A 265323-nucleotide genomic window follows, 5' to 3' on the forward strand; every position below is an offset into this window, starting at 1 on the left:
GCAAAGAGGAGAAGGGAGCCCTTCAACTTCACACCCCAAGAGACACACAGCCCGGGAGAGCTTGTTGGAGGAACCTGAGGCAGCCAGCCCCACGGAACAGCAAGGGAAGCCAGATCCCTTGAGGCTGTGTGTATGTGACAGTGCCGAGTGCTTGCCCTCGGGGCAAAATGAGACTGCTTCAGATGCTCTGTAGCTCACCCTGTGCAATGAACGGGACTCAGAAAACTGAGCGGTCTGCTAGACCAGAATACCAGAGCCTGGGTATTAAGCTGATGAAGTCAACTCTACCACTAAAGCTTTAGCAAATTAGCAGATTAAAATGATTTTATGCACCTAAAGGTAGAGTATAATTCTCCTAATGAAAGTGGACAACAGGAGGAAAAAATAGGCTTGCAAGATTATCAGCAATGTGGTAACTGCTTCAGTTGTCTGCTTTGGGGTGCAGGACACTGACAAGTGAATTGCAGACCTTCTCTGAATTGTTCAGATTCTGATATAGTCTGAAAGATCTTGTCACTTTAATAGGGTGTGTTTGCAATTGTTATCAGCATAAATGGCACGGATTAGGTTAAAAAAAATTAAAATCCACTATTTTAATGAGTCTGGCTCAAGGAAGGTGGCTTTCTATCAGTTTTTAAGTAATATCTTAACATTTTTAACAGAGATGTTAAGGGTAAATTGTATTTCAGTCAAGTACATGCTATTATTTTCACCTTACTCTCTGGCATGCTGTTTTGGTGTTAGGCTAAGGGTCCAAACTATGACTTAATCTGGATTTCATATCCTGCATTTCAGGGGCACTGAATTCTGAGACTTGGCTGTTCAGCAAATAGCAGACACCAACTTCTCCTTTAATCATTCTTGGAATGGAACTCGTGTTTCTGCCCAGTTTAATTTGTTGGCTCTGACTGCTCCTTCATGCTGATGCTTTTGGTGGCTTTGTTACTTCAAAATCTTATGTGTGTCTTCTAAGAGTGAGGGCCCAGGGCACTGTGTTATGAGGCTGCCTGAACTGAACAGAGGTCACTTAAGATCCTTGTGAGCTCAGTTCAGTGATTCCACTCAGCTGTTCACAAATGAAAGCTGGTCTTGCTTTAAAGTGGAGGGACAACATAGGGAAGAAGGCAATAAACCTGTTTTCTAAAAAATAGCTTGACTTTTAAACCTTTAATCTTCAAGCTGGACTGAGGCAAAGGCAAAATCTCCAGTAATGAATTTCACAAGTACCTGAGTTCAATTCATCCTTCTGTGTTAGTTACATAATTGGCTTTCACTGCCTTTCTCCTGAGTGCTTGCTGGCTGGCTGCTGCTCTGACATTTATGAAAATATTCATTCTTCCCAAGTCAGGTACAGGATAAAAGTTCAGGCAAAAGGTAGAACTTTTAATGCAGGTGTAGGTCCCATAGGCTGTATTTGCTCTGTATTCAAGCAAATGTACTGTTAAAATCCTAGACTTGCTGAAATAAATACCCGATTTTGGTATTAGAGGTACCAAATTAAAGAAGTATGAGAAATATTAAAAGCTATGATCAAGGGAATAATGTTTTCTCTGAATATGTGAAAATACACATAGTTCTCTCCAGTAGGGCTTTCTAATTATCTTAGAGGGAAGCAGAAACTACTCAGCCAGCTCAGCAGGGCAGAGAGAAGAAAGTTTGTTAGAAGTTGCTAAGAACATAAAGCTTAAGCTTATTTAGGTAGCTACCTGTCTTCCACAGTCATAATATCTGCAGGAAAACACTAACATAAGTAGGTGCTTTAATGGAGTTTATATCTAATTCTTTCATCCTATCATGTCCTTCCCTTTGCCAGACCAGAAATGAGTATTAGTCAATGTTTTCTTGAGCTTATTGTGTTTAGTTTTAAATGCTCAAGGTGCAGGATTCTGTGTGAATTTACCTGCAGGTAGCATCTGGCAAGTGTGAGAGAAGAGGGTGTGGATATTTTGGTCTCGACACTTAATTAGAAAAACAATGCTTCTTATGTTATCCCATGCTTCTCTGTATTAAGTCCTTTATCTTTTCTTTTAGTTTTTTTTGGTGGTAGGATAACATAATTGCACTTGCTGAATATGAGCATGGCTTAAACTGTTGGAATTATGCCCATTTTAGTATTTTTTTTTAAAGATGCTTTTACTCTCTTTTTGAGGGAAGGACTTGGATTTAGCAGTAGAGTAGGAAAGCTGCTAATTGAACACAGAGCAAGTTTATCCTGTCTCCAGATCAGAGTAGTGGTTAGTTTTATTAGTGTGTCTAAGTGAAGACTATTCAAGTTTATAGTATAAGAAAGTTTGGGGAAAAAAAACAACATTTCAGTGTTGCCTGGATAGCCTGTGAGGCAGACTGCCCTCCCCTGCGAATTCACTAAGCTCAGGTTTGTTTCAAGGTGCAATCAGAATTTTGGAGCTTCAGGCTCTTTTCATACCTGCTGCTCAGTCTGTGCCTGTTTCTAGCAGTTGTACATCCCTTTATCTTTGTATCAACTGAGATAATCGTGCAGCTCTTGAAAAGAGGCTGGAAGTGCTGCTTACTCACCTGTGCAAAGACTGTGGCAGCTGGGACTTCCAGAGGCTGAATCATCTATTTTATTCACATGGATTTTTAATCTACAAGCTTGAATTCAAATTTAAGAGTCGCTGTTTTTTGTTTAGGTAATTCAATTTCAGGTTTATGGGATCTCTTCTGAGTAAAAGAAAATGCCATCATTTATAGGCACTAAAGGTGACAGAGCTAAATTGCTCTGCCTTACATCAATGAAAGGGCAAAAGGCAATAGCCACAGACAGAAGAACAAGAGAATTTGTTTTAAGATAAGAAGGCTTTCTCCTGTGAAAGTGGTCAAGAAGGATCAGAGATTTCTGAGAGAGACTGTGAAATCTCCATTCTTGGGCTATTCAAACCCCATATGAACCTGGGACAGTCTGTTGTAGATGGCCTGGGTTAAATAGGGGCACTGGACCAAGTTATCTTCAGAGGTCTCCTCCAGCTCAGTCCTCTGGTGTTTTGAGCAAGCTGCAACCATTCCCTCTGTAAGCATCAACGTGAGGTTGAAAGCTCACCATTTTGCTACAGGTAAAGAAAAGTTTTTGTTCAGTTGTGCAAGAAAAAAAAGGACTTAGAAATGCTGTCCTTTTTTGCAGAAACTCCTAATAATTAATTTGCTGTTCTGGACTATACAATGTGTTGAGGAATTCTAGGTTTTATAGTATTACCTGCAAAAATAGGCTGATTGGGTAAGATTCTGTACCTGCATGAAAAAGCCTATTAGGCACTGTTGTGATTTGCCACTGCCTGATTCACGATGCATTTAATCGGTCTCCAGTTCTAAATGTGCATGTTTTCAGTGTTTTCTTACGCTTCTAACTGTCCTGATAAAATGTGTATAAAAGCAGGTGCAACACTTGATTTGACAGAAGTGTTTTATATGCATGTCTTTGAAATGGCAGCCTCAGCTAAAGCCATACCAACAAAGCTTGCTGAGGTGTTGATGCCTTTTTACCTGAAAATTCCCCTCATGGACTTAATTCCCTAAATGCTGGCTTGCAGCTTGCTTAACTTGATCTGTCACTAGGCTTTAACTGTAGAGTTTAAAATTAGCATTGATGGGTCTTTTGCTTCATTTGCAACACGTGTAGGTATTAGAGATACTTTAAATTGTTTCTTTTTGAGTGCTAGCAGGAGATAGTATATTATAACAGTGATTTTTGTCCTGCAGAGGATGAGTTGAGGGAGCCTTAGTACAATTTAGCTTACAGAAGCATCAATATAAACAAGTTTACTGTGGAGGTGAATTTAAAATACATTGGAATTCCATTAACCTCAAAATAGAAGCCATTCTGTCAGCTGCTTTGTGCCACTATTATTGGACAAGCACAACAGTGATGTTCCCATATCCTATATACAGCTTTCCTTCTGGTCTCCTTGGGTTTGAGAACAGTACAGGCTGAGAAATGAATGTTCTTGAGAGTCTGCAGTTGTGTGCCTACTGCATGAAAGTCTAACAGTGTCTATGATGTCAAGTGCAAGTCAGGGGTCTGTGAGTTTCTTTTTAAATAACTGAGAAGGACAAGGTGATACTTTTACATCTCTAATGATTCTCCAAGTGGGGTGGGGTGGAAGTTAAGGTTTGTGGTTTTTAACAGACTTGGTAAATTAATGCAATAAACAAGTGTAAATATTATTTTAATATGTTTTCTGTAAGGGACCAAACTATTTGTAAGAATGTTAGTGTTGAGGGTTGAATTTAATTCTTAGCTTGGCAAAAGAAAGCACTTACCTTTACAGAACACAGCATGGGGCTGTCCACTTCTACATCAATGCAATGAGCTCTGCTTTGGCAGAGGACTTTTAATTAATATAATGTGGTATAGTATCTGACCATGGTAGGGTTCAATTAAAGCTGCTCTGGCAGCACTGACACACAATTATCTGTTTCTCTTAGTTCATTTTGTGACTTCATAGAATCATTCAGGCTGGAAAAGACCTCCAGGATCAAGTCCAACCTTTGACCAAGCACCACCCCCCTGACCAAACCACAGCACTGAGTGCAATATTCACTTGTTTATCAAACACCTCCAGGGATGGTGATTCCACCACCTCCCTGGGCAGCCTGTTCCAGTGCCCAGTCGCCCTTTCAGTGAAAAAATTCTTCCTCATTTCCAGCCTGACCCTCCCCTGGCTCAGCTTGAGGCTATTCCCTCTCATCTTGTCACTAGTTGCCTTGGAGAAGAGACTGACCCCCACCTTCCTACAACCTCCTTTCAGGCAGTTATAGAGTGATGAGGTGTCCCCTGAGCCTCTTCTTCTCTGGGCTAAACAATGCCAGCTCTCTGAGCTTCTCCTCACAGGACTTGCCCTCTAGACCCTTCCTCAGCTCTGTTGCCCTTCTGTGGACTTGCTCAATCATGGTCCCTTCAAAATCTCTCAGTCTTCAAAATGTTATTTTTAAGCTTGTTGCCTTTGGTATTAAATTGCTATGTTAAAGCTGAGTATTTGGGAACATTTTTTTAGTAGCCAGCTGCAAGATAAAAGTATGATGTCAAAAGCGCTCTTCAGCAACTTAGTTTTCAGAAGTCAGTAGCCAGCTTTTTTGGGAAATGGATGAGCTTTACTGCTCTTAGGAAAGCAGCAGGAAGCTGTCACAAACCTTGCTATAAACAGTGGGAGAGGTATGTGTAGGCAGCCAAGTTATTACGATTCTGAAGAAAAACTCTTGTGGAATGTTTTATAAACTTTGTTTTTTTAAGAGAAACTCATGACATGTAGAGTTTTATTCTAAAATGAACAGGAGTTAATACCTTCAAAAAGATTTAATTCATAATTGTGAGTAATTTGGCATTGACTCCAAATCATAAACAGAAAGTGTGCATGAAAGGAAGTTGACTTTGTGACATGAGAGAGATGGAACAAAATGCAAGTTAGGCAGGGGTAAAATGAGTAAGAACTGCAACCAGCTGAGCATATTTACTGCTGTTTTGTTTGTTATAGCTACCTTGTTCAGTTACTAAAAGTCTTCAGGGTATCTGGCCTGATGTTTCCAGTGCCAGAGAAGTTAGGAAGAAATAGGCAGGCCTGATGAAGGCCTGGACTTGTGCAGAAGTTCCCCACGAAAGCAAACTGCAGAAAGCATCACACTGTGTTTCAAAGGGTGTGATCTGGATTAATGTTCTGAAGGTCGACATGAAGTGTCTGTAGTTCCATAAGATAAGACTGAAAGTGAAACTGGATCCCAGCTGTTGCAGCTGGTCTGTGTATTCCTAAAGCCTTGCAGGATACCTCCTCTTCACTTAAAGGCTGTCAAGAATCCTCACTCCTCTTTGTGCAGAGTGGAAACCTGACTCTCTGTTCGGGTCATGCTTTGCATTTAGGTGTCCACATAAATGGAGCGGAGTGGTTTTCTTCAAAACTGGGAACACTGAAGCTGCTTTAGTTCTGGGCTTTGACATGGATTCCTTTTGGACTATATTTAGTGAAGGGTTTTGTACTAGCAAAGTACAAGCCTCTCAAGCCAGGAATAAGAAAACTCACAAGGATTGGCAGTTGAAGGAGCTGGAAGATTAGTTCAAATGAAATTTAGAATAACAAAATTCCCCAGTAAGCTGAACCATTATGCAGTTTTTTCACTAAATGTAACAGTGACAGTTGTACTTAATGGGCTGTTAAGGGATGTGTCTCTATAGCACAACTTCTATTTTACTGGTCTTTTGCTTCAGTGATATTTTAATTTTGTGATGGATACAGAAGTTTCTGGAGTTGGCTGAAATGAATTATCCTCTTCGCTTTCTCAACTACTTATTGCTTTTGAAACAGTCAGAACATAGCACAGTCTATGTGTTTTGAGCTGATATTTAAAAAAAAAAAAGCATTGAGAAAGTTGATAAATGCCTCTTTGTTTTTCTTAACCCATATGATTGCAGAGTTGGTATTTACCATTATATTGCATCATTATGTAGAACATGGAATAACACCAAGGTGGAAAGAAAAATTTGCACGCTCTTTTAGATCTGATATTACATCCTTTTAGGTCAGTAACAATTGAGAAGCCTTTTCACTGTATGTTCTAATGGCTTGTTTAGCAGCTTGTGCCAGGCACAGGTGAAGATGTCAGAGGAGAGGTGCCTTTCAGCCTTTTCTGGGCAAAATAGCCGCAGCTTGCCTGAAAGTGATACAACAAAGCAGACAGGACTCTACTCCTTCTGTCAAGGAATTCTTCCCAAGCTGCTGTTATGGAACATTTTTGTATTTCCAAGCCTTCCTTTAAAAGATAAGGTTAGTATCTTGCCCATCAGCTCTCTTGTGGGATGAAAGTGGGAGAGTTAAGAAAACAGTGAGCCAGGGTTCACTGGTGCAGAGCTTGTGAGCAGCTGCCTGCTTTGAGTGACAGCAAATAAACAGGCCTTGTGTTTACAAACCAAACACATGCAGGTGCTCCAGAATTCATGGTGCTGTGGGTGTTGGATTTCAAGGGCATGGAGAGGACTCTCAGGATTACAAAGAGACTCTTATATAGATTTTTTTTTTTTTAGATATTAAAAAAGAAACAACTTGAGAAATGAGACCTGTGTGCTGCTTAATGTGATGTACTCTCCCAGGAACACATTTCTCATTTTGGGAAGCTGTACTAATGTAAGAGTTTGGCATCTGTAGTTCTATTCTGAGGCTGTAAAATTCACAAACACATCTTAATCCAGGCCCAGCATTTAATCAGTCTCTATTGTTTTAAGTTTATTGCATAAGATTCAGTCAATTGAATGTCCAGGAAAATCAACAGTTTTGCATATAGTTATTTGCTCATTAAATATACTACTCAGTGGCTGGGGTTTTGTTGTCTGCTTTTTGGGCTGATATTTTAGCCCTGATGTATATATAGGTCAGTTTTGTCTTACCAGGATGTTATGATTGTGAATTTAACCCAAGAAACAAAAAATCAGGCTCCAGTAGTTCTAGCATAGGACTAGCAGCAAGGCCTGCTTAATTCCAGGCTGCAGTGCAGTGCAGGTGTTACCATGGTAACTTCTTAAATATCAAAGTACTGTGTGGGTGTGATGCCTATTGATTTTTGCCTTTTTTTTTAATATATTCTCTGCATTCTTTGCACATATATTTGTTACTCTGTAGTCTATTTTTTTTCTTTATTATTTTTTTTTCCAAGGCTCCCCAAAATCCATCCAGGACCCCCTGACCCCTTCAACCCCCCCAAAACCTCCCCCAAGATGCTCCAACCACAAATTCCAATATTTATAAAAAGTTTGGGAAAGTGATACTGGGGGGGAATGCCAGGAATTTGGGGGTTGCAGGGTGGGATTTGGGGATCCTACTGGGGTTGAGGGGGTGGGAACCCCGTTTTTGTCCCCCTTGACCTGGAGGACCTCCCCCAGAAACCAAATTCTGATGGAAAAGGAAGGGGAGGGTGATATGGGGGAATTTTTGGGGGTCCTGGGGCCTCGGGGGGGGTGGGGACCCCACTTCTGTCCCCTTTGACCTTGAGGAACTTGGCCATGCTGTAGAAATATTTCTGGTTGGCCTTGGCCACTCTCTTTTCGGCTGCCTGTGGGTTCACAGTCTCTAACCCCTGCAAGGGGGTGAAGGCCATGCTTGAGGCCATGCCCAAGCCGTGATCCTGGATTGTAGATTTGCCGCCATAGATGACACTCTGCTTCTGCAGGGTCCTCTGCAGGGTCCTGCTGATCCGGGCCTTGGTGGCCTCATTGACCTGGGTCTGGCACACGTAGTCACTGCCTGCCTTGCCCAGGTGGCCCAGGCCGAACCTGAGGTTTTCCTGGTAGGCGTCCTCCTCGATCTCCCTGAAGCTCACCCTGTTTGCAGATCTCTGTCAGCCCCAAGCGTTCCTTTGTCTCCCGGTACTGCCGTCCCCCCCGCTTCTTCCTCTGCCCTTCCAGCGGTGTTGGCAGTGGCCTCACCTGCTTGACCGGGCTGGGGCTCCTGCCACTTGTCAAACTTATGGTCAATCTCCTCCCTCAGCTTGTAGCCCACCTTCCCGTCCTGGCTCTCATGGAAGCTGTCCACCCTGGCCACCAGCATGCACTTGGCCGCCATGAGCTGCGCTGCTTTTCTCCTCAAATCTGGCGGCAGGGACTGGACGATGTCGCTGTGGTAGATGAAGCCAGTGTGGGGCAGGACAGAGGTGGAGGAGAAGCTGGACAGCATCTGGCGCTGGGCCCCTAGCAGGAGGATGTTGCAGGGTGGCAGCTTGGACAGCAGGGTCAGGCCTCCTGCCATCCCCATGATCTTGGAGGCTGTGGAGGCCCTGAGGATGAGGGAGAGGTTGGGGGTGATGAAGGACATGCGGGACTCCATGTACTCATAGATACACAGGTTGGCCCTGCTCAGTGCCAGGGCCATGTCGCACGCATCCTTGGTCCTGCCCAGCTCCTCCGCCAACAGCTGCTGCCCCTGTGGTGGTGGAGGCCATCACGCTGACCACCATGGTGGTGGTGTTGGTCAGGATCTGCTGCGTGTTCTCGTTGTTCTTGCATTTATCCAGGGAATTCCCCAATTCCTTGACTGTTCGGATGCAATCCAGGGCGTTGGGCACCAGTGACTCCAGCTCCAGGAACTGTTGGAATATTTGTCCCGGATGAACTTGTGGATGATGTTGAGCTCATTCTCAAACTCCACTGGGAGGTTGTTGGCCTCCATGATCACCCAGTATTCAGGGGCAGCCTCCACCAGCCCCAAAACTTCAGCCACCTTGGGCTGTTTCCCAATGTATTCCTCAATTTTCTGTGCGATCTCTGTAAATGCCTTGGACTCCCAGAGCTTGGCAATGCTCCACACAGACTCCATGGCCTTGGGTGGCTCTGGCTCCTCCTGCATGTCCTCGACTGCGAGCTCCTTCCCCCCCCCTCAGAGCCTTTGGCCTTCTCCTCCTCCCCTGCTGCCTCCTCCAGGTCCGCCACCAGCTCATCCACCAGCGACATGGTGAACTGGGAGCGCTGGGAGCACTCCCACCATTCCTGTTGCAGCCACGCTGATGTCACTTCTGTCAGGAAAATCCACAAACACCAGAGGTTTATGTCCAAAAAGGAGACAGAGGAGTCCTGCAACCTTATTTGAATAACAGGAGAGAGTCCACCAGGCATGCGCCCGCAGGGTTTTATCTTTCTGGGTTTCAGAGGGTGCAGCCTCCTTTTATCCTAAACTCCCGGCCGCATGTTGCCCTCTTCCTTCTCCCATTGGCTGAAGTACTAGTGTTAGAGATAATAGGTAATTTAAAATGTTTTTAATGTAACTTTAGTCAGTTTTCACAGAATCACAGAATGAACTAGGTTGGAAAAGACCTTTGATAACATCAAGTCCAACCAATGTTTGCCTTTGCCCCGGCAGAAGGGGATTTAAGTTTCTTTCCAGGGCACTGTTCCACCAGATGAAGGCCTGATGAGCTTAACATCTCCACAGACTGGGAGTAGCACGGAAGACACCCAAAAGATAATGACCATCAACTCCAAACATGGCATGGTGAGATACCTGGTCTGGGAAAGGAGAGATAAGAATGAGGACCTAATTAGCATCAGAGGCAAAGGCATCTGTAACCAGTGGGAAACCAAATACTAAGAACTACATTGGAACTTGGAACCAACGAACATTGAACCAATGAATCTCTAGGAGTTTTGACTGCATAAAATTTGTGAAAAATCTGGCAAAATTCATGTGTCATGGAATGATTTTCTCTGCACACCTGGGTTTTGTACAGATGAAATTTCTGTTACACATCCTGTGCAGAATTAAGTAATGCCTTGATTCTCTAACACTAAAAATGTTGTTGGAAGGTTTTTGTTCTTCCTGCAGTTTTGGTGACACTAGGAAGGTGTACAGCCTTCCTGAATTGCCTACCACATATTCCCCCCTTGAACCTATTATTTTACCCCAAAGTTCAGAACTTCGGGCTTGTGAAGACTCTTGTCTGTTTCAGGAGTGAAAGTATCTGGGCTCTGAAAGGAACCTGCTGCCCAAAATTAGTAGAGATGTTAAGACCCATTTCAAAGACGTTAACATCCATACCTTCACCCATCAAATTGTTTGTGAAGACATTAGCTTTCCTCTCACTTCCGACTGCATCACCACTTGTGGTCCAAATTGGTTGTTTTTGTCAATTATGCTAATTTACTAAACTTGTAAAACTGTATTGACCCCTTTGGGGGGGTGGGCTTTTGTGGACATTTCTCCATAACTGCCCTGGAGGCCTCCAATGAAAACCAGCTTTTATATTCCCTCCTATACTAATATTATCTCGAAAGTGTGTGTTGTTTCATTTCTAGGTTGAAAAAGGCGTCAGAGGCAGAAACCTTCCCAGCAGAGACCTGGGAGACACTTAGTCCATTTGAGATACAGGCTCTGAGCTGTATCACAGCTGGGCATCTTGCTGAAAGCCAGGGGAATTAGGAGCTAAATGAGCTTTTGAAAAGTTAATTCATTAATAACACATTTTCTGAGCAGTTAATGCAAGTGGATTGAATAGTATGTGTAAGGGTGGCATGATTGGCCCTTAACTAAAATAGCAGTGGGGAAAGGAAGTATTTATAGCCATGAACTGAGGATTTCATTGTCCAATTGCCTCTGTATTCCAAATTATTCCTTGAAGACCTTCTGAAGGCAGCTGTTGAGGGAAGGATGAATGTTTCCAAACCTGTGCTATGCAAGAGATTCGTAGGCTGCCTCAGCTGACTTCCAGTTAGTTCTCACTGTGGTCTCAAGCAGACTTGGCACAGGATATGGATGGCTGATAGGAAAAGGCAGCACATCTGTCTTCTGCTGACTTTAACCCTTGAAGCTGTTTGTTTTTGGTGGAATATGAGACCCCTGGCACATCAAATCTGTGTTTGCTTTCCCAGAACACAGGAAAGCTGGCTGCCTGGCAACTGTTATGGTTTCATTAAGATCTGAGATTTTTATGGGGCAGAACATTTTGTGCTGGTTTCGCTGCCACTTGACACCCTGGTGATGGGACTGAAAAAGCCCTGATCTGTTTGTGTGTACATATGTCCTGTCCTAAACGGGGATTGCAAGGATTATTTCCTTCAATATGGTACCTGGCTACTAAGAAACACCTTCCAAAAGGAGCACTGTTGTAAACATTCCCACACATCCTCTCAAATGCTCTACCTGTGCAGCTCTCTGAAGGTTCGTTCTCTCTAAAGCAGGCAGAGCTGGTGTTGGAATAACACCCAGGCCTTTCCCTGGTCCTTCAAGAGGATTTACTGTAGTCTCCCTCCTAAAGTGAGGTCAGACCAAGTGAAATCCACAAAAGGATTATTAATCATGCATGCCAGGACAGAGCAGAAGAAGAGAACAAAGGAGACAAAAGGTCACGAAGTCCCCTCATATGAACTTGTCAGGCCCATGAATGAAACAGCTTAGTCTCCTGACACATCTGACCAAATGTTATGTTTTCAGTTGTTCCAGCTTTCTGGAATGGCTGCACGATACAGTCACCATAGAGACAACCTCTTTCTAGATACCCAGAGGGCCCATAAAATATTACCCACAAATCAGAGGGTACCTCTGTGGACCTCATGGGAGATGATTTATAGGACTTTTGGCTCGTGAGCTCATCAGGTGAAGAGCTGGAGGACTGGAGGTGGCTGCCACCCACTGTTTGCTGGTCATTCTCTGACCCTTCATCTTAGTCCTAAAGACTTCCACATCAAATATCACAGAAGCCCTCTAAAGCTCAGAGCTTTTTTTTTGACTGTCCTAATGCAAAATTGCTTGACCACTGTATGTTGTGTCTTGAAAACTGCTGTCTGTATACCAGCTCAGGGACTTGTGTTTTGGCTTGAGTTCCAGATCTGGTTGCTTGCAAGTGATGCAAATTCTGAAACAAAGAATATGACATGATGCATAGTGTCCTTCAGGTACTGATACTTTTTTATTGTAGGTAAGAGCAGGTTATAGAAGGGAAGGAGATTTAAGGCTAGGGTATTTCAGGTTATACAACCAGCTCTAGGTTAAATGCCTTATGCATGTTTTGGCAAAATATTCAAGCATTGCTGCTCCTTTATTAATTAGTATCCGAGTTCTCTATACCAGTTGTGTATGTTATTTCAAATGTCAGTTCACAGATAGGGCTTGTTTGCATTCATTCTCATGCTTGCTCTGTGTCATAATTTTCATACAGTTATAGGAACAAACTTGTTTGAACATTCCTAGTTAAGTGTAAAAAAAATATTTTCCCATGAGCATCATCTTTTTGGCAAACATTTATGTGAAAAAGAACTGCCGTGGAAACTGTTCTGTGTGCTTGGGAAGAATTTACTTTGAAATCCCTTCATATTGCAGAAAAAAAATTTCAGTATCAGTCATTGCACAGAAGGTCTGTGGAAATACAAACTTCACCCACCTGTCTGTGGTATTGATAAATAGCACTATATTTTCTAGAAGATTCTTGACAGTGAAGCTAAAGTTAAGGGTTATCTTTTTCAACAATATCTGAGGAAACTTCATGACCTATTTGAACAACCAGGATGTACTTCTCGGTTTTGTATGGGCCAATCACATCTTGTTTCGTGATGATTTAGTAACTGGGAAAATTTGATGCTGGTTTCTTGGGATGGAAAGAGTTCTGCCAGGTTCAGTTGTTATATGCTAATTTTACTAATGTAAGCGCTGTCTTAATGACACTGTAAGCGTGTGATACTGTGACTGTAGCTGAAATCTGGTGTGCTTTTGGTTTTGGTTGGTCAGGTAACATTATACTGAGGGAAAGCTGCATTTTGTCTGGGATCCTGAATGCAGTTTTCCCCGCTTTGTTTTTGATCTGAGGTCTGTAGGAGGTCAGTGGAGACGATGGCTGGGAACAAATGAAAGTGTGCCAGTACAGAAAGCTGCAATGCTGTAATCGAGCATCTGTTGCTGTAATGTATGAATGCTTGGCATTCTGGGAGCTGGGACACAGATTGTTGCTAGCTCCTTCCCAAGGTTATTTCAGAAGCACCCAGAGCAGCTGGCAGGGTCTGGGACAGGTTTAACTCTCTAGCGGCTTCCAAGTGCATGCTGCATTAAAAGTTAAGTACACATCAAGAAGCAGTTTTTCTCAGCATAAGATTTTTTTTCTTCTGTAACTTACATTTGACCTCAATACTAAATCCCTTGGTCACCATCTGAATGAATTACTTAGTGTGAGACATGCAAAAACAAAATAGAAATCTGCAATAGGTTTTGATGGGGTTTGGGGCATTGTTTTTGAAAGGGGTTGTTGAGCAGAACTGAGCAAAATAACAGGATGTTTATTGAGAGCTAACATTACAGTATAGCCAGACATTAACTGCCCTGGAAATGACCTGTAGGACGTAAGGAGACAAGCTTTCATCAGTCATCACTGTGCTATCCAACCAGACAACTGAGGCTACAGCTTGCCATTCCTCCTACAAAAGGCTTACTCCACAACTGCACACTGTCTGCTAATAAACTGTAGACCGTAACATCTTTTTCTTTTGCATTTGATCTGAACTTTTTAGCTGTTTGATAAACTCTGTATCAGACTTGGTACAGTGAAATAATAGCAGGAGAAAGTATCATTCATATGGGAAATGAAGTTCTATTGCTACTTAGTACTCTATTAGACCTATCTTGTTCCTCTGCAATTCAAATTTAGTTGTAGGATTAGTTGTTGAACAGCTACAATGTGAAGTCAGATGAGTAAGTCAAGTGAAATACAAACATGAATAGTGATAGCACTTTTCATGGCTTCTTAAGACCTTATACTTCTTAGCACCTTGGAAACTTGAAACTGATTGCTTTTATAAAACATGTTTTGAAAATTATTAAATTATATACTCATTGGGTAATGGTGCTTCATTTCCCTGAATGTACATGGAGTTCATCATTGAATGCTTGTTATTCTTGAGCTATCACAAAAAATTTTTTTTAAAGATTTAAGCAATGAACCATTGCAGTTTTGAAGAATTTGGGGGCATGTATTTTTTTGTTTTGTTTTGGATTATATTCTAGGACTTAAGATTCAATATACTTCGGATATAATGTTCTTTAACCTCAAAGAAATCAAATTGTATGGTGAAAAATGCTATTTTCCATTTTAGTGGTATGTGTTTATTCAGGTAGAGGAAAAAGGATGAGTGTGGTGAGCCACTAAGGATTCTTGCTGTGCTTAACAAAGAAGTTGTTAATGGATGTCCCCAGGTTGTTGCACTTTCAGATGGCTTGAGATGATCATTATGTCATTAAAAATCTAAAGAGGTGAGCAAATCAAGGTGTCTAGGTGTATACAGAAGCTAAGAATCACTGCATAAAAGAGGTGAGGCAATCTTTCAGCACTCTCATGTTATTAGTTGCTTATTACACAGCATCTTCTGCTGCCCAATTTGCTTTGAGGCACAGTTGTCATCTAATTCAAAAAAGGCTGTTCATGCTGGTCATCCTTTAATATTGAATATGATCTCATTTTTAATGTAATTTTTTTTTTTTTAAATCCTTAGATAAGTTTCCTGTCTTCTGATAGTATCTGTCTGAAATGTAGTTTGAGGGAAGGGAATGAATCTTGGCTGGTAATTACTCTACAGCAATCAAAACTGATTTTCTCTGTAGGTGTTACATAAACACAACACTGGCCACAGCAGAGCTCAGTTTCCCCATGACCTGGCCCTGTAGGCATTCCTGTATCTGATGGAAGGCCTTACATCCCACAGTTCTTCATTTCCCTGGTGTCTCCATTGAAATCTGTGCTGACTGATAAGCATGAGAGTACTGTGGTGCTGCAAATACTTTTGCAGTAGAATTATTTATTTTGCGCTTTTTCTGTCTCTGGAAGAGAAAGTTCCTTTCAGTGCTGTATGTAGAAGCATCATATGTTCATTTCATGTCATGAGCTAATTCTCTCCTAGGTACCTGTGTTTGACTTGAGACATGAGAACTGGATCCTCACATGAGGAATAAGTTGGAGGTGCAAACTAAATTGTTCAGTCAGTGCAGGCAATGGATTCTAAACCAAACTGAAAGATGATGGTGGTTCTCTGGTGGTTGATGGAGGTTTGTTCGCTGCATTTAAAACTTTTTTTTTACTTTTTTTTGCTGCTTTAGGCTCTATTTGTCCCTGCTCTCCCTGTTCTGAAACACTACAGATTGCCCGCAAGAGTTTTTCTGTGAATAAATTGTAGGTTTTGGAAAAAGAAAAAAAAGATAAAACACAGTTTCTGTTTTTTTCCATTCTGCCTCTCCCATAAGGGAACTGTAAGCAAAATACAAATTTTCAGATCACACAGGAATTGCCAGAATGGGTTGCCCAGCACCTCCTGTAATGAGCAACTCTACTTTGTCCTTCCATTTTTTCTCAGGGAGTCTTAGGTTTACCTTGCCAGATTGCAACCCATTAGGTACATGTGTGATATGTAAACATTTTGTATTGATATTCTTCCATAAACTCAGAACTACAAGAAATGCTGAGTTATTGACAAGTCTCAGAAGAAACTCCTGTGTTGACTTAAGGCCATGCTCAGTGATACAGAAATTTTTCCAGTGTAATTTGCATGAAATTGTGTACTGGATTTCTTTCTGTGTGAATATGACAGAAAAGAAGAGGTTTTGTTTGCTAAAGGTCAGATTATATAAAAAAGATGCACTGTTTTTGGGGAGATTCTTCTTGCACGTGCACTTTTACTGGGTCAGATGTGGGTGGCCTGCGCTGATAAAATCAAATATCTGAGTAGGCTGCTTGTGGACTGCTCAGTAAACAGCTCAAGTACTGTGTCTAGAAGTGCCTTAAAACACAGTCATGTAATATTTTTGGCTCAGTATATTGCAAAATCTTTGGTACTTTCTTTACAATAATCTGTTTGCCCCAACCACACTGTTAGATCTCTGTAGCGTTACTGGAAAAAAGTCTCTCTGGTAACACTGAAAGTAATTTATTCTCTCTTGATCAACTTTTCCTTTCATCTTGTGTATTGAAACCCCTTAAAGGGCTAGTATGGGCCAGATTACTGGGATATTAATGCAGTGCTGTCCTCCACAATAGCCTTCAAGGTATTTGCTTCACTTATATTTTTTTCCTCTCCCTGTTCCCTGCATGCACACAGGATGTTGCAAACAACAGGCAGCTCTATTTTCAGACACTGAAAAGTTCCACAGTTTGCACATCTATTTTTCATGATTGATGTGATGATAACTTGATAGTTTCAGGATAGATCAAAACACAGGTAACTTGGTAAGCACCTCTTTTAGTGAGGGAGGAGAGTACAAAGATGGTGTTTCAGGAAACTGTGAGAACACCTGGAATTACTTTTATATGTATTGGGCATGTCTCTTCTATTTTTTTTGTTTTGACTTTGTGGGTTGTTCTTTGTTTGGAGGGTTTTTGTGGTTTTATTTGTTGTTGTTGGTTGTCTGATTTCAGGCACATGGATTTTATAAAACAGGCTGAAATTTGACTTTGAGCTCTGCATTTGACAAGTTGCTCCTCCACAGTGATATTAACACACTGGTGATGAAAGGAAGCATAAATTTTCCTTCCTGGTATATCAGCCCAGTACACTGGGCTACCAAGTTAAATATTTTAAAAATTAACTTGAGAGATCACCTACTTTTACTGCTACCTACAGTTGAGATGTTTGATTATCAAGTGTTACCACAAAGCTGAACTGAAATATTAATATACAGTCAGTGAAGAATACTCTTGCTGGGTCTTTCACTGCATGCTTCCTTGCCACGACTTTTTTGGGGGGGATGTTCTGTCTGTGACAGGCAGATGTGAGACTAGGTGTAAAGTTTGATGCAGACATTTGAAGCCACTGGTGGGAGGGAGCCCTGAGCCTTTGCTGACTGTCTTTCCCTTTGGGCCTGGTCTCTCTGCTGCCTTGCAGGCACTGCAGTTATTTACCCTTGTTCTGGCTGAAGATGAAGGGATCAATTTCATCTGTTTGCACAGCTCTAAATGGTGACACAGTGGTAGAAGCAGAAGGTGGAGACTGAAAACTAAGTTTGGTACTCCAGCAGTGTGAACCGTGTGACAGAAGAAAACAGGCCCACTTCGTGTCCATTTAGTGGCACCAGCTGAAATTTGTTTTAAACTGATGCGGTTTAAACTGATCCTAAGTGGATTTAGGCATACTGATTTTAAGTGAAGATCAAAACTCCCTATGCCACACAATGGTAAAGCTGGAACAATTTATTTAGGTTCTTGTTTGTTTTGTCAGCATCGTGTTGGCAGCTGTTCTGGTTTCTCTTTATTTTATGAAAGAGCTCATATTCAAGCTGTAACAAACTTGATTCAGTGTGGTTGCTGTCTTTCAAGTTTCTTGCTGCTCGCACCCGTTCTTAGGCTGCCTCAGAAGCCTGGGTTAACTGGGGCTGTCTGCAAGGAAGGTGCTGTGAGCTTTAACAGGTAGGGTGAACCTCCAAGAGGCAGATGAAAAACAAAAAATTGAGTTTAAAAAGCTCATGGGAAGCAAAAGTTTGAGCTGAGCCAGTATAAAGCTCTGTCTGGGCCAGGATCACATCACAAGGGTCCTGGACATATTTTAGCTTGTAATTTATTGAAAACTCAGAGAGGAAAAGGAAGTTTTCTTAAATCTTTGTATTTATAAAAGAAAGTGTTTTGGAAGATGTACCCTGGAGGTAGCAGCTACCAAGAATTAAAGATTTAAAAACAAAACAAACAAAAAACCCCCCAAACCAATTTACCAGTACTTTTAGAATAAAAGCAATGAAACGAACCCAAAACCCATTCTCTCTGATGCGAAGTTGTCTGAGCCTTAGGTATGACATGGCTTAGTGTCATCCATGGAAATAAATAGGAAGTACACCTGTTTTCATCATTTGCGAAATGGATGTTATCATCTCTGATTTTTCAGATTTCTTGCTCATCAAACACTGAGGCAGGAACCAGGATGAATATCTAACTTACTGGCTAAAGCAGCAATAACCCTCCCCATAGCTGTAACAATAAAGTTCTTTTCTGATTTAAAAGAACAGCATGTTGAAGCATTAAATTTTCCAGATGAAGAAAATATATTAAAATAAATTAACTTAGAAGCTTCTGATTTATAGTACCAATGGATCCAAAGCTTTAGAAGAGTGTCTTGTTCAGAAGCTTAGAAGTAGAGTATCAGTTTTATTGTGGGAAACTGTTCCTTTGAAAAACTGAAAAGACACATTCCTTTCTAGTTTTAGAATCTATTTATTTTTCCTGTTATGATTCAGACAAATCAAAGGTTAAAAAGTCAGCATTTCATATTTGACAATCTGTGACTCAGCTCAATTGAAAAAAATCATACATTCAATGAGAAATAGCACTCTAGACTCCCTTTATTACACAGAAATCTTAAGAACTGTTGGTTTTTTTCATGCACACACATGACAATTTATCAGCTGGTATTTACCATGCTTTCCTTCCAGGGCTTACTGCCCTTCCTGTGGGGTACCAAGCAAGAGGGCTCAGATTAACTTTTCCCACAAGAAAAAAGAGTTGTGGGGGCAGTAAGGTCAGCTGAACTGCTTGGAAGGAGGAGTGTTGTCAGTCTTTTACTAAGTAAATGTGTCTTTAAACTTTGTCACCTTCACAAAGAGCTCCATAGGAAATGTACAGCACCGACTAACGGTATTTAGCAACTATTGCTCTCTGAAGAAGTTTCCTGATTTATTTCCCTCTGCAATCAGTTTCTCCATTGTACTTTTTAGTAGCATATCTGATTACTTTGAATGAAACAGTAATAATAATAATGTTTTCTTCCATTTACTACTCAGAGTTGATAGTATTTTGTGAGCATGTAACTTACTATTTCCCTGTCCCTTTATTTATGTGTATGTGCTACAGTAAAAAAAAACCAACAAAAATTATATATATTAAATGTAAATTTATTTCACATGCTGGATTCCCTGGCATGCAAACTTCTGTGTAATGGAAATAGGGTTAAATATTTGCTTTAGTAAAGGACATCTGTGTAGCTGCATGTGTTTTATGAGCAAACCTATTCAATTCCACTGACGTAGAGATTATACTGCTGCAGCAGAATTCTCCAGTGTTAAACATTGCTGGCATTTAGCCTGTAGAGGTTTTAGAGGTTTTAGTGGGATTTCAGATGTAATTTTTTTAGAATGTCAAAATAATGTGCAATTTTAAAATCTAAAAATGATAGGACTCAAAATACCAGTTTTCATTTCTAAAAGGATTTACACCACTGAGCTGTTTTGGTCATTTCTTATATTCCATTTGTACAGGTAAAATGACTACATTAAAAGTCTAATTAAAAAACCCTGATACATTTCTGTTGTGTAAAGTGACTCCAGTAATTGGAAAACAAAATAAATCTTCTACCTAGTTTGTGATGAGTCCAAGTTTACATCTTAACTATTGAAAACTCACTTGATGACAGTGATGTACACTTGCAAAGTCTGCCCCCCTATTAGAAATAGTGTAGTAGTGCTCTTCACATCCTTTCTAAGGTGTTTCAGAAACTGAGAAGACTCTGGGATCACAGTATAATTCAGGTTGCAGGGTAGTATCTAGTCTAACTATAGTTCAAATGTTTCCCTGGGTTAAGTAGAGCATGAATATTGTCCCATATTGGCATACCCAGAGAACATTCCTGAGTTGTGTGCCTTGGTACCTGAGGGTGGCGTGGTTAGGAGGTGCAGGAGAAGTTTTTCTGGAGTAGAAATGAAACTTTTGGGCCTGTTGCCAGCTTTATTTGTGGCCTTTTGTCTTCTGCACTCTGCTCTTTCTGTTCTTATACCTGGAGAGTGCTTTGGTTGTCTGTGCTCAGCTGATGTCTGATGTGGTGCAGATGCTTCACACCTGAAAGTCAATTTTGTAGAAGAGTTTAACTGAGAAAGGGGTTAAGGAGAGGCCACTCGAGTTTATGCCTGAGTTAGGTCAGCTGTCCCACATTTGGGAGCACAAGCACCAGCCAGGGGGAGGTCTTGTGCAGTTAGAGTAAAGTCTTTTTCTGCTACCTTCCCACTCTGATAAACTGAAGTAGCTCTGACTGAACTTAACTCTTGGATCTTGCTCATATGCCTCTGTAGTTTGGCTCAGTCAAGACTGCCCTTTCTAAAACAGTTAATGATTTAAGCTCCAGATACTGCAGTAAAAAGCAAAACAACTGAACAAGCAAGTGATGGATCCTGAGATGAGATCATTGGGCAAGATAATGAACAACTCCTTTCAGAGATGAAATAGTACTGTAATTCCAGCAATGTTCTGGCTATCAGAGTTGAGTTACTATTGCCTTGGAGGTTCTGTAATCAGCCTGCTGGAGTGCAGCCTCAGTGCAGCCTCCTGTCTGCTAAAACACTCCAGTCAAGTGACTGTCTTGGTGCAGTTACGCTCCTTTATCAGATGTTTGCATTCACTGTAGGCAGAGATGTAAGAGGGCAGCCCTTCTGTGAGGGGATAATCACAACTGGACAGGCAAGTCAGTACCATAGAGAAGACCAGCAAATGTGGAAGGGTGAAAAATAGACTCTCGTGAGTCTGAGTGGTGGTGCAGGACATCAGCTTCATTGCCTGTCTCTGGACCCGCTCCAGAGCCTCAGTTTTCCTTCCTGAACTGAGAGGCCCAGAACTGGACACAGCACTGGAGGTGTGGCCTCACCTATGCCCAGTACAGGGGGACAATCACTGCCCTGGTCCTGCTGGCCACACTGTTTCTGAAACAGGCCAGGGTGCTGTTGCCCATCTTGGCCACGTGGGCACACGCTGGATCATGGTCAGCTGCTGTCAACCAGCACCCCCAGCTCATTTTCCACTGGACCACTTTCCAGCCACTCATCCCACAGACTGTGGTGCTGCCTGGGGTCTTGTGGAACCTCATGCTGTTGGCTTCAGCCCACTGATACAGCCTGTCCAGACCCCTCTGCAACGCCTTCCTATCCTCCAGTAGATCAACGCTCCAACCCAGCTTGGTATCATCTGCAAATTTGCTAATGGTAGACTCAATCCCCTCACCCAGATCATCATTAAATATATTAAACAGGACAAGAAACACTGGATACCTCTCTGGTCTTGTGCAATCTGTCGAAGCTGCAGGTTCATCAGTGAAATCCTGTGAGCCTGTGCTTGAGCTGCTCATTTTTCCTCCCCTAAAGAACCAGTGCTTTCCATACCTTGTTCCGTGCTCGTACTTTGGCGCTGTGGGATGCTGTAACTGTAGCCCTCGCTAACTCTAAAGCAGCAACCATTTTCTGTGGATGTGGTGAATTAAGACTGAAAAAGTCAGACTACTAATCTAGAAAAGGCTAAGGAAAAAAAGGTTACTCTCAAATTATTCTAACTTGTGAAGCTGCTGCTTCTTTGTCTGTATGCTTCGAATGAAGGACAAACAGCAGTTGGTGGGGCCAGACCAGGCCCGTAACAGAGTCATGGAATATCTCAGGTTGAAAGGGTCCCATAAGGATCATCAAGTCCAATACCCTGCTCCTCGCAGGACTATTTAAAACTAAACCATATGACTAAGAGCATCATCCAGACATTCCTTAAACTCTGTCAGGCTTGGTGCCATGACCACTTCTCTGGGGACCCTGTTCCACTCACCACTCACTCTCTCACTGGGCCACTCTCTCAGAATCTTTTCCTGATGTCCAGTCTGAATTCCCAGGATGCAGGCTTGGTGAATGTTTGAGCAAAACAACCATTAAGATGTACATTTGACCTAATTAAAAACGCTCCTGTGGGTAGCAAACACACCTGCTGGGTCTCAGAAATTTGTCTTGCTAAATTTGTTCATGTCTGTTTTGTCTTCACCAAATATTGCCAGTTGCTGTATTTTCTTTTAAAACATGCTTATTGGTAAATATTTCCTCTCTGATGAAATAGTTTAGTGATGACTGGATGTTGCTTAGTTATTCTGCTCAGTATGCCTTACCAAACATGTTTCAGCTCTACGTTGTTTCCACTGTATTCTACTGTTAATATCGTTCTTGTGCAAGATGGTACTTTTTTCACCAGCAATTTGCTGACCCTTTTTCCAGTATCTCCTAATTTTTCTCATGAGCCATACTTCAGAGACTGCAGGAAATTCCTAATTATGATTAGACATAGCATGGAGTAGTTCTTTAGAAGCTTCCAGAGTCAGTTCAGATGATTTTCAGCCATGCTCTGAAACATCTGAAACATTTTCTACATTTTCAGGCTTCAATTTTTCAGCCAGTTGCTTATGCTTGCTTTATTATGTAGATTTAATCTGCAGATTAGCATGAATGCAAGAGCACTGATGGATTTCTGTAACAGGGGTGGGACAAATAATTTTGAAAACAGTATGAAGTGAGCAGTTCAGGTATCCATGATGCAGGCCTACCTAAAGCCATTTGCTTGTGTGAATACTAGTCTTAGTGTGGCACTTTGTAAAGGATAAATCAGAAGAAAACAATTCAACATACTTCAGTGAATTCTAATATCTGCATTTTACTATATCCACAGGCCAGAACTGTGGATGATCTGGCCTCCAGATTGCTGGTGCACAAAGGTACTACTGTTACTGAGGACAACGAATGTCAGTGTTGTTGTGAGCTAGTGACTTTCAGAAGTAATGTCTGAACTTCAGGTTCTTTAAAAAAGATTTGGTTTACCCTTCTCTTTCTTTAAAGCTGAGGTACACCTTTACCTCTTTGGAGACACTGATATGAAGCAGATCCAGGCTGTGGCTCTGATGTTGGTGTTTTGTTAATTTTACAGTGAAAATTGCAGTAGAGATAATACTCAATACGGGTAAAAAGAGAATTTCCAAAATTTTACACAGATGATCATTGAATGCTGCTTTTGCAGAGCACAGCTTAAGATGTGTTTTGTAGTCCTGCTCTCTTTGTGTGAGTTTCCTGGTCTGTCTGACCCTTCTGAAGTCACTCAGCTCAAAATGGCCCCCGGATGGATTCTGTTGGCTAAGTCAAGCAGATGAATGGCATTACTGCATTCATACATGTGCCAGCAGCTCAGCTGAACTACCAGGCATCAGTATCAGCTCTTAAAAGTAGAGCTCAGGAGGTGCTCTGTGTGATGGTGCTCATGGAGGGAGGCTTTTGTGCTGTAGAAGTGGATCATAAAAATTGTGACAGCCAGTAGGGAAACTTGGTTATTGCAGAGGCCCTGTGCAAGGCTGAGTAATGCTGAATAACACTGGTGAAATATTGCTGCTGATACAAACAAGAGGCCTGGAGGCTGATCTTGCAGATACTTGTCTATATATTCTTTTTAATACAAAGAAGTAATTTATCAACGGGAATAGCTTCAAATGTAGCTAGGAGAGCTCTGCAACAAATGGCCCAGAATCCGTGTACTGATGTGAATGTGTACATGGAGTTTAGCCTAATTAGCAAATACACAGTGTAGCATGTTAGTGCAATTATTGCCTGTAAAGGAAACTGTGGTCATTGAATGGTTTTCTTCACCATCTGGAAGGTGGGGACATAACTTGAGCTATTGTTTTGCTAATACCTGTGAAAGCTAAGACAGAGCATATAATAAATGAAAAAGATTTTGTGGGAGTCTTGCCAATGTTCTCTGTTCCTTGGAAAACGGTAAAGAAGGAGTATGTTTACTTTTTTTGGTAAGGGACTTTGGGCTGGGGGAAAAATTAGCTGTAATTTTCCATTAAACATTGCTTGAAGTTGGAAGAAGAAAGATAATGAAGAGTCCTAACATCAAGGAATGCCCAGATCGCATCATGCAGACAGCAAATTTCTTAGGTTATTTTAGGTTATAAAGGGTTATTAAATCTACATAAAATTAAGTTCTAGGCAAACCCCTGAAAAACAGCTGCTGGAGCAGGCTACTGCTGTGTTCCCACTGATAAGGTAATTTCCACTGTAGGAGTCTATACTAATTAAAGGTGAAAGGTACTGTGCTTTTAAAGGGAGCTTAAATGTGGTAGATTAGAGATACCTTACAGAAGAACTCCAAATAAGATGGTAATGATGGATCTAGAAACATGAAGATGAAGAATAGGTGGAAACACTTTTGATGGATGTCTGAAATACTAGATCATTGTTGTAAGAAAAAGAAAAGTAGGGAGGAGTGTTGGTTTAAGAAACATTTTCTGCATTCAACAAATAACAATTTGTATGTCACTCTGAGTATTGGATTTTCATCCTAGCTAAGACAAACTTTTAAATTGCTGTCAATGCTACCACACATATGAATTTTTGGCTCCTCAGTGAAAAGCTGTGTCAAATGTTCTTCCCGACTACAACAGCCATACTTTGGTGCTTGGCAGAGCAGACCTTGCATACTGTTCCAGTTGCACAGCAGCCCTGGACTCCAAGATCTTGTTTTCATTTTCTTCAAGCAGCACTGGATGTTCGGAGTGAACAAGATGATGAACTTGTTGTCATTGGGTAAATGGACAACCAAGTTATGTCCAGAACACAATTACATTGCTATAAAACATGCTTTTACTTTATCTTAAGAATGGTTTTATATGTGTGCTGCTCTTGCCATGACACAGACAGAAGAGAACCTTATCTGAAAGTCTGCATGATGCAGTGAATTGCTTAATCCATTTTAGAGAAGGCCAGAACTGCAGAGGAGGGTTCTAGCATGTGGCACAGAATGTATGTATTGTCTTCACGGTTTCTGTTGTAAGCATTTTGCTTGTTTGTACATTGTCCCAGGGTGGCATGTGGCTAAGAGAGCAATATACCTGTCTAGGAAATAACTGTTTCCTCTTTCCCAAAGCCCAAAAGCAGAAAAATGAAGTTTTCACCGAAAAATCATGTCTGCATTTGTATTTGATTTTTCAGTTGACTTTTCTATGTGTCTGTAGCAAAAGAATACACTGCCCGTGTTGACAGGATGTCTATAGCATTCAGGAGGAAAGCTGAGCTGTTAGGTTGTATAAATGAGTAATGTCTTGCAACAGTTGGCCTTGACAGCCTTACACTTTCTTAAGCGGATTTACAATCATCTAATATTTGCACACCTCCTTTCAACACTTAAAGCATCAGCCTCTCTTTAGTCATCATAAATCTAGGGCTATTCTTTCAGGAGGAAGTTCCCCCCAAGTGATTTCAATGACCTGAAATGCTAAGTGAGATGGCTGCACCTTTAATGAGAAGGATATTTCTTGGTTCACCACCGGCTCTGTCATAGGAGAACATTTGCATTCTTATTTGGCCAACGAGAGTCTCACTATAGCAATTTCCAGGTAGAAAAGAGCTGAATGCTGAAGCTCAGCTTTAATTAAGTGTGCTACATCTAGCTCAGCTTCTCTAACAGGCTTAGATAAAGAAATACCAAATAATTAAAGGGATAAGGTAAAGTAATGGCTAGGAGTTATAACAAAGAACCAAGTCTGTTTTTTTTTAATCATGAAACGTTTTTCTTTTTTTGTGTGTGGACTTGAACGTTTCAGCCCTTGTGGCTCAGTCCCTCAGCTGAAGAAATAAATGGTTATAACACTCCTGAAAAGGTGAAAATAGTTGACAGCAACCAAACAAGAACTATTATTTTTCTGGATGTTGCTACAGAGGAAAACATGAAATTGTGATGGGTATGGATGAATTTTTGAAAGATTAGCAATTAGATGGTTGCTGCAAACACAATTACAGTTACTGTGGGTTTGATCACAAGGAAATCTGAAAATTTGTTGAGGTTCTGTGTAAATGCAAATTTTGGTAATTTGTTACCACAACTCTTTCATACTGTAGTTTTCACATTCACACCTTCATAGTGCAGTTGAAAATTATAAAAAAAAGTCAAAAAGCTCCAAATGAATATCAGTTGGAGCTAAAAACATCATTGAAATGCTACAATTCCTGAGAATTTAGAAACCATGAGCAACACCATGATTTGATTCAGACATTTGCAGACTCTGGCCAGTGAGCCATTTCCAATCTTTCCTCTTTGTTATCCAAATTTTAATTTCATGCTTTGTAAAGTTGCTGTGAGATGCTAATTATTACCTCGTGGTCAGCTTTGGACCAGCTCCCATAGTGCTGTGGTTCCAATGGTTTGCAGGAGCATAAAACATACTCTAGAGCTTTTTTTCCATCAAATTAAGTTCTTGCAAGGAACACATCTTCATGCTAGTGCTCCCACTGTATTACTGTATTCTTAGCAAAAAATCCCCAAAGGAAAGCTACACTTCAAAGAAGCTGGGCTGGGGCAGATGAAACACAGATGCTATTGTATGGCAAAATTCCATTAAAAAAAAAGGAGAACACCACCATCAAGAGAAGTTCAGCAGCATGGATTCAGCCTTTCTCTTATTTTTCCGTTCTCCTGGTAGTAAAATAATTGCAGTAGCTATTTAAATATGTACTATGTCTTTCTCTCATGTCCTGAGGAAATTGGAGAAGGGTAAGAAACAGAGAGGGATAGTCCAGGAGAAAATGAACAATGGAATAGCACAGGGGGAAGTCACTGTCTTCTTAATTTCACTCTGCTGCAAACTGTTGAGGGCTTTATAGTTTGACAACAATGACAGAGCTGTCATCAGTCCCCACTGTGAAACCTTAGACTTGTGCTTTAACTAGTTCACCACTGGCAACATAAACAGGAGGTTGTGATCAAGTCGTGTTACGTCTTGTGACAAAGCTGAGGTACACAGAATACTTTGTAATTGTACAAAGAATCATGAAAATACAAAGAAAAGGATCCCAGATGAAAATGAGGACATATGTTTTTATTTGCTTAGAAGCTAATTGTAGTTTTTTACTTTTTCTGGCTTTTGCATGTGGGCTGAATTTAAATGTCCTTCCACACCAGAAATTTGCTCAATTTATGGATGTGAAAAACATAGATATGTGTGGAGCTTGGGGCAACCTATTTCTAGTGATAGAAAGGGCAACTCCAGTGTGAGGTTTTTCAGTACCTCAGGCTGTAATTGTCACCGGTGTGTGTTCTCAGTTAATGAGGCATTCAGTACTTCATCACAGAAATGGGAGACTTGTGCACAGTTTGTACCACTGAAATAATTGTCAAACGTGCTCGTGCTTGGCAGCTGAATGTTAACTAGTGGTGACCTGCCCTGATGAAGCAAGCAGCTGGCTTTGCTTGACATGCTGCAAAAGAATAGATTTCATTTTTGCTACAGGTTCAGAAATATCAATTAAGTGTTGGAAATGTGCTTGAAGCTATGAAATGGCCACTTTGATCCAGGATTCCTTGTTGTTAGGACATGTTCAAGTGCTGAAGTTTGGTATGGCCCCTTGTGGGGATAGCCTGAATAGAAATAACTGTATTTTAGGTAACAACTACTGTTTTCATTAATACACCTGATCATTGGTTCTTTTGGTTAGGTCCATTTCAGTGCTCTCGTCGTTCTTGCTTGATCACTGGATTTATTTCACAAGGCAGAAATGGTAAAATACTTACAGAAGTGATGTTACAAACTGGAAGCATGAGTTGTGTGGAAAAAGGCAGGAACCAACTGCCCTGAATATCTCAGGTTGGCCTGGGAATGTTTGGTTTGGTGAAAGGAGGGTGAGAAGAGTTGGGCAATTTTGAGTCTTAGAAAAAAATGGTGTGTGATTAAGATTTTTGAGAGACTGTAGGTATGTAAGTTGTATTAATGGCTTATGTGGTTTCCTGGGATTGGTGCTTCAATGCAGCAAACTTGTAACTTTAGGAAAGAATAACGGGATCTAGAGAGAATCAGACTGAAGAGAGGTATGAAGGAAAAAAACACTGAAAGGGTCCAGGTGACATTGTAAACCACCAGACCATGTCTGAGTGCTTTATCATGGCACTAAAACTCCCCCTTTCTAGTTTGGTTTATATGCTTTGTGGAAATTGAAAATGTGGCCTTGAAATATATTCAGAAATCTCTCAGGATTTATTGTCTGATATTACAGTAATGTTTTTCCCCTGGGCTTGACAAACACCTCCAAAAAAACCCAACCCCTCAACCCCCTCAAACCACTTGAGTCTGTCCATCCCATTCTTGTCAGTGAAATAAAAATCCATTTATTTGATGGGAAAGCTGCTAAGTAAAAGTGCCCAAAGCAAATCAATCCTTCCTAAAAATTCCAGAAACAAAATGGAATTGGATATTGAATTGTGGCTATCCTGCCCATATTAGGAAATCAATTACAGCTTTTCAGGAGCCACTCTGTTTAAAAGGGAATTAAATTGTTTATTTTTCTATCCAGATCATCTCTTTCCTGTCCATTGCATTCTGTCACAATTATCACTGGTTGCATCTCATTCACCCTATGCTCATAACAAAATGTATCAAACATCATCTCATACATAAAATGTTTGGATTTTCCATTAAAAGTGAACAGCCAGTACAAAATAGAGTAAATGCTTGCCTTCAGCCTGCAAAGGATATAAATATTTATTATTTGACAATAATATTCACAAAAGCAACTCACAGCCTGTGCCATCAAGGGGCACCCACAAAATCCTTGTAAAATGGGACAGTGGACTAAAATTCTGTAAGAGTGTAGTGGAAGGTAAAGACCTGGTGAGTTTGCCTCACGATCTGGTAAAGTTTTCCTGCGGACTGCTCCTGGTAATGTGAATGCTAATGGCTGTCTTTTCAGCTTTGAGTGACAAAGGTAAAGCAAGGATAAAAAGCTCTTCCCTCATTCTGCTGACAGGATTTTCATACTCTGTCATGTCACTGTGGTTTGGTTTGCTTTTTCTTCCCCAGAAAATGTCCAACTGATTAATGTAATTACATTTTACTAAAATCAACTGTGGTTCACTCATATTAGATTTTTGCTTTGCTACGTCATCATATCAAGCCAAAGCTTATCATCCACTCTCTCAGTTATTCTCTTTAATAGTCCTGTATTTCTTATCCTGGTGATGACACATGTTCAGTGTAATTAATAGAAATGTTTCCTGGTACAGAGAAAGGTCTGCAGGTGGTGTGCAAGAGCACTTAATCTTTGAGTTCATTGGAGACAGGGTGATGGATAAAGTGACTTAGAATATTTGTAAAAACAGTATTAAAGCAGCAACAGTGCAGCGCAGTTTGGCAGGAGATACCAGGCCTATCTAGCAGTAAATACCTGACTGAGCAGTGGTAAAATTCTAAGTGGACTTAGAATATTTGTAAAAATAGTATTAAAGCAGCAACAGTGCAGCGCAGTTTGGCAGGAGATACCAGGCCTATCTAGCAGTAAATACCTGACTGAGCAGTGGTAAAATGATTCTACTTTCTCCTCTAAACCCTGATCTGTGTTGTGGATATCCATTTCCTCTTTGGGAGCCCCTTCCTATGTCCTTGTTGCCAGTATCATTTTAATAATCAGGGTGTTGCTGCAGGTAGATGCCCCCAGATAGATCGGTGAGGCACTGGCGTATTTTAATAGGTTTTTTTATTGCCCTGCTGCAGTATATAGCTGGTCTGGTGTTCACAGGCTTTGAAGAAGTTTAGTTACTCAGACCACTTCTCATTTGCTCTTTTGAGACTGTTTACCCCACATAGTGGGACCAATACTGGGCTACTTTCTACTTCCCTTTTTCAGGCCATCTACATAGCACCAAATATGGAAAAAAAATGAGTTCTCTCTGATTTTTATGGTCTGGGTAAAAGTTGGCAAGGCATTATTTATTTGTGCTCCATACAGTTACTTGAAGATGCGTTTCCTGATCTGTCAAGATGGGATTCACAGTCCAAATTCCTCCTTACTTTGCTTCCATTGCAATGAGTGGGTGACTTCATCCTGTTTCCCTGCAGCAGAAAATACAGAAAATAAAATCCTGTGCCAGAATCTTTGAGAACTAAGCCCGGGTATCCTGCAGTCACGTTAGGCATATGAGGTTTTTGTTGCTTCCTAATGGAAGCACAACATGATGGGCATTGTAGCAACAGAGAGTCATTGTCCTGGAGAGCTTAAGTTGAAACAGATGTGTTAGAAGTGGGGGAGGAAGAAGAAAGACACAGAATAGCAGCATGGGTTTCCCAGATTTGCTTGGCTGGCAGAAACTTGGACTAGAACTCAAATCTCAAGGCCCCTAGCTCATTGCTTTTTTTGGGCTGGATCCTGCTCTCTGTTTATACCACTCATGACATCTGTCTCATTTTTGAGACTTGCCAGGTAAGTTGAAGAAAAGAAGTTAACGGGACATTACCACTGCAGTATCCATAAGTTCCCAAAACCACAATTACAATTCTTTTTGAAGGGGGAGAAGTAACAGTGGTTTTTTGTTTGGGATTTTTTTTTTTTTTAGCATCCAGTTTTACTGAAATATTCCAGTTACAGGATTGACTGTGCATGACTCGTATGTAAGCATCAAGTAGGAACGGTTTTACAGTCTGGGATGCATTTTCCTACTCTGAATTTTTCAGCTCTGTTATCATGTTAGCAGTGCAGCAACTTGCTGGGAGTGGTGGGGAAACCAGTCACAAGAGTATTGCATTTTCTGTTGCTTCTGGTCCCCAAGGTCTGGCAAGCAGGAAGGCTCGGGTTGCTACAAAGCCCTGGTCTGTGTTTGGCAGCTTGATTCTGGCTGAGAGCTGGCAAGGGTTTTGGCAGCCTCTGAAAGGGATTTGAATCCCACTGTGGGCTTAATGGTAGATGCAGTGTGATCCTGTTCCACAGAAAGTTTCTTTCCTTGTGTAACCAATTACATTTTCTTCCTGCTCCACAGTCTGTATTGTTTGATCACAATTAGATGGATGATGAGGGCTTGAGTGGGCAAGGGGAGCTTGGGTGAAATAGAGCTCTGTAAGTATTATCATCACAGATCCTCTGTCACTTACAGGGAGAAGGTTGTAATTTTTTTTTTTTTGTCTGATGGTGAAAGTTTTACTTCAGAGTCAGAGATTCACAAAATACACTAAATGCCAGTGAGGTTGTGACATCCTAGCCTGGGGCAGGGAGAAGAGTGACTTACCAGGAAAAAGAATTAAAAAGAGGAGAAGCTTTTAACTTGTTAGTGCTTGGAACTTCCTGTGAAAGGCTTGGTGGAGATGAGGCAAATGATGCTATTCCTCTATCAGCCATTGTTTGCATGGCAAATGCTCCTTGCAAGTCTCCTCCTAAGTGGAGAATTTCTGTTTGTTTGCTGCTGCCTAAAAGTCTTTCAGAACTGCTTCTCCCTAAATGGAGATAAACAGATCTCTAGTAGCAAACATAGAGGGTTGGAAGAGACATATGAGGTTGCAGAGCCGGTCAGGCACATAAGGAAAGGAAACCTGAAGGTACTTCCTAAAGTGTAATTTCTGTTTAGGGTTATTTATCTAGCTATTAGTCTCACTTGCTAGCTGTTGGAATTTAGTGTGCATTCTTATCCACTAGCTTCTGGTCCCCCATACCTGATACAGACAGCGATGCACAGTGTGAGGCAGGTGTGAATCACTGGGAGCCTCTGCCAGATCACTCCCTTGTTTTTCAGCATTTGCTGTAGAGTCTAAATGCTGCAATTGTGTATTGGCTTAGAAATACTCCTGTCTTCAAAGAGTGAAAGGTGTCAGCTTCCCTCACAATGAGAAAAACTGCATGACCAAGGCCTTCTGGGAGCAGCTGTGAGCTTCCTAATTTTGGAGATACCAGGTGTGAGCTCAGTTTTGCCATTTTTGGATCTGGATGACTGGCCCAGGAGCCTTTTTCCACAGCACTGAAGAAGCTGGGGAGTAGGAAGTATTGATTGTTGTAGATTGCTTGTGAGGGGCAAACAATAACCTCTGTGTGTGCAGTATATACTGCCAAAATGAGATTAAATGAAAAAGAAAAAAACCCAACAATCCAATATAACCTGTATGCCAGCTCCTTTATATAAGTATTTAATCCAAGATTCACCAGCTCCGGTTAAATTGCATGATGAAATAGTGGGGTCAAAAAATGAGGGGTCTGTATGGCATCCATCCTGGATTATACTGCATATAAAAATATATAAATACTGCATGAAGCAGTAATCCCTGCCTTTTTTGTGACTTTAAAGCATCATTCTGAGTACTTAAGGAAGGGAAGCATTTTTTCTTCTAGAAGTAATAGCCTTAGTTACCTCATTGTTACAAGAAGTGACCCGTTTTGTTTCTGTGGCTGCTTGCCTAGAGGAGGAGGTCATTTGCCGTGACACTTTGATAAGATCTCTGGAATTAAAAACTTTGGGTACACAGGTCATCAGGCATATATTAGGTTCTGGAAAATACTCATAAAACTAACTGAGGCATGTGGAGATGAGTGCAGCAGCCCTTATTGCCACGATTAGGTACCCAATTATGTTGCTTCATTTGACTCTCTGATTTCATGTAGCCCCTGCTCATGGCACCACCTCCACTCACTGCATCTCTTTTGTGCCATGTTGAGGAAATTGCAACAGGGGCTTAAGATAGACCTCTGTGGCAAGCAGAATAAAGATGCTTTAAAACATTCAAATGTAAAAATCCTGTTCTTGTTGGCAGGGTTATTCTTGGGTAAAAGGTCTTGATGAAGAGGGAAGTATTCCTAGGGAGCACTAAAGGGAAAAAGAACAGATGACAATGGTATTGCAAGAGAAACCCAAGACCTAGTTGAGATCTTTTTCTGCTGAAAGGTTTTTATTAAGCACCTGGAAGGCATAAAACACATCTCAGAAGTACTCTGAGTCAATTGACTAGCCTTGAAAACAGCTTGTATGTGGGAGAAGAATGGACAGTTACTAGAATAGCTTTTAGGTATGGGATAGCTGAAAGAGGTTCCTATTTATGCTTGATCCAAAGGGCGTACGCTGAGTGGCAAATGGGGCTTTTTGACTCCAAAGGTAAAAGCCTTACTTTTGCTATTACAATCAAATGGCTCAAGAACTCTCTCTAGTATTATGAAGTAAATGCCACTGTTTGAGATGGAAGTCTATCTGTCAGTCATGCCTCAGGATGCATCCAAAAGAATAGGAGAGAAATGACTTTGGACCGCTGTGTTTTCTATTAATACTTAATCTGTTGCTAGAACTATCTGCTACTTGAATCACCTGTTGGAATTCGAAGGCTTTAATTGGGAGACCCTCAGGCTTTCCTTACCTGCAGCTCCTGTGAAATGAATGATGAGGAATGGCAAACACTGTTGCAGCTTTGAGTGCTCAGCTTCCCAGTGCTCCAGGGGTAACCACGCTTACCATGAAAATACAATGAAACTAATTGGGATCAGCAATCCACAAATATGAATGGGATTGCATCTTATCTTTCCTGATGAGACACATCTCATCTTTTGGCTTTACTCTGCTGGTTTAAATTTGCCCCATACAAGGGACACAGTAAGACCAGATTTACAGTACGGCCAAATAATGTATCATGCATTAAAGTGCAACAAGAACTGCTGGTGAGGCTTGGAAAGCAAAAAGCCCACTAGCAAAAGGCATCTGAGCTGCAACCATCTGAACTTTTATTTCAGTTTCTTCTAGTCAGGACCACAGTGGAAGGGAAGCAGTAGATAACCAAGTCCATGTGATCCATATTTTGGTGAGGCACTGAACAGTTCTTAACCATTTTTCCCCTGGATGCCTAACTAGTCTAACTGCAGAGATATGACTTAAGACACAGTTGAAAGAAGTCCAGACATTTACTGATATCACCAATAAAATAAAACTTTAAAAAGGAAAATGAAAGAAAGCAACAGCAGCTGTAATAAAAGCATTTTCAGTGCTAGGGTAATAAGAATGCATTCATAACATGAACAGAAAGATGGTGAGCCTCCTGGAAGGATTTTGAGGAAATAAATATTGTGCACTGCAGATGCCAATCAGAAATATTAATACATCATGATTAGTCAATGACACACGGACAGGGTAAGCTATTCAGAGGGGTAGGAAATGATAACTTATCTGGACCTATTTATTGCAGTAGCAAGATGCTGGATGTTATCAGCCCCTGGTACAGCCTACTTGCATCTATCCTTGAAGGAAGTGGTGATGGATATTCCAGGATCACACCTAAAGTATTGCAGAACACAGATATTGCAAGCAATGTCCTGCAAGAAAATAATCTGTGGATTTACCAAAGGACAGAGGTTCCCCTGACATACAATGTGTTGGTGATAGGAGGTCCAAATTTTGTACAAGTACCATATATTCAAGACACCCAGTCTGTGACAATTGCTATCATGATGATGCAGTAATGTTAGAAAGGATACTTGCACCTGGAAGAATGTCTGATAAAAGGTGAGATTTCCACAATCTGGGAAATTGTGTGCTCCATTTGTAAAGCACTCTGCAAGTCCTGACAGTAGCAGTCTTGACACAGTAAATTTATTGGATGAATTCAAGATATTTTAGTGCTCCTTTTTGATGCACTCTTCGAAATAATCCTTCGGTAATACAGAACAGAGTAATTTGTTTCCATCACCCTTGCTTACTTTTGCTCAGTAATGAAAGCTGACCCAAGAAATCTATTTGTGATTTTTTTACTGCCTTATCAAAGTCTTCAAGAGCAAAATTTCTAATTTGCCCCTGGTGACTAAGCCTGTTGTCTTGTGCAGGAGAGTGTTTTGTGAATGAATTGCATAATTGCCCTTAGTTTTTGCTCTCGTTTTCTTGTTGTGGTCATGTTCATATTACTTTTGTTGTCCTTTGCACCTTAAATGATGTAGTCCATGCAGTGGGGCTTGTCACTTCAGATCTTAAGCTCAAGAGGTTGGGACTGACCTCTGGGAATCTGCATTGGGGTTAAACATGGGTTTTGTTAGACCACTCCTCCTCACATGCCACAAGGGTAAAATAAAATGCAATGGTTGTGCTGGTTTCCTCAACTAAAAAAATACAGACATTTCTTAGTGCAAGTTGTTTGAGACACTAAATTCCTACCCCTCTGTGCTTGTTCTTTACTGATCTAATGCAGCAGTGACTGACTCAGGGGGTGATGTCTGGCTGTGGATGTCAGCAGAAGTCATTGCTGTGATAGATATGGACTTGTGCATTTTTAAACAGACACAAATTGTGCCTTGTGCAATAACTGCACCTGTACATTTACTATAAAGGCTTTTTGTTACAAGAAAGCATAGGAAGGAGAACGTGGTCGCCTGAGGAGGATGTGCTCTGTTGTGTTTTCATATTTCTCCTTAGAGATCAGCCTTGATGGTGAATGAGTGTCCTCTGCACAGGGTGTGCAGAGAGCTTGTTAGAAATAATGGGAATTGCAAAGCACAGACACAGAGGCACTCAATTTCATTGTTTAAGGTTTTCTGAATTCTTTACCTGCTGGCTTAACTGTTACATTCATCACATTTGATGCAGTTATTCCTGTGTATTATTCCAGGTTCACCGTGGGCTGCTGTCTTTCCCTTGTAAATTTATTGCTGCTTTACGGGGTGGCTGTTTCTGGTTTTCCATCCAGACTATTGAGAGGCCATGTAAACCAGAGCTCCTGTTTACTGTTGATGAGGAACATTCACTTCTTAGTGACTTGAGAAGATTGCTTGGCCAGTGGTGAACTCCTCTGAGCTCTTAGGGCTTGTTTTTTTTCCCTACTGCTTACTTTCTACTGCTTTTTTCCCCACTGGTTTTCTATTGCAGCTGCTGCTATGTTGCTTATGAAAGTGAAGTGGCTCAGAGTCTACATCTTTGAGTAAAATGTGAGACTGCATTTAAACACCAGTTAGCAGGAGCATAACTCTAAGTTCTGCTTGCATTCTTGTGTATATACATTTTAAGTGTATCACCAAAAATTAACACTGACATCCAGTATTTTTGGGTTTGCTAATTTCATCTTGGTTGCTCCAGCTGCTAAATAGACAACCGAGGAGTTTTATGTAATGTATTGCAGAATATAAGTGTAGATGTTAATTTTTAAGGGGAAGAAATCTTGTTTTACAATGTCAGTGTTCCCACGAGGTACAGGCTCAAACCCCTTTATTTCCATGTGAATTTCAGCTTCTAGGAAGATCCCATTATTTGGGTTTTTTTAACTTACTTAAAAAAACCCCAACATTATTTTTGCATGGCACCAAGTAGTCTGCAAAATGCCCATTGTCAAATTTGGAAGAAAACACATGTTATATTTATATATTTGAGGGTTCTACTCTCTGTGTAGAAAGGAACAGAAGTAAAACTTTCTGTTCTAAACTGTCCTATGCAAACAAGGATCCAGAATTCGCTGGTTTGAGCTGTGACCTATAATAGTAAATCAAGATTCACTGCTGGAATGACTACATTAGAAAGGGGATTTTTATTTTTATTTCTTTCTAAATGGGATGGCAGCAGGTAAGGATACACATGCTTGTGTTCTGTGCTTCTGACCAAAGACACATGGTCAGTTACCTTCTGCCTGTCCTCTGAGTCCAAAAGAAATTTGCTTTATAGCTCGGAAAGAATAGTATGTTTATGCTAGTAAGAGCTAATTCCAAAGTAATCTTGGAGCAATACTGGAAGATGTTTAGGAAATCAAAGCCAAGTGGTGAAATCTAATCTGAGATCCTTGGCAACAGCCTTGTGAAAGAGTCAAGTCTTGAAGTTAGTGAGTGCTTTAACAAAAACATTAGTTTTAAAGCCTTATGTTGATGTTCCTGATGTTGGTTGTCTTGCTTCTACATTTCTGCATTGATCTGTCACACTTTATCTTCACTTTACCTATTGAAGCTCTATTCTGTGCCTTCTAATGTTTTCTCAGCTCTAACATATTAATTTGAATATCTAATTTGAAGTGTATATTACATGGGTGGCTGTCTTTTCCTCAGTCAGGACACAATGGAAGCAGCTTCCCTCTGTGTGTCCAGAATAACCTTGTTTTGTTTTTCATAATAATTTTAGTACAACTCTAGACTCAACAATCTGAACTTGAAGGAAGTAGACCAGATAAAATTGTTTGGACTCTTATAAGAGGAGGAGAAATTCTCTGCTGAATACTGACATCCAACCTAAACACGAGGTTATTCTGAGCACTTGCACAGAAAGGAAGAGGGAAGTGATGAAAAACCTTTTTTTAAAAAATTATCACAATTTTGTGTGATTTGATGTATGGCACGCACATCTTAAGAGTCCTACATTAGTCCCAGTTATCTAGACTGGAAAACAGAACATGTAGCTAGGAATTATGGTACTGAGCGCAACTATTGTATGTGAGGTTCAGTTGCCAAGCACAGGGATGGAGCAAGTTATAAGGCAGGGAAAGCAGAAAAATCAACAGTAAGCAATATTTTGCTGCAGTTGGTGGAAGTGGATATGTACATGGAAGAATGCCCATGGGTTGAGATAAAATAATTCCCAGCTGGACAGCTAGATTTTTGATAGACTTGAAGACCCAGAAATTATTCAAACGCTCTTGATGATTTTGTGTAGAAGTTTCCTGTATGTGGAAGGAGGAATTTAACACTTTTCAAACCATTTTCAGACGTGTCAGTTTTTTGCCCTGTCTCTGAGCACTTGCATGTCTGTGCTTTATGGCTGTTAGTGTAAGCAGCTTTACTCATTTGTGAAACATCTTGCAGAATCTGTCCCAAGGGAAACAGTAAAGCCACTTTTCTGGGTGTTGTCTCTTAATTCTGAGTATGGCTTGTCCTTTTCTTGCTGAGGACTAAAGATACAGGAGTGTATTTATTCAATGAGCTGTATTTGTGTTTTCTAATTTGTGGCCTTAAATTGTGATGACACTTGCTATTTGAAGTTCCAGTTCTTTCCTTATTGTCAGCTGTACATTGGATAAACAAAGGAAATAGTGGTAAGCTGGTACTCAAAAATATCCAAAAGTTAAAACACTAGTGTTTAAAAAAATACTGCCTCTTCCAAAATAATCCAGGAGTTGGGGGGATATGACAGGTTTCATCTATGAGTGAGCTCACGATAAGGTGAATTGATTTCCATGAAACTGAGAATAGGAAATGACTGTCCAGCTTGTTCTATTGAAGAACATAACCAGTGATGAGAAGATATTTCCTGAAATGTAAAGTGAATTTAGCAGTCTTCTCTGTTGGTATTAGACAAGAGAATCTGCAGGGGCAGCAGATGCCTTCTGGGTTTAGTTACATTGAAAAAAAAGTGGTGTTTTTTCTTGCTTGCTTAGACTTTTGCCCACTTTGCTCACCAGACTGCACAGATGTTTGCAGAGAAGTTTTGTTCCAAAGACTGTGTATATGTATGTTTATTTGTATACTTGCCCTAGGAACATATTTTCCCAGAGCAGGGGGATTACCTTTGGAACTGCTTGCACTTGGCCAAGGATATTCCATGTCTGAGCAGGGCCAAAGTGTCTGTGGCAAACACAGATTTTCTCCTTCCTGTTTGATTGTTTGGTAAAGTGTTTCTAGTTTTTGTTATTAAATGTTCTGGAAAAAACAATGTGTTGTTCTTCCAGAGGCAAAGATTCAAGATCTTAGTTCCCTATCATGCAAAGGTCAAGTCTTTGAAGTGTCTCAGTCTTAGGTTTGGTATCTAAGGAGTTAGATAGGAGAAGTTCTGACATGAGCTGGTACCTACTGGTACCAAAACAGGCTTTTCTCTGCCTTAATTGTGGATTGCATGGAGTTGGATAGGCTGCTTCCAGTTACGGGCCTGCTCCTACTGGTTTTTTCCTAACGTAGCTAATGAATGACTGGATATTGATGATGCACGTGTAAAAAAGACAACGCAGGCTGAAGGATTTCAGTGCTCATAAAACTGCACATATGAACTGGTTTATGGTCTAAACCTCAACTTTAGAAGGGTATCAGCTAGCAAACCATAAACTGAGAGAAAGAACAGGAGCAAGTGACCACCCATAAGCAAAGTAAGGAAGGAAATCTGAAAGGGTCTCCTCGTTATTGTTTGTAATTTTGTATTGATAGCCAGATTTCACACGTGCAGTTGTTCAAGGATGTGAGTGGTTTTGCAGCTTAGCTTTTGAGAGCACCTGCATTGTGGGCACAAGGCTGTGAGCTGCCTGTTGTGCACGAGAAGGTCTGGCACAGGACCAGGGGGTCTGTGTTTACCCAGTGCTGCAGCCAGCAGTTCCAGTTTGCCCTGCAGCTTGCTTCCTGTGTGTCCCCGTGCTTAGGAAGTACATTGTGCCACTCTCCTTTCTCTATGGTAGCTGGAAATTTCCCTGGGGTTACTTCTCTCTAAAGAGAACAGCACAGTAACAGAACAGTAATTTCCTATAATTTAAACAAGAGGTCTTGTGTCTTAATATGACTGTTGTTCAGATAAAGGCATAGAATCGCAGAGACAAAACTTACAGAAGTGCCTGGGTTAAATTTTTATATAATGTTGATAACTGTGATGCATAAAGTGAGGCTCCCATATGTACAGGCCCCTCATCAGAGCAGGCATGGTCCTTGATGGTGGAAGCCTTTCCAGCCCACTAAAAAATGTTTTTTCTAGTGTGTCATTCTGGATGTTCTCCCTCTGCGCCTGAATTTGGCAGCCAAGCAAACTGAAGGCCAGCATAGGTATCCTGCTGTGCATGTGTTTAATTCTGTCCTCCTCACCGTCTAAAGTTTGTGCAGGTTTATTTTCTCTTCTTGAGCAGGCATGTATGATACATCCTGTTTACTCTTAAATTACATTGGCATAGAGTCAGCAAGACTCAGTGGTTTCTTCAAACTGGTATGGCTCCCGGGAGAAGCTGAATTTTGGTGGGGTGCAGCATGCTGTTCCAGATGCTGAGGACCTCTGTTGGCCAAATCTCTCCATTTGGCAGGGAGATCATAGGAATGAGTTTGCTCTGCCTTCTCCTTGCTTTATCTCTGTGGATTTCTTTTCCAGAGGCAGGAGCAGGGACCAGCCTTCATGCTTAATGGCTTGCTTAGTTCTCTTTTCTGGCTGGTTATCTCATAAAAAGCTGGGAAGCTGAGGAAACTGCCTTGGGTATTCCCATTCATAAATGTACTGATACCTGGGCTGACTGCTGCAGGCCCCAACCCTTCCTGCAGCATTAGTGAGAGGCAGAGTTCAGGGGTTTGATTCAGTACGGATAACCATACTGAATTATTTTGTCTCTGTTAAAAGTAGCTTTTCCAGTGCAGTGGTATCCCATTTATCACTGCTGCAAACTATGACGTCACCTGCTACACTACATATTCTTCAGACCTTATCTATTGAAAAACCTCTTAAATCTGAGGAATAAATCAGAAAACTGATTGCTTTCAGAAGGTTGTACCTATTCTTGTGGTACTGGGGATTTTTTAGTGCTTTTGCACTGGGTGGAGCTGGAACTAGCAAACACAGAATTGTGAGAAATGGGTCACGGGAGGGAAGTCGGTGGGAGTGTGTCTAGATCTGTCCAAGCTGCACTCATCAAATGCTGAGATTCTCATGCAAAACGTTTTTCTAGCTTCTACAGATCTTCCAGCTCCAGTCATTAGAGGAACACCACGTGCTTGGTATGTGTAGCTGAAAATGTGCAGGATTTTGTTGTCAGTGCGTACAGTAGGCTGAACCCGCTTGGGCTTCAAAATGCGATGTTGTGTCATCTTTAACTATCATTATTAGTAATTTTTTTCTTATGATCTCATTGCGGTATCGTATTAGAAACTGCTTTTTGTCTCGTGATGGGGATCTGAAAGAAGAGACGCAGCATCTAGGATTTTCCGAGAGAGGCTGTTTCCACCGAAAACCAATACCGTGGTCTGCTGGAAGGGAGGACGGAGAGCTACACGTCATTCACTGCCCTTTCTGAGTACGGGGAAAAGCAGAGTGCAGTCTCATGCTTCCTGAGTCACCCGGGAGCAGGCACCACTCCTGCCCTCCAGGGAGCGGACAGCAGCTCCCGAAATACAATCACGGCTGCCGTTTCCATCCTAATTCCCTGATTTCTGCTGTGCACTTGAATCACAACTGGGCCTTTGGACCCTCGTTGTGCGGGGCCACGGATGGGTAAAATCCCGAGTCCTTCTTAAAGAGAGCTAAGCCGTGCTAAGTTGCAGAGGTGCTGTTGGAAGTGGATGAGTCGGGGCTGCTTCGGAGCGTATTCGGTGGACTAAAGCTGCATCACAGGCACAAAGGAGAAAGGAGAGGGGGCGGCAAAACTCTGCGTAGCATCTCGGGCTGTCTGTGTGTCCCCTTGGAGCGTGGCAGGGTTAGGGACAGCAGGGAGCCCGGGACGGCTCCCGGCGGGTGTCCCGACGCTGGCATTCCCAGAGCGTCTAGGAAGGCAGGCGCGTTCCTCCAGCAGCGGAGCCGGCGGCGCGCCCGGGGGCTGCCAGCTGCCCCTGAAACCCGAAACCCGGGGGCTGGCCCTGCGAGACCGCCCCAGCCCCTCGGCTGGCGCACACAACACATCGCACATTATCCATCACCCTCACACGCCGGCGCCCCGCCCGCCGCCGCGGGCTGCCCCCGGCGCGGCTCCCGGGGCACGGCGACAGCCCCCGTGGGATGGTGGCAGCCCCGCCTGCGCACAGGTCGCCTGAGCGGCTGAGGGAGGGGGCAGGAGAAGAAACTTCTGAGCGCAGCCGGGCTGCAATCCGCTGCCGGTGCCGCCGAGCGTGCCCCGAGCCGCCGCCGCGTGTATGGGGGAGCAGGGCGGCCCTGCGTGAGGGCGGCCGGAGGCCGGTGCGGGGCAGCCCCCGGTGAGCAGCCCCCGGTGAGCAGCGCCCGGTGAGCAGCCCCCGGTGAGCAGCGCCCGGTGAGCAGCGCCCGGTGAGCAGCGCCCGGTGAGCAGCCCCCGGTGAGCAGCGCCCGGTGAGCAGCGCCCGGTGAGCAGCCCCCGGTGAGCAGCGCCCGGTGAGCAGCGCCCGGTGAGTAGCGCCGCTGCCCGGGGGCTGAACCCCGGGGGCCGTGCAGGGCGAGTGGCTGCTGCCGGCCGGGGAGCGGTGGCAGCAGCTGTGTGTGTGAGACAGCTGTTCTTGTCTGCTCTGTGTTGTGTGTGTGTAGGCATCTTTCAGTGTTCTTCTGCGCTGTTATTTCTTAGCAGTGCTAAATACTTCCTAACAGGATCTGTTTTGGTTGGTTTCAGGGCTACAGGCTGAGTGTGTGTCATCTGACTACTTGTTGACTTGAATATAAGTCAAAGCCCTTTGTGCTTTCTGCGGTCTTGGGTTTGTGATGGTTGTCTTAAAATCTCCCTCCTTCTATGTAAGTATCTGTAGCAGGCTTTGAGAAGTAAGGTCCTCACTGGGACAGATTTTGCAATGAGGACTTTGACTGTAATCACAAAAGGTTAGGGAGTGTTCCATGGATTTTTAGAGCCACTGAGTGGATTTCTTTTTGACATAAGGGAGTAATTGTCTTCTCTTTTTCCTTCACTGGGAAGGAAATTGGAGGTAGTATTTGTCTCTTTCTTTGCAGTAATATGCATGCATGTTGTCAGTTTGGGAGTTTCTTCTTCCAACGGGGTGGAGAGTATTAAGTAATTTATGTTTGATGATGTTAGAAAAATTTTTGCACTGGAAGTAAACAGCAGGGGGTTTTTTTAGGTAGGTACCTGTGTCCTGAATAGGTAGAAATAAAAAAAACGCATTTCCTGTGTAGCACAGTGACTTCATAACACAGAACTTACCTAATATTAATCTGAATTCCGTTTGTCTGCATCAAGTAGCATGGTTGCTGGGAGAGGATGATGGTAACTCTTAGATCAGCAGGTATTAAGATGCTGTTAAGTTCTTGTGTTGCACAGTAGTTCCGTACCTAGGAGGTAACAGACAGTAACTTCTGTACATTCGGGGGAAAGGATTCCCCATGAGGTAAGAATTAAGGCAGTGGGACTGAGCAGCTCAAGGAACAAAGCATCTTGTCCCAGCTAAAAATCGTTTAAGTGGCATCTCATAGGCGCAGAAGGCATGTGTCCAGGCAGAGGTAGAGAGAAGGAAGGACTGAGAGTCAAGTCCTTGTTTGCAGTCCCATGAAATTTTCATGTTGTGGCAGGTTTTGTTATTGCAGAAGGCATCTTCTAGTACGTGACAGTGACTTAACGTTAAAAATAAATGTGCTTAAGCTTGTTTCTTTGTGCATGGTCTCTAAAGTTATTAGACTGCCTCTTCTCTGATTGTTGTTCTCTCAGCTGCTTTTTTTTCCTCTTGTTCTTTACTTGACTCAGTCTTTAATGAAACTAGCTAGGTTTAGTTTGGAATAAATAGGGTGCCCATCCCGAAAACAGCAAATCAAACCAAAAAAAAAAAACCCCAGAAAACAACGTGGTAATTAAGTAAAAAATATAAAGCCATGCAGAAAATGCAACTGAAAGCATGATTCTGTGTGGAAGGCTTGCCTTCTTTGCACTGTAAGGTGATTTGCTGCTGGGCTCAAGTGAGAGGGAGGCTGTGGGTTGTTCCTTTGGCATGTGCATCTCCTGTGTTTGCAGACTGGTGCATGAAGATCACTTCTATTAGTGGCTCTATCACTAGGTTCGTTTTTCTGAAGATGGAGTTTAGAAAGACAGAAATTAAGATCCCTTTAAGAAATGGCCCAGGTAATAGTTTGAAGTCCTGATAAGGTCATGTCTTCAGAAGCAGCCAGAATCAAAACCCGCTGTGAGCTCCTTGTGCAGCTGTAGCACACAAGCATCTCTTGCTGCTTGATTCAGTAACTTGGTGGTTTTTTTTAAACACACCAGGTGGAAGAAAAAACAAAGTTGAAACTCATGGTTGGTAGTTTGAAGTGATTTGCATCTGCTAGCTTTAACTGTCTTCTGTGTAGACTCCTTTGTGTTTATTGTGATCTGATGGCCTTTGGAAGTATGTTTCATTCCTGGAGCCGTTAACTGCCTTTCTCTATATTGGGCAGAGGGAACGCTTGATACAATTTTTAGTTTTAAATAATCTCCTGGAACAGAGTGTGACACTTCGTCGTATTGGGGTAGCATTTGTGTTGTACACTGTTTTGAGGGTGAATGTATGTTTGATTTCAGCCAGGGAAATAAAGAAAAGGTTGCCTTCTCTTGGTGTTCTAAAGTGAGAAAAATATGGCAGGAGAGTATCTGGTAGAGTTCCAAGTCTGGAACTTGGCTTTCTGTGATGTTGAAGACTCCAGGTAAGGTGAGTGGCTGATAGTGTTGGATGATAAGGAAACACACAGCTTTTAATGAAATTTGCTACTCCCCTGCCAGTCTTGGGAGAGATAGAAACTTAAAAAGCTGAGGCCAAATTTCCAGCTTAGATTCTCTTCCATCATGTAAGACTGCAGAAAGTGCTACTGGTAGGATTTAGTGTGTTAGTTTCTATTACTATGCTAAAGCAAGGATTTCAAGTTAGAATTGTTTTTTATAGTTGTTGCCTGCATTTATTTAGAAAAATGTTGATTAGGTTGCACTTTTTTTAATTGAAAGCACTCAAAAATCTATGAAAATACCAGGCATCTCAAAGATGGATGTACTTCAGCTTCTTGTACATTTGTCACTCTTTCCTTCTGCCTCACCATTTTGCCAGTTACATTTGGGTGATCAAAGTGGGCATGGTAAGGACTGGAGTGAAGCTGTAAATTGATTTTGTTTTTAATTGATTATGGATCCAAAATAGGACCATAATGGTCCTTGATTAGCTTCCGTTATAAGCTAGATCATTTAGTCATGAAGAATACCCTGTTTTGCCAACAAAGTCATTTGATAGGCTCTCCAGTATATTCATTTGGTATAATTATCATCAGTCAGCTTTACTGTGTGTTTTTGACTACCAGCTTTGTTAGCTCTAGTTCTTATTAGCTCTTTGTATGTTTAATAGCCTTCTCTATCCAAATTTCTGTTTTCTCTAGAGTTACTATTTTATTCTTTACCTTCTCTTTTTAAAAGTGGAAAACACAGTTTGTCAATTTCTTCATTTTCTTCCCCCTTTCTCTATTTCAACATTTTTTAAAATGGTTTCCAGAAAAGATGCTCTCAGGTACTGTCAGTTCTTCCCAACTTGAGCACCTGCTGAACAAGGAGACACAGACTGGTGCACAGACAGACAGACAGCTGGCTGTCAGTGGCCTTTCCTCTTCGTAATTAACAATTTCTTTGGTATTTGTCATCTGCACAACTTTTCAGTCATGATCTTTTTTTTTTTTTCTTCTTCATTTTTCTTCCAAGTCGTTGGTTACACTGCAAAATAAGATAGTCGCTTGGAGACTGGAAGCCACCTGCAGTGTGGTGCTTTTTTTTTTGTTCACGGTCATGGTCTTTGACTTTTCTGTTAAATGTTTGAATTAATTTTGTCTGCTTGGCTCAGCTCTAGTTTCATTGGGCTTTTCCAATGAAAATGTCATGCACCATCAAGCCAGAGGTCTTGAAGGAACACACGAGCTCTTGCTTTTAACTTTAGCAAACTTCTGTTGTTTACTGTTGTACTTGTTAGTTGGGAGGGGCTTTCATGCTCCACTGCTCGATGAGACAAACCTCAGCAACACATGCTGGATTCCTTGGCAATGTGTATAGTTTCTTGCCATGAAATACTTTTCTTTTTCTTATATTGAGTTTTGTGTAATGGCAATTATGATTAGTAGCTTTTTAGCAAGGACATTTTTCACATGTGTTACTTCCAAGAAGTAGTTGGTGTGTTCCCATGGTTCTTTCTGCACATTTACCTTTGCTTTTAGAACAGCGATTTGTTAAAAAAGTAAAGAAAATAGCACTTAAATTTTAACTGAACTGGTATTCTTGGCCTATCAGATGGAACAATCATGAAGTGTTAGTAAAACTCAGCAATTTGCCTCCTCGTAAAACAGGGAAATAGCTCAAAATAAGAAAATAGCCAACACGTTTTGGCCCAGACCACACTAACCAAAGAAAAAGCGTGTTTGGTTCTCCCAGTTAGTGATATCCAGAGGGATCTCACTGCCTTCTGGGTACAGGCTGAGTGCTCCTGCAGTAGGCAGAGAAAGTAGCCTTGCAGTTAATCCTTGCTCTGTTGACTCGACCTCAGCTCTGGCGACAGCATCCTGGATTTTCCATAAGCTGCCTCTCTAGCTGTATCTTTGACCTCCCCAGCTACCACATGCTGTGCTGTGAGAAGAAAAATGTGAAGGATAGAGGTGACATCAGGGGAGAAAGGTTCTAGTAGTTGGCAGCTGAAGCTGGAAAAGGTCTTAAAAAGGGTGAAAAGAATTGCCAAGGACAGCACAGCTTCTGTGCAAGAAGCAGTGCAGCAGGAAGGAACTTTGCAGCCTGGAGATGAGATGGCTGAGAAAGCTTCACTAACAAGTGGCAGGAAAAGGATAAGCAGACTACTTCTTCTTCCCTTATTTTTCAGGACAAGAATCCCAGGGTGTGTCCAGGAGTGGTGGCAGGCTCAAAACAAATGGAAAGAGGTAATAGTGTGCACAAGATGTAAGTAAGGTGTAATTCAGATGTGTAAGTACTCGCAGTGTAGGGATTAGTAAAAGAAAAACCCAGTTTTAAGGGGTAGCTAGCCAAAAGTATTGCTGCTTGCTTGTCTCAGTTATCCTGCTTGTCTCTGGGATTCTATTTCAGTCACAGTTGGAGATGGGATGCTGGGCTGGATGGACTCTTTCTGTCCCTTTGTAACCATCCATTTGTTCAGTTCTGACCCTCTTTCATTTTAGTATTACTTATAAAAGTGGAAAAAAGATCTGATACTCTGTTTGTGGCTTGATGGAAAGGAGCTGAATGACCACAGCAGATCATGAAGGCCTGCCTTCTTCGGCTAGGAATGTGCGGATGGATACAAGGAAGGATAAGAGCTGCTGTTGCAAAGCAAGGTGTGATCTTTAAAAACAAAAAGCAAAAAGATTCATCACCACTTTGTTTCCAGGCAGTGCTGCGGGAATGTGGCCGCATGGTCTTACAGGATGAGTCTTTAGAAAATGAGTAACAATGGATCACGTGAATTCAGGTGGAGCAGAGACCCCCTGAAGCCTGCTGGAGCTTGGTCAAATAGGGCTTTCTCTATGTACCCAGCTCGGCAGCTGACAGTGTGGAGGTGGAAGAAGAAGCTCAAGTGCTGCAGCAATCCCAGCGTGCTAAATGACTGTTTAGCAAATAGGAGAGTGCTACAGTCAAGGGTGACTTAAAGTATGCTTAAGGCCCTTCTCGAGTTTCTTGAGAAAGAAAAATGATGCAGAGGCTGCAGGCAGCTAACTTTGTTTCTCATTCTTCAAATCCTGCTCTGTGGATCAGCTGGATGAGGCAACTTCCCCCCCATGGCCATATTGGTTGATAATTCTTTCAGTATTTTGGAGGGGAAAAAAGTTTCAGTAAATCCTAAATGAACTGTGCCTTGTGCAGTATCTTCAAGATCTTTTTGCTGTGACTTTAGTGACTTTAGTTTAGTGACTTCAATTTAGCTGATTATTACTGTAATGGAGCTTTAATCGTATTCACCTTACCTACTTGGGCATGGACTGAGAAATAAGAACTGTGCAATTATCAATATATAGCACAGAACATGATAAAACTCATTTTTAATCCTTCCTGTTGGAGCATAACAGATTGCTGCAGTTCAAAGACAAGCATGTGAACACAGACATGTGTCTAGGAGATGAAGACAGGCTTCTGGAAATCTTATTTATTTAATGACATCATTGCCTTATTTCAAAGTGTTGTGTTGGAAAGTGTTCTGAGTAATTTGGGGTCTCAGCGTTGTCGTTAAAGGTGAGATAACGATGAAGGGAAGAGCTGTGCTGTACGTTTGCTTACAATTATAAACTAGCTACCATGGAATTCTGATTGTCCAGAAGTTGGAGCAAGCAGCCTACTTGCTGAATAAGCTTTTTTATGGTGGAGCCTCTAGACAATTCCTTCAAGAGTTGGGGTTTCTGGTATTTTTCTCTGTGTGTCTGTATGTCTATGGTAGGCTCCTGTTGAGCTCTTGCCTCTTATCTGTGATTGAGATCAAAATTGTGTGTCAGATGCATGGATAGTCACTGTGGTTATCCACTACTAAGTATTCTTGCAAAACACAAAACCAGAAATCCTGGATGCTAGAAAGAAATCTTTTCTCTGGCAGTTGCAATATTTGTGCAGCTGTTCCCACAGATGTTTCTTCTTTCTTGGCTTTTTTTTTTATTTTAAATTTCTCCTAAGAAGTAAGCAAACCGAGGCAGAAATGTTAAAGGGCCTGCCTGGAGAAGGAGAGAGAAAATGCAATGCCTTTTAGCGTGGACACAGTGATTTACGTTCTTTCAAAATGACTGTGATTCTTACTTTGTTTGCCAAGTCTAAAGCCTGCTTATGCTCTGCAGAGCTGAATGGAAGCGTACTAAAATGGGAGCTTTGCAAATAGGCTTTGAGAGTAAGAATCTGATTGTGGTAATTTGGGATCTTAATAGCATTGCTGGAACCCAAGTGGACCCAACTTTAGTGTCTAATTTGCTCATTTTAGAAGTGAATAGGAAATGTATTGGTCAGAAAGCTTGTTCTGACAAGCTCTGCCCGTTGGGTAAAAGGGAAATTTTGGAATTTCATTGTAGGAAACACCCCCACCCCGTCAATCAGTAACTGATATCAAGATTGAGGACTAACTGTTCATATGCCAGACACATTTATTCACTGTTTTAAAAAAAGCAACTACAATTCTGTTATATGGCAGTGGGAAATCTTGAAGGTGCTATTTTAAATACAGCTCAAGTAGAAATTCTTTGAAAGTCAGTAAATTAATTGGAGTGTAAAACATTAACATTTGATGCATGATGGTGAAACCCCTTCTCCTAGGAGAATACAGGGTTCAAACTAGAGTCAGTTAACCTCATCCTCCAGAAATGTTTAATAAATAATATTTAGGAAAATGCACATTTGTATAAATAGAGATCTATGTCTTGATGCCAGCAGCTTCCACAGGTTGGGTTTTTCTCTCAGGGATCACAACTAAGTAAGCAGGAAGAAGCTCTAAGAAGGCACATGTTGTAAGTAGTGGTTTTGAGTAATGAAAACTTAAGAAAAACAATAAATATCTGTCTGTAAGTGTGAGAGACCTGGTGCTTTTGAGTTGTTTAGTTTTCCACGTAACTTGGTATGTGTGTGATGCCTGCTGCCTAGACTTAACCAGCCATGCTCGAGTCCTCTTTCTTCAGAGAAAGTTGGACCTGGCTTTGTGTGTTCTGTGAAAATGAGAAAGCAGCCTTAGACTCTACACATAAATATGTCATGTGTGTCAACATCAGGGAGAGAGCAGAACTATTTTGGGGTGATAAGGAATAAATTGTTGTAGCCTGTCCATAAGTGTGCTGGGATGAAAGGAAAAATTCTAGCAGGGTAAGGAGTTCCTGGGAAGCCTTGGGACTACTGGGTTGGGGGTAAGGGGAAATAATAAAATATCTGTTTTGATAGTGGTTATTTTGCTGTCTGAAAGTAATTGTGTTGCCTGCTCCCATGGGATTTTAGAAGTTGGGCTTAATGAGTAGGGAGGTCCTTTCCTGTCCTGCCTGTTTGTCATATGTGGACAGTTGTGAAAAAAAAAGTCTGCTTCTGAATCATAGGAGTATTTTATACGTATCGTAGGATGTGCCAGGACAAAAATAAAATCCACATCAACATACTTATAGTAGGACCCTTATGATTTTCACTGTGATGATTCTGTCCTGCAATGAGTCAACTATTAATTAGTTTAATAGAATCATAGAGCTATTTAGGTTGAAAAAGACCTCCAAGACCATTGAGTCAAATTTTAGACCAAACACCACCGTGCTGACTAAACAACAGCAATAACTGCCACATCCAGTCACTACTTGAGCACTTTCAGGGGTGGTGACTTCACTTCTTTCTTTCTTAACAGCTTCACTGCTTTTGAAGAATTTCATAGGTTTTAGCACTGATGTTACAAACAGTTATGGTCCCTTGCCATGGTGATTCAGCTCCTGATTTGGTCAGCTGTTACTGGTAGGATTTACCACACTGGGAAAGGGTTGTTGGCTCTGCCCTGGGCAGTGGTCAGTGGATCTTTGTATGGGGGTAGTTGGTCCCTTCTAATGCTGCCTTCTGACAGGCATCAGGGGAGAGGGACACTTCTGGGAAGGAGCAGGGACAGCTGTGATGGTGATGCTGTAAGCTGGGGAGCTTGGTGGTTCCTCATGCACATGCTTAAGTCTCTTGCGTTTGGCTGTTCTCCTGTTTAGTGTGTGCTGAATTCCTGCCTCTTGCTGTCAGCCTGGGCTCACAAAGCTCACAGTGCACTTAGCTGACACCAGGAAAGGACTAAAGCAGCCAGTTGAGCGTGCAGCACGTGGCACATTCAGTGTCAAGACTATTTATCACGTAATGAGATTAAGCCTCTGTGCAGCACTGCTGTATGATGCAGTTTCATGTAGCTCTGACGCCTTCCCTTGGCAAAGTGCAGAAGGCGAGTTGGGAAGAGGTGTGATCCTCTGCCAGCATTAGAAATAAAATCCTAAATGCTGAGACTCACTCCAGATGTTTGTATCATGTTTGATGGTGTCACTCCTGGGACACTGCTTCGGAGATGTTCATCTCCCAGCACCAACAGGAGGGCTCTAAAACGTGAGTTTTACCATTTCTTACTTTCATAGGGACTACTAGAAAAAATGGCAGATTAGCCAAAACAACACACTAGGTACTGGTAGTCCACGTATGACTACGCAGTAAGTATTTTGTACATTATTTAGGTGTCCAGTAAGTAAGGAAAAGTTATTGTGCAATACCTGGTGGAAATACCCAGGAAAGGAAATAATTTCTAACCTGTGCTGTTAACCAAACACCAAATGGACCCAGGACAATGAAACAATAAAAAGGTCACACTAATACAGTGGTAGGGGAAAAAGCTGAAATAAGGGGGTTTGAGCAGTGCTACTGAGAGATTTCAGAGGTACATGCCTTTGGGATTTCTTTTCTGAGGATGTGAAGAACAGGCAGTTAGCACTGAAAGTGTTGCTGTGGAGTTGCAGGGAATAGATCTGATCTCACTTGCAGTCTGATAGCACTGCTGGCCTTCTAAACTGTAGGCAGAGCAATTGGGATATGTTGGTAGATGTGGAAATGTGGCATGAGGAGGTGATGGTTTCTCAAGTGACTTATCAGAGCTGCTTGTGCCTCCTGTGGCAAGGGCAGGTCTGTGCTGCTGGGCTGTGCACCAAGCTAACAGCCTTTTTGGAGGGGGAAGGAAGGGTTTATAGTTCAGAAGAGATGTTTTATAGGAGGTTATGCTGCTCAAAATGCACACCTGGGTTAAGCCTCTGGTGTCCCATGAGCTTAGACTTCTGAGGAAAAGTTAGCTCTGGTAGCTGAGCTCACCATTGTGGCACTATGATGTACCTCGTTAAGGAGCTGAATACCCTCCTATGCCTTGAAGCTGAGTATGTTAGGCTGGAGGGATTGTATAGAAATAAACCAAAACTGAGTGTCTTGGATCTGTGATACCACTCAGTTATGAACATAAGTTAGTTCATACTTGTCTTCTAATACCATAAAATGCCCAAAGGCTTTTCATACAACATGGCTCTTGGCAGGGGGAAAAAGAGTATGGTAGTTGAGATAACAGGATATTAAATGAGTGGTTTGGTTTGGAGCTGCAGGAGCATTGCTATTCTTTTTTCACTTTTCTCCTTGGAGAAAAAGTTTAGAATTTTTCTTATGACTCATGGAGGTGCCCCACATTGGACTGCTGTGTGTGTGACAAGTTTCCTCTGTGTCCTGTATCTTGAAAAGAGAGTTCTAATGTGAATATAGTGTAATGTTTCCTACTGATTCATATCAGGTATTTTGATTCATAGGGTCCTTTCATCCCTAGCTGAGGATCAGAGGTCTGGGGTGAGATGTGGTTTTTTGCAAAGCAGTCTTGTACTCAGAAAAAATCACACGATGCTTGTTGTTAAATCTATATCTTACTCTCATGGAAAACTTCTCTGCATGTTACTGAGCTTTATTGGGTATTAGGGAATTTCCTAGAAACATGAAAATCAAATAACAGATTTGCATGGGGAGATTGGTGACAGTTGCAGACAGTATATGTTGAATATTGTCCATGGCATGACAGTACAGCAGTCTTGGATGCTAACTTGGAAAATATTTCATGTGGAGCTGGTGGTAGGAAGGTCCTCTGTAGATAAATATGAAGTTAGTATCTGTGCTTAAAAAATAGGATGCAAACTTGAGCTCGGAAACAAGCTGTATGTGCTGCTGGAGGTCTACAAAAAGTAGATTTTTGTGTGTGTGTTTTCAGAAACACTAAAAACACAGGGGTTTTTTGTATCTGCTATATAGATTGCAAGCAATAAAGGGTTGGAGTCTTAGCACGAAACCAGAAAGATGATTTATTGGAAATGTCAAGGAATCAATCACAGAGCCTAATAGGCAGTTAAACAAGCTTTTCAGTTTGGGTGTGTTTAAAAGCAAGGAGGTTTGAATGGTTCTTGTTGATAAACTTGGATGCCTAGACAGATTGCTTGGAAACTGATATGAGCAAATACTTTGTTCTGGGACTCATTGAAAGTGGAACAAAAAGAAGCTGTTTTTTGGCTAGTCTGTCATTTGCAGATTTTTTGAGGCTAATAAGGTACAAAAAAGTAAAGTAGTGTGGAAATTGGGACACGACCCTTTAACCAGCCATTAAAATTTAACAGAGGTCTTTGGAGAATGATTTTAAACTCTGACTTGTCATATTTTTTGTGGTGGTAGTGCTGAAACACCTCTACAGAACAAATGGGTGTTTTAGCTGAAAGCTTGTGTGAAAATATGTTAGTATTGACCAAGTTGTCATGAAAAGGTTACTGAATTCCAAGATAGAAGATACTCATTTCCCATCCTGGGACAAAAGAGCACATAGTGAAATTGTTGATGGCTTGGAGTGGTCTGAGTATTATTTTTTGCTGGCACTGTTGAATATACTATATGACATAGCATATATATGTAAGTAAAATTGTCCATTTAATTGGTTTAAATTACCTTTGGAATTAAAAAAACAAATGCTTTACTAGTAAGTAGCATGTCTCATTAATGCCTTCCTGCTCCTTTGTAACATTAGAATGGCTGTTTATTTTTGTCATGAATTTTGTGAATCTGTAAACAAGGGTTGGAAAAACTTCTCATGGTAGGTTTTTTAGAGATTGGGGAATAGTACTGAAGTAATGTCCTCTGAGGTTGGGAAATGGGGAAGGCGGCCTTGGTTTTAAACATTTACACAGGACAGGATTGAATAACCTTGGTGGAGTTGTCTTGTTCAGATCAGAAGTCCATGGACAAGGAGGCAGGGATTTTTGTTGCATGTTTTGTGTATTTGTAGACACATCAGTGCTACTTTGGCTTAGAGATTATGAAAACACTCTCCTAGATCCGTTGTTGCCAGTTCCTGCTAGTTGCAGCTAGGCTTAAATTTGGCTTTGTGAGTAAATTATAACTTTTTTGTTTGACTTGGCAGCATTTCATCAGCTAACAAATGACTTTCAGATATGTGTGATTGATTCTTGTTGCCATATCATTACATTTTTTAGCATTATATACTTCCTTATGGGCAGTCTAAAAGTGCTTAATTTTCTAGTTGTAATGTTTTTCTACCAATTAATCTTCTGTCACCCATTGGTCTGCCATAGACAATGCTAGTTTGCTCTGGGAAAATCATGTAAAATTACCTTGATTTGCAGAAAGATAAGTGAAGGTGGCTGCCTGCAAAATGGTGTGTAAGAGTGGGGTTCTACAAAATTCTGTGCTGAAAATGAATTGTGGAGACTTGAAGGCATATTACAGGGAAAATAAGACACTTTGAGCTGCCTCCTTGAGAAGTGTAGTTGTTGAATTGTTCTAAAAATTGTTATTCTTGTTGTCCATACAGATGAAAAAATTAAATGGAATTATGTATTATGTCATTTGCAGAGGTGAAGGTGGGTGGGAATCTCCTTGGTGGTAGAAAATCAGTAATTCCACATCTTTCCCAGCTTTTGCACCACTTCACTTTACCTTACTCAAGCTGGCACTTACTACATTTGCTTCTTGTTAATAGTCATGCTTAATGGCATTTTGTAGCTTCAATGTGCGACTCTACACTGCTGTTAAACTTTTTAAGGCATTTGTGAAAAGGAAATATCAAATGTGGCCAGTTTGCAAGTGTTCCCTTGCAAGAAAATAAATTCTCTTCAGTCAGCAGACACTAGTATAGTGTTACTGATCTCAAACACCAAGCAGAACCAAGCTAAATGCTGTATTTTGTCTTGCTGTAGAACTTGGCAAAACACTGAATGGTTCAGGGTGATATTTTACAGAAATGCTGCATTGATTTGAGCATGTGGGATGGGGGAATGAAAAGTTAAATAAAGCAATTACAAATGATTTTAAGTGTTTTAGCACCTTGAGAATTGGCTTAAATGTTGTGGTGAACTTGAAACTGCGGCTTTTTCATAAGCAATGATGAAAATGGATCCCCCATTGTTTCAATTAACCATCCATAGTTTCCTGTTATCAGTTAGGATATGGTGCAAAGTTTTAAAAGCCACATAAATTGGCTTAAGCATAAAAAAAAAAATTAGAAAGTATGTTATGAAGATCACTTCTCAATAATTAATTTATAAGTAAGATCATTAGGATAATTTAGGGCTTTTGCATAGTTGTGCTGATTTTGTGGTGGGTTTTGTGCTGCTAAAATGGACGAACTATGTAATGGACAGCAAGTTTTAGTTGCTGTCAAAGTACAAAAAACTCTTGTAAGCTGGTGTGATGGCTGAATACAATATGCTACAACGAGAGCAGGTTTTTATAACTTTTGACTGGCCCATTTGTACGCGTGAAGGGCTGGCAAATGAAAAAAGTCTTCTAGCGATGACAGAGGACAAGCTTCCAACTACCTGAGAGCTGGGTGTAATTGCAGACTCTGTGTATGATGGACCAGAAGAAATAATATTTCATTACTATGTGTGTTCAGTCAGGTGATGTACTGGGCACAAGTTTAACACAGGAGAGGGCTCTGAGGATTTCATTAGCAGGTTTAGGGTACGTTTGTCACGTGTGGTGAAATTGCGGGTGTTTTCCACTGATCACTTCCTGTCCTCTCTCTGTAGCAGGATGTTTTGTGGTTTGCCACATCTGCTTTCAGACAGGTTCTTCAAAATTGCCAGAGACCTTAGAAAACCCAGTGGCTGTGGTGCAGAAAACTGGGAACAGTTAGGTGTGGATACTTACATGCCTCCAGCACTCTTTTTGGACTTACTGTTGTTCAGTGTGTTGACCTGCTGTAGAGGTTGGTGGCAGCAGCTCCGCAATTCATGCTATTTTACCAATATATTTTGACACATCTTTCTTTCAAAAAAAGTTATTACCATTGGACTTAGTATTGATGTTGTTATCTAAAGTGTTGCTGACACTGTCTTGGCATTCTGTTTGTGTGAGGGATCTGGTTCATGACCTGAAGATATTTCTGCTCTGGATTTTTGATAGCTGAGGTAATTCTTCCCTAAAGAAAGCTTCCATTTATATTGTGTTCAATATCTACTGAAACCAAATAAAAAGGGCAGAAAAAGTATTGCTGAGAAAAAAGGCAACACACACCAATAAAAGGAGAATCGGGTGAACAGAGAATAATCTGAGTATGGAGTCAGTAGTGAGTTAAAAACGTGTAACACAGTTTTATGGTTATTCCACTTGTTTGTGACAATCTGCAGACTGAAAGAGGAAAACTTTGTGCAAATACAGTCATGCAGTTCATGGAATACAAATTACTTTAATTGTTCACAGGTAAAAATGCTTATCATTACTGCTGTTTTGTCTATCCTACATCCACAGGTTTGTTCATACACTTAAATCTTTTGGTTTGACTTGTACAGGGTAGGTGATGTCACAATACAAAACAACAAAAAAATAAAAATGGGATGATTTCTTTCCATACAGTGGAATTAATTAGTGAGAAGGTTTGTAGAATTATTACTGTCAGCTTTGGGTTTATGGAACTGTCATCTGGATGATGAAAATGTTTGAGTACTATTCAGAGCACCTTTTTATAGTACAAATTTGGTAGAAGGTGTAGAGCATGGACAAGCTGAGTTTGTGCCAAATGGCGTACATGAATTTCTGGCGCTGAAGAAATGATTTGATGCAGGAGAAGTCCTCACTGAACTCTTGGAGGCTTTTGCTGGGCAGCAGAAGGGTGGTGCTTGTGTTTGTTCCCTGAACAAGGGGCTATTTGCCCACTCAAGCTTGTTCTGATAAGGTAACTTTGATGGCTTATGTTGCTGCCAGTAATACTCCTGATGTGTTTTTCGAGCCACTGATTTGCATGCCTTATTGAGCTGACTTGTGTCATCCCCCCTTTAAAGTTGTTTTTTCTCCTTGCTGTTTGCACCCTTCAAACATTTGTGGAATGTTTTGTGTTCTTGACTGTCAGGGTGTCAGTCTAACCAAATGCTCATCTCCATTCCTCTGCCCTGAATGTCTGCCAAGCTGTCTTTGTTGTTTCCAGTGGAGAAAAAGGGAACTTGGTAAACAAGATGTTGATGTATTGATACAGTGTATTATTTTCCATATTGAATTGGAAAGCAAGTTTGCAAATAGCTTGTTATATATTACCACTGTTAGGGAACTTAGTGGAGAAAAAAGATCTATATTTACTCTGTATTCCTTCCAGGCTATTTTTATCAGAGAAGGCAAATAGTATTTTTCAAATGTGAATCCTACAAGAACTAGTCCAGAGTTGCAGTGTCTTCTCTGTTTATTCTGTCCTTCAAATGTGATTTTTGCAATTCTCATGAGGATCAGATTGTCTTACAAATCTTAGAGGCAATCTGTCTATCCAAGAGCAATCACCTCACTGCCTCAGGATAGGAAGGGAAAATTCATGTTAGTTTTGACAATTGTTTTGCAAATTGTTCCATCCCTTCCAAATTACCGCTATCCAAGCCTTCTATTTTTTTCAGAGATGCTAGTACAGCTTTTTAAGGTTTTGCTTTGCAGATTTAAGCTTGAATGGGCTGCTTGAATGGTAGGTTCGTCTGGAAATCTGGACCATGAGATGAATTATGCCAGGATGCTCCCCATGTCCCAGACATGAGATACATTTTGGGAAACCCCAGATTCCTTGGCAGTCTCTCAGGAAATGTCACAGTGCTGTGAGAGCTACTTATGCCCTTCCTTCCTTACAGGAAAAATAAAGTAAAATTCTCCAGTGAACCATAATAAAGATGATAAAACCAGCTTTGTTCTGGAAAGCTATGTTGAAATCTTAGAACTGTTTTTGAATTTTTTTTTCATTCCATTGTGTGCTGTGCTGCTTATAATGGGATTTTTTCCAGCAGAAATTTGTCGTCCCCCCCCTTTTTTTTTTTTCCTGGTGGTTGGTTTTTTTTGGTGTATGTTTCTAAACTGCAGTTCAAATAACTTGGGATTAGAGTTTAGGACATCTAATGCGTATTTGTGAGAGAGAAGAGCTGTAAGTCATGTTAAAAATATTTAGCTTTCATGATATCCAGATGTGTCTAGACCTTCCTTTGTCTATCAGCTGTGGTGACAACATCTGTTTTCTTCTTTTCCTTTCACTTTGTGTTCTTGACAATTGAGTAATTCAAAGGATAAATTGTGGCTTAGTCCTCCCTATAAGCTGTGACACAGGGATGTGGTCAGGTACCTCTCGGCATCTGCTCTGAGTTCAAGTTGAGTCCTGCCTGCACAGAGGAGCTGTTGTTAAGTGTGTCACCTTTCCATGCTGTCGGATTCCTGTTTGTGCCATAGTACATTGCTTGGTTTTGAGAGCACGTTGTAAACAAACGTAATAAATAATATAGTGTGTGCTCACTTTGAGGATACTGGAATGTATCTGAAATTATGAGTTCAAATGAAAAGTAGGACTCAGATTCAAGTTTGAGATGAGAAAACGCTGAGAAAGGTGAGTGGGGTTCTTGACAGTGTGCTAAGGCTCAGTATTGTCTAGTAATGCAGTCATAATTGCACTTCTAACAGCCTTAAAATGATGCTGCTCATCTTCTCAGGAGCTCTTATGTGTGCTTGAGCTTGTACCTGGATTTGGCAGTAATTCACATACAGAAATTTACTTCTAGGTGATTGCCATGGCAAATATATCTACTTCTTTTTTATATATTCTTGCTCAAGTGATGCCTCTCAAGGCATCAGTTGAACAACAGAGACTAGACAGGAGTAAGGGAATAAAAGTAGGTATTTATTTGAAAGGCCTTCAAAGGTCTGGGGAGCCAGAGGCTATTCTCAAGATGGACAACAGGTCACGAGTTCACCTAAGGCATCACAACCTCTGTTGTGCCATTTTCCGCAAAAAATTGCGTACCCCTGATTGTGGTAGATATTGTCACCCTTATTATGGGACCAGCAAATGAAAATGCCCTCTTGGGGACAGCAGGCAGGTTTTTTTGGTTACCAGAAATGTGCATTCTTAGCTCATTACCCTTCTTGGGAGAAATGAACCTCTTAGCATGGACGGGAGGATTTTCTTACACAGTTCTTTCTGGTGTACAGATCTGTTAGGAACGGGGTACAGAAGGGTGGGCTGGTTTTAGCTTCCCTGCCACCGTTTGAGAGGGGCAGGTGGAGTTTTGCATGACAGCCCGGGCCCTACCTCCCTTACATTTCTCCACTGTTGAACCAGGTGTGGAGTGTGAAAGGCTGAGCACAGCTGCACAGCTGTGCCAGTGTTATGCTTGGATCCCCTGTGCGGGTGTTTGTGCAGGAAAAGCCGTGTGACTGGGCTGGATAAAAGAGTAGTAACCTAATCATTGCCTAGTAAATTCCTGGGAATGTATTTTGCTTGTACAAAAATATTTACAAAGGCAATGTTCATTTGCCAGTTTCGAGCAGAAGAAAATAAATTGAGGTGAAATTACAAAAGGAGGGGTTTAAAGAGGGGGCAGGGCAATAGGAGATGGTTTGAAATCAATCACACATGCTCCTCTTCCACCTGCAGTTTCTTGGATCCAGAAAATGAACCTAGGCCTCTTTTCCATTCATACTAATTTTTCAAAATTATTTTTGAGTAACTAAAAACAACCCCCCAAAACAAACCTACAAAAAAGCTCTATAAAACTATTAAAAATAGTAAAAAAAAAGGAAGCTGTTCAAGCTTTATAGGTTGTTCAGCAAGCTTTAAAGAACAATGTGAATTACTGCAAGGGAAATTTTTCAATTATTTGCTTAGTGAGTAAAAGATGTAATTTCTTTTTTTTTAAAATTAAAACTTAAAATTAAAACTGCTTACTGGATCTTTTCCCACTCTGCCAGAAGAAAACATTGATTAATGTCAAGCCTAGGGATAACTTCGGTGCAGTCTCTACAGAGGTCTGATGACAGTGATGAAAATGAAGTAGATCTCCTGGTGATTTAGCTCTCTATGTCTTGCACTTAGCTTTAAAACTGACCGTATTTTTCAGTGAGTTTTGGTGAAGGTTTGATATGAATTTAGTCATATCTGTTTTGTTGCTGGAGTTGAAAAGGAGGAAGAGTTAGCAGTGCACAGATAAATTTTCAAGGATTTTGGAAATAAACTTACACAACTTCTTCATTAGCTGTATGAAATCTGACTCAATGTGAACAGGATTACCTGTATGGCTTGGTCATTAATACTGGCCATATTATGTGTTTTGGTCATGTGAATTGTCCCAGTGAAGTGTATATATGTCTGCTAAGAAATATTTGACTCTCTTTGAACACCAAAGTGAATGTGTTCTTGAAAATGCAGTGGTAATGGTTGAACTTCCAGGCTATTCACAAGAGTTTTTGTGCCACTGAAGGCAGAAATAGCTGCTCCTTTGGAGAAGTTTCAAACATATTCTGTGTAAGGACTAAAGCATCAACTCATAGCGTGGGTAGACAAAAATCTGAATTATCAGCAACTACTACAGCAAGGTATCTCATGAAAAATTTACTTCTGCTTCCAAGTGTCAGAACTACTTCCTGCAGAGCTTACAGATCAAGCTAGTTCCTATCAAGCTGTGTACCGAAGAATGGAGCTCCAGAAGAAGAATTTGTTCACCATTAAATAACTTCTAATGTGTAGAAATATTTTCAGAATAGGGGAAAAAAAACCTGGAAAGCTGGGACTTAACTCTGCTTTTAATGTTTTGGATTCAGTCACAGTTATGTTAGTATTTGAAGACAGAGAAAACGAAACATACATCCTGCCTGGAACATCAATTAAAACAAGAAACCCACCTACAATTGGTGAAGGGAGTGGCTTCTTCTCACACTAATAACCAGAAGTTATATTAGCAGTGGATGTACAGAAATGTTTTTTGCTATGCTGTAACTATTCAAATAATAAAATGAGCAAGGTTTATGTACTGGTGGCTGAGATTAAGGACTGCAAGTGCTTGTGCTTTCAATTTCTCTCTTGGTTAAACATCTTGTAGGCTTGTCTGTCTTGGGGGTGTTGGGAAAGTGATGAATTTAGTCCTTTGGTCTTGGGTTTCCTGGGGCTTCCAGTACTGAGAGGTGTACATTCTTTCCCCTTTTGTCTAATTTCCTCCCTTTGAAGTGGAGATCAGGCTTCCATTGAAAGCAGAGGTTGTCCAGATACATGGCATATGAACATCTGACTTTGAGAGTACATGAAAGGCTTTTATTACTTTCTTTTAACATTTCTGTCTCGTAATATCATCTTAAATCACACTATGAAATGAAATCATAATAGTTGCCGCTTAGATTCCTTGTGTGTTGTAGAAAGCTTAGTGCCTTATGGTACAGGATCTCTCAAGGCCTAGCTGATATTTCAGCTGCATTGGCTTCCATATCTTTGGAAAAAACCCTTCATCATCTGCATCCAATTTAGCAGAGAGCTGGAATGCCGGAAACATGTTTTTGTTCCTGATGAGTATAAATGCAAGCGCTCTGTGAGCGAAAGCATCACATTGGAGTTGTTCAGCTCTGTTTGTGCAAAGCAAGTTCTAGCTGCTTTTATTTATTTCTAGGCTTTGGTCTGTAATCTCTTTGGTGTGGGCTGAGCCTGGAGGGCTGGAGTGAGCCCACGACGAAGCCATCGGGTCAGCTGTGGTTCCACTTAGCTCTTGGTGTAGGGCAGAGGAGCCCTGCTGCTCTGCTCCTGCTGCAGGTATTTGTGTGGGGATCTCAGTCCTGAATGAGCTGGCTGGTCCTGGAGCTTTCTCCCAGATCCTGGCAAAGGACACTTGGTGATGTTTGATATCTCAGTATCTTGTACTCTGATGCTTCAGCAGGCATTGGTGCACACAGTAGGTAGGTGATGCTGCTCTATTACAGTGCCTAGTCAAAACCAGCAACTGGATTAGCAGTTTTCCTGTTTGTTTTGCTGAAACACTTGGCAAATTTCATCATCCTAAGAGGCAAAGTGTGTTTGTGCTTGTAGGCATTGGTGTGTTTTATATCTGTTTTGTCCAGATTCCTTTACCAGCCTATTGCTGTGAAGCTGAATGCCTTCCACAAACAATGTCTGACATCTGTTACCTGTGCTGGATTGTTTTTCTCTGTGTCAACTTGGAAATTGTATGTATAAAGCTATTTTTTATTTATTTGAAACTTCCAGAGCATTTGATTGTTTTGTTAGGAAATGCAAGGTCAAATAAATATTTTTGATTAGTCTTGCTGTTTACACTTAATAGCTCTGAAACGGCACCAGCAGTATTATGTCTTTAAAATACAAAGGCCTTTGGAATAATTGAAAACAGAAGAGTGAAGAATTAGAAAAGCTTTGCCAGAGCTAATCTAAGAAGTCAGGTGACAAGACAATAGTCAGGGCATCTATTCTTCCAGCTCCCAAAGTACAAAGTTCTTTGTGTTTTTTAGAAAACCCAACTGTTTCTACAGTGTTTTCTATTTGCACTGGCTAATCTGGTTTTTTTTAAAGGTTAATTATCTTTTTCTATTCATAAAGGTTGAAATACTATCTTGAGAACCCCTGTGTCTGTTGGAAGAGAAGCTGAAAAATCTTACTCCATCTGCATCTGTTCTAATTGAACTTGGTTCCTAAATTGGGGTGAATGATGGATCAAGCTGATAAAACAGACAACTCTATGTAAAAATTGCTTTCTAGGGGATTGATGCTTTGAGATTTTACCTTCAAACTTAGAAGAGCAGAGTTAACTTTCAAATCATCATCTTATCAAGAGCAGAAGAAAAAGTAAGGGTGTAGTTAGGGTTGCAGACACAGAGAAAAAGGAAGTCAAGTATGAAGTTACCAGGAGGCTGGATTAATTTAATTGCCTTATACTGGCTTTTCTGCAGTGTCTGTTCTAGAGGTTGGTTGTAAGTATGATTCCTTGGGAAAATTGTCCATAACTGATAGTTGTAAAATAATAAAAGTCACAGTTGTACTTTTACCCAGCTCTACTGAATTGGCTTTGCAAATGGAATAAATTGTGGTGCTGATTCTTTTAGCAGTCAACTCATGTAATTCATACTTTTCAGAATGCACCTTATTCTGTAAAAAGAAATCCTCAGACAATCTGTGCTTTGGCAAATAAGGAACTGCTTGAGTTTGTGAGACACTGATTTGAACTTCATTTGGTTTCCTGCACTGATAAAACATGTTGGCTTTTGAAATGCAGGATGGTGTTTGGTGCAGGTTATAGATAACCTGAAGGTTACAAGCAAGACAAAAAAGGTGTCCTTTTCTTCTTTCTGAAAATAAAGAAAAAAATCAAGAAAACAACAGTGCAGAGCCATGATGGTAACATGGAGAGAGATGGCGTATTTTTGGGATGTGGATGGCAAGGCTTCTCTGCTGTTTTGACTACACTAATGTGAAATAGTAAGGCTGTCTGACTGGAGGTGATAACCTCCTTTCCATTGGGCATGCTGATGTTCTCCTCTGCAGATAGTGACTCACATAAAACACAAACCATCCTTACTGTAAAGGGAGTTGATAAGAAAAGGTAGATTTTTCTGGTTTGTTCTTGACGCTGTGTTTTGCTGTTAATGACCTGTGTCATTCACAGCGGGAGAAATTTATATTCTCAGGATACCTCGCCACTCTTAAGTTAGATAAATTGAATAAATTGAACTCTGTAAACATGGCCATGCTCAGCACAGTTTTGAAGTGTCTGCAGATACAGGACTTGCCATCTTTGGATTATTTTTCTTCTGCTTTTGCACCTGTTTCTCTGAAGTGTTAGTCCTAGTTAATGTCACTGTCTCTTTTTGTAGCCTACCTAAAATCTGGAGAGTGCCTAACATTGTTTGCCTACTAGTTGGTGCTTTTTTTAAAAAAAGAAACCAAACAAGAAATGTTTTCCTTAAGTTTTATGTAAGTAACATATACATGTCTTCTGTTTTTGAATCCTTTCAGGTGAATAACTCAACTTGGTTTTCCCTTATCTCATTTTGGGTGGAGCAATGTCAGAAAAAGATGCTTACATGTTTTTAGCTGGCTTTCAGGTTACTCAAGGTAACCAGTTACTTGTTCAAGTGTTCTTGACTTTGGTTCTGCTTCTCCTTCAGCTCACGTAGCATAGTAGTGACCAGAAAGAGACACATGAACATAAAATTCTTGTAGAGAAGGTGTGTTCACCTTTTAACTGTGGGTTGTGATGGTAGAGTCTGAAAACTGTGGATGCAACACAGCAGAGTTGGCTTTGCCTTTAATGGTTCCTTCAGTACAAGCTGGAAATTAGGTGTTAGCATCCATGCACAGATTGACCTTCTAAAGGATAAGGACCACGTGAATTTATTCCATTCCCCTATATGAATTCGTTTTAGAGACAAAGCATAGTGTTGGTGTTGGTGCTGATTTAGGAATTCAGGAACAGTGTTCTCTTCGCTTAGAGCTTTACTGGAAAGGGCAATGCCACAATGGTATCATTTTTCATTTACTAATACATGATAATTTTTCATTTACTGAAACAATTTAGGTGGCGTGACATACTCACAGCTGCTTCCTGAAGTACATAGGAAGGATTGTGGACTCTATTTTTCTGAGGCAGACTTGGTTTTAAAAAAGTGAAATGTTAGTTCCCTAAGTATGAATTAATGCTTTTCCTGAGCAGAAGATGGAAATGTCAACTACAAAGTAATGGTGCTTATGTAGAGTTGGCTTTTTCAGTGGAAAGATACACATCTGCTTTTAAAAATTTTGACTATATTGTCTCCAGTATTCTAGCACGGAAATTTATGTCAGTATGGTTAATGTGTTTAAGTGACAGAGGCAATTACCATTTACATAAAACATTTCTGAACAGCATTAAAACTAAACTGATTCCTGTTTAAAAGTAGGTCTATTTAAAGTTTAGGTCCTGCTGGGGTTGGCATGCAGAGAGGACACAAATCTTGGCTCTGGTACTAAGTTTAGTAGGAATGGAAGCAGATGCACCTCTGAGGTTGCCAACTTTGAGCCTTTGGTTCTGACTTGCCCGTGTTTGGGTTGGGACAGTGCCAAGATACTTTCTGAGGCTGGGTGGGTGCTCACTACCTGTGTACAGTATGTGCTTACCTGCTTAATATCCGTGTGCTCCTCTGCGTGCATACAGGACAGCTGGGAAATGGGCATGGTAGTTCTGGATTTCAGTGCCGGCATGGGCTGTAACTCTGTCAGTTCCTCTGATACGCTGGGACAGGATGCTCCCTACAGGCACATCTGTGATGCCATGGTCCTTCTGGGGAGCACATGGAAGTGGGAGAGATCTGCTTCAGAGGAATCTCTCAGCAGATCACCAAGTGCTGCTGTTACTTGAACTTCTTTGAACTGAAAGGGATAAACATTATATTGTGTGTAACAAAGCAGAGGGAGTAATTTTGCCTGAAATGTTCATAGCAAATACGTTCAAAATAAGTGCATGGATTTCTGTTTGTCACATGTGAACTAATGTAAGACTGAAAAGGTCATTGTGGGCTGAGTTGAGCTGGGTTGAACCTTCCTTTGTTTCCCCTGAGGCTTCTGTGGAGGCACCCAGAGATAAGGTTCCTCCTGCTCTGAACATCTGAGTATCGGGAGAGATGTTGCCAGCCAGTACTTGCTGTGTTAATCTTTTTTTGCCAGAGTTGGGATTTTGCTGGGACTACATTTGCTCTGAGCAAGAGAGGAGTTTGAAGTGTGGTGCAGGCAGCAAATACTCATCTTTCTTCCTCCCACTCTCCAGCAACTACCAGCTCTTTCTGCAGAACCTGAGAGCTCCTTTGATTTGCAAGTACTGCAGCAGATTTGGGAGGAAGCTTTTGCTGCTGTAGACAAACCAGAATGTATTTTTGCTGCTTGGCAGCATACTTAGTGAATGTCACTTGTAGCATCTTAATTCTCTTGGTCAATTTTACAAGGAATTTGCAAGGCCTGAACAGCTGTGAATAGGACGACATGGAAAGTCCTGTTGTATTGGATTTCCTAAAAAAGTGTTCAGCCTTGTTTCAGTCTCAGTGATTCACTGTCAGAGGGCTGCTGACATCTGTACTCAGATGTCTTTTGCCACCAGTCTTTGAGAACAAAGAGTAGTGCTGGAGATTATTTTTATACTTTGAGAGATCATCTGTTGAGATCGTGCTTGGGCACAACTCATAATCAATTCTTTTGTAAGTGAAGCCAGTATATGCTGAAGTATTCACCACTCACATGTGGGAATTAAGTTACTTTTAAGCTGTCCTTACAACCACTTTCTCCATGTAAAGTATGAAGCTGTAAACAGGGTTTATGTATTTTCAGTGTCAGATATTCAGAGGCAGTGTTACGCTTTGGTTGGAAGAGACATCTGGGACTTGGAATATCTTTCAGCTGTTCCAGATGCCGCTTTTGACTTGCTCCCTGGCCTTTTCACTGCTCAGTATTTCAGCTCCTGAGACTTGTCAACTGTTCTGCATTTCTTTGTCCATCTTGCATCACTTGACCCTTTCAGCTATCAGAGGCTCTTTACTGCCTTGTCTGTAGTTTTTTAAGCTTCTCCAGATAGTTACAGCTGATTTTCCGCTGTATGCAGTTTACCTCTAGCATTGCCAGTTGTGCAGAATAAGACACTTGAAATGGGAGTCTGGGCAGAAACCTGGAAGATAAAGGACCACTTCATTCTAATAATCATAGAACAGTTTTGAGTTGGAAGGGACCTTTTAAAGGTCACCTAGTTCAACCCCTGTGCAATGAACAGGGACACCTTCACTTTTCCAATCACTTTGGTAGCAGCAACCTTGTCTTGCAACTGTGTGCTGCCATGTGACGAAAAAGCTGAGGGGATATATAATAGTAATGGGTAACATGCAAAAGCATAACAGAGACTGTTACCCTTGGAAGTTGTTTCTAAAGTTCTTCAAAACCCTTCCCTGTGCCATGACATTTTGCAGCCACTCCTAAATCAGACATGGTGTATCTGTACTTGAGAAAGATACCCAGACAGATTGCGTGCAAATGCTTGTGGGTTACACAAGTCTTCTGCAGGTGGAGTCCATCTCCACCCAAAACAGGTAGTGGGATTAGGAAGCGATGGAGAGAACTAGGTGTCAGAAGAGAATCCATCATAAAAAAAGTGTTCTTGGCAGTGCAGTTTTGTTATGGGTCCTGCTGCCACAGCAGTGGTGGGAGGACAAGAATGGATTTGCTCAAAAGCTGATGTGTGGATTTAAACAGAATAGGACCGAATTGCAAGGGCAGCAAAAGTTAAAGCTCTGAAAATTACTCCAAATGCTGATCTGACAGTGTGATGTTGCAGTAACAGAACTGCTGCAGTTGCTTTGCTTTTACAAAACTAGTGTACATGTTTTACTACCACTAGTCACAATCACAGGAAAGAAATATACACATGCAGAAGTGGATGTTTTCAAAAGTGCCTGACCGAACTTGTTAACTAATTCCTGTTGTAATTCACAAGAAATGGAATGTCTTCTAAATCCTCTAGTCCCGTTCTAGCTGGGCTGTTTATAGCTGTGCTTGAATTCCTATAAGAAAACAGAAGACTTGTAGAGGTTTGGCTGGTCTTAAGAATATCTGTTAGATGGTTCTGACATGAAAATGCAAATCAGGTACTAAAGAGTTGTATTTGACTAAGGCCTCAATTTTCTGGCAAAATTATTGGGTCTTGGTTTTCGAACTGATCCCAAAATATATTGCAAAAGTAATGGAAGTCTTTCCATTGGCTTCACCAGGCAGTGAATCTCACCTGCTACAGTCTTACTGGTGAGAACACCTCTCACAAATTTTTTATTTTACCTAAGGAGTAATTATTTAGGCCTTGGAATTAAAATTCTTTCAAGCAAAATATATCCAGGCTGTCCCTGTTAGGACAAAAGCGAGGGTGAGGAATGCAGAACAGCCAGATTATGATCTGTGCCTAGGAACATTACTGCCAGTAGTACAAGAGGTTTCTCAGATGTCTTGGAAAACCTTTTGGATAAATGTATAATGTCTGTTCTAAAAATTTGTGGAGGAAAGCTACTGGCAAGTGCACTGCTGCAGGTTTTGGAAAAGAGCAAGACTGGAATGCTGTAAAATCTCTTCTTGCAGTGACAGAAACCGAGACTTGCTACATGCAGTGTAAAAATGGTTGCTAAGCACAAACAGAAAGTTAGCTTTCTTATTAAGTATGCTTTTACCTCTTTGACATGTTTTTCCTTCTATGTGCAACATCCTTTTGACACAAGAGACGAGTACCAACTGATTTGAAGTACCCTGATGGTGGGAAATAGGCCAGTCTTCTGCTTCCTGCAGCAATTGCTTACAAACTCACTCCTCGGTTGCATCAGAGATTCAGGTGTCTTGAGACATCTTACTAGAAAATGAATGCTGACAATGTTTTCACATACTAAATGGTTTTAAGAAGTTGCTACTCAGCAAGACTAAATCAAAATTAAATAAAAGGAAACTTGCTGGTCAGAGGCAGGAACTCTGTACCTGAGAGACACTGATAATCTTAAACTCAGGCACTTAAGCTCTGTATAGCTCATCATAAATAAGTAGAAGGGAACCCAGAATTAGATGTCACTTGGAAAGTGATATAAGTGTGGAAGTATTAATCTGATTTTATAGAGAACCATTGTGTCACAAAGACTGTTAGGAATTCTGCGTGTGCGTGGGTGCGCACACATATTTGGCAGATGCATTCATCAATAACCAAGCCAATTGTTGCTGCAGAATTGCTGCCTTTTACTAGCTATCTGTCCATGTGCCTGACGTGGAAAAGACAACATGTCTGTGCAGTGTTGTGTGTGCCTGCCCTTTTGTGAGGGCAAGAGAATTCGGTGGTGCGGCAGGCTGAAGGGGTACGGTTCCGGGGCAGCAGGCACTCCGGCGGCCTCCCACATTTATCCATTTTGTGCTGGGTGACATTAGGCTGTAAAGAACAGCATTTGAGCAGTGGCAAAGATGAATAATTACTGCAAGTGACCTCTGCTGATGTTTTGGATGCTTGAAATGTGCTATCTTGGCCATGAGAAATTTCAGTGAGAAGAAAAACACTGACTGCAGACCACTGGGGTTTCTTGCCAAACAGATCATCTTCATGCAGTCCTATGACTATTCTTGTAACTGGCTTTGTGTGCTTTAATGAGTTTCTCTGACTCTTTCCTGGCAAAATGCTGGGATCTGGGGGAGCTGCCCAATTCCATAATTCAAGTATTGAGTGAGTGGTAGCTGAGGAGAAACACTTCCCTGCTTTCTGTGCCTGCCACCGGCACAGACCTTCCACACTGGCAAGGAGAGCCTAAGTGCAGTTAGCTGCCTTCTAGACAGAGCAGTGAGAGAGGCAAGTGGCTTTACGGGAGCAGAAACAGGTTGGATTGAGGCCAGCAGTGGTAAATGTTGATGGTCTCCATGGACCAGGAGATGTTGATGCAGAGCCAATGTGTCAGGGAACATTTCTCATTTTGTTTGCTTTGCACTCCTGATGTCCAGACAGGCCCAGGAGAATGAGCCCACAGGCAGCCCCAAATGAATATATTGTATAGAATTTATTAAGTTCTGGTCATTACCTAAACTGGAGGCTGGCCAAGTCAGTAGAGTTGACTCTGGCAGCAAGTACAAGTTGTGTTTCCTGTTGAGAAGATGAGTTTGAGAAATATTCTCATTTAGTGCTTGAAAATGCATGGCTTTCTGCCTTGTCTTATGAGGCCGAGAGGACTTGGAGTATGTTGATGTAATTCCACACTTTGTCATGTGTTGTTTACATACTGTTTGCACCTCACTGTTCTCTGCATCAGTGCCAGCACCCTGATATTTCTGCAATTTATTTTTATGATCTTAGTGTTGAAACAGCTGTAAAAACAAGCAGTGTGAAAGTGAGCCAGCTGCTGGAATTTCTGATTCCAAGTCTGGTTTGTAGTAGGCAGACATTGGAAGGGAAGGATATATGAAAACAACAAATATACTTTATCTCAGGACCAAATGCAAACAAGTTAGGTGGCTGAATTTTTAACTGCTGAAGAGAATTAAATCACTAATGAATGAAATAATACAGCTTTTTTTGTACAGAGCATGTCCAAGGATATACTACTGCTTTAAAGGAGATCTTACCCTGTAGAGCAGTAGAACTATCATCTCTCCTACACCTCATTTGTTTTAGTGTTGCAGAAATAGTTTGATAGACATCAGACAAAGAGATGGGGATGTACTAACACTTTCCTTGGCGAGGTAAAATCCATATACTTCGTATACTGGTGTCAGCACCATTGGCGTGTGACTTTGTGAAACAAAATAAAAAATAGTCTTTCATCCAAGCAGCTAATTGTTTTTGACTTTGGTATTTAGATTCTTGTTTATGGTCCAAGTGTAATAGGGACCCAATGTCTTCAGCACTGCAGTGATACATACAGATACTGTACTTAAACTCCTCCTTGAGGCTCACCCAGGCAGCAGAGATGAACTGATGAGCTTAGCAGTTGTGCAGCAAGGAGCACAGGGTAGCCTACGGGTAATGATTTTGTTCCTTTTTTCAGTTCCAGTAATTTATCTGCTGTTTACAATGCTTTCTGTAAAATACTTGCTAATTCACTTTCTAAGGGTCTGAGTTGGAGGGCAGCTTCTTGGTATCTACTTAGTTCCACCCAAAAACCAGCAGCATCCAGGAGATTCCCGCTCGTAATCAGAAAATGCCAATTATGAGTTGGGTGCGTTTCCTTTTGTGTGGTCTGAGGACTTGTCATCTGGTTCATTGTTGTTCTCGCAACTGTAACCACAGACAGACACACACACAAAAAATCTTGATCTGCTCAGAAAGCCAGACACATTTGTATGTTTTGTGGGGACACTTTGCTCAAGTAAATCTCACAGTACAAGTGTTCTGGGTGACTCTAGGTGAACCCTAAAGAGGCAGGAGAAAGATTGCCTTTCTCTGAGAAGAATACCCAGTGATTGAAATTTTGATCCTGCAGTTCGTACTCCGCTGAAACCTCAGTGCTTGTGTTGAGACCTGTTAACCTCAGTGGCACAGGGCAGCGAGGAGTTGTAATCATGGCAATCAGATTCCAGGATCCAGCCCAAATCAGGGACATGACAACGAGACTGTGTGTGGGTATTAAAAGAAAAAACTGTAAACACACAGCAGAGATGGAAGCTGGAGAAGTTGTTCCAAAGGAGGATGTGTGAGCAGTAGGAAGAAGGGAGCCAAAGGAAAAAAGGGCTGAAAAACACTTCTGGCTGCAATCTATTGATTTCTTCTTGTATTGTGATTTATTTTATGGTGATGTAACACTATCCAGACAAAGTACTTGGATTAATTGTCAGAGGGATGCTTTCATCTGTCAAATGAGTGTTATCTGCATTTCTAGTCTGCCTTAGAAGCTGAGTACATCCCTTTGCAATCCCAATGCCCATTCACTATGTTCAGTAAAGGTATTGTTGCTGTGTAGGGGACCAGAGCAGGAGTGCAAGGCTTGGACTCACCAACCTACTTTGCCAAATCAGGACACGAAATTTCAGTCTAGATATCCTTAGTCAGAGATGTCTGCTTCCTGCAGTGTCAAGAATATTCCATTCTTTTCCCAACCTGGTGTTTGGAAACAAAACACTACCTATGAAGCCAGCTTTTCTGGGCCCTAACAGCTGTGCAAGCTTCTGATGAGGCAAGAAAGATTGCCAGTGGTAGTCTGGAAAGAAGAGAAACATATTGTTCTTCAAGCACTTACTGACAGTGAAATTTCACCATTGATTTTGCACACTGCTGTGTTTGTGGTCAAAGTCACATTTTATTCTGTTTAGGTATAAACTCTTTGGCACATGTAGGTTTTGGTTTGATTTGGATTTTGACTGGAAATACCAAAACTTGCAACTCAAAAGCCTGTGTTTGTGCTCTAGACTTAATAAGGGATCAAGAAAAGCTTTTTGACCATGAAGGTTAAGCACATTACTACGTGATTATATGTACAAAATCCATCAGTAAGAGTCATGACTGTCCAGAAATGGTTAGAAGGTATAGTTTTAATAAGGCCAAAATGCCACATGAAATTTACAGTTCAGCTCTAGTTTTGACACAGTTCTTGTTGCCTTAAGATGGGCCAAAATTCTTCATGATTTGCCAGATGTATATAACAAATGTCTGGGCACAGACTCACTTCAGTCAGGGCTTGCTTGTGTGAGGTGATGTGCAGCTATTCTTGCATTTACTGTCACCATTCCTTTAAGTGGACTTCAGTAAAATGAACAACAACAATAACAAAAAAAGCCTGCTTGTCTGGTGGGGTAAAATTAAGCTTTGGTGAAGCAGAGGCTTTTTTAACATTTCTCTGAAAGTCCCAAGCCTGCCAAGGAATTGTAAATGGGGACCTCCAGTAGTCAGCTGCTTTCCTTAGTATGAGGAAGTACTGTAAGTTCACTCCTTGTTACTGCCTGTAATCCAGCAGAACTCGCCTCTAGAAACAGCTGATGTCTTCTTCAGTGCTGGTCAAAATGTCTTGCGCAGCAGTTGAACAGAGCTTTTGCCTCTTGCCTGCTTTTTAGCAGTTCATTATTATTTTAGTATTTTATAGGTGAGTAGTAATTCTCTCAGCTGATGGGGTGCTGGTATGAGAACAAGCAGGCCGATGGCAAATGCTTTTCTAACACACTTTTGTAGTCAAGGCATGTTTCTTTTACAGCTGTGTTGAAAGGAGCAAGTTACTACCTGGATAATAATCTAATTATTTTACCTTTTCCTCTTGTTTGCCCAACAGGAGAGTTGCCCATTCCCAGTATGGAAGAACACAATGGCTCTTCAGAGACTCCTGCCCTGAGCCAAGGGCGGCACATTGCTATCAAGTGTGGGTGGCTGCGGAAGCAGGGGGGCTTCGTCAAGACCTGGCACACGCGCTGGTTTGTCCTCAAGGGGGACCAGCTCTACTATTTCAAAGATGAAGATGAAACCAAGCCCTTGGTAAGTGTAAGGAGGAGACAGGATGGGAGGTCAGGGAGTAAAGTAAGTTAATGCAAGCAGAATTGTCTGGTGTGTGAAGCACTGAACTTCTCCACCTCTGTCACTGACTCAGTGTTGCATTTGGGATTTTGATTACACTGAGTCAGGCCCTGGCAGTTAGTGTGGTTTCCCCATCAGGCTCATTTCTAAAACTTCCTTTCTCAGTTCAAGTTTTCTCATTTCTGCATTTTAAAGGGAAAGAAGTATGCAGGAAGTAGCAAAAGTTATCAGTCAGATGCCCTTGACTGAGGCAGATGCATAAGCTGTATTTGAAAAGATACTGCTTGTGGGTTTTTTTGGTTTGTTGTTGTTTTTTTCTGCTTACTATGCAGAGTATCCCTGCTTTGTGTCTTCCCAAATAACACCCTAGCCTGAATACATTGCCATCTGTAATATGGAACAGACTGGTGTCTGTCTGCCTGGTTCTGTTGTGGCGATTTAGTGCTCCTTAATCCTCATTTCTCCTGCTATCTATTTAGCTTTTTCACTAGCATGCTTCAGGGCTGCCTATCCCCAGAGTGCCATAGGAGTAGAGTTAAGTAGTGCTACCTCTTGGGTCAGGGCAGGCCTGAGCCTCTTAGGGTCTCCTGCTAGCATCTACAGGAGTATGATAGTCTCATGTATTAATGATTTTCCAGATGTTTGTGACGTTAGAAAAAGGCTTTGACATCTGGGAGTTACTTCTGTGCAGGTACTAAAATGTGATCATCACAGCCGTATTTTTTATGGCTATGAAATTTCTGGTGGTCTACCTTTTGTATGGAATTTCACAGGGAGTTCTCAGAGATGTAAAACCCATCTAATCCAGCTTCCTGTATGGAACAGGTCATGACACTTGGCCGAGCTTTACAGCTTGCATTATGGTGCACGTGTTAAGAAAAGTATTCAGTCTTGAGGTAATGGTTTCCAAATTGTGAATTAATTTCTAAGTACCTATTTCACTGCCTTGGTAGCTGTTTCCCATAAAATTATCTCAGATAGTTATTATTTGATAGGTTAATCAAATAACACACTGCTTATTTACACAAATTATATGATAAGATGACTGCTTTGAGTATGAAATAGTTAATAATTTTTGGGAAATTCAGCATATCTTCCACTATATATATTTTGTTAATCAAGAGTGTAAAAAGCAGCCATCATAGTAAAATGTTTGTGGGCCAGATCCTGGGTTTCCAGAATATAACTCTGCTTTCTAGCACTTGATCTCTGCCAGAATGTTTGCATGCAAAGACTTCATGGCTTTTTGAGAGGTGGCACAATGCCATGTTTCATGGAACTTTCTACAGCTCAGAGCCCAATTTATCTTCTTGTCCATCTGCTACTGACCTGTGGGATGGCTTCAGAATATCCTACTGACTTTGCTACTTCCCTTTTGTGAAATGGAGGTGGTGATTCTGATCTGATACTTGTGATAGGTTAGGGTAGCAGTTTGTGAAATAACTAAGAGCTTATTTGAATTTTCCACTTCAGTCTCGAGCAAGTTCATAAGGACACTTAGAAATACAAAATGGGGTTGGAAAAGTGCTGAGAGAAGTATAACTTAAAATATGCCAGTGGGTTTGGAAAATTAATGGGCCTGTCCAAATTAAGATCAGTCAATATCTTACCTTGGTGTAGCTTTTGAAATGTTTCTGAAACAAACTGCGTAAGTGTCAGTGCCTGAAATATGTCCCAGGTTCAATGCCATAACAGAACTATTTTTTTCCCATTACATTGAAGGGTTTGCTGCATTAACTTTGACAAGAAAATCACTATGACCTTCTGGAAACCCTGTTGTTCTTGCTGTGGAGAGCTAAAGCAAAGAACTCCTCTGATACTGCGAATTTTCAGTGCACAGGGATATTAGGAAATGGCAAGCATATATTGTTATATTGGATCTATATTTAGGATAAATGCCTCTTTGTTTACTACTGACTTGTACAGTCTGTACAATTCACAGATGTGCAGTAATTCTTTTAGACAATAATATAATGGAAGAAACTTAATGAGGTTTTTTTTCCAAATCAGATTTTAGGTTTTATTTTTCTTTCTGGTTGGTTGTGTTTGGAGGGAGGCAGAGAGCAGTGATTGCTCATACTGAGAAACATTCTAATTGCACACCTTGTGTATATATATATTTATAGATGGTGGAAGAACTACAGTAGGAGAGGACAAGACAAGCAGTGAGCTTATGTTCATAGCTCATATTCATGTTAATATGAGTTAGAGAAAAGCAGAATCCAGTTTCTGGTGCAAATTCAGTGGGTGTCCTGAGCACCAGTCTGCTTAACATTTGGTCTTGGCTTCTGTTCAGTCAAGAACAGATATTATGCCATGGTGTTTGTATTTTTGAAAGTTAGGGAGATATGAATGGAGCTGAATTTCAGAAAAATATTATGATCTGGCAGACTTTATTCTCCAAGTGACTGTGTATAATGGGAGTAAAGAGAAGGAGGAACATTTTGTGTCTCAACCATCAGTAAATGCTTTGGAATTCCTGAAGCAGGCTCATTTCCTGCTCATAATAGAGATAGCTACCACATAGGCTTTAGTCTGTGTACATCTCCTTGGCATCAAGGCTATTAAATTTAAAAGTCTTCAGCTGTCAGTGTGACTGTGGGGAATTGCCTCTGCCAGCCTGTGCCTATAGGCACACAGAGCTAGTGAAGAACAACAGAAGAAAAAGCAGTGCACAGCTGTTAGTCTTACAGTCAAGGTCAGTGAATTGTCATTGACTGATTGTTATCATCAAACACATGAATCTTTCCCTTGTAATGTTTTATCAATAAATTAGCATCTACCTTTTGCTCTGATATCCCTGAAATATCTCTCAGGATCTGGCAAAGATGGCATTTCTGTTTACTGATGTGTGTATGGATAGCAATAATCTAGTTAATTCCACAGGGAAAAAAAAAATCTAACAAGTAAGTGAGCAAGCCATGTGAAGGAATAAAATCTGATTTCTGATAAATCTGTGTTATCTCTGCTGCTTGGATGTGATACTGGATTTTGCTTTGTTAATTCTTTTTACTGTTTTGTGCTTTAGGATCCTGGTATTATGCTAGACCTGAAGGTCAGCTCTCCAAGCTTGAAATGGGGGCAGCTGAAAGAAATCAGAATTTAGCATTCCCTGTTCTACAGTCCAGCTGTTGTTTAAATGCAGCCCATGAAAATTCATTTCTTCCTTTCTTCTCTCCTAGCTTAGCTTCTCCAGCTATGTCAGGGTTGACATGCTCTTGACTGAAGATGGGAGGGGGAAGTCAATGCCTGCTCATAAGACATCATGTTTTTTCTGTGGTTTTGTGAGCAGCAGAAGGGAGATTTGAAGCATTGTCTCCTTTCTGCAGTTTTGCTGTCTCACTCTCCTCGTGTTATTGAGGAGGTGGGAGGAAAGCTTGGTAACCTGTACTGATGGAGCATCATTTGTATTAGGTTGCAAATGAACAAGAATGGACAAGCTCATCCAGTCTGAGCAGCATTTTAGTTACCTCTTTAATGTTGTTGAGACTCAGCTTGGTTTATGGACTTGAGTTTGAGGTGTGTGTAGCAGAGAGATCTTGAAAAGCTATGAATTAGCCTTCAGGAAACACTTGGTGTATGCCTGAAAGCTGACAATGATCTGCTGTTTCCGTTTATATCCCATCCTGAACATTTTGCCATGCAATTTTTATCCTCAAGTTCTTTATAAGCTCTTAACTGTTCAGCTCAAGTAATGCTGGAAAGTATTCCACTGAATACACTGTGGCTCCCAGTATCTTAGACAGGCCCTGGGATGGGACAGGAGACTGAAGGGCAAAAATGTCAGTCTTAGATGAGGCATTTGAATTTGTCGTTGACTGAAAGCGAGTTAAGTGGCAGCTGCAATCTTAAGTACAGGTCCCTGTTTTGTCTGTAAGGGAAAGATGTTCTCTGATGTACAAACAGAATATATTTTAAAGTGTTACTTTCTGGAATAATTACAGAATGAATCATAGAGTGACCTGGGTTGGAAGGGACCTTAAAGATCATCCACTTTCAGCCTCTTGTCACTGATGTCCATTGGGACTCTGGGCCCTTGACCACTACTCTCTGGATGTGACAGTCCAGCCAATTCCTTATCTACCTAACAGTCTACCCATCAAATCCATCTCTCTCCAATTTAGAGGGAAGGATGTGGGGAACCATGTTAAAGGCTTTGCAGAAGCCCAAATCAATGACGTCTATAACCCTCCCTTGTTTACTGATGATGTCACTCCATCACAGAAGGCCATGGGTTTGCCCTTGGTGAAGCCATGCTGGCTGTCTTGAATCACCTCCCTCTCCTCCATGTGCCTTAGCACAGCTTCCAGGAGGACCTGTGCCATGATATTCCCAGGCACAGAGGTGGGGCTGACAGCTCAGTAGTTCCCAGGGTCCTCCTTCCTTGCCCTGTTTAAAGATGGGTGCAAAGTTTCCCTTTTTCCAGTCACCTGGGACTTCACCTGACTGCCACGGCTTTTCAAGTGTCATGGAGAGTGGCTTGGCACCTACATCAGCCAATTCCCTCAGGGCTCTGGGAAGCCTCTCATCAGGTCCCACAGACACGTGCATTCAGGTTCCTCAGTGGTCACAAACCCGATCTTTATTTACAGTGGGAGGGACTTTGCTCCCTCAGTCCCCATCCTGCTGTCCCTCCACTGGAGAGGTGTGGGAAGAGAGGTTGCCCCTGAAGACTGAGGCCAACAGGTTGAGTACCTCTGTCTTCTCCTGATCTGTTGTTAACAGTTTACCAGTGTTGTTTATTGGGGTGGGTACACCTTTTTTGACCTTTCTTTTTTAGTTAACATACCTGTAGAAGCCCCTCTTGATTATTCTTTGTGTCTCTTGCCAGGTTCAGTGCTTCCCATATAATGCAATTTGTGTAAAAATTTCATCGACCAATAAATCCATTTAGTAGCATTAATAGGAAATCTTGACTAATTACAGTTGCATTTTTAAATTAAAATAAGCTTCTAATGAATGTAAATAGAAATTACTATGATAATTACATGATTTGTATCTTAGCCTGTCAGGGAAAAATCCTTCAATATTAGTATTGAATACGATTAAAGATTGAGCATCATGGTTTTTTATAAGTTAAAAGGGAGTGGATAACATTTCTGTGTGGAGGGTAAAAACCTAATTGTGTGTGCACTTGAGAACTGCATCACAAGAACTGTGATCTCTCCTTGCTGCCTAGAGCATTTTCAGTCGGGGAGATCAGAGTATCCACTCTGGTCCTTGTCTCTGGAAAGAAACAAGAACCAGCTGTTGTGTAAATACTGAGGAGCTGCACAGCAAGTGAAACAGCTTCTCAGTAGATTTTGCTTTGATTTTTAAGAGCAGCCCTCTCAGTCTTGCTGAGGGAAGGATGTGAAGCACCAAGTCCTTTCCTGCTTGGCTTTGTGGGCCTTGGCTTGAAAATCCACAAAGTCAGTTCAGGGACTTGATGTGAAAACAGCAAAGAATGTCCAAGCCACTGATAATGATTTTTTATTTTTCAATTTATAGGCAAAATACTTGGAAAGTAGATACAGTTTTTGGATGGACATGTGCTGCAGAGTGAACCCTTGCCTGTGCAAACCTTCTGTAAACTGTAAAGGGAGAATTTAATCAAGTGAAATTATGCAGGTGTCACAACAAATGTGGGGCGTTGATAGAGAAAGATGTTTCTCAGGAATTTCACTAGAAACTTAATATACTGGATGAAGTTAAATAGGATTTTCTCGACATCAGTAGTGATGATCAGTTTGCCAGATATCAAACTATTTACCAGAAAGACACTGTGCTGTTGGATAGTGGTGAATATGGAACTTAAAAAAACAAACAAAAAGTCTCCATGAAAAAATCCATCAGAAGGCACACCTTAAATGGCTCACGTGAATGCAGTGGAATGGAAGGATGTCCAACACACCTCAGATGAATGTTTTTAAAAGGTCAGTCTGAGTGTTATCTCTATTTTCTTTGTCTTCATGGCTTTTGACTTTGTGTAAGCTGTCTGAAGTAAGGTACTGCTCACTGCAGTTTTGCATGCCGTGCCAAGTGGAAACAGATTGTTTGTTAGCCACGTGTTCCTGGTATAATGATACTTCCTGTTTTTTGAAGTGCTTAGTTAAGGAAGAGAAGCCTCTGTGTAACATAGCTTTCCATTTGTGGCAAGGGCTTTTTTTTCCTTGCTGCTCATTCTTGAGCTCTGTCCACTGACGGTAACATCTCACAAGTTTTAAAGAGAAAACTTAACTGCTTAAGCAATTCACACGAGGCAAGAGCAGTTGTGTCTTGTCTGATTGTGAGTAGCAGAGTTTTACACTTTTTTGCTGTCTGAGACAGAAACAGGTATGACATGGTAGGGCAGCAGCCAAAACAATGTGAAGCCTGATCTTTCTGATGCAGTCAGCTGCTACAGCAGTGTCTTTTCCATGCAGAAAGTGAAGGGAAAGGCCCAAAACTGCTTTGGCCCCTTTTAATGGATGTTCTGGGAATGGCTTCTCAGTTAGTTGAATATAAACAGGCTTCTGCAACTAAAGCAGTGAAATTTCTGGAATACAGGGAGGGTGATCAAAGGATGGGTCTTCACTTTTACATACAGTAGAAAGTTCTGCTATTTCTAATACCTTTATTAGTTTTTAAGTAATTTAACGCTGCAGGTTTCAGCAACTTACTCGTAGAGACACATTTTTTTACTTCAATGACTTACAGAAGTGCTTTTAAAGGTGTAATACACTTTGGTCAGTAGATACCCATGGGAATTTTGTCCGTGAGAGATTAGTCTGATAAGGCCGAGTTTATTTGAAACCAGGGTACTTCTAGTGCCGTTATTCTGTTGCTGGGGAAGGGTTTCTCAAATTTACAGGACTGAATTTCTGTTCTTAGCCTGAAACAAATAGCAACAAGATCCATCACTGAGGTACTCAACTTGGAGGTGATCAAATTCCAACTTTAATCCCCTTTGCATTTTTGATCTGAAAGAAATAGAAAACTTTAATTTTCAGTAGATGTTCTTTGTTTTGTTCCTTTAAAAACTTCGAAGTCTTTAGGCTTGGCCCAGTAGGAGTCTTAAAGATTTTTCATGGGAATTAAAAAAGGTATTACCTTTAGCATTAACTACCACATTAATTGCAGGAGTGTTACTAAACACTGTGCAAGGTTATGGAGTCTGTGCCAAAATGAGGCAGTTCTTGCTCCATACTTTGCCCCAGCTTATGCAGTTAAAAATTCAGTTCCCCTGTGAAGATGGATTTTAGGTTTGAGTGCAATGCAAGGCGTATTCTGTGCCTCTTTTAGTCAGCTTTGCATGTAGCAATTGTGTCATTGCTGTGACTGCACTGGCAACATCTGCAAGCTGCTGTACCCTGCTATTACACCAATTTGTTTAAATTTGTGCATGCTTCATTCCCAAGGGCTTGCAGCCTTTCATGCTCCCCGAACTTGACTGAGTTTTCAAAACAGCTCTCAGGTGCAGTCTTTATCTTTCTTGCATTGCTGCTGTTCTTTTTCTTCAGCTCCAGCTCTCTCCCACTTCCCCTGGGTCTTCCTTTGCCTCTGAATACACTGGCTGGTGAAGTGGATGTGCCCCCCTCCTCTCCGAGTGCCTGTAACATTCATAAAGGGCCAGCTTGTATGAATGTTGTTTCCTAATATCATTTCAGTGTCTCCATCTCATTTGACAGCTTGGAAAATAACAGATTAAATGGTTGCCTTCCTATTGCCCATGGCACCAGCATGCTGGCTGCCTGAGTAGATCTTCAGTTCAAACTAAAACTAAAGGTTTGTTTTTTCCATAATCAGCCTTTTTAATGCATTTTGACACCCACCTGCCCCAAAACAAAAACAGCACTGGGCCTAGATGCCACGCCAAGCTGTGCCAAGCTGAGAACGTGTCTACCTCATTTCAGGCCTCAGAAAACAGGTTCAGTGGCTGAATTTCAAAATCCACTGAAATGAGACAGTTTTGTGGGTGGGAAATGTGAACCTTTCATGGTGTTTCAACTTGTGCATTGCTCAGGAACTTTTTGTTGTTATAACCAAACTCAGAATGCAGGATGGTAAAGAAAAGATGATCCCATGTGAGTCTGCCTGTTTGTGTGGCAGTCAGTACAGCCCCAGGTCCTCTTTCAAAGCTCTTTGGGAACAATAAATACATGTTCCCAGACCTCTGTATCTTTAATCAATCCAAACTGGGAAATTAGTTCCAGTAAATATTTCTGTAATAGAACAAAGCAAGAATGCCTCGTGGCACTGATGGAAAGTGCCAGCACCATTGACCCATGTGTGTGCATTCAGAGCTGAAGCTCCCGAGTATGCTACCATGTGTTGTATAAACTGTGGGTGTAATTAGACTCAGCCAACACCTGCTGTTAGATTGGAAAAGAGAGGCGCTCTAATAAGATGTAAACTGGCCAACAGCTTAATTTCAAGTCTTGGCTGCCAATGCATCTGCCTAGTCCAAATGTTCAGAGAGCTGCCCCCACCTTTTCCTTCCTAGGACGAGGGAACTGGCTTGTTTGTAAAAGCTTGCTAATGGTGAAGTTCAGCCCTTAGTGTGCTTCATTGCATTTTGTGGATGGGCAGGACTTCCAAGTGAAAGAAGCTGCTGCAGGTATAGAGCTGCTTTTCTGTCGTGGTGGGGCTGCCCAGGCTGTAGCTCCGTTGAGCTCTGTATTTCCCTTTATGCTCACACCATCTCTCCCTCCCTCCTTTCCTCTCTGTTTCTGACTTGTGCCAGGGTTTGGGACAGGGAAGCAAGGGGAGATAGTGTCTTTTTCTTTTGTCTTCTCTGTTGGCTGCCAAATGAAAAATGCATTTCTGGTGGATGCTAATCAATCTACGTTTAACAGATCAATGAAGTTGTGTGGAGAGGAATAAGGATGGTGTTAGGATAGTTTAAAAATATACCTGATGTTATGTTGGATGGTTGTTGCTGATTGTGTTCTTACTACCACCTTCTTGTCTCAAAGACACTGATCTAAATTCTAAATTTCTAATCCTGTCAGTGGTTTTATGAACTCCAGTGCAGTGTAATGGCATGTGTCATATTCAGTGAGACAGCAGTGGTCTGCTTTAGGTGTTTCTCTTTTATATTTCCTTGCTTAATAAAAGCAGTAAAGCAACTAATGTGAATACTGCTCCACAGCACATGTGAAGCTATAGGATGAAGTTCTGTGAAATCAGCCTCCAGATTCATCTCTAAGTAAACTTAATGCTTTCTCTTTCAAGCATTTGTGGAACCTTAACCATTGTAAAAGTTGGTCTTTTTTCACGCTCCATTAATTTGGGCAGCAGCGGCTATGTGGTAAGTCTGTCTTGTTTAAGGACAAACACGTGGGGTATGAACAGATGAGGTTGTTTTGTTTTGGAGCCTGACAGTTGAATTTCAGTAACATTTGATCAACTCATAACCTGAAGCTGCTGCTGCTAGCTTTTAGTTTAGCATATTAGCCATTAAGGGAGTATGTGAGATGTGGAAAAGTTCAGTTGGTTCTGTTATCTTGTGTAGGCCACAGTTAATGTCCCTAAATAAAGAAATCCAGGCATCTTTGCTTATTTCCTTGCATATTGCCAAGGGATTTACTTAATGTTGTTGCTGTAGTAACTGAGAACTGATTCTAGCAATAATTTTTAGCAGTATTCATACAAGTCCACTGATTCCAACTTGATTCAGCTGGACTGCATAAATGCTCTTATGTGTGAGCTTACGCTCATCACATGAAAAATGGCATGACTCCTATACAAATTTGAACACAGCAACATGGTGAAGATATGGACACTGTGGGCAAGAAAAACCTTCCTCTCTGTGTTGGTTATTGGAGCTTTTGGGCTGCCACGTGTTCCCTGATGAGCTGAGCCAGACATTTCAAATCCCTTTGCATGGAACAAGTTTATGAGAATGGCCTTCACAGGTGGTATTTGTGTTGGCAGCCTCAGAAGGGAGTCCAGGGGTTGAATAGTAACAGAAGCAGCTAAATTAACTTCTAGTGCTGGAGGGACATCCTTTCCAGCAAGCTTGCAGCACAGGAGTTGAGCTAACAAGAACTTTCTCTTTTCCTGCTTGGACTGCAGAGTAAAATCCATTAAAAGTCTATGGAGCTACCCACAAAGTGCTCCTGCTTTGAGTGAGTAATTGCAGTGTTTCCACTCTTTTACTCTTGAATAATAACCACAAGCAACTGAGGAGTGCTAAAGACTTTCATAGACACAGGCATGTGTTTTGGAAGCTGGTTGACATGAACTGAGCCTCACTGTAGTGATCTGGTCATGCAGGTGATAGACACAAGGCTGTGTTTTTAAGTATACGAGCTGATGCTTTAATGAGGCACTATATGTGTATTTGCCAGAGTACAGTGGGGATCTCAGAAGAAACTTCTTGAAAGAAATAGAGAATTATTTACCTGTTTTGGAGCCCAGTGAGAATGAGAGACCCAATTTTTTCCCACTTCCTTCCTTTCCTTTTCCTCCCTTAAAGAGCAATAAATAATGCTCCACATCTGAAGAAGAGGTTTAGTATTTGTGTGGAAAAAGGATATTGTTAAAAACTTCAGCCTGCCATTCTTCCTAAAGTTACTATTTGCCATAAACTGCCTAGTGTTAAGATGTCAGATTTCCTAGCCCTCCCTGGACTTGGAAAGGATACCTATCCTACTGTGTACCAGCCATTACTGAAACTGCTGAGCTTTTGCAAGCTAAAAATGTATTTAGAAAATAATGTATATATTTTGTTTCTCCTGATATTTTTTTCTGCAAATGAAGTTGTTCCTCAGTACACTTCATTATAAAACCTTTAATTTCTAATGCAGAATCACTGTCTTGGAGTGAGCTTCACTGCTTTTCTTAATACCTTTTCTTGACTGCAGTATCACCTCTTCATCTGTATACTCTTAAATCCTGTGTAATGATCTGGTTTCATGTGGGTGAGACAGATGATGTGCTACAAAAACCAGCTTTTACATGTTACAGAAATAATCCCTTTCAACAGGGAAAACATTGCCTAGAGGGACTTTTTGAGAAAACACCTCATGAGAAATGCTAGCATGACTGGTGTCTGTTACAGGTCCTGTTAGCACGTCTCTGAAAAGGATAAAGAACAAAAGCAGACTGAGATCAATTTGTTTTCACAATTCCTTCCATACATGTTTAAGAGCAGAGAGCTTGGCCATTGGAAGAGCTTAGGTGAGGCACACAGAGGTGTTGGGAAAGGAAAGGAGATTAGCAGTGTGCAGTTTGCTGTGCTGTAACCTCCTTCGTGCCTCTCAAGAATGCCAGTTCAGTCTCGGGTGCACCAAACTGGCTTAATTTCCTTTAATGAAGTTGTATTAAATTCCGTGCAGTATCCAAACTCTCCTGTCACCAAGCATCTTTCCTGGAGTGAAAAGCTCTACATGGGGGTGAGGCTTTGCAAGACCTGTGTGATGGTGGGCTCCTGAAGGCATGTTGTTGGCATGAGAGTCTATGAGTTAGTCTGAAGAAGCCTAGTGTTAGATTTCATTCACAGTCTAGGCTGTAAAACACACGGTGCATTTAACTACCTTCGGATCAACAGAAGATCTTTTTCCTTTTGCTAGTGCATGGGTTTGATTGTTTGTTATTCCAGGTGTGTTTCTTCATTTTCTTTCAGTATTTATATAATGTCATTTATATAACCAACAGTATCTGGGAAGAAGTACAAGTCATAGCTGAAAAATAAAAACCACACAGATCCTATGTGTCAGGTTTTTTGATGTACTGAAGTTTTTGACTTAAAATTTTCTGGCTAGTTTCGGTTTTTAATAGGTTAACGTAAGCTGAGGGTGGAGGGTACAGAGGAAAGTAAATCCTTGGTATTTATAATGTGACAATAAGAAGAAATACATAAGGTAATTTTCTACCCTGTGGATCATACCAAGGTGAAGGTAAAGCATTTCATGAGTAATCAAACTGTTCTGAGCCAGTTGGAGACAAGGATTCATTTACTTTATGCTGAAGATATGCTAGAGAGGAAATGGGGAGGTTTTTTCCTTTAAAATAGTCTTCAATTTCTGTTAAAATTCTTGTTCCAATAAAAAGCCTAAGTCTAGCAAACATCAGTGTTCTACCACTGGTGGCTGTGGAGCAGTTTTCCCTGGGAAGATAAGGCCCAGTCCTTCTCACTTCTCTTCTGCAAGCTGGAGGTTTATATTTCCCAAGGCACTTGTGAGTTTGGACTGTGAAAACATGGATTTTATTCAAGTGTGAAATCATGATTTTAGGACCAGTGCATTATGACCCTTGGTTTTTCTCACAAGGCCTGTTTGTGATTGCATGAAACAGACTACAACCAATTCTAAAAACAAACAAGTGTGCCTGCTGGCATTTGTGTTAACCTCTTTAGTGTAACAGTTAGTTTAGTAAACACAGTCATTATTTTGGTGTCCTTTTGCTACACTGGAAAGAAGTATCTAATTAACTGAGTGAAAAAATTCATCTACTGCTCTGAATGTTACAAAAGGCTGAGTTAATTCTCAGTCTGAGAGTATTTAACATTGTGAGTAGAGCTAATTAAGCTGTTAAGCTGACACGAGGAAAACACAAAACCAAGATCCCCATTCTTGGCTCGCATTCACAACACAGCTGTATTCTTGGACTTTTTTAATATGACTTATACATAAGTACATAGTTTTTCTAATAAAATGTTTAATTAAACAGAATGAAGGTCTGCTAGGTTTAAGTTGTTGGTGCTTTTCTTGGTCTCCCAAAAGATGACAGCATTGAATCTTATGGTTATGTCCTGCTGAAAATACCCAGAATAGCTGTATATGTGAGTGCTTGTTGTTTGACTTGAAGCAGTATTGTTCTGGCTAGAGCAGTGTTGTGTATGGAGTTTGTACTACAGATGTGTTTCAGGGTCTTCTCCCTTGCTGGGGGTCCTGCTCAGTTTGCTGCCTCCGGGTATAACTGAGTTAGTTATAAAACCAGCAGCACCAGTATGGCTGTTCAAAGACACCATGTTCCAGAAATTAAAAGGGTTTCATTAGTTGAGTGATGCGTGTTTACTGTATTTACAAAAAAATAACAATTTCTCCCAAATATTCTAATATTTCTGAAATACCTTCCTTCATGGATATGCTTAAGTCTGAGACATTTAGAGTAGCTCTCAGAAGAAGTGCATGGTTGCAGCTGTGTGATGTTCTCTGTAATGGCAGCTATATGACTTGCATTCGGGGCAGTGATCAGCACTTGTGTGTCTCCAGTATGCTACAGGACTCCGAAATGCAAGATGCTTTCCAGACCCTCTTCTCGTACTTGGAAAGGCTTGAGTTCACCACAGGTGAACTCATGTTATTCCTTCTTAAGCTTTCAGGTTACCAAAAGAATGTACTACTGTTGAAGAGTGTACTTGACGGATATGTAGTCTGCTAGACAGTGTCCATTCTGTAGTTTTAACTTACATTGCTTTTGTTTCGCTTTAAACATCCACAGTGTGCTGCTGCTCTTCTCCGTCTCTGTCCCACTGCACTGTGCTTTGGGAGAGGAGCAGGGCTGAGGAAATAGGAGCCAGGCAAGGGTGAAGGGCCCTTAAGTGTTCTTCACACTCGGCTTCCTCTGGCAGCATCCATGTATCAGGACTGAGACCATCTGCAGGGTGTGGATGATGGATTTCCATCACCCCTGTCCTGCCATCTCTTTGCTTCTGGGAATGGAGTCCTGGTGCAAAGATAGAGGAGATGCTTCCCAGTACTGTGATTGCAGCAATAAAAGTGCTTTGTGGATGTAGTAGTTGAGATGTGAGCTAGTCAAGTTGGTGTTTGTAGCTTACAGAGTCTGATCTGAGCTGGCAGAGTCGTGGGGGTGCAAGCAGAGGTAATTTCAGAGAGAGGTTATTACATGCTTGTAGAGCTGTGCAGTCTCTTTCAGATCAGGGACTTGAATGTGGTGCTGTGGGAGCTTGGACATGAGTGTAGCATTTGACCTTGGGAGGGAGGGTGAAGTGGTCAGAGGGGACTGTATGAGAAAATTCAGCTGTGATGTGTAGGCTCAAAGAATGTAACCAGAGATCAAGGGACCAGCGTGTTAAATGAGAGGCTGGAGAACTGGACCAGGGTTTCACAGCAGGTGTGGGGAGGAAGAGCTGAACTTCCAGACCTAAAATGTTGGCAGGACTTCCATTAATTTGTTAACCACTATTCTTCACATTCTCTGTTTTCTTCAGAGGATAATTATTTGCTTGCATTATTCTGCTTGGCTCACCTTGTGAGCACAGTGTGCATCTGCAAATAGCATTTAGGTTCAGCATTTGGCTTGTAGTGTTTTCCCACAAAAGACTTCAGCTCTGTTGTTTTTAAAACCTTCGTCAGCTCACAGCAGAGCTCATGAACGTGTGCTCTGTGGAAGATACAGGGCCAAAAAGGCTTTTTTGTAGAGTGGTCTCTGAATTTCTAGAAAGTCTGTAGACACTTGTAAATGAAGACTTGGCAGTAGAAAAATAATGTTAAAGCAGACAGTAAAACAAGTTTTTAGAGCAATACCTGTGCTTCTCTCAGACTGGTGGTATTGCCAGCAATGGGACATATGGCTGCTGAAGAATGAAGCTGGCTAAAGGCATCCCTGCTGCCAGTTATCCAGTGGGCTACATCCAGCAGGTCCCCAAAGCATTGCAAACATTCAGGAAGAGCATAAAGGCTTTTTATGTAGGGTGACTGTGAATAATGGATACTATCCAGAAAAGAACTGCTGCGCATTGTGGTGTTCACTAATGCCTGTGCAGTCAGCAGGAAGGTTCAATGATAGATTTCTCTATTAGCTGCTTACACAGTTAATAATCCAGCCACTGTGTGCACAGCAGGAGCGAGGTGGTAGAAGGTCCCTTCAGAGAGGAAAACTCAGATGATCTGCTTTGGGAGGTACGATGGTCAGGGTTGGGAGAGGAGAAGAGATGTCTGCAAAAGTAAGTACTGGGAGACAGCCTTTTCTCTTGACCCGAAAGGTGATGTTGCAGGAAGGTAGGGGTCACTTCACTGAATCACTTCAGGAAGAGATTACCTAAGGGGTACAGTTATCTGTGTGAAATTTTAAAAAGTCCACATAAATTGCTGCATCTCTCTCAAACAGTAGCAGTGTTGCAGGCAATGCTATTATTGCCTGCCTTCTTCAGGGCAGTATGTGGAGGAGGAGAGGGGGAAGGAAGGTTTTGGAAAGGGTTGCTGAGCTCAGAATGTGAGTCTGGCTGGATTTTGGACAGTGGTGAAGTTGAACTGGGGCGGAGGAAAGAAGCTGTCTTTCTCTGAGAGAATAGCTCACATGTTAAAGACTGTCTGAAAATGCTGAAGATAGTGACTTGATGGAAGGGTGTTGGAGATGTGTCTTTTGACTTCCCATCTGAAGTGAAAGTGATCCTGCATGATGCTTTGAAGATCCAAGTTCGTGTTACTTTCAAAATGAGTCCAGTGTTTGGGGGAGCCCTTTCTAAGAAAACCCAAATTTTTGGGACAAGCTAACGTGTAGATCCTGGTAAAAAGACTAGAAATAATTTTAGAACAAAGGCTCTAGGAGCCAGGTAGGTAAGAAGCAACCTTTGGGCTTTGGCCTTGTTTGTGTGCTTAAAAACAAAGGGAAGGACTAAGAGACACAAGTAGAAATGGGGGGTGAATGTCAAAACAGATCACTACAGCTTCTCCTGCATACCAGCAAAGGGACTGAAGGAATAACCACTGGAAAAAGGTGTGCTTCAGGTGAGTGCGAGGAGAGTGGTTCTCTTTTTATGCCTGTATTTGTCTTCAGTAGCAGAAATTAGAATGCCTTTGTCATGTAGCTCTGGTGTTAAGTCCCATTTTGCATCTTGCCCGCTGATCCAGAGCATGCTCAGGATACAATTGTGTTTTACCATAGAATTACTCCAGGTAACACTGTCCTTTCTATTCTTCCTACCCTTGTGTTGTTTAAGTGGAGTAGAAGGACAAAGTGCCAAGAGCTTGGGGTTTGGAGGGTATTGGGAGTATTCATAAAGAACAAAGGTGTCATGGGGGAGAGAAGAGGAGGAACCCTAAGAGTGTAGAGCTGGACAAATGTTCATCCTTAAATGACTCTCTGCCCTACCTAACCTGGCAGGTATCTGAATGAACAGGAGAGTTTCTGAACTGTAGTTTCAGAAAGTTTTACCTATTATGTGACTTGCAAAAGATATGAAGGCTTCTTCTCTGGGGAGAAATTTAGTATACCAAAACGAAAAGCCTAGGCTCGTGGTTTTCAGGTATTTTCAATTATCCACAGTTAGGTTTAGTGTATGGATAATTTAATAAACACTTTCTAGCTTAAAAACACTGCAAAATGACTAAAAGCAGGTAGAGATAATATTTTTAATACAATTTGAAAAGAAAATTCAGTTGTATTTCATATTTTGAAAATGCACAGACATCATTTGTGGCAGGCTTGTAGAATATTACAGGACTAATTAAATGGAATTGATGATCACTAATTTAGTTTCATTTGTAGATTACATGCACAGTAGGATGCACACGTTTGTGCACTGTGTGTGTGGCACTGATTTTTGTTTAAGACAAAGCCATGGACTATGTCAGGGACAGTCTAAAACTTACCTTAAATGAGGTAAGACCTTTTCAAAACTGTCAGATGCATAAATAGAAAAAAATAGGTCACTTAAGTCACCAATGTTATAAAAGTTGAGACATTGATTTTTAGCCTAGGCTGGGATTGTCATTTCAGGAAAAATTGCAAATGCTAGGCTGTCTTCAGCAAAATAGACAAATAAATATCCCTGGGTTTTGTGGGGTTTTTTTGTAGCAGTATTTTTAGTGGGTTCTAGGAATTACATTTTTGTTGTTGTCTGCTCAAGGCCTGCCTTTTAGTGGAAAATAGAGAAAACATTCCTTCAGAAGAAGGAATGAGAAGTTTCGTGCATTCAGCACTTGGATCCATAAGCAGCCTAACCAGCCCTGTGAAAACAAGCAGAGCAGTGAGATCTTTTATTCACATGGAAGAACTTGGGGATACTACAGTTAGCTTCCTAGAAGAAAAGTGTTCTTTTAAACCCACAGAATGTATTTTGTAAGGGACAAAGAGGGTCGAGCTCCCTGTGGCTCAGAGAATGGAGGCAGCGTGTCGCATAAAGACTCCGTGAAAGTGGTAACTATTCATTGCAGCCTGGCTCTTACTAACACTGAGGTGGAAATGGCCTTTCTAAACTTGGTTAAGGACACACAGATCTGAATGTTGAGAACTTGGATGTGCTTTGTTGACATCTTTATGTTGACTTCAGTGTGTTCTTACTGGGTTGGTGAAAGTGTGCCAGAGTTGGGGAAAGCAAATGGGGTGAGCTGGTGCTTTGGGATAATACCCTCTTCCACAGCATGATGGGGTGGCTGCTGGTGGTGACAAGCCCTGTCCCAGCCACCTGTGAGTAGAGCTGTAACCATTTTAAGGATAAGATGCTTTCAGTATTCTCTCTGAGTTAGCAGTAAATTGGATATAAGCACAGCTGGCAGGAATCGGCAAATCTGTGTGTGAAATGTTGTAGCTCTTCACTAGAGCACTTTCCTGTATGGTAATAGTTCCTTTGGTCTCCATTACTTAATTCACTTACCTGCTGGAGGGAACCATAGGCTTTGAAAAGAAAACTTCCTGTAAATTGTCATTTCTGATTTCATGCAAGAGATATTAGCTGCCCTGTCTTGAAATAAGTAAGAGCCATGTACCTTCAGCTGTGAGGCAGTAAAAATGAAGGACTTTTTGTAACTTTCTATGAGATTAGAAATGATTTTTTACTACAGAGTGTAATGGTAAATGACATTGGACCTTATACACTGTCTCTTGGAGGGAGCTGGTGACACAGTGAAATAGTATGTGTATCGAGTGTTTGCATATGGGCAATTATGGTAAGTGTTTTTCTAGGAGATGGCATCTTTAGGAATTGCATAATACTACTGGGATGAATGCACGCACTCACCATCAGGTGAGGCCCATCTGCTCTGGTTTTGCCTCCTAAGTTTATTGGTGGCTGAGTGACTGACTCTGCCAGTATTATATGAGGTGAATGGGCTGGGAAAAATCACATGAATGTAATGGAGCAGTGCCAGATCCCTTTCTTTGCCAAACGTATCCAGTCATTTGTGGAAATATGTGCTCTTCTGGTCTAAGCCTGTGTCATAAATTAAAACGAGCCTCTTCTCATATGCATGCTTTTATAGATATTAGCACTGTGATATTAGGGGCTGGTGGGTGTTCAGTTCTGTAGATTTTCCCATCTCAGCATGTACAGAGAATAATTACTATAGTGCAAAAATGCTTTTTATGTATTGCTGAAGGAAAAGGGGCATGGCTTTGGGATGTTAGCATGTATGGTGCAGGAGCCTGCCCACTTCTTGTTTTACTGGGACTTGTATTAGCACTTTTCATCACAGGATTTTTCACTATATTTGTGTAGGCAAATACTGCTACTGGGCTGTTTTATCAGATTGTGGAACTGAGGGCTGGTTTCTGCTTAAAGAGAGGAACCAAAGAGATTACCATTCAAATTTATTAGCCGTTTATTCCAGCCTTAAAATTCTTCATAACCTTTATGGAATGTTGTATATCCCTTAAAATTAAAAGGATGGAACAGAAATTTCACTGTTGTTTTATACTGGAAGTTTCTCTGAAATACACTGAAATGTTTAATGACCTCCAAACATTTCTGTAAGGAATATATCATCCCCTGTTGAATTCAATGGAATCATTTCATCAAACCATAAACCACAGGATTTTTACTAGCACCTGCATGAGTTTTTCAGAAGTGTCTCCTTTGTCCCATACTATCAACACACAGAAAATGAGTGAGTAGGTGGCAACTCCAAACAGTTTTGGATTGAGAGAACAACAGTCTGGATACATTAGAGATGACTGTCACTATTCATCATCCCCAGTATGAAATGAAGCTCAGTGGAGTAGAAGGGATGTCCTTGATTGTGGTGATGAGGCTCATGGCAGGATTCCTAAGATAACAGAGAAGTGATGGGAAGAAAGTGTTAAAAACAAGGGGAGCATTCTTCCATGTGACCCCTGCTGTGTGTAGAGGCAGTGCAGGCACTTGTCTGGGTCAGATCACTTCTGATTGGGTAACCTGAGATAGCACTGTAGGTTTCAGGCAGTACTCACAGTTTTCAGACTCTGGGGTGACTGTTGGTTTTGCCACATAGATTTTAGTAGGTAACTGCTGTGTTTTACAAGGCTCTTTTTACTTTGCTTCCCTTCCTACTGTGCACCAGAGGCGGATGTTTTCTCACAGACTGATACTCATTTCTTACTATGTTTACACTGGTTTGTGAAAGACTACCTCAGTAGCCTTTGCATTTAGATTGAGATTCAGATTCCTTTTTGCTTACTTAAAATTACTTACCTGAATGTGAAAATGAAATTTGGGCTAAACTTGTGAAGGCATGGTTGAGGAGTGTTCAGATGAAAACAAGAGTGTATGAAAAATGAGGCTCCATTCTGAGACAAGTTGAAAGCCTAGAACTACAGTTCACTGCTTTATCATGTCAGCCCTGATGCTGCAGCAGATAATTGAAATACCTCAGGAAGTCATTAATGCTGAAAAAAAATTTCTTGGCTTGAAGAAAGCATGTGACTGTATGGAAATCATTCTGTATAAAACTGAACTAGAAAATGCTCAGTGTCTGCTTCAGCTGCCTGCCATGCTGGCTAGCAGAGAAGAGCTTGAGCTTCAGCAATGGCTTGGACTTGAAAGGGAGTCTTTCAGACATTTTCTTTTTACCATTTCTTGATAAGGTGGACATTTTTGAAAATGATGACTGTGCAGTTGTAACTTAAGAGTCTGAGACATTTGCAAAGAATTCTATTATAGTTTATTTTGCTGGGAAAATTGATGGGAGTGGGAATGAGATGAAGTGAAATTGGTAGAAAAAGGTTTCCAGGCCATGTGAAGCAGTTGAGGTGAGATGGAATGGTGGTGCATTTCTGCCACTGGCCATCACTCTGCTCTCCAGTCTGTGCAGACATCCTTCACTGGCTGCCATCTGTGTGCTGTAAACAGCCATGAGGAAAAAAAAAGGGTCTGAAGGGATTTTGGGTGTCATGACTGAGCTAGCAGGAAATCAAATTGGGCTCAGAGAGCCATTTTGTCATGGTAGCAGAGAGAGGAGGGATGTAGAAGCACACCGTGTATTGTGTGCTGGGCTAGCATTATATAGGGAACAGCCAGACGGAGCTAGAGCGGCACAAATCAAATAACAGTGACCTGGGAAATGGAAGTTTCATTTTGATGCCAGTAGCATGAGGTGCAGCACTGAATCATGGTGTCCTAGTTTTCTCTTTTTTTTTCCCCCCCAATGTTTGTTTCATGTTTTCAGTAAAGCAGTAAGAAGTTTTAGCAGCAGCACAGACCATGTCGTCTCTACCTGATTTAGTCAATAAATAAATTTGTTAGGTAGAAAAGAGTAATAGAATATAGAAAGTACACAGATATGAGAAAACAAGAGGGTTTTCTTCCCCACACAAGATAAAGGCTGTCTTCCACCTTGCTTTCAAACACCAGAATTAACTTTCTGTCTTCTAGGGGTTAGCAACTCCCTTGTGTGTTTTAAGTTTTTAAAGGTGTGATGGGAGGCTTGTGGCAGTGATTCTTGGGTGGCCACAGAGGAAGATACAGTGGGTGTGTCTTCACAAGGACTCATTCCCCAGAGTGAAGGTGACGTACGAGTAACAGTGGTGCTGTTCCTTGTAATCTCACATAATCCCTTGATCTTGTCAGATAGGAGGACTTGTGCATTAGACTAATCATGATCAGGTCAGTATCGAATGGCCTGAGAAAACCAGAATTCAAGTGTGTTCCATCCCACACTCAGTCTAAATGCTGTAAAAATTTCTAAACAATTAGGGATGATAAGCAGTTGTGTGATAATCAGTCTTTCCTACAGCTTGGCCTTTGTGTGGCTGATGGGCTTTTGATGATCTTCCTGTTTTCCTGTTTAAAGGGAATTTCAGCACTGTAGGAGGTCTGTGTCCATTAAAAGGGCTGAGTCATGATGACTTTTTTCTTCCTTCCTTTTATTTACTTGGATGTGGTACAAGTGCGCATGGATCCTGAAGTAGCAAAATGAATAGCTCACAGGAGAGCCTCATTAGTCTTGAAATTAAAATAATTGAGTTCTTTTAGCTTATTAGTGCTTAAGAATAGTCTTCTCTAAGTCCATTACCTCTGGGATAAAAGCCGTATTTGCAGCTGAATAAGCAGCATGTACAACATGACGTGTTGCTAGGGAAAGAGGCTTTCTTAGTTCTTCCACAGGCTCGTGTAGTAGAGAAAAACTGAATGACCTCAAACTGCATTCCTGAAATCCTCTTTACTCTTCAGTTGGCAGTCTGAGAATATTTCCATAAGTGACTCGGGCTTTCTGGAGCTGCTCTCATTCCCTGTCCAGTACGGACAGTCAGTGATGTGGGAAAAGAAGCTCCTTCTGCCTGCTGAGTCCAATTCTATGATGGCAACACTCACTTGTTTTTAATGGGTTGAACCCTGGTTTTGGTGGAGTCATTGATAAAGAGCCTCCATCAAGAACCATTCCAAGTGTTAAAATAGACCAAGCAATGTAAAAATGTGTTGCGAGGAATCTTGCCAGACTATCTTTAAGCAACACATTTAACTCTCTATCAGCAACAAGGCACATAAAAATAATTTTTCTCGTTTAGTAGCTGAAATTTGTGACAATTGTACAGAACACAGTGCAGTAGAGAAGAAACTGAGATGGTGCTGTACTGGTTAGTACAAGAAACTTGAATACAGCAGGTCAATGGCAGTGCCTTTATACAGCTTGCATTTATTGGATGGGTCCTTTTTCTGCAGTGGGAATGAGGGTAGTTCAGTAAGAAATTAAGATTAGTAAGTTCAGGAGTTTGTAGTGGATGGGGGAAACAGTTTTTAAAAGTTTAAGTGTCAAAAAGGACTTGGTGGTTATTGTTCTGACATCTGCTGTCTTACTTTCAAATGTCTGTTTGTAGCAAAGACATTGCACAGGACAGTGGGGACCAGGACAGACTGCAATTCCCTTGATACTTGTGTGGTATTAATAATGAAGAGGGACAGAAGCCCCAAAATCCTGACAGTGTCTATGATATGAAACTGTGTCCTTTCCCACCCTTTGGATAGATGCTGTAGCTGTCTCAGTTTAATAAGAGAGGATGAGAATCCTGCACGGCTGATGGTGACTGCCATTGGTTTGACTGGCACTCATATTTACAAGACATCTTGGTCAGAAATGTCTAAAGCCTTGAATATGTGGTACAAAAAGGTGCATATCAGTTAAAAGGCCCTGAAACTCAGTGACAAGGACTGTAGACTGAATATTGGACCAGGAGTGTTTTCAGGGTTTGGTACTTGCACTGGTTTTCTTAGATCATGAAGCCATTGGCTTTTGAAAGTAATTGTCTCTATTCTCAGTTCTTCTTAGCGCTCAAGACTTTTTAAATCTTTGTATAAATGGGAACGCAAGCCTTTACCTTATACTCAAGAGGGAGGTCATTAAATTGTGGTACTAATTTGTGTTTCAGAATGAAAATCTACTCAATCCCCTAGAGTGGAATATCATCACGTCAGTTGATCTTTCCTGCTTTAAAGGGGAAAGAGAAAAGGAAAGAGACCTGGAGCGATCATTGATACAAACTCTTCTTATGAGAGAGAAAAGGAGATGGTTTAGAGATGGGGGGTTTCTAATTCAGAGTCATGGAAAAGACTTTTGTTCCTTAGCACAAACCCTGCTAAAAATAGACTGATACTGTGGCTTCAAATGAACTTGCTGCTGTTTGTGTTTGAGTGATTGTGTGTTTATCATCTTGCAATTCAGTGGAGCTCTCAGTCTGGAGAGCTTTTCTTGTTCTGTTTTGCTAAGTGTATTCCAGGGGGTCCCGCTTCTTGATTGGTGCTCTGACAGTGGATCATAGCAGTAGAAATTTTGATAATTTGCTTCATTCTGCATAGCTCTAAGTCTCACTTCAGACACCTCTGCTGATGTAGGCAGGAAATTAATCTAAAAGTCTCCTCTCTTTTAAGTTTGGGCTGTTGCTCAGTGGCTCTCTCAGTTGGACTGGGTTTTCATAATGTATATAAATGTTTGTTGGGCTAAATACCAAGTCTTTGTGAAAGGTTCCTAGCTGGGTAGATGAGGCCTGGGATGTGAGACCCTGGCTTTTATGCATCTGGGTGCATACACAAATAACAGTTTCTGAACAAAAATGGAAATCGCAGCAGTGTAACTCTTTTCCCTTCAGACAAACGTTTCTGAGGACAGCTGTTTAATGAAAGGCCTTGGAATGGCTGAAATCTTGCCATTCCATGACAGGAGCCCTTCATTTCAATCCCTCATGAACCTCCAAAATCTGCCTGTGAGTCTAGATACCTTTTTTTGGGTTGCTATGAGACAGCAGCAGTTTGCCTGCTGCTTGCTTTCCCCGGGGTATCCGTCCAGCCACTTTAAATGACTCAGCTGGTTTGTGTTCAGTTCTTCCTTGACTGTTGTAGATCTAAAATGTAAAAAACACCAAAATTGGAAGAGGAAACTAATGGAGAGAGCTCCAAAGCTATAAATATGAGTTGCTGTCTGTCAAAATCGATGCTAACATTTTTACAACATAATTTGATTGATGTAACACTTCAAACAGCAGCCTTGATCAGGATGCTTTTGTGAACAAGATAATTTATCTCAGCAAATGCGTTCACATAAATGTTTTAAAATGAAAGGTGTGATAAATCTGTCTAGAGCCTGCACACCATAGAGCTGCCAAACCTGCCACCTGTTAAAGATTTTAATGAACTGTTCTGCATTTAACGGAAAAAGTTTAATTAACGTTGTCACTTTCCTTTGCTGAGACTTCCCTTATCTCAAGCACTCGAGATATCATGTAGCAAATACTTCTGAGTGGAGCAGGTCTGGTGTTGCTCTGGTGTTTTAATTAGAAGTTCAGCAAACTAGTGAAGAAGTCAGTAAGTCCTAAATGTGGCTCTTGTGTGGCACAACCATAAGGATGGGCCTTTTGTCCAAAGCCACAGGGAGACTGTGTTTTGTTGGGAGCCAAAGGATGCACCTCATGTTATGTCGTTAGATTAGTGGGAAATTAGTTCCTCTGGATTTTCTAAATGGAAGATACGTTTTTCAGAGTAAAGCAAAAATGTATCAGGATGTTATGCTTCCGTGTGTGAGAGAGAGAGAAAGCCTTTGAGTGCATTAAAACCTCTAAGACATGGGTTGGTGGAGGTTTTTCTGCAGCAGTGGGAAAAGTATTCAACAGTCCTTCTCCATCTCTCTTGTAGACCATCTTTAGGTACTGGAAGGCTCCTGTAAGGTCTCCCCAGAACCTTCTCCTCTGAGAAACCCCAGCAGGATGCTTTTTCCTGTGCTCTTCAATGAATTCCCACTCTTTTTTTTTCATCCAGAAGCGTACTGGATGCTCTCTGTGTAGGTCCTTGATTGACTTCAATCTACTGTGGATGTGGAAAACATTTCTGGCTTAGTAAACAATACTCAGCTTTTAGTTAAGCTATGCAATGACCAGACTGATGCTCACTGATGTAGAAGGGCAGAAAGGAGCTAGAAAAAGGAAAAGCAGTGGGTAAGGAGGTAGAATATCTGCAAGGGAGAAAGCTGTGTAGAGAGATTTGTGAGGTACATGGACAAAGTTAGGAGCACGATCAGTAGTAGCCACTGGTAGCAGCACCAGCGTTGCAAAATTACACCCTTCAAAAATAGTAATGAAACGTCATTGATTACCTTCATTGTGTATTCTGGCTTCAGAAGGCATTCTCAAGCCAGTGGCTCAAGTGGATATTGGAATTCAGGAGCTTTTCTGTTTTTCTTTTGGCTGAGATACATTTTGTCCCACCAGACAAAATAGTGCGATAGTTTTCACAAACTGCTATAAACTTGAGACACACCCTTCTTTTTCTTGCTACATCCTAATCAGTACCTGGGTTTCCCATGAAGATCCCAGCTCCACCTGTGGTCACTATGCTCTGTAGCTGTGAGCATGCCAGAAAATGGGGCCACTTCTGGTTCATCTCCAAAGTAAAGTTTTTACTTGAAGATTGGTGGGCTGACTAATTTGACGTGTTTGCCCTGTGTTTTCACTTTGGAGAAAACAAATGTGCAGCAGAAATAAATGTATGTCTAGAAATGCTTAAAGCTTCTGGAGCTGTCTCTCAAAAAAAGCAGATTCCAACGTGTTGACAGCAGATGACTGGTATAAACTACATTTTCTTAATAGTTGGAAGAAAGGCCCCTTTTCAACAATAACTCCATGCCGGAAGCAGTCCAGTGGCCAGAATATTCCTGTGTTTGCCAGAGAACCTGCAGCTTTGTTTCTGTTCACCTGCTGTGTAAACACTGCTTGGTTTCTTCTCTTCCATAAACGGTTTTTCGTCCTCTGCTTTTGTAAATGCTTCTGCGGTTTCTCCTACAGACCGTGAAGGCCTTCATGGTCATTGATATTTTGATAACTTATTAAAATAGCAACATGGAATCTAAGGTATTTATATTAATACAGTTGGAACAGAGCAGCTGCTGGAGTGCAGTTAATAATGCTGGCCTCCAGTCACCCTGAATCCATTTTTACTCCAGACTGTCTGGCACTCAGCAAGATACACCCCCCTCAACAGGTCTGCAGAAAGCTTTGTCACACTGTCTTGTGGAAAAGCAGAAAAATGATGGCTTGATATTTAAATATGTAAAATTAAAAAAATTTGTAAGAAGTCCAAGTACACTCAGTTATTCTTGCTGTACAGAATGTTGTAAAATACCTTTGGTGGTGGTATTCAGAGAACAGTGTAAAAATCTAGATTATGAGAGTCTTATTTATTCTTAGTGAAGTAAGTGCTATTTTGAGACAGCATAATCTTGAAAAATATTGGCTATTTTTAAAAGATATCTCTAATTTAAAAGGTCAGCCTCCCTGCAGACCCTGCAGATCCTGGTGCAGGAGCATGTCTTTCTGGAAACCTTTACATACAGAGGGAGAAGCTCTATAGCTCAGCTTTGGCTTTGGTGTGATCTCACGTAGTGTCCTTATAGCCAAACTGCTGAGATAAAAGATGGAAAAGTGGACTTTTTTTTCCATGGCAATCTTTTGAATATAGCACCTTCCAGCCTGTTATCCTATGACTGTGTGATTTTAATCCTGCACGTGGTAAATTCCTCCTGCAGTAGCAAACTGTCGAAAGAGATATCCAAGGGGAAACAACAGGTTAATTAAACTAGCACTGAGAGGAATTGTTTGTGGTGGTCCTTGAGTGGTTGTTGCCTTACCCTACTAAGTTGCTTTGATGGTCCACATCAGTTCATGGAGTTGGACTGTTGTCAACAACTTGACACAGCTTGAAATAGTTCTGAATGCAGGTTGTGCCAGTTGAAGATTATGAAGAAACCACGTGTATGCAAAAAACCCTCACCCAAACGTGTGCAAGCAAAATTGCAGAAATGTGCATGTATTCTGCAGAACTGAACTGATTCACTGGTACTCGACCTAAACTAATTCCTGCTAAACCCTGCCTTAATTTTGTAGTTATTTAAATCGGGGGTTATCTGGGCATCTTTTCTTACATAGGTAGTAATTTAAGCACTGTCTTCAAAAAACTAATGTTACTAATACAGTAATAAGACTAATAATAAACAGCTAGATCTCATGCAAAAGCTATAAAAATGTATGATTCAGCTCAGTTATAAAGATGAGAAAGTATCCAAGAACTCCAGTTCCAAATTGGAAACAGTATCACAGAATGAATGAAGCAAATGAAGGTGCTGAACTAAAAGTAAAATGTGGCAATATCTACTGCACACAAATAGTACTGCAGCAGAAGTAATTTGTAATCAGGGAATCCGAGTTTTCCAGTTGTGTTAATTGTTTAGATGGCACCTATTTTGTGTAGATAGCACAAAAAACATGACCCTAGTCTCCCCTGAGATAGGATCACTGCTGCTTAATGTAATCCCTTAAAAAAGGACCAAGAGTATCTTAACAGATGCCAGAAAGCTAAATGAGCTATTTACTCTGTGTGATTGTGGTATTTGTGGTGTAGTAGCACTTTTTAAGCCATGCTCATAAAACATTTACTATATAGATTAAATATAAACAATGTATAGTTGTTAAACCAACAAGCAGTATAGTCATTAAAAGACCTTGCAAAACAAATAGATAACCCTTGCCATTAACCTCTGAATTTTTTCCATGTGAAACTGAATTTTTTTCTTCCCATAAAAAACTGCAGGATGATAACTTATATAAGTTAGGCAGACTTCCCTGGAATGTTCTTGCTTGTCAAAAGCTGACAAGAATATTTGCACAGGAAAAAAACCAACTTTGGTGGAATTGTAATCCCATTTCCATGTCTCTCTGCCACCTTTTTCATGCTGTAAAAGTTGCACTTTATGTGTAATTTTTAGGAAATCTGCATCAACTTCAACTTTTACTAACATTGACATGGAAGTGAATTGTCCTAGGTGGGATAGTTGGCCATATACAGGTTTCCTGGAAAAAACACAGAGTTGGCCTTGTTCCATGGATCCAGCCTGTTCGGATCCCTTTGCAGTCTTCCTACTCTCCAGCAGATAAACTGCACTTGCAGCCAGCTGGATTTAACTCCATATACACCCTTTTCTGTGCCCAGCCATCCAGGCAGTTTTTTAACCCAGCAAGGAGTGCCTCCATCTAAGCCAGCAGCAGCCAGTTTTTCCAGGAGAATGCTGTGGAAAGCTCTGTTAGAGGTTTTATTAATGTCTTCGATAAACATCTGCAGCCCTTTCCTCACGCACGAAGGGCTTCTCCTTGTCTTAGAGGGAAATCAAGTTAGCCAACCTGCCCTTCATAAATCCATGCTGGCTGATTCTGATCCCAAAGAAGAGATTGAGTGCATCAGCCTTTTCTTCATCCTTTGTCACTACGTTTTGCCCCTGCATCCAGTAAAGGGTGGAGATTCTCCTTAGCTCTGCTTTTGTTGCTAATGTATTTATACAGTCATTTTTACTGTCTTTTACAGCAGTAGCCAGATTAAGTTTTAGTTGGGCTTTGAGCCTTCTAATTTACTCTCTGCATTACCTCACCACATCCTTGTAGTCCTCCTGAGTTGCCTGTCCCCACTTCCAAAGGCCATAAACTCTCCTTCTTTTTCCCTCTCGGCCAAAGCTCTCTGTTCACCCAGGCTGGTGGTTTTCTCCACCAGCTTGCCTTTTGGCACGTGGCGACAGCCTGCTTCTGCATCTTTAAGATTTCCTCCTTGAAAAATGTCCAGCCTTGCTGGACTCCTTTGCCCTTCACGACTGTCTCACAGGGGACTCATGTCAACCAGACTTCTACACAGGCCAGAGTCTCTCTCACAGTGTTGCTGTATCTGTCCAGACTGTCACTGGAGAGCTCTGTATATAAATGAGAGGTCATAGTTGAAATTTTCCCCTTGTCAAGTATTATCCTTTTGGGGAATAATTGCATTGTTTTGACCGGGATGTTCTCAGGATTGGAAGCTGGTAAATTTCCTTTGCAGAAGCTATTTGTAAAGCAAGACTTGGTCCTTTGTGTTCTGGTGCTTTATTGGCTTTTTATTTTGGGAAAATAGTTTCGTCTAATTAAAAGCTGAATTTCTTACTGACTGGAGCTATTGGAAGTATTTTTCCTGTAGTAAAAATCTGTAGCAATTCAGTAATGCCCAGTTCCATTTTTATGTGTTGATCAAATTTTAATGACCATTGCAAAGTCTAATTTTATCAAACTTCCATGCATGCATGTAATAATGATCTCAGCTTATATTCATGAGTTCTTAAACTCAGTGCGCTCTCTGAATTTATTTATGCATCTTATTTTTTTTTTTCTTTGCCTTTGGAAAATACCAAGGATCATTTCTGTGAGGAATATGACAACTGCAGAGTGCATTCCCCAGGAAGGCACCTCCTGCCCCTGAACCCTGTGACCTCTCCTGTTCTCTTACCTGAGCTCAGTCCTGTCATACCTGTCTCTTCTCTCTTGCCCTTACCAGAGAAGTGAAAAACGTAGGCATGCAATATGGATCTATCCTTTGGGTTTAGGCAAACGTAATTTTTTGTGCTGTTAATAGCTTAACTTGGTATGAACTTGCTTTCTCTTATGGGACAAATAAAGGAGTTTTTTGTCCAGTGCCTGCTCAAGCCAAGATTGCTTCATTCTTGAGGAAAGAAGTTTCTCTCAGGCAGAGAAGCACTCAACCATTATGTGAAATGTCTGGCAGGAGAGAAGGAGAAAAATCTTTAAAGAAACTGTAATCACATAATCATAAAACTGTCATCTCTGTCTCTCATGGCAGAATAAATGTTTTGGTGCTCAGTATCAGGCAAACAATGTAGACGGTATTCACCAACACAGAAAAGAATTTACTTCTTTTTTGGAATATTAAGCTGTCAGGTAGCTTTGAACATTGCTTTAGGTAAAGGAAAAAAAGATCTCTTTTAGGCTTCTGTTTGCAGAGTTTCTGAGAACTAAACAATAGCTCTCATTCTTCAACAGAAACAAACTCTAGAAATGTGTTAACTTAGTGGGACAAGAAAAGTCAAATGCAGCAGTATTCATGCCAGAAAATGTATGCTGTGTAATGGCTTAATTTCATCCAAACAACCCTGAGGGTTTTTTGTCATTTCTCTTTCCTTCTCTGTCTTCATTCCTGGCATGCTACCCCCTAAAATATGAATAGTCACCCCTAGCCATTGTTTTCTCCTTGTATATATTGCAAAATTGTAAATGGCTGCAATAACTATGAGGCAAGGAGTGTATCACCTCCTGCAGTAAATGTACTTCTTCCAGTGCTTTGGTTCCTTAAGTGGTATAAAAATCCATTCTTATGGTAAAAATTAAAAATATCTGCACTGACCCGGGCTTTGGAGCCAGCTGGAGAGCTTGCTCAGGCCCAGTTTGAAATGCAAATATCTCTGCGTAGGCAGTCAGATGAAAGGGCTGGCTTTCAGAGCTGCTGTGCCCTTTTGCAGCGAGTGATTTCACTGGGATCTTGGAAATCAATTGTAATGGTGCAAGTAGAGTTGAACTTCCAGGAAGTTACTGCAGTCAAACTGCTTGGTAGTGAGCACAGTGCAGGTTTCATTCACTACTGACCTCAGTACGGGTGGATCTCTGTCTGTGCTGTCAGTCTTCCTCCTGACCTCATGTCTGAGGCTCCTGACAGTGCAAAGGGCTCACTTGGACTTGACACCTATTTTTGTGGTAGCTTGCAAGCAGAAACAGCCCCGTGAGGAACAAGAATTTATAGATAACTGATAACAGCTTCTATGTTCTTTCTCCTTCTGTGCTATGCAGCACTTATTTATGAATTCACAAGACAGGTGCACATCTGTATATACTTTATATAGAGGTATACTTGTGCATATGTATCAGATGTGTTTTTTAATTTACATTGATTAACAGGCATCTCTGTGAAATACAGTAGATGCCTTTCTAGCTGTGACCTTGTAAATACTAGTGGTGTTGAGAGTATTAGTCACTAAAAGTAGTATTTTTCAGTTTAAGATGCCATCTGAGCTGAAGTGCTCTGTTATTTCCAAAGTATGACAGCCCAGACTTTCCAGAAGCAGCAACAGTGACAAAAGAAACCACAGAGCACTGCTGTGTTGGATGTGGCTGTGAATCATACAGAAAGACACAAGTACTCAAAGATCCCTTCTGCCTCTTCATCCCCTCCATCAGCTGCCTCTTTCCTGGCTGATGGCCTTCCTGCCTCTCTGAGAGCTGATGTGATGTGTTTTCCATGAAACCAGAAAAACAGATATCGTAAATGCAGCAGCTATCTTGAAAGTCAAAGTAGAATTCAGTGATCTTTGATAAATAATCAAAGCTGTAAGGGCAAGAAGTACGTGTGATATAACTGCTGGTGCTGTGTACTTCTCAACTTTTTTAAGGGGTAGCAGGACAAACTACCAGCAAGCAAATAGCCCCGGGGAAGTGTATTAGGATAAAACCTGAAAACATTATTTTGCCAAGAAAGCAGTTAATTGCCTTATGTCTCTATGTGTTTTTTGAGTAAAATCCTTCAGAGGTATTGAAAATCATGTGTTTGTCTTCACATTTGCCAGTCAGTATCTTCTGAGTACTGGAATTCCCTGTATCAAAAGCCTTCTTGGGCAAAACCTGGTATCTCTCAGAAAAGGTGGTTAAGTCTGCTTCAGGAAACGAAGTATAAACAAGGCTGGGGAAAGTGTGGCTAGGGCAAAGCAATGGAGCAGAGGCGGCAGGAGGGACAGGGTTGCTTCCCTGTTGCAGTGTGTTACACAGAGCATGCAAACAGAAATACCAGCTGTCAGCTGGTCCTCATGAAGCACTTGTGCAGTGGCCATCCTGTCTCCTCTTCCGTGCTTCCTCCTGAAGTTCAGCTGCTGAATGGTGCTGAAAATGTTCCGAGGGACCAGCATGGGATAAAACACCTATTTGAGCAAGACTGTGTCGTGCTGTGAGACTAATCCAAAGTAGATGGATGTCATTCTTGCTGCACTACAGTATTTTATCAAGCACTTAGTTAACAGAGCAGTATCTTTTCTGAAGTTAAATGCATTGTATATGCAGATTTTTGATTTTACAATTTTGATTTTACAACAACAACAACATGTTGTTGCTCTGCTATTTTGGAGCTCTTTGGTTTGAAGCAGCAGTGTGCTGTAGAAAAATCCATGTGTGTGAGAATCTCTTTGAAAGTGGGCTTGATATTCAGTGAGGGAAAAGACCAATGCTTCTTGAGCAACCCAGATTTCTCCTGCATGCTGTGAATCATCCTGAATGCTCAACTAGAGAAGCAGCACTGCTTTGGTAAGGACAGAAGTGTTGGAAATGGAAAAACAACTCGGGCATACTGCAGCAGGAGATCTGCAAAACACTGCTGACCTGATGGAGGCACAGCCTGCTAACAGAATGGCAGTGGGAGCCAGGAGGGACTTGGGTCGGGGCCACATTTTTGTCCCACTTCCCTTTTTCCGGTATTTTTTATAGACTGTGTGTCTTGGTCCCTGCTGGCACCATGCTGTCCCCCCCCCTCCCCCTCGCCTTTGTTTTTGAAAGCAAAATAATAATAATAATCTGATCTAATCTGGAATCTTGGGTTCGGATTTTTTGAAATGTTTTGAATGAGCTGTAGACTTTGATGTGAAGCAATGTGAAGCTGCCTTATTATGGAACATTTGCATTCAATCATGCACTGACACCCAAGTCAAAACATGTACTTCCTCTGGAAATCACCTTCCTCTTTTATATGCAAATTACTATCTTGTTAGGTGTCTAAGGCTATATAGTTGGTTTTCTCTTACTTCCCCGTGGAATTAGATACTCAAGGCAGAAAGCAGAGCTTGAACTTGTTGAAGCTTTGCAACTGACTGATAGCCCATACTCTTGGGGCTACCCTGGCTGTAAGGATGGGCCTAATGTTGCACCTTAAGGGCCCAGAAAGGTGATTGAGGAAGGGGACCAGCAGTGATGTGGGGACTGAGGACCCCATTTATATCAGATACCCCACAGCCAGGGCTTTGTTAGAGTGCATATGTGTTCCCTGGGCGTCAGCTGCTGAGAAACTGAGCAAAGGGACACTCCAGACAGCCTCAGTACAGTCATGTAGACAGCTACAAAACTTAGCAAGGGGAAGTGTTGCTGTGTGGTGAAGGCAGACAGATGGGTGTGAAAGCAGACAGAATGGGAAGTGAGAGAGCTGCAATTGTTCTCTTAACGCTTTCTCCACTAGAGTTGGACACCCAGGTGCATGTTGCACAAACAAAGCTATTTTTTTAAATGTAAAAAACCCCTCACATACGTATATTGAAGTATTTCATATGCACTGATGTTTGCAGTAATAGTTCTGGAAATAGACAGTAAAATAAAATCACCACTTGAGGACATTTTCTTTTTAAACCACTGCAATATTCTGTATGGTGTTACTGTCTGGTTTCTCCTCATATTAACTTGGCTATTGTGTGTGGCTTTAGGCTTTGGATTTTAGTCGATGAAATAGGTTTCATCTATGAAATTAAGGCGCTAGGGTTATAAATGTAGCAGTTTTGTTTCTGTGTTCTCAAAAATCTGTTACTAAGAGAGCTCACTGTAAATGGTAAACATCAGAAAAACATCAGAAGGCATCACACTGTATTGAGTCTGCAGCATGCCTGCTGCTAATGAGTTGACAGCAAAGTTGAATGCAGTTTTCATTTACTCATGAATTGATTTTAGTTTACAGTGGTGTAGGCTAGGTCTCGTTAATTTTGTGGTTTTGTTTAATTGAGTAGCAAGACCAGTGATTAGCTTGAATATGTTGTATGCCTTCAGTGATGCAAGCTCCCAAGACAGTGACATTTAGTCCAGCATGAAGAGTGACCTGTTCACCCAGTGTCCTGCGTAGAGCTACTTCTGGGTAAAACCAGCTCAATCTGAAAGTGGGCAAGAAAATTATACCAGTCTTAATGGTCTGTTACATGGGACAAAAATACATGTAGTTAAAATGGCTTTTAGAGATTCTTATTCCTGGTCTCCCATAATTCTCAGAAAAAATGTAGTCCTTGTTGTTTTTCTCAAAAATCTGTTATTCCTAGTTTTTCTTCAGGAGTTAATATGAGCAGTTGAACTACATTGTGACTTATCTTTTCCTGTTCATATAACCATTTTTGTTTATGACATTTGTCTTCCCTAATAAGGTGTTTCACAGAAGGCTTTGGAGAGTGACATCTATTAACAGGTGCCGTGTGTGGCAGGAGTGAAGGAAGACAGCTCCGAGTGGAGCTATCGGACCAAGGCACTTAATGCTTCTGATACATTTGTATTTGCAGTGAGTGGGGACATCTGCCCACAACTGCTGATACCTGCTGCTTGTGCCACCTCAGCAGAAAGCTGTGCTGTTTCATCTGCTTTCATGGTGCTTTGACAAGCATCATAGTGTTTAACTGAGGTGATTTTGTATGTTCTGGTGAAATCCCTGTGCACCCTCTCTTTGTCTTCATGTGAACAGTGTTTTTGCTGGCACACAGCACTGACAAGTTGGTATAGAGCCCAGACTCCACATCAGCTGGTACAAGTACTGATTTTGTGGAACATTTGTTACCTGTTCCTTCAGGTGACTTTTCCCTGTTGGTTTGTAAGGTCTCCTTTGTGAGAAGACTGTAGTGTTTCAGCTTGTCTTGACTTTCCAATAACTGTAAATGGTTCTGCTCGAAGATTGCAGGTCATAGCAATGAATTCTGGGATATCAAAATTGTTGTTTTTCACGTACAGGGATATCTTTAGTGCTGCTTAGATGAGGGGTCTGACATCTTTGGGCATTTGGTTGAAACTACTATGGAAAACAGTGCTCCATATTGGACTCAATGATCCTTAAGGGGATAAGGACCTTACTTGAGGTATTCTGTGTTTAAGATATGTAAGTTATTTAAGTTGTTTACTTTGGAGATGGAGGCCCCATTATGCCATAATAGGAGAATATTACTAAGTAGGTGTTATCTCCCGTTAACAGTGGTGGAGAGCTTGTACCTAATGCAATTCCTAGGATGCTGCTCTGAAAATTTATCCCTGGACAGCCATCCCAGCATAATTTCCCTAAGGACTGCCTGATGACTGAGGTTGAAATGGTACTAGGAGGAGCTGTAATTTCTAAAAATGAAAAAGAGCTCTCAGAGGAAAGGGGTGCTCTATCCATCCCATGTATCCAAAGGGGAGGGAATAAACTGTGTCTTCAACACACCCCTAGAAATGTTTTGAGGGTTGCAGGGGTTGTTGTTTTTGGTGACCAGTGTTACTAAAAACATGCACAAAATTCCCCACCTGCCCTCTTAAGGTAGTGAAATCATAAAAAAGGCATCCAATGCCCATCACAGATTTTCTGACATCTCTCTGCCTATAGCAAACGCATCTTTGGACAGGACTCCCTCTGTGCCCGCTGTACCTTAGCACCAGCAGCCTGGCACGCTGCAGCCACGGGGTGGGAGTGGGATGTTTTCTCTGTATTTCTTCCCTGGGATGCTATGGGAAAAGGGCCCAGAGCAGAAGCTGGGTATGCGCTCCACAAAGTGAGGTTACTCTTCTGTCCACACCCCTTTTGGCTTTAGCTAAGAAGCCTGGCTGCTGAGTTCCCCTGCCTCACGTATGCAACTTCCTAGCTCTTCACTAACTTTCTTTTAAGATTTTTCCTTGCAGAACAGTGGGATTAGTATATGTGATAAATACAAAAGTCCGCATAGCATCAAATACCCAAGAGATTAAAAAAGCCTAGAGCTGTTACCGAATGCCTCAGTTAATTAAGGGGATCTATCATTTTGGCTTTTAGGATAATCCCTCCTCAATCTCACTTTGCAAATCAGGTGCTCAGATGTTTACAGTGAAAAAATTCATGTTTAACCCAGTCCAAAAAGAAGAAGCACTAGTCTGTCAGAAGCATGGTAGCGGTTTTAATCCCATGTTTGTTGTTACTTTTTCTCTTTAGGGTACAATCTTTCTGCCTGGCAACAGAGTAATTGAGCATCCCTGCAATGAAGAAAGTCCAGGAAAGTTCCTTTTTGAAGTTGTTCCAGGTAGGATATTCTACTCCATATGAAAAGCCTTTGCAGTTTGTCCTCAGTGATGAATGGCCACATCTGTTATGCCAGAACAGAAGCTGAAGGTGATTAATGATTCGATTTAAGGGGGAAATAAAGGTTTAATTTGTTAATATGTTGGTTCATAATTTTTTCATTCACCCCCGGGCAGCATAGGAAAAGGATGTGTATTTTATTTGTTAGTGTAAAGCAGAATTCTTCAGGGCAAGGAAGTGCCAGGTCCTGCTTTTGGATCACAACAGCCCCATGTGGCACTATGGGTTGGGCGCAGAGTGGCTGGAAAACTTCCCGGCAGAAAAGGACCTGGGGGTGCTCACCAGCAGCTGAACATGAGCCAGCTGTGCCCAGCTGGCCAAGAAGGCCAATGGCACCTGGCGTGCATCATGGTGTGGCAATAGTGTGGCCAGCAGGACCAGGGCAGTGACTGTGCCCCTGTACTGGGCACTGGTGAGGCTGCACCTCGAGCGCTGTGTCCCGTTCTGGGCCCCTCAGTGCAAGAAAGACACTGAGGTGCTGGAGGGAGTCCAGAGAAGGGCAATGGAGCTGGGGAAGGGGCTGGAGCACAGGTCTGAGGAACGGCTGAGGGAGCTGGGGGTGGTTTAGCCTGGAGAAGAGAAAGCTGGGTGAGGACCTTACTGCAGGTAGCAAGTGACAGGATGAGATGAAATGGCCTCAAGTTGCACTAGTGGAGATTTAGATTAGATATTGGGAAAGATTGCTTCACTGAAAGGGTTGTCAAGCATTGGGCAGGCTTGTGGAAGGGAAGTATGGGAGTCAGCCATACCTGGAGTTATTTCAAAGATGTGTAGATGCAGTGCTTAGGGACATGGTTTGGTGGTGGATGTTGCAGTGTTGGGTTATGGACTGGGCTTCATTTTAAGTATCTTTTCCAAACTAAACAATTCTGTTTCCACATCCAGCCAGCCCAGTGTATTTATTCAATATGTTCTCTTAATCCCCATACTACTTTTGTGTGAATGCACCTCATATTACGGCTATTTGGAAGGGCAAATAGATGGTAATGTCTGTTGTTCTTGGTCTTAAACCATCTTAGTATCAGGGCACAAATGTAGTTGTGTTCACTGATGTGCCAATTTCTAATATATTGTAAAAGTGTCAGAAATATGAAGTAGGCTTCAAAGCTTGATTATGAATGATGTGCAGTAAGGGATTATTATGCAGAGAAAGCCAGTGTGGTATCTCTGAGGTTTAACACTCACCCCAATCTTGAATCAATCAGATTGGAAAAGTTTCTCACAGTGTCTTCTCAAAGTCTCTTTTTTATATGTTCAAAATACAGAAAGAAACTAACTTACTAGCATTGCAAGCCTGGAGTTGACTAAAATCTTGTTTCCGTTGGAAATTAGGAGAATTCTCCATATGTCCTGATTCATATGACACCTTAATCATTCTGATAATGCTGACCCTGGGGATGTGTATCCTTCATGCCCAAGTTAAGAGTGCGGTTGCTCTTGTGATTTCCCAAAATGTTTTTTTAGGCCACCTTTCTATGGAGTCAAGCTAAAAAGTAATTTGTAGTTACTTTTGGGCAGAATTCAGTGTTTATCTGGAGCATCCCTGAGAATCAGGTAGGCTTTTGTGTTTTGTCTTGTTTTGCTTGTTTTCAGTTCTGGGAATGGGGTTTTGAATGTGTTTTAGGATAGCACCAATGTATTTATTTCCCCCCTCCCCACCCCTTGCTAACAAGCATGTGGCTATAGAGATTTCCTACTGGACATCTTATGCCAGGGATTCATGATGAAAAGAAAAGAGTTTTTTGGGAAGTCAGGACATTTCATGCCACAGCACTGGTCTTTGAGGGATGAAATTAAAATGAAGACTCAGACTGACTGTGGAGGTGGCATCACAGTGCAGATGTGTAGTAGTGAAGTAGAAGTGCCCACTGTGTTTTATGCAAAGATGAACTGAGCATTGCCACTGTCATCATGTCACTTTTGCTTCTCAAGGCAAGAATTTGTCAGCCTTCTGTAATGGAGCTGTTTGTCATCCGTCTCCTCTTAGTGACTCAGTATAAAAGTCAATTTTATAGGCTGACAGCAACAAAACCGAGCTCTTTGAGTGTAACACAGAAAAATGTATTGTAGTTAAGGTTCTGTTTAGCCTTTGTTAGCTTTCATATGGGAAATCAGCTATGTAGCACCAGGATCTACTTGGAGATTTTTAAAAATTTTGTCATCTTAACTGAGCATTGTGTTAAATATATGGTGCTGAAGCTCATGCTGCTCTTGCATTCTGTTTTCCCTGTATTAAAAGTTGAAGCAATTTTGGTTACAATCCCAAATGCAAAAGTGACAAGTCCTCTTTTTGTCTATCATGTCTGTGGGCGGCCTGAAAACTTGTGTGCGTGTGTTTGTTTATTGGTAATACATGCAAATTATTTTGGGAATGTACGTGGGAGTAGGTTTATACTGTGAAACTAATACTCTGTATGCAGCCATCTCTGAAGATGAATGAAAAAAATGTGTGTGGAGACAAGTATCTTGCAGTTTTGGTGCTGTAATTAAAATACAGATGCCTTCAATTTGCATTTTGAAAACATTCTGTTCATTCCCTAAGTCACTACATGATTTAATACTTAAAACTTTTCCTTTTTAAAAAAAATTTGGTGTGCTCACAGTTAATTTACTGGAGGGAGACTTTCTCCTGTACAGCACAAGGCCCATGCCACGCTTCTGTGTGGGAGTTTTCTGTGCTGGAGTCAGTGATCATGAAAGGATTAGTGATGCTTGTGCTTATTAACAGCTTCTCTTGCACTCAGAGGAATGTTTCATAGTCAACAAAAATCAGAAGAGGCTTTAAATTAATACTTTTAGTGGGAAATGTGCACATACAGCCAAATTGTGTGATTAGTTTTGCTAATTGTTATGAGCTTTATAGAGTAGATAAAACCTCATTCTGTGCATTGGCTGCATTCTAAAGAAAACCTGAGGTTTTCCTCTTGGTGTGTAGGTGTAATGGGGGAAGGCATCTCTGTTCCCACAGAACTGAAGCAGGTGACCCTGCTGTGTTTCAGTGGATTACATGTCACCTGTAGGTGCAGGACGGAGGTACCGCTGTGGTTTGCATGTGTGGTGGTTTGCAGACAGGATTCCTGCACCTCACTGGCACCAGGAGGAGCCAAGCACAGAGAGGTGGGAAGCTCAGGCTCGTCCACTCTTTCTCACACCAGGCTCCTCAAGCGTCTTTTTTAGTCTCCTGGACTCTCCAAGGGTTGCTGTGTGAAGGCATTTTGGGCAAGTGCAGCATGAAAAGCCTTGCAGTAGAGGCCTGTGGATGCTTACCAGGGATGTCTGGATGCTTGTAGGAGCTCCAAGGATTGAATCCTCATTTCCTGATGCTCTCAGAAAGCACCACCAGCTCAGAATAATCTGGGACTATGTAGGCAATTGGTCTAGAAGAGATGATGGTTATTGAATGGACAAAGGAATATGCTTCGTCATTGACTGGACTTCGATCCTGGAAACTAAGCTGCTTATACTGCTACCCCACCAGCTGCTGTTAACTTGAGAACCTTGTGTGCTGGCAGATGTCCTCCTCTGAGTCTGATAAATCATTTTGCAGCTTGGCCTCAGGTAAGAAGCCAGATCATCACTCCAGTGGTGCCTCATCATTCGGATGTTACCAAATCATGTTTTTCTTTGTCCCGGTCCTGTATTAATGCAGATTTCATGAAAAATTAGCACAGAGGACAAGGTTACTTTCAGCACCATATTCACTAGCAGGTGACCTGGTTGTATGCTCTGATCTAAATCATGAATTTCCTTAGAGACATAAATATCCTAAAGATTTCTCTGATGAGTTTTGCAGTTGCATGAGTTTTAATATTTGTTTAGTACTGTTTAAACTAGAACATAAATTTCCAAATACTGGTCTTCAGTATTCCTTGTGGAATCTTTTGCTTGTAAACTTCGTGCATCTGTGTTGTATTTTTTACCATTGACAAAGTATCATAGTCCAGCATGTGCATCTGTGTGGATGAATTTGCACTTGGTCATACTGAGGTACCAAAGTTCGTTCATCCCACTAAAAGCATTCTCTTTGCAGTCCCAAGTTAGTGTCTGCAGCTTAAGTCAAAGTTTCATGGTTAGGGATTATTAAGACTGTTAGGAAAGAACTGTAATATTTCAGCAAAGTCACTTGGAGTCTCTGCTGATGCTTTTTTCTGCATTTGTGTGCCTGCTGATTTCTTGTGCCTGTGGATTCTGGGCTATCTCCCTTCCTATCAGGGAACATGAGATCTTCTCTTGAGTCATGGATGGTGGAGACTGCAGAAGGCAAGAATTACCTTTAGCACCATCCACTTTTGTTAAAGGTCAGTTTGTCAGGCTTTTAATTAAAACCTCTGTAAGGAAGTGAAAGACTAAATTCCAGAATTTTGTAATAGTTACAATTTTTTTTCATTAAAGTGGCATCCAAAGGCGTTTTTCATTGTTTCTTCATGTATTTAATTGCATGCTATATGGCAAATTACATTTCTTGCAGGTTAGCTGTTCTGGTCGGGAGTGTGAGATGGGTTTGAGGTTTGGGGTTTTACAAGCTTCCTTTACATGAAAGGCTGGATAATAAACTACTTCTCCTTTTTTGCTTCTTCTACTGCAGGAGGTTTTCACTCCTTTTAGTCAGCTGAGATTTGCATAGGTAGGTCTGTGCCTCCATGGCTGAGAGTCAGGTGGGGTCTGTTTTGCTTGTGTGTGTCACGCTGATCTCCCTGTCAGTAAAACAGGCCCTTTAGCCTCCACAAAGGAGTTGTGGGGTTTGACAAGATAAATGGATGCCAGTCTGTTGTGAAGTAATCGAAACCTCTTGAGTTCCCTGTTGCTATACAGTGTTTAGCAGATTAAGCCCTTTGAGACTTTCGCCATGAGTTCTTAAACACCTGAAATGGGAAGGCCACACTAGGTGCTAATTCTTGGCACCTACTGATTCATAGTGGTTTTAATTAAGGGTCCACGAAGGCCTGGAAAATGTGAATTTAATAAGTGCACTTGCATTTTTTCCCTAAGACACAAGTAAGACAAAACAGGAATTACAGATTCATCTTTTTTGGCTAAAAAAGCAATTTTCTTTGTAGTCCTCCTGTGTACCTTAGCAGGTTGGATGCCAAGTGCTTACTGTAGCTTCTACAATATCCTTCTCCTCTGATATCATTGCTTTTTAGTCCTGTAAGTCATATTGACAGCCAGACTTCTGTGGGATGGGATGGGTTGGACTCTACAGTGAGGCACCAAGCAGGGCAGATGATTAGCTGACATGTTTGACTGTGGCTGATATGGTGCAGCATCATGTCTCGGGGATAGAAATGTTTTAGAAGGTTTTGAGCCTGCTGTTTTGAAATAGAACTGTGTGTTTTCTGTAAGGATGTAACTTTGTAAGAAATAAGGGGCAAGAGTTCCTTGCCTTGTCTTCTCAGGAGTAATTGCCATATCCTAAGTGAGGATACACCCACACATACAGCAAGTAGCTTTCCTTGAAGGCTTAGCAGAGTGTTGGCAACACAATGCAATAAGCAAATTCTCTTCTGTCGACTTCAGGAGAAAATTGTTTGTGTATTGAGAGGTTTCCTGCCCTGATGCAAAAAAAAAGCCTTCCCAAAGCACACGTGTGCACACACCTGAGCACTGAGGGTGCTCTCTCTGCCTTTGCTGTCAGGCAGATTCTCCGTATTCCCTTTGCCATCAGCATAGCTAGCACAATTTATTCCCTTTTCTCCACAGTGTAAAACCCAAAAACGAGGTGTTAAACTATTCAGCTGCTCTGACTCGTTCCCGGTGCTGAATTCTTGACTCCCGGTATGATGCGGATGGATTTAATTGGTGCTGCCAGGAAGATGAATGCCTCCCCCTGTACGTGCTGACAGCCAGCAGTGCCTCTTCATTAGCCGTCAGGAGCACAGGACCTCAAGGGCATTGCTGATACCGCCGACTGAGCTAATTGTACCTCTGATAGCTTGTGGAGGGGGCAGACAGGCTGTTTAATCAAATGGGCACCAGCCTTGCTGCACAGATATCTCCCTGTAGTCGTGTGTTGCGCTAGAGCAGCTTGGAGCGCTGCTCGTTCCCTGTCGAAGATCTCCTGAAAGCCTTGCTGTCCTTATTAACAGTGATGCATTTCTCAAAAATGTATCTGGTAGAGAGCCACCTCTCTGCACTTGAACACATTGGCATGCCCTGCCTCATTCTCATCCTTCGAAAGGTGATTCAAAACTGACTTTTTTTTTTTTTTAACTGAGTCTTGGAGGTGCATGGAGTCAGTGTGCCAGGGAAATGAAGCTGCCTGAAGCCTTGCTGCATGTTTCTCCCAGGGTTAATGGTGAGGGCTCACTGGGAATGAATGCTTTTCCATCTTGAGCAGCAGCTCTCATGATGCAGAATTAGTTGATGTGCCTGTAACAGCTTTGTCTCCTGGGAAAAACAGAACCCAGACCATCCTCAATCCTACATGCCTGTGAAATGAGATGGTGGGTTACACCACTGAGCTGTTGTGCTGCCACCATAAAATCTGCTAATTTCAAGCTCATTTCTGTACAAGGCAGTGCATGTAATATCCCTTTTTACCTGTGTTTTTGTGCCTTTCTTGATATGGCTACTGAACAACAACTGGGAGAGGGCACCAAGTTTAAGATACCTGCTTTTTGTTCCAGTGCCTCTTTCTGTGACATTGGACCAAGTCCTACCTTTCTGTGCCTATGTGTCCACACATATTTAATTGAGATGCTACTGCATATTAATGGTGTCAGTCTGAAGTAATGAGAGCCTATATATGAGGGGTTTGGGAGAGAGAAGCAAGACTAAGATTGTGACAGAGTGACATGAGTAGTTTTGCCTCCTCTCCTTCATGTGGAAGATCCCCTCATAATACTGCATCTGCTTAAAGATTGAGATTGGTGTGACTCAGATTTGGGCTACTAAAGAACTACCAGAAAATGTCCTGTTTATCATGTAAGGGGAGATGAGGCACCTTTTCCGATTCAGAAGATGAGGTTGCTTTTCTGGTAGAACTCAAGCACTGGTATGTAGCAAAGAAGAGCCTGAAAAAACTGTTTTACACATAATTTCTTTCAGTATAGAAACATTAATTCATTGATTTTTTTCAGCCTAAATTTATCTGATAGTAGAAGTTTAGGCCATCTGCTTTCGAAGTGAAGGAATTAAATCTAGATGCAAGAACTATATAAAAGCCAAATAAAAGAAGAGCCCTTTCTGAGGTATGCAGCAGGTGCAGAATGAACACATTTCTCTTTGCTCATATGGCTTGGGTGTGTAACTTCGTATTTAGTGGAATATCACAAAATTTTCATGAATAGACCCTGTTATCTTGAATCCCATCTATCTTGGTGAATGAATGCAGCCTATAGGTTAAAATTGTGTGTGTTTATATTAGAAGTAGTAGTAATATTGCCTGCTTTCTAAATGCTGTTTCCTAGTTACAGTCTATTTTGAAAATAGATGAGAGAGGTGAATTACTTCTGAAAACTACTGAGCAATTATGTATTTCACTTTCTTTCATCTAAAGTAATTCTGCTTAATCATCTGTTCTCAGTGACATTAGTTTCATGTGGCAGAAGACTGCACTGACTCTATAAAAATTCACCCATACTCCATAAAAATATACCATTACTCAAGCATGGTGTATGAAGCTGAAGTTAGAAAGTTATTTTTCACTTTTGTCTTTTAATTTAGTAGTGGATTGCTTTTATTGATCCTGCTTACCAACTGTGGTGCGTGTGATCTGAGGTGTGTTAAATTAGCAATATCGATCATTTGTGACCCACTGCTGTCATTTTGGAGGTCATCTGCTACACAGAAGAATTTGGAACGTAATGGCAGTGGCACCTTTAAAAACTTAGGTGGCAAAAAAGCAAACTTTGTGATAAACTGGTCAAGTTTGTGATAAACTTCTTCCACCATTATTGTTGGTGTACACCAGATTGGCTCTTAGTGAGGGTGTAGCTCATCATGATAATTACATTGGGATATGGCTTTTTCCCACCCTATTTTAAATGCTACCAGTTGTAATCACAGCAACAATGAGATTTTTTTTCTCTGCCTCAGCACTCCAGCTGGCACTGGATTTTGATGATCATTAATAATGTTGGAAAACAGCTTAAGCAGTGCCAGAAATGCAGAGAGAGTTCCCACAAAGCCAGGTGGTCTGTGGGTAGTGAGAAAGGTAACTGGAATGAGAGCTTGTTGCTTGGACCATTTCTGATGGTGATTTGGGGACCAAATTATATGTGCGGGGAAGCACAGTATTGGCTTTTTCCATTGTTCTGTTAAGAGGTGTGAAAAAATCCCTGAACTTTGACTGTGCAGACTCTGTGGGGCTGAAGATACACTGCACCCCAAAGGTACGGCTGGAATGAGTTGTGAAGCTACAGCAGGTCCTCAGTAAGGCCTGTATCCATTAGCTTTGTGTCCGTGTCTGTTTTGTTTGCCTGTACAAAATCCTTTGTGCTGACACTTTTGGCATTCTCTGGGGTGCAAGTACAAACTTTGCCTCGAAAGCAGCAAAATGCCTTTTCTCTTCCTAAATACAAGAGCTGCCTTAAGGGCATCTGTTACAGATAATTAGGGTTCCTCTACTTGGTTGTTCGGGTTTTTTTAGCTTCATGTAAGTCCCTCTAGTGGCGACATCAAAAAGTCCGGCGAAGTAACCGCTGTTCTTGTGTCTGGGATGCCCTGTTCAGGGCTACAAGTTTTAGCTTCATTATTGCTTTTTGAAATATCCTTGACGTATCATGAAGCACAGTTTGAAACTTAGATTCCCCAACAAATTCTGTGAAGTGGGAAGAAGGTACTGGGAAAAGGGGAAAAGTCAGAGGCAGTGATAATCCAGGCTTCTTTTGAGAAAAGATGTTCCTAAATGCCCATACTGCTATTATTTGGATGTAGTGTGGTGATGATTACTTCGCTCACAGAATTGAGGATCCATCAGTTTTAGTCAACATGCAAGGTTTTATAAGAAAATAATGCTTTTATTATAATTGTCTGTGTGCACTTTCTGTATTTCAGTTGTTAAAAGACACTCTGTATTCGATTAAGTAATGAAAACAGCATTGTAGGAAGAAATGAGACAGAGATGTTATGGAGGGAAGCTCCAAAGCTTAGACATTCAAGATGTCATTATTTGGTGAGGTATTTTCTTGTACAGCTCTTCTGTAATAGTAGTAGTAGTAGTAATAATAATAATAATAGTAATAAAAACCAACATAAAATTCCCATGCTCATTACCATTTTCAGCAAGAACATCTGTAGCTGCAAAATGTAACTCAGTTAAGGTGCATATATACCTCTGCTGTGCTATAGCTGGTGGGATTCCACTGTAAATGGCAGGAAAGATGGAGATGAGGTGACTTGCCTGAAGCTGTCTGGAAAGCTGGTGGCTGAGTCTGAAGGCAGATCTCGCCTCCTTGGTGCACCAAAGAGCTGTGCTCCTGATGTGAGAGGAAAAGGCCACAAGCTTGTGAATTCCTCTAATCTCTGAAAGTAGTGGGATAATCCAAGTTCCACTTGGATTAAATGATGGTTTAACAAAGCATCCTCAAAATATGTTACTTCCTAGTGCCTAGGTAATCTGAATTGAAACTGGATTACTTTCCTAAAGTTTGCAGATCTTATGGCAGACAACTCACGTTTTGTCAAGTGCTTGGGTGTTGCTGCCTGACTTAACCCTCCACCCTGTGGCAGTAAGAGGCTCACAAGTCCTTTGCTTTTCATCCTGCCCTTCTGCAGTCTCTTTCATCTTCCCCCTTTTCCATTACTGGTGCCTGGGGAATGCTGATCCTGATTTAAAATAAAGCGTCATCTTTCTTCTTTTCCAGCCTTGTATTAAAAGGGTGGGAAAAAATTTTCACACCTGTGGTGACTACAAGGACCTTGCTCTTGTCTTTGTTTCTTCAGCATGGTGTCAAATTTAAGGCTGAAAAGGCAGAATATCAGCCAGTTTCAGAGTTATATCATGTACTAGTACAGGGTGCTGATATGTTATGCAGCATGTTAAAAGCAAGGTTAGGCTGATTCCTTCCCTTTGACGGGAAAGGAACACCTTTCTGTGGGGTGTGAATGTCTCTTCCTAGGCTGACACTGTCTCATCTCTCGTCATGGAGTCATAGCTTGTACTGCTACCTCTGGAGATGGATATCTCTGCTAATTAAACTATGTCTCTTACAAATCTGATGGGCATAACTTGTGAAATCGTGATATTCTGTGCTGTATTTCAAATCCCTGCTATAACCATAAATTCAGTGAGCACTTAAGTTTTATTTTCTGGAAGCGATAGCAAGGAGAAACAGGTGATTGATGTGTGTTCTTGTAGAGATAGCATCAAACTGCAAGCCCATGGCTGACTGTCAGGTTTTAATGGAGCAGGCCTACAATTTAGGTGATGATTAATGAGAGCATGAAGTCAAGGAGCATTGTTTCATGGTCTTACGTTGATTCCTGCTGCAGACCGAACATTCTCTGCTGTGGGAGGAGTAGGACTGCTTGCTCTGGGTTGATGTGAGCTATACCCAGCAGCCAGCATTCCCACTCCGTGGCGTGCCTTCCAGGCGGCGCGTGTCGGGAGCAGCCTGCCCTTTGTCCGTGCGCTGCCGGATCTGCTCCGCAAAGGGCTCCTTTCAGGGTGACAGCGGAAAATGTGACAGCCATGTCAGCCACTCCACTGCGTGCCAGCATGGAGAACACCCAGGGAGGGGTGATTTTTGTGCCTTGCCAAGTGCAGCGCTGCAGCTATGGGATCTGGGGGGAAGGTGCCATATGCTACCATTTGGCACGGTGGCTGCGGGGGCACAGAGCACATCATTGTCCTCGACCTTGGCGGAGGGAGCTGGCAGCGTGCCTGCTGGGATGCTGCCTTTGGCAAGAGATAGGAACGGGAGGGACGTGGTGGTAAAAGGGCAAACGTGTCTGTGCCTTGCATGCCAGAGTGGTGAAAGAGCTGGGAGAGAGGGACAGGGCACCGTGTGTCTCCTCCATTCTGCCGTGGAAGGACAGGCTGCACCAGCAACGAGTGGGGCCAGCACGGGGCTCCCATACATGGTTATGGGGACATGTGCCTGTCAGGAACTGTAACACCTTTCAAGCCCTTAATGTTAGAGTGGTAATAATAGGAGGCTTACACCAGCTGATGAGAGAATGAGCTAGCTCTGTGGAGACCTTGCTGAACTTGGATAAACGTCCCCAAACTAGATTAGGTACACCAGGGGCTGGTTTCCTTTGGCAGGATGTGACACCTGCAACTTCATGCCTTTTTCTTTGTGTTGTGACTTACTAGGTATGCACCTTATTTTCTAGGGACAGAGGAGAAAGCAGGGGCTTAAGGAGAAACTTTAAATAAACTGCCTAAACCACCCGATATATCTTTGCTCAGAGAACAAAATACTAATGGCTCAGTGATGAGAAGAAAATGGCACCGAGGTGGGAGAGTGTACTTTTAGCAGCAGGCAAGCCAAACAGTAAAATCAAGGTACAAGATACCATAATGGCTGGAGCTAAGGAGAAGAAATAATGGAATTAAGCAGTGGGCTACTACAAAGGTATATAAAGGGGGAGTGTTTATATAAGAGAAACATGAAATAATGTGTGCCATACCCTTGTTACTTCCTTATCAACTGAGAGTCAAGTTGTGGTAAAGGCTCAAGAAGAGCCCCAGTATAAAATCTGTTCCTGCAAGGCACATGTACGTGTGCATGTTGTCTTTCCATTTGCAGTACAGCAGAGGAGCAGCTCTGGAACGGCGAGAGAGAATTCCGGCAGGGAAGGCAGCCTGCAGTTCATTATGGGCCTGGCATAGATAAAAGCACGTTTAGCTTCCATCTGTTCCAGTTTGGATGATGCTGATAGAAGGGTCATAGTTTTGTCAGTGATGGATGTCTGAAGTCACTGTCATTTTTAGCTCATCCAAAATTTTGTCCCTTCTGTTTACTGGACATCTATTTTTCTTTTTGACATGTATTGCCAGATACACTGCAGGTGGTGATGAGCTACAGGTGTTAGATGAAGTGAATCTCTCCTTGCTGTCTCTCCCTCTTTCACTGCTGCACGTGGTACAGAAGTGATGGGGAATGGGAATAGTTAGGGATATGTTTTGGCAGCATTCAGATAGCTATAATTTTGCTTTCCTGGAATCATATGCATAATTACCTTACAGTTTTTGCAATATTATTAAAGTGTGAATGTAGCTTGAAAGTAATAAAGAACGTAGATGTTCAATACAGTGCAATTCAAGAAATGCATTACCTGTCAAATACTTTTTTTGGATACTGAAATGTAAACATTTCTCATCTTTCTTTTACATCTGTGCTGCCTTGTGATTGGAAAAAAAGGCATCGAGGTATGTCTTAAATAATTCTCCTTTAATTAAAAATAAGAATCTGTTGTGAATATGGAAAAGGGTGCACCATACATTGAATACCCAAGTATATCAGTCAGTAGTTCTTCCTGGAAAGTGGCAAGAGCCCAGTATTCTACTTCGGAAAGTTGTCATTACAACGGGATTTGGGCCCATGGTCAAGCTGTGTTTCCTTCAGAGAGGTTTGTCCTTTCTGTGTGTCTCTAGAGGCAGTCTCTATGGACTGAAGAGTAGGGTTTTGCCACAAATAATTGCAAATCCATTTATTGTGGCTCTGTATTATTAATCCTTGTGAACTTCTGTGATACCCAACCTGCCTGTATTGAAAATGCTGTAATTGCTGCCTTAACTCGAAGTGCATATTTGTGATTCTCATTTAAAAGCCTTGTCAAAGGTGAAAGAGATTCCAGTGTGCTAAAACCTTTTTAAAGAATCCCCAAAGGCTTTTTATGTGGCAGGCTTTTAAAGCCACACAGATTTGCAGAGAAGTGGACTCTCTTAGAGAAGGTGCTTCAATAGGTGTACATGTATATGTTGATTTATTTTGTTTGGAGTACAGCTTTGTCCACACGTGCAGATGATGGGAGAAGAAAAACGTGAAAGTCATATCCCACTTGAAAGAGCCTTTGATCTCATGGGACTCCTACACATTTCAGTGATAAAACCACAGTTCAGATAGGTTTGGCAGAGTGTTAGCACCGGAGCTGGGATAACTGAGGTTTACATTCTCAGAGTACCATTAAGTACTGTTGGATGTGCAGCTGTTTTTTAAGGCATCAGCTCTCTTTTAATCCTGTGACATGTGTGACACCCCCTCAAACCATGTTGGGCCACAGTTGAGTCCTCATGTCTGAAATACAGGCAGTAACGCACAGTGCTTTACCTAAGGTGTTCTGTGGATTTTTCTCTACAAGTGAATTAGAGGCAAGTATAATGCTACTGAGTTATGTGAACTTGACCTTAAAATTATAGTTGGTCACCATACCTATTCCTTGACTTTCTTTTTTGATCATTCTTTGTTTTAATATCAGTATTGTTATTATATTCTAAAGCGGATGATTAATACAAATCAGAGTTAGCTCTGCTGATCAGTAGAACTCATGATCTCTCTTAACAGCAAGGTGAAAATTTCTTTTTGTGAAGTGATGGGGAGATCAGTATAATATGAAGTGTGTGGTAGTTCTTTCAGTGATCACTTCACTAATTTATGTACTTAAGTGATTAATCTTGGCCAGCTCTTACACGAAATGAGGTTTAAATCCAAGCTGGATTTTTTCTGCATCTGAGGTAGTGATGCATGACCTCTCTGCTCCACAGCAGTGTTTTGTTCTGTGGTGTGACAGGGAACCCTTCTCCTACTAAACAGACCTACTGAATAGTTTTTGTATGTTTAAAATTAATCGAAATACTAAAAGATCAGCTTCTCTAAATTCATTTAGTATTTCTGCTGAGGTGGGTGATGAAGTAGTACATGAAGACCTCTCAAAGTAAGGGTCTTGTAAATACACTGAACTGTGCCCTGATACAGTGCCAGCCGATTAGCTGAGAGCACCCTTGTTTGCTGCTGCTTCAGTGTCCTTCAGATTTTGTATCCTGTGGCAGCAAGCAGTGGTATTGTTGCCAGGCCTTTGGTTGTTCCTGTAATTTTTCCAGTTCTCTCTTTGTCTTGCTAAGGGAAAGAATTGCAATCCCCTTTTCATCCCCGATGAGTCTTTGCTTCCCTTCTCCTACATCTTCCTGCCTTAGAGCTAGCTGAATTTTTGCCCTCACTGTGTTCTCTGAGAGTTGTCAATGCCAGTCCTGTCCTGGTTACTCCACACCCCAGCTACCCTTTGCAAACCACTCTGGTCTGAATGACCAAAGCCTTCACGTAGCCTCACAAAAAATGTTGCTCCTGAAAGTCTTGTAATGGGGCTTATGGGGAGGACTGAAAGGAGTGTTGTCCCACCTTTTATCATGAAGGGCCAGTTATGGTTCAGTCAGCATGAACAAAGTCTGATACCATTAAGAGCCTACTGGTTTTCAGGGAGACTTTAAAATCAAGGAAATTTTATGATCCATGCAGCCATGAAGTTAATAAAGTTAATGTTTCATTTTTATTGCTTGTGCTGCACCGGGATGGGTAATGCAGGCCAAGTACATGGCAGTGCTGCCCTCTGCAGCCTCCTGTTCTGTGGCCATAGCCGTCGTGGGGAGCTGTTTTTGGGCAGCTCTACCCAGGTAAGGATGGAAAGCTTCCCACCCTCAGCAAGGGCTTCTTAATGTTCGCTCCTGTCGTCACCTTGCTGATGTGCCTTCTCAGGGCAGGCTGTTGTACACCCCAGTCAGCCTTTCCTGCTGCTGCTAAGCAAGCTGGACTAGTCAGGTTTCTGTAGGATGCTCTGAGCCTTAGCCCATGTTAGTGAGGCTCCTCCCAATTATCAGTGCAGACATCTCGTGGGTGTGGTGAGGAGGTGCCCTCGCACATAGTCACAGCTGTGTCTTGCTCCCTGCTTTTCTTTGAAAGTTGGCGCTTTTAGTGCCTGTTACCAGTTCTGGCTACCCATGGCAAGAAGACTTGCTGCTTTATAGATGGCGTATTTTTGTAGAGTACAGTTCTTGACTTGAAAATAGAAAAACACTTTGGCAGAATTGATACGATGTCCTTAGCACAGCTTGTTCATTTGTCTGCACTGTGCACTAGGATGATATTTTGAAGAAGAGGTGGGATTTCTATGTGGGATTTCTTATTTTCACAGCAGTAATCTCAGGCTGAAGATGAGTAGTTGAATCTGTTGAGATAGCTTTGAAAGAGCCAAACAATATTTTCCTCTCGATTTTTGTTTCTGTATCGGATGATCAAGTCTATTTCATTCATTGAGTGTCTCGTGTGGCCAAAGGACTGTCACCAGATACACTTGGTCACCTCGTCTGTATTTGCTGGTGTCCGTAGTTACAGTGGTCACTTAATGTGCCTCATTCAGCTACAGATGCTCTTCTTTAAAAGTGAAAGTTTTGTGTTTAGTCTTAGTTACAGTGTCTACATGAAGTGAAGTCATCCTTCATTTTCTTCATTGTGAGTGAGAAGAGAGTTTGGCCTTGGTATAATTAATTTAAACTTATCCCAGCAACGTAGTCAACTTCTTAATAAATTATGTGAAGTCCCACAGTTGTCTGTATGATGACTTGGAAGAATTGAGCCAAGCCTCGACTTTCAGGCTGGGGAATTCAGTTTTAATCCATCCATCATGTCCTCACTGCATGTTTCTCAGCAGAAAAGCATGCAGTGTTTCTTGAGTTTATTATTATTATTTTTTTCTTGTGTGACTATTTTATGTCCAGAAATGAAACGTGAGCAAGGATAATCTTTTTGGGAAGCCAGTAGGGAAACTCCAGAGATGTATTGAATTTAGTAAATTGAAATGGTAACTCACAAAGCTTGCAGAACCAAAGTAGGATGCTGACTACAATTTTGGTATTGACTTTATTGTTCTGTACTCTCAGTTCTGAGTACAGCTGCCAGAGAGAGAAAAACATGTATTTTGGTAGCTGAAATAAAACCATGATGTTGTGCACTGGTAAGACAGGAAGGGTTGATTCCATATATTATGAGCTGTGTCAGACTAGTGTGCCTCAGCTGTGCCAGCAGTTTACCAAGGGGAATCATCCCTTTCAAAAGTCCCCATTGAGTATGAAGCAGCCCAGAAAATGGGAGAGTTTTTCTTTAAATGTTGTATCAGATCCTGTAAGCAAAACTAGCAAGGAACCAAAGGCAGTGAATGCTTAATAGAATTTTTCACTAGCATGATGTCAAAGCTGGCAAGTTACAAAAAGGCAGCAGGTGATTGTATACTTGAGGAGGGACTGTTTTCCCTCTCTCGACAGGCATATATATCTGTCTTTAATTAATATATGTATTACAGGAAGAGAAAATAAATATGTAAACAGTTTCTTCAGTTTGCATTGAAATTACAAATTATCTTGAAATTTGAAAACTCACTGATTTATGCAAGCAAAAAGCTTTCATATATAAATATAAGTTTGTTTCAGTGGCCTGCTCACTTTCTGCTCACTTGATTTGTATAAAATGCTTTCCAGTTGCATTTCTGCTAGGCACTTGTACTCCTAAGTGCTCGCTATGCTGTTTTATAGCTAAAAATAATAGCTTAGTGATACTGTGCTAATGACACTGTAGCTCTCTTGTTGTCCAGGGCTACTTGAAAATTGGAGAGTATTTGAGGAAGTACAGGAACTGCTGTAACCATTTGGTGAGATGAACAACTAGAGTTTAAAATAAGCTTAGTCTGGCTGCTAGGCTGAATTTCAGGAAGTGTTGGCCGACAAGAGCTATAAAGACCAATTCATCCCTATGTACAAGAAAAAAATAAATCAAGGTAATCAGAAAAAGCCCACCTTTTGGAAGGTGCTGATAGTTCAGCCACATAGCAGATAGAAGTAGTTAATGAAATATAAGAATTAAAAAAACATGCTAAGAACAAAATTATAAAATCAGTTGGTATTAAAGTGGATTCTTTAAGATCATGCACATAGATGCCAAAAGCTGCTAAATTAATTAAAATTATTTTTCTGTATTTGTCCACGTGTTTACATGCTGAAGATATTTTGCATTGTGAGCAGTAGTCAAATGAAGAATTGTGCTTGGTCTTTGCATTATGTTTTCATAAATTTTGATCATCCCTTGCATCCTGTTTGGATAAAATCTATATCTCCTCTCTAGGGGAGAGTTCTCTCCTTGTTCTTGATGGCGCTCAGCGATTTGAAAAAGAGCGTTAGAGTTGCGGTGTTAGAAAAGCTCACTTGAGGTACAATACACTTCAGATTTTCTTTCCATCTGCAGCATGGCCTGAGAAGCAGTGTTTTCTTTGTGGGCTTGTCCTGCTTGTGTTGCTGCTCAACAGATTGGCTTTTGAAATTGTTCTCAGGCTCAATGGGCAGCTCTCTCCCCTGTTCTCTGCTTTTGAGATGTCTGCAGGAGAGTGCAGAAGCTTCCAAATTGTAACTGCTTCGTAATTGCCATAGGACTTTGGGCTAATGACCAGCCAGAGGAATGGAGCCTACGCTGGCTCATGCTGAAACAGAGTGCCAAAAACCACCTTACCTTTACTTTTTACATCTCTGTGTAGGATTTTCTACATCTAGGTCTCTCTAGGAGAATCCTGGAGGATATGCTTCCTCAGCTCCCAGCCACGTCAAAGCAGCCAACTCTGCTACGTATCTCCAAAAGCAAGGTCCCTGACAAATGCCAAGTTTTTCAGGCTTGTGGTCCTCTGCTCACCACTAACACCACATCGTAATTCTGGAGCTGGCAGTGGCCTGCTCACTTGGGTGAGTCCTGGCGTGGTGCAGGCTAGCAAGCCAAGATGCAGTGGTGTCACAGCAATCAATCACATCAGGCTAAAGGGTAAATCTGAACTGGTGTTTTTGATTGGATTAGGAATGCCATTCTCAGTCCTGAAACATGATTTATACTGCTGCATTTTTTTCTGTTAGTGCTGAGAAGAAGTTAGTATCTTGCACAGAATTGTGCATGCACGAGAGTGATGCTGCACACTGGGGTCACAGGATTCCTTGTGACTGATTGTACCCATGTGGATGTAGATTGATTACCTAGGAGGCACCTAGGATGTGCAGCTATTTTAGAAAAGCCTTTCTTGAATATCTGTGTATTAAATTTTGAATAATAAATAAAAATTGTTCTACCTTGTATTAATATATTTCAAAATTGTATTTCAAAACTAGCCTGTGTTGAAGAGGATGATTCACTCTTCTTTTCAGAGGGAAGTTCACCCTCACAGTTACTGAAGGTTGCTGAATGTTAAGTGTTTGTTGTGACACTTGACCTTTATGTCTGTGTAGCTCTGTGAATACTTGGAAATCTGGTTCCAAATGGCCTCTGGGTACCTCGGAAGTTGTTTTCATTTTTGTTCTTTTCCCATTCTGCTATTAAACATTTAAATATTCAGTGGTTAGGGTAAATGTTTCAGATGCTGTACTATGCTAACAAGTATTTAACCTATGCGATGTAGGGAAAAGAAACATAATTCCTAAATTGAGGAATTAAATAACCTTTTGGAAATGTTTTACAGGAGACTTCTTGTAGATTTTGGTTTTGTTACAATGTTTTAACGTTCTGGCTAATGATGCTGCCTCAGGAGAACTGGAGAATGCTGTAGTCAGGCCTGTCTCTGACGGACCCTATGGCACACACACAGGTAACAAGAAATCCAAAGCGGAAAGGCTGACTTGGAGTAGGAGAGTTTCCCTCCAGATACCCAGCCTTGGGAGCGAGGGGAGCGTGCAGCTCCATGGATGCAGGCGTGGACTTGTCAGAGGAGCTGGGGCTGCTGCTCCCCCGAGCACTCTGAGGGACAGTGCTGGATCGGTCTTTGGCAGGGTGGATGGGATTGAAATCTACTTCAAACATCCTATGAAAGATTAATTAAAAATAAGCAGAGTGGATGGTACAGCTGGAGGGAAAATGACAGTTCTCTGGGGCACTGAGATCAAGTTTCAGCCTCCTGTGCCCCAGCTCAGCTGAAGTTCTTCTCATTCTCTGATGTATTTGCAGTATAAATAAAGCTATGTGTTTAAAAAAAAGAGTGTACTATAGTGCCCAGGACTGTTTAAGTATTAAGAGCAGATTTACAGAGCAAACTGAAATAGTTCTTCTTGCCTCTTCTTCTGTGGTGTCTCTTAAATCTTCTTGAGAAATTTTTACATTGAAACACACCACATGAAAAAAAAAAGCAAAACCCAATGCAATTGGAGTCTGTCCCAGTTTTCAAGGTTGGAATATTCAGCAAACTGGTTAAGTTATGCCCATGGGATTTAGGCTCGAGTCTTCTAGCAAACTAGGGTAACTGTAAATACAGGCTCTTTTTTTTTTTTTTTTTTTTTTTTTTTTCTCTTCCCCTCTGTGGAGCTTTAGTTTGAATCTTCACCCAGAGGGTGGCTGGGCACTGGAACAGGCTCCCCAGGGAAGTGGTCACAGCACCAGCCCTAACAGAGCTCAAGAGCAATTGGGACAAGGCACTCAGGCATATGGTGTGAGTCCTTTGCAGGGCCAGGAGCTGGACTTGATGATTCTTGTGGGTCCCTTCCAACTCAGACTATTCTGTGATTTTTATGACCTGAAATTGGTTGCCTCCTGCTTCAGGTTGCAGAGGGATGGGAACAGAGCTTGAATGAACATGAAGGCCATGCTGTGACTATTTCTGGTCTTTGAACCACTTCCCTTTACATGTAGTTTTGTAGTAAGTGGACAGATTTATCAGGGCTTGTTTTGGAAAGTCAGTGTTGATGATCTGAGAAGCTGCAGCTGTGTTTGTCTGTGCTGCTACGCCTCATCTATCAAATACATCAAAATGTTTGGCAAAATTGACTTCTCAGTGGAGATGAATCTACATTTTTATCAGTACTGCAAAGCTCCTGCATATTATTATTATTGTAATAAATTTTCCCCAGAAAGGAACAAAAATTTGTGACAAATCAGAATCCTGTCACAAAGTTGTTTTGTGGCTTAGCACCTTGCAAGAGTGTATTTGGCCTGCTTGTTCTTATGTTTAGCTGGCAGTATCGCAATGTTTTCATAGAGACAATGTTATAAATAAAACATGCAGTTCCATTAATGTAAAAGAACATAACTTAGCCAAATGTTTTTGTGTCTATCCTACTTGTGATTGGCTCACTGGTTCCAGTAATAATTTGCCCAAATATTCTAAATATCTTAAAGTCTCTTTTTTTTGGATCGATTGGAAATGACCTCTGTCTGGGAAACCACCACTTAGAATTTTGCAGCATTACATCTGACTCCTGATCCCAGTGGCAGAGTTCCCAGCAACTTAATATAAACAAGAAGCAGCCCAATTATGACAGGATATTATGGAAAATACTATAATACATCAAAATGGGAAAGAGGATTTTAGGTTGAAAACAACTAAGTATCAAATCTTAATTTAGCTGTAACAACTATGTTTAAACATCCTCTCTCCCCCATTTCCCCATGTGAATGTTCTGGGGGTAAAATCATTGCAAGGAGTTGAATAACTGCATGTGGTCAGGAAGTCTGTGCCAGATTTCCAGATTGCATCCAAAAGCCTTATATGTAATAAGATATACTATAGCTCTGAGAGTATGTTCTTCAGTGGAAAAACAAACAATAACATTGAAGGCTAGTCTGTTGTTCTTTGTGTAGCTTACTGCATTATAGAACTCCATGAAAGAAGAAACCCACACAGCCATGCCCTCTCTAAGATGGTCCTTAACTATAATTTATTATAATTTAAAAAAAAAAAAAAAGAAAAGAAAACTCTGGTTGAGTTACCTGTGAAATGTGTTGACCTTTAAATAAGAACAGTATCTAGGATTTCACTTTTGCTGGCTAGAAACTTTCTCTTGAATTGACTTAGAAAAAGATGTGCAAAAATCAGGTCCTGTTTCAGTGATAAGTAACACAGTTTTAATGATGAAAGCATCCATGGGGTATGTTTATATTCAGCAGAAGGGATGTGTGTGTATAAATAGAAAGATGTATACTTGGTATTGTTTATTTATAGACGCCAAGATATGTTTAAAAACACTTCGTCCTTTTTGAGGTCAGAATTTATGCCTACAATTGATAAAATCCATCTACAGAGTGATTGTTTTCAGAAACTTCAAACAAACAGTGTAACATTACAACTCTTCCACTCCTTCCCCTGTTTTCTACTCAGGCATCCTCCTGGGAAGCTCTTTGGCCTTTAATGAATACACGCCTAACAATTCAGTGTTGGACCTAGTGTAAGATTTTTATTCTATACAAAGGATATTTTTTTCCCTAAAAGATGAACTTTTGCATAGTTGTTATTATATAGAAAAACATGTTTTAAAATGAGCAAGTGTGTGGGGTATCATCTTTAAAAGCTTTTGTCAGTTACAGAAACGCCCCTTCAAAGACAGCGTATAGCCGTGCTTTACCTTTTTTGCTTGTACCTAGAATTCTACAAGATTTTGTCATTGGGAGAATTTTATGTTTTGGGTTTGGGTGATTGGGTGGTGAGGAGGGTGATAGCATGTTTTGCCTTGATATTGCCGACTTTTTTGGGGGGGCTAATAAGGAAATACAGATATTTTTGTACTATCCTGTATCTAACCAGCCAGCACATTTGACAGTGTTCTGCATATTATGAAATCATATCAGTATGTCCCTTGAGGCTCAGCCAAAGATGAACTTTGTGTTCTTTGAATGGCAGGAAGCAGAAGAAAGAGGAAAAGGGCATTAATGTACTAATGCTTCCCACTCTGAGCTGACTCCACTTTTTTTTTTCCCCCTTCCCAGATGATTTAGTGGTGTAGCTACTTAATGACCTCAAATAGCACTAAAATAAACAGCTGCTTTCAGTGCTTTCTAGCTAATACAGCCTATCAGCTCAACGAGTCATGGCAGAGCGATTAGATTCACTCCATTACTGATGGACTAACTGGGAGACTGCAGGCAAAGGTGTTTCCAAGAATGGCAGGCAGTTTAACATCAGCCCGATGTCTCAAAAGTCCTGGATGCTTTTCAGTGGATTTGTTTTGGGAATCAGAGGGAAAAAAATCTGGGAGTATTCCTAGCTTTGGAGAAGCATAGGCAGTAAATGATGTGATGCCACTCTGAGTTCGAACGGTACTCTTTAGATCTTGGCTGTCTTTGGAAGCTGATTTCTAGAGGGGCCAAGTGGAGAAGACATTGTTTCAGCCAGGAAAGTGTCTGGGTGAATGAGGTCTAGCAGTTAAAGACTTCAAGATCTCCCTCCTTCTTAATCTGCGCTGCCCGGGAAACAAGACTGCACAAGGCTTGGGAAAAGAACTGGTAAAGAAATCTCCAGCAGATGTATATGCTTTTGGTCTCAGAACTCGTAAATGTTGGAGCCAACACTTAGCTGGTGAAATATGGATCCTGGAAGCATGCCTTTGGGACCTTTAAATGATTGCTATCAAGTACTAAATGAATAAAACATGCAGTTCAATACAATGGTTGCTCTCTGCAGTCCTACAAACAAGGAGGCTGAGCTCTTGCTGGCATCCAGCAGGAGCTGGGGACACTGCCACTCATGAGTGCTGCCTTTTGACTGCCACCTATCAGTGTCCTCTGCTCTCAGGGCCATCTCTTTGTCTTGCATCTTCTTCCTCTTGCTCTTAAGTTTTGCTGGCAACATCACTGTAGCCAGACCATCACCACTGGTGAGTGGGGTGCTCAGCTCTTCTCATGTAGTGGGTGGGATTGCTGTCAATGTCATTTAAATTTTTTTGTACTTTTGCTGAAACTTACTGTCAAGCAGCTACCCACTTGTGAAGCCCTTCTGGATCTTCTTGTTTTCTTAGTCTTTCCTGGCTTTCCTGCTTTGGAAACTGTCCAGCTCTCCTTAGCTCACTGCTGCCTTGTCATGCTGAGTGGCCCTTCTGCAGCTGTGTTGGGACCACATGTCCCATTTCAGATTGCACAGGCTGATAGGAAGCAAAAGCCAAGCACATTTCTCCTTCAGTAATGGATGTTGCTGGAGTGAAATAGCGTTGGCCAGATAAATGTAAGAAAAATTGCTACTCCTTTTTTTTCTCCTCCTACTTCATGTGGTCATCCTATTCCAAATGCTGCTTGGACCTTGTCATTCCTTGCTTGTTAGGGGTTGTGGATGTAGTGTGACACCTTCATATTGGGGGATAGAACATGCTTGGGAGCCATGAGAGTGTCATTCATTTATTTTAAATCTCTAAAATGAAAGAAGAAAGTGGTGGATTGAAAAGGAATTCTAAACCCTTGGTAGTAAAAATTGTGCTGGTTTTAGTTCCCATTGTTAGGAAGCCCCTAGAGTTTATAAACAGAGGGACAGTGCTGTTTCTGCTGACGTGTAAAAGAGGGGGTCTGGAGTCTGCATCTGACCTGGGTGGTTATTCACTTGCTGCACTGTAGGAAATGGCTTGACCTTCTAAATAATTATTAGCCCAGTTATTTAGACCTGCAAAAACATATGACAGCAGTTAAAAAACCCTCCACCTGCAGTATATTCTTTGTAGTGTAATAATTATTAGGCTATTATCTGATTTTTGGGTCCTTTCAACTGGGTCTGCCTGTTATTTCTCCCAAGGAGACAATTTTTTCTGTCAGTAGGAATGTAGCCTAAAGATCTAGCATGGGAGAATGTATTTTTCTTCAGTGCCAGGTAAATGTTAGCTTGATCTCTTCCAAGACAAATGTTTCTTGACAAATGAAGTTGTAATGCTCTAGTACAGGAGGTTTTCCTAAGGGAGTTTAAGTGAAAACATATTTTGATTTCTAGGAGAGAAGGTTCCTATCTGCGAACTGTGGTGCCAGATGGACACTTGTGTTCCCCAAAGCTGATATTTTTGAAGGCCATTTGAAGGTTTTACATTAACTCAGAAAGTAAATAAAAGAGAAATTCAACTAGCATCACTAGCTGGAAAGTTAATTCCTTATAAGTTTTATTGTCTCCTGACTGTGAGCCAAGTTGCATTTGTGGGACGTTTGATATACCTGCAGATAATAGTTTCGTGCTACAGTCAGAAACTTGAATGTTTGCATGACTGGTATTGCACACACACGAGGAAAACAAGGCTTAGCTCATCAATTTTTTATTGATAAGGTAAAAGCATAGGAGTAAAAAGCTTTTATACAGTATAGATAATCCCAGTTTATGCTGTGTTATTAAGACAATAAATGTGGATGGGATTTTATCGCTTGATTTATTAATACATTTTTTTCTTTTGAGAACTAAAATTTCTGAGGGATTTTATCATACCATGTTTAGTAATTCTATTCAGTGAAAGATTCAAACTCATTTTAGAGGGCAAATAAGGCACATGTCCTGAAGCTGCCTTTCTGTAAGTGTCTGGAATTGATTGTTGGAAGCCATTAAGATTTGAATATGAACATGCATCCAGTTTTCAAGATTATTTCATGGAGTATTGTGCATGCCATGAAGTGTGTTATCAAAACCACTGAAATACTTGTTGGAGCTATATGATATTTGTCACACATGCAGAAACAGGTGCTCCCAGTACGTGAAATTGTGAGTTCTCAGTGCAGCTTTGGCAGGGAGGCTGCTGTGTGCCCACACTTGGAGAAGGGAGCTGTGCCTTCTTTGTTAGAACTTAAAAACTTGCTTCTGTTGAACTAAAAGGTCACTGGGTGTCACCAGACTGAGGCAGGGATAAATAGGTAAATAAAAGCACTTTTTCTGTCTGTGGGTCAAACCTTTTTTGCTGCCTTATAGCAGTGCTATGTGCAGTGGCCAGCTAAGCCTGTTGTAAGCCTGGAATTAAATGGTATGTTCCCCAAGTATTTTCCCTGCTAGTAGCATGCATGGAACAAGCCCTTCCTTTCTGGCACAACACTTTCCTTCAGCCTGGCTGCATGTGAGGCATGAACTGTTCCCCAAGATATTGGGATGTGAGCACTGTGTGGAAGTCCTTAACATTTGTGTACCATGCATAGGGAAGCCCTAGCACCAGTTAGGGCATTAGGTACCCTGAACAATAAAGGATTTGCCATAAGGTGTGGAAGAGAGGAAAACACGATGTAAGCTGGGATTTTCCAGTCTGCTGAGCCTTGTGCTTCCAGACTTCTCATTAAGGGATTTATAATAAAAGAGCTAGAAGTATCTATTGAGGGTTTATTAAAGATTTATTAAATAAGAGAGAAATAGCCTTCAGAGACACTTATTCACAGCGTTTTCCCCTTCCTGTGCTGACTTTAAGGCACTGTTGTAAATAGCTGAGTGCACGACCAAACAGCAGCTTGAAGAGACTCCATACTGGGCTCAGAACTGTAAGCATTGGCAATTTTAAGGCTGGGATTATGAAATGTAGCAGGTTTCTGCAGAGAGCAGGAAGCTTTGGGCTCTGGGTGCAACTATTTGGGCTCTGGATGCTATTTCTAACTACTAAGAAATCTTAGGTACTGATAGACTGCATACAGCACAGGAGGCTTAAATCATCCTTCTGGCAGCACGTCCCAGAGCAAGGTATGTTGTTAGGAATGCTTCAGGGTTGTGATCCTTATGCTTAGGTTTTTATGGATCTGTGTTAGGGATATGTGGATGTGGTCTCTGTGTGCTTAAGTCTTTCCTACATTGGAAGCACGCCTGCTGTTAGACCAGAAATCCCTGAGCAGACACACAACACTCCAGGCACCAGCTGGAGACTGAAAGACAATTAGAACAGAGTTAATAAATCTGGTAGTAAAATCTATTTGAGGAGGGTTGGCATGGAGTGGGCACTTCTTTCCAGAAGAAGCAAGGAAATTGCAAAAGCCAGAAAAAGCCACTCCTGTAATCGGAACCCCAGGACCTAAAACTTGGGAGGTAATTAATGTAGCTTGCTGGAGAACTCAAAGTCAACACAGAGCAAGCCAAGATGGGAGATTGAATTATCTATAAAACTGCCTGGGTGAAATTATTTGCTTTCCCCTTCCAAAAAATGTAATAAACATGTTTAAAATCCAATTTTTCTTCTGTTCTTGAAGCATCAGTCAGTGACTGAAACAGTATCAGTTAAAATTCTCAGTAATGGGAAGACAATACTGTCGTGGGTCTGCTATTTCAATTAGTTCAACTTACTCTGTTCAAGAAAACAGTGAAGCCAGGAAGCTTGGGAAATAAATGGTAAGCCAGACTCCCCTTAGTTCCTGTTTAGAGAAATGGTTGCTCTTTCAGGCTATTAAAATGTCTCCAGAGCATCAGCTGTGCGTTTAGTGTCTGAAGAGCTTGGCAGTTAATAACTGGAACTTTAGAGAGGCAGAGAAAAATCTGTCCATCTGTGTTGATAGTGTTATGTCTTCTGATTTGTGTTCACAGCTCATATTTCCTGAGGTGTATGAGGACAGAAGTAGTTCTCATACATTTCTAAAGACATCAAAATATGCACACACTGGAGTGCAAAAGATTAAAATACCACAATTTGCTACTTACTATAACTAATCAGCCCAGTCCACTGCATTTCTGAATCCCTCATTTATGGAGTCCTTCTAATAAGGAGAGAGATTGTGAGTAAAAAAGTACTCACTGAGATTGTGAGTAAAAATTACGTATTTTACTAATGCACCTGTTTTAAAGTCAGGTAACGCCTCTTACCCTTGCTCTGCTGCTGCTCTCAGTGGAGAAGGAAAGGATTTGAAAATGTTCTTCCATTTATCTCTCCTCTCTTACTTTGCCTAGTGTAACCCAATAGGTTCTGCTGGTCTGCATTTCCTGCATGAGCAATTAAGAAAAATAGTGCCTTGTCTGTTGTTTATGAAAAATTTGGATGAGAAAATACTGATCTACACATCTTGGTGCCTGTGCTTGAGATACTGTTGAAGGGGAAGGTAGCTTATGTTGTCACGGTATAGACCACTTTTAACTGTCATTTGCCATTAATTTCTTTTTTTCTCCCCCCAGATTTTTTTACCACACTCTAATTTTCTATTCAGGATGGCCAAATATTAGCAACCTGGAGCTGCCTAACACTGGCAGATGCCAGTGGTCTGAGACTTGATCTCGTTCCCTCTATTGAAACTGTTTGTGAAGGCTGTGGAAAAGGCTTGGAAGCAGTGCTGACATTCATTGGCATTAATTTCGAAAACCTGAAATTATTCGGGGCATAAAATGTTCTTGTTATGCCACCTGGTGCTAGGCAGACATAAAGAGATGCAATTCAGTGAACTGGTTCTGTGAAAAGGTCACAAGATCAGTGTGCACTTTTGCTGCATCCTGGAGTAGCAGGAAAACCTGGAGCACTGCTAAATAGTAATAAATTCTAAAAATCTGGGGTATTTTTAGGAATCAGGAATAGCATGGCATTATACAGAGAAAAGTAGCAGAAATGTGGGTAATTTTGTGTGTCACTACATGTTTTAAGGTCAGACAACCTCTCTGAATTCTTTTGCATTAATTCCTCAGTGGGCAGTGCACTCACTGAGTGCTTTCCCATTGCTTTTTGAAATCGAATTAATACCACTTAAGGCACTGCTGTTGTCTATCCAGGCTGCTCACATGAACTGTACACCGAAGTTTAGATGGAAATTCCTGCCTTTCCTCCGGTGCTACGGGATTTCAACCAGTCATCGTAGCTTTAAAAATATTTATTCAATATTACACAACACAAAGAATCTCCTAGAGACTTGTGCTTCCTAGTGGGAATGCACAACCAGCCTGGCTGGTGCTGGCTGGGTGAGCACAGTTTGGAGCCTGCATGGGCATCACTCGTTCTGCTGGAGTTTCTGTGGGGCTCTGCATTTCTCGCTTGACTTGGCAGCTGTTGTCTGCATGAACAAATCCATCTCCCCTTTCCCAGACCACATCCTACTGGCATCCTGACCACTGGAAGCTAACAAAACGAAGCATTATACAGAACACCTCTTCTTCAGTGTGCTGTGAGAGTTAGGGATTTTACACTAACTCCAGATTTATACCCAGAATTCTTCTTGTAGTAGAGAAGCTTATGCCTGGGTTTCTATTGAGGAATGCTGGCCTGGAGGATACCTGGTGGGCAAGCAGCCCAACAGGTATCAGCTGGACATTCTGGGGCCAGGGAGGCCAACTCTGTTACCAGCAGGTGAGAGAAGGGCACCTGGTCCAGTTTGGGCTCCCCAGCAAAAGAGGACCCTGATGAACTAAATTGTTAGGGAGATGGCTGGAGCAGTGACAGAAGAAGAGAAGCTGAGGGGAGCTGCCTCTTCTCAGCCTTGAGGAGATGAAGGAGACTTTATATTGCTGTCTGTGGATATGTGATAAAGGGAGGGTACAGAGAAGGGAAGAGATACAGAAACAAGCTTTCCCGCCCCGTTCCTAGGTGAGCATTTGTATATTGTTGGCTGCTTTTACAGCAGATTTTTGATACCATGGGTAGTAGAATAAAAGTTTTGCCTCACAGGGATAAGGCAAAGGAGATGCACGCGCTATTTTTTGCACCAGTGTATTTGCTTGATGTTTATTTTGCTCCCATCAAAGGAGCCTGAATCCCACAGCATCACAAGCAGCTCAGTGCCTTCCTCCTTTCTACTCTGACTTACCCTTTCTTCGAAAGAGAGCTAATTCCCATTTGCATTCAGGGGGACGGCCTGCTCACTCAGCTTCAGTGCTTCCAGGGATCCTTCCAGGTTTGTGCCATGCCCCAGCTGGGGCTAGCTAGCAACAGGCATCCATATGGGAGGAATTTATATTGTCTGAGGGGCCTGAACACTGAAGTACTGCAAATGGTGTTTTCACACACTGCAGCTAATTCCCACAGTTTCCATTGCTTTAGGCTGTTGCTTCTGATGAAAAACAAACAGCACAGTCTGGGAGCTGAGGAATGCAGTCTGCAGCGCAGTCAGCACGCGGCCTCCGCTGGAGTGGACAAATGGAACTGGAAAGGGATCTGTGTAATGCCTGGACAAAACAGGGGTGTCCAAGCACAGTGCTTGGCGCTCCTCAGTGTCAGGACCACAGTTCTTAGAGACTCTTGGAGCTTTGTGGACTCAGCAGGGTAATTCACTTCAGTGGCTGGATGCTTTACCCTGTCAGCAAATGGAAGGGATTCCTTGAAGACACAGCAGCTTCCAACAGTACAGTCAGTAGAGCAGTTTTCCAGTCAGGAGCGAGTAAGTGGAAATCCTCACTAGTGCAGAGTGTCTCCTGAATTTCTTAATGGTGATAGGATAGAGGCAGGTTTTGGGGTACACTGAGCAGGCACAGTACATGTACAATGTGGCTTTATTATGTTAGGATGACTGTGGATGTCATAATGCTGCACCTTCTCCTTTGTCCTATTGCCTGCCTTTTGCTCAGGCCCTTATGTTCCTTTCTCAACCCTTGGTCTTTCCTGCCGTTGCTTGAGTCTCCTGTGCAATTTGCATGCTGCATTCTCTCATGAAGTGAAATGTGTGATAAAAAACCGGTCTGGTTTGGACACTGCTTAATAATTCTTCCAGTGTGCATGGCACATGGTTCCAAATGCTGATACTGCTGATCAGCACACGTTTATCATACCAGTAAATAATTCTCTACTTCTTGCACAGGACAAACTCAGTCTTTTTTGAAGCTGCCCTGGCACAGCAAAATACCTTGCTGTGTGCAGTATCTAGGAATTTTTCCTTGGCTAATTCTGGAAGATCTAGGGAATTGCCCTCTATATTCGGCATTCTGTCTGACCACCATGTTGTGGTTTAATGTGAAAACTAATTGAATAATTTTTTCCATGAGCTGCTGGTGGGCATCAACTAAGTCATTTTCACCATATCCAGCCACCTGTTCGGAGGAATTAACAGTGGGTTTGGGGGTTTTTTTGAGGAAACCCTTTCATATTTTACTTGGATGCAAAAATAACTTTGTGCACAAAGAGCTTTTCATTCTTCCCTGTGAAAAAGTAGAGATAATCAAATGAAACTTTAAAAGAGCAAATTGTATTGTCACTGGAACTTCAGACAGAGCACAGCTGCCTTTGGTTATTTGAGTGCTGGGAAATGCAGGTAAATCTGTGATATGTAGAATATCACACAAGGACCAGACTTTGTTGGAAGTGAGTCAATAAGGTTCAGCTGCATGTTCATGACCAGGATTGGCTGATACCTGGTCATCAAATGTTCTTTTGAGACCCACGGATGCCCAAAGGCCTGCAGCATCCTCCTGACAAACTTTAATGTGCTCACAGTCTTGCAGAAGGTTCCTTGTAGGCAGATGCCACCCACTTGTGTAGTTCATACAGCCTAAGCTGAAATGCATGAGTCAGCCCTGGGCCCGAAAAGGAAACCGGTTTCTGGGTAATAATGCTGTGAATGTCTCTGAGCTGTCTGGGAATGCCACAGCCAGCACTCTCCTTTCACTCCCTCCGGGAAATGCCATAGCTGTGTGCATGCATATCTGCCATAGAGGTCAGGGGAAAGGAGCGTGTGCAGTTTTGACTGGTTTTCCTCCTCTTTACTGCATTGGGAAGAGGGGATATTTTTGTCATATTGACCGGATCAAATGTTACAGCTTAGTATTACCAGCAGGGCCTAGGCTCTGACCTTGTGAATGCAACGTGACTTCCCAGCAGGACAGTGTGGGCTTTTAAGACAAGGAATCCCTGGGGACAGAGTATTCAGTGCTTAATATGTTTAAGAGTATTTCCCCTGTGACCTGTAGCACTTTTTATTTTGGCCATGGTACTTGGAAATTTCATTTGAGGCCACAGAAGTTCCCAAGTGTTGTCTGCTTGGGATGGTTGAATTGTTTCAGGATGCAGATGCTACTGAACAATCTCTGTGTAGGGCTAGCCTCCTGTTCTTTTGCAGGTAAAACCAACAAAACCAAAAATACATTTTTCTGAGAGGGAAAGAATTTGTGCTTTATAATGCTGCCTTTGTATAAGCATCTATAAAACCTCATTTTAATTAAGACATGAGTGTAAAAGGGAGTTTTGAAGAGGGGTAATGCCTTGCATATGTCCAGAAGGTTGAGTTGGTAATACTTACAGTTATGGAGTTGCTATGCTAAGTTCCCTCTCAGGAAAAGATGATCCTGGTTTCCAAGTCAGTGCTTTTTTTTCTCCCTCAGAGCAGCTGGCTGCCCACCCTTGACACACCTGGCTGCAAACTTAGTCCATGTACTGGGAAATTGGGGTAGGAGAATATGTTATCTGGAAATCTCTGCTGAGAAATTAGCTGGTTGCACCAGTGTAGTTGTAAAGTGCATGAATCTCTATTTGTGATGGCATTACAGAGCATGAAATTGAAAAGTTAGTCACCAAAAACCTGAGTACCTCTTCTTGTATGTGCATGCAATAAATGTTGTAGTTTTCCCAAGTTACTGAAGATGCTGAGCAGAGCAGGGACAGTGGCTCTCCCCTCTGGCCTGTCAGTTCCTAGAACTGCTTCAGCTCTGCAGTTGTCGTAGATGCAGCTATGGCAGGCCATATTAAACTGGCCCCAAAAAAGGGGAAGCTATGCACTTGGAGGCACATTTTTCCCATAAGCCTTCAACCTTTAATCCTACTAACTGTAAACAAACCCTGACCTGGAAAAATCTTTTCATTTTCTTTTCTTCCCCTTCAAGTGTGGGAAGAGAAGTCCCACTCCTTAACCTTTGCACAACCACATATTAATCTAATTTCCTACTCATCATGACCTAGTCATTTGGAAATTGCAACTCCACTTAATTTGATTTTTCTTTCTATATTTTTATATTATGTTTTTGTTGTTTCCCTGACTCTTATTTTTTGGTTCAGCACTGGTTCGTTAAACTTCAGTCACAAATACCAGCTGGAGGGCTCACAGCTTGTTGTCATTTCAGCTAATCAGACATTTGTAGATCACAAGGGGTTATTACATATGCATGTGAAAACTAGGGCTCTCTCCTATTGTTCCTTCCTTTCCTGGGAGACTTTGGCTGATAACTGCTTTTCTCTATGTTGGCCCACCAGGATACACTTTTCTGAGAGCTTAGCATGATAATACTTTTTTTCTAGCTGATTCAAGAAGCTGTGCCATCCTCTACTCCCTGCTGCTACTGTTGTCCTTGTACAGTATTTTGGAAGTTAGCCCAGGCATTTTAGGATGTTAGAATGCACCTTATGTTTTGCTGTACTTTCAGTCAGCAGGTGAAGTCCAACTGCTGTATCTCATCACTTAATTGAATAATTAAAAAAAAGATAGAATTCAGTCTGCCTGAGAAGAAAAAGAATATTTTGTATTCCTGTAGGAAATACAGTAAGTTGCAGTTAAGCTGCAATGGCAGTAGTTTTGAGTGATGAGTAGCTGCCTCTAGCTTTGCTTTAAACCATTAATGCAAACGCTCAGATCTCAAGAGATGTAACCTTCCCTTAGCAGAAATGTCATGGGAAAATCAGAAACTCATGCTCCTTTGAATTAAAAAGAAATAATAAGCAAATTGAGTTATGGATTATGATGGGCAGTTGACACAAGTATTTTTTTAGGGACATACACCTCTCCAAAGAGGGAAGGAGGTGAGTTTTTTTTTCTCATGTATCTTCCATTTGCTGGAGGCTTCACAAAAGATTTTCATTTTAAGCGTAATATTAGCAATACTTTGATTTAACTCCCTGATACTGCATAGCATAACATCTTTTCCCATGCCTGTGTTTAATTGCTGCAAATCCAGCAGTTCCCATGGCTTGTTACGAATTCTTTCCACTGAAATTGCTGAATCTTGGAATTCAAGCTATCAAAAATTGCATCTGTGAAAGTAATGAATCTTACATCAAATCCTGAGTGATTTGACGTCACTTCCTTAACTATTTTCCATGTACTCCCTCCCACTACAAGTTTTCTCTTTTCATTTTTTTAAACCTTTTTTTTTTTTTTTTTTTTTTGGAACTTTGCTTTCCCATCTGGGAGTAATATTCTTTTTTTTTTTTTTTCTGAAGGCTTTATTGCTTAGATTGGAAGGGCAGTGTCATCTCAAACACAGTTGCTGTTTTGTTACTTCGATTGCAGTAGAACAACACCTTGAAAACTTTGCATGAGTGAAGATATCTCTGTAGGCCTTTCAAAAGTCCCACAGTTAAGGGTTTCTTGTGACCAGCAGGTACAACCCAAATGTGCTGACAGCATGCTGTAAGGGAGCAGGCTGCCTCAGCTAAGCTTCGGTGGCTAAATTTGAAGAAAAGCAAGTTTAAGTGACAGTAGAAATTGTGAACAGCTAAGTTACATTGCAGTGGGTTTATTTAATCATACCAGACCTTATTTTGAATAGAAATAGTAGCTTTGATGGGGGCTCTTTTAATAACGTAGTAGATGGCAACTGAGATTGTCTCTGCACGTTCCCATTGCAGCACACACATACACACACACACATATATATGCTGAAAATTCAGTAGCCTGGTGGCTCTCAAAGGAGTTGACTGCATAATCAGATCACTGTACAGCTGAGCAGTCTCTAGACCCCAAAGTTCAGCAGATGTCTTGCTCCTCCGAAGCATATGTGCCAGAGAAAGGAAAAATGTAGGAAAAGTGGCCTGACTTCTTTCAGTGGTGTGGGGATGTGCCTGTTCATTCTGAGAGGTAAAACAAGATGTCCCTGGGAGGTTACTCTGTCCTGTATTGACTTCTCTTCTTTTTTTTTTTTTTTCTTCCTTAAAGTAAATGAGGTCAACTTGAGCTTTCTAAAACCCTTATTGGAAATATTTTTCCTGGAGTTAAAGAAAGTGTTTGAATGAGTTTCCATTAAAGAAAAAAAGCCCCTTAGTAATATAAATTAGTTAACACATACTGAAGTAGTAAAAAAACCCAAACAAACAAATAAGTATCAAGACTTTGAATGAATTACATTTCCTTCTCTTGTCCAGCATAAAGCAGGTGATAGTTTGGATTCTTGGTAACTGCAGGCCTGGCCCAGGAGTGTTTTGAGGGAAGATACCAGTGGCTTTTACAGCAATAGGGCTATGTTAGAGCCCTTCCACAAGGCATTTGCATATTCCATAAAAGATCAAAACAACACAATAATAATTCCAGTTCGTTTTACTTAGAGCTACATTTGAGGAGAGCTGTATATGCTGGAACATGTGCTTCCCTACACTCACATTCTCCTTGATTATCCCCAGTTATTATACATTATCCAAAGAAATTGCTGCTCAGCCATTTTCCTGCAAGGGTAATTTCTCTGTTAACAGACTTTGATTGAGATGGTCGTCCCTACATCAAAGCTGGGACAACCGGGTACAGATGTACTTGGAATTATCTTTATTATTAAATTAGCAAACAAATAATAGCTTTAGAATATTTTTGAAACAACAGACTGTACAGGGAGCAAAACTGGGTTCTTATTACCCAGTACCCATGGTACTCATCATGCCACCATACAAATGAATAGTTTCAGATGATCCATCTGCCCTTAGTGCAAATAGATGCCACATTAAAATGGAGGAAGATTACATTTGTAATTGCTCACCATTTATCTTTTTCTTGAAACATTTATGGTTCATGAAACATTTATACCCATTTAGGCTAAGAAGCAAGTAGAAAATAAGTGCTTGCGCAGGGTCTTGGTTTCTGAGGCAGAAGTACACAGATGCATGCAGTAAACTTGAAAATGAAGGAATAATTTACCTACTGTCTTAGAGGAATGTGGACATTTTAGCATTACCTCCTGTTCTTCCACAGTGAGGTACTTGATCTTCTCTAAGAGTTGAGCACAGTGGGATTTTGTCATAAAGTAGCCAAGAATAAGTGCTTAATAAAGAAGGAGTAAGTGCTGGTGAAATCATGCACAAACAGCCAGTCCCTAATTCACCAGGGAACTTACTCCATGTTCATTCCCTTTATGTTGGCCTTTAGGGCATTACCTTTGAGCAGAAAAAAAAAAAATACTGTGCATATGGGGCACTGTGCATATGAGGATCCATGATAGCAGAGTAACATGTGGATCCCCAGCGCTGAATTGCTCCCTTATGGTGGCAGAGCAGGGCTGGACTAGCCTTTCAGTCCTGCTCTTTTAAATTTTAATCCAGCTGCCTGTGCACTGCTCATCTCCAGGCTCCCTCAAGATGAAACACTTCCTGGGTTGAAAAGAAATCCTTTTAGCTCCTAAACACATCTATGGGTGTGCTTCCTTGTATGAACTAATAGGTCATACCCTCTTTCCCTATGTTGTGGGGATTGCAAACTCCACCTGCTGAAGGGACGGGAGGCTAGGGCCAAGCCAAGGCAGCTCTGATGACAAGCAGTGTCTTGAAACCCTAGTCTGGGAGAACCTTCAAAAGAAAGCTGCTTATTTGGTTGTTCTGTGGAAGTCAGGCTTAAATAATGTCGAATGATTTGGCATTTGCTGGTTTCCAGCTAAGCATGGTCCAGGGAGGATGTAAAAGGAAAAAGAGAAGTTGTACAGTAATTTTATAAATGAGTTTTGGAAGATCAGTTATGCTGAAGGATGCTGAAGTTCCTTTTGAGGTTTTGATCCTCTTCTTTTTGCACCCTCCCTAGTGCTATAAAGCATAACTTTGTATTTACAGCTTGTGAATCACCTTAGCATGGACCCAGGTTGTTTTTCAATCTCTCATTATCTTTTAATATGCACTTGATCAAGTGAGCCACTTACTGACTAATTGCTCTAATTTGCATATTGATAAACCGAAGTGATGGTAACTGAGCTTGAAAAGCTCTCTGAGCAATTCTCATGGAAGGCAGGGAATATGTCTATTAATATTGCTTTCATAAACTACAGTTGTTCTCATTATCTTGGAGCATCTCTGATTCAGAGGGCTTTTGCATTGAAGCACAAAAATGAGAAAACTTGCTTCCTCAGCCTGGAGTGGTTTTTGTTCAGAAGGCAGGTCTCTGGTAAGGGGATTGTACTTGTGCATGGTGCCTCCTTTGGCAGTGCTGGCTCTTTCTTTTGAAAGCCCTTTGCCCTTCTCCATTGTGTGGCTGACCCTGCAGCATTCCTGTGTGCCTCTGGCTCTTTGAGCAGTATTTTGCCATCAAACTGTTCCCTGTGATACATTGCATATTTTAGCCTTTGGAAGTGTAACTTCACTAACTGGAAAAGAAACTATTACCCCATCAAAATGGGCTATTTTCTTACATAATTCAGATGACCTGCTCCATAAACAGAGTGTAAGGTCACGTTTGCTTTAAACAGCTGTGTCATCCCTTTGACATTGCAGGCAATTACTTTGCCTTCACTGGTAACCGGATTGCTTTTTGTAATGCAAGCATTTCAGAGTGTTTCATTAATGTGGTTCAGTGCCTGGGGCAAAGGCTTGCTGGCTCCTCTGCCCTCCCTTGTCCAGATGTGCTCTGCACAGTACAGGTTGATCACACAAGGGTTGTGCCTCTGGTTGGATGCCAGGATGCACAGTGAGACTCTTCTGTGCACCTGCAGGTTTAACTTTGCCCTGGACATTCTTGATGCCACCAAAATGTGGATTATGGTGCAGGACTGCCCTTGAGTGGCCAAGTCATTTTCCAAGTACCTTTTTCCTGTCTTAACTCACGACTGCAGTTTTTCAAGGGAATCCTGAACACGTAAGACAAAAGAAAATATGGAGAAAGGCCTATTTAAAATTAAGGCATGCTTTCCATCATTAAAGGTTTTTCCCCTGAAATCTTAAAAAAGGCTGCCTATAATCATATGGTGTTTTCTCAAAGCAAATGATTTTCACCAAGAAACTTGGCTTATGCCTTCCTGTAGAGCAGCCAAAGGAGAGGTAATATTTACCCGATTTGACATGAGAGATCTGTAGGAATGTAAATAGAGTAGTCCTTCAAAAGACACTAAAGCCAGAGCAATCATCCTGCAGCTTTGACAAATTTGCTAACATCTGTTCTGGTGCCATTTCTGCAGTACAGACCTGCCACTAACCATGGAGATGAAAGGGCTTTAATTAAATGAGCAGATTGACGTGTTAAACTTTGATAGCATCGTGCCATCTGAGTGGGTTATATTTGCAATTCTCTCCACAGCTTCTTAGATTAAGGTTATATTTCGGTGCTGCCCCGGTTATTTTTGGGAAGATACACTGACCCTAGAGCTCTGGGGTTCCTAAGGCAAGGTGTCAGGCTCTAAGTATGTGTAACAAGATGTATATTGCAGCATCTCCCTTCTGAGCTGCATAATTTTTCTTTTACAATTTTGGTTTTGTGGTTAGGTCTGGTTTTACTAACACGTCGCTACCTAGTCCTGCTACAGCTGCTTCTGTAGATTTCAGGTAATACAAGGAGCATAAAAATTATTTATTTATCATAACTAAACTTCAGTCAATAGATAGGACAGGCTACAGATTAAAAAATCTTTTAAGATGTGCCTTAAAACCCCCACACTGTTCATATATTCATTCCCTGCTGGCAGTGTGTCGCTGGGTTTGTACAAAGTAGTCAGTTCAAGAGAAGATTGCTCTTAATTAAGGTGGAAATTGATAAGTAAAATTTTGCAGTGCTTTAGATGCCTAATGTGCTGAGTGTATTCGGCTTACACTGTAGTATTTGTCATCCCTTCAACTTGTAATAGATTGGAGCAGGGTGTTTAATATGATGAGATGCGGTTATAAATAAAAGGCTTTTATAGCTTCAGGGAAAATCTTTATACAGCTTAATTGTGTAGACAGGTTCAATTCCCAGGAAGGCCAAGAGGGAAATCAGTTGATCATTTTAATCCAGAATCAATTTTCTTTAAGCTTTTGAAATGTGCTCATCCAAGTTTTTCATGCAGCAGTCGGTTTCTGCTGAAGTAGCAGGTGGAGTGTGGCTGGTGTGTTACTTCAGTTGGGCTTTCCTTTATACAAAACTGAATATCTGGTGAACAGATGAACCTCTTTGAGTTCAAGTAAATGCTTACCTGTCTGCCGGTACTTTCATCTCTTAGTGAGATAATCTTTCTGCTGCAACGTACGAGCCAATGCTGAAGTACTGTTGCTAAATGCTGCCTGCTTTCTGTCTTTTCAGCTGCAGGGTGGTGTCTCCAGTGTTTCAGGAACCTAAAGGAAAGGATTTGTTAGGACTTGAAGAGGTTTAAATGTCTGAAAATGTCTGAACAACTGCATGGGAGGCTATGGATAAAATCTAGTAGTCTAGGCAGAGTGCAGAAAACCAGCTTCAGACTCTCTGTCTTCCCTGATAATGACAGGTAAAATGAGTAACTTGTACTTTAGTTTTTATGTATCTGGTTTCTTTGGAAAACAAGAAGCAAGGTTGTCTTTGACCAGTTGGGCTACCTTTTATCCAAGAGGCAATAAGCTTCCTGACAAATGCCCATGACTTGTTCTTTATCTACCTTCTTGTGTAATCACTATTTGAAGGAAGGATGTCAGCTACTGTTGCAGTGGGGATCCTGCAACATACATATACCAAACCAGGAGTCCCGTGGAAAGGAAATATATATGGACAGACAGATTCTTGCTAGATGTTTCAGAGATGTTTATTTCTCCAGCCGCATGGCCGGGGCTCTGCCCAGGAACTGCTCCAGTCACGGGACCAAGGGTCCTTCTGCCCGCGCAGGGAACACAAACCAACCCATGGGAACGAGGCTGAGCAGGGGCAGGGAAACCCCATGTCTGTGCCCTCAGGGCCCCTCTCCCAGGGCTACACGGCAGGGGAGGGACCCCAACAAGCTACGACAGGTGAGTTTGTAAATCCTGGTGATGTCAGATTGTAGCTCATTTAGTATGGGGAAGGACACTGGGGCTTTGTAAGTGCTGTTAGTCTGGCTGTAATACCATGCCTGTGGACACATTTTGTCTGGGTAGGCTTTAAAGAGAAATCAATATGAGCATCAAATGAAGGAGTCGTGCTACCAGATGTAGGTCTAAAGCCAAGGAACAGGGAGAAGAATACACAAAATACGGGATATTTATGTGTCTGATAGTGAATGCACATCTGCAGTTTGGAACATGCTGCATTTGTGGTATTAATGAGAAATTCCCATATGCTTTTGAAGTCCTCTTACTCCACTTGAAGTTATTTAAAGGAGTTTTGCAGGAAATCACATATCCTGTGCGTGACACTGTGTCTGAAGGTTGCCGCTGTACAACTGCACTGGTTGGAAACATTTTGATTATTTGTCCTTCAGTAAATAGTACTGGCTGCTTCCAAATGTTACTGAACAGGTGTGGTAGTATGTAGTGTATAGATGCATATAGAATTCCCTAGCTAAGGCTCTGTGGGTGCTTGTACTTGTGGATTGTCTGTATGCATGTGTCTCACTTGGGGAGAATGGTCCTGGTTTACAAGCTGGGGTTGATTTGACTTAGTTCCTCGAAGTTCCCAACATGCTTGAATCGACACAGATGCATTTAGGATGTAGCATGCTTCAGGGTGTTGAATTTCTTAGTGCTCCCTAAGGGTGATGTATTTGTAAAGGGAAGAGTAATTGTGTTTTCTCTCCTTTGAAAACTGTGGGATTGAAGGAAGTCTAGGAAAAGGGCATCTAAACAGTGTAAGACCGTGGAACCCTATTGGATTGGTTTAAGGGTGGTGATTACAGTCTAAAAAGTCATGTTCTTGTTTCCCAGAGGAGGGGGCAAAACTGCATCTTGTGTTCCTGTCCACAGGCATCACAGGCATGGTTGCAGTGAACCTGCTGCACAGGTCAGGGGAGCATGGCAGGGGGAAGGCTCTAATGAGCCCTGTCAAAGTAAAAGGCTCATAAATATCATTGGAGCAGTGAATCTATCCCCAAGCCTCTGTTTGGGTCTAAAACAGATCCGTCATGAAATGCTGGCAGTGAGCCTAGATATTTTCTGACAGGGCTCTGCTCTCAGCACATTTTGATACTGCCCTTTGGAAGATACTAATGGCTTATTTCTTCCCTAGCTTGGACTGACCAAGAAATTAAGGGTTTTTTAGTAGGTGCCAAAAGTTGTGCTTGAGTGTGACAGCTCAGCTCCAACAGCCAGCAAAAATGGGCTGATCAGATAGGAGGCTCTTTGGAGTGGTAGATTCCAGGATTCCTCAGGGGTGCCCACTCCATACTGCAGCTGAGCAAGCCAAATTGGACATAAGCTCCTGGCTCTAGCCTGCTATCACTTCAGAATGAGGGGTGTCTACTGAAGACACCTTTACCCTTGGCAAAGCAAATATGTAATTTATTTTTAGCCTTGTTAGTGATGGAGTGAGTAGTGGCAACAAATAGGGAATAAATACATTACATTTCTGTTCCTGGAGCTGCCTCTCTCAGGTCTGTTTTAGATATTTCACTGTTGCCCCATTACATACTCAGCTCTTTAGTCCCCAGCACAGGAACAAGTCCAGAGGAGGGACACCACTCTGAGCTACCTGGTCTAGTGAAAGGTGTCTCTGCCCATGGCAGGGGAATTAGACCGAGGTGATCTTTAAGGTCCCTTCCAAACCATTCTGTGATTCTATGATACATTAATTTTGCTATTTGTGAAAAGGGATAAAGATACTTGGTTACTGCAGCCTAGAGGAATAGTCTGTTCATGTAACTGCTTTCTCATATAAATTGTATTAGCATTAGCCATAGGAAAAACTATTCTCTTGCCTTGGTCCCAGAAGACAACAGTTATACCTAATAGACATTTATTATTTTAGGACTTACCTAAGTGGGATTTGGAAAATGAGTGTTCTCTACTCTTCTTTTGTCTCAGCTTATGAACTGCACAAAAGCTTCTGTGGACAGAAGCAAGATTTCTGCCTTCTTCCTGTGCTTTCCCTTGGCCCTTTCTCAAAGTTAGAGCAATGCAAAGCACAGAAACTTATCCTTACCTTTCAGCTTGCTGTTGAGTCTGTGTTTTTGGAATAATATACTGATCCTAGCTGACAAATTGTAGCTGATGTGCCTCTCTGTGTGTTTGTGAAATGGTGGTGCAGAGCTAATTCTTGCCCTGTCCTTGCTATCCTCTCCCAGAATCTTTGGAATAAACATAAGCTTGTAATATGCTGTGCCCTAGTGGGAAAGGAACTGTGATCTCCTGAAGAGCCCAGGTTACACAGGATGAGACAGGTCTCTCATGGCATTGATGCTGTAATTTAGGAAAACTGCTGGAGTCCATATGTGTGATTTGTGTATTATTACTATTTTATAAATCAGCCGTAAGTCAGTTTTTTGTAGGATCTTTGAAGGTCCCACAGATGATCTCTAAAGACAAAGCCTCTTTTATTGAGCTGGATATCAGAGGTGCTACTGATTACAGTAATTTTTATCATGATGCTTCTCCAGCAGCAATGGGAGTGAAGCCAGAGTCTCATTTCATTGGAGCTGATTTACAGGTGTCAGGCTATGGCAAGTTTCAATCATCTCAGACTAGGGTTGTGTTTGAACTGATGACCCAGGAGGGAACAATTTTGAAGAGCTGGATTCATAACTGTGGTATTGCAGATGAACTGTACCACCCTGGTGCATGTGTCACTGAGCTGGTGGAAAAATTGCTGGGAAACAAATCCAGAGGACATGCTGTCTGTTTCTCAAAGGCAAAGAGTTTGAGATGTTTTGTTTGCCATGTAAGAGCAAATAATGTGCTTTTCTGGCTCACCTAGAGAGTTGTTTTCCATGGTCAAATCTCAAAACCATGTTCATCTTCAGAACCTCTGCTTATATTCTGACTTCCTCTCTGGATTTGAAGCCAAGGCATTGCTGTCACCAGCATTTCACTGTGATCAAGAGGGAGACACAGGTCCCATGTGCTCTCCTTGAGTCAAAGTTGACATGATTGTGTAATAAGTTTTGAATCCACATCTGAGCTTTCTGAATTCCGTGTTTAATTAATAAATTTTTATTTACTCCTTCTTTTCGTAAACCAAGGAAATAACAGCTGGTGTTTGCTTATGTCAAGTAGACAGATGAATCACACAAACACCATACTTTCCCAGCATCAAAACTGAAAGGGAGTTAATATCTGAAGGGCAATTTGTGGATGCATCTGTGTTTATGAACCTGTTCATTTCGAATGTAACAACCAGATATAAGGGGAAGATAGGAAAGATGTTGTCTTTATGGATTACAATTTCACAATATTTTTTTTCCTAATGTTTTCTTCCAGACCTGCTGTAATGTTTCTCATATCTCCCATTCCCCTTAGGAGTAAGTTCTTTGAAAAATTGCATATTTTGGCAATTTCCTCCTGTGACCTAGCTCTTGGAGAGGGTTTCTCTAAGCTGCAAGACAGAACAGCAGCCAAAAATGTAATTGGGCAAGTTAAATAGTGTGCAGCTGAGAGCCCTTTGCATGGTACAGCTGACAGAAGCTTCCATGAGAAGATCTCAGCATGATATTCAGAGTTATCTGGGCATCCCTAAGGGCTGCACGAATATAACCAATTCAAAGCCCACACGCAGAAACATATGGAGAAAGACTCATTTCTTACATATCAGCTGAACTGGATTTGGACTGCAGTGAAGTTGGAAGGAAAGCACTCTGGAAGATTTATTCTTGTGCTGGAATATGCAAAACCAGATGGTGCATCTGTATCACAGAGGAAATAATTTCTGTGATTGTAACGTCCTCTTTGCTGTTATGGTTGTGCGTGTTACTGACTTTTCACCTGTCCATGAAATGTGTACAGCAATTTTATCCAGCAGAGTAACTGAAAGAACAGTTCAGCTTCTCCTAGGAATGTCTAGTAATGCCTATCACTGTAATGCTGCCTTTAGTAATGCTGAGGGACAAGCTGACAGCTTTGCTTTCAGCAGAGATTATTTTTTTGACAGTAAGAGACTTGCTGATAAAGTGGAGGGCAGATCCAAATCTAGCCATCCTCACATTTTCTAGGATCTTTTAACAAAGAACCCGAAGTGTTCTTGTCACACTGAATTCCCCAAGCAGTTGGGGATTTATGAGTACTTTAAAGATTCCCCTTGTACTGTTCTGCGAGTATCTATACTGCATAGCTGTCTTCCTCCGTACCTCCTTCTTTAGTACATTTGTGGTCATATTGTTAAACATATGTCATAAAACACAAGGAGTATGCTCTACAGCTAAATTTACGTTAGCATATGATCCTTAATTCCCATTTCTGGGTGTTATTCCCATTTTACATGGGTGTAGCCCAGCTGGCACCTCTGAAAACGTTCCTGTCATAAAGTACTAAAAGTGAAGAGGAGGCTGAAATCCCATTTAAGCACACACTGTGAAGAAAAGGATTTTGTTCTGATGTCACATGAAGTATTAAAAATTATCCCAGTCTGCAAAGTTACAGTCTCTCCAGCAATAAGGAAGAATCTTTTCAGTGGGATGTGAAGCAAGTATTTTAAGTGGTGGATCCCAAACCTTAGAGGTAGAGCAGAAATCACTAAGCAGTTGGTTTCATCGGTTAAGACATTTAAGTTATTGCTGGTGATGGTACTAGAGAAGAAAGCAAAATGTCTGGCAAAACAGTTCCCTTTACCTCAGCCAGCTGGCACAAAAGGAAAACTTGTTGAACAGTATGGATGCAGGGAGCTGCAGTCAGGACCATGATTTTTGCAGGCAGCAAAGTTGCTGTGTTTCCCATCTTGCTGTCCCTCCCATTGTTCCCTGCCCACCTACACACACAGCTGCTCCCTGCCCAGGCAGCCCTGGTGTCCACCAGTGTCCAAAAATTTGAGGAACGCAGCCCCACAGTGCTGTGGCCAGTGCTGCGCCAGCCACTGGAACACGTGCTGTTTACAAAATACTGCTCTAAATATTCCCTGGTGCCATGGAGAACAGAAGTGTAAGGCAACAAAGGCAACAGAAGGAGATTTCTTGCCTTTTTTATGAATTGCAGGAAAGGTAGGAGGCTATTTCTAGCACAGTTTTTACTGGGAGCAGTGGCTTACCTAAGCAGTGATCACTTGCATTCAGTCTGCTCCTTTGAGCCTTGGGCAGAGCAAGTGGACCCAGGCACTCAGCAGGCTTGTGGCACAGCTTGGGTTTCCTTGGCTTCCTTCAGTGCACTCCCAAGCCCAGCTGATTCACTTAGGTACAGTAACAGAGAGGATTAAGGCTAAACCTGATTTGTAATAAGGAATCCTATAGCACAAAGCTTCGGAATTTTGTCTCAAGCAGTTAAAAAACCATCAGTTTTCCAGGGTATCCTTGGGCCCAGGCTGTGGCTGTTGTTCTTCCTCATGTGCTTTTGACCAAAATACGCAGTAGTCTTACAGGCTGGCTTCCAACCAAATTCATCTTGTAGTCTCTCCCACCACTATATGGGACCAGCATACTCTGATTTAGGTGGATGTTCAGAAGGAATTTTCTCAAGAGGACAGAGAAGTCTAACATCAGCAATTCAAATGAAAAATGGTGCATACTTACTGTGATGTGGTTCAGCTGTCTGCAGGGCCTTGGCAGTAGCAATCTTGTGAGTTCAGTGGTGAACTCTAAATTTTGGCAGCTGTGGTCCAGTATTTCCACTCGTCTTTCCATGCATGGTGTCAGCCAACATCTTACTCTTTGGAGAATGGCTGACTGTTGAATACTTACATCACTGGCTCGCTGTTAAACAGGAGAGGTGAATTACTCACCAACAGCACTGAAAGGTTCTCAACACTTTCTTCACCTCCATCTCACCAGCACTGCCGGGTCCCAGGCTTTGGGAACAACAATCCAGGTTGGTGCAAACACAAACCCACCTCTGTCAGGGGAGGAAGAGCTGGTCTGTGAACTGCTTCAGGAGCTTGACCCCACAGATCAATGGGTCTTGACAATACCCATTTGAGGGTGTTGAGAGAGCTGGATGGTTTCACTGTGAGTCTGCTCTCCATAATCTTTGAGAAGTCATGGAGATCAGGGGACATCAGAGAAGGCTACAAGAAGGCTAAAGTCACCCGCATCTACAAGAAGGGCTCAAAGGAGGATCCAGGAGATTCCGGCCTATTGGTAATACTTCAGCTCCTGGGAAAGTTACCAAAGGAATCCACCTGGGAGCTATCACAAGATAAATGAAACAGGTGATTGGGAAAAGCCATCACGGATTCACCAAGGGCAAATCGTGCTTGACAGAGCTGATCACCTTCTGTGGCAAAGGAAGTGCTTGGTTCAAGTGGGGCAGGCGGTGCACAGTGTTTACCTGGATTCTCCAGGGATTTCCATATGGTTTCCCACAAGCCTCCTCCTCGGGAAAAGGACACATTATGGACAGACACATGGTCTGTGCAGTGGTGAGGAACTGGCTGGCAGGGAGCACCCAGGGGGTGCCGGCAAACAGCTCCTCTTCAGGCTGGTGACCTGTCACAAGCAGGGTCCCCCAGGGATCGATACTGGGCCCAACACTGTTTAATATCCTCACAGGTGATCTGAGTGATGGGACCAAGGGCACCCTGATGAGGTTTGCCAATGATTCCAAACTGAGTGGGGAAGGGGACACTTCAGAAGGGAGACCCACCCTGCAGGAAGACCTGGATAGGCTGGAAGAGTGGACTGCTTGAACCTTATGAAGCTCAACAAGGACAAGTGTACAGTCCTGCACCTTGGACACCTCAGAAAAAAATAATCTGGGGGTGAAGCACGGGCTGTATGCGATCTGCCTGGCTGGAAGCAGCTCTGTGGAAAGGGCCCTAGGTATCCTGGCGGACAACAAGCTCAATATGAGCAAACAGTGCTGCTGTGGTAGAGATCCAACAGGATGGTGGGATACACCAACAAGGGCACCACCAGCAGAGATAAAGAATCATAATCCTGTTCTACTTACTGCTTGTCCAGGCCATTGCTCGTTGCAGGCCACACCTGGAATACTGTGTGCAGTTTTGGTCCCCGCAATACAAAAATATGTAGACAAGCTGGAGGGAGTCCAGAGAAGGGCCACAAAGATGATCAAAGGACTGGGAAGGCTGCTGTATGAGGAAAGGCTGAGAGAGCTGGGTTTGTTCAGCACTGAGAAAAGGAGGCTTAGGGGAGGCCTTGTATCACCATGTTCCAGTATTTAAAGGGTAGCTATGAAGATGGAGACTCCCTTTTTACAAGGAATTGCATGGAAAAGGTGAGGCAGTAATGGTCACTCTTGGGGAGATTCCAATTTCTGTGATCATTCCATGAACTCACTGGAGGAGAAGCAGCTGCAGAAAGCAGGCTGCTCAGACCTGGGGGGTGGATGATGTCTGTAGCTCTCTCATTGCCCTTCTAACTGGGTAGAATTGTGAATTATTCAGAAAAACAATATTGAGTGTGATACTTGCTCAACATGACTGCAAGAGGCTGTGACCTAGGGCTGTGTTCATATTACCAGCAGTGTTCCCATGGATTTTTGGTAGGGAAGGAGATGCTTTGTAGCATTGGAATATGATGTGTTAGGAGGGCCCTATTTCTCTCCTGTGGTGACTTCACTGGGTGCAGCTGGTCCTCAAATGTGTTTTGAAGTAGTTTCTCATTAGGATCAACTCATGGGAAGTAACAGATGGTGAAGTGAGACTAAATTAGTGAGAACGTTGTGCTCCGTTAATGCTCTTTCTCTCTATAAATAATAGCTGGGGAGTGGAGCAGGAATGAAGACGCTGTTACGCTTGTGGCTACCTCTGCTGCTACGTGGATGTTACATGATGCCTTCCAGCATGTTTGGTCAGCAATAGAAAGGAGCAGAAGGAATTTGCCAGCCCTTTCACAAGGGCAAAAATATTGGAATTCGACTGCAGAACAAATAAAATCTTGAAGGAATGCTCGAAGACTTACAAGGGGAAACAAGTGTGGGAGACAATTTTGCATTAACAGTCTTTTCAACTTCTTCCTATGAAAGTCAGTGAAACAAAACGCAGCATCTCTCCTCTGATATTCTCAGTAAGTCTCCAATTTTTTAGTGTTTACTTCTACCCTAAAATCTTCCTTTGAAATACATGTATCTTAATGAGACTTAACTTTCTGTGGTTCAGACATCCTGGCTTGTTGTCAGGCACACTTCACAGCTGGGAGCAACTAGCAGGAGAATCACTGTGGCTTTACCAGCCTTTTGGAATGCCACAAGTGGCTGCTGCCAGCTATCACCTGTACCTTCCCATTTCTTTGTGTGCCACAGTGAGAATGTGTGTGAGTCTGGCATCCACTGACTGGAAGTTTTACATTCAAATCTGCATCTGCCATCCCAGTGCAGATATTGGCAGCAGCTCTAGCATCTTTGTCTTGAATGACATCTCCTGCAACTTTGGTCTTTAGTGATTTCATGTTTTCAGGACACAGCAATGAAAAGCTTTGTAAAAAATAATTCCTCCGGACAGTTTTTTTCTGGACTTGTCATCCTGTGCCATGAACTTCCCTTACAGGCCATTTTGTACACTTTTTTGCAGACCTTTTTCACTGCCCTGCAAGACATACGCTTCTGTTAGCAATCCTCTTGAGGTGTTAGCCAGGATAAAATCCTGCTCTGTTTCCCGTGCTAGTCCTAACTCCACAGTGGAAGCAGGTGCTCATACTATTAAAAACAAGCAACACAAAGCTGAAAAACCCGATAGTTTTTCTAAACTTTGATTTGCAGGGGGACATATGGATCTCTGAACAGCTCAGAGACTAAGGAGATAGAGTTCCTCCAGGGATCTTTTATCATAAAAGCAGCTTAAGTGACTCACTCTTTCCCGAGGATATTCTTAAAACAACCCCACTCAGTTCGTCTTTTAGTGGTCAGAAAGATTTATTTTCAAAAAAAAAGAAAAGAGAGGAAAAAACATCTTTTGAAAAATGTCGATGGCCTTATTTCCAGGGATCTGGGCTGTATTAAAGGTCTGTACGGCTCACTAATGCATGGGCTGACTGGCACTATCTTCACTCAGGCAAGTGCTCCAGTGAAAAATTCAGTGCTATTTTTAGTTCCCTTACAACAAACTGCTTGATTGTAAGGCCTGGGGAACCGTGACACCGTGATCGTGAGGGGTCTGCTGGAAAAGGCAGAAGGACGAGGCAGGGCAGCGTGCTGGCTACGCTGGGGACTCCGGCTGATGCACAGGGGAACACGCCGGGAGCAGGTATTTTAAATCATCTCCTAAGCCTTGGTCTGCCCACGAAATGAAGCTGCTGGCCAGAGTCAGGGCATGAAAGCGTTAGCTGGCTGGCTCTATCTGCTCCTGCCCTTAAAGATTTCATTCCATAAATTCCTGTCCTGACCGTCAGCTTTTAAGTCGTCTCTTCTCGTTTCCTAGCCTTTTCTGGGATTTTGCAGGATCTTTAGGCAAGTTAGCAAATGGTAGTAGCGGGAGAGAGATAAGTTTCCCGAGCGGAAGGCGTCGTGCTCTGGTGGAAGCCCGGCCGTGGCAGTGCCTGGGTGAGTAGCCGGGAACAAGTAGGAGCTGCAGTAGGCAGAGGACGCGGCCGGCCGGGGGTCGCTCCGAGCGGCCGGAGGGGCTGGAGCGGAGCGTGTCCGAGTGCGTGCGGCCCCCGGCGCCGCTGACGCCCGGCCCGCCGGACCCCGCCTCGGCCGCGGCGCTCCCCGCAGGTCGGTCCCCGGCGCGGGCGGTCGGTCCCCGGCGCGGGCAGCTGGTCCCGGGGGGCTCAGGGACCGCTCCTGGGCGCGGTGGTCGCCATTCCTGGGCGGTAGAGTCACGGGCGGGACGGGCGCCAGCGGGCGGGCAGGCGCGCCCGGCCGCGGCTCCCGGGGCTGCTCGGGCTCGGCCGCCGGCGAGCGCCGGTGCCAGGTGAGCGCGGGGAGGCTCCGCGGCGCCCCTGTCCCGGAGGGACGGCAGCTTTGCCGTGTCACCGCCGGCGGGATGAGCCGCCGGCTGCATCCCGCCCGCCTCCTGGCCCCTTTCAAGAGCTGGTGCTGTGTCACAGCCTCTGCCAGCGTGCAGTAAGAAGGAGGATCCCGGCCTGCTGGGACGCGGGAGCGCCCCGCTTTCGCGCGGTGCTGGAGCCGCAGCTGGGCTCGGCAGGGAAAGTTGTGCGTGTGTAAAGTGCCGTGGGGAGCGGGGCAGTGCTTTGCTGTCTCGCATTTGCACCCTTTTGTTTCAACTCGGCTGTGCAAGCGCGAATTCCTTGCTTCAGAGTAAGACCCAGGCTTCGGAGTGAGCCTTGATGCAGTTGAGCTGCATTGCTGTGTTTTAAAATAACTACATGTGTTTCACCCTTTATCTTAAAATAGCACGATGTGCTGCCTCCCTTGAGTTACTTGGTAGAAAAAACAAGGAAGGGGAACCGCTGAATTCCCATGAACTCTGTGTTTTAGAGATCCTGCTAGGTTTTCAGCATGCTGAGCTGCTGTCGCAGCCTTCTCTGTGTAGTAGAAATGTGCATTACTAAAGTGATCTGTGCTGCTGTGGTCACGTTCTCTGCCCTAGCTGTGTTTAAGGTACATTTGAAAAGACAGGTGAAGTGGCATTTCTGTGATGGGGTTGTCAGTGTACTCCTGCTAGAACTGTGCATTTGTACATTAACAGTGCAGATGGTGCAAGCAGAGTAGCTATAGCATGTGTTGGCTTATGTTTGCATGAACTGAGATCAAATAATTAGCTAATAATCAATCATGCTCATGTGAGATGAAATAGTTAATGTTTTGGTTCTTGTCTAAAAGAAATAATTCCAAGATTAAGATTTAAATACCCTGTTTTGTTTTCATTGGTTCTGGCCAGCCCAGGTTTTTATCCTCCAGAAATAGTCATCAGCACTAGTTACTAAAACCAAGGCAAGTAGAATGAAAAGTCAGTTACTCCATGGCCTGAATTCAGTAAACTGAGTCTGTATGGTCTAGAACTTGTTATAGTTTCAGAGTAATTAAGATGAATTAATTGGGTTTTCTTCTGGCAGAAAGTAGAGGTGCATGAGATTTTACTAAAACTTCAGTGACAAATGTTTTAGTGTTAGGTCACTTCTCTGGGACGTGCTGTACGTGTCAGCATAGATGAAAGCTCCATGTTTGCTTATGGTGATCAAGTGCACAAGTTTTACCAACTGCTGGGAAGGTTGACTGGGTATGTTTTCATCAGTGTTGTGTCTTCCTGACTACTCCTCCTGGTATCCTGAGTGTTTTGTGGGCAGGTACCACACAAACCATTTCTAGAAATACTCACTGTCATATTGTAGTGTTTGTGTTTGCACCGAGGATACTTGTTCACAGTACAGTCCTGATACCTTCTAGGTAAACAGTGCAGTTCCTGTCTGGCATGTGCTGGAATCAGCCTGGCACAGGGGACACTCTGTGTGAGTACCTTCATCATCTGATTTCGGTACTCTGGTACCTCTGTGTTGGAAAGACACGTGGCCCTCAAAGCAAAAGACAAATGCCATCACCTCAGAGGTACTGCAGTTTTTCTCAACTGCCTGCAGATGCTGTCCACTACCCTGCTTGAGGACAGCTCAAAGTAGCAGCAGGAGAGTTGGTTTTTGGTTATGCAAATATGAGAGGTAAGGGGAAGGGAGTTGCAATGCTTCTGAGAACTCTTAAGAAGTGAGTATGTGTTTACACAATATTTGGATATAAAACCCCTCTTCTCTCTTCCCCCACACCATTAAGCCTTTTAATTAGGTCAGTGGGTGAGATGCTGTGCTGCTGGTCATGCATCATGCCCTGAGATCAGTCAGAGAAGGTGGCCCTGAAGGGTGTATTGTAGCACCCTGATTCTTGAGCTGCTCATGGATGTTGTAGAGCTCCCTTCCTCTGCTCTGCAGGATGACCTGCTGCGGCCTCTGGCCTTCTCTTTCCTAAATGGGGTCACACTTGTACTTTAGTGTCTGTGCAGGTTCTGAGACAGGGCAGAAATCTCATTTGAAGGAGGTGGAGTATCTTTCTGTCTTTATTGTCCCAGCTGGGAAGTGATGGATTGCACATAAGCTCTGCACCTGATAATCTCTTGCGGGCTATGAATCCAAGCAATGCAGCTGAAATGGAAACTGTAAAGTCCAGACTGACACTGTCATTTAAATGTCCATTCAGAGAAATACAGGTTTCTGAGCTATGACTAAACATGAACAGTTGTCAAATTCATTCTCATGTCCTCTAAATGCAGAGCAATAAATCACAGTTACCTCATTTGTTTAAAAACAACTTTCTGGGGCTTTTTGATGTTTTTTCCCCCCTGATCTTTGTTAGCTAATTCAAGTAGAAGTGGCTTATTAATTTAACATCATTTTCTAATGAATCCAGCTCATTCTTAAGTCCGATACAAAACCAAACTCATTTTAGTAATTAAATGAAGTTACTGACTTTTCTGTCTGTGAATGTCAGATGTAGCAGATTACTTAACCTGGACATTATCCATAGACTGCAGCTCTTCTTCCAAGCCATAGTTATGAAGTGTGCTAACACCATGCATGTAAAAAGTTGTAAGTTCTCAGCGTTCATTTCTGCTGAGAGGGGAGCAATTATAACCTTCTCTTGGCAACAGATTTTGTGAATAATGCAGTTTTTTATATTTAATGATGAAAGTGTCAGACTGTCAAAATGACCAGGAACATGTTGGGGTCATTCAGGTTGTCACAAGAGCTGCTCTGTGATGCCTCTGAAACCATCCCCTTTTCCAGGTATGCAGATAAATCCTGGACCTGTGCACTTTTCAACCCATCTGGCAGCAGGGTAAAGAGGGAGCTTTGTACACAAAACTAAAGAAATCCAGTTTCTCTGCATGGGAAAAGTGTCAGAGAATACCTGAGCCGACATTTTACACTTAGTCATAAATAAAAATGGGGCAGCTAGAAGCAGCAAAGAATGTGAAAAATAAGTGTCATATGTTTAGAGATGGGATGGGCTAGAACAGAGTAGAAATAGAACAGAATTTTTTCATTTGGAAGGACCTACAAATGGTCATCCAGTCCAACTGCCTGACCACTTCACTTGACCAAAAGTTAAAGTATGTTATTAAGGGCATTGTCCAAATGCATCAGTCTTGAAGCGTCAACCGCGTATCTGGGAAGGCTCTTCTAGTGTTTAGCGTAACCACCTTCTCAGTAAAGAAATGCTTCCTCATGTCCAGTCTCAATGTCCCCTAGTGCAGCTTTGAACCATTCTCATGCAGGAAAATACAGGCAATACTCATCTGTCTGTGTGCTAGGAGTGCTTCCTGAAAATGTGTGGAAGAGCTAACAGCATCCAGCAGTTGTTTCAGCTTCCTTGTTTGCAGTCTGCTTCAGGCTTCATTTGGTTTCCTTTATTCTCCCCCTGGGATATCTCCATTGTAAATGAGTTGGATTTGTAATGAGGAAGCACTAGGTTTCCAATATTAAGTGAACAAAGCCCCCAAATGTTTCCTCTAACAGTAAAAATTCACCATTCTTGTCTGTGGATTTTAAACTTCAGCCAGTTAGGGAGCCAATTGATGGTGTTGTGTTACCAGAGGAAAGAGATAGTGTATTTTGGCACCATTTGTTCATGTCCTCCCATTGAGATCTTTGTTTCAGTATAAAAGAAAAGGAGAGTTAGTGGCTTTGGACGTCTCTATTGCTGTGTGCTACTAACATGAAAACTAATAAAATGATAGGTTGAAGGTGTAAAATACAAGCCCAGAGTGACTTAAAATACGGAAGAGATGGCTGTGCAATTGGAGCTTGCAATAAATGGTCAAAAATAAAGTGGAAAAATCTATCCTTATTAAATGTGGTATGTGCCGTATATTTATTCAGGCACTCAGAATCAGGAGAGCTGTGGCTGCTTGAAATGAGAAATGTCTTCTCAGGAAATATTTTTTTCATTTAAACTTAATTTGAGTAGGTTTGAAAGTAGAATTCATTCTTGTGGAATTAGATTATGCCCTGGTTGTTTTATTTCCTTCTTCTATATCATCTTGTCTTTCTCAGTTCCACAAATAGCTTTTTCATCTTGGTTGCCACTGGCAAAAGCCTGTAAGTAGGATTTTTTGGACACATACGAGTGAATCAGAAATGCTGTGGTTGGAAGTTTTGCAGTCATTAGAAGGAGGCCTGGAGCAATAGAAGGTCAATTGGCCAGATTTAAGCCAACTCAGAAGTTGTGGTTTTTCTTTGTTTTGGTTTTTTTTCTGAAACAGCATGGTAATGGTGAGGAATCTCAGTGCTGAATCACAGTATCATCTGCCCTTCTTCAGCCTATGGAAGCTGTACCTCACGTGCTCTTCCTTCAGAAATCAGGGTGCACACCTTACCCAGATCACACTGTGATCACCCAGTGACCATTACTGGCAGGAATGAATCTTGGGCCACAACCAGTGCATTTAAGTACTGACATCCTGAGGGGAACAAATGAGCATGGGCTCGTCTTTTGTCATTTTTCTGCCTCCAAAAGATGGGAGGATAGACTGGGAAATACAGATCTCGTTTTGCCTTTCCCTTGGCGTACGCTGATATATGGTAGAGCCTGTGCCTTTGTGGCTGGGAGAGGTGAGGGGTAGGACACTGCCTAAGAGCAGAAGAAGCTAGTGGAAGCAGTGGAGCAATCGAAAGAAGATGCTGAGATCCTTCACCAGAGAATTTCTTACCTTAAGCAGTTATTGTCTGGTCCTAAAAGGCCGTGAGGCAACTGGTGGGATCTCTCTGCTTTATAAATGGCTTTGAAAACCCTCAACAGTGTGATGTTCATCAGGCAAAACAGGAAGGTCAGCTGTGCAAGTGCATCAGTACCTCCTGTACTCCTTCCCAACCTTCCAAAGCCTGACCTAACACCCTGAGGTTCACACGTGGTATAGAGAGGACTCTTAAGGGAAAAGAAAAAAACGGTGTGGGGATTTGACGCAGAGAAGATGATGAATTGCATAAGCTTCTGGTAACCTTAAGGGCACCTAAGTGAACTGTCAAAAACTTTCTCTGGGCCAGCTTTCCAGCAGGAGTACAGCTGCACAGTGCCCAGGGTCTCCTGGGAGGGTCATCCTCACCTGACAGGCCTCCCTCTCTAAAGGTGCTTAAGTTGTGGTCCCGACTGCATTTGAATCCTTCTGCTTAGCAAAAGGATCCCGAGGCAGCAGTGGGTACTTGTGAAATGGTGCAATCACTGCTGTGTAATTATTCCATCAGTGCCTCTGAAGTATTTGCCCTGATCCGTGACTTGACTTGTGATGCTGGCTGGTCCGGCTGGCAGCTGGCAAGTTTTAAGTCGGGGCATGGGATCTTGCTTCAGTGTGAAATCCCCTGGGGGCAAAATCTACAGCTAACCCAGCAGATGGATGTGGTAGAAGCCTGTCCCCTGTCCTTGCATGCACCTCCTGCCCCTGTCTGCCTGTTGTTTGCTCCCTTGCAACTCAGGAGATCCTATCCTTCAACCCTGTAAGAACCCAGGCACTAGTAGCTTTCAGCTTCTGTACTGCAAGGAGCCGATTTCTGCTTTTAACACCAAATCTGAAAAGAGGCTTTTACTTAAAGATAGCATTAAGTAGTAGTGAAAGACATTTCTGCTTATGCTTGTGTGGGCCCTCATGCTGCCTTTTTAAAGCAGATAATACCCTAACTTTTATAGTTAGTGGTTTCTGACAGGTATCACTGATTGCAAATCACCTTATTTATCTATTTAGATTCCTTCCAGCTCACTGAGTAGCATGTGAAATTACTGCCTTTCTCATGAGTGTCCTGTAAAATTTCATTTAAGGTGTGGTGGGAGACCATGTTGTAGTTATTTAAATTACAACTTTTTTTCTTTAAATGGGATGCTTATTTGACACACCTCATTTCAGATATGACCTTTGTGTCTCTGCCGGTACATTTTCTGAGTTTATGGCGCACTTCGCATTCCTATAAAGCCTTTCACTGGGTGTTCTTAAGACTCTTTACAACCTTTAATTAACTGAAATACTGTGTCTCCCCTGTGAGGTCAGTCAATATTCTTAATTGCTTTTTGCAGAAGAAAATACGGTAGAAAAATTTTAAAGGAATTCACCAATGCTGGGTGAAAAGCTAGTGAAGAGGCAGGAGCAGAGGCTGCGATTCCTGAGCCCTCTTTGGTGTGCACCATTTCTCTTTCTTACATAAGCATGCATAGGAACGATGTAACCCAGCAGAGTGAGGCAAGATGTAGGTCAGGTTTCTTTTGTCAGTACATCTTCTGCTTTTTGACCTGTAAGTTGCTGAAAGCAACAAAAGCCTATGGATGAGGGAGTCTTTTCAAAACTGGTTTAAAAAGCAACAAGCAACCCTTGAAAGCCTCAATCCCCTCTAAAGAGCTATTTTTAGGAAGCTAAATCAAAGGACAGTCCCCTGGGGGGGTCTGTACACGAAGTTTCTGTCTGGCTGCCTTTGGATACCTTAAAGTTTTAATGCACTTGTCAGGCTGTCGCCTTTTGTGCCGGGTGAAAACATGGACCGGACTGAGCGGCCTGTCGGGGACAGACCCTTCTTCAAGGCTGCTGGTGCCAGGCCCAGTAACTGGAGGTTTGGGAAGAGGCAATGTGCAGTGTTAAGATGACTTTCAGTCCCATTTTGATCAAAAGATGTTGTTCACTCTGTCCTGAGTTAAAGGGGAAAGAGATTTCCACTGTGTTGTTGTTGGCTACTTTATCAGAAAAATGGCAGCACATAGAACCTTGAGCAGAAATTACCATATGTACTGATAACAATATAAATGTGATGCCTAGTTTTAAGGACCACCAAGGAAGGAGGCTTAACAGGGCATTTTTGTCCTTTCACAGCTGTGTGAAAAAGTTGTGTCTGTCCCTTCAACCATGCTCCACACCACGTGGAAGTTCTTTTTTACCCTTGAGTACCTGGTGTTTTTTTTTTTTTCCTGAAAGCAGAATGGCTCTAATGACAATGTTGTAAGGACTTTGAGGCTTTATTCTGCATTTGAACATCCTCAATGCTGGGGCAAGAGGGGACAGCACAAGCTGCTCTGTTGTTGAGAGAAAAGGGAATAAGCCTTATCTCCTGTTGTTATTGCTGTTGATGTCAGAGTGGCAGTGCAGAAGTGCCATGGGAAGACAGTCCTTGCTGCTGGTGCTCTGAAACACTTCACTGGGAGCTGAAGCGCCACTGGCTTTGTACAAAATGGGCTCTTGACTGTGAAAGTTGCAAAGAAGCCAGGAGCAGCTGGGACAAGGAAGCAAAACCTTCATTTCCTGAAGCCCTTGGCAGTGGTTGTACCGCTTTCTTTTACCCGGCACACATTAAACTGTAACTGCAGTCACGCAACAACAAATTGGATGAGCTGATTTAGGTGAAAGGGGGATCGATGAGGAGTTAACTCTAGATTATTATTGCTTTGATGTTTGCAGCTCACATATTTTTTCCTAGAAAATAAATCACCTTATTTCTACAGGGACACTAGAAAGAAGGCTTAGACACAATTCGTTTTTATTTCAGCTCAACAGATCAGGAATAAAGCATGTCCCTGTAATGAGAGCAGAGCTGCTTGCCCCCAAGAAAGCCTCCTTAAAGCAGGGAAGGCTGGAGACACTAGAGATTCCTGTGGCCTTGAACTGTGCTGCCACAGGATAGTTGTTAAAACAGCAGTTACCGTTTAGAATTGTTTGGAATTCTTGCCTACACACTATAATTGGGGGAGCTGATACAGAATTACCAACTGATACAGCAAAGAACTGTGATAGGTCAGGGGGTGACTTAGAACAATATAAACTAAAACAAGAGCAGGTGCTGGTAGCACTCATTTAAACCCAGACAAAATTAGTGACAAAATGAGGAGGGGCAGGCCCTCCGTCGGGTATGTAAATACTGGGAAGCACTTTATTAGCAAACGGACCATCCCAGTCAGCCAGCTGAACTGCAGGAGGCTGGAGTGGGGAGAGTATCACCTGTGGCATGGGAAGAGACTGCAAGGTGAAGCTTTCAGCCTCTTGGTTCACAGGACACAAGTTTGGTAGGTGTTGTTCCATATAAGAAATCGGTGTGATTTTGCACTAAGGATACTGCCTTATCTCCTGTTGTTATTGCTGTTAAATTTGGCATGTGAGAGTGATTTAGTTGGTTAAAGGAAACTTACAGAGCTGAAGTGACTTGTTGCTTGCTGTAAGACTGTGCATCCATGGTTATTTGATGATGCAGCACACCCAAAGAGGCCCTGCTGCAACCAGGCATTGCAAGCTGGAGCCTCCCACCTGGCTATTCCTCCACCGGGTGTCAAGCCTATAGGAAATAGTTCAGTGCTAGCAAGCTAAATGCTGGGTGCTTGTCAGGTACTGAATATTTTGAAAGTACCGGAAAGTTTGAAATTTCCTGAATTTTGACAGCGAGAAGTTGGTAATACAGGCAGGGGACCTCAGTCTGAGAACTCATCCAGCTTGGAAAAGCTTGTTTTCTTTGGGGTGAGGAAAGCCCCACAAATCCTCCTGCTGCTTATCCCTTTTTCCTGTTGTCTGCCTGGGTTGTGTCTGCGGTGTTGCAGATGGAACCAGCGTTTCTCTTGCACCTTATTATGAACTAGTGAAAGTGTGTTCTCTTAAACAGCCGGGAACCAGGGTCAGGACAGAGTGGACCTGGCCTTTATTTCTGATGGCCTGTCTTCAGAGTTCATGGTAGTATTCCCAGTGGTGGAGTACCTACGTAAGGATAAGACTCATTCCTTTTTTCCTTTTTCTGTAACTAATGTAACTAAAACAATCATTTACACCAAAGTCTGGATCAGGAAGGGCTTCTTGGCCTTAAGCAGGCAAGATGCAGGACTGCATAGCTGATTAATTAGTGGATGTGGAAGAGGAAATGCTGAGATGTCACTGTTTAAAATTTTCTTTGGTGCTTTGTTAGCTTCCAGTTCGGGGAGAACTGACAGGCTTGCGGATAAAAATGTAGCTTTAGTCTAGAAAATGTAATTTACTGAATAACACCCTGTTGGTGGTGGGTACCTGAGCATTTTCAGCACTGAGATCCAAGCATTGCAAGACCAGATGACAGGCATGTTCTTTTTCTGTAATCTGTAGGATCGACCCCAGTGTTATGATAACAAAATCACTGCCGTGCTGTCCATCCCTTTTGTTCCATGCCCCTTTGGGTTTTCTAGCTATTTCATATACTTCTGCACTTACCAGCTCATTGAAGTATTGGATCAGTATTTTGGCTACTTCTGAGTGTAGAATTATATTGTATACATTCAGAGCACTCAAAATAGTCTCCTAGTGCAGCTGAAACCACGCTGTCATCTGAATTGCATGACTGAAGTGAAAGAATCCCTTAGATTCATTGCTTGGCACTTAATATCTGGAGAAGATGGTGGTTGTGTACTCATATACCATAAAAGAGATAAGTATATCTAAACCTGTATAACCCTGTGGAATTCAATAGTTTGCCATAGTGGCTCTTGCAGGCCACTTTTACATCTGACAAATCAAAGCTGCCTTTTCTAAAGTGGGATTTAAAAAAGCCTCAGACAGCAGCCCCAAAGGAAAGGCTGCTCTCCTGTGGCTGGCAGCCAGCTGCCTGGGAGGCAGCCCCATCCTGTTCCCCCTGCCCACTTCCACACAGGGCATGGGGCTGTGTGGAGCAGCTTCACGCTGCTGCAGACATGAGAAGCATTAAAAAGAAATGGCTCTTCCGCGCAGAAACCGCTGTGGCAGCGTAATCTTTGTCCGAGGCTGTTTAGGCAGCAGTCTGAGCTGCCCTAATGGGAATAAAACATACATTGGACCAGTGCTGGAGAGCTGCACGGATATGGTCTGGTGGTAGCTGAAGGTGGGGCTGAGCCGGGCCAAACCAGCGTATCCACACTATCCTGGAAAACTGGAAAAGAGGTTGGGAGTGGAAAGGAGCAGCAGCAGTAAGGAGCAGAGGTACTCCGTGTGCTCTTTGGTTTTGTACTGGGCAAGTAAAAGCAGCAGTTAAAGGGACATTGTGTTCGTGGTGAGGTGGAAAAGTCCCTTTTTCAAAAGTTATACTGAAAGTTACAAGTTCTCCCAGCATAAATATCACTTGATGAAGTTTGTTGTATTTCTGGTTGAAGGGGTTTGCCAGCACTGTGATCTGTCTTACAAAGATGTTTACATCCCTGCAGCATATACTGGAATCTGCTTTCCAAAAGCTTGGATCTGCTGAAACCTACCTGTAATTGGAAATTTCAACTTTGGTCAGTTCCTCAGAATGAGCATGTGGGACCTGTGGCTATAATGCACCTCCAGCTGAAGGGCAGAGCAGTGCTTCCTGATGAGAAATTTCCAATGTGTCCGTACTGGAAAAGCCTGTGTATATGTTGTTGTGTGCTATGAATTAATTCCCAGTGCTCCTGACAGAAGAGAAGCCTTGTTTTGGAGTTTCAATTTTTTAGATAGCAGAAATAGAAATTATTTTTCTTTCTTGGAAAGAATTGTTTCACTAAGTCCTACAACATGGCTGGATTATTTATGGGTGTGTTTTGGGGGTTTTTCCCATCAAAAATGAATCACAAGGTTAAGGAAAAAGCGACTCGACTTCCCAAAATAAGATCAGAATTAGAACAAATCAAGAACGTGTTAAATTTGTTCTGTAGGCTCTAGCTGTTACAGATCACAGTGGCATAGAATCGTGGTAGTTTGGAAAGTTGTCAGCAGAGGAAAATTAATGTAACTCTCATACTTTGTACAAAATACCAGCTTCTTTTGTCAGAGACTTCACAAAAATCATTGCTTTTTTGAACATAAGCCTGCTATGAGACAGATTGTAATGCAGCAGAAGTAGGTATGCTCAGATTTAGAAATGGATGAAGTGAAAAAGAATTAGCGTGTAAACTGTTGTTCTTGTAAATAGACAGGAAATAACATACTGAAATATGGTAGTGTTCCAGGATATTTTGATACACACCTCTGAGGAGAAAGCTGGTAATATAACTCAAGAAAGAAATTGGGATTTATTTTGATTGTCTCTCAGTGACAATTTTCAGATGACCCGAAGGTTTATTTGTGGCACCTTTTCTTTCTCGTGCTATAGTTCAGCTATCAACCTTTTTATCTGAGTAGAGTGGTTGGTGAGATGGGAGCTGTTAAGAGAGGAAGCATGGAAGAATAACTTGGAGGGAATGGCTGCATCTGTATCAGCTCTGTACCTGGCTATACCAAAGGTCAGGACAGTTGCCCAAAAGCAGAGCTCCAGAGGCTTGGGAAGAGGTGAGTGTGGCAGAATAATTTGCAGGGATGGTATTTTGTATCATTTCAGCAGAATTTACAAGTCTCTTGCCGGGTGGAATTAGAGCTGTAGTACTCATTCAGTGTTTGGTGGTAACTTGTTAGATCTGGATGGAAAATACTCCTTGCTCCGATAATTATATTCTCTATTTTTTTCCATCCCAATTTTCAGTCTTCCTTCTGCTGGCTTGGGTATTACACTGCATGTAAGCTTTTTTTCCATCCTCATTGCTACCGCCGAGTTGGAAGGAACTGACTCCTCCAGTTTGTTCAGCCAACTGTGCTCATAAAGGACTTTGCTTCTAGCCCAGATGCTGAGGAAGGCAGTTCTGTTCATGGGTCAGCTCCCCCAGCACAGCAGTCTGCGGGGGGACTTGTCCTTGGTAACTCCTTTGGCATCTCATTCTTGAGTTGTCTCATTTTCGGGGGCTTGGCTGTACAGTGCGTGCAGAGAGAGGGCAGTGGCATCTCACACCTCCTGCCCTGTCCTTAGCACTCCTGCCGCATCTGCATTGAGGTTACCCAGTGGGAACGCTAAAATGGGATTTGGATCAGCTGAGGCCAGTCCCTCTGGAGAAAGCAGGATCTCAAGGTGTGTAAAAGTTGTGCAAGCAATGATAACATGAATGCCTGTCTTGCTGTTCTGCTCTTTGTTGTATAGTGTGGTGTAGTTCAGTTGCAAGATTGAGCTCACCAGTCCTGCTGGGAGCTAGAGGAATTTCCCTAGGATAATCATACCTTAGGCTATCTAAAGAATGGAATCTAAAAAATACTCTAACTGTTCTGAGGCTCAACTTCAATGTTTGTGGTATTGGAGGCAACAAATGTCCTGCTTTGCTCTAGCATTCACAAAAATGTGTTTTTCTTTCTATTTGTCAGGCCTTTCAAGCCTTAGTGTTCTATAAACCACATGTCTACTGAATCCAGTTGTTAATGGCTCAGTTTTTTCATAGCTTGATAGCACAATACAGGGAACAGATGGGTTGCCTGGGACAAACGAGATCCCTTACAGCATCTGTACATTGTACTTTCCTAGCACCTGCAGCTTTATATTCCTTAGTGTGTGCTTGTTTCGCTGTGAACAGAGGCTCATATTCAGGAGCTTGCTGTTCAGCATGGCTTTCCAGGAGAAATGTGAACGTGACCTTTTTGTCCTTGGCCATAAAAATCTTTCCATTGTATGCAGCCGCATGTACAGCAGGTTGGTGTTTGCCCCCTTGAAACACGTTAGGGATTAACCTTTTGCAAAAGCAAATTGCAGACAGTGGAATCTGCCTGCCAGTGCAGGCTCTCGCCTCTCTCTTTCCTGGGGCAGACGTTTGCCCCTGGCTTGGGACTCCATTTGTTTTTTGGCAAATAAAAACATCTGTATTGCCCCAGTGAGAGGAGAACTTTAATGAGGTTCTTGGAGACCTTCTGCACTCTCCCTTGAGATGTAAATTTACCCGGGGATGGAGATTATTTTGGAAGAGCAGGAGCAAGAAGGTGATGCCTTTGTCACAAAGATGGAGAAAGCAGCCTGTTGGCTATGTTAAAATGCCTGTGCCTTTAATTAATATTGACTGAGTCTGCTCAGAACAGAATGCTTATATTATGTGTTGTGGCTGAGGGGATGTTGAAATACAGGCAGGAATTATCAGGCAGGTTTCTGTCAGAGCTGTCATCACTGTTGTGTTTCTCTTTGGCTTTTAAATCCTTTCCCTGTTTGTTAAAAGAGCAATTCACAGAACGCCTTTCCTGGTGGAAGCTTGTTTTAGAGTCTTGGGATCTAGCTTTCCATTCCCAGCCGAAGAACTTTGGAAAAATGCAAGAGATGGCTGACTGCAAGAATAACAAAGTATAAATTAGTTGAAAAAAACCATTTTGCAATATGGTAAATACCGTCTGTGGGCTACGATACAGTCTCCCTGTAGTGGAGAGTGACAGAAACATTCCTGAGGAAAACAGGACTGCGTTCCTGTGGGGGAATGGGTGGGAGAGAGGGAGAGGAGAAATGAGACCAGTAGAAGCTGTTAACTGCCCAAAGGTGCCTTGGGCAGGCAAGTGCAGATAATGGGGCAGGGCAGAGGGAAAGGGGCCATGCTGTAGATAGCCTGCATGAGCTCTGGGGGTCAGATCTGAATGCCAGAATTGAGGGCCCTGGTGCTGCAGTTTTGGCTCCTGTGGCTGCAGGTGACCTCCAAAGAAATGCCTCCCAAACAAACATCATGGTAGTGCTGGCCCTTGGAGCTCAGCTAGCAAAAGGCACCAGTTTGGGATATTAAACAGTATTTGCGATTATTTCCACCTCAGTGATCATGGCTTTGTTTTAAGCTTGGCTATTGAGTATACATTGAATTCAAAGCTGGGACAGCAGAAACATTTGTTTGCATTATGAGCAGAAAGATCATTTGCAAACATTGAGGAGTCAGATCAGCTTTCATGCTGGCAGGTAGTTGCTTGACCCAGGTCAAGAGACTGGGCAGCGTTTCATGGGCTTCAGCCCAGACTGGCCCAGCTGGCCCAGGGAGTCAGGTTCCATTCCCTTTCCCGCTGCTGGGATCCTTCTGCTAAACCAAACAACATAAACACATCTGTCTGGTTCTGTACAGCGACAGACCAAAGAAATTGCTGCTGCTCTTTGTGCCTTAGATTTAATTCCCCATATCATGTATTTAATTGCCCATCTTAATGGTTTGTTTCTAGAATTACAAAAGGTCATCTTGCTTATAAAATAAGCAAAATGCCAGAGTTGGCAGCTAGGTCCCGGGTAATGTGTTGGCATGGTATCAAAACGACTTGGTAGTGATCAGTGTGCCCATGGACAAGGTATCAGTGTGGTAATGAAAGATTAAGTGTTTACACTCGTTTTACTCTAGTCAGTAAAACAGGTGAAGGTGGAGGAGAGCAAAGAGGAAGTGAGGAATGGAACAGGTGGTGAGGAGCTGCACTCAGGCTGTGGGTGCTGCCTGCAGCCATGGGGAGGTTTGGGCATTGGCCTGACCACACAAGACCAGATAAAATATTTTGTGTTACCCACCACTTTGGTGCTCTAGTAAAAGAGGGCTGGAAGACTTGCTTGATATTCTTGGTTAACTAAAGCCATACATGAAGTGCTTTTGAATTCGCCAAATGGGTCAGGTAAAAAAAATATGAGTAGATTTTGTAAGATGTTTTCAACAAATAATGGGTTAGGTGTTTTTCCTTTTGAAAGAACTTCATATTGCTTCCAACATTATAAAGATTGCTATTAAAATATGGCATTAAATGAACAAAATACTTTAAATATTGCATTATGGTGTATTTTTACTGCTCTGAAATGAGCATTTGCAGTTTTGTTTTACCAAGGAAGCCAAAAAGCTTGTCATTTTCTGTCAGTGAAAGGACTGTTTGGCTTTCTTTGGCCAGCACTCCACAAACTCACTTATTCACATAGCTATAAATACCTTAATATTTTCCTATCTGCACATTTTGATTTACAACAGCAGCAGCTAAAGAAAATAACTGCTTTCCCAGTCTACAGTAAACTGCTGAAAAATGTGTAACGTGTGTAACGTGTGTCTTTTCCTTTCTTAAGTGAGTTATACACATGACAGAAAAAACCTGATGATATGAAAATGTGTGTTGTCTTTGGGCCACAGCCTGTGATGGATATAAAAAAAAAAAAAGATTTATGTGGGGATCGAAGGTATTTGTTGAGATTTTAATGAACAACAGCAGCAAAGGCCGAGGTCCCTCAGGGGGCCCAGTGACACAGAGCAGACTGAATCCCCTCCCTGGGTGTGGGGTGAGTTAAGGAAATACTGACTTCGCATTCTCAACCTCTTCCCCAATTAAGAGCAGGTTCAGTTAGAAGCAGATCTGATTTCTGTAGCTGCCTGAACCGTGTTTTCCTTCTCCCTTTGTCTGCTTACCATGCAAATGTGTTTGGGGAGGGGGACACAGAGCCTGAGGGCCTCTCCTCAAGTCTCCCCTTACATTGCTTTTCTAGGCAGGGTGTTAGAGGAGTCTCAGTGACTGTGTTTGCCTTCTATCTCACAGCCTCATTCAGGGAACCTGTTGCTTTTTGTTAGCTGGACTGCCAGTGCATTTCAAAAAATAAAAACATGATACTCTCATGCATCACAGGTCGAATCTTCCTATGTAGGGTTAATTCACAGATCCTGGGGCAAGCTGTTGATACCAGGCTGGAGAGAGGCTGAGGGAAAAGGCATGTTTGTGCTGCTAAATGTAATCAATAGAGCAGAGGGCTTTGCTTGGGATGGAGCCATTTGTTTTCTTTCGTATTTTTCTTGAGTAAGCAGAGGTTTGTTTCCTGACTCTTCTTCTGAAGCAGCAGTTGATAGTTTAATGAAAATGAAGCATCGCTGTTTCAAGGACAACAGAAATCTGATGTGTTCTTTTAATCTTTGCAGCCCCAGAGGGGATGAACAGCTACCTGGGTGGGTGTAAGGCTGGCTGGACAGTGTTGTTGCCATGCAAAGGCTTCTGCCGTTCTGGCAGAGCTGTGGCTGCTTCTGGTGCATCCCCTCCTGTTGCTCCAAGAGAGCCAGGCCCAATGGCATCTGCTGAGGCTATTAGCTGGTTAAGCCCTGGCTCTGATTTCATCTTTGTGGGGTCATTAGCAACTTGGCATCTGCTGGCAGCTAGAGTCTTCACCTTCTCATAATGGGCTTTTGTTGTCATTCCAGTTACAAAGGCCTCTTGTAAAGGGGAGCTCCACATGTACATTACAAAAATTAGCTGTGTGCCAGAGCTATGCAGAGGTAGTTGTTGTCACCCTGAGAGCCGAGAGTTAAGTCTCATATTCTTCTCCCTGTGTGATCACAACACTTGGATTACAGCGGATGTTATGTGAAAAGTAGCACGGACTCAAGGAACAAAGTCCTGATTCACATCTCAGCTCTACCAAAGCATTTCCAGGGGAAGGGGCTCAGGTGCTACCTTCTGGTGCAGGGCAGTCACTAATGAAAACGCTTCACTCAGGTAGTTTTTGCATTTCTGTCTCTCTGATTTCATCTGCCTTGATGCTCTGTTGTTGTCTGGGTTGCTATGGCTGTGCCAATATGAGGCTGGCTCCCCTGCGAGGAATCATGAAAAGAAGTGGCTGCCTTTCTGCTCTCTTATCAAAATATGCCAGGGGTGCTCAGCAACCTGGAAGGCCTGTGTTTGTTAATAATCCATGTCTGCAGCAACCAGTTGTTCAGCACCTCTCCATGCCTTTTCACTGTGCTAGTTGTGGTGGTTGCTAATGCCTTTTGCAGGTGCTGAGAATAGAGTAGAGCTGCTGTTGTTCAGCAGCTCTTTAGAAGTAATCCCTGTGTGAGGCAGCCTTGGCTATTTAATTTGTTTTCGGGGTCTCTGTTTAGGAAGGATGTCTCCAGTGGAACAGCAGTGCTGATGGCAGGCAGCAGGCTGCCTCGTTCACTTGTTGTCACTGCAGTATTTCCTTGGGGTATCACCAAGAACACAAGGTGCCATTAGAGCTGCTGGATTTATGGAGAGATGAGAACATCTACTTCCTACAAAAGCTGTTGCCATAGCAGCTAGGTGCCTTAAGAATGGCTTCCTAATACAATCTAGGTATTGTGCACCATAAGGGTTAAATGCAGGACAAAACAATCAGTTTAAGAGCCAGCATAGTTGGGCCTTGTGCTAAATAAACCATGAGCATAAGTGGAATCAAGCCTTTGGGGCCAATGGTCCTTAGCCAAGCATCTCCACACCCATCACATCAGCAGTACGTAGGCATGTCATGTTCAGAATTGCCTTCTGTAAGCTGAACTTAGATGGAAGCAGAAATGGGGGTGAGGAAGCCAAGACACAGACTGGCTTGCACGTTTTTCTGCTGCACATATAGGAGAAAATGGACTCTGAAAAAATGAAGTCGGAGCTGCAAATGCAAGCCACGGCATGGTTAAATTCCTGACTGACTTTTTCTGGTTTTTAGCTCTATGTCATGTATGATTGATCTCTAATTTCTGCCTACTGGGAGAAGGAATTTCAGTGTCAACTCTGTTTCCATTCTCCTTTTGCCACTTTAGCATGGAAAATGGTAAAATGTCATTTGTTTGTATAAATATTTTACATTCTCATTTTTCATTCGTGTTGTCTTAAACAAATCAAAATTGCTTGGGATTGTAATAGCCTCATTTTACTGAGGCACTTTTATGAATCTGTAATGAGAGGCTAAATGAACAGAGAAGAGGGGAAATAAGAGTTTTGTCAGACTCTTGCACGTAATACAAGTTCAGAACCGTAAATCCCAGTGGTGCTTCATTGTATTTGGAGTCCAAGGGCTGGGTGTTGTGCAGGGTTACATTCTGACTAAAATCCTCGTCAAATTAGAGACGTTGTCTGTAGCTGACTAACGGGATGAAGTGCTCCTTCCTTTGTGTGCCAGCTTTGGGCTGAGCACCACGAGCACTGTCTCTGTCAGCCCTCGTTGTCATGAACAAGACCAAACATCACTCTGCACATGCACATATTTCTAGGCCAGTTGCTTTCTTCCCCTGGTTTCTGTATTGTAGTCAGTAGGTTTTGGAGACCCCTCTGCAATCTTTATGGCTGCACATATTTATCCAAATGCTTTAAAGTACCTGGCAGAAATTGCAGCTGCCAGTTAATGTTTGTCTTCAATATCTTGAAAACAGAAACACCCTTCTCCTTCCTCCCTCTTACCATTAATTTTAGCTTTGCAGGTAAAATCCATGGCATACAGGCTCTGTGAATAGTGCCAGAAGAAGAGTTGGTGCACATGGCCTGTGCACTGTCCTGCGCTGGTCAACAGCAGATAAACTGCTTTGCCACTGTGGCCATTGGGTGACCTGGAGCCAGAGGAGTCACTTCATGCCTCTGTAGTCTGTCCATTCCAGCTTAGTTTGCACAGACCACTTGCAAGTTTGGGCTGGGAACTGTGAGATGAGGTACATCATTACATTTCCAGCCCCAGGCTCTCAATCTCCGCTCTCTTGATCTCACAATTTACCAACTGTGTATTTTTTTCTAATATGTCAGAGTAAAGTAAATTCCATCTCATTTTTCTTTAGCAATTATACCACTGTATGCTCAAGGTTATATGTTACCAAGTTGAATTACAGACACAGTGTGTTGAGTTGTAAGTATCGTTCTCAATAGACGCTGCAGTTACTGTGCAATAGTAACATACCTGTCACATCAATATGTAGGGAACCATAACAGCATGGTTTAAAGCCTTTTTCATTGTGCTCTTTCTACCAGAACTTAGTGTGACAATTACATGAATCAAAACTGATGCAAGTGTCTAATGATGTAAAGCCTGGCAGACGACTGTACTCCAGCTTGAAATGCCATCCTGGTGTGTTTTAACATGTGCTTTACATGAACTGAAGGACTGGAACTATATCTGAAAGAATGAGTTCTGAATGAGCAGAAGAGGCAAGCTTCTTTTTAATTAATGATAGTCAAAAATCTGCTTTCTTCCCTTCAGAGCTTTGGATGTTAGTGCTGTCTTCTCCATAGCTGGATCCCTGCTGCCCTCTAGGAATTTTTGATGAAATACTGTCAGCAGTACCACCATACCTGTACTACAAGCTAGGGATTCCTTTATTAGTGTTCAGTAATAATGTTATTGAAAATACTTCCGATTTCTATGGGGACTGCTGAATTATCATATCTTATTTTTGTAAGACCTTCAGGAGTTCTGTAGAGCCTCTCCATTACTGCAGTACTCCTTAAGGCAAAGTAAGCAGAAAGCGACTTTTAAATTAATATTTAAATCAGATTTTTCATTTAGAATAGAGGTTATAGCATTGAGCAACACTCAGTTTCAGATTTTCAGTAGAGACACGGTGTGCAGCAAATCTAATAGAAATGTAATTTTTATCATTAGAGAGGTGTTTCGCCCTAAGTATCCCATAGCAGGATATTTAGCATGGCATAATTGGACCTAATGGCTCCATGAATTATAATGAGATCTAGATCCAAAGCAAAACCCAAACTGGGAAGGAAGTTTTATTGCAAACTGGCATTCTGTAGCTCTGACAATTAGGGTCAGTATTGATGCCTCATCATCCTTCTTCCTCTCATAGGAGAGAATAAGTGGTATGACAACATTGTGTGGGATCTGGCCCTTGTTATGAAAATAGTGGATTAAGTAATTGTCTGTGGGTAATGAATGTAGCTTGGTTAGCTGGGATTAGTCCAGAGAGAAGTGTAATGAAAATGCCTAACCCTGGGCAACTGAGTATCCTGGAAGGTCCTTTTTAAAGGATTACAAATTTCAGTTTAAATTAAGAAATGTTGGAATACGTTTCAGGGATAGACACTCAACTGGTTATTTAAGAAAATATTGTAATTAATATTTAAGAAGTGGAAGAAACCCCACCATGGATGATGTGAGCTTTAGAGGCACAGGGCATCAAATACAAGACTGGTATCCTGAATTCCCTGCACAGAAACGGCACATGGACAGGAGAGCACAGCCTGGCTGTTGGCAAGGCCCGTCCTGCCCGTACAACCAGGCTTGTCAGGGAGCAGGAGACAGTGGGGGGATCACAAGGTAGAGTTTGTGTGGTGCAAAGCTGAGGGATGGATCAGTTGCCTGGTTTCCAGCCCTGGTTTTCCAGGATGCATGCACTGAAATAAGCTTGACGGTACACAGGTGCTTCTGAGGCAGGAGGGTTTTCTGGAGCAGGTCCCGACACGGTGTGCACATGGAGTGGAACTGCAAGAGCTGGCTGTGGTGTTGCCTCTGACTGCGGGATTCATTCTCACAGTTAGGTAGTTAAATTCGCTTGTACAGGTGATTAAAAACCAAAAATCTGTTTGTCTTTTATGAAGACCAAATGAGGATGACTGCAGTGGTTTCCATAAAATTTAAAATGAAAGATTTTTCGAGTCATGTTTTTTGTTCTAGTATATTCAGTTGTGCATTCTTCCATGACATGATCACCACTGATATCAGTAGTAGTTTGAGAAATAAACAGGAGTGAGATTTACATTTTTGTCCTAAGTTAAAAATCAGCTTGCAAAAGCCTGCTGCGAATAAGTTTGGATGAGTTGAACCCTACTGTTCTCAGTGGAAATACTCCAAACTTGCACTTCCTGTTGGGGTTAGCTGGTTACTTCTTGTGTAGTACCATAATATATCTGTCATCCTATGCAATACAGAAAAAGTCTTGATGCAGAAACACCTTTCTATTTATATGTTCTAATCAATTAAACAGTGATGTCTGAGGTGAAATAAGCAGCTTAAAGGCAAGGCTGGTGGAAGCTAATACAAATCCCTGTAGTGAAATTAGGGATTTAATTTGCTATAGACTGATTTACAGGAGGGAAAATAGTGTCACCTACCCAGAGTTGGTAACACATGTAATGAATTTATGCTCCTTGCTGTTAATGGATGTCCTGAAAACTGTGTGTCTTGCATCTGACTCCTGCAGTCTAGCACTTAGAGAGGGAATTTATTTGTTCAGGAGCAGATTAATTCCCAGCATCTCTTTGAGCAGCTGGGAGAAATTCTTGGCAAATCTCAAATCGAAGAGGAGCACCCTGGGCAGCCTCTGTGAGCAGGACATGGTGTGGGGACTGGGTCACAGGGTCACTGCAGCCACTGACCCTCTGGTCGTGGTGAGGTCTGCCCCTCTGGTTATTGCTGTCGTTCCCGTGTAATACTTTGGGATTTCCATCCCCAATTCCCCACATTGCAGTGTAGCATCACTGCAGTCTCTGGTTCCTGGGGGTGTGGATAGATTTGGATGTATGTTTGTCTCTTCATTTTTTTAAACTTGAAATGTCCCCAGCACATGTTACTTCACGCAGCTCAGTGGTTGTCAACCCAGACAGGTTCTCTGTGCACAGTTTTCTGTTCACAGACTTTATAAGCATCACTTGGGACCTGCCCTTCCTCTGCCTTTGAGGCTGTGGATGGTGCTACCAGGTCTCACACACCTGGTTGGTGATTTTGGAAACCGCAAGTGCCTCCTGTGCTCTCCCAGTGCTGTGTTTTAGTCCTGGCTGTGCTTTCAAGGGGAGTGCAAGGACCTGGGTCTGATTAAGGGCACAGAAACAAGTCTCAGTCCACTGCTGCTGGGCAGGTACAGCCTGCTGGAGCCCTCAAGTCTGTCCTTCAGGAAGCACTGGGGTCTAAATGCCATTTATTCCCGGTGCATAGGGAGCCAGATGCTTATCTTCCCGTGGCACATACCTGAGGCTTTTGTTCTCAGGAAGAAGTTAATGCTGCTCCTGATAAGTGTGGCTCCCTCCTGTTGTGTGGCTGGTGCACCCCGCCAGCCAGGGGAGAGTCAGGAGGTGTGTCGATTCCGTAGCTCAGCTTTCCTGTTGAAACTGGATCCTGAAGCTAGGAATGGAATGGAGGTTCCCACTAAGCAACTGAGCTTGAAATGCCTCCACTGCTGCCCACTCAGGGAGACATGGAGAACTGCTGAGTCGGTTCTTTGTTCGATCTGCCATTATTTTTATGAGTCTGTAATTGCATTAGTTTCTGTGATGGAAGAGTTATGTTTTGGGTTTACTTGGGATTTCTGTTGTTTCTGTTCTGTTTCCTGTTTTCTTTCTATTTTTATGAATCAAGTAATTGTTCACTTCGAATTTCGAGCACAGACTGCTTGTGTGTGGTGCGTTTACAGTATTTTCAGCAGAGGATTTAGGCTGAGAATAGCTCCGTGACCACATGCAATATGCAATTCATTCAGAAGGCAGCTTTTTTATATCAATAACCATCATATGTGTCTTGAAAACTGGTGTGTCAGTAAATTTCTGTTCTTGTGGTAGGCCAGTGAAAAGTCTGTGCTTACTTGATAGGGGTAAATTGTGCTTGTCTTGCTCTCTGTAACCTCACAGACCACTCATGGAGCTTAGTTTGACCAGCAGTTGAAGTAGCTCCTTATTTTCTAAGTCATCACAAACAATGAAATATTCACAGACCTTTTCATTAAATATCTCTGATTATCTTGGACCATTTGCAGATCACATGGTAGAAAAAGTATTGAAATTGTGTGCAGTAAAGACTGTACTGCATACCTGTATAGCAGCCTTTTTTTTTCCAGTGCATCAAACCTTCTGGTAGTGCCATGGGGAAAACTGTACTGCCTACAGCTGTGTGTACGTGCAGGGTATGGAAAGGACAATGTATGTCTTGGGTAAATGTACCCAAATGTCATCACCAGGTGTACAGGATGGCAGTATACTTACTCATCACATAATCATCTGAAATTTTATTGAGGTTATTTTCTGTGTTTTGATGAGTCTTTCAAAAGTTTCTAATTCAATGAAGCTTCCAGGTCCTGGCCTCCACAAATGAAAACTAAATTACTGGTTCCCAAAACCTGTCTGTGACACCTGCCTATTTCTCCAGTATCTCTTCCAAAACCAGCTTTCTGAACATTTTTTGCTTTATGGAGTCCGTGGTCAGGATCAGGAGCTCCTTATGTTTAAATTAACATTTCAGGGACTAAAGATGGAGGAAGTGGGTTTGGGTATAGAAAACATGTTTGCTTGTTTTTTAAATAAAGTCTCTCCACCCTTGCCCAGGTGAGAAAATGCAAGGTTTTCTTTCAGAACTTGAGCATTCTTCTTCCCTGCTGTGCATGCAGCCTGGGAACAATTTCAGTGTGGTTTGTCCTCAGAGAGGGTTTGCTTTTTTAAGTGGTTGGCTCCTGCAAACCCCACAGTCTCCCTCACCTTGCTCCTTGTTACAATATGGGTTTTGGCTTATACCGGATACTATATGCATTGGGATAACTTCTATGGATAGCATTTCATTCCTTTAAAAAAACCCAAATGCACACACACCAACAAAATACCCAGGAAAGATGTTTTTAGATGACATCTACATTTAAATTCCCAGATGTATACCTTAACCCCAAAATGAAGTTCATTTCACTCAGCTGAACTGCTTCACCTCACCTCTTACTGCAGAGAATGTTTGACCACTGTAGTTTGTGATGCAAATGACACCAACGTGCAAGTTTCTTTCTAGCCTTGTATATTGGGGTAGGATTAACAGTTTATCCCAAGCGTAGTCTGCAAGCATAACTCTTTTCTAATGGAATTGCATATTGCTAGCCCAGTGCTGGAATCAGTTCCCACCCACTTTTCCTTCCACCGTGATTCCTGCCCTCCATGCACTCACCAGAAACCTCCTTTCACCCCTGAGAAATAGCTTCAGCCATTCCATCCTTCCTTATAATTGTCCAAAGAATAACTATGTTTTCAGGGCTAACAGTACCTATAAAAATAATAATGACACTGAATTCTAAGACTGGAATGCCAAGTGACCCTAGTGATAGGATAGCAAGCAGGCAGCTGATTTGAGGATGCAGCCACCACCTTTCATGAATTAACTCTTTCAAATTTACTCTTGTGAATTTACTATCGGATTGTTTTTCTGTGTGCAGGCAAGATTTTCCTGTGTGCACTGAAGGTACTTTGGTCTCGCCATGTTAAGTGTCCTTCCGACTAATCAGATACCCATGCTGGGAATGAGATAAGATGTGATTTTGTTTTGACTGCCTCCAAGGTCAGAGCTGTTGTTTGCATGGCTTCAAGCAGATTTGGTAGGCTGCTGATATCCGTGTCTGTCTTCTTTTGATGATAAGCCTCCTTTGTCCCTTGGAGGGAGGGGAGGAACGGAGAGGCCAGCTGCAAAGAAGCATGTGTTTTGCAAGGCACTACAGGTGAATTCTATGGACATCAGAGCAAAAAGCTGTGGAGCTGCCTGGAAGGTTGCTTATGACCTAAGCTGCAGGCAGCACATAGTAGGAGTGCATTCTGAGCAGTGTTTCTCCGTTCCCACATGTAAAACAGCCAGGGTCTCTCTGAGAACTACACATCTGCATTGGACAAGAGCAAGGGCCAAGGTGAGCTGGTTTGCAAGGTATGCAGAGCTTCCTGTGGTGTTCTGGTGTTGTGGTAAGCTGTGCTGTGATGGTGATGGGAAGTGGTGGGAGCAGCCTATCTTCTGGACAGAGCCAAGTTCAGCTGGAGACCCTGGCAAGTGACCAGAGAGTCTATTCCATGGCTGGGCTAGCACAGGTGACGTGTCTGTGGCCTCTACAGTAGTGTGGGTAGCAGTAAAAGGGCTCTCTTGGCACATAGCAGTACACATTAACTGAGCTGGCTGAGCACAGCCTGCTCTAGGATGGCTCTGAAGTGCTCTGCAGAAATGTCATGCCATGACTTCTTTTGCAGTGCCTTTGGAGAGGCCACATGCATGAAAGTCAGCTGAGAATTACCATCTCCTGAAGGTGCGAGGCTGGCTCTTCCTGCAGCAGTCTCTGAGGAAAGCCTAACAGCCTCTGGGACAGCAGGTTTGGTGCCTGGCTGTGGGTTTTTCCCAGTTGTATGCTTAAATACTAATGGGAACTCAAGTGGTTCTGTTGCCATCTCTGAGAACAGACATGCTGTCTGGAAGGTTCAGTTTTGTTTGGTAGTGTCCCAGAGAAATTCAGTTTGCTTTGTAAACAAACTCTTGTTCAGAGGTTTTACTGAGGCAATTTTTTTTTACTGCAGCTGCTTCCATAGTCTTGAAGCCTTATTTTAAAGCTTAGCAAAAGCAGATAAATGGACGTGTTGGTCAGACATGCCAGTGTCGCAGCTGTCCCACACCAGCAGACAGCAAGGTGGACTATTTCATGCAGGCTTGTATATATACTGAATTTGCTGATGAAGTGGAGCTTCATGAGGCTAATGTGACCATAGCACAGTGGGATGTGCAGTGGCAGCATGCTGGTGTGTAAGTGATAGCATTGTATCACCTTTACAGTGAGGGTGGCACAGTCACCTGATGAGCAGATCTCTTCCTTAGCTGGTGTGCTTTATGGAGCTGTAAGGGAGGTTTTCTGTGCTGCTGTTCAGAGGGGATTGCTGGAAGGAGATCCTCCTCTCCAGTTTCAGTGTGGTACCTCTCTCTCCTGATGCAGCATGAATGGGCTGTGTGGATCTCTTGGTCCTTCTGTGAGACGTGGGTTTTTGTCATGTCATGGGAGGATGAGTGAATGAAGCTATTCCGCATGTGCTGCAGTTGGTTGTTAGATTTCAGCATGCTGCTTTCAGCCTGGGAAAAGTAATACAGTAGCAAAGTTAAAGGAAGGGAATATTGCAATGGTTGGGTTTGTAGGGTACCTGAGGTAAATGGAACAAAGCCAGTTCATTGTTGGTTGGCTGTTCACATGTACATACCTGGAGGGTTGATCCAGAGTCATCCTGGAGTGGGTGGAGAATCCCAGGTGCTTGAGATATCTGTAGCCTAAACAGAAAGTGTCTGAATCCTGCTGTCACCCACCCCTCCCTTGGCTTTTCCAGATGTATGTCCATGTCCAATAAAGCCTCCTTGGAGCTGAAACTTGCATCCCCATTATCCCATTTCCAGAGGTCACTCCTATCTTAGCACAAACACAGTATTTTGTGGCCTCTCTCCACAGGTAATAATAGCCTTGCATTTTATGAGTTGCTTCTTCAGATCTGTGAGATCAGGAGAATTAATCACGTTAAAAAAAAAAAAAAAGTGGCTATACCTTGTATGGAAACAAGACTTCTCTTCTAAACATGGAAATATCATTCTCCATTTTAGCTAAGAGTTTAATTTTTTCATGAGGACTTAGGCTTCAAGAGCATCATCCGGTAGGAGTCTTTCCCTTATTTATGGGAATCTTTGCTTTAGAAGCCACCAGTTTTGATGTCTGGATGGGTGTGTCAGGATTTCACCCCACAAGCAAGGTTCCGTTCCTACTCACCCATTCATGTGTAGATAAACACCTTCATTTCATCACTGCATACTGGAGCAGAGCTGTTGGATGTGATACCAGAGTCCTGCTGAGAAGCAGTTACTGAAAGAATTAACCTTTCAGTGACCCAGCCTCTGTGGCAACAAATCTGTCTCCTAGACCTAGGAGTGTGGTGTGTATTTTAGTACAGTCATGGAAGTTGCCCTAGAAGGTCAAGAGCAGAGATCTGAGAGCTTAGTTACATAGCTAAGCAAAATCTATTTTAGGGAGAAAAGCTATTAAACTGCAGAAATCTTATTAGCAGTCCTAAATGGTAGACTTTGCTATTAGTTTTTGGAATTGCAATCTTGGTATGTTCGAGTTCTTCAGATTTATTTGAGGCATTCTTCTGAGAATTGTGCCTGCATGGTAGGAATGCATAGTGACATTTAGTTTAATAAATTGATTCATTACCTCTAGATTTGTTTACCACTCTAATTGTATCATTATATTTCCACTATTGTTTTGAATTAACTTATACTGTCCCCTCAGATCGTGCTGCCATTTTAATTTTCTTTTCCATGGGATGTTGTCTCATTTATAATTATTTTATCAGCATTTAAACAGTGTTTCATGCCAGAATAATAAGCAGAGTGAGGCAGAAGCATTTGTCTCCATTTAGAGTATCTGAAGGTCAGGAAAATGACACAACTTCTCCAAGATTCCTGAGTAAATCAGTAGGAAGGAGCTCTGTGACTGTGCAAAACAGGTTTGCTCTTCTATCCTGTGCCTGATTATTGGAAAATTCACATGGCGGTTCAGGCCTACACAGCATAATTACTACATCAACTGAATAGTGGGGAAAAAGACAACCTGGTCACTGGGGCACAAGGCTGAATCTGAGAGCCTTTGGGACTGTGTTAATCCATTTGTTGATCTGTCAGTGTCCTGTCAGCTGGAACAGAAGTTATTTCTGTAAGTAGTCCAGGCCCCTAAGAAGGAAGGCTCATGGATTACTGCTGCCAGATGCCTTTCATGGCATTGATAGTTAATCCTTCATTAGAGGAGAAATCATCATGTTCTTTTATGTAAATTAAGTTTATTTACTCTGTGCATATCAGTTGGAGAACAGATGAATCTGAATGTCGAAAGGGCCGCTTCCCCACTCAGTCTCTATCCAAGGGCTAAAACCTAATTCACTGGGAGTGATTCTGTGTGAGAAGTGAGTCTAGCCAGAGACTGTAAAGAGAGAAATCATGGCAGAAAATGCACTCCCTTGCCACAGCAGATTCGGGCAAGAGCTCCATCCTACAGCAGGTGAGTGCAGCATTTCTCAGAGTAGCCTGAATGCAGGAATGACTTCCCCTGAAGCGTTGTCCCTGAAGTGCCACGTGGGTGTGTCCAGGTGAGGTTTTGCTTGGCTCACTCAGCTGTGGTGAGCAGCCTGGCCACAGCCAGCACAACTTGCATTACAGCCTGGTTCTTGTAGTATGACCCTGCTTCCCAGGTGGGGATTTTTAACCTGGTTTGAGTTACTTCTTCCCTTAGTCACATCACTTCTTTCTCCATCTGTGGGTACTGTCGCAGCTCCGGGTGGAGAAATGTGGCTTTTTGTCTTTTTCAGCAGGGTGTCCTTTGGTCATTCAGTTCTCCTCCTATGCCATTCATTTCAAAAAAGTCTTTTCTGCTCAAAAAAATCCCCAGCTACTGGGCTGCCAAGCATAAGTTTCTCCCCTTCAGCACTGTATAGTCACAGAGTAATCTGCAATGCTGAGCATCGGCTGATATTGTATTTAATATGTAAGGAACATGATGAGATTAACTGGATGTGACCATCTGTTGAGCTGCAGAAATTAAGTTGTAGCAAGTTTTAGTCTCTTTCCCTGTTTAATTAGCCATAATTAACTTGAGTTTTTCTTTTTTGTAAGATTTTATTATGGAATAAAACGTTCTCCTGTGAATTTAATTTCGAAACATAGCATGTGAGATGGAAAGTGTATTCCTGTTCAGCTTGTGATCAATAAGTGTTTTTACAGTAGAATAATCACAAGAGGAAACACAGAGAACACAGTTCCAGGGAATTTGCTTAAATACTTGAACATTCAAAGTGACTTTGTATCCAGTTTACTTCCTTGACGGTTTGGAAGGTGACAGGGGCAAGTATGTTTGCAAAGGATCACAGAGATGTTTTGAAGAGGAATTCTTTGAAAGGAAGTGAAATTTGCAATGTAGACGCCAACACAAGGTTGGGTTTCATCTAAGCATCCTCTGTCAAGTATTTTCCTTTGCTCTTCTTCATTTTTCATTCTGAAAACCTAAGCAGATGCTGGTGCCTAGGAAAGCACTTCTGCATCCCCCAGCACTGGCCAAGCAGCCCTTCAGAGAAGGGTTTGATGAGACTGGGGCACTCGATGCCTGTGGAGAAAGAAGAGGACCCCCAATCCACAGCCGTTCCCACAGACAGTTCTAAAGCTGCTGTATGCCAGTTGTATTTGGCTTTGGGCAAGGTAGAATTTGAATTGGAATTTAGCTCTGTGTGAGTGCATAAAAAGCAGCAAACTAAATGTTTCATTTTCGGAGTCGAAACTCCAAGGGGAAAGTGGTTTTGAACTGGGGGCTAATTGCGATGTGTCTGATAGATGGATCACAGAATTTGAGGAGGTTCTGTGGCACATGGGAGAAGAGACTCCACTTTCAGTATGACGGGGAATTGCTCTTTGCCTGGCAGCTGCTGGCTGTACCATAAAATACTTGAAGAAATAACTTCAAGTGCTGTGTCAGGCTTACCTGGGATTTCTGCTCAGCTCTTGGGAGAGCAGCTGTGCCCCTAGTGGGGCTGTGCCACCTAAAAAAACTCTGCTCTTGAGGGCAGCTTCCCTCTCTCTCTCCATGAGTGTCTGGGTACACTCCAGAGGGACTCAGCAGTTCAGCCTGGATAAGCATCAAGAGTCTGTGTCCCTGTAAGAAGACTTAATGTGGGAAACCTTACAAGAGCTGGCTCTCTCCCAGACTGATACTCACCAGTTCTAGCTGTGCCACCGATACTGAGCGTCTTTCTAAGATACCAGAGTCACCTTTCCAAAAAATCACTCAGGGTTTGGCAGCTTCCATGTACAACATGACATGGGATCCTGCAGTTCCTTCTGTATTTTGAATAGGTGATGAGTCTTGGTGGTGTACTTAGTAATCTCACTGGCAAATATTTCTCTCTGACTGATGTCTATCTTATCATTCTTTTTTTTTTTTTTTTTGTTCCTGTTCTTATAAAAGTATCTTCTGCCATATATGCTGTATGGTTTAGGGAGAGTTGCTTGCTATGTCCGTGTTCAGCACACTTAACAAAAAAGTTTTCCATACCCTCCATATGGAAATAACATCCTCGGCGAATGGTAACCTGTCAGTGAATGAATTACCTTTCTTTTGAATGTATAAACTTAGTCTAAGCATAAGACAATTTTAAAGACTCTGCCAAAAGAACATGAATTGGTATTCAGCAATTTTGTAGATGCTAACGTAGCTAGAGAATCTTGTTAAACTTCAGTGAAATCTTTGTCTAACTCCCAGCTTGCTCTTCTGTTGTTCTGTGAGGACATCAGAAAGTTGCAGCAGCTTCTATAGAGTGGCCTCAGTTTACAGTGCACGTGGTGATTATGAACAGTAAATTTGTCAAAGGACCTGATGGCAGTTAAATTCCTGTCTCCTGTTTTGTCTACAGTAGGTATTTGTATGTCATCATTAGGTCCTTATCCTAAGCTTTTGTAACTTTCTCTGGGTTAAGGCTTTGTGTTTTGTGAGAGGGCAGTGATTACCTGGAGGATAGATGCTGTCTCTTCAGTATTAGCTGATGTCTGCTGAGTGTGAGACTCTGTTGGTTAACGCATTGTTGTTGTTGCCCAGGTTGTCAGTGATGGAGTTTTGTTGCCTTTCCCATGTCAGACTTTGAATCCCTTCACTGATGTACAGAAGTTTGCCAGTAATTGTGTGCCAAAATCAGAAATGCCTGCTGGTAACCTCTCAGGTTTGTCATGCACTGTCATGACTTTACTATAAGAAGTCTTTGTTTCTTTTCTACTAGAAAAATCAAGTGTCTTGAGCAACTTTTTCTGCTTAATTGCAGATTATTTACTTCATAGAATTACTGATATTTCTTAACCAGTAAATGGTTTGTAGATACTCAATCTATAATATCCTTTAAAAAGGAGTACTTCAAAATACACTGGGTTTCTCCTTGCAGCACTTTCTGCCAGAAATGAGACCCAAGTGATTTTTGTGTGAAAAAAACTTTCTGTGTTGTATGGGCTCCAGTTGTCAAGGCAAAGATATAGACCTACTCAGATAAGAAGTAAATTCACTCTGGGATCATTCTGTGCTCATGAATGAGAGGGGAAATACAGACCATATTATCAACATGTCTGTGTCATAAATATAACAAGGCTGAAATGAGGTTTCTGTTCATCCTGCTCTGTTGCAAGGTATGGAGATGTACAAGAACGCTAAGCTCTGTGCTTTGCAGATAACTGGTGTTTGATGGCTCTTTCCACATGAAAGCTGTGCTGGAATTTGACATTTGAGAGACTGAAATGTCTAAAGGACTGGAGAGTTGAGGTGATGATTCATTAAGCAGTACACTTTTGTTGGAGTCAATATTGAATTGATATCCCAAAATAGTGCTAAGAGGCACAGTGTTCCTGGAGATGGTTCATTTTAGATGAGCTGTGGAACAAGTGTCCTGAACTGATGACTAAAATCTCCTGCTACTTTAGATAAGCAAGGTTGTCTTATGCCGAGACTTAACACTGGATTAGGTAATTGTTTTAGGCATATGTCAATTAGCCCACGTGCTTTATTGAATAACTTATTCTTGATTTATTTACTGAACTGCTAAAACATGAATTTGCATTATTAAATAAGTGCTGCTTCAATAAAATTACATGTATGCATAATACATACTTGCTCATTTAGGATATTTGCATCCTTTTGGTTTTGTATTTGTGCTACTATTATTTTTATCTGTGATAGAATTTGAAGTCAGATATGAGCTAGAAGGACTGGCTGCTCTCTGGAGAAATGAAATATTTCTATGTTTGGGCCTTACTTAGTGCAGAATGGAAAGCACCATGTCCAGAAGTAGGGAGGAGACCATCAGTTCCTGATGGAGAAGGGAAACTGCTTTTCTTGGAAGCTGTTGGAAAGACACTGTCTTTTCTGTCTGTTTACAGAATAATCGTCTGTAAAATTAGAAGGCATACAATGTTTCCTGTGTTGGGGGCAGATCACTCTACTTGTGATCTCTACTTGCCCTAGGCCACTGTATGAGACAGAATTTTAAAGACTGTCTCAAGTTATGGCTTAGCCACAGCTCACTGTCCTGGGATACTTAATGGTTACCTCCTGATGAAAGTTATTTTTGGCGGCCTCTCTGAAGAAATAGCACATGAATTTAGCTGTTTTGTACTGAGTTACTTCTCCACCTTGTGTTGTGTACACAAGAGCATGTTTAGACTGATAAAAGAGCATCTCGATTTTTATCTGCTGAAGGCTCAGGACATTCCATATTCATGAGGAACAGAGAACTTAATGACTGGATGCTGAAACCTGGAGAGCTTAATGAGTAGATGCTGAGAGCTGAAGTGAGCATGTGCTTTGAATGTTGTTCTTGTTAGTCTCTGAGGACAACCTTGCTCTGGCATCCTGGCATGCTGGCTTTGCAGCCTGAAGTTCACATGCCAGTATATATATAGGTAAGTCCTGCCAGTCCCTGGGTGAACTTACACTTGAGGACTTCCATTCAGGTATTGATCCATCCTTCCTTAAAATCATCAGAAGTTTTAATTTCCTGCTAGATCAAATGCCATACAAATATGTGCTGTGGACCTGACCTTTCAGAAAAATCCATTTCAGGTTGAGTGTTTGCACTTCAGTGCAATTCATGATGAGAGGCTGAAGAGCAAAGAAAGAATTTAGTAGCACAGGGCAGTCTTTTCTCCAGCAGCAATACCTCCAGGATCTCGTTTTTTCCCAAAACGAAGTCCTCTCAGTCAAATTCTTTCAAAGCATTTTTCTACGTGTTTGACTATGACTACACCACCAAATGCATGTGGCTTTTCCCCCTCTCTCCTTAGAAGCAGAGATGAATATATGTTTGCAGAGACTTCCTCTAAGATCAGCATGGAGATCAGCCAAATTTCCAATAACATGATGGTTATTTTGGTGTCCAGCTGGAGATACTTCAAAGAAGGTCCTTATTCTCAAATGACAGTAATTTATCTTCAAGATGTGTCATGTAGGGCAGAGAATATAAGTTGCTGTAATTATTTGAATTTATGCTTTTCTCTTAGTTTAAATTAGTTACAGCAGGTAACAGTGAAGTCGTCCACAAATTCTTGCACTACCACTAATGTTTGACAATACGTGACCCTCAAACTCCTCCCTTCACAGGTCATTGAAAAACTCATGTTCTTCTTTCTCTGCTGTTTATTCTAGGAGGTCCCAAACAAGTTCTGCTATCTTGGTTGCTTGTTCTAGCTGACGGAGAACCAAGCTATTCAGAAAGCAAATCTCTCTTGTCTCTGTCCCCAGGAAACAAGCACTGACAATTTGATATCTTTGGTGTGTACAAGTTTTAACTACAAAAGCCACAGTAGGTTTTTAATAGTTTATGGTATTAGGCAAAACTCTGCTTTATTTTTACTTTCTTTAACTCAAATTTCAGAGGAAATCTCGTTATGGTTGAAGTTTTGGAAATAGAGCACTGTAACAGCACTTTACATTTATATAGACAAGTGTGGCATGCAATGTTTTTTTTTCTCCAACTAAATCAATATTTTATATGTCTCAAGTCCTAGTAGCAGTGAAGGATATAGAGGAGTAGATTTCTTACGGCCAGTCTCTGGGCTTTTATTTATTTATACTTTTCCCATTTTTCTATCAAAAAAGAAAAAAAAAAAGCCCACATGAAATTCTGTTGCAAGAGGCAATGTGTGTGTAGGGGCTGGTAAAGTGTAGAGCTGTGAGGGGGTCCACACAGCTTGATGGACTTCTATTAAAACCTGTGAACAGAATGTTCTGAGTGGTGTGCCCTGAGCAAGAAGAGAGAGATGAGATTTTTTTCAAGTGAGAATGGCACTGGGAAAGGGCAAGACACAAAAGTGAACTGTGCTGGCACCAATATCTTAGTCACAGGGAAGGGTAGGACAAATAGACTCTATAAAAGAGGTACCACTTGGGATCTGTGGCTGAGGATGAGGTGGAGAACCTTAAAATCTGTTTGAAGCATAGCAGAAGTTAGAACTAGGAATAAAGGAAGGGCAGCAAAACTAGGGGGGAAGAATGAGACATGCCTGAAAAGATTAAAGTGCTCTGAAAAAAATCAGAGCTCTTACATTGGGCGAGGGATAATTTGAATTCACATCTCTTTTCCTCATTAATGATCTCTTTCTCACGCAATTATAACTGCTGATGAGCAAGCATCACAGTTCTTTGCTCAGGTATTTAAGCAATAATTACAGCTATGCAATACACAAAATGCTTAAATATGGCACTGCTTTTATGCTTTTATTGTGCAAAACACTAAACTTACTCTTACAGACTGATGGTGCCATGGCTGTAACCCCGCAGCACAGGAGAGACCTACCTGTACAGAGTGTTCATTGTGTTACACATGAGGAATCCATTTCCTGAGCCTGATTTCAGGTATCCAACAGCAGCTGGTTCTGTGCTTCATGAAAACAGCTTATTCTGTTGAAAAAGCCCTGCTGTCTTCCAGGCATTCTGCAAGTGGGGAAATTGTGCTAGAGCACAATGCCCACCAGGGAATGTACTTGTGTTAGCAATCTTTTGCCATTTAGCACTTAAATTAGGCTGCAGCTTTTAAGTTGAAAAGCTAATATGCCCCCTTCAAAAAAATATAGTTTAGAAAACTGCTGTTGCAGATTATTAATGCAAAAGACTGGCTGGATATGAGCAAAAGAAAGTAATATTTGTACTGAAGTATTGAAAAAGCGGTATCTTCATTACTCTCTTGTTCACAGTTACTTGATTCTCTTTCTAGGAAAACGTGTTAGTTCTTTGTGAAGAGAGAAATTAAATAGTGCACCTGATGTGGTTTGGTAGTAAAAAATGGTGATTTTGATAGCTCTGTGTTTCAAGGCTGAGATTTCTCAGGGGTGGTGGCATCAGTTAGCTAAAGCCCATAGGTGATACAAGTGTTCTCTAGCCACATCTTTGTCCTTTAGATGACTAAGCAACCTTGAGCCAAACAAGAACAGCAGATACAACAGGACAGTCCTGGGAAATTGTAACTGGAATTGTAGTTTGTATATCCCCCTCAACCCAATCTATTACCTTTCATCAAGGCTTTAGAGGTGATGCAACTGTGTAGTATCTTCTGATGGCGTGAGTTTTTGAATGATCATTAAGAACTTGGTTGTCCAGACTACTTTCTTTTTTGTAGTAAAGAGGGCAGTGATTTGAAGTTAGGCTCTGTATTCCTTTCTTCATTCTCAGATGACCTAAGAGAAGGCTGTAAATTCTTGGCCAAGTTTTACACAGTCTGGAAGAACAGGACCAATTACCAGGCATGTGCAGAATAAAGAAGCTTTTAAGAATTATAAAAGAACAAACAAAAACACAGAAAAAAACCCCCAAACACAGAACAAGTTTCAAGTAGCTTTGACTCTTTTCGATCTTCAGTCATGTGAGGTGCAGCAGTTGCTCAGCCTTCAACACAGATCGTCCCTTGCCATGAAAAAAAGTTCTCAATTAATGCTGGACCAATAAGACATGAAAATCTTATTAAAATACAATTGCATTCTGAAGCTTAGCTCCTTCATTTGGCTTTGCTCAGCCTGTGCTCCGACCAAGCTTTTTGCAGTTAGGTTTCTCCACTGTCCCAGCTGGAATGAACGTAAAACATTTTAGTGTTTAAACTCATCTACCAGTTTGATGGCAGTTTGCAGGATAAATTGTCCCACGTCAGCTCAATGCAGGAACTGTGATCTTCCAGACACCCATCCGTGATTTTTGTCAGACTCAAGGTGCACAGGGTTCATGAACAGAAGCAGTGGCCAACAGAAGAGTTCTTACATTTCATTAAAGTTGGGCATGATGATAAATTTAACAGTTATGATAGAGTTTCTGGTCTCATTTGAGGATAGATGGATCCCACAGTTTCCATTGTTGGTATATGGAAGACAGACATGTGGATTTGAACTGTAGCTTGTCAGTGTGTCAAGTCAGCCCTGTGTTTTAAAGCAGCAGTGGTTAATACTGTTTTACTATCAAGGTTGGGTAATCGTAATTTCTGTTTTGTTCTTAAACAAGAAGTTTCATTAGGAAAAAAAGAAGAAGAATAAGGTTGTTCGTCTTGTTCTCTGATACTCTGTTATCCTTCACAACTTGCAGAGATGATTTCTGCTTTGGATTAAAATGTCTGAACACAAATGCTTTAAAATGAAAGCTGATGAAGGAAATCCAGGTGGGTTTTCCTACAGACATAGATTAAATATGTCAATTAGTGTGCAGTTCATTTGCAGCAAAGAGGAAAATTTGAGGATGCAAAGTGTAGTGGGAGAGCCATGAATTTTATCGTCATTAGTGGTGTTTTGCTTGTGAAGAAATACTAACTGGAGTCCTGATCAGGAATGGTAAGTTACACAGTTTTATCATGCACCTGAACAAAGAAGAGCATGCTGTGAGGTGATGAGTAGCCAGGAGTTTCTGTCTGAATACCAAACGGAGGTGCATTTAGTGTATTCATCTGAAACATCAGAAGGCTAAAATTTTACTATTTAGCATTTTCCTGAGGAAACAAATATAAAGCATCCAAGCAGGAGGATGTTTCTAAGGAAAACCCAGTGGGTTCTGTTGTAAGGCCAGTCTGCCTTTCCTATTCTTTCAGTTCCCAAGCTGAGAGTAAGGGTTTCAGAAACTGTAGCTAAGAGAAATGCACAAGGGAGTAGGAAACTGTTTCACTTTGAAATTGGTCCCCTTTTTTTGTTTTTTTGGTTGGTTTTTTTTTTCTTGTTTGTTTGTTTGTTTGTTTGTTTTGTTTAGAATATGAATGTTCGTGTGAGGTTGGCCATGACATTTTCAGCTCAGAAAAATCGGATTAATCCTAGTTTTTTGATGTTCCTCCTGGGAGAAAATTCTCTCTTAAACAGTTGGTATGAATTTAATCCTTTCGCATTCCATTCTCAAGAATGCTGGAACCACTGTTCACAAGAAATCCAAGATGCTTTTAAAAGGACAAAGGCAATTCTTTGTGTGGAGTTCAGCCTGGGTACATCCAGGTAAGGGAAGGGTGTTGGCTTAGACAGGAAGAGTCTACAAAGTAGTAAGAACTGAGGACTGAATGCCAGGCCGTCTGTGCCTTCTCCTTTAAACGACGGCTGATAAGAAGCTGCAGAGCTGTTGAGCCTGGTACTTCAGGAAACAATCCCCACTTAAAATGCAGTCCCGTTTTGGTGCTTCTGCAAGTGTGAGCTGTGGTGCTGCATCACCAGTGCGGCCTGGTCCCTCCCTTTTTCCCTGCAGAGCGGATCCCTGCAGGAACTGGCCTCTCTGTATTTTAATCATAGTTTTTTTTTTTTTTCTGGATGCTGGCAAGAGTTCTTAAAATCCCTCACTGGTACTGGGGACACCAGCAGCATCAGCCTCTGGGTCATGAGCCCCTGAGCAGGCAGGATGGAGCACTGGGCACCTGTATGGGTGTTACAGATCAATTCCTTCAGTAAATAAGAGTTCATTTCTGCTGCTACCAAGAAAATAAAGCAGATTAGGGTCTGGTTAGGGCTACAGGAGTAACATTATGTGGTGGTACATTGTAGTTCTCAGCCTCCAGTGTAGATCCAATTACTTTTGGTGGTTTCCAGAGGCTGGAATATACATCAGTTGTGCAAACAGCAGCTTTCATCTCAGACATGCCAGAGTCAGCTTCTTTGGTCAGGTAGACTGGGTTCTGCTCCTTCCTGCTCCTGTGACACCTGCAAAGTAACAAAGGGAAAAAGACAGGGAAAAAAGGGGAGTTCATATTCCAGCCCCCTGGAGTTGGCTGTTCACAACCAGGCCACATCACACAGGCTTGGGCATTTCTTGGACTGCAAGTGCAGGCACAGAAATTTGGGAAGGCATAATCTGAAGCTATAAAACAAGAGTGGTAAAATAGATTATGGTTTGCACATGGGAAAGAGTATGGATTCACATCTGCAACGTGACCTCATGCTGAGCACCATTTTCAAGTTGATGTTCTTAGTGCTGGCACACGTGGTATGAATAGATGTGTGATATTTGGAGATTGTGATCTGCTCATGCTTCATTGTAATCATAACAAAAGTATTAAAAGGAAAAAAGAGTGGAAGTGGATATTCTAAACAATGTCTTTCACAAGTGTCTTGTAGACCTACTGAAGATTCAGAAATGTCTGTCTAATTCTATTTTTGTTTTCCTGGTATTTCGTATCTGAGACGACGTCTTTCCCAAGTTACGGTCATTTCTTCTTGTCTCATCTTATTAATTTTGTGTTTAAAATATAGGCTTGCTAAAAATTAATATTTGCAGTAAAATACCAATCCAAGTGCTATTGTGTCCCAGAAGAATCTTTTAATGAGGCTTTAGTTAATGAATAATATCTACATTTACACACAAGTAGGAGAAGCCCTGCAAGATCCCTGCAATGTTGTGTTGTGAAAGAAAGAGATTTGAATTAGAAAGTAGATCCAGAACTGCTGTAAAATGATGAAACTCCTTCTGTTAGGAAAGCTTCACTTTCTCATAACAAGGTAATGTAACCAAACATTATGCTTTCCTTCTCTGCAAAATCAGGCTGATTGTGTATTGGCTCACTGGGTGTTTACCTGAGCTGAAGTACTGCTCTGGAATTCACACTATAAATAAACTAGCTAGATTTCTGGGATTAATCCAGTCTATCTGGAGAACACCCTCTGATTTGTCATAACATGGTAACTCAGTAAATACTGCATAATCTGCTAAGCAAATATTACATAATCTGTTGAATTTAAATATGCAGGCTATTAAAAGAATATGGATCAATCTGGCAGCACCTAGGAGGAGGACCATCACGTGTCATCTTTTTTGTTGTCTCTTTAGTGAAAAAATCACGTCACTGCTTTTTTTATTGCTGGATCTGATATGTATTATGTTTATGCATGTTTTTTGGGTTTTCTTGTGTGGCACCTTGCAGGATCCTAGTCCACTGAAATGAAAAGGAGATACAGTGCAATATGATTAGATAATTTTTTTCAGGTTTATTAAGCCACAGGACTCAACTGTGGTGCATTATTTTTCTCTATACTGTATTTATTACTTGTATATTTGATAGCTATGAAAATATATTAAGGTTTTATGCTTCTCTCCTTATTTTTTGGTCTTTTCAGGGGGAGAACTCTAAATGATGTGTAAAATAGGCCTGTTTAAGTAAACCGAAGATGGTATCTTGTCTCCTTTTTGTCCTTGAATGAGAGAGCTGTCCTTGTTCTGGTTAAAATGGCTATGTAAATGGTAAAAATGGGGAGCAAAGTTCCAGGGCCTGACTGTGTGTTTTCTGTGGGGCAGGGTTGATGTGGAGTGCTATGGTTTGGGATGCTGATGCTTCCCTGTTCCCATATCTTTATTCTCCATGGTAAAAAGGATGGAACATAGCATAGAAGTAAGACCGATGCTTTGTACTGATCTCGGGCTAGTCACTGACAAGGTTTAAAAAAAAAAAAGAAAAGGCAGTTTACTTAATCTTTGTATTTGTCTAGTATTGATGCTTAAAATAGGTTCATCCTTACTATATCTTAGGAAGAAAAAAAAGACCCAAAAAAAAGTGTTCTTTAGACTTTCAGACCGTCGTATAGTCTAAAATGTATCGTAGTTCAGGTTGTTGCATTACTTCTTTCGATGCCTTTTTGGGGAACACAGGGTGTATGAATGGCTGTGTTTTGACTGTAGAAAACCAGAGTCTCTAAGTGCAAATTTAAGTTTTGAGTAATGGTGCAAACCTTAAGTTTTCAGTAGAATCTGCCAGTGTCTGGCTTTTGCATTCACCAAGTCCCCTTTATAGTTGTGCGTCCTAGTTCTGTAAAGCGTGGTCTACAGGAGTAGATTAATTCAGAATACTTGTGCCAGGATTTTATAGCCCCTAAGAAATTTCTCTTTAAAAACCTGTTTGTTTCAATGCCCAGCACTGAGCATGCCTCTCTTCCAGGAGCAGTATTCCTGCTGTAATGAACAGAGATATTTACTTTAGATATGACTAGGATAAAAAATGGGAATGTAAGAAGCTGGAAAGATGTGAATACAGGACTGACAGGATTTCTAGGTGCATTGCATTTGTGCATGAAGTACTTGTGCCTGCCCTTGGCTCAGTGAAAGGGCTTCAAAATGCCACTCTTTTTCTGGAAAGGTTTGGCATTCTGCAGTGCTGGAAAGGTGGTTTGAATCTCTCACATGCCCTTGCACTAACATGGTACCTTTTAGAGTGGAAGTGAAACAGTACTAAACGTCTGGAAACCTGGAGCTGTGGCAAGCCAAGTTCTGGTTTTGACCTCATTAGTGTGGGCCCGTCCTTCAAAGAAAGGATAAAAAGGCAGTGTGTTCCCTTTTAATCTAATCCTCACCAGACCCGTCGAAGGCAGTGGGTTTTACGGTGTTGTCTGCCTTCTCCTCAGAGAGTCCCAGCAACACTTGGGTGTATCAAGTGTTGTGTGGCACAGTGTGTTCCTGAAAATAAGAATGGAGTCATCGCCACTTGTTCAAAGCACCCTTATCTGTCTCTGCATTTATTCTCTCCGTTGTGGTACAGTAACTGCTGCAAAATTTCCAGTGTGTGTATCAAGTTACAGCTTGGTGCAGGCCCCTGTGGTTCTTGGAACAGCATGGCGCTGTTTTTGTTTACTGATGACATTTATCCTCTCATTTCCTTTTGGAAGCATGACAGCTTCTCACTGTCTCATGAGGAATGTACTTACAGGACCTTCTTTTCAAGCCATGTCTGACAGCAAGTGCTGCACTGCACAAGTATCCATGTCTGCTTGCTATGGAGCCACTGCTGGTGCTTCCAGCAGTCAGACTGGCAGGAGCTTGGCTGGGCATGGAAGCAAAAGGGTTTCTAAGTGCAATTATCTTGTCTTGCAGGAGGAGACCGGGAGCGGATGACAGCTAATCATGAGACCTACCTTCTCATGGCGAGCACGCAAAATGACATGGAGGATTGGGTGAAATCCATCCGCAGGGTTATATGGGCACCATTTGGAGGAGGTGAGTCACTGAGGGAACATGCAGTGCTCACAGATACACAAAGACTGATAGGGGTTCTTCTCTTATCTCTCAGTCACAGCCAGAGTTTTGAGGAGAATGGTCTGGATCTTTCCAGAAAAGTGGAGTAAACATGTTCCCATGCAGAGGGCTCATTTAAAAGACTGAACTGTCTGGAACCACTTCCCTTGATGAGGGTAACACGTGATAGTGTGAGGGGAAGTTTTCACAGAAGATTGGTCTTGTATGAAATCAGCTGTCCAGCAGGGAGAGGCAAGGTAATTCCTTTGGTCACCAGCTGAAAAACCATCCATGATGTTTTTTAAATGCCTGTTCAAAAAGCTGTCAGCAGTTCTCCTGCCAGTGACAGCTAAGACCAGTAATAGTATTATATAAAGCTGTGCCTCAGAATATTAGCACTAACAGTGTGGGAATTTGATTGGCATCTCAGTAGTACTGGACCAAAATTTATTGTTGGGAGTCTTAGTTATCTTTTTAAAAATCTCTCTTATGGTGAATGGGCTGCAAATTATTATAATAAGTTTCATCATTACTATTCTGGTGATAATGTCTCTATTATAATACGAGTATGATTGATACATTTGCACAAAATGGCTGTATGTTAATCAGTCTGTTCCTTGGAGCTCTCAAATCCCGAAGTCTGAGGACAGAAGTATTTTCCTACGGTGGAAGACCACCTATATTGCAACAAATGATGGTCTTTTCTGCAGGTTGCTGGAAAAAAGTCAGGAGGGCAGGATTGTCTGTGCTGTTTCACGACCAAGAAGTGCAGTTATCACTGAAAAGTGTGATTGCTGACTTCAGATTTCTTTCTCTTAATTGCTGGGTAGACCACAGGAGGGAGGAGGGAGAGACTCACGGAAGTTTTCTTTAAAACTTTTCTTCTAAGCCACCCATCTTCCTTTGTGCTTTATTCAGGTCACACTGTGTTTAGGAGAGGACTTTGGCGTCACTGGTGGACTGCACTGAGGGATTTGGTCAGCTAGGGCCTGCCTGACATCTCTGAAACATGACTGCCTTCTCCTTGGCTTCTCCTGGGGAAATGTGCCTTTAAAAGATGGTGCAAAGCAGTCATCTCACTAGAATCTGGCTCTTTATGTTAAATAAGATTGTTCAGTCCTGAATCTGGGAATGTAGGTATTAGAATGCTTAAAAAAACCACCAAAACCCATACCAAAAATCCCCAAAACTCACAAAGTAAAAGATCTGTCTTAAAAGGCATGAACTGCTACAGGTATATGGAGTTGGTTTGGGAAAGGGAAGGTACAAGGAGCAGTCTTCTGTAATCAGGCTAGGTAAGAAACCTGGGTTTTTATGTAGCACAAAGATTACCCCTCTCCAGCTTTCTCTTTGCAAAGCAGGCCTCATGTTGAGCTCCTCAGCGTTCTCCTACTCCAGTCCAGGAGCAGCATAACCTGCTGTGGCAGTGATAAATTTGGAGGCTTAGGAGAAGTGGATTTTTCAAAGAGTATCTTTGTGAATTTTTGCACTTGGCTTCCTGCACCACAGTATCTTTCTGTGGCAGATAATAAGGAAAGGCAGCCTTGCTGTTCTCCTGCAAGTGGAGGTGTCTCTACATGTCACAGGCGGGGAGCTGCGATTAGGTGAAACTAAATTCTAGCCCAAGTCCATGAACAGGGCTACAAATAGAAACCAAATCTCTCAAGTCCTGACCCTGTGCTTTCTTCACCAGCTCCTCATTTGCTTTTATAGGGCAAGAGCTATTTCTGATTTGCAGCTGGGAATCCTTCCAGCCACCAAGAAAATTCTCAGGACACCATCATTGTTGTAGGAATGTTTAATGGCAGTTACTGAGGGAAGCACCTCGCTGAGGATTTTTCTTGCTGATTTGCATAAAACTAGAGGGGTGCAATCCTTGCATTACCTTTTCAATTCATTTGTAGTTGAAACACTTTGAAGTATGTTCTTGTTTTTCTTTTTGGGTTTCTTGAGCAAGTGTACTGATTCAGGGTTTTTTGTAATGGGAAGCAAAGAGTTAAATCCCTGCAAAAATAGATGGAACATAATTTAGGGTGTAGTGTTCGTGGAGAAGGTTTGACTGTGATAACAAGGCAAAGGCAGTATCATGGGATGTGTCACCATTAAGAACCGAGTTTCCAACATGTCCCCCATTTTATTAACTACTTGATAGTCAGAGCTATCTTAACAATTTTAAATAAATCCTGTTAACTGTTTTGTAATTATGAATGTCCAGACACACTGGTATTTTTATTATTCTTTGATACGTGGATGTTGCTACAGCTGCTGCAACAGTCTGACCCTTCTTAAGACAGGCATTTCTGGCTTAAGATGTCTTAAGAGCCTGCCTTTATGAGCTGTAGCTGCTGAAGTTAAAAATGGGTTTATATATCATAATAGCTGTAAAAAAGATACAGGAAAGTTGCAATCACATGATGATGACTAGCCAGTAACAAGTAATTACTTGCAGCACAAAATTGTTTCAGACAGCTAATTAATCAAAACGCTAGTTTTATATCAGCTTCCTAAATTTCAGTACTTAATGGTAAACCACAATAGCCTGGTATCACACAACTCAAGTGCCACTTTGTGTAACATGTGAATTTTCTGGTTCTTCTAAGCATTGTAAGTAAGCTCTGTGTGTGTGTGCAGCGGATGTGTACAAGCCTTGGTGAGCCAGTAATATTTAAAGTTTGTCTGGCAGTGGGAGAGGACTCTTGGTACCAGAGTGAGGAGCTCTGTAAATTATTAACCTTATCATTAAATTGTTATTTGTTAACCTGTGCTAGAAGGAGAAGCTGGGAGGGGGGCAGGTGGGAATCTGCTAAGCTCATCAGAAACAGGTTGTTTTTTGCACCAGAGGAATAAGGTGACTGTGGAAAAAAAAATCTGAAAGGGAAAAGAAATGTAAATGAGGCAGGGCATGTAATGCCTGTTTGCACATGAAATTCCCTTCCTGATTAGATTAAAAAGGCAATTTTTTACAGAGCCTGCAACTAAGGGGAGAGGGAGGAGGCGAGAAGAAGGAGCATGTGCATTTTAGCAGGGGTAGCAGTGTAAGGTCTGGCACCTCCTGCAGGAGCCAGGCACAGCCTGCTCGCTTTCCCAGCCACCGCACATGACAGGCGCCTGAAGTCAACTCAAAGTCACCCGAGGAGACACAAACCTGCGCTGCGGCTGCTGCGCCGCGTCCTCCCGCACCTGCTGCACGCAGGCGGGGAGCAGCACAGCCCCGCTGCCAGCAGCACAGCCCCGCTGCCAGCCCCGCTGCGGGGCCGGTGGCGAGCGAGCCGCCAGAGCATCCCCCGCTGCAGGCACGGATTCCTCAGCAGCTCCCGGGATCCTGGCAGCAAGGATGCGCCGCTGCCGCATCTGACGCGCCTCTCCCGGGAGAGCTCCTGGTAGTTGGAAGGCAATAAAACAAGCGAGAAGCCCATGAGAGCGTCACACGAGGAGCTGGCTGTGTAAAAGCAGTTTTGAGAGAAATCTGGTATGGACAAAGAGCCTTTCAGGCGAAGGGACTGTTATTTTTGCTTCTCGGTTGCAGAAATAAAGGGTGCCAGCGAGGAGTGTTTTATCCTGGAGGATTCTTCTGTGGCCTTTTTGGTATTGTTCTTCTCTTTCCCCTTGCACACCACACAGTGCTGAGCTTTTGCTGTGGAATTAGAGTCTCTGCCACTCAGCCTCCTGTTCCAGCTGGGAGGAAGAGGTCTTTCTCCCCCTCCATCTGTGCAGGCACTTCTGTTTGAATGGAAGATACATCTTTTTGCTGAAACTCTTTTGTTGTGACATTGCATAATAGGCAGTTGTCTCACCGCAGGAAATAAAAGAAACGAAAGGAAATAGATGGAAGAATATTGTTCCCCAAAGCAAAACTGAAGCAGGGAAGAGACCATCAGAATCATTTCAAGCCCTACCCAAGATCTAGAAGACCACAAATCTCTTAGCTCCAGAGGAAAAAACACTACTATAAAAACTCCTCAGCAGTCAGTAACGATGAGCAATTGTGGTGTTTCGACTGGATGCTGCTGGTAAAGGAGAGCTTTGGAGGGACGTGGAGGCTCTGGCCTGTATGATGCCTGAAGACAGAAATGCTGGAGTCCGCAGCCCAGGTGCCTTAGCAGCAGCGCCCTTCATTCCTAAAACTACTTACAGGAGAATTAAGCGGTGTTTTAGTTTCCGCAAAGGTAGGTCTGTTCTGTCGCTGTGTTCTGCTTTGCTGGTGAAGCCATGGCTTCTGAGAAGTCGAGGGGGCTCTGTGTGCAGGGGCAGATGAGAGCACCGAAACAAAAGGCATTAAACAATGCAGATGCCAACATTCCACGAATGATTTATTTACTCCTTTGTTCATTTGTTTGTAGCTGGCCAGCAGCTGCTGTCTCCTCTACATAATAGCCCATGAATGCAGGAATGAGGTGGAATGAGACAAGATTATTGCAGTGCCTCTGAGCAGAATTGAGTGAGAACAGTGAGGGAATCAGACATGTGATGCTCTGAGTTCCCTGTTAGGCAGAACATCAGGAAAAAGAGTTTATATTTGCATTTTGTCTGTGTGGGAGGAGGGAGGGAGGGAGAAGAGAGGGAGCAAAGCAAGGTGATAAATGTTCATCTGTGCAGAAGCTGGAGTCCTTGGCTTCAGAGGTTTCTGATGGATTGAAGTGTAGCTCTACAATGCACTGTCCTGGTGCAAGTGCTGCATTGCCACTTCATCATGCTGCCCTGCAGCCTGCATTTGCCTTTTCACCTGCTTCATAGAGAAGTTTATAGCCAGTTGTGTTCTGCATTGCACATACTCCTGTTGAAGCAGCGCATGGCAGTACTCGGGGAAAGAGGGCAAAGAGGAGGCTGAATGTCATAGTATGGCAGCTGAAAGCACTGGAAGGGAAGCACATGTCTGAGACAGGAGATACGACAAGTGATGCTAAGGTGCTATGGCACCTGGGATGGGTGGGGAGAAGCTGTTTCCATGACAAGGACAAAAACTTTGTGTGGGGGAAGAAGAGGATATCAGTGCTGTTTTAAAAACTCTGCTGGACTGAGAAATCCAAGTGAAAGGGCTAAATTGCCTTGTTTTTTCTGAAGCGTGAGAAATTATTTTACACAGGGCTTATACAAATTCTATCACCTTCTTCTCCTGCTCCTTCCTCAGCTCTTCCTCTGTGCTGCCATTTGCCCTTTTGCCAGACCACACAGCTCTTTGCTCCCAAGCCTCAGCAGTGATGTAGTGACATCATTGCTTTCGAGGGTTGGTGAGCAGGCAGTCAGGGGCGATGTCTTGGAATGAAGGATCACAGCCAGTGAGGGGCTCACTGCAGAACTACTGCAGAGATCAGCTATCACCTGCAGCTGAGAGAGCACTGGGAGCTGTTTGCCCCCTGTTCCCCCCTCCCCAAGGCCCTTGGTTGCTGGAGTTCAGTCCTGCTGGAGGCTGGCCAGGAGGATGTGCATGTGTATTGCATTTCAAGGTGTCAGTGTGAATTAGAGCTGCCTGTGCCCCGTTTATACCCTTAACTATTTGAGAAATGTTTGGAAGTTGAATAAAGGATTAACTGATAATTTTGCAGACAGCTGCCTTTGTGCCTGGGTACAGCCTTAGCTGCTCCAAGAAGAGCTTCAGCTGTTGATTCTTCCCCCATATGTTCCGATACAGAAACTCTCCGTGTCTAAAACTCCCAAGTGAAGCAGCAGCGCTTGGGGCAGAGGACAGAGTGATGGAGGTGTTGCTGCTAATTTGCTTTCCTCTATGCAAAATTCGTTTCAGTTGCTTTCTTATATACATTTTCCGTCAAGGCCCCTAGATCAGAGCTGCAGAATGCTGGAGCATATATTTTAACTAGGTCCATGTCCCACTGAAGTCAGGGGAAAGATGAACATTAACTGGACTCAGTCAAGCCTTTACTATGGTTGCACTGGCACATTAGGCTAACTACACTTGTCTTGTTAATTGGTTTACTGAATGATTATTACAACTTCATTTGCAGATTGTATACCTAACTATAAAGAAAGGCAAAACTAGCCTTCTGCAAACCTAATCCATACTTGCATAAAGCAGATCTGTTAGTTCTAAGCTGTGCAACATGATGCAAAAAATAAAATTAGCAGTGAAAACCGTCGGCTAGTCATGGGAAGAAGTACAAGAGAATGATGACATCATCTTCACCATTGATACCAGGTATAGAACCCTTCCTGGAAATTCAGGTCAAAGTTTTATTGTGATTGGCACCAAAAAATTAGATGCCAGGCTTGTTTGGGGGTCATGTCATGGGAGAAGTCAGTGCTCAGAGGGCAGAATCTGAGCAGAGACAGAGCCAATCATCTTTAAACTCCAGCTTGGAGAAGATCCTCTCTGTTTAAGTACCACCACAGGAACCTCCATAGAGACCATGCAGAGGCAGTGGAGAAAACAGCATCTGAGGGAGGCATGCACGTGAGAACATTAAATAATGCAGTGAATTTGGGTGGGCAGAGTTGTGGAGAAGGAGGTGGCATTGGCTGTGACCAGAGAAGTGTAGTGCAGGCTGCGATGTGATGAACTGTGACAAGTTCCTGGTGATGTTTTCAAAATTCCCTTCTTTCCTTTCTTGTATCTAGTTGTGCTCTTATTTCAGGGTTATTTTTCCTAAGCAGGTTATTTGGGTGTGCAAATGTTCAAAACTCCAGGGTGGGAGTTTATCTTGCCTTCTCTACTGCCAGGATCACACTAACTGTGGAGTTGGGAGAAGGCTTGAAGAGAAGAAAATTATTCAGGCAGGAACAAAATTCTGTTACCACTGGTTTTGGTGGGGTTTTTCCTCTCCTATACATCACAAAATTCTGTAGAGAAAATATTCCCTGTCTTTGATCCACTCAAAACAGCACTTACTGCTGGGGAACATCTGAGCAGAAAGCTGATGGGAAATAATAATTAAAAACTCCATATTAGGTGTTATGTGGCCATGCCAGCCACTTCTTTGTGTTATTCCAGGACCTTTGTTCCCAGCCCTGCTGTTGAAAGTCATTCATCTGATGTGTTATTTTCTGTCAGTGAATTACTGATGAAGAATTGAGAGCTGTTTAAAATTCACATCCAGATTCTAAGCTGAGATCAGTTCCTTTGACCTTAACTGACCCTTTCTGATCAGTAGAGCCCATGAAACCAGAACTTGTTTTGGAAGCACCAGGATGCTTTGCTGCACGTTAGAAGAACACATGTACGGGTGTGGGCCGTCTATGAGAACATCAGCCCTCAGTGTTTTTTGCTGTCTGAAACCTCCTGGCTCACTGAGTGTGTGTGCTGTGGTAGATCTAGAGTGGCAGGTGGGCTTTTTTGAGATATTGCTTATTTCAAGCCATTCCTTATGGAGCAAGGTGGCAGAATGGCCGCACAGATTTTTCTCCTTTTTTCCTCCTGAATCAGAAGTCCATACACTTTAGATGTGACCCCTGCCTGTGTTTAGTTAGCTTTGGAAATCATTGACTAATAGCATTCTTAAATTTTAAAGCCATCCTCTTAACTGTGAGTATGTATTATAAAAAATAATCACAGTGCTTCCACAACTCTTGCGAAGACATATGCAGAACTTGCATATAGCACTGTAGTGTTTTTCATAAGGTTTCTGGGTATCTGTTGAGCATGGAAATACAGTTTCTCAAAGTGTTTACAAAACTTCTGCCACGGGAATGTTCTAGTTAATGAATAACTGCTCAGCATGCCCTTTACTAGCATGTGATTTTCCTCTTTGATGTTATGCGTGATCTTGGCTTAATTGGATATAGCTTTACAGACCTCCAAGAGCTCTCTGAAAAAGCAGTTCTGCTGATTAAATCTAATGACTGGTCAGAACTGGATCCTGTAAATTTCCCTGCCTTCCACCAGCTGTGGGGAAGCCAAGCCAATGCAATTCTGAATATCGTGGTTTCTTGTTGATTTATTTGTTTCTCCTCTGGCACCCTATCCTAAGGATAAACCAAACCACAGGTCAGCGCTTGTGTGTCTGTGCGTTTCTGGATTTTGGAGACACTGAGATGTAGGAGGAGCCACTTGAATTTGGATTACAACATGAGTTATGAGGGCTCTCTTTTATTTCCTTCTCCAGCAGAGATGTTCTTGTTTAGTTACTCTAGTGGAAATTTACTTAAGAAACAGCATTTGAGATTTTCTCCGTGATTTTCATTGTGTTCTAGTATCCATAACTTGGACTGTATTTTCCTTTCTTTTTTGTAAAGGAGATGCAAGTAGTTACCAATTATAGCTGATAGTGTTCATCATTTTTTCTGCCAAATATTTTGGAAGTACAGTTCTTCACAGGAATGCCTTTTGCTTCCGAATAGTCACCCTCTTAATGCTTGTAGACTCTTCATCTGCAGTATCTCTGTAGCAGTTAGTTGTGGCATGAGAGGGGATAAAAGCATTGGAGAGGGGCAGTGGAAGAAGGTGCACCTCAGCCAGCAGACAGCAGAAGGATGATGAGCCAGGTAAAAGCTATGACAACATGATGTGGAAGCAAAATCGTCACATTTCTGCCTCTTCTGCCCCTGACAACAGAGTACCTTTGTCATAAGGCATCAGCAAGTCTGTAACTTCAAGTCAATATTTGTGCAGGCTTATCATGACTGATTCATTTCATGGCCAAGTTCTGCCTGGTGCAGTGTTCTACATTTGTTAGGTGAAGGAAATGCTTCCTTTGCAGAAGTTCAGCCTACACCTTGACACCAACCCAAGCCTGCCTGAGATTAATTCCAATGCCAAACAAATTGAAAAACAGTGTTTAATTCTAGTTACGGACATCTTAGTGCTTTATGGTTCCCGCTTGTTTTCATTTTGTGTTGTCATGCATCAGGAATTTATAATAATATAGGAAGGTTCTTTGCTCCCACTGCACAAGCTGCCCATATTCTGATTTTATTCATTATCTATTAGATGTGCTTTGAAAACCAATTTTAAAATGAACTAAAAAAAAGGCAGCATCCAAAAAATGTATTGATAGAAAGTGATGTGTTTTGACTGCAGTGTCATTACTAATAGGAGTTTCAAAGCACTCTGGTAGGTCTAAGAACTTATTCTCTCCTGCAAATGTAAGCTGCAATATGCACATTACTGATTAAAGGAAGTTAGCATGGTGAGAAGAAGGTACAGCCAGCAGGAGAAAGCTTATTCCTGCTAATTGTACTGTCAGTGGGCATGAGTTGTAATTATACATACATTGTAACTGTATAATTGGAATATCCTATTGTATTTTGTTTGAAAAGAGGCAAAAAGTCTTGTGTTTGAAACCAGGAAATCTCATGGCTTCTTGCAAGAAAGCTCAGGCTATATGTTCATAGGGCAGACTGGACTAGGATGGCCAACTCCTGCACCTAAGAAGGAATAACCCCAGGGAAACAGCTCTGGGGAAGGGACCTGAGTGCCCTGGGGGACAGGCTGGACAGGAGCCAGGAGTAGACCTGGCAGCAAGGAAAATTGGACAGCAGTCTGGGCATTATCAGCAGTAGCAGAGCTAGCAGAAGGAGGAAAGTGATTAACATCCTCTGCTTAACATTTTTTAGACCATATTCCAAATATTGCATCCTTTAACAAAAACAAAACAAAAAACCACTGAAACCAGGTGGAGGTGGAGATTCATTAAAGGGAGTTGAGCAAAGGCTCACTAAAGTGTTCAGGAGCTAGAACACATGCCCTTTGAGGAGAGGCTGAGAAAATGGGGCTTGTTCAACTGGGAGAAGGGACAAACTGGGGGTCACTGAACAGCAGCCTTCTCGTATATTAACAACTTTGAAATCCCCAGACTCCCATAATCACACACATTCCTTAACTGGCGTTCACTGGTCCTTCTTCCCTAATTCCCCTGCTTTGAGGAGAGTGTAACAAGTGGAAGGACTTGAGGATTTTGTGTTGACCAACTGCAACTCTTAACTTGGACAAATACAGGAAACACAGATTCAATTAATACTCCTCCCACCCCCATAGTCAGTTTGTAGGAGGTTAGAAAAGTATGCAAGAATTAAGAAAACATACTTAGCATACTTGACTCCTCTGCCAGCCTGGAGGCCCTGAACTTTGTGGATGCTACATCAGCCAGTATTCTTCTAAGCTTGACTCACTCTGAAATTTCAAAAATTCCTTCTTTAACTGTTAATTGTTGGGCTTTGGGTTTTGTACAGCATGAAAGAAAGAGAGCTAATAAAGAGTGACTGTGTGATGTTCCTTCCCCTTACCTACTGCTGGCTTTGGCATCCCCAGGCATGGGTACCATGGAAATCACAAAATACACTGCTCTGCATCTCAGAGAGACTCTGGATGTCTTAGCAGGACATCAGTTACTCTCTCCAGTTATTTCCTCTGCTACAGTAAAAATAATTGCTTTTAAGGACAAACTCCAGACCTTCAGTATGGTTAACTTGAGACTTGCCCTACATCCTCGAGCATTTGCAAGGCAACTGTTCTGCCTGCAGCTGAGGTGTAAGTTACCTTTCCTTTCTGTTAAAGGAAAAACGTGGACATTAAAGGTTACCCAGATGGATGCTGAATTGTAATCTATGGGTGAATTAAATTTTTAGTTCAAAATCAGAAGCCGTCTAGCTCAATTTTGGGCTTTTTTTTTTAGAAAAAGCAAACCAAAACAATTCTGGTTTTCATGTTGAATATTTTTAAACCAGCAGGAACAGTGTGCTCAGTGAAGGGCACAATTTACTGCCTTTTTTTTTTTCTTTTACTTTATAGTGTACATCATTGCAAAAGTGAAGTAGTCATTTGGTCTTTAATTTCTGATCGTGACTGCCTTAGAACTATTCATTGTCCTGCTATATATAGAAATTGAATTGCCTTGCTTCAGCCTCGGTGCTGTTCAGCAAGTGGTGGTCTCCAGAGAGAGCTTCCAGCACAGATGACATGCCTTGAACGTTATTGTGCTGCTCTGCACTTCGAAAGGAGAGGCAAAGTAAGCTCTAAAGAGTAGCTGTTGTTCCAGTGGTAGCAATGATACCCTCAGAGCAGGGTGAAAATTAATTCCGTCAAAAAACCTCCATTTTCTTCGGAGCTTAAGGACAAATTTTGGTTTCCTGCAGTTCATCTGACGTATTTTACCTTTCATGTCAGGAACTTCTACTCATACACAAAATTTATTATTGCTGAAGCAGATGGTGATAATGCAGTTGGTAATACATTGTGGATTTATCATTGTCTATTTGAAGAACAATAATTTCATTCAGTAGAGACAAAATGCTGAGTTATATTTATAAATATTTTTCCCTCCATGTGTACAGGTAATGTTCATATGTCTTTGGAACTGATACAGGAAGTACTTAATAATTAGACATCAACCAGAAAAGATGGAGATATGCATCACTTTTGAATCAGAAGTTTTGTGACAGAAAATCCTATTTGTGTTATTCCTGTGTTTTCTGTGCCTGTGGTCTTGCAAATAGTTTACAGTATTTTATATTATATAATGTTTTTGAGCATTGTTGTAAAATGTCAGCCAGCACTGTATTTCCAGATGAGTGTCAAGGGTGAAATTGAGCATTTTATTCTTAAGAAAGCAGTAGGTTAATTGTCCCGGCATTTAAATGACCTGCAGATTGCGTGGGTTGTAACAGAAGGCGTGGGCTCCTCAGATGTGTTTATGATGCTAAGCTGAGTCAGAGCTCTTTTTTTGGTGCAGGTATTTTTGGGCAGAAGCTGGAAGACACTGTCCGGTACGAGAAGCGCTATGGGAACCGCCTGGCTCCCATGCTGGTGGAGCAGTGCGTGGACTTCATCCGACAGCGGGGGCTGAAGGAAGAGGGCCTTTTCCGACTGCCCGGGCAGGCCAATCTCGTCAAGGAGCTACAGGATGCGTTTGACTGTGGAGAGAAGCCTTCTTTTGACAGGTAAAAGCCTCCAGCTGTTCCCCACTCCTGGAGCCGAGGCAGGACACGGTGTGCTGGGCTGGCTGACCCACGGTGCTGTAAAACACATGGCAGCAACAGATAGAATGACATGTTTTTGTAGGTTTCTCTGTGTGTTTCCTATTACCGCTCTGAAATGTCTTCTTTTTTGTTCTGACTTTGATGTTTGATTTCAAAGCGTTTCTGGAGAATTTCCTTTTGTGCAAAGTTGGTTAGGAGAAGTATTGCTAATGTTTTGGTTTAATCAAAAATATCTGGATAGCCTTGATCTTAATATCATTTGAAATGCAGTGGTGATGCTGGCATTTAGTCAGTTCCACAAAGGAAGAATTTCTGTTATCACCAATCTCAGTGTGTTCTGTTATCTATAAAATTGACTGGAAGTGAAGTGTACTTTCATGTATTCCTTTATAATTTTGGGCCTTTGGTCTTACAGTAAAAGTCACTCTGGCCATAAAAACAAACCTATGTGGTCTTGAGGGTCCAGGTTTGATTTGTATTCCAATGTTTATGCAGTTCTACAAAGTTAATGAGAGTTTCTGGGCCAAGGAAAACCTAGTCCTGTTCACACAGCTGTGTATGACTTTACTCTCCTGTACGACTAATTTTTGTACTCTCTTCCTGTAAGCATTGACAGCAGCAGTCACATATTCAGAGTGTGCAATCAGACAGACCTGGTGGATTATGAGTGCTACATAGACTTTTAAACTCTGGTCAGAATTAGTATGATGGTAATGAAATTCTGATTCAAGAGATTGTTAAACAGTGGTTGTCCTCAGCATGTGCCCTAAGCGACATCCATAGCACACCCCCACAGTGACATCAGGGTGCTTCACTGCAGTTGTGGGCCCAATGGGAATTAGGAGGAAGAGGCAGATTGCATTTGTTACACGAGATCTTTGTCTGATAGCAATCCAAGTAACAGGAAGGAAAGTGTAGCTTGATCTTCTAGTGCAAAAACATGCCATAATTCAAACCTGATTGCTGGAAATCATTTAGGTGCCTCCATTCCGTGTTCCTGTGAAGTGAGCCGATTCATTAAGCTTGAAGTTTTGTGCATCAGATGCACAGAAGGCAGACACTTGTAATGCTCTTTCATCTCCAACAGTTTTCCTTGGTCCTGACCCTCACTTTACAAGAAAAGTTAAGAATTTATAATGCTCTGGAAAAGTGATTTGTCTTCCTATGAGGTTTATTAGTTTCTTGTTTGAAGGTGAGTTAGGATAACTGATGAGTAAATGGCGTTATGAAGCCAGAGGACTATGGGAAGTGACAGTGTTAGCTGATAAATGTTTATGGCATGCTCGCTTACTGTTCAGGTACCATGTAGCTTATTTAAAAATGGTAACGAAGCATCTATTGGGTGCATCTTCCTTACTTGGACATTATGATAAATACTGCTGATCACGTCTGTCTCTACCAAAGAGTAGGCAAATGGCAGAAACAAAAGGTTTTTCTATGCCTGTAAGCCAAATAATTGTGGAGGAAATGCTTAAGAAAACAAGCCACCCCAAACTGTGGGAAGATGATGTACTGAACACCCCACTGAGAGGTACAGCTTTGAAGGAAGTGCACAAGTTCTAACTGCTCCAAACAAATGAGACCAGGGCTCAGCCACACTAATTTTTTTTCAAGGTTATCTAGCAACATCTTTAGCACAGACTAATGAGCCCCATGAACAGGTATGCTGGCTGAGCTTTAGCAGATGAAAAGGAGAAGAGATTTTACATGCTACTGCTGTGAAGAATGCACGTAATTTCTACTCTAGCAATTAGGAACATCAGCAGGAGCTGCCTATAAATCGCTGGTCCTGCAGTTCTGCTTCTGAAGCTGAGAATTTATAGAACACTGACCTTGTATGTCCCCGTGTCTTGCACAGGGTACTTTTCCTGTTTACTTTTTCACATTTGAGTTTGAGGAGGTGTAATTTAGGTGTAGCACTGGTCCAGAAGTCAAGCAGACATAAACTCTGCTCTGATCTCTGCTTTGTTTCCATTGGACATCTGCCTTTTTCCTCCAACCTGTTGTTCCATTTGTAAACTCTTGAGGTGAAGTTCATTTCATAGTGTTTACAGAGTACCTGTGTGATGACCTTGGTTTTGGGGTAACTTTTCATTGTGCTGAACAGCAGCATGGGCTCCGGGTTTAATGCAGCCAGTTTGGCAAGTTGAGCTCTTGGAAAACAGCCACAATATGAAAAGTGCTGTAGAGAAAGAAAAAACCACATACATTAGGCATCCATGCGTACTTTTTCTTGTGAACCTCCAGATCCACTGTGTTTAATCTGTAGTTACATGTTATTATTAGCCAAGCGTCCCATGGTGCAAAATTTACCCAGGTTCTCTCTATTAATTTATATTTTGCTGGTTCTCATACATCAACAGTAAGAGACTTTTGCAGTTAGAGCAGAGCTGACATTTTTGTTCCTGGGGCATGGAGCACAATGGAATACAGGTCACACTTCCGTAGCAGTGCTGGTTCACTGGCTCTGGCTGGGAGAAAGACTGGCTGCTGTCATCAGTGTTGGAACTAACACAAAGAGCTGATGTTTGAGGAGTTAGCCATTTTTCATACTCACACTTTTTCCATGTGCAGGTGCACATAAGTCAGACAAAGACTTCAGAACATGTGAAGATGCTTTGAAATACATATGCAGGCTTGTGTATATTTTTGTGTGATAAATTGCTGTTAAATAATTCTTCTCTTTATGCCTTCATAGCCGATTTAGTAAAATACGTAACATAGAATTAAAAGCAAAAGCAAAGGTAAGATCATACACCCATGGTTAGTACTCCTTTAAAGCGTCATCTCTGTTTTAAGATGGTTGTACACCTTAAATCACCTTACAGGTGTTGGGAGATGGAGTTCAGAGGCACAGATCTGCTCTTTGGCCCAGAGTTCAGCTGCTGTCCACGGTTCTGTGGAGACCCTGGCCTTCTTTCTCCCCTCTTGCCTTCCTGTCTGCACGCCTTTGGCAGAGAAGAACACAGAGGAAGCCCAAGTAGAACAAATACAGCAAATTAGAAACAAGAACTGGAATAGCTTTGCTCAAAAGAAAATGCAGCCATGTTTTGAAACACAAAACATACCTGAGAAATGGTTGTACTCATGCGAGTTAGCAGCTGGATGTTCCAATACTGAAGTCAGTTATAAAAATGCAGTGGAAAAAGCCTTCACTTATTAATTTTGATCTTGATCTTATGATTGGAATAAGATGTTGCTGAAGAATCATGTATGAGAATGGAACAAAATTTTTCAAACTCACAGACTGAGAAAACCCTGTGTCTGATCTGAAACATCCAGCCCCCCAGACCCTATCTTATAAAAACTGGAACATCATCATTTCTTGCAGTATTGGAAAGGTGAGGTGCAGCTGCTACAGCTGAAAACTGCTGAGGCCTTTCATGTGAAGAAAAACACAGCACCTCAAAATTGTGTGTCAGTTCAGAAACAAAAATCAATAAATACCTCACTCCTCTGAATGTATCTGCACATATTGTGAAATTTGCTTTAAGGAACTAGCAGTGCAATTAGGCAATCACTCATACTTGCTACTATTTGAAATATCCTTGGTATTTCCAGTACAGCTCCACCTCTGTGTAAAATTGCCCCCTCCAGGGAATCTATTTTCTTTGCCCTTGGGGTATTTGCTTCTCTCGTCCTGTGTGGCTTATGTTTTACTTATAAAGTCCCTCATCTCCTTTACAAATCATACATTTGTAATGATACAAAGTGAATTATGACCATTTGTTCTGTAAAATTAGCACAGAGAATATGGCACTGCATAAGGAAAATAGCATAAGGACTTGTTCTCCAGTTTTTACCTAGGAGGGATACAAAGTTGGATTTCTCTTTTTATATTGCCTCTTTCCATCTGCTGTTCGTCACAATTACTACCAGATGACACGTGAGATAAGATTGCTCAAGGAGGAAAAATATTTGAAGTGTCACTGAAACAAATATTAATTAAAAAATTAATGTGATGATACATGTGGCTTGGATTTTCATAACTATTACTGATGTGTATAGTTCAGTAGTTCAGAAGAGCTCAAAAGTTTCATAGCCAGCATTAGTGTGCATGGACAGGAAAGAAGGAAAGTACAGAAATGCATATTTAACAAAGCATTTTACTATGACTATGAATTCCTCTAAGGAAGAATACAGTGTATTACAGGATAAAATGTTACTGCTCTGGTCACCATTGCAGTCAGCTGAGAAAAAGGTACCTGAGTTGATAGTATGTGATAGCTGGGAAATGGTAGCTGTGACTCACTGGAGCCATGTAATCCAGAATGTAAACTGGTATGTTCCTGTGCATTTAATCACTGGGATTGTTGAAGCAAAATAAGACAGTGACGAGGATGAGGTGACAAGGAGCACATGCACAGTTCTTTTTTTCCTCCTGAGGCAAAGAACGCTTTAAAATTTTGGTGAATGCAGGAAATGGGACATGTCTCAGTGGGGCCGCAGTCTGCATTGGCACTGTGCAGATGGCAAGTAGAAAGCACTGGTTGTAAAAATTGTTCTTTGTTTTCCAGATCCAAGCCTGTACATAAGAACTTGTTTGGAAGCAGATAGTTTCCTGCAAAGAAGGGGCTTTATATGTCTTCCTACTGGCAAAGTGCACTAATCCCTAAAACTGCACAGCACATTTTTATGTGAAATGAAGTCTTTACTCGAAAGCTTGTTCCTGCCAAACACAAATGGCCTTAGGCCTGTGAAAATTCCTCTTTGTTTCTGCCTGTTCCAGACTTTCTTCCCTGATCCTCTCAATCTGCTCATCAGCTATACCTCTGGACCCACTTCCATGTCCTTTCCAATTCCAGGCCTTTTTCTAACCGGCTAACGGAAATAACTTCTGCATATGTCACAACTTAAAAGACCTAGGCTAGTAATTAAATACACATTAGGAGACATATCTATTGTGATGCAGGGGTCATTAAATCAGTTTAATTGGTATCCTGTTGTGTTTTTAGTTGGGTTTGTTGTCCTCAGAGTGTTTTTAGTTATTGGCAATGTGAATGAACATTTGTAGTTACTTTGCATGAATTTCTATTTCAGAAGTGGTTGGTTTGTCAGTTCTAATTAAAAAAAAAAAAAGCTACATATTTTATTTACCAATGACAAATGATTTCTTAGCCATGGTCACCTTTAAGAAAGGATGACATTTTTTTACTATGTGTAAGGTCTGAGAGAGTGTTTTTTTCCAAGCATTCACACCTGGGTTGCAAAATCTGTGCCTTTTTCTTCCTGTAAACAAGGACAGGTAGTTTATTTGTTGTGGGTTTCCATGTTTTTGCATATGCTTGCAATCCCTGAAAAAAATCTTGGAAAAACTTAACAGTTTTTCTGAACAATCTATCCAGCATATTCATGGGAGCTGGTAGAGGAAGCCCATCTGTTTCTTAGACCTCTGCCCACCTTACCTGAAAGCACTTGTGTCTCTCTTTAGGGATCTGTATTTTTCTAAGCAGTTTTTAACATCCTTCCTCATAGAGTTTATCTTTTTCTTTGTGCTAAATTGCACAAAATCCCAGCTGTCTTCATTGCTGTTTTTAAAGCCTTTATAAACCTGGATAAATTGGCTGCTGTTACAATTACTACAGTGGATATCTAACTTGGAAATAGAGTCTGCCAATCTTTAATATTCCTTGTGGACTGTGGAAGGCAGCATGCTTTGTAAAAATGGTGAGCACAGGGACAAAGGAGCAGGATAGGTTTGATTTATCTCTCTGTCTAAACCAAAAAATCAGAATTGAGCTCAGTTGATAACTTAAACTAGAGCCAGACTTCGCAGCAGCAAGGAGAGGAGAAGACTGCTCAGGGCTTAAAATGGTAAACACTTTCATGTATGTTCCACAAGTTGTAGGCAAAATTTAATCTGGTACTTAGATGAGGCACAGGACTGCTTGCACTCGATCTGCATTATGTAGGAAAATTATATAGAGTAATGCTTTGAAGATACCCACATAGGGGAAGAAAAATCACATAGACATTAAGTTAACCTGACCTTTGAATTTCTGAACCAAAGCCTGACTCCCAAAATCAGTCAGACTGGTACACAAACTGTAATGTTCTCCTTTGTTTTATTACCAGGACTCCTAAATTGAATTATAGCCTCACAGCTTGTTGTTCCCTACTGTTTGTTCTTCATGCAGACTGTTTATGTACCATCATGATCTAGAGCTATTTTTGGCACAGCATTAATCTTTCTGTAATGTGACCTTGCCTTGTTAATACTTCCTCTCACAGAGTTTATGAGGGGCTTGTTGGCTTTGCGCTCTGAAGCGCTGACTCCAGCTCTCTGAACACGCTGTCTGCTTGTCTGAGTGCGAGGGTTATGCCTGGATTTCTGGTGACCTGCTGGGCTTCAGTGAGATGGTTTATGGTAGAGAGAGTGAAAAATTTCAGGCAGTGTAATCGGTCTGACAGCCACTTCCATGGTGTCTGTGGTATCACAAAGGAAAGTGCTGTCAAACAGCAACGCCATGAGAAATATTAATGACAAAGTTCAGATGAATAGGGCCTTGAATATGGGCAGTCTGATGACTAAGGAGAGGCTGGGACATATTTGCATTTGTCATGCCTGTGCATGAGCAGTGTTGGAGTGGGGGGATGCTCCTTTGGAAATGCCACCATGAATGCAGTATTAATATTTTGGCGAGATAAGTCATCTTTGTCAGACCTCCCATCACAACATACCAAAATAGCTGTTCCTCAGCTTGCTGATGCTTTTTATGTTGCATTCAATTCCCCACTCTGTGCTTTGTCATTCCCATTTCAAGCTCGTAATTGTGCACTTGGAGAAAGTCTGCCTCAGTTAATGAGAGTTGTTCCAATTTAGATAACAGAGGATTTTCTGCCGTAATTGACATACTATGTTTTAATAAAAATTAATGAATACTTCTAATCTTGTTAATTATGAATGTGTAATCATGAAACACTTTGATATTACACAGTCAGATAGCAAAAGAAATATGAAGATCGGTGTAATCATTAAATTTCTGTAGCTGTAATGATTCTGGAATGTAGGCAAGGACGGTGCTGAAGGGGGAAATTCTGCCCTGTCTTAAACTGATCAGCTGTAATTGGAAGAAGTCCACAAGGAAAAGGTCTTCCACAGACCTGCAAAGATTCACATTTTAAAAACTACACCAATTATCCTCAAGGAAGAAATATAAGTGCTGTTGTTTGACTTAGACTGCGGATGGAGCACCGTAGACTAAAAAGGGGAATAAATGCTCCCAGTCCTCCAGTTCAGCACTTCTTTGAAACCCATGGCTGTCCTCTGTGGCTGAAAAGTGCTTAGTGGTATTCATGGACTGAAATACCCAGAATACAAATGCATTAGGACTGGAGTCTGGCATTTTAAAGTTTTCCTCTGTAATTTAAAGCAAAAAGTGGATAAAAAAATACTACATTGCAAGGTCTAAACAAGTCTCACATTCTGAGAGACGGTCTTTTAGTTACATTATTTATAAAAATACCGTCATTTTTGTACCCCCAGTTGCACTCAAAAAAGAAGGTCACTGGTTTTTGTCTAAATGTTGATTTAAAAATCCGATTCTTAAAGAGCTTGGCAAGCAGTTTTTGTCTGTGTATACAGACTGTGTGCATTTTGTTTGTCCTGCCAAAATTTGTATGGTAATTTCTGTACAGATAGACTAAATCCTAAGAAGTGGTCCCGTACAGTTAAGGGAAAAAGTAACTGATGTTCCATAATCTTACTTTACTACCCCACCATCTCGTGGCAGTCTGTGGTATTGCCTTAGAAAATAATAATTTAAAAATGAGTTTAAAATATTGCATGTGTGTCTCTGTCTATTAATTGCGACCTGGGTTTTTAATCCCATCCTATAAAACACCTTTCTGTATGCTTGTAAGTACAGCATGTGCTTCAGGAAGTTAATTTGAGAGCAACACTCCCCAGTTTCCTTCCTCCTCAGCATGCTGCCTCCCCATTTCTCTCTCAGTTCTTCCATGGTAGATCCACAGTGTTTGGCACTCATTTTACCTCTCGCAGTGATAATCTAGCGGTATTTCACACTGAAAAAAGGAAGTTTATAAATTGCATTCATTTTCAGGGCTTCTGTCCCCTTCTTCAGCCTTTTTATCCTTCAGCTGCTGTGCCCTCCAGGAACAAGTATTCCACACAAAGGACTGGTGTGGAGTTGTTCTTACATACTACAGGAAGCATGATCCTGGCAGTACAAAGAAGGGAAGATGTTACTGTGTAATCCCCTTACTGAGAGACCTGTGTGCCAACTTCTAATTGTTCTTCAGTAATTTCCCTCACTTAACCTCCTTGATTCTTGTATTTTGGAAAGACCTCTCCAGTTTTATGTAAATAGACTCTGGAAAATGTTGTTAAGTTCTTCAGCTAGGTGCGAGGAGTTTCCTTGCTTAAATAACAAAAACAGTAATAATAAAATCTTCAGAAAGGCAATCAGTGCTGAATTGGGAATAGGTAGAACAGAAAGGTTAGAGGCCAAATCTGAGCTAGCATTTGAAATCTCATAAAAGAGTACAATCATACCTAGTTCCTTGCTAGTAGTTCCCCACATTTGTTATATATGCATCCAAAAAGTGCAGTAGGGTAAAACCACGGTTTTGAATTGAAGCCACTCTACATCAAAGGGTTGCAATCAAGAGATTAGAATTTGAACTCTCTTTAGAAATGTGGGTTTGCATTAGTACTTCGTAGAGTTTCTCTAGAAAACACTTTTTTGAATTTGGGCTGGGAATTATTCATGTTTGAATTAGAAATATTTTCTGCAAATTCATTTTGAGGAGTTTGGTGGTGGTGAACATTTAAATATATATAGTGCTTTATTGTCTCTCTTCTTTTGTTTTGACATACCATACCACATTGCTCTGGGTTGTTCTCACCATTCTTGTTAAGATTTAACTTAGTAAAAGCCATTACTGTTTTAACAGATTATTCCAAAATAATGATTAACATACCTCTAGCAAAGCTTAAGTGCATCAAATACCAATGGTTCCCTTTGAGACACTGTGAGTTTAAAAAAATACTCCACGTGTGAAGTCTCCAAAGAAAAAGAAAATATGTAACAATGCATAACATAAAAATACATAACATTGTAGGCATGTGTGTGCATTTTCTGTTTCTTACTAATGAAACTGGCAAAATTTAGTGTCCCCTTCTTTGATTTTTCAGAAATCAGAGTGGAAGATAGCAGCTTGCAGTACAAGTCTTTATCTGAACCAGGGAAAGCATGTAGAACATTCCAGTAAGGATTTGAATAAATGCCTGAGTAGCTAAACCCAGAGATGGAGCCAGACATAATGCCAAGAGAGCTTTCTTCATGCATTAGCATGTGCCTTATATGTAATTTCTACTTACTTATTTTCAGATAAGTACTCCGAAGTTGTAACTTTACCCACCACAGAAACATTGAAGCCAAGTGGGATTGCCTACTCTGAACTTGTGATTTCAATCCTTTTCCTCGTGTTCTTACTTTTAGTGTGCCTGATAAACAGCTGAGGCTCCTACTAGCTGTATCCAAAAAACCCTTACATTTCTGCAAGCGCACTTATGGGAAGTATGTCGTATCAGGTCTTTGACTGTTGGCCCTGTGATGTTACCTGTTGTGCAAGCATTCAGACACTTTCTGTTTGGTGCCTCAGCTTACTTGGTACAGGATAGAGCTAAAACTCATCTCCCAGGGATTTGAGGTTCCGAGTGTAAAGTATATCCAGGTTTTCAGTGTAAGAGTACAGCTAAAAGGCACAGTAGTCATTTTGTGGGAACCCACAGGAAAAAGATGCATGTCAGGGAAAGAGCTGTAATTCCAATAGGTAGACTTCAACTAAACACCTGTGGTATATATGATTTCCTTTAAAACCTGCTTCCTGAATACTGATAGCAGAGGAGGTGGTGATCCACTGGAATTGAGACATGCTGGGCATGTTTTGGGAACTGGGGCCATCTCTAGTAGGAGAATAATCCCCACTGTGTAAATGTAATGCCTGGTTTCTGGCTCAGGTGAAAACAAAAAGTGTGATTTAAGATGAATTTTGCATGTCTGAAGGGACGTGCTTGTCAGCAAGAGCCAGGATCTATCTCCTCCATGCCTGTCTCTGCACTGTAATTATTTATGGTAATAAATCATTGGAGTTGACAGACATTTGCCTGTGGGTATCCTGAGTTATTCATAGGGCAAAAAAATCCAACAAAAACCAGATTACAGGTGGGGTTTGTAAATGTATTTATTGCTGATGAGTAAAATGTGGGGTGACAATGGAAAAGTGGCAGGTTTTAGCCTGTCAATGTCACAGTATCATCCTGATTCACATTAATGACTTCTTGTATTCCACCCCAACAGCAACACAGATGTGCACACGGTGGCTTCACTGCTCAAGCTGTACCTAAGGGAACTCCCAGAACCAGTCATACCATATGCAAAATATGAAGATTTTCTTTCCTGTGCCAAAATGCTCAGCAAGGAGGAAGAAACGGTGAGTTGGTAACTCAAGTAAGATGAAATAAAAGGCTGTTCCAGTTTTCAGGAGGAGAGAAGCTGGTGGTTGTCCTAATTTAAAGGAACATCTATTAAATGAGGCAGGTTTTGTAGGAAAATTGTTGCCACGTGGGTCCTTTGGAATTCTAAATAAAGGTGTGTAGCATAACCTTAGCTGTATTTATTGCATGTCACTGAATCGAGTTCAAGTAAACATCACTGTAGCCAATGGCTTCCATTTTGCATGGAATAGACTTACATTTCCATGGGTTAGATTCTGAACTATAAAAGGAAGGGTCTTGGTGGTTGCTGCTCAATCCTTGCTGTTAAGTCAGGAGTCATTTATTAGTCAGAATCTAGTATGGACCTGAACTGGGTAAAATAACCAAGTAGTTTCTTACAGGAAATGTCAGCTAGTTCAAACCAGAATTGTTTCTGGAAGCCTTGTTGTCAGCAGGAGGAATGGAGCTGCTGGTCAAAAAAAAAAAAAAAAGAATAAAAGAAAAAGACATGATGAAACCAAGATATTTATTTTCTTGTTTATTTTTTTCCAGAGCTAACTCTTGTTACCCAAATCCAGAATGGGTTCTACAAGCTGTTCTGATCATAACCTATATTTAATGCTGCAGTTTCAGTGGTGTGTTTGTTGTCTTGCAATTGGAATTGCTGACTTTTTTTTTTTAATCTGATAAAGTGTTAAAAAACTATGCTTACTCACTCTTTATTTTTCCTTATACCTCTTAAAGGGCCTGAAAGAACTGGTGAAGCAAGTGAAGAGCCTGCCAGCTGTCAATTACAATCTGCTGAAATATATCTGTAGGTAAGTGCTCTTGCAAGAATATCACAATGGTATTTATAGGTGTGAGCTGACAGATAGACCTGTCTGTGGATGTGCCCTGAAGGAACAACATTACTCACACTTGGAGGACTGGTGAACTCAAGTGAAGGTGCTAAAGCTGTAGATTTACTGCATGACTAATTAGTAATTTGCTCTATCAAGATTGTGACTTTCTTTCATAAGCAGGCAAGGAGTGCAAGAAAGTAGAAGTGAATATATTTTGTCCTCTTGATAGGACACAGTGTTTCCCATTTCTAACTGCGGTTACTGGCTTTGTTTACATTTGGAATGCAGTACTTAAACTATGTTAAGGAACAATTACATGCTTTGACTTTTTTTTTCTTTAATTTCCTCCTTACATGTTCTTTAAGGACCTCTTTCTTCCCCACAGATTCCTTGATGAAGTCCAGTCGTATTCAGGTGTAAACAAAATGAGTGTGCAAAACCTGGCTACAGTTTTTGGCCCCAACATCCTGCGCCCCAAAGTGGAGGATCCTCTGACGATCATGGAAGGTGAGCTTACTGTACATAACTTGTAAGGGAAAAGAAGAAAGGTCTTCAGGTTTATTACCAGCACATACCAGTCCATGCAGTATATGCAGTAAGTTTCATATATCTGTTATATAGAGACAGAAGTTTTCAACCTGCATGAGCTTTTGGGTTAAATCTTGAAGGTTAGTATAAAAGCTACTGAAATGTGCAGCATTGCAAACAGACTTTGCCTGAGATTGTTCTGCCCTGGCAACTTCACTAAACATGGACCTTCTCTCTCAAAATTTCCTGCTAACATGGCATGTTCTTGCTCAGCTTGTGCAGTTGGAGTGCAGTTAATATTTTACCTGTGGTTCTTGAGGACGAGGAACAGTTCAGGTTCACACTGCAGTGACCCGTGTAGAACCCTCACGAGGCAGTTGTATATTACATGCCTTCCTGAACAACAGGAATCAATTTACCAGCTGCATGCTCTCACTTACAGCCATGTTCAGCTGTAGCATTTTGCTGTGTTTAAGATAAAAATGTGGACGTGACCAAGTCCTCCTATAACTTTCTTCTAGACTTAATCTTTGTGACTTTAACTCTCCATGAAGTACACGATGCCTTTTCTGCCATCAAACATGTTTTGTTTAATGTGTAGGCTTTACTCAACTTTCTCAAAAATTTAGGGCTGTAGGCAGACTGTGCACTGAAAATGCTACCAAAACTCAAAAAAAGCAGTTTTCATAGTTTATTTGAGAGTGTGTGGAATTACTCTTTTCCTGTGAGTATGATGCTTTTTCTCTTCCCCAGATACAACAATGCCCTGTACACTTTGTTCGTTTACTTGTTTTTCTAAAGTTTTTCATTTCCTCCTTCTTCCCTTCAATTCTTACCACAACAGCTATGTTGTTGTGAACAGAAACAAGGCATTTCCAAATCATGTATGAAATCCGTGAATACTGTCTGAGCAGCTCTCCAGCCTGCTTATCAACAGCCCTAGAATTAAAATGATGGTGCCTGTTGCAGGAAATGGGATGGATGCTACATTCGCTGTATGAAAGCACATACACTTTTTTAACTAGTGAGAAACGGGTTTGATTAAACAGATCTATGACCTTTTAAGCACACCTTTAAGATTTGACATAAGACAGTGCTGATTTGCAATTGGGCTACACATACTTAAATGTGTATGCAACAAAGCCCCTATACACATTGATTGGTGCTCATGGCCACCCTTCATCATTTCTCTTTGCTTTTTGGAAGATGCAGAGTGCTTTTCCTGCACAACTGTTCAAAATCAGCCATGCAGTTACAGGGAACCATATTTTTATGATGGGGATGAGGAGTTGGTTTTGTTTGATTCAGCAGAGATGGGGAAATTTTTTCCTGTCAAATGCAGTCATAAAAGTCACCTGAAGACAATGCAATGTTTGTAGTCAGGTTCTGCACATAACAGGTAATGTTCTCAGAAGGAATGCAGCTAAGTATGCCATGGGAGTAGCTAAGTGAATTTTCCTACTGCCTAGTTCTAATGTATCATTTTGCCTTAGCAAACAAACGAGTGAGAGCACCTAAAAAAGATGTTGAGTACCCACATTGAATTGATTCTTGGTACTTGTATTTTAAAAGGGTGAGATACAAAATCCAGAGTATTACAAAGGAGTTGATGTTAAATGATTTTCACAGCGGGAATTTATTGATTAGAAGAGCACAGCATGCCTCCAAAACCTTTGTAGCAGTTTAAAAATGAGGTGGTTATTGTAACTACCTTGATCTTGTTCCTGAAATATTCTTAATAATCCTTAATAAGGGTCTGCTTAGCAAAAGAGTTGCACATCTTTATCTTGCCAAGTCCAATTCTAAATGCTGGTGTGTAAAGTGCAGTGCAGTCAAGTGGTGTGCTTTAAGAGGAAAGGCGGCCGCCTGTTAGAGGAAGCAGCAGGCTGTGGTCCTGCATTATTTCCATAGTGTGCTGTAATGTGGCATAGTTCTCTGGCTGCATATAGTCTCACCATGGAGTGGTTAAAGGCATTCACATTAAATTAATTCTCTCTCATTACTGCACTGTTTTGCTTCAGAAGACTAAAATGTCTGTTCCAGCAGTGTAAATCCCTTGCCTGCCCATTTGCTGTTTAACTGCCAAGCACAAGTGCTGTCCCAGAATGAGACCTTGGTCTTAAAACGTTTGCCACATTGAGTGGAAAGACATCATTTAGAATGATGTTACCATGTTCTGCTCATTATCTCCTCCTGTGGTCTTCAGGAAATGCAGTTACTGTCACAGTAACAGCTTCTTTGCAAATGTTCCTGTTGTTTTTAGGGGTCTGTGAGGCCTTGCTAGCTTGGTGTGATGGAAGGAAGAGGTAATGCTGACGTGGCCCTGTAGCCAAGAGGCACTTCAGCCTTGTTAAACATTCTGGGTGTTACACAGATGGATGCATTGTGTCAATGTTTGTGTAAGCTGAATGTTTGCTAAGTATTTGTGGAATCTGATAGATAAAATACGTTTATGCCTTAAATAAAACAGGCCATTCACAGCCGCGTCTCCTTTCAGGTACAGTAGTAGTCCAGCAGCTCATGTCAGTGCTGATTAGCAAACATGAAGAGCTGTTTCCCAAGGATATAGACCCTCAGATGGGACCTGAGGTATGCAACAACAACAACGAAATTCCAAAGAAAACTACTGCAGGGCAGCTACAGAACAAAGAGAACAACAATACCAAGGAGACGGCAGTGAGGCGCTGCTCTTGGGACACGCCTGAGTCTCCCCAAAGGGGAAGCATGGACTGTGAGTCTCCGACTGCTCTGCCAGGTAGCAAGACAAATAGCCCCAGGAACAGCATCCAGAAACCAGATGTCACCAGGAGCCCACCACTCATGGTGAAAAAAAATCCTGCTTTTAATAAAGGTAGCGGCATAGTCACCAACGGGTCCTTCAGCAGCTCTGTGGAGGGCCCGGAGAAGAGCCAGACCTTACCAAACTGCTCCCTGCAAACCAGGAGAACATCATCCCTGAAAGGGCCGGTGACCAAGATGGGGACACACAGCGTGCAGAACGGAGGGGTGCGGATGGGCGTGTCCAGCACAGACGGGCACAGCAGCACCCTCGGCAGCCGGAGCCCGGGCTGGGCGCCCAATGGCTACGTCACTCTGAGGGACAACAAGCAGAAGGAGCCATCGGTGGGTGAGTCAGGCCAGCACAACAGGCTTTCCACCTATGACAACGTCCACCAGCAGTTCTCTATGGTGAACTCTGATGACAAACAGAGTGTGGACAGTGCCACCTGGTCCACATCCTCATGTGAAATATCCCTCCCAGAGCACTCCAACTCCTGTCGCTCATCCACCACCACCTGCCCTGAGCAGGACTTTTATGCGGGTAACTTTGAAGACTCTGTTCTGGATGGGCCACCACACGAAGACCTCTCTAACCCGGGTGACTATGAGAACAAAAGTGACAGGAGGAGTGTGGGGGGCCATAGCAGCCGAGCCACCAGCAGCAGCGATAACAGTGAAACGTTTGTGCCCAACAGTACCAACAACCACAGTGCTTTGCACAGCCTGGTGTCCAGCTTGAAGCAAGAGATGGCCAAGCAAAAACTAGAATATGAGACAAGAATAAAAAGGTAAGGTAGTTTGGCTCTTTGCCATCTGACTGCCTTTTGCAGAGTAAATCCCACTTTTCCCTCTCGTGGCTTGCACTAGCTGCAGTCACTACTGTGTCACTCACTAGGTGCTTGCCAATGGGTTTGTCATCTTTCAGTGTTGACATTGCTTCAGTGATACTGTGACCCAGAAGAGTTTGTTTCCGAGCAATTGTTTGCCATGGTTGTGACAGGTTATCCTGTTGGTGTCAAAAGTAAAGCCAGAACCTTGTGAGTGTCTGTATAAAATCTAATTAACAAAATCAGTAGGCTCTCACAGTGTTTCCGTTAGTTCACGCCTGTTCTCCAGAGAAAGGCAACTGAGTGTCACATTTCAGTGAAAACAATTTTGTGGCATATTCAACCTGTACTTTTTGGGACTGGGGAGACTGCTGGACTCCTTTCCAGTCCTCATTCCTCTTGAGAAAGTGCAGCATCTGGGAGTTAACTCTACTCGTGGTGCTGTCTTTGCTCTGCTGCTGAGCCTTTCCTTCACAGCTCATACCTGTTAAAAGAGAGCAAGGGAGGGATGTGTCTTTGTCTACAGATAGTGCCAGCTCTGCTCGTACAGAGCGAGATTGCTAGGGTGGGTGGTTGTAATGATCAGTGAATAACCTCAGAGTCTGTGCTTAGCATTAATTAGTGCACTCAGCAGTGCAGAGCTGCACTCTCTTTGTAATAAAGGTTCTTCAGTCAAGCTGTTCAGGACTTTCTGTTCTCACCTCTGTTCAAGTCTTTCTGTTCTCGCCTCTGTTACACGGCAGCTCTGTGCACTGGTACCTCTGGCACTGCAAGTCACAGATCACAACGTGTGAGAGCTGCTGGCAACAGCAGCCAGTCAAAGTGCAGCACATGGAGTGTTGCAGTCTTTCACCTGCATCACTATTTTCAGCACAGTGTGCAGTGTAGTAGAGCACTTCAGAGAGAGTTTAATATATGTGATGGCTGTGTGTTTAGTACCACTCACACCACAGAGTCTATAATGGTTTGATTTGGAATGGACCTTAAAGATCATCCAGTTCCAAGCCCCCTGCCATGGACAGGGACACCTCCCACTACACCAGGTTGCTCAGAGCCCTATCCAGCCTGGCTTTAAACACTGCCAGGGATGGGGCATCCACAACTTCTCTGGGCCACCTGTACCAGTGCCTCATCACCCTCAAAGTAAAGAAATTCTTCCAAACATGTGATCTAAACCTACTTTCAGTCTGAAGCCACTCCCCCTCGTCCTATCACTACAGCTCCTGACAAAGAGTCTCTCTCTGGCTTCCCTGTAGGCCCCCTTCAGATACTGGAAGGCTGCAAGGAGATCTCCACACAATGTTCTCTTCTCCAGGCTGAGCAGCCCAGTCTTTCTCAGCCTGTCTTTGTAGGGGCTGTGCTCTAGTCCTCTTAAAACTTCATGGTCCTCCTCTGGACTTGGTTCAACAGTTCCATGTCCTTCTTATGCTGGGGGCACCAGAGCTGGACACAGTATTCCAGGTGGGGTCTCACTAGAGCAGAGCAGAGGGGCAGAATCCTGTCCCTCACCCTGCTGGCCATGCTGCTTTGGATGCAGCCCAGGACACAGTTGACTTTCTGGGCTGTGAGCACACATTGCCAGCTCATGTTGGGTTGTTCATCAACCATCACTCTCAAGTCCTCCTCAGCAGGGCTGCTCTCAATCTCTTTCCTACCCAGCCTGTAGGTGTGCCTGGGATTGCCATGACACAGGTGTAGGACCTTGTACTTGCTTTATTGAACTTCATGATACACATATTTACAGATACATGCGGGTCCATACTGGCAAATAGATGCAGCAGGCAGATCAGCTGAAGAAAGGAGACTAGCAGTGAAACAAAGGCATTCAGGGCACTGTTCTGACTTTGTGGGTGACACTACTGCAACTAGCAGCAGCCGAGTGTCAACACTTCCAGAAGTAAAAGGAATAGTTAGCCTACTCCTGGAGAATTAGATGGAGCTGTTTGCTTCTGTGCCTTTTGCTGTTCAGAGGCATTTTCTAAATCAGCTACCAAAGAGGCATTTTTAATAAGCTACCAAAGTGCTTGCCCTGTGAGAACATTTCTTTGATGAAGCCATTGTTTGTAGATATGCCCATCAAAATTTCAGTCTAAGCTTTATAAATGAAAAGACATATGAATTTGTTGGTGGTGTGCATTTCTGCTTGAGTAAGTGAGGAGTTCTGCTCAGGAGCTGTCTGCTTTTATTTCCTTCATGCAGCTTGGAGCAGAGAAATCTCACCCTGGAGACTGAAATGATGGCCCTGCATGAAGAGCTGGATCAAGAGCGGAAGAAGTTCACAATGGTGGAAATCAAAATGCGTAACGCAGAGCGGGCGAAGGAGGATGCCGAGAAGAGGAATGATATGCTGCAGAAGGAAATGGAGCAGTTTTTCTCTACTTTCGGAGAATTGACAGTGGAGTCTCGCAGACCAGAAAGAGGCAACACCATCTGGATCCAGTGAGATTTGGAAGCATAGACTGTGGGACTTGAGGAAGGGCTTGGGGGTATTATACTGTATCAGGTGGCTGGTCACCTGTCTGAGGCTAGTACTCAACAAAATGTTACAAACCCTTGAAGGAAGAAATCATACATACATTAAGCACTCATATCTACAGTGTGTACTTACCAAGTTATACTCTTTGAATGCTTCATGAGACTACTGTCAAGTGTTACAACTGGATATGTGTATATAAATTTAAAAACCACCTTAGAGCAAGAGATGTATCTGAAGAAATATTTTAATGCAAGTCTTGTATTTAAACTGGTAAATTGAAATGTTGTTGCAATCAAGCTTTATATAAAGGCTTTTCTCCCTTGCACTTAACGTAATAAGCTATTTTTGGCATTGTGTTACCATCAGCTTATTTTGTATATCAAATGGGCTTTTTTTGTTTTTGTTTTGTTACCCCTTTTACTGGGGAGTGAAGATAAACAGATCTGTTAAGGTAGATGTGTGGATGGCTAGCCTTGATTTGCGTCGCTTCCAAACAGACAGCAGGATGAGAAACTCAAGTATGCCGTGGGCAAAATAAAGCAGTACTGGTTTCACAGAACTGATGGCCAAGGGAGAAAGTTCTGGGGCAGCCCTATTGTAAAATAACACCAATATGAAGGATATTAAGTCAGCCAGATTGGGGACAGTGGCAATGGGGTAAACAGCTGCTTGTTTGGGAACAAACCTGGGTGGCCAAGTAAGAAGTTGGGAGAGGAGAAAGGGGGACTTAAGGAGAAGTTAATCACATGACCAGAGCTTTTTGGTGTACCCTGAAGAAGCCCTGTGCCTGATCACTGCAGTTCAGAGCAAGGATATAAACCAGTTGTTCAGACCGTATTTGCGTCTGACTTACCTCTGTACTCTGGGTGAAAGTGAGTCCTTCTTGTAGTGCTGGTGAAGGTGTACACAGAGAAGTTTAACTGGAGATTTTGGTAGCCCTATCAGTGTGATGGGTATGGAAAAAATAACAAAAAAATGTCCGCAGTAGAAGTTACTGGGGCAACTAGCAACGGACAGTAAATAAGGAAAAAAATACACCAACATATTCACCACTTGTATTTACTGTGTATATTAGCAAGGTATCACACTGTCTGAATGCTTCAAGAGATTACTGTCAAGTGTTACAACTGTGACAGTGCCAGGCTCTCGGCATCACCAAGGGAGCACCTCAAGGGAACAGCCTGGAGCGTCACAGCATACAGAGTGCCAGTGGAAAAGAAACACCAGAGCCATCCTGAAAATTAATAATTTGTTTGGCATCTTTAAATACAGTAAGTATAACCAGTGTTTTCTACGCCGTGTTAAGGCTGTTTGGTTTTAACTTTGGGTTTAGGACTGTGAGCAGTATGATTGGAGGGGGTTGTTGAGACATCTTGGCTTCCCTCTAGTGTCTCTTAAATATATTGCAATTATTTTTTCATTCCAGTTGAGAGAGAATGATGAAGGCAGCTTCAAAGAATCTTCTTGGTTTTAGTATGGATATGAAACAAGTATTAATTGGATGTGAGAATTATACTGGGAAGCAAACATGAGGTTTTAAATTTCAGAGAAATACAGAGCACTACATGTGGTACTCAAGGACATCAGTTGTGCCTGGTGATGTTTAAGAGTTCCCAGTCAGGGCAGCTGTTGTACTGATTGCTGCAAACAGGTCTGGTGCGCCTCCAATCTGTGTGTAAATCAGAAAAAGTCAGACAGGGAGAGATCAAGGTATGTGGTGCATGTTTTACATCAGTTAACAGTGCTCACAGCACGTACCCACAATGGTGAGAGAAGGAAACAGATTACGATGTTAATTCTGATTTTTTAAATTGAATGAGAGACCCTGGTAACTGATGCAATAAGCTTCACAATTTAAGCAGTATCTGACATCTGCTGATGTGACATCAGAGTCTCTGAGATAAGTATTTTCTTAACTGGAATTCCCTTTTTTTACAGTAGATGTACACAGTAGTGAGTGCTTCTGTCAAACCTTGCGTTAGGCAGGATTTGTCTGTTTGAAACTTGACTTTGCCTAGATTTAAAGCTTGCCTTCATGTTTCGAAAGGCATTTCAGTCAGGTCCTCAAAGAATGTTCAAATTCCAGTTGTATGGCTAAGCACTGACACCCAGAGTCCTTGCTTTGCAGTCTGGAACAAGACTTTACCTGACTGACTCTGCAGAAATGATTTAGACAGAGGGGGTACTTGAGCAGGCACAGCAAACTTAGAAAATATCACTGACATTCTTGCAACATCTGTAAGACAGTGGGCCCCATGGAAAAGAAATAGGGACTGATTTTTGGTAGATGTTTCAGAGGTGTTTATTTCTCCACCCGCATGGCCGGGGCTCTGCCGAGGAACTGTGGCAGTCACGGGACCCGAGGGTCCTTGCCCCTGCAGGGGAACACAAAACAACCAATGGGGAACGAGGCTGACCAGGGGCAGGGAAACCCCCTAGGTCCTGCCTCTACCCGGGGCCCCTGTCCCCCTGGACCCCACGCCAGGGGGGAGGAAGCCCAACACTTCACCCTTTTATTAAAAGAGATGTAAAACTTAACATTGAAAACAACTGGATAGACATAAGATAACAAGAACAGTTTCAAAAGAAAACAAGTCACCCTCCTGAGTCTCTAAATGTCCAAATGGATTTTTTTTTTTTCCTCTGGAACATCTTAAGGTTGGCAGAAGGGAGACAGGACACATGCTTTGTGGGGAAACTGAGGCAGGAGAAGGTTTCTTCCATTTGTACCTGTTGGAACTCTAAACAAAAATAGTTAATTTCTTCCCTCTCCTTTTTCATCCCCGCCCTCGGCATCGGAGAGGAGTTGTAGGGAAAGGGAATTGTATAGGGAAGCCATGGGGTGAAAAACTGATTAGGAATAAACTGGGGATGGGGTCAACTTAGGAAAGGGTTCATATTGGGTATAGGGTAAAAGGGGAAAGTAGGCTGTGGGTAGGGAAATTGCTGGGATGGATATTGTTTATAATTTTGTGCATAACGGCTGCCTTTGACTGGAATACCTCCAGGCCCTGTCACATGGGTTGCCTGTGGGCCTTTTCTTCCTTGTACTATATCAAATTGTACAACTTCTCCATCTCCTACACTTTGCAGGTAATTTTCAGGGTTATTCCTTTTAATGGCGGTTCTGTAAATGAATACCTCTTCCTCTGTATTGTCCCGTGTTATAAATCCATAGTTGTTTTTTTACATTGTACCATTTCACAGTTCCTGTGATTTTCGTGGCTACAACTCCTCCTATCATGTGCTTGCGTGTTTGTCTTGGCTGCTGGTCCCACATGGCTGCTGCCTCACCGACTCCGACATCTCGGCCGGGCCCCCGCGTTGCGGCTGCTCCGCGCTCTCCAAGTGGCTCTGTTCCAGCGCGTCTGGGCGCTGCGCGGCCCCGCGTTGCCATCGCCGCTGGCTCCGTGCCCTTTGAGCGGTTCCGCTCCGCAAACTCCACGCTGCTTTGAGAGCGGCCCCGTTCCGGCTCGGCGCTGCGCTGCGCGGCTTCTCGTGTCGCTGTGGAAACCGCCGCTTCTCCCTCCGCAGGGCTCTCCGAGCCGTGTGCTCAGAGCGGGCTGCCACACCGACCCCCGGTTCCTGGCTGCTCGTGGCCCGCGGCGCCTGCGGCATCGCTCCCTCGCTCACGGTCGAGCAGCTGGGGACCCCGAGACAGGGATGGGGTCTGCAATAAGGTGCGTGCTCCCGAGGGGGCCGGGCGCATCCAGTGCAGGCACCTCCGCCGGCACGAGTAGAGGAGACCCTGTGGCTGCAGTCACGCGCCCCTGGGATGGCCACCACGCGGTCTCAGCCATGCGATGACGGTCATCTTCCGCCACAGAGGTAATGGGACCATGCAAATGCTCCTGAAGAGCTTCACTGATTACTGGAGATGCACGGAGGAGTTCTGTCACTAGTGCATGTTTTGATTGAGCTATTAGCTCAAGATCTTGGACCAAAAATTCCAGTTACCAATTCCAGGAGGTTCAATATCAAAAAGTAAGTCTCGAGAAATATAAAAGAAAGTTTTGAAAAGCCAGTCAAAAAAGTGTTCTAGATATCCCGGAGCAAGTTTCCTGTTTTGCTGTGCCAGGATTTCTTTAACTTCTAGATACGTTTCTTTCTGCGGCTTAGACAGCCACACTTCCCACGATTCCTCCATAGTCCAGAGAGAACAGCCAAACAAAAGCAAGAAGAGAAATCCAAAGAGTTTACTCACAAATCACAGTCGCTGTCTCCAGGGATCGATGTCCTTTCCCAGCATCTTGCACCATTTGTTGCAGTGGGGATTCTTGCAACATGTATAAGACAGTGAGGCCCGTGGAAAAGAAATATGGACCGATTCTTGGTAGATGTTTTCAGAGATGTTTATTTCTCCAGCTGCATGGCCGGGGACTGCCGCAGAACTGCAGCAATCACGGGACCCGAGGGTCCTTGCCCGCGCAGGGGAACACAAAACAACCAATGGGTAACGAGGCTGACCAGGGGCAGAGAAAGCCCGTGCCTCCCCCCTGGGGCCCCTCTCCCAGGACCCCACGCCGGGGGGAGGAGCCCCAACAACAACAGATGTCCATTCCCATCATGATCCATCCAACGTACCCCACTCCTCTGGTGAGATTGCCGCAGCATTTAGGCTGTGGTGATAAAGTTTATTTGTGTTCTTTAAATGGTCATCTTCATGCTCCTGTTATGTCCTAGTTCTTCAAAAGCACAACGTCCATGTTGTTTCTTATGCTCAGAATCTAACACTTGATAGATACCATTCCTACGTGGCCCACAACTCGTGTGCTGCTCTGTTCCTTTTAGCATGTCCAGCCTGTGTGTGAAGTGACCTCCTGGGGAGGGCATGCTGATGCAGCCAAGTGGGCAAAGAATAAAATCATGCTCCCTCTCATTCAGTGCAGTGGAAAGGGGCAAGATTTATTCACAAGATTAAGCTTAATGAAGACTGAGCCCAAAGGCTCTGAAAAAAACTGTAAGGATTTCACACAGTGCATTTGTAGATCAGTGTATCTCATAAAGGTAGTTTTTAGGATTCTTAACTGCTAAGGTGTTGAATCTAATGGAGACAACTGGTTTTATCACCAGTTTGTGTAATGAAACAAGTGAGGTCATTACAGGCCAAGCTAACAGTGTTACCTACTGCAAAAGAACACTGAGTTTCAAGTATCAATTAAAATAAGGTTAATAAATTTGCTTTCAGCTCTTCCTCACAGGTCTGTGAGCTCCCCAAGTTAATAATCTATTGTATGAGTTCACTGGACAGCTCCAAGCTGAGAATGGCAGAGCAGCTCAGCTGTTCTAGCACATTGTCCTTCTGCGTCACGGGCAGCTCACCAGAGACAAAGCTTTTACAATTAATCAGCACAGATGGTGGGAAAAAAATCTCTTGAGCTGATGGCCACCTGGTCCAATCTCAGGGTTCACATTACATCCTAAAGCATGATTTCAGGACAGCAAACACGAGCAGGCTAGACTTGAGGGACAGAGAATAAGAGAGGGATGCACACTTGCCACTGTTAATCCCATCTCTGACCACATCATCGGAGCACTGGGACGGGTGCTCTTACTTTTACGTGTCTTTGCACCGCAGACTGGAAAAGTGGCAGACACACCCCATAACTCTTGAGTGTTGGATTCTGGTGTTCTGCTTTGAGAAGCTTTTGTCTCCCCTTCTGTTTATGAGAGTCCTGCTACACATTTTTGGAGTGTGCTCTGGTGGTGCAGAATAAATGAAGTTACTACACATCTGTTCCACATGTTGTTATTTGAGCATCTCAAACTCAGCAACTGAGCATCAGTTTCCCAAATGCAAAGATTAATAAATAAAATGCCACGTTAAATAATACGCAACACTGGTGTGTTAGGTTTTCCTAAGAACAAAGAGGGAAGGAGCTTGCTGATATTACTGCTCTTAAGATCTGTAAGCAGTACTTGATCTAGTAGTTAAAGTGCTGGTCCGGAAATTTTTGAGAAAGATACAATTTCCTAAAAAAAAATTTAACAAGTATTTCTTGTGTAGCATCCCTACAGGGATGGAACAGAGACAGGGTAAGGAGAGAATGAATAAGCAGGTACAGTGATTTGCACATTTTGACAGCCCAGTCAAAACAGTGAGTTGCCTCCAGCTGCTCTACATTTGAACACTTCCTGGATGAAACTCCTAATTAGTTTCTTTTCTTACTCTGGATTCCCGCTGGAGTCTGTCCATTGAAGAGGAGAGTGTCTGCAGAGTCTGTGCCCCTGGCAAATCTGCAAGGAAGTAGAGGAGATGGAAAGGGGAGATGGGCAAATAGACGTACTTGTGATGTGGGCATGCAAAAATAGAGGAAACAGATGGGAGAGATGAGGAAAACAAGGAAGTTAATATACCTGAAATTGCCATGTGTAGGTGGTAGTAATTTGCCCTCAGTTAAGAGCCTTCTTTCTGAAAGCTTGTCTCTACAAATGGGTTACTGTAGTTAATGTTGTGTTACTCTTTCAGAGCTTTTTTGGCTGTAAATTGCTTTGTGGGCTGACACCCGGAGCTGGGTCAGCTGTTTCACAGCTACCTGCCTTGCTTTTGTCAGTCCCGTGTGCCAGCAGCGAGAGTTCCTGTGGGGAAACACCCAGCAAGGCCCTTGCTGCTGAAGCTGATGGGAAGGAGGGAGCCCAGAAGGGCAGCCAGTTCCCGTGGGCTGCTGGCCCTCGCTCTGGGAACAGCTAATGGCCCCGGACTGTCATCCAGCATCTCTGGAGCAGTGCTGCTCGGGAAGTGAAATTCCTTGCGGCAGATGCCGTGCTGATGCAAATTGCCGTAGCTCTGCAGAGGTTTAGGAAGCAGTGGGAGATGCTGAGAGCTTTCCCTGCCAGGCTTTTAGAAGCTGTCATAATGTGTGTAATTACAATTAGCCTTGGTGATCTAGTTTTATTGGGAAAAGGTTTGTCAGCAGTAAAACAGGTTTCTTTAGTATACCAGTAATAATGGAGAGTGCAAAAATTTTTTTGAGGCCAGAAACATGATCGTGATGCAAATGTATTCCTCGCTTTTTCCCAGAGGGATCCAGGATAATGAGCTTTATATGCAAGACAATTCCACTTCTGAATCTTCTAAATGCAAGAACAGAAAATCCCTTCTACCTCTGTGCATTTCTCTCTTCATGTGAAAGAGGTTTAAAGTGATTAATGTTCAGCAGGACTTTGAGTTTAAAATACTATTATGAGCATGGCTGTAATTTTTTTAAGTGTCTGGTATTTAGGAGGTGACTTGGCTTGGGACCAAAATAGGTAGTTTTGAGCGCCAGTATTTTCTCTGTTGTTCACGTGACAAAGCTGAAATCTTGAGTTCTCGACCTTAACATTTGCTGAAATACAGTCTACAGTTCAGTCAAAATAGTAGTGACTGTTGCATGTAGCACTACTTGCAAATCAGTTTCCTAAACTGTAACAAAAAACGTTCTCCAAACCTTCAGCATTGCTGAGTTATTCCAGTAAGTGGTATTTTTAATTGCGCATTCTTTGTATCAGGATGAATGACGGAACCTGGAGTTTGGCAGAGCAGGATGACAAATGTAGTGCTGTTCCCACTTTTAACCTAGACTGAGCACTCTGGTGAGGTTTTGCTTAATTTCCTCTTGCAGATGTGTGCCTTGTGTAACAGTGAGACCTTACTCAGGGAAAAAGTTCTGTGTGGAAAAAGTTACAAATTCACACCTCCCTCATTCCACAGTAGTTCCCATGAGCAGACATGCCTTAATACTAACAGTGCATGTGGCTAATGGATATATTTGTATAGTTTAATAGTATTAATAGTGAGTGTATCACAATTGACTTAATTTATATTCTTCTGTCTGACTGGAGGGACCTACATCAAAGGAGGCTGAAATGGAAAGTAAGCAGGGTATGAACCATGGCAGAAATGAAGCACCTCTGGAGGCAATTCCAGAGGCCATTAAGAGAACAGTTCATGAACTATTAATGTATTTCTGTGCTGCCGGCTAGGCCTGTTTTTCCCAGGGCCCAAAAGCACACTAAGCTATTAAAAACCTTGTCTAACAAGGAAAGAGGTGGAGACCTGCTAGTATCTATGCAGGAGGATATGCTGAAGCAAAGATGGGCAGCTTTGGATGCACTGGAGCCAGCAGGAGCTGGGTAAATTTGCAGTAGTTTGCAGGACCAGGCACACATCCCAGCTGAGGTTCTCAGTCCCCAGTCCAGCCAATATGCCCATGTGCCAAAGCAGGCTGCACTGGCTTGGGCACACAGCAGCGTACAAGTACTGCCCTGCTAATTCTGAGGCCCCAGTGCTTTTCCTTCTCTGTCTCTCTCCCAGCTCTGTGGCCACAGGAGAAAAGGTGAGGCAAGTGGTCTTGAGCCTCGTTTGAAGGAGGTGGTGGGTGGAGAAGGGAGTGATCTGCCTGCTCACCTCATGCCCAACAGGTAAAGGAAGCTGGGAAGACACGAGTTTATGTAGCTGCATCAGTATCTTGCCATGGGCACTGAGAGATGAGCCCCTGGCAGCTGCTACCACACGTCAGAAATTATAGTTGTCATTACAACGAGGGAACTGAGGGGAAATCCGTCTCCATTTTTAAATATATATATTTTGGGAGTAGTTGCTCAGAACTTTGTTCTTCTGCGTGGATTCTGGGTTCTTCTGTATTGATTATACCCACATTAGAGGTACGTGGAGTGTGGTGCTGTGGATTAATGATGTGACAGGTTTTTGTTCCCTGACAGTTTCTGGACAATTTTTAAGAAAATGTAAACAAATTACTTGTGTTCTACTTTGCTGCTGTTCAAGTTCTACTGTCAAGGCAAACAGGAAGAAAGAAGGAAAAAAACAAACAAAACCCCCAGCTAGAGCTGTAAGTATCTGTTTCTTTGTTTAAACCTTATAATCTCAGTGGACCTGTATAAACTCTATTCTTTTCAAACTTAAAATTCCAATGTACTGAAGCACGCCTCAGGCAAGTCCTCCTCTCTGCTGCTTTAGTTATGCTTTGCAGTACTTAACAATAAACCTCGTTGTTGCTGTGGGGAGCCAAATCCACTGCAACTCAGCAAAGGCAATTAAAAACGCAGGTTGGCAGGAGACTAATGTCCACATTGATGAACACAATCAATAGGCCTGTTACAAACATTGATTTCCTACCTAGGAATAAAAAAATTATGAAATAGTCAGTTGTGAATGTTAGGTATATATTTTGGATTGATTTTGATATTAAATACCTACAGAAGAGGGATAGATAGCTAATAGGTGTGTACTGAACACATTAAAACAGATCAGCAGAATGATTTGGCCTGAGAAGCTGGAGTTGAATCAGTAACCCACCTGAGGACAGCAATAATGCACCACCTTCATGTGTGTGATGGCTGACACTGAGGGTGGTGGTGTTTAACTCAAAGTCTGTGATGCTGCAGAAATACAAATCTGCTGTTGTCCTCTATAGTCTCCCCTAAATCATTCAGAGCCTAATTAAAGGCCTTAGATACTTAATAAAGACTTGATTTTGGGATCAAATGTGGCCTGCAATCAACAGAAGGTGGCAAACAGAAACTATCTTCCTTCTTGGGCAAGGCCCAGAAAACTGGCCCTGATCTTGACAACTTACTGGTTGTTCAGTGATTAATCTCTGGGCATCTACTCTGTCAGGTTTATTTCCTTCTTCCTGATTCTTGGCACTGCTTGTCTGGGGGAAGGTTGGTTTGCCTTGGTGTTCCATGTGTTGGGGCAGCAGGCAAGGTACCAGCATAGGGGCTTGACATAAGTTGTACAGCATGTGTAGTCACTTCATGGAGTGTGGGTGCTCTGGGGCAGGGCAGGGGTTTCAAGAAAACCTTCACTACTGTACAGCCATCCTAGGATGGAGGTATCTGTTATGGGGTTTTGTATTTAGCTGGTTTTTATCAAGACATCACTAAGACATTATCAAGAATTTTACTCTTCTGCTGATTAAAATATTAGCTATTGGGAAAACTGACAATATTTAGGATAAATCTCCTAAATCTCCTGGTCCACAGGTGGAAATACTGCAGTTGGAATTTTTTTTTGTATTTTGGTGTGCCTTTTTTTTTTTTTTAAACTTTGCTGAATGCACTTTTGCTGAACTCTTAACACTGAAGCACCACTTAACAATGAATATTGCCTAAGTTCTGATTAATGCATGGGATGTGTGAGATGGGGACACAGAAGGCAAGAGAGATCTCCTCCTGCTAGAAGCGGTGTAGCCACAAAACCCTATTCTTAGCACTGCAAAAGTTTTCAGGTGGCTTATCCTGCACTGGGTGCGTATGGACACGCTGCCACAGCTATGACAGTGCTGTGCAGACAGAATGTCTTAGCTTTTGCAGACTATTCAGTACTGAATTGGCTGGTGTGGTGAAGGAGGAGGTGCCAATGCATCACAGGATACAGGGCTTGTAGATCAAGTGGTAGAACTAAGAGCTCACTAATTCAGAGGGAGACTGCCCAGGAATTTAGAGTTAAATGCAAAACTTTCCACCCTATCTTTTTTTTCTTTTTTGTGGATGTGGAGGGCAACTGAAAGGCAATAAAGTGAAAGAAAGATGCAAATTTGTATTAAGGCTGGAGTGTCTGAGATGATACAGTATTGGGAAATTTCTGTGTGCTGAGCAGTGTGGTCTGGTAAAACAAACCCTTTAAATGCTTCTTGGAAGATAGCTCCAGTCCTAGGTGCCTACAGGACTGACCCATGAAAAGAAAACCCAGGTGGTTGCTGAGAAATTGCCCAGAAATGCAGAGAGGAAAGGAATCAGTTGAACCATGAACTGTGTCTCAGTGTCCAGAGACTGTGCAGAGACACCAAGGAAGTGAATGTCAGGGAAGCTTTCTTCCTACCTTGGGAATGTATTTTGTGCTTGATCACACAGCAGAACTTTCTTCTTTGTGATGATAAGTGCCTGGCAAGGACAAATTCCATCTTCAAGGTGGGCTCCAGTCCTCCTGCTAGTTTTCTGGGCTCCAGAAGAGGAGCCAAAAGTCTTCTTCTTGAAAGTCTTCTGTGAAACTTAACAGCACTCTTGGCAGTGACCCTTTTTACCCTTATAAAATGCTCTCTTGGGCAATTGTAAATATATTTCTTCACAGGGTCCTAATAGCCATTGCTAAAATCTTCTGGTCTTCTTTTCACCTAGTAACTCAGTTAATTTCTAAGGTTTTCTGCAGACCGCTAACAACTCAGACCAAGTATCTGCCCCACATTGCAGAAAATTCCTAGTCCTAGAGAATAGCAGTGACAGAGTAAACCTTGCAAATACAGATAGCTGGGATCCAAATCCTGGAAATGCATGTTTGGATAAAACCTGAAACTCTGAGCTTTTCATATGTATATAAATTTTAGGAAGGATTGACCTACTCTGTTGAAGTTACGTGAGTTTATTATCAGGGCAAGAATCACTTAAAAAACCCAACTAAACAAGCAAAACCAAATAAATCACGACACCAGAACCCACATCTATCTTAAAATGCTTTCTCATATGCAATTCAAGTGTTTGATCCTAACACCGAATGCCATTACTTGGCACATAAATCTTGTAAATGTGTGAATTACTAGTTTTTAAACTGATGTATGGAAGGAAAGGCTGGTCTCATCGTCTGCAATCTCCGTGAGAATCGTGCTTTCAGAATAACCGTGAAGGATGGCAACGGTTTCCAGCTTTAAGGACTTTTTTAGGAGAGCAGTAGATAAATACACAGTGATATATAAACAGATAGTTCTCCATCTGTATCTGAAAAGATAAGTGAGATTTCCTGAGACATGTATTACAAGGCATTTTATTTTTTCCGGTTTGATTCCAGTAACCACAGCATTTCTTGCGTGTAACCATCTATTCTTAACTCAGAAGCTAAGGTTATCTGTAGCAGCCACAATAACATAAATTATATTATCAGTGAGGCAGTTCATCTGAAAACTGATACAACACAAACAAGAAAACCCTTGGAGTGTTTTGTTGGTCCTTTAGATCAGTGCTGTGTAAATACAGAATATTAAGTTTATCTGGAGCTACTGCAGTCTATAAATATTCAAGTGTCTGCTGCCAGTTTTGTGGATGTAAGACTCATGTTACACTAATGTAGATTATAAATTCAATCACAAATGAGGAGGACTTTCAAGAGACAATTAAGTGCACTGAAGTATTTCATATCTAACAAGCAAAAAATCTTAATGAGTAAAGAGGGGAAATAACTGTGACTTCTCAGTGGAATTTCACATATAGCTAGCTCTGCAAATATTCTTTCTCTGCACCAGAATCTCAGTAAGTCTGACAGTTCTCAAAAATAAAAAAGCAAAAATACTCCGTTTTACACGTTTTGTGAAATGTGAAAAATGTGATTATTTAGTTCTGCTACCATGTACATGCCACTGCGTGTTCAGAGAAGGGGTGTTGCTTACATGATTCCTTCAATAGCTCTGGAAAGCAAGGCAGTTCTCCTCTGTGTCCTCCTACTTGGAAAAGTGAGGTGGAGCTTGGTCTAAGAGAGTTTGCCATGTAAGGACTGATTCATGCCTCAGCATTCTCTGCTGAGAAATCCAATACCTTTTCAATCTCTCTTACCCAGTTTTTAATTGTCTGACCAACTTTCCTATGTCTCCTTGTGCTTTCCAGTGATTAGGAGAGATGGGATTCAGCCCTATTCCTGCCTTGTCATCTGTGCCAAGAGGCTTTCAGCATCAGTGCAAGACCTTTTGTAAAGGGATTTCACTCTGCTAGCTGTCAAGAGTGTTGCAGTAGATGCTTGTAATGCAGTGTATGATTTGTCAAGAAAGCACATTATAATGCAGGTTTTTAATCTGGGCACCAGTGTCAGTGAAGGATAACAACATTTTCCATAGTGTGTAGCTTCCTGAGGCTACAACACAGGTTCCATTTAGCACAGCACAGATCATGTGCCAATAAAGTTCACAGTTGTTAACTACAAATTTAGTGAAGGTTTATATGAGTGTGAGCACATCTGATAAGGCCTGCATCTAATCCTGACTTGATGGGTGCTGATCGCAGGCACTTCACGATTGCCATGCTGGCATAGGAGTTTAGGAAGGACATTGCTGGTCAGAAATAATTCCAGTATGTCCTGAGCAGCATTAGGGATCTGCTGGGCAGCCAGAGAAGGATTACTGGTTTTACGTGTTGAAGATTCTCTAGTTTAATCTGTTGGGATTTTTAAATGGGGGACAGGAACTGGGAAAATTCTGTTTTTCAAATACATGTAATTCCTTTGTTATTAAGAAAATGAACAATAACTTCTGATTATCCTCAAATCCATAAAGTGTTTCACTCACAGGACATGTATCAGAGTGTAGTGGGCAACAATCATCACATTTATCAAATTCATTCGAAATCACCAAGTGCCTGCTAGCTTTTGTCATTCAAAAAGCATGTCACATTGCAAAATTCCAGGTTTCCACCATCTCTGAAAAGTCAAGTAATGAGTTAAGTTTGAAATTACTAGAGGCAACACTCCAAGTGAGCTTTTTTATTGACCACCTCTTTTTATGTCCCTGTTAATTTTGTAGCTTTCCTTTTTCCTGTTATTTCAACACTTGGCAGTCTGATATGCTTTACCTATGCAAAAACTTACTGGATTGTAACAATATTACTGTAGGACATCCCTTTTTGCAGGTTCTTCTACTTCATTTTGCAGGAAGTTTTCCATTATATCATGTTACAGCTCCTATCATCCAAAGCGTTTTGAAAGCTCTGCACTGGTACCAACAGTTTTCATAAGGTGTTAATACCGGAAAAAAGAGTCCACTACAAAATGCCATGTAGAACACCTTCCCTGAGTTGCTGAAAAAGCCTTTCTAGGGAAGGTGTTTACTGCTCAGCTCAGAGGTTCACCCACTGGACTATGAGAAGGAAATACTGCTTTTTGTTTGCTTGTTTGTCCAGAAGAAAGGAAATTGTGTTCGCTGTTACAAAATCTAGCAATGGCTGCTATGTGCACTAAAATTTGAAGCTTCTCGAATGGAAATTAGAATTGCAAACCCAAACTGAGCCCCCCAGCTAAATCTTTTTGATGTGTTCATGAATTAATTACCCATAGCTGAAGGAGATTAGAGCAGAGTTCAAAGCTGAGAAATATGCAAAGGAAAACACTGTATTAGACAGAAAATTAACTGTAAAAAGTCTAGTCGAGTTTCTTAGGGTCTCGCTCTTAGGAAAGTTTCACCAGCCATTCTAGTGAAGATTTAGTTTCACTAGAATTCCAGATCTAGAAAGTGTTGGGGTCTCAGATGTGTGTGTATTGTGCCTTTCAAACTATGTGCTGCCACAGCTAATTTAGTACAACCTTCTGAAATTTATTTATAGTCAATCATACTTTTGCAGGATTGGGGTGGACTGAAGCTTTAGGGGGGCCGAAGAAGCCCTGGAGCTTGTCTTTCCCTACTGTTGTGGTGCATCTAAACTAGGTCTGAGAGACAATAAGAAAATGTTACTTAAATTTAATTTTCTTTGTAACCCATAAAACCAGGCACAGACCCAAAGCTTCTAAAATCAGTTTACAGATTAATTAAGATACTAATCTTTTCATCTGTAGTTTCTTGTAACTGTAGGTGAAGGAGAACTATACAAAGGAAAGATGGATTATGGTTAAAACCCTACAACTCAGTCTTTTCTTATATCATTCTTCCAAGCAAAAGAAGATTAAGCAAAGAAAACTAACAGTGAAGCTGCAGACAATGTAATGGTTTGCAAATATGTGTAATGGTTTTACTGAATAATCACATTGGGCTGAAACCAGCCAGCCAAACAACCAAAACTCCTTAAAATCAGATTTTTCCACTGTGGGATGGGCAGTGAGTTCATTAAGCTGTATGATTCATTAAAGACAGTTTTACAATGTGTAGGACACAAATCCCACGTGCTCCAGCCTCTCTTCTGAAGGAAGGGCTTTGGCCCTATGCTTACTGAATTCACCTCAAATGCTTTAACTTCAGCTGTGGCATTTCCCAGTCTCCTCTTCCCCAAGTCAAGAAAGGGTTGGAGAAGTAGTACTACAGGTGAGTGTAATTGCTCTGATAAAGACTTTTCTCCCTTCCTTGTCTCCTGCAACACTGTGTTTCTTTAAGTCCTAAAATTCATTCAGTAGCGAAAGCAGGAGCATGTTGGCTTGAAATGTGGGGCAAAGACCATCTTACCTCCTTGCAAGTGTGTTTCCTGCAAGATTAAAAATGCTTTGACTTACAAAGCTTCCAGAGATGACTCCTGTAAGGTATGATTAAACAGGAAGGTGTTCTAGGGTGTTCCCTGCTATAACAAAAAATTGTAGTAAGTGTTTGACTAGAATTCTGAGACTACTGGAGTTAGAATTTAAGGTGTTTGGGTTTTTTTTAAGGGAGAGTTAATTTCTCGCTTAGTGAAGGCTTCATCAACTAGAAAAGACTAATGAACATTAAATGGCTTGAAACTACTTGCTAAAGAGGATTGTGTCAGCCAGGATTGAGAGGAGGAAATGCTGTATTCTGAGCAGAAAATCCTGCCCTCCTGCTCATGGAAAGGTAAATATAGACTGAAGGCAGGTGTGGAATGGAATATGTCCCTGGACCTTGGTGGGAAGGAGCAGATTTATGTTCCAACAGCACCACATACTTGAGCAGGTGCAGGTTGGTGCTGCTGCTGCAGGGCTCCTGCTCTGTGCCCTTTTAAAGGTGGTTGGTGCTTCAAGGGACACTGGAGGAGAGAATTATGGTTAGTTCTTAAAAGCTTTGTCTGTGCAGTTTGAAAAATAGCCTGGGAGTGGGGCATAAGGATAGAGAAATAGTAGCCAGGACCACATCTCCAGTGAGGCCAGGGTACTTACCTGGCAGCAGAGAGTAAATTGAGAAGCCAGCTCAGGTGGAAGAAATCGAGGCCATGGATGAGCTACTTTATCCTTGCAGATAACAGAGTGTGTATGTCAAAAAGCTGAACCAACTGCCTGGGACCTGAATAAAGTTTTAAAGGGTATTTTATAAATATATACACACACATGGCTTATATAACTTCTTAAGATACAAGTCTTGCTCAAGTAACTGAGATGTATTTCAAGGAACCAAGATTTAAACTCTGCATGTATTTCTAAGAGCTGTGTGTTACTTCTTTATCACTTCTGTACTAACAGAGCAAAGATTTGTCGATTACCCATTTATTCCTAGCCTTTTTAACTCTAACTCTCTGAAGAGTGGAAGTGTAGCTTTTTTTTTCCTGTGATTATTTGCTTTGGAATTTTATTTTACAGCAGTTGCAAGCTCATCTTAGTTTAGGATTTATAGGGGAAAAAAATACAAAGGACTAATTTCTAACTCATAATGCACTTCTTACTGACAATGTCCCAATGATTCTGCAAGCAAATTAATTTTCCCTACCTGTTCTATAAAGAATTTTTGTGTGTGTGTTCATTCAGCAGCTGCAATTTATGGCTGAATATGGCAGCAGTACCACAGAATATTTTCAGGTTAAGAAAGTTAGATTTATTGGCTCTTTTGATGGAAACAAAATCTTTAGCTGAATCCCATCTTGTGAGTTGTGCTATGATGCAGTTAACTCATAAGAGGTCAGAGCTTTCTCTTGAAACTACCTAAACATTTAAAAAAAAAAAAAAAAGTGCTTAGTCTGTCTGGGATGTGTTTTTCAGTCCAGAGTGTAGAAACCATTAACTCAGGGCTACTACAGCATCCCTAAAGTGCCACAGGATGGCAGCCTTTCAGAGTAGTGTGTTGTTATCCGGTGAAAAATCCTGCAATTCATTTTCTGCCTGAAAATTGAAGAGCATTCTGGTGTACTTCTTTGTTACAGAAACCACTATCCAGCTACATCATGTTGTGTTTTGTCTGAATGGTCACAGAGCTTAAAAGGTTGTTCTCTGTGGTGCAGTCTGCATTTTAAGCCTGAAGCTGAGATTAAAAAACCAGGGCAATCAAATATGGGTGTGGAGTTCTAGTTCTGGGTTTTTCTTCTTTAACCTACACTGTGCTTAATGGAGTCTGGAGGGTTAATCTCTCTTTCCTCGTGCATGTGATGGATTGGTTTGGTTCCTCACTCAGATCCTTCAAATACTTTCAATGACATTTTGTTTAAGGAGAGATTGCAACCTTAAATTGCAGTTTGAATAAGGCCAGCCTTTATTGTGGGTGGTATATACAAAGCAATTATTACTGTTGGTTGTTGCAAAAGAGATTCCTGCACATGTGCAGGTCTCTAAGATTACCACAGACAGTGAAGGAGTTGTGTTCAGATGGAGCTGACTGCATCCATGAACTCTGCAGGACTGTGTGACCTCAAAGTTTATGCAACTTTAATACCCACATAAAGAATTAATCAGTTCCACACAGGCTTGCAACTGTGTTCATAGGATAAAAATTACAAACATTTTTCAATCTTGATCTAAGATTCCTTAGTACGTAATTGTGATGTAAAACAACAGCTTTGAGGTTACATTAGAGTTGGTGTCTGCATTAATTGTGAAAATTCAGTTCTTACAGAATGAAAACAATAAATACTTCCACATAAATCAACATAAGTACCAGGAACTGAATTTCTTCTGAAGCAGCTGTCTGGGTCACATCAAAAAATGCATGACCAGCAGGTTGAGGGAGGTAATTCTGGCCCTCTACCCCACTCTTGTGAGACCCCCTCTGGAGTGCTGTATTCAGCAGGTCTAGATTAGATATTAGGAAGATGTGTTACTGAGAGGGTGGTGAGGCATTGGCGCAAGTTGCCCAGAGAAGCTGTGGATTCCCCATCCCTGGAAATGTTTAAGAACAGGTTGGACGGAGCTCTGGGCAACCTGGTCCAGTGGAAGGTGGTTCTGCCTATGGAACTGGATGATCTTTAAGGTCCCTTCCAGCCCAAACCATTCTGTGATTATATATTGGACCCAAGCCTCATTTCAGGGCATCAAGGCACATTGATCTTGTCTTTCCCAAAGTTGTCTTATACACATTTTATCTACTAAATACCTCCCAGAATTTTTTTACCTGTTAGAGGGCACGACAGAACGTTGCCAGCTGCTCAAATTTGTTCCAGCAGGACTTCATCCTGTTGAGTCGAGCTTCCTTCAGAGGCCCATCTCGAGCACCTCAACGTGAGTGTTCAGGACAACGCAATGAATCCATGTGTATTCAGGAGGAACTTGTTGCCCACGGCCAACCCCTCTGCGGTGGAACCTGCTTGCCATGGATTCTAAAATGAGGCAATTATTTATGTTAATGGAGATCAAAGGAGAAATGGGGCCAAATGCACAACTGTAATATAGAAAGTTTTGATTATTTTGATTGAGTTGGTCCAACCACAACTTATGAGCCAAAGTCTCAGTTTGCTTTGGTGCACCAAAGGGTGCAAATCATGCTTATAGCAAACACGCTCTGCAAGCACAGACTTGCAGTCATAAAACCAGTGTCTAGGTTCACAGCAAACAACCAATGCTTTATTAAAATAAGGACATCAAAACTTAAACAATCTCAGAATTTTTCCCATTATTAACATTTTCTGTGGAGAAACTCTCTCAAAATGAGATGACTGCTTTTATTCTTTGCCAATTCAGTTATGCTAATTTTAGATGTAATTTCTTACTGTTATGACTACTATCTGTATTAGGATGTGTTTCTTTCTGTACTTTCATTTGGGATTTGTTTTCAAGAGGTCTGCAGTTTGAGGAAAAAATGTGGTGAAACATTCATGGGCTGCACTGGAAGTGGGGCAGCATGCAGTGGCACGCTATACCAGCATTTGGTGTTTTGTTTTGTAGTTCTTGCTTGAGTTTTGAGGAGGGATTGTAACCAAAGCTGGGCAGATGGTGCTCCCAGACTAAGAAAACTCTAAGAAGTCTCAGTATTTAACCCAAATAGGGTGAAGCCTGTGCTTCAGCACAGTTCTGTGACCCTACAGCTTCTACCAGCTACAGCTTCTTTTTTTCCAGAAAAGCAGGACCTTTTAAAAGTGTGAGGCAGCTGCTCTGCCTTCTCCATGCTGCTGATTTTCCAGATCCCCAGCTCACCTACCACTCATGTGGGAAGGTGGTTCACAGTTTGTGTTGCACCTCAATTACCAACAAACCACAAGCCTTTCTCAGCTTCTAAGGCTTTCTGAATGCACCTGTAGGTCAGCTTGAGAGAGAAAAGTCAGACAGAGATATTTTCTACCTTTTAGCTTCCTGCCTTCCTAAGAAAAAAAGTTTTTCTGAGATGAGAAATATTCTGAGGGGTGGATGTTTCTGGCCCAAACATCCCTCAGGTGCTGCCCCATAAATCCAGGTTCTGCATTCTGTAGAAGCACTGATTATATGATAGGAATAGCATCCTTTTTAACATAAGTGAATTGGTTCTTTCCAAGTAGCTCAGACACATTTTGAATGACTAGTTTGGCCCTTCGCTTGTATGATCAAGAGAAGGAAAAAATGAGTCATCTCATTCTGAGAGTTTCTTCACAGAAGGAAAAATTCTGCTGTCTTAATGGTAGTGTATATATTATGCTCTGTGGACAGGCAAAAGAAAAAGAGGAGTGATAGAAGGATTCAGTTTTCAGTCAGGATTGTTTCATAATGTCAGGGAGCTTGAAGAGAGCATATGAGAAAAGCCAGAAAGGTGCTGGCAGAATCACTGTTTTTCTTTTCCCGTTTCTAAAGAATTTCATGTAATGATGGGCGATAGTCTATCCTAGAAGGTAATACCAAGTTACAGTCTATCCTATAAGTTAGTATCAAGTTGGTTTCCCCACCCCCCACGCTGGCTGATTATATAATGCCTTAGTACAGTAGTCCCCAGTCTCCTAAAAAATGCAGAGTAAGTGGATATTTGATGACTTCGAAGGATATCCTGGTATGTGTATTGTGATAAACCTAAATAAAGCAGAGATTAGTGCTCCAAGGGGTCAGAAACAGTATTGATATTCATCTAATTTAGGTTTAAATAAAAAAGTAATCACATATTTCTCATTTACTTTAAGAAAATAGCTTATTTAAGTAAATTGATAAATAGCTCTGTATTTCTTTATTAGTGCATTTTTTGTCTTTGTTTTTGGAGCATTCTCTTCAAATCTTAAACAAATTCCTGAGAGTGCAGTAGTTCCCTGTTTCCCTTCTGAGAGCTTGGAATTGCAAGGAGATGTCACTGTCTAATTTAGCATTGAGTTGTACATGTTAGCCTGCTGTAATTAGTAAGTGACATAATGATACCTTGTAGGCAGAAACTGGAGAACCTAACTTATTTCTTGTCACTGTGTGGAGGGAAAAAAAAGGAACCCCAGACACAGCCCTTTAGTTCTGGAGAGATTATCCACAGCATTACAGGTGTATTGTGCCTGGAATATTATTAACCTATTGAAATTATTTCGAAGGGCAAACACAGACCAGTGCATTTAAGTGTAGTTTAGATAAATCTCTGCACCAAGAGAATCGCCTTCAAAAACTCTAAAGAGTCATGCGGATATTTTGTTTTTTCTGAGTTGGGTTTTAGCCAGAAGTGTAAACAAATGACTACCAACTCTGTTCTTGGGCAGGACTTCATGTGGTCAGTAGCTGAATTGCCATTCAGTTTCAAGCAATGGAACTAGCAGAGACTGTGTGAATTATTTTTTTCCCCGTTCAGGTTAAGGAAAAAACCTCACCACGCTTCCGTTCACAGCAGAGAATTTGTCTACATCTGTCACTGTCTACTAATAATACTGCCAATTTTTTTAATATTAACTTCACTTGAGGTATTTCCAGCGTCAAATATACAACTTTAGGCAATTCAAGAAAAGCAATTGGTATAAACTATCATACTCTCTGAGCTTAATTTGCACTTTATTTAACTGTCTGTCCATAGCTCAGTGTACTTCTGCTCTTTGACAGAGTGTGAAGTGCTATGCTGCTAGAAATAAATAATGCAGTCTTCTGCAGGTTAATACACAGTGTCAGCTAATGCTTATGAGACTCCAAAAATATTTTAAAATCACCAGTTGTATAGTAAGTATGTTTTCTTATGAAGCCAGGGTGAGAAAAGAACTTGGAGAGCATTATGATTTCTGCATCTTGAAGAAGGCAGCGAATCAAGGTGCATTTTCAGTCCTTACTTTCTTCACTGTCTCAGCTCTTGTAGGTCCTTCTTGTAGCTCTTGTAGGTCCTGCTTACTGTAGCAAGCTACAGCTTCTGTGTACATCCTGTATGATCGTGTATTGCCTCGTTATGCTGATTTTAGAATCAAAAAAGTCTTACTGTCTTCATGCTCCGTGAGTAAAAACCAGAGTGTTTAAGGCTACTTATTAGTTTGTTATCATTGTTTTTTAGATTTCAGTTCCACGTGAAAGCCAAAACACCAAGCAAGCTAAAAATTGCTACCTCAAGTGTTTCTGTGCAGACACAGCATGGTAAATCATAAACAACACACCTAGTTCAGAATAATGAATTTAGAATGGTACTGACATTGTCACAGCTGCGCTGCCATTGATGCAAAGATACTTTCCTGTTACTACCTATGGTAAGCAAACATTGTGAACTTCCCAGGTGTCTTGTACTCAGCCATGCTCTCCATTTTTATTATTTTCTGGCTGAAGTTACCTTGGTTATTAGTGTCCCAGGGGTTTAATTTACTCTTTTTACCATTTATTTTCTTCTTTGCTTCTGTTTCATGAGTTCTTTTACTCAGAGTTTGAATTAAAATGCAGAAGACCGAGAGTTCTTCTTCAGGCTTAGTTGTTTATTATATCTTATCTATAATACAGCTGCACAGAGTGTGCCTCCAACAGAGTGGAAAATGGCCGTGAGTTCTAACTTCCAAGGCTTTTTAAGGTCTAAATTATCCAACCAAGTAACTTGTTTTTATTTATAATCCAATAACTAGCTGTTCATGATCCGCAGTCCAGGATTTTTAATCCAGTACCAGAACCCCTAGATTTGTGAAGAAAAAGGAGAAAGGAAGAAGATCCACACCCAAAATCCTCCATATTGTTCCCTATATCCCCTAAACCTAGTTTTACTACATCTCTACATATTCCACCCAGTGATACAACTTTTAATTACACAGCAACAACCTCAGTGTTATCACACAATTTAGGGAACCTTTCCCAGGGTTTCAGATCGAATACAGTGTGCTTCTGAGGATCACTGCTTGCCAGCACTGAAAGGCTGAAAACCTCAGAAGCCAGGGTTCCAACACTTGGGAATCCCGGGTGCACAAACACAAGGCTTTCCCGGTGTTCCCCCCAGAGAGGGAGGGATGCAGCTCCCACAGGGAGCTCCAGTTCTGACCTTCCCCTCAAGCCACCGCTGCCAAACGCTGGCGTCGCTATTTTAGGATTAAAAAAGGGCTGAAAAGGGCCTAATTCCCAACGTGTCTGCCAGGAACGCAGGTGTGAGGAGTGTGGGGGGGAAGTTTTGAGTTTTAACCTTCGTGCCTTTTCTTTTTTTTTTTTTGGTGCTTGAAAAGCGCCCTTCATAGAGAGCCCCCTTCATAGAAGAGGCACTCATATTATTTGGGCTTTCAGCACGTTGCAGATGCTGCCTCAGTTATAATAAATACACGTTTTTTTAATTTCTTTTTTTTTTTTTTTTACCTTTAGGTTCTGCACAGCAAGCACTTTGTGATGCTATTAAAACGTGTGTGTGTCTCAACACACAGGCGAGACCAGGGCATCCCACAGCTGAGTTAGATGGGAATCTGAGGAGAACATTATCCCCCTTGCCTGCTGTGAGGTCAGATACTCCTGAGAGTTTTCTCTAATTTTCCTTCCTCACAAGGGCTGTGGTTGACAAAACATTTGCATTCAAGAGAAGCTCTCAGCAAGTCCTGGACATACAAGAGATTTGCATTTTTTTTTTTGCTATAACTGTTAGGGAAAAACCCTCAACAAACCCCTGATTTTCTTGAGGTGCTGACCACATAGTGAATAATGACTGTGGTTTTACTAAGTGTTATAACAGAATTGGCTGATAAATTTGTTAATAATTTTATCTGGTGGTATTCTCTGAGATACTCCTTGTTTTTGTAATCTTGGTCTATATGTCTTCCACAACCAAGTCACGTTCCTGATTATGTAGAAGATAAATTATTTAAATCTTGGTTTTGATGTTTTTTAGGTACGATTCTATCTTCCTTTAGAAAACTCTTGTGTTTTCTGGTTTGTGGAATTTTTTGTTTGTTTGTTGCTTCCATAGTCCTGATGCATTCCAATTCCACTACTGTCTATTTCATATCGAGAAGGCAGTTTAAACTTTTTTGAGTCCTATTTCAACTGTATGAGTTTTGGACTTTGGCAGGATTATCTTGTGAAAGCTTTTTATTTTGAATTACTAAGATTTATGGTTGCCTAATCTTCCCTCAAAAAAAAAAGGGTTTTCTTATATCTTGTGTATTCTTTCAAACAAGTTTAAAAAGAATTTGTTTTACTAAAGTAACACAATGTGTTTTCAGGAGCTTGACACCAAAACCCACCAAAAGCATGAATCTGATAGCCCACAGCATTTCTTTTTCTTATTGTACCCTATATATACATGCATATTAAAATTCTTTTCCCTTAAAGATTTCAAAATTATCAGAGGGATTTCTAATGGTAACATGACTATCACTTTAAAAATAATTCTTTCTGTTCTTATTTGCTGGAGGTAATATAAATGATTGTTTAAGTGGAAACCAAACGAAACCCCCAGATTCAGAGTTACGATTTTGCAGTATACTTATTTCAGGAGGTTTAGTTAAGCTGTGTCATTTAGGGGGGAATTCAGGCGCTAGAGATGGATGGGATTTCCTATGCAAACCTTTAAGGGACTGCCTGGTTTTACTGACAGGCAGATGTTCATGAAACAGTGCTTTCTGTGAAGCGTTTGTGTGCTTTTTTAATGTAATTGCTGTCTCATTTTAGAGGCAGTGCAGCAGTTATTTTAGTCAGGCCCCAACAACAGTGTTCTGTTATGCCATTGTAATTCTGCAATGTCAACATGCAATAGCATTAGTCTTATTCTGAGATGTGTTCATTTTTAATCCCTGCCATTATCCCTGGATTTTCAGGTTTCTAGCCTGCTTATCAGTTTTCTTAGAATGGTCTTGGGAGTCTCCAGGTTTTGAAAGAAGTCTATCACATAATCTGCCTTTTTATCCTGCTCAGTTAGCGATTTAAATGCAGGAAGAGGAACTGCTTACACTGAGCCACCACAAATACAACAAATTTAAAAAAAACCACAGATAATCATGTGCAGGTAAAATTCACCATGACTCTTGCATCCTGCTATTTGGGTAGGTTTGTAACTACAACTCTTTTTGATTGTTATTATTCCCAGGATAAAGTTGGATCAAAGAGATTTTTCTTTCAACAATATGTACTTGCCTTTTATCTGCATTAGCAAATAAGTGTGAATAGTCACCACCATACCGCTAGTTCCATGTATGCACACTTCTCAGACAAAAGTGCCTTCTAAGGTGTCTGAAACACCAAACACTTTGTCCTTGAAACTGACCTCTTGAAGTAGGGTGGTTATGAATGTGGAGCTGGATTCAGCAAGGGCAAATCAGTCAGAGCTTCCCCTGTCCAATCCTATGGATAAGTAGTAGGGCTGAATGCAGTGAGTCCTGTGGCATCCATATGTGTTGAGATTTCTGAGTCCTATGCCTCCACCCACCACAGACTGTAGTGTGAGGGATTCTGCTGCTCCTGTGAGATTTTGTATATAGGCGGCTGTGAATCCCTCTGGCAAAATCAATTTGGGCAGAGTTAAAGATAAATGAGAGCCTCTTGGTGATAATGCATTTATTAAAAGCTTATTTTAACAGTTTGTTGAAATAAATACATACTGTTGAACATGAAGACTAACCAAAGCCCCAAACATTTGCTGTTCCCCGTGAAACAATGAATTTTAATTCAAAGTTCTAGGTAGATCTGGTTCTGTTGGCTGTACTCCCTGTTCCCTGTACAAGGCTTTTGCACTCAAAAAATGGAAATGGCAATGTGCCATACACCACATATTAAAATTGCACTGTTATAAAAGCAAGGAAAAAGCACTTTGCAGCACTTTCACTTACCATTTAGTGCCAGCTGGCAATGTGGGATTGGAAAGGCTATTGGTTAGTCTTTTATATTTGGTCTTGCTTGCTGTGTGATAAATAATAGGTCTATCTTCCCTGATGCCTTTTATCTAGGATCTTGGACTGTTTCAACTCTGCCTGTGTATGGGAAGGGTTTAATTAAATAGGCCCTTTGCAGGTGTTGTATTTTACAGTTTCTTTACATGACTGTGCTGATATGCACAGAGCTGTTGGTGCCAGTGAATCTGTGGAATGCTGCTTGCAGTGTGCATCCATTCCATTGCTCATAATCAAAACTAAATGAAAAGATGAAGCCCCATGTGCTCTAGAAGTGCAGCCCCCAGCCTATGCAAAGGGAAGATTTTTTGTTTTAAAATAGCTAAAATCTTTAAAACAGATGCCTTGATGTTTTCATCATGCTCAAGAGCTGCCTGTATTGAGGAATACCCACAGTGCCAGTAGCTCAGTGAGCAGGTGCAGTGGGAGCTGCAGCTGTGCCCTGGGTGGGGGCAGTGGCTGGAGCCCCAGGTAAGGGGCTGTGACCTGCCCAAGGGCTTGAAGTGCTGCTGCTGAATTCAGTGGAAGGCGTTTCCTTCCTTTGTGTGTTCCAGAGCAGCCCCTCAGTGCGTGGTACAGAGAGCAGTGAAGGTGTGCATGGACTCAGAGGTCCCACATATAGCAAGAAGCAAGAGGTGGGTGGGAGTACAAAGGTGATGATAGCAGTGGTTCAAGGTTCTCTAATTTACATACACTTATTTGTGTAGTGTGTGTATGTATGGAAAGGTAGTGGAGAAGTGGGAGAGTCTGTGGTGAAACTGCACCATATTCTGTGTTGTGCTGGGAAAAAAGAAGGTCAGTGATGTAGGCCAGCTTAGACCCAAGGGAGAGCTCCTTTTAGTACCAGTGGTGGTGCTGTGTGTAATGTACTAAGCAGGAGCATCAGGGAATATCTTGGAGATCTCTCAGTGCTACCAGGTGACTGTTGGCATCCAGCCCAAAGCTGATGTGCAGTGACAGCCATTCTGGAATACTTGGAGGAAAATAGAAACTTGAAGTCTCTCTTCCCACAAGTGGAAGTCAAATTATACCATACTCAGCTGTAAAGAAATGTCTTTTGATTTGTGTAGGAATCAGAAAAGTTCTAAAACATGTATATAATAAGATCAATGGAATATAAATATGGCTTTAAAATTATGGTTGATTGTTTGAAATCCTACTTGATGTCCCTGCCCGTGATGATTTTTAAGGTCCCTTCTAAGCCAGAACATTTTAAAATTCTATTATATAAGTAGTTTGGAACCTGAAATAAAAATTAATGTATCTTCAATCTACTTCACTGTAATCTTTACTCACTTGAGCACTTTTCCCGTGTTGAGACTTGTGCAATGTGGGGAGAAAGACTTGCTCAGAATGGGCTAAAATAGATTTTGTAGTGCATGGTTACACTGCTTCTGTGCTTACCTGTCTGCAAAATGCATGCCTGCAAAGACTTTGAAAGTAGAGAAGTTACATTCTAAACATGGGTTTCTATAGTTTTGTGGAAACTGATAGTAAAACTTGCATGACATGATCAAATAAAAGTAGGGGATTTTTTTTTTTTTTGCTAGCTTTTGTGTATTATTGGCGTCTATGTAGAAAGGGCTGTTATGTATGGATCTATATGTGAAAAAGTAGATTATATTGGAAAAATTAACCGTGTTTCTCCATGCATTTTCTAGGAAAGAAAAAAAAAGATAATTCATGCTTATTTTTGTTTAGATCTGACTTTTCAAGAAGAGATGCAATTGCATAAAGAAGGTGTGGTGGCTGCACATAACTGTGGTCTTTTCAGTGTAGATGACAATGGACCAACTGCTCTTGTGGTAAGTTATTATGGGGAAAAAAGCAAACGGGAACAGTAAGCATTGCTAAATAAAAACAGCCTCTCTGGCTAGAGACATGTTAAGTGTCACAGAAAGTGGCTTCTGGAATCTGTATTTCCAGCATTTTCTTTTGGGCACCAAGGTTCCAGTCTTGCTGAGGTTTTGCATTTCTGTGATGTGGAAAGAATGGGAGAGTTACACAAGGTTTTTGTTGACAAGAAATCTCTCCAGTCCCTGGGATAACCACTGTAAAATGACATTCACTGAGCTGATCATGTCAGAACAGGTCTATGCTGATGAACTTTCGAACTGCTTTCAAGGATTGTAACCCAGGATATTAACAGTTTAAATAATCTAGATTCACAAGTGTTAGGATAGGTATAAAAATACCCAAGCAAATGTAATATTTCATTAATGCTAAATCAAGCCAATCATTGGAGTCAGTTTGCCTTTATTTATTTGCTGGTTCTGTTATCCAAGGGTCTGACTGACTCTCTCTCATCCAGAAACACCTGAATCATCCCCTTAGCTTGTCCAAGGAAAACTGCTTTAGTATTGGGGCCAGTGGGCTGGATGGAAGCAGTCTTGTAGCTGTTGTTGGTTTATTCTGTACTGACAATAAACATTTTACTTAAAGGTCTTTCTTTAATAATATTGAAAAAAACCCCCAAACCTCGATTTGAAGGAGTAATTAAATTTGAAGTGTTTGCTTCTTTCTGAAGTAATGAAGTTTTAAACGAAGGCTGCAAGCAAAAAGCAGAAGGGAAGAATTCAAAACACTAAAAAAGGGGATAATAGGATATTTTTAAATTTTTTTTTTTAATTTCACTCAGGCATAGCACATAACAGTTATTACCAAATAATTTACTTCCTGCCCTAAAAAACAGTTACCTGGTATCATTCATGAAAACTTAATAAAACTAGGAAAATGATATCCAGTCTGCAGCAATTGGAAACCATCAGATGACTGGGACATGGCCTGCAGATAGGAGTAGGGTGGTACCACTGTGGATGAGCCAATTTTCAGCACTTGGTAGTAGCAGTAAGCTTTGGAACTAGACTACTCTTGTCCTGTGGAAAGCTGTGTAGGAACACTAGCGATGATCTTGGGGAAGAGCTTCTTTTAGCCTGTTTTGATTACAACTTGCTCTTCTTGAAGAGCTCTTTAGCCTTAATCTGCCTCGAAGACTAAAAATCATGAAGTAAATGAGAGCCACCCTGACGGCACCAGATCCACAGTATCATGTATCTAATATTTGACAAATATTTTTGATAAATGATTCATCTTCGACTGTTAGGAGTTGAGCATAAAAAAAAAATAGCTTGTTGGAAATTTTGTGGGTGGTCTGTGGCTTACCCCTCATCTCCACTTCGGAACAGTGGCAAGAAGGACAAGTCTTCATGATATGTGGGTTTTTAAATACACAAAGCTGTAAAGTCTTATCACTTCCTTATCTTGGTACCTGGAATTCTATGCCCTTCTGTATGTATCTGATGAGATAATCACCTCCATCTCTGTTAAATGTAGGGATTGAGAAATAGGGTAGAGCTGAAAACATTCATATCAGTTAAACTGGGCTCTTTGTCACTGCAGCTGTGAATATTTTATTTAGGAAAAGCAGCCAGAGAGGGAGAGATATGAGAATGCCTGCCATCTTAGTGGCTTTGCAGATAGAACACAGGTCTGAGTTATTTTTGATGCTCCAGAAACTGCTTCTGTCTGCTTAAACAGTTGTAGGAATAAACCCAAGGATCCTCTTTTACAGAACTGCACAAGTGAGTTATTTTCCCTGTGCTTTCTGTTTCTGACTTTGGGTTTTGCATTCACTTCTGTGCAGTAAATCCAAGCCTGTCACTGCCTGGGAAAGTGGTTATGCCACGGAGCTGTTAGCTAAAAGTGCTGCAACTTTTTCCAGCTGTACTTCCAAAACAAACAGGAGTCCTTCTCTGGCCATTCAAAGAACAGCTGTAGGCACTCAGGATTGTGAGAGGAGACCTGGACTGTCCGTGTTCTGGACAGAGAAAGGAATTTGGATCAAGTGCAGTGGAAAATGTTTCCTCTAAGATAACTAGCTGGCTGTCATCCTTCACTCCTGCAGCTGTAGATAAGCTTGGCTTGAACGCCTGTTCCTCCCCAGACGTTGTGCAGGAAGCGTTGGGATCACAACTCTGAGATTTGGGTTCCATCCAGGGAACCACAGGCCCGAGAGAGAGATGTGTCAGTGGGCCACTCCTAGGTGTCCAAGTTTCTCACTGAGGCCAATGATTTTAGAAGAGGATCTGTAGTAAATGTTGGGTTTGGTGAAGTGATCTGGAGCAGTTTTGATGTGGCTCTTCATGGCAGATATTGAGTACAGTCCCCAGCGTGAGGGTTTCATTATACAGCATTTTGTCCATCTGTTCTGTGATTCTGATTGTTTTGTTTTGGGTTGGGTTTTTTTGTTTGGTAGTTTGTTGTTTCTTTTTTTTTGTGATGGGAAAGAAGCTAAAATTACTTTGGAATTTGTTCTTCTTCCTTGCTGCTTGTCTACAGGGGGAAAGTGAAGTGAAATGTCATGACTTTAATAGGAATTTCATGGATTGGCAATGCTTTCTTTTCCAGTTAACACTTGAAGAATTGGGGGTTTTTTCTAAGTCTTCTTTCTCAATCCTTTCAATGCCAATTGAAAAAAAAAGGGGAGGGGTGGGTGGGGGTGGGGTGGGATTATTATAAGCTTTTGCTGGGTAACCACTAAAAATTAAGATTTACTTATTTTTGCCATCAATTTCCACGTTACTGTTACTGCTGGCAGTAATGGTAACTCTTGGTAACTTGTTTTTATTTTTCATGCTTTTTTAGCACAAAACATTTTAACTCCTCATCTCATTTCCAAGAATTTTCTGTGTTAATGAGAGCACATCTTCAGAAAGCAATACAACAGTGCAGATTATGAGATTCTCTGAGAATAGTTGGTTTGAAGATACAGGCAAAAGATATTTCTATCCTAAGGGGAAAAAGAAAGGCTGACCAAATGCAAAAGTGGAGCAGCTTTGAACTTTTTATAACAAATGTTAAGATTATACCTACAGAAGCACTCAAAAGACAGCACAGCTTTTTCTGTGGTGAGGTTAATAAATATGCTTGCAATTGGAAATTAAGTCTTTATTTAAGAAAAGTCAGTTGAAAAAGAGATATGCAAGCACTCTGTAATTTGTGTTTGTGTAAACCTGATTTATTGAATCTGTGCAGTGATCACTGAGGTCAAGGGTGAATTTCTTTTTGCTGCTGTCATCTTTGTTTTTGTTTCCTTCAAGAGGCTTTCTTACTAAGTTCTGATTAATTCTATTATTTCATAGGAATTTCAAGTACTTTGCTTGATTTCAGGAATTAATTTTTTTTAAATTTAGAATGTTCCTTTCCTGTGAATCTTGCCACTTGAGAAAAAGGCGAGTGTGACAGTCTTCATGTGAAGGTGCTACCAGTTCAGAAGTGATGTTATTAACAGTTGCTGTATTACAGTATTAAAATTAATGTTTTTTAACACCTGTAATGTCTATCATACCAAAGCCCCTTTACAGAAGGTGTGTCAGCTGTCACCTCCTGGATGGTTTAATGCCTTGGTGATAACTCTAAATGACGCTGCATGCAAATAAAAGAGCTTCATTGATTGACAAGGATTCATCAGGGCACCTGGTGCTTTGAGGAAAAGTGCCATGCTTGAAAGGAATCCATGTCAAGATTACACCTGGAATCTGGGACCAAAAGAAGAGGAAACAAAAGATGTTTCATGGGCGTTTTCCAAGCCATAGTTTCATGTTGTAATCCTGCCTCATCTGTCTGTGATAACAGTGGAAGGTAAGTTGGAGCGTGTCATAAGTTGCAGCTTGACTTGGAGCTGACAACAGGCAGCTGGCTGGTGTGGAGTTGATATTCAAGGACATGAGGACCCCAAATCAGGTGCATTAACACAGATACCAGTGGGATGTGAAATGCCACAGGGAATTTTGTTTGTTGTCTGGTTGCTAATCCAGGAGGGATGTAGTTCTCCTTAATGTCCAGCCACATACTGTCCAAGCCTGTGTAGATTGTCTTGGACTTCAAATCAGATCTCTCAAATATCATCAAGTGCCCATGGTGAGATGACAGAATAGTGCTCTGTAGGATGCAAGAAGTCCAGCTCATCCAAGAGCGTTGTTTGGATTCAAAGTGTACGATTTCCATAATGTATTTGTTTTGCTTGAGTCCAGAGCAAATAAGACAAGTCACTGAGGGGAAAATGCAGGAGAGAGACCTGCCAGGTAGGTGTCACTCAGTGTATTCTGTTTTTTGTCCTGGATTTCGGCTCCAGTAAAGTAAACACAGGGTATCACAAAGGTTTGCAGTGGCCCTCAATAAAAATCACTGCAGATAAATCCATCCCCACAGTAAGTTAATTCTTAGGACTCAAATACAGATACCCAGTGTTATTTCCTTCTCTAAAATGGCCATTTGCTAAACTATGATTGAGAGCCTCTCTTTCTTTCTTGAAGGCAGATCATAGAATTTTCTGCAGATGCTGACTTTGGTTTTGTTTTTTATTTCCAGCAGTCAGCTGTCTATTTCAGTTGTTATCAGTCTTTAACTTTTGAACTTTCTTAGTTTTCTTTGACTAAGTAAACAGGAATAGTATTTTTTTTCCCTGAAATATTTCCCTTCTTCCCTGTCATAAACATACTAGGATGTTACAGTCCTTCTTCAGTGATGCAGTTCGATAAGTTATAAGAATAATCCTTGAAAACTGGCCTCTGCAAACTATTTTCAGTCAACAGAAGTGGTTGTCTAAGCCTTTAAACCTTGAGGCAGGTTATGGTCTTGACTTTCCTGTCAGCAGAAATAATGTAGTATTAGATTGAGGCCTGCCAGGTGCTTTTGGCATAACTTTCAGAACTTGATTTTTTTGTTTTTTTAAAAATTTTTCCGATTTGCCTAGATTGAGATTCCAATTGCGGGCTGTCCTAATTTACAGGATTACATGGCTGTCTAGATCAGATACTTTGTTCCAGTATAGGAAAACAGATATTGTTTGCACCATCTCTCTGGTTTTTCAGTGAGGTAAACAGCTTAGGATCCTCATGGTTCTCTGGCCTTGGCAGGACTTTCATGAGTGTGTAAATTTTGGGGGGTTTGGGAATTCGTTTTTGTTTTTTCTTGCACTTCTGAGACATTCTTTGCAATATGGCAGGATGAAGAATGCTGAGGCAGTGAAGAGGGGGAAGGGCTAGAAGCACAAACAATGCCTAAGTGGAATTAGAATGCCTGGAAAACATGAATAGCTCTGTTACATCTGAGCTGTTACTTCAATTCTAAAATTGAAATATGCTGCCTTGGAATTACACTCTTTTCACATCACTATTCTGCACCTTTGGGCAATTACAGAGCTGTTGAGCATAGCCAGTTTGTACATTGTCCTCACTTAGCTGCTGCTTTGTTCCAGAATCAACACTGAAATATGGTGTTTAAAAGTGTTGCTTTGACAGACCTGCACAATGCTCTATGATAGCAGCATCTGAGCATGCCATGGAAGCAAAAACCCCAAGGGTCTTATTCTGTGTATCTTCAAATATGTCTGCTGCTTTGTCTTGGCAAACAGTGTCTGAGTGTGACATTAAATTGCGTTTGTACCCATCCTGCCTGGCAGTGCTCACTAATAGGGACCTTGGATTGCATTAGGAGCTGTGGGAGGAAGCGGAAATGTGGTTTTCAGGTGGTTTCTCGGGCCCCATGCCAGCCTGTGTGCCACAGAGGGATGCAGTGTGAGCTGCTCCTGCAGAGCTGCTCCCTTGGGCAGAGTTGCCTCAGGTGGGAAGGGTTCATGCAGGTGCTGGTGCAGCATCACGTGTGATACCCACTGTCCTGCCTTTGTCCAGGTTTGAGAGCATCACGAGCATTCCTGAGGCAGCAAGTGTGGAAAGCAGGTGTGGTGAAGGGAATTTTTACACACTTTGGGAACGTGCATCTTACGTGTATGGCACTGGGTAGTTGCCCTGCCTTATCTCGCTGTGTTTTGCTGTGAATGAATTTTCTACAAATCAAATGAAAGTTTAGCTGTTCTACTTCTTTTTAACTCACAGGCAGTGCTGGAGTCCTCAGGGCTAGTTTCTGTCTCTATGAGCTGCAGCCTTTACAACTCCCTAGTTTAAGTGAAACCTTTTTGACCTATTTCTTAGGTCAGGGCTGAGATAAAATAAAAAATCTAAAAATGCTTTTTTCATTATGTGATCATTCTGCTGCCAAAGGGGAACAAGAACACCTTTGAAATCACCTATTTGGAAGAAATACTCGGGGGAACCAAATGCACAGAGGCAGTCAACCCAATTGCTTTAAAAAGATGATCATGCAGCACTGCTAATTCTGACATTCTGTAATCCTAATCTTAGAACTTTTTGGTTTGAGACTTGCTTATGTGGAAGAAATGTGGAATCAGGACTTGGTAAGTGAATGCATCACTGGTGAGCTTGAGGAAAAAAATTGATGAGTTGTCCAAGCTCTTACATGAGAATTAAACTTAAGAAATGAAACAATTCCCAAGCAAGTAATGTACCAAGAAAGATTTGATAAGAAAAGGCAATATATTAAAAGCTTTCGAAGCAACCCAGGAACCAGAATTTTCAGTAGCAGAGGAGGTTGAGCTGTCTCTCAGCAGGGTGCTGAAATCCATGTAGTTCACTAAATCTACTAATGCATCCGTTTCCCATTTCAGTAAGTCCGTGCAACTTTGAATACAACAGTGTTTAAACAAGAGAATCATTTGGCCCAGCTCTTCTAAATCCTACCTTGGGGAACATATTATTGTCATGGTAACATAGCCAAAGCTTTTACTGTTAGCTCAAGATAGGAATCTCTATTGTTTCAAAATGTATATTTGGAGCACAACTTACTAAAATCATCAATATTTACACAGCAGATAATATCTTCAGGCAGGCTGGCCACCATCTGTCACAGTCTGATTTAATTTTATGGTCGTAGCAAAGTGAGCTGACAGCGTGGAATTTTTCACAGAAGTCAGCTGGAAGTGTGTCATGGTTCTCAGGTAAACCTGAGAAATGTTGCAAGTGGTGGCTATGCATTCATGTTATGTAAATGGGGGAAGTACTCATTTGGGGGAGGGATTGATTTCTGTTTGTTTGCATCCTGAAACAAGTTTAAATTCTGTTTAGTGCTCTATTGTACTGGAATAATTTATAATTGAATCCTTCATACGTGCCTTATGTATCTCTGGAGGGAAAATTGAGCATGAAATCATTTGCTCTGGAAGAATTACTGAATACAGGAAGTGGCAATTTTTAAAATTAAATAAGACTTGAGCAGTTCATGGCATTACCTTCAGATGGCAATTTAAATTAAGGTTGTTTTCTTTTTTGTAGTAAGCATTTGGTTTCTGGCACCTTTAGCATTTTATGTAATGCTTTATATCATTAGGACAATAAAACACCCATGATAAATTTATTCAAAATTATATTAGTGCATTTAAGGGTATATTTATTTGCTAGAGTTTTACAGGACATGCAGCCCTTGACAGCAAGACAAAGCAGTTTCAAAAATGGCAGTAGTATTATTGTCTGCTGAAGTTGTTCTCTTGATGTGTGTGTCATCAATAAGTAGCAACATTTTTTTTACTAATGATGCAGTAATTGAAGGTACAGATTAAATTGTTTCTTGTACAGTAGAACAGTTCTGTTTCTCCAACACATGGATGCTTGAAGCTATTCATTAAGTTTGTTCCCTCTATTGAAGTAAGTAGTTAGCAGTCCAGTTTTGTACATCTGATTTACTGCCTAGTGAGATATATGTGCATCTTGCTGTTTCATATGTATGGACTTTGTCTCAGGACATCCTTTTTCTAATGATGATGAGTGTAAAGGCTTGAACCCTTCAAATTTGTGTATTCATGTGCATGCATTTGTGTGCACATTTCTACTGTGTTAGTGCCTGTCTAGTTGCTGCTTAATGCATATCTGCTAAGATTTGTTTCATCCTATCTTGCATCTTGATTTAGAAATGTGCCGATAATGAAAAGCACTCTTGACTTGAAGAAGAATTTTTTTCTGAATCTGCTCTTGTCCTCTACTACATATAAAGCAGGATTTCAATATCTAAAATAATGCCTTTTGGTCTGATAGCTGCTGGAGTTTGTTCCTGTTTGTGCAATGTACAAGCAAGTGATCAGTGCAACTCCTTACTGTTAACCAGTCTGTCTTTTAAGAATTCTTCTGGTGCATAGGTTGTGCTGATTCACTGTCTCTTTCACTTATAAACCTCCCTTGTGGAAAAATGAATCAAGTGGACTTGTCCATCAGCCATGCCCTACCCTGTGATATCACTGCCTGTTCTCAATTACTCGGCTTTGTCTCCAATTACACTTTGTAATTGCAGCATCTCTGTATTGGTGAGTCCTCATGAAGGTAAAAAGAAGGTTTAGATTGTGCTTTTCAACCTCAGAGTTATATAGAAAGCTGACCCGATGCTGGGCATAGTTAATTCTCCATCTCAGTTTAGTTCTGTTACATTTGTCAACCTGTACAACAAAGTTAAAGAAATCCTGAGGTTAAAATGTACACTTTTTCATGGTATGGCAGTGAAATGGTAGTGAAAGGAAAGGGGGTGAAAGAAGAGTTATAGGAGTATGTGTAGCTTCCTTAACTTTTTACAAAGCCTCTCTCAACCATGAGCATAATAACAATGTGGAAAATGTAATGGCTTTAAAGGCCTCTTGATAGAGATGAACACAAAATCCAAGATTATTGTTTCTTTTGTCTGGGATAAAGTCTAGGTCAACCTTCATCAGTATTTTTTCCTTGAGAATGAGACTGAATAACAGCAATGAAGGCATTGAAAATTTTTGGATTTTGTTAAAAACCAGCTTAGAAGTTCAGTACAGTGGAGGGTTGTATGGCAGAGAAATGAGAGCTGCAAAAAAAAAGAGTTTGTTATATTGCATCCTCAAGCTTGAAAAATAACTTTGGAACAAAGACACACTCTTGGATTTCGTGTACAGTGGGTTCATACCTGGGGAGAACAGCAGGGGCTGGTTCCATGGAGAGCCTGGCACACACCTTCACTGTTCTACTGGAGAGTGCAACATTACATCAGAGTGGAATCGTCCAAAGCTGTGGCTGAAAGTGAGGTTGAGAAATCCCTTAGTTCTGGCTTTAGCACTGACTTGGATGGAAGAATTTGTTCAGAGATTGCTTTGTTGCTTTATGCCTTAAAACATGAAGATGCTTGCTCACTAGGATTTTATTTTAGTGGCCTTAATTTGATGTGATTCAGAAGAATATGACCCCTGTAAGGCAGGCTGAGCTGAAGGGGGTGTGTAGCAGCTCTTAAACCATCACAGTTTGCAACCCAGTGCATTAAGTCATCTCCAATTTCAGATTGCTTTAATGTGCTGGATTGCAAACTGTGGCAATTCAGGAGTTGCTACATTCAGCCATCCATACAGCAGGTTCTGAGAGAAATGTGCTCCCAGTGTCTCATGAAAATGAATGACAGAGGTACAGTCTACAGTTTTTTCATCTCCTGGGCTACAAATTGTATGCAGAATTTGCATTTAAAATGAAATTATTCTTGTACTAAGGAGGACCAACACTGAGTGCTTTAAAAGCACAAAGAGGAGATCCAGGAGCTTAGCTGAAATTAATTTAGTTGACTCATTGTGACCTTTGTAGCTGATTTTGTGCTGTAAACATCCGCTTCCATTTAGTCGACCTTAAATTTAGACCATACCCACTTCTGGCCTTACCTGTCACAGAGAGCATATCTACCAGTTAAGACTGGGGCAACTATTCTGGGAAACTGGTGCCAAAAATGATTTGTTTAAATAGTTTGATGCCGATCTGATATGCTGTGTCAGGCCATTACAGTGTTTAGCTGAGGCCTGATTCCAGTATGGAATGCCTTTTATGGAATCTTGGTGTATCTTGGCCCAGCGAGTCAAACATCTCTGTAATCACTCGAGATGAGTGTGGAGAGAAGTGCTGCTGAGCTCGAGGAAGCAGCATCCCTTGACTGGGGAAAGAAGCGTTTGAAAAGTCACTGTTTTCCATTAGATCCATTGTTTCAAGGGCAAGTATCCTAATTACACTCCAAAGTTTCTGTCACTTCTGTAGAAGCTTAGGCTCTTTGTTTCCTCTGTTTCTCCAACCCCACTCTTGTAATGATGTCAAAAGCAGCCACTCTTTATCCCTTCTGCACCAGTGAGCGGTCAGTTAATGGTATTTTCAAAGGTATTTTCCTGACTCACACGATAGTATGGGATTGTTTTTTTCCTAGAAAACTTAAATTTATTGTACCCTTAGTGTTTTTTGTAATTCAGAAAAATATGTGTATGGATATATTTTTAAGGAAAAAAAAAACTTCTTCAAAGAGGTAATTTCATCCTGGTATTTTTGCCTAACAATAGTGAATTGTTGAAGAAAACTGTAAGCACAAGAGAAGTAATTTTTCAGAGTATTCTCTTGTAGGATCTGGAAGGGCTGAAACCTTTCTCAGAGTGGAGGAAGGTTCCTTTGCTTGGAGCTCTTCTGTGCTGGAAGCAGTAGTCACTTGCTGTGCAAACATGATAGTAATGTCCTAGACACTAAGAGAGTAGATGTGATATGGTGTGAAAGATTAAAAGGGAATGAAGGGATTTGTGTTTTTAATGACAACATAAATACAGCCTGTTTAAATTTTTGTTTGTTCTGTCAATGTTGTGATGAGAATCCTGGTTTTTTTTGTTTCAATATCTTGTAGTTACTGCTAATTGTGGCTCTTGCTAGCATCTTGCAGCATCTTTATTGTTCTCCTCCACTAATCACTCAAAAAAGGAAATTTAGCAAACTGTCGATGTCTGAAGCTTACCCAGTCAAATGTGCTATGATGTTGAGACCAGTAGCTTGGCACCTTAAAAGTATCTGGCTTATTGCTTATTTCTTCTGTGCAGGTGTTTGCAAACTGCAGTGGAAGTTGTGCCCGGCTGCCCTTTGTGCCTCCTCAGGGCACTGGTGACAATGGCAGGACATCTTCTCTTAGCATAATGTAGAGTGTGGGGAGGACTTTCTGTGGTGATTGTTAGCTTTTGATAGAGGTGTTAAGTAAATGGGCAGGGAAAAAAAAAGACAACAGTGTGAAAGTTGGAACAATAGAGTTTTTTCTCGCCGCAACTAAATGCATTCAGACTGTCATGCATGTGTTTGTGCATGCAGGAACGATACATGAATCAAGATAAAACCCTTCACTTCCAAAACATAAGAACATGAAGGAGAAATAGGCTGATGGAGAAGGGAGAATGGTGTATGTAGACACGAATGGGCGACCAATAGCTCAGGGGCCAGTCCCAGCCATTGACTTCACTTTGTCTGTAGTTAGGTTAAATGATTTACATGTTTATGTGTCACGTCATATGTCAATGTATGGGCTGCTAAAGGCACTTGGGTGGCCCTCAGGAAAGCAAGAGTTACCCAGCCTGAGTTAGATAACCTCTGTGTTGGAGTTCCAGGTCACACGGGACTGTGTTTGGCTCTAGGTGTGGTAAAACCTGTGGAATATCTCACTGGCAGTGAGATCCTTGGTGTTCTTGTAGACCAATGAAATTGATATAATGAAGGAAATGGTTTGGTTTTTTGAAAGGGTATTTTGGCAAGATAGAATGTCACCATAATAGGAGGAAAGGCAAAAAGGGTTGGAATTACTCAGCCTGGAGAAGTCTTTGGGGTGACCTAACTGTGACCTTCCATTACCTGAAGGGAGCCTACAGGAAAGATGGGGAGGAACTTTTTTCAAGAGCCTGGAGTGACAGGACAAGGGGGAATGGCTTCAAACTGAAAGAGAGCACGTTTAGGTTAGATATTAAGAAATTCTTCACTGTGAGGGTGGTGAGGCACTGAAGAGGTTGCCCAGAGAAGCTGTGGCTGCCCCATCCCTGGCTATGTGCAAGGCCAGGTTGGATAGGGCTCTGAGCAACCTGGTCTAATGAATGACATGCCTGCCTGGGTATATTGGAACTAGATGATCTTCAAGGTTGCTCCCAACCCAAACCATTCTGTGATAATATTTCTGACTAGCTCTTATCCAAGCCTAAATCTCATGGAAGTGGAGTAGCCTTCCAGTGTGCTTTCTTTGCTGTTTAATGTCAGAAGAGAGGAGACATCCTGCAGTTTGATATGTGCAGAAGAAATGTTATCTGCTTAACTTGTCAGCTTGAGGACATCAGAAGTCATCACCAACTCTGCTTGGTTCTGTGAGCAAAAAATACAATAGTTCCTCTGTGCAGTGGTACTTTTTGGAAGTGGGGCACAACATACTGCTAGTGGGGAGATCTTTA

At 41.8% G+C, this 265323-nt stretch overlaps 2 protein-coding genes across 11 annotated transcripts; one reads left to right on the forward strand and one right to left on the reverse strand.

The window, feature by feature from the left end:
• Nucleotides 1-7812: 7812 nt before the first annotated feature.
• On the reverse strand, nucleotides 7813-9439 carry PRPF31 (pre-mRNA processing factor 31). Its single transcript, XM_048305114.1, is given in 6 exon segments — nucleotides 7813-8323; nucleotides 8325-8437; nucleotides 8439-8915; nucleotides 8917-9080; nucleotides 9083-9361; nucleotides 9364-9439. Coding segments are annotated over 6 exon segments (1620 nt in total).
• Nucleotides 9440-41916: 32477 nt separating this feature from the next.
• On the forward strand, nucleotides 41917-226632 carry ARHGAP24 (Rho GTPase activating protein 24). 10 transcript variants are annotated; one of them, XM_048304522.1, is made up of 10 exons: nucleotides 41917-41978; nucleotides 72077-72276; nucleotides 107711-107798; nucleotides 196257-196379; nucleotides 208016-208223; nucleotides 218588-218720; nucleotides 219469-219542; nucleotides 219952-220073; nucleotides 222592-223663; nucleotides 225902-226632. In XM_048304522.1, the coding sequence occupies exons 2-10, from the start codon at nucleotides 72097-72099 to the stop codon at nucleotides 226143-226145; spliced, it is 2244 nt and encodes a 747-aa protein (XP_048160479.1). In that variant the 5' UTR covers nucleotides 41917-41978; nucleotides 72077-72096; the 3' UTR covers nucleotides 226146-226632. The 10 variants fall into 10 exon arrangements, with proteins under 10 accessions (XP_048160479.1, XP_048160480.1, XP_048160481.1 ...); XM_048304523.1 differs by having other exon boundaries at nucleotides 41945-41964; XM_048304524.1 differs by lacking the exons at nucleotides 41917-41978; nucleotides 72077-72276 and adding an exon at nucleotides 87106-87190.
• The last annotated feature ends 38691 nt before the right edge of the window (nucleotides 226633-265323 follow it).

Source organism: Corvus hawaiiensis, chromosome 5 (genome assembly GCF_020740725.1).
Source record: "Corvus hawaiiensis isolate bCorHaw1 chromosome 5, bCorHaw1.pri.cur, whole genome shotgun sequence".
NCBI classification, from domain to species: Eukaryota; Metazoa; Chordata; class Aves; order Passeriformes; family Corvidae; genus Corvus; species Corvus hawaiiensis.

Bases quoted from the DNA above. Each gene is read 5' to 3' on its own strand.
- ARHGAP24 (XM_048304522.1), top strand. From the start codon at position 72,097: ATGGAAGAACACAATGGCTCTTCAGAGACTCCTGCCCTGAGCCAAGGG. The intron at 208,224-218,587 runs GTAAAAGCCTCC...CCACCCCAACAG, and splicing joins GAGAAGCCTTCTTTTGACAG to CAACACAGATGTGCACACGG. The intron at 219,543-219,951 runs GTAAGTGCTCTT...TCTTCCCCACAG, and splicing joins CTGCTGAAATATATCTGTAG to ATTCCTTGATGAAGTCCAGT.